Source organism: Megascapheus bottae, chromosome 8 (genome assembly GCF_031878675.1).
Source record: "Megascapheus bottae isolate mThoBot1 chromosome 8, mThoBot2.hap1, whole genome shotgun sequence".
NCBI classification, from domain to species: Eukaryota; Metazoa; Chordata; class Mammalia; order Rodentia; family Geomyidae; genus Megascapheus; species Megascapheus bottae.
Window position 1 is genome coordinate 27,274,052 of NC_143516.1, and position 288,358 is coordinate 27,562,409.

Genomic DNA, 288,358 nt, shown 5'->3' on the forward strand with positions numbered 1-288,358 from the left:
TAGTTTGAGTTTTGGACATCATCCTGATCTCTTCATCCCTGAATGATGCCCTCACTCACCTTCTAAAAACATTTCCAATTGGTCCCATCTAGAAGTGTTCTTTAACTGGATGGCTGCATCAGCTTTCTAACATCCCCCTCCTCTTCTTCATCCTGCTCCCTTTCCTCCTTTGCATCACACTCTCTAAAAAAAAAAAATTCTCCTGCCTCCAAATTCCACTGATGCTTCTGCTGACACTTAACTAATTCTATGTTGTTGGTGTGCATGGATTGCATCACCTACCATACAAGCTGCGAATTTATTTTGGATGATTTGAACCTATATGTGGAGTCTGCATGGGTATGGATCAGTCACTGGCAGACAGAGCTTAGAATGTGCATTAAAGAAGTAGCATATACACAACTAATACAGAGGAGTAAAGGTTGCCATTAAAAAATAGAAGAAAAATTTAAAAATTTGGTACCCAGAGAGCAACACAACTTAAAAAAAAAGATAAATCAACTGAAATATTGATTTGCTTGCTTCAATAGCAACAATGGAACTTACCAGGTAAAACTATCCTTTCCTACCTGGCATTTGTATAAAGCTCCTTTTTAAGTGCTGGTTTGGGGAAAGCTTTAACCTGATACTTGAGATAGTGTTGATTTTATCTGATTATTGATATTTTCTGTTTTGAAGCCCATCAATAAAAGTACTAGGGTGTCTAACGAAAGTCAGATAATCTATTCAGAGCTAACGTGTGTGTGTGTGTGTGTGTGTGTGTGTGTGTGTGTGCATCCTGGGATTTGAACTCAGGGCCTGAGTGCTGCCCTTGAGCTTTTTTGCTCAAGACTAGTACTCTACCACTGAGCCGCAGCTCTGCTTCTGGCCCTTTCTTTTTCTGTAGTGGTTAATTAGAGATAAGAGTCTAGTAGATTTTTCTGTCCAGGCTGGCATTGAACTGGGATCCTGAAATCTCAGCCTCCTGAGTTAGAAAGATTACAGGCTTCAGAACAAACTTTTGAGCAATGTGGTAAACCTGTCAGAGAAGGCTTGGTAAAGGACTGCCAGAGAATATAACAAGTGTAAAGCAAAATGTAAAAGCTCAAAAATTCCAGATGCCTGTAGATCATAGAGATCATGGAAAGTGTACCAAATACCTTGACTATCAGGCCCATAGTTGGGTAGCTTTTGCAATAAAAGCTATGTCACTGCCATACCAAATGATTCAGAAGCCCAAACACATGACATCAGTTCATTTCAAGGGCCAAGTACTATGGTTGCAGTCAAGTGATCTGACGGGAAAGACACCACTGTAACCCGAGAAAGTGTCAGTAGCGATGATGCAGAAACCAGTGTCTAGGAGAGGGTCTGAAGTTACCAGTGTGCACGAGTAAGAGGGAACAGCGCCCTATGCAGTATGTTCTTTACCGCAAGCAGCCGGGTCACTGCTAGGCAGGCATCACAAGGCTGGCCCCAAATAGCAACCCATGCACTGGAAACATATTCTTTACTCTGTGTCATGTGTTGAGTGTCTGGCACAGTGATGAAGCCAGGCAACCAGGATGGCTGTCTGGGAGCACTGGCTCAATCGGCACATTGACTCTAGTGGGTGTTGATGGTTAATATGAATGAGCCAGACAGTTGTATCAGCTGTCACATTTTCTCCCACTAGTTGATGCCATATGTGTGTTTAATCTACCAGTGTATAATTTCCCAGGTGGAAGACCAAATGATAAGTCATTAGCAACAAGCCACCAGTCAGAAGACCACAAAGAAATTCATCAAGAAGGGCTCTGTTGAGAGATTTGAGCAAGACTGGGAACTGCCTTGAGTTCCCCACACTGACCATTTCAGTGTGGTTTACCTGGTACTGAAAGGTTAAGTGGATGTAGCAGCCCCTTGAAATACATCTGGTTTTCAACTCAACCAAACCAGTGCTGCAAGAGATGACATTCATTTAGAGGAATTTTCTAAGTGCAACTGTAAGGCATTTTTAACTCCTCTAAACATAACTTTTATTAATTAAGAATGCTTTGACACATGTTTTCTCTCATCTGCGGAAGCTAAATCTAAAATTCAAGCATGCATGAGAACAGGGTAGTACACATATACACACAATCAATCTGACCGAATGATAGTATATTTAGCGGGGGGGGGGGGGGAGGGAATCCAAAGGGAACATGGTGGAAGGGAGTGTAAAAGTAGACGGCACATGGAGACAAAGTGAACCAATGCAGTCATTCTACTCAGCGTACATTCTGTAAAAATCAAGCTAAGGAACTTAAGGGTTGGGAAGGGGAGAAGGAAGTAGTGGGCAACAAAGGAAGAGGTGACATTGATCAAAAAGTATTGTACTTATAACCTGACCTATGGAACTGTAATCTCTTTGAACAACTACATCATCATCATCATCACCAGAACCTTTGTCTCATACAATAGAATATGTGACATTTCCCCAGCAGAGAGCTACCACTTTTTCATGCAAATCCAAAATCCCACTAGGGCTATGTCTGCTGCATTCTTGCATGGAGCAGTTCTGGGTAAGAAGGTAGGCATAATAGGCTCTTCCCAACTTGCTATTTCTAAGTCTTTTTGCTTTATCCCCAAACAGGCACTTGAGGCTAGAGGGCTCAGGTGATCAGTTATGATAAGAGCCTATTAGTATGCATGCTTGTTTTTCACAAGGGATACACTTGGTCAGGTCAAGTCTCAAAGTCCAAAAGTACAAGGGCACCTTTGGCTTCAGGCTGCCTCCCTTTAGCAGTGAAAATCATCACTCAAGGATATTTCAAAACCCTTAAAGATAATTAAACCATATGCTTTAAGATACTGGAACACACACACACACACACACACACACACACACACACACACACACACAGAGCTGTTTATGGTTGATAGTCCTCTCTGACATGAGAAAGAAAACTTAAGCATGTAACTTGTCATTTCCACCCTCCACATGTAAAAGGAATAGTAGTACATTGAATTGGTTCAAAGGACCATCTATTTTTCTTTTGTAGTTCCAGAACTTGAACTCAGGGGGTCTTAAACTCACTCTTTCTTTGCTCCCAGCTGTCTCTCTACCACATGAGCCACATCTCTGTTCCAGCTTGTAGTTGCTTATTTGGAGATGGAGTCTTAGCAAACTCTACTTCTCCAAATGACTTTGAACCAGGACATATCAGGTCTCAGCCTCCTAAGTAGCTAGGATTATAGGCCAGAGGCCTGAATTTCCTCACTCACAGCCAGTAACAGTGAGGTATTATAAGGCTGATCCAGAAATTTGGTTACTGTTTGTTATTCTCATGTACTCTAGATCTTACTACTGGGCCACCAAACCTGCCGCCCCTTACAAAAAGCCTTGCCTTTCAGCATCTATCCCCATTCCCAAAGCGCTCAAGAACCATGAGGCACTTGAGCTTTTGCTCTACTTTAAGGCAACAAGTTAACTAGCAGTTTCATGAGCACTAGTAGAAGATACTTGACTTCTGGATCAAATAAAAAGAATGGCTTAAATCATAGTTCAGCAAAGAGCACGGTTATGTTCTTCCTTATTTATATCCAAGCCCCAGCAGGTAAAAAGTCAGGCAGGAGAGTCCCAGAGGAGTGTGTCCACATGCTACAGGGTTGCATTACAATGGAGAAAGTGGAAGCTTAGAATATTCAAACATTTTATCAAGGGCAGTAAACATGTGTTAAACTCCAGTGGGAAGGAAGCACTATCTTCCAAGGTTGAATTCAAATTTCACCTCTGATCTGAGATGGGGGGGAGGAGGAGAAAGGACATTCTCTTCCAGGCAGCTAGCACACTGCACACACATCTTGGATAGGATGCATGGAGTCCTGCACTTCACTTAGAAAGGCAAACAGAAATGAAAGAGGTCTGTGAGTAGTTTTGTCTCAATAGGTAAACATAGTAGAAAAAATACAAATCCCCAAATCAAAAACAATACACACACTTGCTGTTTGTAATAAAGTACTTAGACTTAGACTTGTGAAGTACTTAGACCTATGAATTACTTTTTTTTTTTTTTGGTTTATGAAACTGGGCCTTCCAGTGAGTGCGCCTGGCTGGCCAAACTCTGAAACGTCCAGCATCTGCCTCCTAAGTGCTGAGATTACAGGGTGTGCACAACCACAAATATTCTAATTTTATGCAAATACTAAGGGTCTCCTTCAGATTTTCAGAAGTTCAGCAATTCCAACTCTGAGCCTCTTGATCCATATTAGCAACTTAAAGAAAATACTCTAAATAACCACTACAGCACAACTCTAGTATCTCAGCACCATTTATGCTTCCAATTGTTTTCCTGGTTTTCTTTTTGTTGTTGTTGTTTTCTTTTAACTTAACTAACTAGAGACTTACACCAAGTTAATCTTCATTCCTGAATGTGAGTCAAAGTAAAGTCCTTCATGTATACCACTCAGGAGAGTCAGGGAGACCTGATTAAAGCGGAGATTCAAGTTATTTCAAAATCATAGATTAAAGTATCAGTGTTTACTTGTTTATGTTTAAGCAATTTTATCTGGCATGCTTACAGTTCTTAGTAAGAACTTTCAAATTCTTGTATATAAATACACTAAGTATACTCTAATATTTCCCCCAAATAGGCTTAGTAGTTATATAAGTGAAGCTAGCTTATTATAATATTTATCTAATTATATAAGAAAAGCTGGCCTATTGTAACATTTATCTATTAAGCCCTATTTTGGTCTATGATCCAGACTTAACTGCCTGCCTTAGTAACAGTTAAACCTCCACCCTCCTAAGAGCCTGTCTACATTGGCTTATGAAGGTAGGGATAGAAGCCAAATTCCAGGTTGGCCTCAATTATTTCTAAATGTCAAGTGTGCTTTTCCCACACAATGAAACATATGGACATCCTGAGGCAGACCCCTTTTAAGGGAAATGGGGTCAGGTTCCCTAGTAAGTTTTTTCACCCCAAAGGATAGGCAGGAATGTGCTGTTTCTCTGATTCTATGGCTAGATAGAATCACAGATATGTTTATCATTCCATTATAATTCTTTATACTCTAGACCTTATGTTCTCAAACGACTCTTTGAGAAGATCCCAGTGTTTTAGTAAAAGTACAAACACCATCAGTCTGGTGTTATTGTGTCCATGTGTATGTTCTGGATTAAGGCATTTTTTTTATGTTTGGATTACAAACCACATTACTTGATAAATATCTGAGAAAAATGGGAGTGGGTGAGTTGGAAATGAAAGTAAACTTCACTTATTCTATGAATACAAGCCTTCTAAGAAAAAAAATGATTCCTGCAAGTGTTTAGTTTTCTAAATAACTTTGTAATGGAGCAAAACCATATTCTTGTGAAAAAGAGCCAAGACCCTTATTTTGGTATAATTTATTCTCTTTTGGTTCAACAGGCCAACAATAGGTCATCAACTTGCTTGGCAATGCCGACCTACATTCCCACCCCTATGTTACATTTATGAATTTGTTTCATTATGCCCTGCTTTATCAACAGTTCTTTTAATTGTTCTATTAGAACTATTAATGTTGTTGAACATTCTTGAAAGGTGATTATACAGAAAGATCACTTCCTTGAAAAACTCACCTCAGGTTTTAAGAAACATGTTTTATTCCCTATCTCTCTGGATAGTATTTGGTAATAGTTCCAGCATATTGTCAGCAATTCCTCTAACATCAAACAATTCAGGCCTTTTACTCAAGAGGCAGATTGGCATCTAGAAAATACAACCTGAACATCTAATTTTCTAGTGTTTAAAAAAAGTCAAACTCCTGTTTCTTTCTTTATTTTTTTTCCTGTTTCTTTAATGTGTAAGTATAAAACATATATTCTTTTAAGCTATTTCCATGTTTTAAATTTCCATAGCATATTTTCTAACCAAAGAAACAAACGTGCCCACTATATCTAGTGATGTTAGCTCATATCCTAGTTCCTCTATCAGACTTGAAGCAAGAAATTGTTTTCTTTTTTGTTGTTGTTTTTCAAGCTGTAACTACCACTTGTTCTCAAAATAGAGAAATTTGTATTTGAGGTTTTATTTTTGCCAGTTCTTGAGGCTTGGCTTTCTCAAGGCTAGAGCTCTACCACTTGAGCCACAGCACCACTTCTAGCTTTTTCTGTGTATGTGGTAGCAAGGAACCAAACACAGGTCTTCATGCATGCTAGGCAAACACTCTACCACTAGGCCAAACTCCCAGCCCTTGAGGGCTTTTTTTAAACAAAGAAATAATGATAATATCGACCTCCCAGAGCTTGAACTGTTTGACTGTTGTAACTGCTTCACTTGTATTTAAACAGTCATAAGGAAGGTGGCGGTGAGCTGGGTCACCTGGGCAGGAAGTGGCCGAGAACGTTTTTGTTAGCCACTTTGGCTAAACATATCCAAGATGACCTACTCCACTTTCCCCTCCTGCCTATCCCAGAGAAAAGAGTACTCAGCAGAACAGACAGGAAGGAGGTACAGCTGAGGTACCACCACCGAGGTCACTGTCTGGGTTTTACGGCTCTATAATATATGCCAGAAACAAAATTATAGATTCTGTCATATTATAAACATGAAGTAGGCCAATCCACAGACCACCTAGCGCTCCCACACAGATTAAGCCATGAATTTAAAGTACAGAACAATGTGAAATGCAGACATCTTGCAAGGTGGAGTGCCTACGAGTAAATTCGAAAATACAGAGAAGTCACATGTAAACTAAAGTGATCCTGAAAATGACCTCTTGTCATATCAAAAACAAAAGACCACCATGTCATAAAATAAATATCTCTTTTTAGAATAAGAGAGCCTTGAGACGTAGATTCGAAACTCAAAACTGGTTGAAAGTGATTAGATATCTCTCTCACTTTTGAGTACTGAACTTTAAAAAAGAAATACTCAAATTCACACCAAATCTAGTAATATTTCAGAAATACAAGCTTTAAAATACTGACAAATATGAAAATAAAGCCACCACAGGATGAAGATTAAAAGACAACTACTATTAATAAAAATAATCAGACAGTTTTAATATGTTGGGTAATATTTAAGAATAAAGTGACTAAAATTAATGTTGCAAATTTCTAGAGCATTATTTGGACTAATGTATCTGACAATCCAAAAAGTAGCTAAGGAAGAAAATTTCATATTCCGATTGAGTCAGCTACGGAGTTTCATGCTTATAACCTCAAAACATTTTAAGTAAGATGGTTTATAAGAGAAATACTGAAAATAAGTCATCTTTGAATACTTTTAGATTTTTCCCTAGTGTACCACAAATCATATCCAGAAACCCAAACAAAACAATGACTGAAATGCTTGAGATCTGCTGCTGAAATCTAGAGCTGCAAGAGAAGAAAAGGCGAAAGAAGCAGAGAATCTGACCTCTCGTTGCTCGGGTAGCAGTAGTGTTTTGGAGCGCTGAAGCCATGTAAGTTAATATTGTGAGTTCATAAAAGTCAGCAGTAACACTAAAATAATAATAATAATAACATAAATAAAAATAGGCTTTGGTTAGAGAGAGGGGATCCATTTACTGCCGCCCCGCTGAGGTACATTTGACCACCGAAGGCAGAAAGCTATTAGCATCCAGAATTAATGGGTATGGTGGTTTTCAAACAAGATATTTCCATGATGGACATAATGTAGACTCAGCAAAGTTTCTCCTTCAAGAAAAATACAGCTTGGATTTCAAAGAGCACTGATTAGGCTTAATACCATTAGGGAACCATCAAGGATTTGTGCTGTTGTTACTGCTTTTAACTATCAGTTACTTTCTAAACCAAAAATTGAGGGTAGTTAACTTGACCGACAAGTCAAGATTTAGGAATGTGAGAGCAAATCCAAGGTACAGACGAGCTTCAGATGTGCTCAGGCTCAGAGAGTTTAGACTCTTTTGAGATTAGCAGGTCCTAGCTTTTCTTAGCATCACCAGTGTCACTGTTAGTACTTGTCTGAAACAAAAGGAAAAATATTCATCCTTCATTACATCTCCTCAGAGAGAAAGCACTAAATACTACTACATGATTTTAGAAATTCTCTGTGATGTTTATTGGTAGCAATGCAAATCGATTGTAAGTAAAAACAAATTTAACAAATAAATAAATTCTTAACTACTGTTAATTGTCCATAACATATGCAGCAGATACAGTTTAAAGTCAATATATTCATTGTACATTAATTGTAAAAAATATACTTTTGAGTCAATTTCTAATAATTCTTGAAAGTACAAATATAAGTTACTAAATTTCTTACAACACATGCAAGAAAAGTGTAAAGAACAAAGGTAAGTGTAAAATTCTCAGTTTAACTTGTAGCATTTTATTTCTGATAAAAAAATTATCCAACAATCCATGTTTCTGTATCATACATGAGTGCAATCCTTTTTCAATGCCCAAAGTCTTAATTTTTAGTCCTGGTTGGATTTTTCTTCCTTGGCAATTCTTTTTGTTACTCCACTGAAATATTTCTCCCGGAAGGAATTATGGCCTTGGTAGAGTAGAAAATGATCACTTAGCAGATGCGCATACTGGTCCTGGGTCTAGTTGGTAGGAAAACAAAATATAAAGATGTTTATTTCTTTAGTGAGCCTACAAACAAAATAGTCATTTTCTCTAAGAAAGTCACATTCTGATATACATTTGATTTTTATTATTATTTGAATTGGAAATATATGCCCCTTTTATTGGATACTCAGAGTGTCATCATTTGCTTCATCTCACTGAACCCTTACAACAATACCTTCCATAGAGGACGTGTTTTCTTATCCAGATAGGACAAAGAGAATTGTTCCTGGAAACAAAGTCAGCATTGTAACAACTCAACTGCACACCTAAATTATCTGAGACTGAAGATGCGAATGATCAAACCAAGAAGCTTAATTTATTTCATTTGTGTGATATAATACAACATAAAACTCTTCAAGCCTATATCCATAGTCTGTTAATGTAATCAAAGATTTCTCAAACAGTAAGAGATACAGACTAAAGAAGAGACAGATACACTTTCACACTTTCAGACAAATGCTAGCTAGTGCTCAGACAGATTCTTAGTGGACCCTGAACTAGTCAGTCTCAGAATATCAAGCATGGTTTGGCTTAGAAAATTGAAGGAGGAAAACATGAGTTGTAAGAAACATCAGCTTCTTATCTAAATACACAAACCATTCTAAACTGAAAAAAAATCTAATTAGAAAAAATCTTATTTTTGATGTATTTATGTAAATTCAGACTCAACTACACATGGACTAATGTAATTTTGAGGGAAGGTATAAAGACTATCAGGATATATGATGCCTAGATTTTTTTTAAATCTTAATTTCAGCATCAAAATGGGAGACAGCAATATACCTGAATAAAACTATCCTAAAATATTCTTGTACTTTTCTTTATTCCTGCGTGAAATGGGTATCTTCATTCTTCCCTTAATATCTAACATTAATAAAATCTTCTGCTTAGATCAAATGGTGTTGACTCAATTGTTCATCAAGAAACTATTTTTGTAACACTTATTTTTAAATTATATATAAAAAATTTATTGAAAATTATTGCTGGGGATCTAGCTCAGTAGTGGAGTCAAGCTGCACTAAGCCCAGGGTTAAATTCTTTGTAAAAATCAAAACCAAAGTAAAACAAAATGAAACAAAATCTGAACCAGAGATGTGGCTGCATACTTGCCTAGCATGTGTGAGGCCCCAGTTTTGATCTCTAACATGGCAAAAAATAAAAAATAAACAAAAACAAAACAAATTCCTAGATTTCACAATACATCAAAAATAAAGAGGTGGCTACTTAAATTGCATAACACTAAGTATGTTACAATTCAAATTCCTTCAAGCACATGAAATCATGCCACTGATGACTGACATTAGGCTACATACTTCGTGTAGTTACCCTATAGAAATCCAATGAAGGGCTGGGTATGGTGGCTCATACCTGTAATCCTAGCTACTCAGGAGGCTGAGATCTGAGGATTAAGGTTCAAAGCCACCCCAGGCACAAAAGGATCTGAGACTCTTATCTTCTTATCTCCAGTTAACCTCTAGAAAATGGGTAGAGCGGTAGCCTTGAGCTGAAGAGCTCCGGGACAGCATCCAGGCCGTGTAGTTCAAGCCCCATGACCCACAAAAAAAAAGAAAGAAAGAAAGAAAAAAAAAAAGAAAGAAAGAAAGAAAGAAAGAAAGAAATCTAACGAAGGGATAGTAAATGAAAAGTAATTTGCATTTTTAGGTATTTATCATGGGTCCCAAATCACACTAAATGCTTTAAACATACTAATAAAACTATTACCTCTAAATAATATGCACACTCTCATCATTATTTTACCCATGAATTATTTACAACTACAAGTCCATATTACAAAACTAGAAGCAGCAGAGCTAGGGTCTGAACACAGATCTGGTTAACAATACATTAGTAGGAGAGTTTCCCAACATAGGGAAGTAGAAATAGCTCTGAAAATAAACAGGTGATAAATCACCAGCAAAAACAAAACCAACAAGGAATATAAATACCAGTTAGAGAAGGAACATATAGCAGTCATGGTACCCAAAGAAACATTTAAGACCTACACAAATGGTTAACAAGAAAACAATCATTATCTGTCACATTCGTCCTCTGACTAGCTTGGACCTCACACACGCTACTGGACAACTTGGAACAGACCATTACCCTTGAAATGTGACCTGAGAGAATCTCATTTTCTTCAAGTCTCAGAAAGAAGAGAATGCATGTGAAGTGTGTGAAGAAATGCTTCCTTCTACAAGATCAATTGTTCCCCGATTGTGAAACAGTACATTCATAACAGGAACTCCTAGAAAACCCCAAAGCTCCAAACCCCATATGCAGCCAAGGGACTGGTAGGAATCCTTCTGCCACGTGCAGTGTAAGAGATGCTTCAGGGTAAATATATACCAGATATACCAGACTTCAGCTACTCTATAGTCACTGAGGTGGAAAAGCTGCAGCTCATGAAATGTTCCTCAAGAAACATTTGGTGTGTCTTCAGTCACATTCATGCTCTCATACATGTAATTATATACCTACAAATAACACACACTAGTCTTTAGCAAAAGAGCTCAAGGACAGTGCTCAAGCTGAGTTCAAACCCTAGGCCTAGCACAAATTACACACACATACATGTACCTGTATATACAAATCTTGTGTATACAGACATGTATGTATAGATACCTATATGTCTATGGACACAGTTTTGACTTAAGAAATATATTTGCTTCCAACTATGTGATTCACCTGACTTATTTAATTTCAGCACATTTCATAGCAGATTATCTATATTTTGCAGATGGAGAAACAAAGGTTCAAAGAGTTTAAATTATCTGCCACAAGTCACATATCTAGTATGCAGCACTGTCAGAATTGTGGCCTAAATCAGACTTCAAAAGTTCATGCTTTTTTCATTATCTCATTTTTAAGTAGAAATGACATTAAAACAGTGGCTAAAGAGTTAATGTTCCACATGGTGGATTGGTGGGTCTTTCAAAATAGAGTGTGACATTTAGAGAACATTCCTCACTGAACAGAAACATTTTGGGAGCACATATTTCAGATCTAAACTTCTAGACAGACCCCCTTAACCACTATCCCACCCAACCAATTTCCTGTCCTATCAGAACTGCTAATTCTAAACATAAACCACTTTAGGAATCCAAAGGAAGCCTCACAAATTGGTTAGTTCACTTTTATGGGCATACCACCCTCTGCTGGCTGAAACAAAACAGACCACTGTGTGTGTATCACACCAGTCACAGCACTGTCTCCTTAGCTGTTTGCTGTAACCATATTGAATCACACAGCCCCCACAAAACCAGGACAGCTTTTTTCCCCCCCTCAGGCAACACCAGCATTTATTCACACCATCTTTAGTTCTAAAGAATGATGCACAAATAAACAAATGCATTCACCTCAGTGATTCTAAAGGGTATCACTTATATGTGTCCAACTTCTAGAAGACAAGTAAACTTCACTGTGTTCACCCACACACACTTTTCTTTTGAGACAAGATCTATCTATATAGTGCAAACTGGCCATGAACTCATGAGGCTTTTTTTTTGCCACTGGTGCCTAAGTGCTGATATTACAGGGATACTTCACCACACCTCAATAGTTCTTACTTTTCACAACTGTGTATTTTTAAATGCAGCACCAAAAATAATTAACAGAGAAGTACTTCCAGCCATTTGTAATTTCACAAGCTTTAAAGGGGAGTAAATTCTCAAGAAAAGAAATGAAAGTGTATACTTGTAGTAACATTTGAAACTATTTTAAAAAATTTTACTGTAATGTATAGAGGGGTTACAGTTATATTTGCCAGATAGAATGTGCATTATTTCTCACACATTGATACCTTCTCAAGTTTTTGTCCCCATTTCCCTGCCCCCCCCTCTCTCCCCTTTCCTATTTCAAATAAACATATATACAATATACCAGGTAACGAAGTCAGATACTGTAACAATATGAGATTAACCAAAAGGCAAAAAAAAGAGAAGAGAAATAACATAGTACATTAAGAACAACAATGACACAGTATAAAGCTTTTGTTTCCATATCCTGGAGGTCCTTTCATTTAGCATCATCCTATATGGCCTTATGTGTCTAGGTTTTGAGCTATTGTAATCCTCTGCTAGGAGAGGCCTAGGTTTGTACTAATTATTACAAATGAGGAAACCATTGAGCCTATGTTCCTTTGAGTCTGGCTTACTTAATATGATTTTTCCAAGTCTTTCCATTTCCCTACAAATGGGGCGATGTCATTTTTTCTGATGGCAGCATAGAATTCCATTGTGTATAAATACATCTTGCTGATCCATTCATCTACTGAGGGGTATCTGGGCTGGTTCCATATCTTTGCTATGGCAAATAGTGCTGCAATGAGCATCATTGTGCTAGTGGCTTTAGTATGTCCTTGTTTCTGGTTGATTGGGTAAATGCCAAGGAGTGGGACTGCAGAGTCACAGGGGAGTTCTATGTTTAGTCTTTTGAGGAACTGCTATACTGCTTTCCATAGTGGTTGAACGATTTTGCACTCCCACCAACAGTGTAGCATCTGTTGTTATTAGATTTTTTTGATCATGGCCATTCTAACTGGAGTGAGGTGGAATCTCAGAGTTTGAAACTGACATTTTAAGTGGAAATACTGACACTGGATTATACAATGAGAAGTATTTCTCACACTACATAAGTGTAAATTACTCAGACTATACAGGAAAAAAAATTCACTGAAAAATTCATACAAGTAAAACTATCTCCCCTATTACTGACTTTTCTCAGAAATGTGCCATGCTGTCTTATATCACCTCTCTGTTCAAGAGGGAATATGATTTCCATAATATATTAACTTGTTGCTTTTTAGTTGTTTGAATTTTTTTTTTTTGGCCAGTCCCAGGGCTTGAATTCAGGATCTGGGCACTGTCCTTGAGATTTCTCAAGGCAAGCACTCTACCACTGAGCCACAAACCATTTCTGGCTTATGCTGTGTATGTGGTACCGAGGAATAAAACGCAGGGAAGGCTTTGTGCGTGCTAGGCAAGCACTCCACCACCAGGCCATGCTCTTGGCCACTGTTTGATTCTTAAGGGAAATGAGGCCTAGGGACTCACAGGACTAAAATGTGTTTTTCTTTCTTTCTTTCTTTTTTCTTTTGTTGGTCTTGGGACTTGAATTCTGGACCTGGGCATTGTCCCTGGGCTCTTCAGCTCAAGGCTACCACCCCACCCCTTGAACTGCAGCAACCCTTCCGATATTCTGGCAATTCATTGGAGATAAGGGTCTCCACACCCGGCTATAATGTATTCATGAACTGGTTGCTGGTGGCTCATGCCTGCGATTCTAATTCCACAGAAGGCTGAAATCTAAAAATAAAGGGTCAAAAATAAATAAATAAATAAATAACCAAAAATGTGAACAAGTCGGGCGAGGTGGCTCACACCTGTAATCCTAGCTACTCAGGAGGCTGAGATCTGAGGATCCTGGATCAAAGCTAGCAAGGCATTTAAGTCCTTGAGACTCTCATCTCCACCAGAAAACCGGAAGTGGTACTGTGGCTCAAGGGCTAGGGCGGTAGCCTTGAGCTGAAGAACTCAGGAACAGTGCCCAGACCCAGAGTTCAAGCCCTACACAGACCAAAAACAAAACAAAACAAAACAAAACAAAACAAAAAACCCCCAAAAAACCACCTGAACAGTTAAATCCAAAAGACATTTATCTCCAATTAACTGGAAACAAAGAAAAAAGCCAGAAGTGGAGTTATGACTCAAATGGTAGCATACCAGCCTGGAGCAAAATTAAAAAAAAAAACAAAAACAAAAACACAAAACACAAAAATCACAAACAAACAAGCAAAAACATGAATGCACCAATACTAGCATCAAACATAATAACAGGCCACATGCTTATGGCTGCTCATGCATATAATCCTAGCTATTTAGGAGGCTGAGATCTCAAGATGACAGTCCAAAAGCCAGTCCAGTCAAGAAAGTTCATGAATCTTATCTCACAGTTAATCACCAAAATGTCAAAAGTGGAGCTGTGATTTAAGTAGAATGCTAACTTTGAACAAGAAAGCTCAAGGACAGCTCCCAGAGACAAGAGCTGAGTTTAAACCCTAGAATCATCAGTAATAGTAATAACAACAACAAATGATTTTGTGCACAGCTTCGTAAAGGGTAATATCAGGGGGGCCGGGAGTTTGGCCTAGTGGTTAAAGTGCTTGTCTAGCATGCACGAGGACCCGGGTTCGAGTCCTCAGAGAGAGGAAAGAAGGAAGAAGGGAGAACAGTAATGTATTAATTAAAAATATTTACTTTTGCTCAGGGGCAGGGCTCAGGCCCCGAGTTCAAGTCCCACAACCGAAAGAATAAATAAATAAATAAATAAATGAGAGAAAGAAGAAATTTTTTTAAAAAAATTTACTTTTTACTTGCTAGCATAATTTTGCAATCCTAGGGAATAAGTGATTAGACCAAGGGCTTTGTAAATAACAGGCAAACACACATTACACTCAACTACCTCCCCAGATCACAGTGTATATAACTTTTCATACTGGCATATTAACATGTATTGGTAAAGAGAAGAGGCACACTGAATTTCAAGTACAAATCAGTTTTGCTTTCAACTCTGATATTTACTATTTAAAAATCTGGAATAGGTGAAGGCCATTTGCTTAACTGAAAAATGGGAGAAATAAGAAGCTCAAACAGACAGAAAAGCTTTGTAAATAATTAGGACCTTTTGGAGTATTACTTTTCATTTATCTAGTTTCCAGAATATATCAATGGGAAGTTACCACAATAATAATAATAATAATAATAATCATCATCATCATCACCATCATCATCATCATCATCATCTGGCTTGTCTAGCTACATATGTCCACAATGTGAACATGGCTGTCAGAATTCACTTCTTCACTACTGCTGAAAAATTACAGCCAACAATGTGGAGCTGAAGAGACTATATATAAAGTATACTCTTTAGACACTTATTTTTCTAACTTATGCTCACACTTTAAAGAGAAGGGGATAAAAGAAACTCATTAACACTATTTCTTGTAGACTAGTTAAACCTAACAAGTAACAAATCAAAAGTGAAGACAGTGTACCAAAGTGTAAAAACCTAACAGTCTTCCACTTCCAAAGTAAGCAATACTGAACAAATCTGTGAGTAATTTTTCAGGAGCATGTGAGCACTGTTTGACAGTGTAATGTCATTAATGGGGGGGAGAAATAAAGTAATTGATTAACAAACAAACATGGTTATGATCTGCTACAGCAAATTTCACACCAGTTAAAACTACTTAACTTATCTTATAACATGAAGACCATTTCCAAAAATCATTTGAACAATAAGCTTTTTTTTTTTTTTTGGTGGGTCATGAGGCTTGAACTTGGCCTTGAGCTCTTCAGCGCAAGGCTACTGCCATACCCCTGGGCCTGGGCATTGTCTCTGAACTCTTCCCCCTACCCTCAGCTAAGCCCCACTTCCCATTTTCTAGAAGTTAATTGGAGATAAGAGTCTAAGGTCCTTTTGTGCCTCGGCTGGCTTTGAACCTTGGTCCTCAGATCTCAGCCTCCTGAGTAGGAGGATTTATAGGCGTGAGTCACTGCACCCAGCCTTTTTCTTATTTTTTAAAATCAGTTTTTAAAAGGACAAAAGTAAAATAACAAAAGAAAACCCAACAAAACAAACATTGCCTTTATAGACTTAAAAATATGAAGGGGAAAACATATGCTTATCATTTCAATGAAAACTCTCAAAAGCTTATTTTTCCTTAACTTGAAAATCAATTTCTTTACAAAAACATGTTTGAAAAACATACGCTATAATTCCCTAAAACTTAAAAGCAAATGTGGAATTATTTCCTAATATATCTTAATTTTTTTAAGTATTTCCATTAAAATAGAAATGGCTAACCAGGGGCCGGGAGTTTGGACTAGTGGTAGAGTGCTTGCCTAGTATGCACGAAGACCCAGGTTCAATTCCTCGGCACCACATACATAGAAAAAAGCCGGAAGTGGCGCTGAGGCTCAAGTGTTAGAGCTCTAGCCTTGAGAAAGTCCAAGGACAGTGCTCAGGCCTTGAGCTCAAGCCCAGGACTGGCAAAAAAAAAAAAAGAAATGGCTAACCAGATTGCTCCTACTTACAATCCTAGCTACTCAGGAGACTGGGATCTTGAGGATCACAGTTCAAAGACATCTTCAGCAAAAAAACCCAAAAGACTATGCCTCCAAAATAACCATCATATGACACAGGCTGAAGGTATAACTCAAATAGTAGAGTATCTGCTTGAGCAAGCAAATCCAGCAAAGAGAAGAAGGTAACCGAGGTCAAACTCTAGTATCAGCAAAAAAAAGAAGGCTGATTTATTATTTGACTTTATTAAACCATTAAGTAACTTTCATTGTCTTTGCCTAATTCTTTGGAATACTACTTGTACTGGGTATATAATAAAGAATGCTTGCGGCTGGTAGTCAGCATTGGTTTATATCTGTAATATCGGCATTCACATGACTCAGGCAAAAAGATCTCAAGTTCAAGGCTAGCCTGAGTTACACACTGAATTTCAGGTTAGTCTGAGCTATACATTGCCTCAAATAAATAAATAAACAAACAAATAAATAAATAAAAACAGATAAAAATGATTGTTTCCACACTCCACTAGAAAAAAAGCAGAAAAATTTAGCTTTGATTCTTTCAGAATTTATTCTAAAACTCCTTAAGCAATTTACCTCAAATTTTATCACCTTCTCCATTGTGATCAAGCGTCTTGATGTGTGACTGGAAAGCTTTTGCTCGCAGTTACTAATGAGTTTCAGACACGGGTGGCAGGGCACCATCTCTTCAGTATATCTGAAAAAAGGAGAACTGAAGGTCAGAACACAGAAGCAGAGATAGCAAGTGTCCACACAACCCATAAATAACTACCTGTATTTACAGGTGAAGTTTTTTGGTTTATTTTTTTTGTGGGGGAGAAGGGGGCTGGTCATGGGGCTTGAACTCTGGCCTGGATGCTATCCCTGAGCTCTTCAGCTCAAGGCTATAGCCCTACCCTTGAGCCACAGCCCCACTTTTTATTTTCTAGTACTTAATTGGAGATAAGAGTCTCTCGGCTTTTATTGCCCAGGCTGGCTTTGAACCTTGATCTTCAGATCTCAGCCTCCAGAGTAGCTAGGATTATAGGTATGAGCCATCGCGTGTCCAACTAGGCAAAGTATTTTCATATTCTCATATCTAAAAAATGAGAATCTAAACTTTGAAAACCACAAAAATATGAGATTCTACAATAAAGGATCCCACAGGAGCAATGGTACATTCTACAAGATTCATTCCCCTTTCAATTCTTGAAACTTGCATTAAATATAGAAATACAGGACTAAAGTTATTTACACAATATTCTGACACATTATAAAATAAACACTAGAGATTACATCACCTGTTCTTCCAGACTGACCAGGAAGTATATCTGAAGCTATGACATGGATTGGTGGAAACAACTGCAGTCCAACACTAGTACCACATGAACAGAGACAAAGACACCCAGAAACAGAAGAGTCAGGGGCAGAACCTGATGTCTTGGCAGAAGAAACAGGTGACAGACATTGCGGAAACGGCTCTGATGCAGGATGCAGAATCGAAGGGAAGGGGCTCACTAGATATACCTGTGGGACACCAACTTTCAGTTTTCCTTTGTGAATTTATGCCTTCCAGGATGGCAACATTTTTATGTGGGTCATCTTAAAGCTCTGATCCAAACTGGAGAGAATGCTGATGAAAAACCACAGGGTAGGCTAGCTGTTCTAGGATTTATTTTTGTTCTTGTTTTTTTCTGGATTTGGGGTTGATGATAGGCAAGAACTCTACCTTTGAGCTACACCCCTAGGCTGGCCATTCTAATGTGTCACCAATGTGTTCACCACTATTCCTACCCACTTTCCGAGGTCTCTCTGACCTTCAGGAGCTCTTCTTCATAACTTAACCACATGCTCAGAACTTTCACCACTCACTTACCATTCAACATGCGTGCTTCACTTCACTGGATTATCAGTGGAAGGAATTCTCTTGAAGTCTTTCTCTGCCTCTTTCCTTACAGCTTCCAGACAAGCAAAAGCCATTTAGGCTTCCCTTCATTTAATAATTTTGTAATGTGCATATAAACAAATACATTTCTTATAAAAGCAGATGACATTTAATTTGGCTTTTTTGTGTCATGCATTTGTAACATGAAGGAACATATACATATACTACACCATGAAAAATACTAATATATATAATATACATAAAATATAATGTATATATACCTTACATATAAGTACTTTCTATAAATATACATAATACATAAGTCAACTAACGAGTATATTTCTTTTTGAAAAATGTTACCCCTTTATAATAAGACTCATGTTTTTTTTGTTTTGTTTTTTGCCAGTCCTGGGTTTGAGCTCAGGCCTGAGCACTGTCCTTGGATTTTCTCAAGGCTAGAACCTCAGTACCACATACATAGAAAAAAAGCTGGAAATGGTGCTGAGGCTCAAGTGGTAGAATACTAGCCTTGAGAAAGCCCAAGGACAGTGTTCAGGCCCTGAGTTCAAGCCCCAGAACTGGCAAAAAACAAACAAAAAAACCCAAAACCTACAGATAGGAAAGGCCCACTCTATAGTAACAAGCCATAGCAGTATTCCTCTAAATCACTAAAACAAAATACTAAAAACAAAACACAAAACCTTAAAATAGCAGTTAAAAATTATTTACTGTATATTTACTTATATATCATACCAACGGACTATTTGCAAATGGTTAGAAGGCAAATCCATATTATTCTTGGACTATTATGATACTATCTTAATTCTCTATTTTTACTACTACTCCCCTACAGGCTAAGCTACCTACTTAAGATTGACATCATCCAAAACAGGCGAATCTAGCAGTGGATCAGAAGCTGCCTGAGGCAGAAGGCTTGATGACTGCTAATACCTATTGAGGTTTTTCTGGAGTGATGAAAATATTCTGGAATTAAACTATGGTGGTGGTTGCACAACTACGTGAATATAATAAAACTCATGGAGAATCAAGAGTTTATAGGGGAAATTTCAAGGGATATACATTTTGTCCCATCTTTTTGTTTATTTGGTATTTGTTTGAGACATCTCACTATCTAGCCCTGAATGGCCAGGAACTCCCCAAGTAGCCCAGGGTGGTTTCAAACTCGATTCTCCTGCCTCAGCCTCCTGAATGCTGGAATTAATGGTATGAACCACTATCACTTATCTCTTAACTTATTTTTTAAAGCAAAAATACCTGTAGAGGCCTCTAACTTTTTATTAAATCTATACACCTTTTCCAGTGAACTTTCATGCAATTACTTCCTAAATGGCATTTGTCATTTGAGAAACAAACTATAGGCTGATTGGAACACTTACTAAAAATGGGTTAAGTTTTCACTCCTTCCTATTTCCGACAAAATGTTTCCTTCACTGATCAGAGACACTATCTTCCTACTATGGTGCATGTTATTAGGTGCTCTGGTCAAATTAGATAATTATGGGGCGCAATGTGATGTTTCAATATATGTAAGCTATTGCTTTATTTTTTTTTAAACCACGAACACTAGCAGTTGGATTGCCATTAAAGGTCATCTTTCACAAATAGTTTCTAATCAACTTGAGAGTTATTTGTATGTCATGAAGTCAGGTAACATAGTTCTATGGCATACAGAACCTGAGTGCACAGCTACAGTCACTCAGGTATCACACGCATGAACCAACTTTATGCCTTGTCTCCAAGGACAGAACCCAAATATTCAGGGTCATATGCAAGTAGGCGTACAAAGTCTCTATGAACTACAGCATAGCTATACAAACTACAGCAGAACATGGAGAAGGGACTGAGTCTTCTGCTGAGAAGTGGCAGAAAAAGTGTCAAGAGTGACAAGAATTATACCAGTGATAACAAATTTACTAGATGAGTTAAAAAAGGATAGAGAATAGAATGAACAAAGTTGGGAACTATAAAGGGGACTTAGTATTTTGATGATGAAAAAAATCTGATATACTGTGAAGTCTAAACTACAAGAACAGAGTTTATAGGTACTTGTTTCTTTACAATATGCTTTAAACCACCAATAAAAAAAATCCTTTTACAACTATCAGCTCTCACAATTTTTCAACTTCAACTGAGCTTTTATCTAATTGTAGGTTTTTTTTTTAAATGTCCTGGGATTAAACCATCACTGCACTTGATTAGAATGTGTAATTATTATTATTATTATTATTATTTTTTGCCAGTCCTGGACTTGAGCTCAGGGCCTGAGCACTGTCCTTGGACTTTCTCAAGGCTAGAACTCTACCACTTGAGCCTCAGCACCACTTCCGGCTTTTTTCTATGTATGTGGTACCGAGGAATCGAACCCGGGTCTTCGTGCATGCTAGGCAAGCACTTTAACCACTAGGTCAAACTCCCAGCCCCGTGTAATTATTTTTTTAACTTCATCAATTAACAGGATTAGCTGAACAGGATTTAGTCTACACTGACGATACCCAAACACAAAAATGTTAAATTGAAGTTGTACTAAGGTACAATTTAAATCAAAATTTTTAATTCTTAAATTAACAAAAACTACATGTCCAGTATAACCTAAGTAAATTCTACAGTAACTCAAGAGCAAGAATACCATTTCTTATTGTTATTTGGTTTGTTTTTGCTTTGAGACAGGATATCAAGATGTAACCCAGGATGTACTGAAACTCAAAATCCTCCTCCCTCAGCTTCCTGAGTGCTGGGATCAAATGCAAGGACCACCTAACCTGGTCTGATATCTGATACTGTTCATTTAAAAAGAAAAATTTAGCATTGTATATACTGAAAGTGAATTAAAGAAAAAAGCAGTGGCCATCCATTGGTTTGTACCTCCATAGAAGAGAGAAACATGAGGAAGAAGAGACAGCATGCAAATACTAGTTGTCAAGCCACATTTGGAAAAAAAAAAGGAGGGTAGAGGAGGAAATGGTAGCTAGAGGGCTACAAAAGAATGAATAAAAAGAATTCTGTAGATATTAAAATATTTTAGAATAAATCTTGCCTAAGATAGCAACATTTTTCCCATAGAAATGAGTATGGTCCTCTCTTCTCCTTTCTGTTCCTTGTCTCTTGTCTCCTTTCTGTTTTGTATGCCTATATGCCTATGGGAAGGCACTGTATTATGTTGAGGGGGGGAAAAACACCAGGAAAATGTACACAGGAAGTTATAACATTATCAGGACAGAAAGGATTGTAAAGAAATGATTAGTGTAAGGTAATATAAAGTGTTTGCTGCTATTAGTTATGTATCTGCCCTAAATGAAACTTGAATTATTGCTTTGAAAGTACATACACAGCTGTAATCCTAGCCACTCCTACATTGTCAATTTGAGGACTGCAGTTTCCAATCCAGCAGGTGTGGGAAAGTCTGGGACGATCGTCTCCCAATAAGCCACTAGAAAGCCAGACTCAAGTTTGATAGAGAGCTATCATTGAGTAAAACAGTTGAGGGATAGGGCAGGCTCTGAGGACAAGAGACACACACACACACACACACACACACACACACACACACACACACACACACACACACACAGTTGAAGGATAGGGCAGGCTCTGAGGACAAGACACACACACACATCCACACACAAACTATAATTCAAATAATTGTAGGTAGAGAACAAATTCAGTCCTAGCAGCATAGGATAAAAGTGTAATGTGGACTACAGGATAGAACAAGCTCTGTGATGGTGGAAATGGCTTGATTTTGGTGCTGAGGACCCTTTGATATGTTACAAAGGAATCCAAAGATAAAGCCATCTCAGATGAAGATGTCCTAGAAATGTTACTGTAAGTTTTCCAGACTCCATTCTTAAATGAGTTCTGTAAACAGATATCTGGACTATGCTTCCAAAAGCTAGTAAGCCAAAATATCAAGACCTATTAGCAGTGTAGCATCCAAGGAAGAATCTGCTTGAGAAGAATCGTGTACAGCAAATACATTTAAGCCAGAAAAAAATCTTTATAAGACATTAGATTTCAGTGTTACCCAAGCAACTAGTTCATTGATTTCTGCAGAAAGAGGTGTTTTCGTTACTGAAGGATTGGTAACAAAAGGCGCTTTTATATCTTATGTATCCTTCTATCAGAAGTATGAGCCAATCTTTTTCCAGCATTGGAAAGCCATTTATTTTTAGACACTTGGATGGGGTACTCACTGATGGAAATGACAAAGGAATATCAAAAGTTGTGTATAGATCTTACAGCAGGAGAGAGTGATTTGGCTCTTTAAAAATGAGGGATAGCACATGGCTAAAATCAGAAATTCATAATCCTCTGGGTGAGGGTCAGTATGTCAACAACTGTTCTAACAACAGAGCAGCTAATGTCTGCTACCAGGAATTCAATGTACCTGCAGATTTCCCTATAGAACTGAAGCAATACATTCCAAACATGGCTTACAACCATAATGAACAAAGGCCATTATGATGTGTTGCTCTCGTTGTACTTAGAGACATCAATCAAGAAGATCTCTTTTCAAACTACTACACAAATATCAGCTGACTTCTTGAATTGGAAATTAAGATTTTTCTACTGTGCTTTTAATGCTAATGTTTTTTGTTAATTGCTTTCTTAAGTTTAATCTGCCGAACAAATATTTTGAGACCTTTTTGGAGTAGGAATTCTTATGTGTTGAATGTTAGTCATATTCTCATGTTAAGGTAAAAGGTACGTGCTTCATTACAACTTTGAATTTGTCACACAATCCCAATTTTAATTGGTTTCGACCTAAATATACAATGGCTTATTAAAACTCACCTCTTGATTTTTTTTATTTTTTTTTTAAATCTTGCCAAAGCTTATAAACAAATACAAATACATTACTACAGGTAAGCCAAAGTCATTTCTGAAACACAGTTTGTAAAACAAAAAAATAAAACCACACCGCTTCCGCATGTTAAAGGGTCACTCATCACTATAAAAACACAGACAATGCGTCACCATCTTAAAATGCTTCTGAACAAGTATATACAGAAAATACAGGAATTAACTTAAAAAAAATTCCAAGACAGATTGAAGAAATAAAGTTTGAACTTGATGTTATCTTTACATATCTTGTTCAAGCATTTTTATCCTTCGACGTTGATGTACACACCTGTTTATTCCTTAATAGTTGCTGAGTAATAAAACTCAAACCAGTAAGTTAAACTAAATTGGACTTTACATATATTCATAATTTTTAATTTGGTCTTGCTTTAAAAAAATATTGGGCTGGGAGTTTGGGCTACTGGTAGAGTGCTTGCCTAGCATGTATTAAGACCTAGGCACAATTCCGGGATACCACATACAAGGAAAAAGCTGAAGTAGTACTGTGGCTCAAGTGATAGAATTTTAGCTTTGAGAAAACCCAAGAACAGTGCTCAGGCCTTGAGCACAAGCCCAGGAAAACTGGTCTAAAAAAAAAAATTACTGCATTCAAGGTAACTACAATCCCACAATCCCTTACACACAAACAATGTATATGAAAGCTACCATTAGAAGTAGTAAGATATACAAAACCATCAACTAAGTTGTTGAAAATTACTTATGGTGGAACAGCTACTGAACTACTTATTAGACTATACCAAGCCTGGAGTTAAGTATTATGTACAACAAGGGTTGGCAAACTTTTTTTGTAAAGAACCAGAGAGTGAATAGTTTAAATTTTTGTGGACCATATATATTTCTGCCATAAATCCTCTGTATCATAGGTTTTTGATAACTTTTTAAAAATGTACAAAGTAGTCTTAGTTCAAAGTCCTCACCCAAACAAGTTGAGACCCATAGCTGGCTCACAAGCTAAGATCTGACAACTCCTAATATAAAGGTAAATGATATAAAGACCTATGACAAAAAGGTCAAAACAATCCAGACAATAAGAGGAAGGGGACTTTTTTTTCTTTTTTAACATACATGTAAGTAAACAATATATGTTAAGTACGAAGATAACTAATAAAACTAGAGATAAAAATTAGGTTAGGTTATACAAACATTGTAAGAAAAATGATTGAAGGAAAAATTAAGATCACATACTCTGGTGTATACACCGGTAACCAATAGACTAGTCTTCCCCCTAATACAAGGGTCTCAGCAGCAAAGTTCAATAGGTCAAAAAACATATCACTCAGGTGGTAACTCAAGGAAACAGGAACATGGCTTTCTGGACTAACAGAGAAGACAAAATTTCAAAATCAGTGAAAATTTTAAGACTGTTTAAGTTAATCAAAAATAAGCAAGTTGTTCCTCAAAGTAGTTACTTGTCATACTTTCATCTCACTTACCACTTTTCCATCCCCTTTGGTATCTCTTTCTGTGAGCCTGTTCTTCTTGTAGATTCTCGGATACCATATGGGGCTAATAAGAAAACACAATACAGACACACAAAAGTAATGCAATCTCCACAAGTGACACCCAGAAGACACAACATCATCTATCTCACTATTTCAAGTGAGAATATATAACATAAAATGTAAAAACAGGAAATGCGTTCTTCAAAAGTACCAAAGTCCTAAAAGATAAAGTAAGTTTGTGGAAGTATAATAATTAAGAAAGGCCCAAAAGATATTATGACTAAACCCAGCACCTGTCTCTGGAGTGGATCTTGTACTGAAGTAAAAAAAGATGGAATATTAAAAAGTAATCTAACAAACCTAGATGACAAACTATAGACTAAAATATTGTATCCAGTTACTGAATTAGTACCTAGACTTTAGCTCTCTCAAATGTTATTCCTGTTCTTAAGAAATACACACTAAATTACAGGGCTAAAGAACCACAGTATACCTCACTCACTCTCAATAGAGGGCTGAAATAAAAGGTTTGAACTCTGCCATTATTTAGAGATTCAGTGTCAAATTATATAGAAAAGGCAGATCTATTCTTACAGACCACTTTAAATGTCCAAGGCCTCATAAAGCATGTAAGCTGTCATGTACTTTCCTAAAGTTCAGTGGGTTCACAAGCTCAGTGGTTCACAGAACTCCAAATTTTTTTCAAGTCTTGAACAGAGATGCCAGTGAAAATAGGCACTACAAAACCATAAAGCTTGCATCTGGAGAAATGTGTGGTATCTAAAACTCTTTTGAGATTTGATAGCATAATTATAAATGACATTGTAGCTCTAGTTGGTATACTAGTAACTAACTGTAGTCACTATTAAAAAAATACATGTCTCAAAAGATAGTAAGTAAAAGAGGGTGACAGAAGGTAAGGACATAAACACAAATGGGACGATAATATATTTGTTTAAAAAACATATAATCTACTTAGTTAAATTAATAACCTGCCTTACATTCATAATTTTCTCCTCTTTACTATGTGAAGGAGTTGAGAATAACAGGAATACATATGTCTTGACACATTCTGTATTTGAAATGTAAATGCCTTTAAAAAACTAACCCCCACTCCTACTTTTTTTTTTTTTTTGGCCAGTTCTGGAGCTTGAACTCAGGGCCTAAGCACTGTCAAGGCCAGAGCTCTACCACTTGAGCCACAGAACCACTTCCAGCTTTTTCTATGTAAGTGGTACCAAAGAATTGAACCTGGGTCTTCGTGCATGCTAGGCAAGCACTCTACCACTAGGCCAAACTCCTGGCCCCTGCTCCTACTTTTGTATAAAAATACACTTACGATCGGTGATAATGGCATCAAAATATGCACACTTTCTCCAGGAAGGTTTAGATGCATCTGAAACGAGGACATCAAGGTAATACTTCTCTAAACCATACTGACGAAGGTTTGCCCTGATATTTTCATCTGGACCTCTCCATTTCTGGTTTTTCCTACTTGCTTTTCCTGAAATGCAAGAAAAAGCAAAGCAGACTATTAAATCAATCAGAACGTTTTTATGTCCTATTGTTTGTCTAAATGTAATGCTTTAATTCACTAAACCCATATTCACTCACATAAGATTAGCTTTTACTTAAAAATAAGCCATATAATGAATGACTGTTGTCCTTAAGGTACTATGTTATCTCTCATCTTTTTTGCTGTCCTTTGGTTATCTCATATTGTTACAGTATCTCACTTTGTTACCTGATATATCGGATATATTTGTATTTGGTTATTTGAAATTGAATATGGAAGGGGGGAAAACAAGATGAGGGACAGAGGTGGGGGGGAGGGAAATGGAGACCAAGACATGTGAAAGGGTATCAATGTATGTGAATTAATGCACCTTCTATCTGGCAAATATCATGTAACCCTTCTATTAATAACAATAAAAAATGTATGAAAAAAATCTTATTTTTGTGAATAAAATGAAATATTTTCCCCCAGGGTCTGGGCACTGTCCTGGAGCTTTCTCAAGGCTAGTGCTCTACCACTTGAGCCACAGCTCCATTTCTGACTTTTTCTGTGTATGTGGTATCAAGGACTGGAACCCAGGGCTTCATGCATGCTAGGGAATCATTACCACTAGGCCACACTCCAGGTCCCAAAATGAAACATTTTTTAAAATGTTAAGCTCTATAAACATTTTTTAAACAATAAATGTACTTGTGTCTGATCTTTTTCTGTCACTTTTCAAGTAAAATCGCCCTGAAATAGTCAATATTTCCTAAGTATAAAGTATTTACTACATGAGCAGAACATAACCCTTTCCTGCAGCAATAAACAGTCCCATGAAGAGATAGGACCAGATCAGATACATGAAACTGAAATGAATAATGCTTACTTGGCAAACATAGCAGCTGTGACCATGAAGAATGCAAGCAAAATGGAAACATTACTGATGAAAAGTGGGGGCTGAGAGATGGCTGAAAAAGTTCAAAGCTTGCAGCTTTGGAGACCTAAGTGGAACCCATGATTAGATCAGAGAAACTACAAGGAAAAACAAGCTCAGACAAACAGCTTGAGATAATCATGATATACCTTTGGGTACTTTTAGAACATTCAGAAAGACACAGAAAATCAGCAGGTTGCTAAAATCTGGACTATATATATGGAGTGATATCAGTTTATAAACAAGTTCAATGTATCAGAATGAGTGACTTTTTTTTTCTTGACCTAGAGCTCATTCTATAGTTATTCTTTTACACTGATATATGTATTTTATTACCTATTCAATGACAAAAAACCAAAACAAAAAAACATGAAAATCAAAAGAGGAATGATAGGACTGAACAACATGCAGTGTGACAGGAAGAGGGGCAAAGACAGATGCCTGGAGAGAAGCGGGTGTAAACAGAGATCAAAGGAAATCACAGTCTTCAGGAGACTGAGATAAAACAGAAAAGTAAAAGTACCACTTGATGAAACACTGTCTAGGGAACCAAGGTTTGTGAAGGTCAGTAAGTGTTTTCAGCAGAACAGTAGGCACAGAAAATAGAAATGAATGGCTGAAAGAAGGTGAAAAAAAAGAAGAGAAATCCTAAATTTTCAGGAAGCATTTTGGTAAGAGCAGAAAACAAAGTGATAATCAACAGATACCTGTAAGATAAATAGAAAAGGTCCTGCTCTTTCAGAGTGGAAGAAACATAAGAACATTTCAAATAGTCTAAGAGATTAGAACACAGAGAACTAGGGACTTACTAGGACTACACTGGATTGAAGAAATGATACTCAAACCGAATCCTAACCCCATAGATTTTCTTAAAGCAAACAAGCTGTGTCTACTAAACACAAACTGTAGGAAGTCACCCCTTGCCTACTCTAACATATGGCACACAAACATTGCCTGCTTATATACACTATTAAGAATATTAACTCAGAATTGGATAGGTCATATAATTCTATATTCTACTTACAAAAGTTTAACCATATAGATATATATTACATATATTTGTTTGCATGTAAATATATGTCTATATATAAAGATGCAAATGAATTGCAATTATTTGATTTATATAAAATATAACTTAGCAAAATCATCAATAAAACAACCCCCAATATATATATTTGTATTTGGTTATTTGAAATTGGATAGGGAAGGGGGGAAAACAAGATGAGGGATGGGGGTTGGGGGAAGGGAAACAGGGACCAAGACATGTGAAAGGGTATCAATGTATGTGAATTAATGCACCTTCTATCTGGCAAATATCATGTAACCCTTTTATTAATTACAATAAAAAATATTTTAAAAAAAAAACAACCCCCGGGCTGGGAGTTTGGCCTAGTGGTTAAAGTGCTTCCTAGCATGCATGAAGACCCAGGTTTGATTCCCTGGTACCACATATAGAAAAAAGCCGGAAGTGGTGCTGAGGCTCAAGTGGTAGAGCTCTAGCCTTGAGAAAGTCCAAGGACAGTGCTCAGGCCCTGAGCTCAAGCCCAGGACTGGCAAAAAAAAAAAAAAAGAAAAACAACCCCCAATATATGTGGACTCTAAAAGCAATTACTTCTTATCTTTTTCATTGCTCCTATAATCCAGAATATTTCAAGATTCAATTGAAAAGCTTGAGAAAGCTTTGAAAAATTCAGTTCTTAGTAAAACCCAGTTTTTGACCTTGAGGTTTTCATCTGTGTGATATATTTGAATTCTGTACTATAAGCAATGTATATTTTAATAAACAGTCTCATATAAATTATTATGCAGAGAACATTCAAATCAGTATCAATAAATAAGATGCTTACATTGTACTAGCAAACCTCATTAAATTAGCAGGTAAGATATGCATAAGGATAAATTGGTTGAAAGAAAATATTAAATTAAACATAAAGTTTAAAATGTTGTACATTAAAAAAAAGAATATTAACTCATTTTTCCTCCAAATTTCTTGCGTCAAGGTAAGAAAAAAGGTTACCAGTTTAAGTTCTGAGTGAAGAATTATTAAACAATGGATTCAAGCAGCCAAGCTTCAGTGGCTTAAGCCTGTAATTCTAGCTACTCAGAAAGCTGAGGCCTGAGGATCACAGTTCAAAGACAACCCAGGCATGAAAGTCCATGAGACTCTTATCTCTAATTAACCACCAGGAAACCAAAAGTGGCACTGTGGCTCAAGGACAGCACCTAGGCCAGGAGTTCAAGCTTCATGAACAAAAAAGGATTCAAGCTACAATAGTACAATATAAATATTAAAGATAAAATAATATTTTAAACTTTTCTGATAAAAGGAAATATATAATTCAATTCCATCATTAAGAAGTCTTTGTAATTTTTTTTCCTGTCCTAGGGCTTGAACTCAGGGCCTATGCACTATCCGGGGGTTTTCTAATGCTAGCACTCTACCACTTGGCCACAGCACCACTTCTGGCTTTTTTTGTGTATGTGGTACCAAGAAATTGAACCCAGGGCTTCATGCATGCTACGCAAGCACTCTACCCCTAGGCCACACTCCTGGCCCAGTCTTTGTAATTTTAAACATTTACTGCAGTTGCCTCAAAAGTAAAATAGCTTCTTATATCAAGAATCTCAATTAAAATTAAATTTACTCTTATCTAAAGTGTTTCAAAGATGTCTTGGTCAGTTACAGAAATTAAATCATATACTTTGTTGAGTAGGTAATAATCATGTGTATTCAGTGTACAACAATTGACAAAATGGATGGTGGTAATCTAACATATACACTTAAGTATAAATATACATATTTGTGTGTGTGTGTATATATATATGTTTTCTTACATACACTATGATTACAAAATGGCTATTCCCTTTCTTTTACTTCTGTCCCAAGCTTCAAGTTCACAATCTTATCCCTTTATAAAAACAAAACATCTCTTACTACTACTGAAAATAGCTCTGGGAGATGGAGGGACTTTTTTTGCTACTCATGCTTGTATTCTCTAAAATCATTTTGCACACAGTAGGTCACTTTATAACATGAAGATATTCAATAAAGTTTTATTATGAAAATTAGTGAAACTATAAAGTTTTACTATAAAACGTAGTAATTTTGTATTTTAAACATTAAAATAACATGGGGAATAATCTTATGATTTTAGAGATTTATTTGTCTACAAGTTCTACTCACCCAAGCCATGAACTGTGTTGTAGTCTATGTCTGTCCCGTACACATATGCACCAAAATGAGCAGAGGCTATTAGGAGGCCACCTGAAACAGCACATAATTATCATATGCCAGCCAGGAAAGTACCACACTGCTGCTTCTTTCCCAATTAAATGATCTGAGTCTTATAAACTAGCTTTAGGCAGAACACCCTGAAATAACTCCAGCTATGTTTTTGCAAGTCTTAAAATAAAAATGAAGGAATAAACCCCATAAGCTGAACTCACCACCAAACTGGCCTCAAATCAGTAATTGATGTCTGTTCTGGCACTGCTACTTCACACACACACCACACAGAGAACATTAGCTTTTTTTGGTAAAAATAATGTATAGTTAGGAATTTTCATTTATTTAGGAATTTTCATTTATTTTGAGGTTTATGTATACTTTTCTTTAAAATGAACACATAAAGCTGTTTATACAAAGAGCTAAAAATAAATAAATTCTTAAGATTGAGCTTAATTCCCACTAAATTAATGTTTCAAATAAATGAAGAGACCATAATTCATATGTATAATATTAATTCTACAAGTTAATAATGTCCTATTTTAAAATGTTGTTATCCTTGAAGTAACCAAGTATCTTTGGTATATACTAAAATATAAACTTCTAACTATCATCAAACAGAAGTAAAACAATTAATATAATTATTTTTCAGTTTTATTATTTCTATGGAAGAATGAAAGCAAATGTTCCAAGACAACTTGAGTACTCTTAAATAATTTGATAGGTGAAACCAATTCAATCACAAAGAAAAGTCATAATAACTTTTAAATGAAATCCTTTAAAATAAATAGTATTTTTACAATTCAAGGAAATATAATCACAAGGTTAAACTTTTAATGACTGCATTTTTCGTTCACATTTTTATTCGTTCAAATTAATATGCTTTTACTGCTTGAGCAAATCCTAATTAGCTCAATATAGAAAGTTCTGTCTCTAAGCTGACATCAGAAATGTATTTTTAGGGGCTAAAAACAAGCACAGATGTAGACAAAGGAAGGGGGTTCTTTTCTTATGTCTTCGTGAAATGGAACCTCAAAGTCCTGTGATGGGTAGTGCCTCCAAAGGGTCAAGATCTACAAATTAGTCATGTTCCTTTCATAGCCATTTAAAACATAGTCTGGTAATGTTACTTAGAATTACTTTGTTCATAAAAATAATTCTGACTAGTTTTTATGAGAGCCCTTAAGGAAGAGCAGAACCCAAAACTTAGGTTCCTCTCACACTACCTGCTGAATGTGATTATGTGATCTCAGGATTCACAATTCGGGAAGGAACTGCTCGTGATGACTCGAATACTCAAAGTCACTTCACCCAAATCAGGAATTACTACAATTCTGCCAGTTAAGGCAGATACTCACCTAGAAGAACTAGTTGTCAAGGGGAACACATAAGCTTTCCTGTGCTTCCTTAAACAGAACCTTATCCATTTGGTTACAGTGAGTTTTGAGAAGACCCAATTTACAGTACACTGCTGAAAGGAGATGAATAATCTGTTAGACTGCATCTGTTAGTTAACTTTGTGCCTTTTAAGCTTTTAAGATAAATTGTAATAAATTGGCTTCTCTACACTAGTCACTGGGAACTCACTGTTAATCATTTAGTGGTTCTTTAAACTGAAACATTTTTTACATTTCCTTATACCTCAGTTGGGGGTTTTTCTTAGAAGCTTGTTTTGCTTTTTATTTTTTGTTTTTTTTTCGTAGAAGCTTTTTTGGTGGAAGAAGGGACAATAAAACAAAGAGGGTGAGATGTTGAGGAGGCAAGAAATGGGACTCATCATTTCTGTTTAGGCTATTAAAAGTAAAAATATCTCGTAAGTGATGCAGACTAGCAACTCGTTTCAATAGCTCATTGCCTAAAGTGGAGCCATTTTAAGGTAAGGGGAATATCTTGCTGGCAAAAAAATAAAAATAGGTAAATGGACTTTATTCCATGACAAAGAAATTAATTCATGATTATTATCTTTAGAGAATTAAATGGAAAGCTTTGAAAATGAGACTGGGCTTTGGTTTTGCTAGGAAATAGGGAGAAAAGAAAGTTGGCAGTATTACTACATCTAGCCTAATCTTCCCAAGCAGGAACTTTACTTAAACTTGATACCTGAACAATAACAACCACCACCACCTATTAAAAACAGTCACTATGCGACAAATCATAAGACTCGGGAAAAGAGAGTATAAAAACTTGTGCACACAATAAGAGCAGAGAATGTTACAAACATCTACTGAGACACAATAACCAAAACTCCTCTTTCCTCTCTTGTAGACTGATTCAGAACTAAATCAGTTTCCTAACACCTGAATCCTGTGGCTATCATTTTGCAATGACAAAATTTAGAAAGAACTATAAATTCTTTTCCTTATACTTATGAATCATTTAGAGGTATAGAAAACCAAGAAATACATATTAGTCTCTTGAGTATAGTCTCATTACTAGAAGAACTGACTTACTTGAGAAAAGAGACAAGAAGGAATCAAACCTATAGCATCAGAGCCTTAAACTTAGAATAATACTTAGAACAATATCACATACTTGTACCAATTATTTTAATTGTGAAGAAAAAACTATACATTTATGATTTAAGCCTTGATTTCTACCAGCTGCAAGTTATGAGAATTTTCCAAGTTAATCATGAAGGAAATTGGAAAATATCAGTTCTTAATCTAATTTTTCATCATCATCACTTAGTATTAGCATATCTTAGTCTTTTTCCAAAAAGGAATCTAAGTCTCAAACAAAATAATCAATGATAATCACTTGTTTATTAAACGTCTATCATAATAAGAATGACAACACCCTAGGAATATTATCTAAATATTATCTAATTATCTATCTCACTTAATCTTCATAATCCTCACAACTGCCAGCTTATAGAAGATGGAACTGCAACCAGCCAAATGAAGAATCTTGCCCAAGTTAAGTAACAATTGTAAGTAAACCTTTCAAACTCCATACTATATAAATATTCTTTATACTGTGCTAACTCTTTTGAGGTCAGCAACAACTGAAATAAGAATTCATTAGTTTGCTTCTATACTTTGGATGTTAAATACCCCCATAAGCCCATGTGTGAAAGCCTTGTGTCCTCAGAGTGGTGCTAAAACTGGAAGATAGAAAAACCTTTAGGAGTTGAAGCTTAGTTCACTGGATTACTGGCAGGGGTGATCTTGAAGGGGACTGGGAAATCTCTAGCCCTTTCTTCTTTCTCTTCTTCTTGGCTGTGAGGTGCAGTTTGCTCTGCCACATGCTCCCAACACTGCCCTCTGGCATCCAGAGAGACAAACAGCAATGGATCCATCCACCTGATTATGAAACTGAGCCGAAATAAATTCTGTCTCTTCCTAAGTTATCTCAGGTACTCTGTCACAGTGATTCTCTTACTAACATGCCAATTAGATAAACAAAAGCAAATATGATACTAAGCAAATGGAAATATGTAAAACAATACAGATAATAACTGTGCATATCAAATCTTGTACCATATCACAGAAGGACTGGACCATTATAGGTAGTCCATACATTCATGGTGATTATGCCTTTAGCTATCCTCATATCAGAACAGAAGCATCTCCTAAGTGCTGAGAGCTGACTCCATAGTATATATCTTTCCTGTTTGGAAAATGGAGGCATACATTATTTTTTTAAAAAAATTAACACTGAAATGAGAATATGTTTGCTAAACAGAATGCTCATAATGCCATTCTAAAAACACAGTAACAAATTCTCTAAAAGAAAAAAAAAACAGAAGTATTTAGGAAGGGAAGATTTCAAACTTACTCTATAACCATAAAATCATAAGCCTTGAGTATTGTATGGTTCAAAGCCAGTCCAGGCAGGAAATTCCATGAGACTCTTATTTCCAATTAGCCACCAGAAAATAAGAAGTGGCACCATGGCTCAAATGGTATAGTTCTAGTCTTGAAGACCTCAGGGACAGTACCCAGGTCCCAAGTTCAAGCCCCACATATGACAAAAAAAAGAAAGAAAAAGAGAAAAGGGAATATATTTGAACTTACAAAAATACTTTTAAAATACGAAATCAAAAGTAAAAACTACGATAAACTATGGTAATGGAGGAGGGAACAGAGGTATCTACTTCTCTAATCCTTCAGAAGGCACTATCCGTGTGTGTGTGTGTGTGTGTGTGTGTGTTCTGTGTATCAGTTTTTCAGTAGAAAAGTAAGACTCCACCAGAACACAATGAAGTTGGGGGCGGGGGGAGAGGGGAGAGAGGATATGAAGAGTGACTCTTTTTTCAGTGAACCTTATTGTATAGTTCTACACTATGGAAACAGCTGACATTCTATATTCAAAAATAGCATAAAAGATGGCAAGAGATTTAGAATATAGGGCATTCTTTCTTCTACTTTCATTCTTATAACTGTTCTGTAAAGTTTGATGTTGAAGAGGACAGCACTTATAGAATAATATAGACAGAAAAGAAAAAAAAACTGAGGAGGGTGGGAAATATAGAGACACTAGTAGAGTCAGAGTCCCCTACTAGGGAGCTAATTCAACGACAAATAATGAAAAATTTTCACATTGGCTAGAAATTTCTTGATGAGAAATCATTTCTTCCTAGTTATATATGGTTATATTGTGGTATAAGAGTTGGCAGGAAAGACCTAGTGCAAAGAAGCAACACTACAGTAGAGGTTAAGAGCACACATGAGTTCTAATTTGACTAAGTTTCAACCTTTGAAACATATATATTGCACCCCTTAGCCACATCACTGAAGTTCCCTGGCTTCCTTCAGAGCATTTTATTAAGTAGCTATCCTAAGAGTTAACTTAGAGACTAAAAGTATACAGCATAGAATATGACACAAATACTAGCATTGTATTAGAATGCTCAGAGAAAGACAGATAGAGAGAAACACTAATCACACACTGAATCACCTGGAGTTAGTCAGACCAAACTAAAAATGACTACTTTCTAGGTATGTATAACATCAGGCAAAAACAACATCAAGCAGGGAAAACTCTTTAGTCATATGAAGAATCCTTGAAATTCAACATCTTGCAGTGAATTATGTAAACCTACCAATCAATGCAGGCAGAACCCAGGTCATATTCACAGAAGGAAAGATTAATCCACTGATACAGTCACAATTATTTCCACACTTAAAATTTCCCACAAACCAAATAAAAAATAAGCTATTTTAACTATTCTCCATCCAACTATGTATGTACTTAAAAAATACAAGTATCTTTCTTCTTTAATCTTTCATTCAACTCTTTCTTCCTTCCAAGGCTTTTCCCATGTCAATAACCTCTAAGGCTTTTACAACGTTACGACCAAGTATGCGCCTGAAAGTTTTTCTGCTGTAAAAATTATCCTGATGCTCCCTCTAGTGGCTTACATGGCATAAGACCTGTAAGAACCACAAAACTCTAATCAGCTTCATTTTTTTTTTTTTTTTTTTTGGTGCCAGTCCTGGGCTTGGGCTCAGGGCTTGAGCACTGTCCTTGGACTTTCTCAAGGCTAACATTCTACCACTTGAGCCTCAGCACCACTTCGGCTTTTTGCTATGTATGTGGAGTACCGAGGAATCGAACCCAGGTCTTCGTGCATGCTAGGCAAGCACTCTACCACTAGGCCAAACTCCCGGCCCCTCAGCTTCACTTTTGAAGTGGCAAAAAGTGTTTACATACTGGCTATTGTACATGTATGAGGTTACCTCTTAGTCACTAACCAGTGACAGAAGATGATTTTATCCATTTAACCTATCACCAAAAATGTTAACCATCATCTCCACTAGTATACATAAGTGAAACGTTATTTATTTATTTATTTAGCCAGTCCTGGGCTTGAGCTCAGGGCCTGAGCCCTGTCCTTGGGCTTTCTTAAGGCTACAGCTCTACCACTTGAGCCTCAGCACCACTTCTGGCTTTTTTCTATATATGTGGTTCCAAGGAATCAAAGCCGGGTCTTCATGCATACTAGGCAAGCACTCTACCACTAGGCCAAACTCCGGGCCCCAAGTGAAACATTATTATAGTCTAATAGTGAATACCAAATACCTGTTCCAACAAATGGATCAAAGACAATGTCATTTTCTTTTACTTTTCCGTGGTTAGCCATGATGAATGACAAACCAGCATCCATGCTTGTATTTCCAATAAAATGTCTCTTTTTGACACTATATGACTCAATCAGCTCTCTCTGTCCATCTGCAATCTAGATCAAAGATATTTTTCAAATTAGTGCAACCATATAGATTTAAAATAATCATTTACAACAAAACTACAGCATCCTGCTGATGAGAACTTCTTTTAACTTACTACTGCTCAAAATTTCCTTTAAAATAATGTAGTTAAGACAATTATGGATAGTTTTTTTTTTCTTTTCTTTCCTGCCAGGGGTTAACTATAAGCTTTCCCCACCTATTGTTTCCTAATAACAACAATCAACAAGATTAAGTCTCACATTCCACTCACTCATAGCTTCAGGAAAGTGAGAACTATTTTTGTAATCCCATTTATCTTCAGAATGGAAGGCCTACATGGGATCCAAAATCTTGATCATAGCACTCTGCCTCGCTCAGCTTTATTTTAAAGTCTAGAATTCCTGGCTAAATCGTCCTTTAAATCTTGTCTTCAAATCACCATTTATAACTTCTTTCTTGGTTATACATCTGTAAGACTTATACTTCAAAGGAACCTGTGGAAAATAATCACCTATTTTTCATTAATTGGAATCATACAAGAATTTCAACATTTTTAGCTCCTTTTAAATCATACATATAAAAAGCCAAATAGAAAGATTTAACATTTCATTTGATTTTATTTTTTAATTTGATGCTGCTCTATTCTGCAACAATAAAGACTAAGCCAAGAGCCTAAGCCAGTTAGGCAATTGCTGTCTGTACCAGTGAGCAATACCCTACCTAATCCACATTTGGATTTTTTTTCCAGGACTGGGACTTGAACTTAAGGTTTCATACATTGCTCAGCTTTTTCATACACAGCTCAAGCTCTGTCTCTTGAGCCACACTCCCAGTTTCAGCTTTTTGCTTACTAATTAGAGATGAAAAATTTCCAGTTCTCTTCCTCAGGCTAGAAGTAAGCCACCAGTGTCCGGCCCCACTTAGTTTTCAAAGGGACAAAATGAGACAAGTAGAAATAACACTTGCTTACCCATCTACCAAAATAAATATTATGTGGATTTTCTGGTATGCAATTTGGGTCCAGACCATAATCCTCTAAAACAGAGAAGATATGTTGTGGTTTCTTTAAGTTTACTTTTCCTTCAAATGGCAGAAACTCAAGTGCCTAAAATGAAGAAATAAATAAAAATAAAATCATTTAATGCCCTATGAAATTTTACAAGAAAAATAAGTGTTTATCTAACAACACTTACCATGTATGTTTGGTGTCAACATTAATTAAGATAAAACATGCAAGTGCCTAATACAAAATATACATACTTCACAGATATTACATATTCTAAGTATTTTAATAAAGTACACTAATAAATCAATAACAGCTAAACACATAAAATCTATAATTTTTTGGTTTTATGAAATTCACTCACATCTATTCTTTTGATTTTTTCTTCTTGTGTCAATGTTTTATTGAATGTATGAATCTTTATTTTATATGTAGAATCTGAATGTAGATACGGAACCTAAAACAGAAACAGGTAATTTTTTTAAGCTTAGGAATTCCACAGAATCTACACACTTATATCTATATAAAACCACATTTCACTACGCACCATCTTCTCCACAGGATAATTTTTAAGAGAAGTATACAGCTCCTCAGGAGATTTTCCATGACCCCATAGTTCAAAAATAGATCTAGGAAATAAATAATTGGTACTAACCTCAGTAAAGAACTTAGTTCAGACAGTAATACATAACAAGTTATTTCACTAGCTCTTTGTGCTTGTTTAACTAAACAATTACATCTATGTTTCTAAGCTATAAATGAGAAGTACATATCCTGGAAATAAATATAACAAGTTCCAACTACACAAAAAAGCTGACTCTTATAAAAGAGGGATATACAATATAAGGTTGCTAGGAGCACTGGGCACAGTGGCTCACACCTGTAATCCTAGCTACTCAGGAAGCTGAGATCTGAGGATCGTGGTTTATAGCCAGGCTGGACATTAAAGTCCATGAGACTTTTATCTGCAGTTAACCACTAGAACACCAGAAGTGGTACTGTGGCTCAAAAGGAAGGGTGGTAGCCTTGAGCTGAGGAGCTCAAGGACAATGCTCAGGCCCAGAGTTCAAGCCCAACAAGCGATTAAACAAAAAAAAAAAAAAAGAAAGAAAAAGAAAGGAAGATTGCAAGATTGCTAGGGACTGAGCTGAGGTAGATAGGCCCATCACCGTATTCTTGCACTAGATTAAATGTTACAAGGTAGTAGATGGATAAAAAGTTACCATCTAATTTTTCCTCATAAGACAAATTAAGAGCCTGTGATTGTATATAGATTCCCTTCTTGAATACTTGTTTGTTAAACACATCATTTGAATATGATGTAAAAATCAATGTTAATAAATTCTTTAACTAAAAAAGGCACAATTAATATTACTTGCTAATATTTATTAATAACTCAAAATATTGAGATTTCTAAAAATGGATATTCTATACTAAAGATAAAAATTAATCCTCAGTTTCTATTTTACCATGAAAAGTTCTGAATTTAATGTTGGAAATCTATGCAAATACTATCTTGAAAGTGAATTCTTCTTTTTCTTACTATTGAAGCTATGGGACAAAGACCTTCAAAGTCATACTACTTTTTTTGTTTGTTTCATATATTTTATTTATTTATTTTTTTGCCAGTCCTGGGCTTGAGCTCAGGGCCTGAGCACTGTTCTTGGACTTTCTCAAGGCTAGAGCTCTACCACTTGAGCCTCAGCACCACTTCCGGCTTTTTTTCTATGTATGTGGTACCAAGAAATCGAACCCGGGTCTTCATGCATGCTAGGCAAGCACTCTACCACTAGGCCAAACTCCTGGCCTGTCTCATATATTTTAGATAATCTTGCTATATAGCCCATGTAGGCTCATAACTCACATAACTCATAGCCGCTATAACCCAGTCTTCTTGCCTCCATACAAGTACTGAGATTACATGTGTATACTACCAAGTAATACTATCAATACTATTTTTCTTTCTTTTTTTTGGGGGGGGGGAGCTTGGTTAGTCATGGGGCTTGAACTCAGGGTCTGAGTACTGTCTCTGAGCTCTTTTGCTCAAGGATAGTACTCTACCACTTTGAGCTATAGCTCCACTTTCAGCTTTCTGAGTGGCTAATTGGAGATAAGAGTCTCCAGCCTAGGCTGGCTCTTAATGTCCATCATCAGATCTCAACCTCCTGAGTAGCTAGGATTACAGGTGTGAGCCACCAGTGCCCAACAATAATATTATTCTTACTTAACAATTTTTTCATGTATGCCTCAGCTACACATTACAATAAAGATATACAATGAAGAAGTCATTATATATGACTTAATATTACGCAATTAATTCTACTGATCATTAAATATATGAATAAGAAGCCATGAGCTTTAAAAGATGAACATAACATATGTGAAAATGGAACTGAGTATACTGAGGTAATGGCTGGGGGCTGGAACAATGGGAGGGGTGATAGTGGTCAAGATGCACTATACTCATAACTGTAAGGTTGAAATGAAACGTCTTTGTGCAACTACTTAAAGATAATTTAATTTTTTAAGTGTCCTAGTTCCTTTTACTCATATAACTATTTTAAACCTAACAAGCCTTATCTTTGGAATTCAAACATCTCATCGAACCATAAATTTTAATATAATACAAAATAGTAATAAATTATTCAAAGAGTGTTTTTTGGTTACATTCTAGGCACTGAATTCAGGCTCATGCTGAGCAGGCACTCTACCACTTGAGCCATACCCTTGAGCTCTTCCCATGGGCTTGGTTTCTGGAGGTTAATTGGAGATAAGAGTCTCAGATCCCTTTGTGCCATGCTGACCTTGATCCTCAGATCTCTGCCTCCTGAGTAGCAGGCATGAGCCACCGCGCCCAGCTAGTTATTCTTATTTAATAAATGACACCCATTGATAAACCTCAATTTAAGAAGCTAGATTTGAGGTAGTAGCCAATTCAATAGTATATAACAAGCTATAAAGTATTGTAAGCCATTTAAATAAAACTAGATATATACAAATTTTTATTTGCATTGTATTAATTCAGTACAATCTCTAAGGAAAAGTTTTCAACCATCTACCAACAGGTTCAGGAAAAAAAATAAAAGCAAGTGTTGATCAAAGAAACAATTTTGAAGGAACAAACATGTCAATGACAAAATCTAAAACAATGAAAAACTTGGCTAATTTATACTAAAAAATGTCATTAGAATTTATTTCTCTACCAAATAAAACAGCTGAATGCATTTCATGGCAGTCCTTTCATTTATCATCTTACAGTTTACCACTCTGCTCATCCAACTAAAAATCAAGAATGGTTGTTATTTTTATTTCTTTGGTTACAATCCTATGTAAAAATATACTATGTATGTCTCATACTATAATCCACTTAAAAATGCTGAAGAAGAGTTTCGACATTTCATTTCTACATTTCAGTAATTAGGCCTCCTCTTTTCCCCATCCACTGAAAAGCATGAAACTGCAAGCTCCACTCATTTCTCTCCATAATCATCCTTTTTACCTTGGGGGAAAAAACTGGGCACAGTAGTTACACAAAGTATGGTGTACAAACATGCAAGAGAACATAGTAAAGTATCTCTTACTTGGCACACACTGTCCGTTTCATTAAGTTTCTTGCAATATCTTCAGAGGGAATATTAAGAATCCAAAATGGAGACTGAAAGAAATAACATGTTCTTTACTTCTTAAGAGCTAAAAACTTGAACACTTAGATTCAAGAAGTCAATAGGAAAAAGTCCTATGTTCTACTTTAATGTAGTAGTACCTGATTTAATTCTAATCAAAACTGCAATCAATGACAGTAAAAAGGTAAATTATTTTAATAGGTAACCTGTTAGGATAATATACCACAATATGAGAACTCTTTTACAAATGACTATATAAATGAAAATAATGAAGATATTAGTTTTTCTGTCTCTTCACATAGCCTGACTATGGAATACAGTTGTAGAAACTTTTTTTTAAAATATCAGTGGTAACCTTTTTTTTTTTTTCCCACGCTGGGGCCTGAACTCAGGGCCTTGGTACTGTCCTTGAGCTTTCTCAAGGCATTTGAGCCACAGCATCACTTCTGGCTTTTTCTGTGTATGGTTACTGAGCAATCGAACCCAGGGCTTTGTACATACTAGGTAAGCACTCTACCTTTCTACCCAGCCTGCATTTCTTACAATGTAGTTATTTTACTTTCTTTGTTGGTCTGAGGGCTTGAACTCAGAGCCTGGGTACTATCCCTGAGAGTTTTTGTTGTTGTTTTGTTTTTTGATAGTTTGTTGGAAAATTTGTGACAAACTTTCCAGTCCAGGATAAATTTCACATTCCTCAGATCTCAGCCTCCTGAGTAGATAGAATTACAGGCATGAGCCACTGGAGCAAGTTTATTATTAACTTCTAAGAAATCTAGTTCTTAAATTACTAAATGTTGTCTCTTTTGCTTATTTATTGCTTGTTTATTTGCTTGTTGCTTTTAGGGGTTTTTTTTGGGGGGGTTGTTTTTTTGAGAAAGAGTTTCACTATGTAATCCAGGCTGATCTTGAAATCACAGTTCTCCTGAGCGCTAGGACTACAAGCATGTAGCAGCAAATTTGGTCTTTTTTCGAGTTCTGGCCACCTGAAAAGTACGTAAGAGGCCTATGAAATATGATAGAAGTCTTGAGGTTTATTACTATCATTGACTTTTATTATCATTTTGTCTAACAACAATGAATGAGCAAGTTCCAGGTGGGTCAGGAGGAGTTTCTCAACAATGCTGTCTCAATACCTAAATGAACGGGGACTGGAGAGAGGACCCTGAAAACCCTTGCCTGAACATGCCAAGCACAGGAATATCTCACCTCAACTCATCAGTCTCATCCACTTACATCCCACTGTCTTCAGTAAGGGAGACACAAAAACTGTAAATCTGTAACTTCAGGGGACTTAAAATTTAGAACTTAAATTAATCCCTGCCATACTTTGTCTCTCTTCTTTCAATATTTGCTCTAGTTATAGAAAAATTAAAAATAATCCAAACAGAAAAAAAGGTTACCATCTTAGTATTAATTTTTATTAGGAAAAAAGTGTTGATGTAACTTGTAAATGAGTAATTATAAATTGTATAGATCTAAATATGTAGTTCTGTTAGTGATAAAGGTACAACATGTGCCTATATTAATACTATCAAAAAAAACCCAGCATATTGCAGAAATGGTAGTAAGTGGTGTTACAACTCAGGAAGAATGAAGTACATGAAAAAGAACAAATGATAACAGTACCCCCAAACTACGATTCATGTCAAAAAGGAACACATATGAATGATTTCATTTTCTATTTTCCAAATTTTCCTAAAACACTGACAACCTACAATACAAAATAGTAGAAAGCTCATAAATTCACAACCTTATATAATACAAAATTTCCAGTTTCAAAATGAGTCCCAATATATGCCCCAAATTCTGCTAAATTCTAGTATTGAACATAACTCATTAGTGATTGCCCCTTTTATCAATGAAAGGATATACATTATTGTGCAAATGTTGAAAAATTTAAAACTACAGCTGGTTTAACTGTAGAGCATTTACCTAGGCTTGGCCCCTAGCAATGGGAAAATAGAAAATAAACAAATGAATAAATAAAATGGGAGTAAATCTAAGCTACTTCCCAAAGCCAAAATATTTCCCCAAATAACTTCTAACTGATACAAATAATCAGCTAAATACTAATTTAAGTTTTACAGTTCTCATCAAATCTATTTATAAGTAAACTACATGTGATCAAATAAAAAATTACCTCACCTTTCCATAAGTTTCCTGATTATTGATGAACTGGCCTCCAAAAAGTGAAATCAAAGACTTTATTTCCTGTATTAGAAATATGATAGAGAGAACATATTATAAATATGGATTTAATATCTTCTAAGAACCACAGGTTGAATATGATTAGCATAAATCTGATATATACAGACACTGATATCTACCAAAGGTATTTAGGTTTCAAAGCAGGTGCAAAAGAGATTTTGTAGCCACAACCATGGTTAAGTAATTTCTGGAAAACTTTTAAACAACAGGGTTGATTTAGGAAAAAAAATAAAAAAGGACAAGGGGCTAGGAGTTTGGCCTAATGGTAGAGAGGTTGCCTAGCATGCACAAGGACCTGGGTTTTATTCTTTGGTACCATACACACAGAAAACGCTGGAAGTGGTGCTGTGGCTCAAGTACTAGAACATTAGCTTTGAGAAGGCCCAAGGACAGTGCTCAGGCCCTGAGTTCACACCCCAGAACAGGCAAAAAAAAAAAAAAAAAGGAAAAGAAAAAGACTCAATCAGTAAATACCTTGACTTTGAAAGGACAAAAGAAGACTCAGACACTAAAGATTAGTAAATCTGATAACTAATAAAAACAAAATGAAATGTTAAACATGATTTGAGGTCATTTAAAAAGAAATAATTACTGTGGAATAATTACTACGCACAAATATATCAAGTTAACCTTTGTTCATCCTAGAACTAGGAGAGCTAAGTCAAAAGTACTTTAAGTGCATCAGGGATACAAAGCTGAAGTCCAATTAGTTGATTTCCTCTTCAAAATACTCATGAAGGCCGAGAGTTTGGCCTAGTGATAGAGTGTTTTCCTAGCATGCACAAAGACCCAGTTTCAATTCCTCAGTGCCACAGAAAAAGCTGGAAGTTCAATGGAATTCTATGCTGTCATCAGAAAGAACATAGCCCCATTTGTAAGGAAATGGAAAGACTTGGGAAAAATCATATTAAGTGAAGTAAGCCAGACCCAAAGGAACATAGGCTCAATGTGTTCCCTCATTTGTAATAATTAGTACAAACCTTGGACTCTCCTGGCAGAGGATTACAATAGCTCAAAACCTAGATACAGAAGACCATATAGGATGAGGCTAAATTAAAGGACTTCCAGGATATGCAAACAAGAGCCATATAATGTGTGATTGTTGTTCTTAATGTACTGTTATTTCTCATCTCTTTTGTTGTCTCTTGGTTACAGTATCTTACCTTGATATCTGGCATATTATATACATATATATATATATATGTTTATTTGTTTAGGAAGGGGGAAAACAAGATGAGAGGAGGAGTGAGGGGAGGAAAGTGGGGACAAAAACATGAGAAAGGGTATCAATATGTGTGAAGTAATGCACCTTCTATCTGGCGAATATAACTGTAACCCTTCTATTAATTACAATAAAAAAAGAAAGAAAAAAAAAAGCTGGAAGTGGTGCTGGCTCAATTGGTAGAAAGCTAGCCTTGAGGAAAGCCCAAGGACAATGCTCAGGCCCTGAGTTCAAGCCCAGGACGGACACACACACACACACACACACACACACACACACACACACACACACACACCTGGTTGGGTGCCCTTGGCTCACGCCAGTCATCCTAGCCACTGGGGAGTTCTGAGGGAGATATTTCAAGGTTCGAACCGCCCCCTCCACCGCGGGACAACGCATTCCATCATCGCAGGCATTCCGAAGATGTCACCTGAGTGAAAACACTTCCCGAGTCTTCCAGCACCCCACCGAGCTTGGGCCGTCAATTCTGACGCGGACATCACCAGGCCACTAGGCGGAGCACGCCCGTGGGACCCCCCTCCATCCTCCTCAGCGGGACAGCAGGCATGCTGGTTCGCCTTCCCCACGACAGAAGCGCGGACCCGCGCAGCGGAATCCAGGAACCGGATCCCCCCCAAAAAAGTTTGATCTGGGCCTGCCCCCGCACGCACCCCGCGCCCGGTCCAGACTCCTCATCTAGCGGCCCCAGGACTGGGACGTGTGTGTGCAGCAGGGCACCCCCCGCAATCGTCGGGTACTCTGGAAATGCGGGTGGAATCCAACCAGGATCCCGCCCAGCCCCCGCCCTGGGCGGACCTCCCCCTGTCGCGGAGAGTGCCACACTCACCGGCAGCCGGAACTCCAGGTGCTCCTGTGCCATGAGAAGGAGGTACCTGTTCAGGTGGCAGGACGGCGCCATGGCAGCCGTCTGGCGTACGCACGAGCGGTTTCCCCGAGCGGCCCCGCCCCTTTCCGCTCCCGAATCCAGCTTCCGGCTGAGGCGGAGCCTGGAGAGGCGGAACCGGAAGCGCAGCCACGCGGGTGGTCCTGGCTTCGAGGGGTGCTGATCTCGGTACCTGGTTTCTCCAGGGTGGACGGGTGGTACCAGGAGATGCGTTGTTTCCAGTCTTGGGGGCGTGAACGGGACCCAAGCACTGTCCTTGGACTTTCTCAAGGCTAGAGCTCTACCACCTGAGCCACAGCAGCACTTCTGACATTTTCTCTTCCAAATTTCTTTCGAAACTGGACCAAAACGTTGCCAGGGATGACACACCTGCACCATTTAACACTTAGTGGGCCTTTTTAATCTTTTTCAAAAGCCTTCCAATGCCTGCCTTATGTGGTTAACACTGGGTACAAGTGCAGGAAATAAAGACAACAAAGGCTAATGGATTATCCTGAGGGTAAGAGCTGAGATTTTTATTTATTTTTTTAATACGAGGCTGTGTATATTGGTACACTGTTACTTGCATTTTCCCATTTAGATCAGGTACACAACACCCATTTCCCACAATACAAGACACAGGCCCACAACACCCATTTCCTACCCAAGGTCTTCTAAAGATTAACATTGCCAGGCTAATAAAATCCCAAAGCATTCACCCAGAAAGCTGATCCACTTGTCAATAAACCCATTTAGCAGATAGGGCTTGTGGAAGCGGGAAAACACAGCGGGCACATTTCTTATTTTTATTTGACATTTAAATTGTACATCTCCATAGAAGATGTACCAAATAAAGCATACAGGCATTCCACAAAGTACACACTTACGACTATGTGCATGGTTATACAAGAAATTACCTAGAAAAAGTAAGTAAAATGTCTCATTATAATTTCCATAAAAAATTAACCACAAAGAACTGCAGGAGATACCTACATATTAGTGAGTAGTTTTTAACTTTCAAACTTTTACAGCACTCTACTAACATACCTGTCAGGAACACTTACATAAGAATTTCTTTCTCCTCAGTAGCCAAGCCAAAAACCTTGATTCCTTATTATTTTTAGCCTAAGTATATTTCTAAACATTAATTATGTAGGATAGTTTGATCATCACAGCCTCTTGACTGGCTAATGACGTACGAGTATTCGTCAAAAGAAAGTTTTAGGCATTTATGAAACAAAAGAAAATGGTATTTTCCCCCCAGTGGTTGTTCTTTTAGTAAAATGCTAAGAACAATGAAAATTGGTCAAAAATTGCTCATGTTAGAAGACAAAGAAATCTCATTAGCCCTGCTACTAAGTGTATCTATACCTAGACACACACACACACACACACACAACGTATATATACATAAATCTATATGCTGCTATTCATTTTGGCATTGTCAAATAAAACACTTTCACCTCAAATTCCAAGCCTTCTTCCTTTCCTGGGAGAAATCCTACAGAGAAGTTGAAAGTATGAACAGAAAATAAGTGTATTCTACCCTTTCTTTTCTTACTAGTCTCTTCTCCATTCTCATTCTTTTCTACACACATATACGCACACACAAACACACACAGATTAATAATTTTAATATACTATGTAATTAGTAACCTAACTGAATGAACTTAGTGGTCAATTCACTATTGTGCCAGAGTGAGCACTTCCTATATGAAGACTATTAACAGTATGCTAAAAAGCTAGTAAATGCATTATCTCTAAATATTCAGTGTTTTCAAAATGCACACAGCCTATGAATTCATCACCGCCTCTCTTTATCAACATGAAAATTGAACCTTCCTTCCTTACTATCCTCCTTTCAAGTGCCCAAAATAAGCAATTCTTTACAAAACTATTAAAGTGAGTGGGACACACATATGTTCCCAACTGAAGAGAGGGTTCTCTCCCAAGAATAACTTGTCTGAAGTACATATAGTATTTTCAACACTTTAATACTTATTATTTAACATTAAACTATAAGCAAGATGTATTTTACCAATTTGCAATTACTAAATGTTACTAATACTAACCCCACTAAAAAAAAGTCATATACGGACCATGAGTTTGGCCTAGTGGTAGAGTGCTTGCCTAGCATGCACGAAGACTGGAGTTCAATTCCTTGGTACCATATACATGGAAAAAAAGCCTGAAGTGGTGCTGTGGTTCAAGTGGTAGAGCTCTATCCTTGAGAAAGCCGAAGGACAGCCTTGAGCCTAAGCCCAGGACTGGCAAAAACAAAAACAAAAACAAAAGTCATATAAAGAATATAAATACAAATGGATAGCTACCAGAAGGTTTTTTTAAAAAATGGTAATCCATATGATCTGACCATTCTAAAATTTATCAAGACAATTTTAAGTTCAGATGTAGAAATCTAACCTGGTAAAAGAGTAGCACAACTTATATAACTTATATGGCTGTCTTTAATGCCAGTGTTTGAGATGTGCTACCTCAAATGATGTCTCAATATTTCTTACATTTCTTTAAACCTTTCTTTTTACTACTCTCCTAGACCATATGTCCTACTGATATGATCATGTGTGTACTCATTCACTTTCAGAAAAATTCCTTCTTCACAAACAATTTTAACTGCAGTATGAGTTTCCTTTATATTCTTTCCCTGAGGCACACACCATGCCCTATTTATTTATTGCTCCATAGCCCCTGATATCTGTGCCTCAGTTTGCACTACCATCACTGGTAAGATGAAAATCCCTCAGGAGTCAACTAAAACTTAGTATATCAACATTCTCAGTAACTAGAAATGCAGAAGATTCACTGCAAAATGAAATAATATATACTCTTTCTTCTAAAACAAAAAGACCTCATTACCTACTGACAATAAATTTCAGTGACAACTCTCATCTATATACAAATAATTCATAATGTTATTAAATAAAATGCTAAGCCAATGGGTTTACAATTTTTATTAAATCCTAAGTTACTTTAACAATATCTTCTTTTAGACTTTATCCTATAGTGAGTAGGTTAACTAAATGAAAGTTAATCACAGATTTAAGTTATTTCTGTAAAATAATCTTACTATAGATAAGATTACTATACACCACACTAAGTAATGACAATCAATTGGCTCAAAATTCCACAAGCCAGGTTACCAAATTGTCTGCTCATATTTAAGTAGAATTAGTGACTGTAATTCTCAAATGGTATTTTAGTTTTAATTGTGTTTGAGTTTCCAAATTAATATACCCAAGAGTAAAGTAAAAATTGAATATGAAGAGATTATTTTAAAAATGGAAGAAAAATAAAATGAAAAATTAGGAAGTCAAAAAACTATTTGCTTGGAAGAGATCAAGTATGTATTTTATAAACCAAAAGTTTAAACATTCAGTGTAATGCAAAATCTTTTTAAATGTAAAAGCTGAGTTCCAACTAGTAAGTCTATAAAACTTTTACTTTTGGCCTGAACAGTTCCTACCTAATCTTGATCAAAAAGGCCACAACAGCTAAGAGTGTGATTACTTGATTTTATTTTACACTAGGTAGGGGACACAAAGCAATCCTCCTTAATAAAGTTGACAATGAGCTTCACTCAGAACATTTTTAATAACAAACATTTTTAAAAAAAGTATTCATTTTACAAATTGTTCTGCAAATCCAAATATACAACAGCTTGGGAAACATTTTAGAAAACAAAAGCCAATGTAAAAAGACAGATTAAAACAAGTAGAACAGTACAGGTTGTATATGGCTCAGATTTTACAGTTTTCTTACTGCACCAATATCAGAAATCTGTTCCTTCAGCTGGCTCCATTGCTCCAGATTTAAAGAAATTCCTTTTCTTCCTGTTTTCATTTCACCTTCTGGGTCCATCCAGTGTTCTCTAATATCAATTAGAACTTTACCTTTAAAGTCTCAAACACTCATATACCTCGTTTTCCCAATCTGAAACATGTTATCATCTCTGCTGCTGCTGCTCTGCTTAGAAGATGCCAAAGCTCTTGAAGTCTCACCCGTTTTTTGCTTTTTTATAGGCTTTTCTGTAGCAACCTGCTTTTTCCTCTTTAACTTTTTGTCAACTTCACTGTCAGAATCACTGCCAGAAGAGCTCGAAGAAACAAGTTCCTTTGATTTAAGCATTGTTCCGCTCTCGCACACGGCCAAGCTCAAGTAAGCTCACACTGGACACGAGATTTTTATTTTTTAAAAATGTTTAAACAAAACTGCATAACCAATTTGGTCATTTTTTTTCTCACTGCTGAGGTTTGAATCCAGAGCCACATGCATACTAGGCTAGCATTCTACCACTGAACTATATCCCTGGCCTGTTTAGTAATTCAACCAGTAATTTAGGAAGAACTGTGCTAGTGGTTGTGTTAGCAATGGACATATATCCAAGGCAAGAAAAGAGGAGTGTGAGAAAAAAAGCCTAGGAGACACTTGGTTGTTTGAGGTATCAACTGATTATGGTACAGGTCCTGTCAAGGCAAGATTGGCACCAAAATTTTTATATCTGAGGTTAAAGTGTTTTAAGAGTTCATAGGCTTTAGAGAACACTCAGGCACATATATGTTATTAGGGCAAATAATGTTGAGCACAAACTTAAGGATAAAAACACCTCTTAACAGTGAACTGTTTATAAAAAGTGTTCAGCCAACTTATCAAGCATTTTTTTTAACTATGTAGTACTACAGCTGGAACTCAGTGACTCACTTTTACTCTCTTAACACCTGAGCCACACTTCCATTCTGGCTTTCAATGTGGGAGCCTTAAATAAAATTATTCTGGCTGTGCGCAGTGGCTCACACCTGTAATCCTAGCTACTCAGGAAGCTGAGATCTGAGGATTGAGGTTCAAAGCCAGCCCAGGCACAGAAGGACCTGAGACTCTTTTCTCCAATTAACCACCAGAAATCCGGAAGTGGTGCTATGGGGTAGGTTGGTAGCCTAGAGCTGAAGAGCTTAGGGACAACACCCAGGCCCAGAGTTCAAGGCCCATGAACAACAACCAAAAAAAAAAGACTTCTACTTGGACTGGTTTCAAACTGCCATTTTCTGGATCTCAGCCTCCTGAGTAGCTAGAATTACAGGTATGAGCTACCGGTGTCTGGCTGGCATATACGCACACACACACACGTGTGTGTGTGTGTGTGTGTGTGTGTGTGTGTGTGTGTGTGTGTGTGTGTGTGTGTGTGTGTGTGTGTGCGCGTGGGGTGTGGGGCAGTACCACAATTTGAACTCGGGACCTCATGTCTGCTCTGGGTTAGATGGCATTCTACAATGTAAGACACATAGCTCTTCAAATACCTTCTGTATAACCCTGATTTTAGTGACTTTTTTAACAAAGGAATCCAGAGACAAATTTAATACAGTAGTCTTCCATTGTTTATTTTGTTTTATTTTACTATAAGTAGGCCCAGTTGAAATAGTTCATGGTAATAATTTTACAATCAGAATTATACAAATTCAAATTGTCACAACATGCACAAATAATGCACTCAATAGTATTCTGAACACTCCAAAGACAAGTTATGAATTAGCTTTAAGTTAATGTTATAGATAAGGAATTGTATAAAGACTGCTAACAAAAAGGTTAAATGAATTTTAATTGCAGTAATTTGATTATAGATCTTTATAAGTAGAAAAGAACCTCTTGTAAACATATGTATAGAAGGATTTTTCCAATAAGAAAAAAATATGAGTATAACCCCATCTAAATTAAATCAAAGTCATCACATTTTCAAAGGTCCATAAGGCATTTGAGAACTCCTTAAACTCATTTTATTGTCATAGCTTTGTCAATTATGTCATTGCACAGTCACATAGTAAACAATTCTAAGGTTGCATATGATGAAGCTTCTTTTCACTGTATTTTTTTTGTCTTCTTTTTTGGTACTGGGGATCGAACCCAGGACATTGCACTTGCTAGGCAAGTGCTTTGCCACTGAGCTACACCCCAGCCCTATAATGAAGCTTCTTTTAACTCTGTTATAGAAAATTATAGTAGCTCAGTGCTGAGCCATTTGTGAAACTGAGAAGTTGTGAAAAACCTATCTGATTTTGAAAGCCATAACAACTCCTTCTAAACCTTTTCACTCCACCTCTAGGAATAACCGACAATTTGGACATCCACATTATTTGTTAAGTAACAGCAGAGGCAGAACCCATGGAAGGTACATGTGTAATACTCAGCTTAAACTGCCACTGTCTCCCTGTCTAACATTCAGTCTTGAATATTCAGCTGTACTGCCAGCTACTCTCGAAGCTCCTCCACTACCTCTTCAGAACATTACAGTACTCAACACACCAAGTTAGCAGTTGACAAAGTTTTACTCACTGATTTTATGTGGTATGACCTGTGTGGTGTTAGCAATTGAAAGTAAACTGTCCCCCCTCACGTCTTTATTTCCTGATTCTGACGGTGTCTGGTACATGTTAAATGTCCAACAAATGTTTGCTCAATGAATAATAACTAGACAAAGCAGTATTGATTCTGTATGCTTATAACTAAATATTTTAGAAGTATTCATTATTTGAAAGTATGTATAATATTATACCCAAACAAGGAACGTGTACTAGTAATCTCAGATTATTTCCCCAAAACACTCATCTTTATGATCATTCCTACTTGTGTACGTGGCAGTATTACACACTGGTATGGTACAGAATTAGATTTAAGTACCTACTTTTCATTCACATTCACTATTGTGACTATAGATTAGCACCAAAGACAATTCCTAGGGATATACACTTCAAAAAATGATACCTCAATAATATTCATTTCAAGTTATTAAAAGTTTTTTCTTATCTAAGTCTAGAACTACTTCGAGATTAGAGGTATTTCATAATCAAAGTTAGATCTAACCTCTTATTTTTGTTTGGTACACAAAATATGCTATAAGGTAAGAATTTCTGCCAGTTTCAGTATGTTAATTTCATGCTTTTTTTCTTCTTTATGTTTTTACAGGGAAAAATTCCTTTCAGAATTCAATTAGCCAAAATGTTGCATATTGCAAATTTCTGTCAGAAATTATAGTAGTGCTCCTTTATCTGACGTTTCACTTTGTGATTTCCCTTTACACAGTCTGTAGCCAACTGAAAATATTACACTTAAATTTCTGAAACAAACAATTCTTGCAGCTTAAATGCCATACAATTCTGAGTAGTATAAAATTGCACCATCTTAGGCCAGGAGTTTGGCCTAGTGGTAGCATGCACAAAGACCTAGGTTCAATTCCTTGGTATCACATACATACAAAAAGCCAGAAGTGAGGCTGTGGTTCAAGTGGTAGAGCACTAGTTTTGAGAAAGAATGGTGCTCAGGTCCTGAATTCAAGCCTTAGGACTGGCAAAAAAAAAAAAAATCACACCATCTTACTCCATCCCATTTTGGATGTAAATTGACATAGTATACATTATTTGCCCGTCAGTTATCAAACTATTATAGTATTCAACTAACCTTTATTTCATTAGTAACAGCCCTAAAATACAACAGTGATGAGGGTAATATTACAACATTATTGTTACAATTATATTATTATTAATATCCTATTGTATCTAATTGATTAATGATACTTTCATCATAGATGTATGTGTAAGAACAAAATATAGTATATAAAGATTTGGTACTCTCCTGGGTTTCACATATTCACTGAATATCATATCCTGATGGCTAAGGCAGAAGTGTGTGTGTGTTTCCTTTTACCTGTACTTTCAGACCAATTCATTTAAAAGGATGCTGGGATTTAAGAATTGAAAAACATCATCTGAAAATAAGTACAAAGTAATGCACATATAATTGCCTCCTCAGCAAGATCAGGCATTACTAATTATTATTCCTTAGTATTTATAAATTTGTTTAGTATTTACTTATTATTATCCCTAAGTACTTAACTTAAAATTTTATGTGAAAAAATAACTTTCTTTTTCACTTTTTTTAGTAATAAAAATTCCAATAAGGTACTTCCTTTACCATGAATAAATCACTTTCAATACTACTGAGAAGTGAGATTGAACTTTTAAAAAACATGGAACCTATCTCCACTGATGAAAATTCTTTTTAAATGGAGATTTACCTACACATTAGGCAAAAACCCTCACAAGAATAACCATCAAAACAAAATCAGTGACAAAGAATTCATATAACAATTTTACAGACTGTTCAACAATGAATTAAGACTACTCTGTAGTATCTTTGCGAAAGACCACCACAAGTCAATTTCAAAAGAACCAAAATATTGCCTCATACTGAGCCAGGTTAGGAAAATCTTCCACTGCTGCTGTTTTCATTTTCTTAGTTTTTCAATCAAATAATCCGCCTGTAATTTAAAAAAAAATTAAATACATTTTTATTCTAGATATCAATGCCTCTATCCAACAATTTGGTATGACAATAACGATTCCAGAAGATCATGGCACTACATAATCTGTACAAAAAGAAGACCTGGTAGAGCAAATCATAATAGCTCACACCTGTAACCCTAGCTAATTGGGAGGCTGAAACTGTAGGACTGCAGGCAGTTCAAGGCCACCCAGGTAATAAGTTCGCAAGGCCCCATATCTCCATCAATAAAAAGCTGGATATGGTACCATGTACAGCTAGCTAGGTTGGAAAATAGGATTGTAGTCCATAACAGCCTGAGCATAAACACAAGGCATTATTCAAAAAATTACTATAAGCAAAAAGGGCTAGGAATGTGGCTCGGGTAGTAGAGCACCTGCCTAGGAAGTACAAGGCCCTGAATTTAACAACCCTCAATATTACCTTTTTTAAAAAGTGGGGGAAAAAATCCTAAGTTTTATAAACAACAGTAAACATACTTTACATAAAATATTAATAGACTAAGCTAATTACATACTAACAAGTTTCAAAAAACAAAGAAAATAAACATGTTTTAGAAAGCAAAATAGATATAGAGGAAACAAACACATATTACTAAAAGAAGCCAATGTGAAAAGGCCATGTACTATGTGATTCCAACTACTAAGACATTCAGGAAAGGGTGTAAACTATGGACACATGAATACAATCACTGGCTACCAGGGCCTAAGAGAAGAGGATGAGATGAACAGGCAGAACACAGAGAACTTTTAGAGCACTTAAGCTACTTAGGACACCACAGTGGTAGATACACATCATCATACTTTTGTCAAACCCACAGAATACATAACACCAAAAGTGAACTCTAATATATACTATGAACTTTACCTGAGAATGACTGTAAGTGTCCCACTGAGGTGAGGATGTAACAATGGAAAAGACCATGCATGTGTGCAAGCAAGGGATACATGAAACTTCTGTACTTTGCTTTCAAGTTTGCAGAGAACTTAAACCTTCTCTAGAACATAAAATCTATTTTTAATTAATTAATGTCTGTGAATTACATCACTTCAGAAAGCCTTTTACAATTATCTTTTATAAGATGAAGAGATTTTAGAATGCATTTCAACACTGTACCTTTATGTTTTCAGTCACATATTATTGGCAATGTCCCAGATTTAAGAGTTCATATAGTCAGAATAACCTAATAACAGATCATATAATTTTTGTCTTGCCAGTCCTAGGACTTGAACTTAGGGCTTGGGCCCTGTCCCTGAGTCTCGCCATACTCAAGATTAGCGCTCTACCACTTGAGCCACAGTACCACTTCCAGCTTTTCTGAGTAGTTTATTAGAGATAAAGAGTCTCACAGACTTTCCTGCCCAGGGCGGGCTTTAAACTTCCATCCTCAGAGCTCAACCTCTTGAACAGTTAGGATTATATGTGTGAGCCATAGCACCCAGCTGATAATATATTTTTAAATCAATAAAAGTTTAAAAAATTCACATTGGGTTTTTTTTGGGGGGGATGATATAATAAGACTATGTCTCAAAACTAAAACACCCTAAAATATTGTCTGAGGATGTAGCTCAGCTGTAGCATACATTAAAAAACCTGGATTTTAGCACCAGAACAGAAAAAAAGCTCAGAGCATTTGTCTACATAAGTATATGTATACAGTAAGTATGTAAAGCAGTATAATAAAGCAAGTGGTCAAACTTGTGACCTAGTGTTGACAACAAATGAAAAAAAAGTGCAGTTGCTGATATAACAATAACACTTACTGTGATAAACCAATAGGAATTTGGTCTATAAATCAACTTTGACAGGAAGCCAAATTGCTTGACTGGTGCCAGAACATGAAGATGTAGGTGAGATATAGTGCAGAATGGTGGTACATGGAAACCCATCCTAAAACAAAGAAATGATGAATAAATTAGTTTTGTAATAGTTTAAAAGTACTTTTCAAGTTATATCATCTAAGTATTAAAGACATCCAGAACAGATTAGCTCAGGAAGACAGATTATTACTCATAGATCTTTTATTATTTTTTCTTTTACATTTTTCAGAGTACTACACTGTTCCTCTTCTTTTCATGTTGAAATTCCCAGTAATATGTAAATTCACTATCTAGGAAGATCTTAACAAGGAATTATGCTTCAATATAACTTTCAAAAACTCTTATTTGACATTATTTTCTAGTCACTTCAGCCTTTACCATTTTAAGCTTTAATTGTACTAAGATATTCTTCTGCAGTGAATCATTAAAAAAAAAAAAAAATCACTGGGCAATCACTAAGTAGTATTCTTTTATTTCAAGGCCTGCCAGTAGATGGCACACTTTCATTGTTAGTGACATGCTCAATCATTTCAGTGGAGCAAATTGATCATATCACCATTAAAAGAAAAAAAAACTTTTATCATCTGAATTTCTTCACTACTAAACTAGTTATTATCTATAATTGCATTGTAAGACATTTCTAGATACTTTATAAAACATTTAATAGAAAAACAAACATTTTAAACTTGATTTTTCCTTTTACACTTCAGTGCACAATCTTTTGCAACTCTGTTCATGAGTGAAGCAACATATCTGTAACAAAAAAAACCTAAAAATGTTAGCATTAAAACCTAGAAACATTTGCCTGTTCGAACCACAAGTGTCTGAAAATGTGGGAAGAGAAGACATAGAAGAACTAGAGAGTAGCCTAACAATGTAGATTCAGATATGAAGCACATGCTGAAAAGCTCCTGCGATTACCTAATAGAACAGACTATAAAACAAGAGTCATATGAAGTGAAAACAAGTGATCTGAAAGTCAGAACAAAATCAATGGTCCACTCAACATTTTCATTTTAAAGATAGGAAAATAAAGATAAAATGTTTAAGAATTAGGTGATTGAGGAAGCTCACACCTGCAACCCTAGCAATTCAGGAGGCTGAGATCTGAGGATCAAGGTTCAAAACCAGCTCGGGCACAAAAGGACCTGAGACTCTTATCTCCAATTAACCTCTAGAAAACAGGAAGTGGGGCTTGGCTCACGGATAGGGCAGTAGCCTTGAGCTGAAGAGCTCAGGGACAGGGCCCAGGCCAAGTTCAAGCCCCATGATCCACAAAAAAAAAAAAAAAAAAAAAAAAAAAAAAAGTGATTGAGAAGGACCACTGAGTCCAAGAGTTCTCAGACAATATCAATTTAAGACACTGATTCCAACTAAAAAGTGACAGAACTAGGAGGGAAACTCAGGGATTTCGAATTTCTTTTCCAGTGTGAGTTCTAATAATCTCATGACTAGAAAGGACTGCTGTGTTTCGAGTCAAAAGGTCTCAAATACCATGTTCCTTGTCATTATGAAACTTGAACCATGCTCAACAATTTTCAGAGGATTTTCACACACATGAGCTCACTTAAAATTACAGGTAGATAGAGCAGGTAATATCTTGGAGAGGCAAAATAACTTGTGCAAAAAAATTTAACTAATATATATGTATGTATTACTAGAGATTTTTGGAAGACATAACAGAAAAAAGTTTTATTAAATTCATACTACCAATGAACTATGTTCTTATGTTCGGGAAACTAAAACTATGCAACTATAGCTAGTGCCGAGTACAGTTTACAAGTGACTTGTATGTATATATGTATGCGCCGATTCTGCAGCATCATCTCAGGACCTGGGTACTATCCCTAAGCGATTTTCCTGAAGGCCAGAGAGTGTTCTACCACTTGATCCAGAGCTCCATTCCAAACATTTTAGTAGTTAATTGGATATAAGAATCTCAGAAGGCCGGGAGTTTGGCCTAGTGGTAGTGTTTGCCTAGCATGCACGAAGACCCAGGTTCGATCCCTCGGTACCGAATACATATAAAAAAGCTGGAAGTGGTGCTGAGGCTCAAGTGGTAGAGCTCTAGCCTTGAGAAAGTCCAAAGACAGTGCTCAGGCCCTGAGCTCAAGCCCAGGACTGACAAAAAAAAAAAAAAAATCTCAGACTTTTCTACTCAGAATGGCTTTCAGCTGTGATCCTCACAGCACCGCTTCTTACAAACCTAGGATTACAGTTGTGAGCCACCAGAGCCCAGCTGAAGTAAACTTCTTTATTTATTTATATATATTTTTTTGTGGGTTATGGGGCTTGAACGCTGGGCCTGGGCATTGTCCTGAGCTCTTCAGCTCAAGGCTGCTACCCTACCCCTTAAGTCACAACCCCACTTTCCATTTTCTAGTGATTAATTGGAGAAAAGTCTTTATTTTTATTTTTGTCAGTCATAGGGCATGAACTCAGAGCCTGGATGCAACCCTGAACTCTTTGAGCCACAGTGCCCCTTCCAGTTTTCTGGTGGTTAACTGGAAATAAGAGTTTCGTGGGGACTTTTTTGCCTGGGCTGGCTTTGAACCGTGATCCTCAGATCTCAGCCTTCTAAGTAGTAAGATTATAGGCATGAGCCACTGGTGCCTGGCTTACTAATCTTTTGTAGAGAGAAGTATTTATTTTAATTAATCAACCAACTGACAATCACATGATTCTTCTCAAACTTGGTTTAATGCTAAAGTCCAGGTCAGCAGGTAAGTTAATTTCATGCTAGAAGTCAGATTTTTTTTTTTTTTGGCGGGTCCTGGGCCTTGAACTCAGGACCTAGGTGTTGTCCCTGAGCTTTTTTTGCTCAAGGTAAGTGGTCTACCACTTGAGCCACAGTGCCAATTATGGCTTTTTTAAGTCATTTATTGGAAAATACACTTTAAATCAATAAAAGTTTAAAAATTAACATGACACAAAATTTATATAATTAAACATATAGAACAAAAAAGAGGATTAGTACCTATTTTACCTACTGATTATATACACCTACATAAATACACGCATACACAATTGCCCATCTAAATTGTAAGTGGGAATTTTGGGAAGTTGTATAAAGTTATATTACCAATGAACTACAATCTTATTTTTAGGAACAATTAGAAACTCAATGACTGCTTCCCTTGTCAATGTAAATTAATATTTCAAACATCAAAAATGTGTAACATTATTTTTTTTTCCAGAACATACACATACCTTACATCTGTAAAGTCAGTGAAATTATTCCTTTCAAGAATGGTTTTTCCAACAGCTACCATGCTTTCAACTATGAATAGAAAAGAAAATAGATTATATTTGGGGGGCACTATGTTAGGGTCACTAAATTGCTATTGTGATTGTTTTTATGGGTCATGGGGCTTGAACTTTGGCCTGGGCGCTGTCCCTGAGCCCTTCAGCTCAAAGTTACCACCCTACCCTTGAGCTGAAGAGCTCAAGGACAGTGCCCAGGAGGAGTTCAAGCCCTGTGATACACATACACATACATACACATACACACACACACACACATATTATTTTCTTATTATATGTATTTCATATATTTTCTTTTTTTTTTTTTTTGCCAGTCCTGGGCTTGAGCTCAGGGCCTGAGCACTGTCCTTGGACTTTCTCAAGGCTAGAGCTCTACCACTTGAGCCTCAGCACCACTTCCGGCTTTTTTCTATATATGTGGTACCGAGGAATCGAACCCTGGTCTTTATGCATGCTAGGCAAGCACTTTAACCACTAGGCCAAACTCCCGGCCCCAAGTATTTCATATATTTTCTAATGGAAAGTTTGTAAAAAAAAAAAACAAACGGATTTTTCCTTTTAATTATCATTACAATTACTGATACAATTCAAGATGGCTTAATAATAAAATATACTGTCATATCTTACCCAGTTCTATTTGATCTCTGTTTAGATCTTTACAATTGCCAATATGTTTCTTTGGTACCACCAGATAATGATGAGTTGCTGCTGGTTTGATATCTTTAAAGCAAGCTAGATCTTCATTCTAAAGGGAAAAAGATGTCAGCAATTTTTTTAAAGTTATGATTCTGTAACACTATTCTGCCTTAAATATCAGAGGCCTTTGAATGGGCAATGATTTCTAAGTCCCACCCCCTACTGAACATCTTATGATTATAACATTATTAACAACCTTTAAGTCAGGTATGCTGGCTCACACCTGTAATCCCAGCTACTCATGAGGCTGATACCTGAGGATCACAGTTCAGAGCCAGCCAGGCACTAAAGAACACGAGATTCTTACCTCCAATTAATCACTAGAATATGGGAAGTTGGGCTGTGGCTCCAGGGGTAGGGTGGTAGCCTTGAGCTCAAGGACAGCACCCAGGCCCAGAGTTCAAGCCCCATGACCACCATCACCAACAACAAAAACTTTACTTTCTGTCATTAGATGCTCATTTCTTCCAAAGAACAGAAATCATCTTTTATATAAGGACTATTTCAAAAATAATAAAGAACAAAACTTACTAAAACTTCATTACCAGAAGTGGCACTGTGTCTCAAAGGGGTCAAGTGCTAGCCTTGATCTGAAGAGCTTAAAGACAGCACCCAGGCCCAGAGTTCAAGCCCCAGGACCAAAAAAAAAAGAAAAAAGAAAAAAATTCATTACCAAAAATCTATTGAGTTTTACATCTCATTTTACATTTTCCAACCCCTCAAAGATTATTTCACTCTGTGTATGTACCTTTAAAGGTCTTGCAATAGTTTCACAACAAATTAATAAACTCCTTTTTCGCTTAACTCCACTTAACTCAAGCAAGACTACCATTGAGCATATACCTATACAATATTACCTCTAAACATTTTAAAGCAATTACACATAGTTTTACTTTATGGATACTTGACTCTTTATAGTATTAGGAATACTTAAGAGCTTAAACAGACTCCAACTTACTATAATAATTTATTAGCCCAATCCACATGTTTGTGGCATCTGTTTTCTGGTTTACAGTATTCCACACAGGAAAAAGGAAAGGAAAAGGGATTTTTCAGCCTATTAACACTGGAGTTTCAGCTTTTAAAATAAAAATATAGGCCGGGAGTTTGGCCTAGTGGTAAAGTGCTTGCCTAGCATGCATAAAAACCTAGGTTGGATTCCTCAGTACCACATACATAGAAAAGGCCAGAAGTGATGCTGTGGCTCAAGTGGTAAAGTTCTAGCCTTGAGAAAGCCCAAGTGCAATGCTCAGGCCCTGAGTTCAAGCCCCAGGACTGGCAAAAAAAAAAAAGGAAAAAATAGATCCTTAAACGTCTTTAACCAATATTTTACATAATTTTCAAAATTAAATTCAGTGTTAGAAAGTATACTTTCTCTCAGCCAAATATCTTGAGTGTACTGTTGCTGATGAGTTCTCTAATATTCAATTAGAAATGATATTGGAGGCTGTTATTTTCTAACACTGTCACAAAATGCCAGGTATAAGCAACTGAAAAGGAGGATTCAAGAAAGCTCCTGAAATCCTAGCTACTTGGGCAGTGGAAACAGGGGTTCAAGGACAGTCTATGCATAGAAGTGCTCAGGACACCATTTCACCAAAGGCTAGGTATGCAGAGTGACATACATGGTTCCCAGAGACCTGGGGAAGTTCCAGGTACAGGGACCCAGGACAGAAAAGGCATAACAAAACCCCAACTTTAAAATAACTAATAGAAAAAGAAGCGGGAGGCCTGGTTTAAGTGGTTGAGTGTCTGTGTGACCTAGCAACAAAAAATAAAATGTGATAAAACCTTAAAAGAGAGGGGTTTTTGTTTGTTTGTTTTGGTCCTGCAAAAATCAAACTCCTGTAAGCACCATGGTTTAGGAGACTTTGCAGTGGGAAAGCTCAAACGAATTTGATTTTGCTTATATACTGGTATTGAGGCTTGAACTCTAGGCCTGGGTGCTGTCTCTTAGCGTTTTCATTCAAGGCTGTCACTCTACCTCTTCAGCTATAGTGCCATGTTCAGCTTTTGCTGATTACCGGAAATAAGAATCTCATGGACTCTGCTGTCCAGACTAGCTACATTTGTTATCCTTAGATATCAGCCATCTGAGTACCTAGGATTATAGGTGTGAGCCACTGCTCCCAAGACTTTTTTTTAATGTATTAGAACTATACAATCTCTAGCTGATTTTCTAAGGCATTTTCTTTTAAAACAAGTACAACAATGTGTGTGCCAGATATGTATTTTTAAATAGCCAGACAGCAGTCTTCATCCCTGAAAATTTCCACATATCCCAGCTGCTAAAACGTCGGTGGAAATCAAGAGGCTGTGAAGTAATAGTTTGACTTCAGACCCATTCCTTTCTTCCACCTACTAAAGATGTATTCTAAACTAGCCTATCAGCTTTGACAATCGCTACTATTTTCAACTAATTTTTCTTCCCAATATCAATGTGTGCAGAATTTAAAATCACTGTCTATAAAGGTGAAAAAGGAGAGGGGAGGGGAGGAGAAAGAACAAATAATAAAATGTTATTTTATGCTTTGGTGCCTTCAAAAGTGTCATAAGTATTTGGCTTTCAGCTTTACCTTTTTCTCCTCCCTTAGAACAGCAAAGGCACAGGAGGAGACACTCCTGTCCCAAAGCGAAATCAATGTCCCATTAGCACTGTGGCACCCACCTCTCACCTGGACACACACACACACCAGCCGAGGCACCCCTGTCCCAAATCGGAGTCAGTGCCTCATTAGCACTGTGGCACCCACTCTCACCGGGACACACACACACACACACACACACACACACACACACAGGCCAAGGCCAGCTCCCACCGGGACACACACACACACAGACACACACACACACACACAGACACACACACAGACACACACACACACACACACACACACACACACACACACACACGCCAAGGCCACTCCCACCGGGCCCCCGCCCCGCCCCGCCCCGGCCGTCGCCGCCCACCTCGCAGTACAGGAGCTCCGTAGGCTCCTGCCGCCTGGCGATCCGACAGAACACGCAGTTGCTGTCGTAAGGTCCGGTGTCCGGGGACGCTGCGGCGGCCCCGGGGTTCTCGGTCGTCGCCGCGGCCGCCGCCGAAGGCCCTGCGGGAGCCACTTCCTTAGGGCCGGGGCTCACCCGCTCCTCCGCCATCGCACCCGCTCCAGCCGCCCGGGCCTGCGCGGGGGCCCGTCGTCAGCACCTCCTCCGGGCCACCTCCAGGAGTTGCCAGTCGCCGGGTGGACGAGGCGGCGCGCTGGCGACCCCGAGTGACCGGAGAGCGAGAGCGACGCCGCCGCCAGAGGGTGAGCGCGAGCGCTTGCCCGGAGGCCGGTCCCGCGTCGCTGCGTCTCGTTGGCAGTGACGCACAACGTGTGCCCGCGCTTGGTGATGACCTCACCGCGGCGGGCTAGCGCACCGGCCGCGCAGCCTCTTTCCTCTGTGGCGAAGCCGATTTGGTCGACGGGCGTGGCGCATCATTCACCCGTGTTGCTTTTCACTCAGCCAATTGTAGATCTGCTTGACCACGAGCTGTTGTGTCACTTGAAATCCCACCAGCGAAGCTTTACGACCAGCCGTCGGTCTGCCTGCGGAAAGACGTTCTCTTTTCCCCACCTGGAAAATGGCTGTAGTAGCGATGGCCCCTGTGGGAGGGCCGCGTGAACACTCGGACAGCAGAGTGTCGCCCCGTGGGAGCGTAGAATGTGGGAGTGGTACACACACACACACAAGAGCTGGTTTTGAACATGGTTTTCCCCCTCCCCTGGCCTCCTCCTTTGTCCTTCGCAAGGGAATTCCTCAGGAGTGTCTCTCTGTCCTCTTCACAGTCCCCCAAACCGACTCAAGCTTGGTCACCCAGCAGCACGCTTCGAAATCGATTGGTCACTTCTCAGCCTTTGCAGTTGGCAGTTCTTCACTTTTCCTTGTAAACTTTTCTTCGTTTCCAGAAGGTCACGCTTGTCTGGATTTCCACCTGCTTGGCTTGATTCATCCTTAATCTCCCATGCTTCTTCCTCTTCTTCTTTCAAACCTTTTGTTAATGTTGACAGCTTTGTCAACTAAGTTCTCTTTTTAGTTACATTCATTTCTATGGTCCTACCCCAAGAGTCTAACCCCAAGTGTTTTTTCAACAACTCCCAAACGAAAATGTGAAGTATAGGCTTCTAAATTCTAGGCTTGAATATTCAACTGCTTGCTCAACCAGCTCTTGCATATGTATGATAGATGTAATAAATGTGGCTGAAACTGAGGTCCCCTGTCCTCAATTAAAACCCGCTAAAAATCTCAGTTTAAGGACACTCTCTTCTGCTAACTGATGGGATAAAAGAATATTGAAATCCTGCCAGGTGCATTGGCTCACACTTATAATCCTAGTTAATCAGGAGGCTGAAGTCTGAAGATCGTGGTTAAAAGCCAGCCCAGCACTAAAGAACATGAGGCTTTTATCTCTAATTACTCACAGGAAAAAAAGGGAAGTGAGTCTGTGGCTCCAGGGGTAGGGCTGTAGCCTTGAGCTGACAAGCTCAGGGACAGCACCCAGGCCCAGAGTTCAAGCCCCATGACCAAACAAACAAACAAAAAAACAAAGATAAAAGAATATTGAAATTCTACCTGCTCATATCCAACACATTTAGAAATAAAATGTATCCAGAATCTGGTGTTATCATGACTATTTATGCCTGAACAGCCATTATCCCTCACATGAATTATACAGTCATTTTCTAATTACGCTATTCCTGTTAGTATCTAATCTCAATATTACACAATGGCCTCTAAGCCAGATCATGTCACTCTTTTATTTAACGTTCTCCAATGGCTTCCTCTCCCATTGAAGAATAAAAGTTAAAAGGTCCTATCTGAGCCTGGCACTGGTGGCTCATTCCTATAATCCTAGCTACTCAGGAGGATGAGTTCTGAGGATAAAAGTTCAAAGCCAGCCCAGGCACAAAAGTCTGTGAGACTTATCTCCAGTTAACCTCCAGGAAACTGAAAGTGGCCCTGTAGCTCAAAGTGGTAAAGCACTAGCCTTGAGCTGAAGAACTAAGGAACAGTGCCCTGGCCCAGAGTTCAAGCTCCACAACCACCAAAAAAAAAAGTTTCTACCTGAGAGAGCCTGTAAGTCCCTACAATCTATGTTACAGTCCCAGCCTTTACTCTTTGATAACAATTTCCACCAATACTCCAATTAATTTTCACCATGGTCTAAGAAGAGCCCATTGTCAGGGTTTGGCTAGAACAAATAGTATAATTTAATAGCACTAGACACTAAATTAGCATTTGTAGGTGGGGGGGCAGTTGCTAGAAGCACCTTGAAGATGTGTTTGGATGCTTCTGTATAAGCGTTTGATTTCTCTAACTTCAGGTTTTGACAGCATCATTATGTGCCAGGCATTTTACAGCTTTTGATGCTATACTGCTATATTTCCTTCTCAAGTAAGTCAACTCTGATGAACATGGAAATCCTACCCCCTCACTTTTATACCTAATACCTGTTAGGTCCGACTGGAAGAAATGACTTCTTCCCTTGGCTCTCTCCCACTGCACTCTGGAAATCCCTGCCCAGCACCTGTAACCCTAGCAACTGGCATGCCTGGGGGCAGTAGGAGGTCCCCACTGAGGTATTTCCCCATCCTCTGAGATCACATCCAATTCGCTGTGTCTATTCCCCTCCCCCTATATAATCTCTCACTTCCTACCCTAAGCCCTCTTGCTGGCCCGACTCCATCTTGGGTGGCAGGAGTCTGCTCTTTCCTCACGCAATATACCCTCTTCTCCTGAACTGTGTGGCGTTTCCTTTCAGCAGACCTTACAATACCTTCTTCCTCTTTACCTTGTTTTTTTTTCCCATTGTTATACTGCCATATCTCCCTAAAATCCTTGCAGCTTGTGGTGATATTGAGAGATGATTGGATCTCAAGGGCACTAACTTCACCAAAATTAGATCATCAAGGGAATAAGTATATATGTAAAAGAGAAAAGTTCCAAGGTCTGAACTGGGCTCAATCAAACACTTTCAAGTCAGGGAAACAAAAAATGATCAAATGTGAATGACAAGTGTCCGGGAATAATGAAGAAAGAATTTGAAGATGGTGATTCCCTGGAGGCAAAGTCAAAAGTTTCAGGTAGGAGAGAATGATCAAATAATAGGATGAGGAACAAGAAGACTGTGATGGGAAGGCCATTGGAGGCACTGGAAAAGATGAGTAGTGCTACAGTGGTCATGGTTGTGCTGGAATCATTCTTACAGCCTTTTTTGTATCAGTTGGATAAATGTCAAGGAGTGGAATTGCTGGGATGTAGGGTAGCTCTATGTTTAGTTTCTTGAGGAACCTTTCCAGAGTGGTTGTCTGATGGGTAACTGGTAAAAATCTTCTCCCATTTTATTTAGTGCATTAGCTATGTCCCTTACGTGTACAAACTTACAGGTTTGATATAATCCCATTTCTCAAGTTTTTCTTTGATTTTTTTTCCATTTCTGAATTTTGAGTTGAAACATTTCCACTTGTGCTCCAGAGCCCTAGTGTGGCCCCTCCTTGCAATTCATTTGTGGCTCCCAATCTTACATTGAAGTCTTTGGTCCATTTTGAATTGATCAAGATATAAATCAGGAAAGCAACATCCCATTTACAATGGGCAGAAGAAAACCAAACAAAACCCTAAGAATTAATTTAGTCAAAGATATGAGATGTGAAAACTTTAAAAAATTGAGGAAAGAAATTAGAAAAGACTGAAGGAAATGGAAAGGCCTTCATGATCCTGTATTGGAAGAATTAGCATCATGAAAATGGCAATACTGCCAAGGCAATTTACAAATTCAATACAAGACGTATCAAAATGCCAACAATATTCTTCAATGAGATAGAAAAAGCAGTCCAAAAATTTATATGGCAAAGCAGTAGACTTGGAATAGCAAAAGCAATCCTTGGCAGGTAGACCAATGTTGGAGGAATAAGAATACCAAACTTGTACTAAAAAGTCATAGTAATGAAAACAAAATAGGCACAGAAATAGGCCTGAGGACCAATGGAACACAACAGAAGACCCAGAAACAAACTCACAAACATGTAGCCATCTAATATTTGATAAGGGAGCCAAAAATATAGGCTAGAAGATAGCCTCTTCAATGAATGGTGCTGGATATCCACATGAAGAAAACAGAAGCTAGACCCCCATATATCACTTTGCACTAATTTGCCATCTTTTTTTCCCACCAGTTTTCTGACTCCATCTTTATCATATTTACAATGTGAAATACTTTCTTAGTTTCCAATAGTTATTTTTAATTAGAAGGCATTCCTGCATTGTTAGAATTATTCCATTATCATCTGCCTTTTACATTTCTATACCTGGACAGACTTCTAAGATGTTCCTGCTGAGATGAGTATTTCCTGAAGATAGGACATGGCTTTTTTCACTATAACATTCAATTTAGCATCTGGCACACAGGAGGAAACAGAAAAATACTAATTTCTTACGTGAACAAAGTTTCTCAATAGCATCACTGCTTGGATTGTCATCTTTAGTTAAGCTTTCTTTTTACAGATTCTCATTTCTCTCCTTGGAACCAAATGAATACTTTCATTAGTTAGTCTGCTTTAGTGATCAGCTAATATCAATCTTCTGGGTAGAGCTGTTCTTGGCAAACCACCAAAAACTAAGGAGTTTACCTTGGAATAGGGACCCAACCCTATAAGCACCAATAATTTCTCAAGAACCTTCTAGAGCATGTTATCTGACAAAAAAAGCCAAATGCTTTCTTTTTTATGCCAGTCTTGAGGCTTGAATTCAGGGCTTCAGCACAGTCCTTGGACTTTCTCAAGGCTAGCACTCTACCACTTGAGCCACAGCACCACTTTCAGATTTTTCTGTGTATATACTACTGATAAATTGAACCCAGGGCTTTGTGCATGCTAGGCAGGCACTCTACCACTAGGTTATGCTCCAGGCCCGATAAAAGTGTTTTCTAAGCACTCTAAATAGATTCCATAACATAAAATAAATGGCCAATTTATATAAAATATAAAAACTATAAATAAAAAACTATAAATGCCAAAATCACATTGAAAGACAAATGACAACGTTGGTAAAGTATTTTTAGCATGCATGAGAAACAGGATTAATAATCCTAATATAGGAGGAGTTTTTATAAAGTAAGTAAAACACATTGAAAACTCAGGGTAAAAAAAAATAGTTGAGCCAGTTTTAGCAGGGCTTGTCGGTTATCTCAGCCTGCGGGAGACTAAGGTGGGCAAATTGTAAATTTAGGCTACATGGCAAGATCACATCTCAAATATAAACAATAACAGCAACAAAATAAGAAAAATAAGCAACTAACATGAGAGTAATCCATCAAAAGAAAATTTATTCAACAAATATAGGAGAAATATTTTCAATTTTATGAGAAATCACAACATCACATAACAATGATACATTTTTTTCTGCTACCAAACTGATAGATTCCTTTACATAATAGCACTCAGTACTGACAGAGTACAGGTAATAACTCATTTACAGAATTAAAATGATACATTCTGATACCATCATGGAAGAGTTGAGTGAGGACTGGGGAAGATGAGTTATGGGAAGTTGAAAGCTCTATGAGAGTTGAAAAGGAAGGACAGCCTGAGACACTTGACACTTTCTGTGTAGCTGAAATGAATAAGGATAAAAGACATAATAAGGAAATTGATGCAATCAAAAGAGAACAAACTCTTTCCAAACTGATGACTCACATGCTTGGCTGTCCTAACTTTTTAAATACAATCTGTGTTCCCATCAAAGCTAATTCTTCCACTTACTTGCTAGCTCTTGGCCCTCTTCTGTCCACTCAAGAACACCACTGCAGAATCCTCTTGTTTTATGGCATCAGTCTTATTCCCTTTACTGAATCACTATCTAATTGCAAACATGCTATCATTTCCCTTAACTTAAAAAAATAAAAAGCAAAAACGCCTTTTCTGCTCCTACTTATTCCACCCACTATATTTCTTTGCACAAAATCTCCCTCTAAGAAGGATCCCTATTACCTCTCCCCAGTTTCTTTCCTCAATTCTCTGTTTAGCCCATTCTTTTTTTTTTCTTGTAGGCCATTGGGCTTGAACTCAGGTCCTGGGCACTGTCCCTGGGCTCTTTTGCTCAAGGCTAGTGCTCAACCACTTTGAGCCAAAGTGCCACTTTTTTCTGGTGGTTAATTAGAGATAAGAGTCTCATGGATTTTCCTGTCTGTGCTGGCTTTGAACCACACAATTCTAGACCTCATCTCCCTGAGTAGTGAGGAATACAGGTGTGAGCCACCAGTACCTGGTGCTCAATCCACTCTTCTTTCAAACTTTTACTCCATCCGAATGGCTCCTGGAGATAACAAAACAGCCTACTGCCAAATTCAATGATCAATTCTCAGTTCTTTCTTTATTGACCAATCAGCACTTCACACTGTATCTTTGAAGCGACTTGATCATTTGGTTTCAAATCATGGTATAGTTTTGATTTTCTTTTTCTTCCTAAGCTCTTTCTCTATTTTTTTATTAGTGTTTTCTTTTTTAAAATACTAAGTGTTAGCTGAGCATGGTGGCTCACACCTATAATCCTAGCTATTTGGGAGATCTGAGGATCAAGGTTCAAAGCCAGCCTGAGCAAAAAAGGACCTGAGATTCATCTCCAATTAAACTCTAGAAAATGGGAAATGGGGCTTGGCTTAAGGGTAGGGCAGTAGCCTTGAGCTGAAGAGCTCAGGGACAGAGCCCAGGCTGAGTTCAAGCCCCATGACTCACAAAAAAAATAAATAAATAAAATACTAAGTGTTGGACTGCTCCACAATTTAGTCCTTGGTCTTCTCTCTATGTTTTCTCTTAGCTTTTTTCACTCAAAGCTGTCATATTTTCCATTTGAACCAAACCACATATCTAAACAGGCCTCATATCTAAAACATATCAACAGCTAAAAAAAATTGAATCACACCAAAACTAATCTCCAAGGAAACAAACCATCCCATTAAAAGGTGGACTAAAGACTTAAAGAGAGTCTTCTCTGAAGATGAAATAAGAATGGCCTATAGACACATGAAGAAATGTTCGCCATCTCTGTGAATAAAAGAAATGCAAATCAAAACAACTTTAAGATTCTACCTCACTCCAGTTAGAATGGCCAGGATCAAGAAATCTAATAACAACAAATGCTTGAGGGGATGTGGCCAGGAGGGATCACTACTACATTGTTGGTGGGAGTGCAAACTCGTTCAACCACTATGGAAAGCAATATGGCAGTTCCTCAAAAGACTAAACATAGAGCTCTCCTATGACCCAGCAATTCCACTCCTTGGCATCTACCCAATCATCCAGAAACAAGGACATACTAAATCCACCAGCACAACAATGTTCATTGCAGCACTATTTACCATAGCAAAGATATGGAACCAACCCAGATGCCCCTCAGTTGATGACTGGATCAACAAGATGTAGTATTTATACACAATGGAATTCTTTGCTGCTGTCAGAAAGAATGACATCCCCCCATTTGTAAGGAAATGGAAAGACTTAGAAAACCTCATATTAGGTGAAATAAGCCAGACTCAAAGGAATATAGGCTCAATGGTTTCCCTCATTTGTCATAATCAATAGAAACGTTGGGCTCTCTTAGGAGAGATTTACAATAGAGCAAAACCTAGATACATAAGGCTATATAGTATGACGCTATATGAAAGGACCTCCAGCATATAGAAACAAAAGCCATATAATGAGTGATTGTTGTCCTTAATGTACTATATTATCTCTCATCTCTTTTGTTGTCCCTTGGTTATCTCATATGGTTACAGCATTTTACCTTATTATCTGATATATTGTGTGTATGTTTATTTGGTTATTTGAAATTGGATAGGGAAGGGGGAAAACAAGATGAGGGGCGGGAGTTGGAGGAGGGAAATGGGGACCAAGATATGAGAAAAGGTATTAATGTTTGTGAAGTAATGCACCCTCTATCTGGTGAATATAATGTTGCCCTTCTATTAATTACAATAAAACTGAAAAAGAACATCTGCACAAAGAGAGGGAATTGAATGTTTATGTGAAGAAGAAAGAGAAATTTCCAGTTTCTGATTACAATGACATGTCATTCAAAGTTCTCTTGGAGTAAATATGGCCTCAAGTCCCAACAGGAACGTTTTGATCTGATGTCTTTAAGTGGATGCTATGTAAAGCACTGGTAATGGAAAGAATCACAAAAGTTCCTTTCTTATAACAACTTCTCCATTCTATTTTTTGTTCTCTCCTTGATAGATTGTTTTACTTGTCTATAGAATACAATGCAAGTACTTCTGCTTTTTAAAAATTGCCTTTTATTTAAAGACATGTTCTCAAACAAACTTTGAAAGTAATTCCTTTTTTTATAAAAATCAGGAACAAGGAAGGGTATACTTGAACTTTGTAAAGAATTCAGTAAATTCAAAGCTTTTTGTCATTATGTAGTTTTATAAAGCATTTTATAAGCATATACTAATTTGATTTTCACAAAAAATTTGAAGAATATCTTTACTCCTGATTTAGAAACAGAAAAGTGTGACACAGACTAAATCAGCTTTATTTGGATAATTTAGGTGATAGAGGAGCCTCCTCATACAGATTAGCAGAGTGTTGCTTCCATATCTCCAAAAGTTACAGGAAACTGCTACTGTGTAGGTTAGCCCACCTCCAACGTCATGAAGTCAATGTCCTTCGTTTTGTCAAATTCACACTGGTGTATACTTTCTCATAATCTTAAGGTCAGTAACTCTCTACTCATCTTGGTTCTTACTGGTCATCTATAAAGTTATGCAGTGGGTTCAAAGTAATGCAACCAGTTCACATCTTGTGAGTGGGGAGAATAAAAAGACATGGTAAATAAGAATAGAAAGGGCCGGGAACTAGTAGAGCTCTAGCATTGAGAATGTCCAAGAAAGGGCCGGGAATATGGCCTAGTGATAAGAGTGCTTACCTAGCATGCATGAAGCCCTGGGTTCAATTCTTGGGTACCACCTACACAGAAGAAGCTGGAAGTACTGTGGCTCAAGTGGTAAAGTGCTAGCTTTGAGAAAGCCCAAGGACAGTGCTCATGCCCTGAGTTCAAGCTTTAGGCCTGGAAAAAAAAGAAAGAAAAAAAGAAAAAGAATAGAAAGAGGTCTGTTACCTGAAGCAGTTAAGGAGAGCACAGGAGGTATTTGTGCTTTCACAAAGGAAAGCACTTCAGAGATAGGCAGACTACAAAACCAGCCCAGATTGTGGACATAAATTCATAACGGAAAGATGGTGACTTACCATTACCACTACTACTTGGGGCTTGCTTAGAACAAAGTCATAGCACATGTTTGAAAAAGTGGCAGAGAGGCCCACCTGTGAGCATGTTCAACTCTCATCAGAAAGTTTCAAGTGAAAGGAAAGGACTCTGAAGGTGTGTTGATAAGGTGTTTTGCTCCAAAGGTGCCTAGCTTGTTTAGTGGTTAGTGAACATATCTAACTTGAATCTAAATTTCTCTTTGCTTCTTTTTTTCTCAAACTCTTTCCTACTCACCTCTTTTGGAACTTTTTCCACTGTAAAACCACATTTTCATTATAAATAGTCTCATCAACATCTTCTTCTTCCTCCTCCTCCTCCTCCTTTTCATAGTCATACATTTATCTTCCTGCTTTACCTGAAATTTGACTTTTTTTCATATATTTTTATTGTGATTAATAGGTTACATTATATTCGCCAGATAGAAGGTGCATTACATCACAAATATTAATACACTGAAATTTGACTTTTTTCCAAGTATGTCTCTATCCATTGAAGCTTCTCCCCACATCTCAACACGCTGAGAAAGATTTGGGAGTAAGGTTAGTATTTCCCCAGCTTCTATGTGCTAGCTCCAGGAGGTTTCATGATATACAAATCCTAATGCTATGCTTGATTTTGAAAAATTCTTCTATAGCATGAAGCACAGTCCCAACATCTGCTGACTTTTAGATCACTCTCTAGAATTCTCAGAGCTTCAGCCCCTGACTCTCACCACCACCTCACACAAATCCTGTGTCCAGGACTCCCACTGTCTCAAAAACCTAAGTTCCAATGCCCTATGTCTACATGACTTCTTGATACAACCCATTCATTTGGCAAAACCCTAATGTTACGTTAATTCACCAAGATTTTCTCTAAACTTGAATTTCAATGACCTTTCATGCTTGTACCTAGCACCTTTATGCTCTTTTGATTTCCCAGTAACTCCTTAATTCTGTTTTCTCTTTATTAGTTTACGTTAGTTCAGGAGTGGCAGGATTTCATTATTACATTTCTACAAAATTTCCTAGTAACTTCTGATCTTTATCTTTCAACATTTTTCAGTTAGCCCATTGTCATTTTCTTCCTTACCCAGCACACCCAAAGAGGAACCAATTCCCTTGAATTACTTCTGGGAACTCCCCAACCAACTTGCTCTTTCCTGTGGTTATTCTTGCGGGTTAACACTGTGGAAAAAGGAGTCAGCTCATGTCTATTTGAAGTTTTAAGAAATAATTTTGTAGTGACTCTACTTCATTAAAAATGATAGTGGTATCTGTCTAGAGATTATCACAATTTGGAGATTGGCAATATATGCAAATAGAATAGCACACAGCACTTAAGTGCTCGGAAATATTCCAACTGATCTACAAGATGCCTTTTTTTTTTTTGGACAGTACTGGGGCTTGCACTCAGGGTCCTGGGCACTGTCCCTGAGCTTCTTTTTTTCTCAAGGCTAGCACTCTACCACTTGAGCCACAGCACCACTTCCAGCTTTTTTGTTTTTTGTGGTTCTGAGGAATCAAACCCAGGGCTTAATGCAAGCTAGGCAAACACTCTATCACTAATCCATATTCCCAGCCCCATGATGCTCTTTTATTAAGCTTAATTTTATGCTGGTACTAGGGTTCAACTCATTTGCTTAGATTTTCCATTCATGGCTAGTGCTCTACTGCTTAAGCCACAGTTCTATGTTTGGCTTTTTGTTGACTAGTTGGAGACAAAAGTCTCATAGATTTGTCTGCCTGAAATGGACTCCAACCAAGATTACCTTACCTCATCCTTCTGAAGAGCTAAGATTATAGTCATGAGTCACCAGTGCTACTTCCCAAAACTAATATAACCAAATAAGTGAAAATACATGTACATTCAGTAAAGAAAAATCACAAACTGAAAAACTTTCATTTCATAGTTCTCTCCTTAGGTATTATCACTTTACAGGCAACAAGAAAATATCCCTATAGAGCCTGAAACTTACCTATTTATAAACTATAAATTCTATTTATAAATTGACTACTGTTTTTTATTGCCAAGGCCAGAAGAGCAAGCATATCATGTGACCTTGTTCAAGAAGACAGGCAGGACAGGGGCATGGCTCAATTGGTAGTGTTCTTGCCTAGAAAATATGAGACTCTGAGTTCAATCCCTGGCATAACCAAAAATAATAGCAATAATAATAGATCTAAAAATGTAGCATCTCACAAAGAAAAAGATATGAATGGTTAAGAAACATATTTAAAAATGCTCACCTTCACCAATAGTCAAAGGAAGGCAAAAACTAAGAAATCTTACAGTATATTTAGTGAGGCATTTTGGTGCAGTTACTCTTGCAAAACACTGTGGTGTCATCAGGTAAAACAGCCAGTCGCATATTTCAAAAAGCACATTTCCAAGTATCTCTATACTCTGCCTACTTGAGGCTTCCAGGAGTTGAAGGAGCAATGTGCACACATTCATCATGTCCAGATCCACTCTGTGGAGATGGTCTTGCAGAGTGTTCTTTATGTGCTGGCTTAGAACTGGATCCTCCCAATGCCAGCTTTCCATGTGGCCCTTGTTTATGGGAAAATAAAACACTGCTACAAAAAGAAAGTTACCCTATGGCTCTTGACTGCCTTTCATTCCAACAGGATGATCCTGAAAGCTTTCTCCTTGCGCAGGTGAGTTTCTGAGTGCCCATGTGACAAGTAGGCAGCCTTGCTGGTTAACTTGGTGAGGATGACTGATCACTGAACAGCACTGTGTGAGACACTATTGATGGTTTCTATTATTCCTGATGGTCCCATAACTGGATGACAGTTTTCTTTCTGGATTAAGTTTGCTTATTTTCCTGTGTTCCATAATACATTGAATGCCTAGTAAGAAATGGCTGTGACATCCTTACGGAGCCAGAATGTCCAAAATAGGAAAAAATATGTGTAATAGATATACAAGAAAAACTTTCTCTGAGGCAAAGGTGTGGATTAGATGAGTAATCCTATAGTAACAAATTAGTATCAATCACTATCAGACTCTCAGGGAACTTACCTCTCTGGTTTGCTATCTAACTATTGGGAAAAGGAGGAACACTAAAACCTCAAGTAATGCCAAACTGTTGGATGGTCCATAATGTCAGGCAAATCAAAGTGCCTGAAACTAAAGTTGTCTTCTGCTGAGTAACTCATAGTCTGAAGAAGTAATAATGACTATGGACAGAGCATACTGATAAGGGGATGAGAAGAGGCTACAGTGCTCTAGGGCTCTGAATGAGAAAGAAAATCTGTCCTTATTGGGCAACAGAAAGTGACCACAGATACTTCAGATATTTTCACAAAGGGCAAGTGCCCTTATCTAGAGTTTCTAGAACTTCCCTGGGCTCCTGACCTCTTTGCTTTTCTCTATCTTTTTAAACTTCTGTTTATGTTATTTTGAGAAGAACACTGATCTGAGAACATCTTCTGCTTTAAAGTATTCTCAATGCAGAAAAGCCAGAAGAGTTCTTTCACTTGTCTTGCTCTCTAAAATTTAGGAGTTAAGAGATCAAACTGAGAACACTTTTCACATTGGTTCAGGGTCGCCCCAATGGCCTGTAGCATGGAGTTGGATCCAAATCATTTTCAACCAAGTCTGAACAAACATTTACTTTTTTCCCCCACCCATGACCTTTGATATGTACTTAAAGGAGTGAGGGATTAAGAAAAAATGAAGAGGCCTGGGTAGAATGTCTGCCTAGCATGCATGAAGTCCTGGGTTCAATTCCTTGGTATCACATATATAGGAAAAGCTGGAAGTGGTACTGTGGCTCAAGTGGTAGAACTCTAGCCTTGAGAAAGCTGAAGGACAGTGCACAGGCCCTGAGTTCAAGCCCCAGTACTTGCCAAAAAAAAAAAAAAGATTTTCTGGGATTTTGATCTTAGGGTGTAAGTGTTAGAAAGTTATCCAGGGAAAAGCAGCCCTCAAGAAAATTGGGAAGTAGAAGGCAGTTATTATTTATAAAAGTTAAAAAGATGAGTAACAAAGATGAAACTAGCAGATAAATTGAAAAGCTGTTACAGAAGCAGTTTCAAGGAACTGATAAGAGAACAGGAAGGTGACTTCAGGGAATAAAGAGGGAGTTCCCAGGGTAGCAAGGAAAACCTAAGCATTGGACTTGGTTTAGCCTTGGGCAGTTCATCACCCTCTCATACAAGTAAAAAGCCCTTGTATGGGCATGCCTTGTCATATTGTGGCTTGTATTACATTTTGCATTTTTTTAATAGAAAGAAGGTTTTATAGTCTTGCCTGAAGCAAGACCCATGTTCAGATAATCATTAGCATTTTTAACAGTAAGTCATTTTAAATTAAAGTATATACATTGCTTGTTTTAAATATAGCATGCTTAACTGACGACATAATAGTATAAATATAACTCACAAGAAACTTCATCTGGCACAAAGTTTTAATGATTCTGAGGTATACCTGTGTCCAATAAATACGTGATAAATGAATCCTTGGAAAAGAGAATCACACTGAATACATAATTTCCTTTATTGAAAATATTGGGATAGCACTGCATTACATATAGTCAATATCCATAAACGAAGGGTCACACATTTCTGATTGGACAATACTATTTTAAATAGAGAACGAAGCATCTGGATATGCTCTCATGAGTATAGTATCATAGATGCAACTAGGTAAGAGTAAGTTATATGCAAAAACAAATTACCATTTTGTTCATTAGTAGCATATGGTTACAAATGGCATAAATGGTAAACATGATCATAATGAAAGATTTCTGGTATCTCGCGCCAACTCATTATTTTGAATGACCAGATTAAGATTAAATGGCCTGGCAACAGATTCGAAATTTTATAGCAATGGGAGTGCAGTAGAATAATTGTTGATCTGTCAATTGGCTTGTTCTCTTACAAATAGTTAAAAATACGAGAATAAGCTAAAAGAAATATTTTAAGAGCCTTTTTTTAAAAAAATAGATATGTAAATGTTCTTGGTTATTAACTTTCCTTTGAAAGATTACTGGGGAAATAATTTGTGATGACTACCAGCTTTGGTTATTGTTTTAATTTTTTCCATTAGCAGTCTTTGGCTATTATAAAAGTCTGACAAATTATTAATTGTAAAGTTTTTAACAAGGTTTTATCATTACTTTTAACAACAGATATTTTATGATGTGAAACTGGGTTGATTAAAAAAAATAAATTTCCTGGCCGGGAGTTTGGCCTAGTGGTAGAGTGCTTGTCTAGCATGCACGAAGACCCGGGTTTGATTCCTTGCTACCACACAAATAGAAAAAAGTTGGAAGTGGTGCTGTGGCCCAAATGGAAGAGCACAAGCCTTGGGAAAAGTCCAAGGACAGTGTTCAGGCCCTAAGTCCAAGCCCCACGACTGGCAAAAAGTAAAGTAAAATATAATAAATTTCCTTTTTGTTCCAATTTGGAGTAGAATGTATTTTTGCATTGATTTTTCTCAAAGAAGATTCTAGGAACCAAGAAAAGTGGCCTAATTTGACATTTATCTTTTGACTTGAACATGTAGCAATTAAAATACTCAGTTTCGTTTAAGACAGAGGCCTTATTAACATAAATGCTTGAGGGAAGTTGTGTCAAAAAATAACTATGAAAATTAAGGTTTTGTTATTGACATACTTGGTTTCATAAAAGGTGAAACATTTTCCTTTCAGAAGCAGGGTCTGTTCATAAAGGTTTCCATTTCTATAAATACCAATTTATGATGTAAGAGACAGATGGTTTATTCCTCTTTGCACAAGTACCTTCAGTGTACTTCTTAATGACTAAATAAGAGAAGCTGGTCTATAAGAGTCAAATCAATAACATTGGTAATGAGCTTTTAATATATATATATGTATATATATACACATATATATTTCTGAAGACCAATCACCCTAAACAATCAGGGCAAAAAAATTTCAATAAAAAACTATGTAAATCAAATATTTGTTCCCAAAACATAGCACAAAATGTACACATTTCTATTTCAAGATTAAGAGAAAAAAAATCTACCAACACATTTCCAACAATGTACTAAAAATAATAAATAAAACAGTTTAAAAATCATACATTCCCTTTAAGTGTTATGTCCTTTTAATTTTTCTCAGACCAACTTTTCCATGACAAACAACAGCTGTACATTTTGGTAATGAAAATGATGCTGATAAATACACAAGGCAGGTATATATTTCCACAGTATCTTTTTTTTCACAGTTACCAAAAATAAAAATTGCATTCACCTTATACATCTACAAACATTCTGATTCTTCGCAGTATGGGTTCAAAAGAAGTGGAAAGTACAGTCTTTCAACCATCTGGACTCCCAAATTTCTTTCTTCAGTGTCTGCCCTCCATACATAGCTTTCAGAATCTTTCTGCATTGTGATCATGCTCAGAGATGATGGCAGAAAGCAAGCGCTGTGATGGGATGGGGCAGCCTGCTCTGGGACTTCATCTTCAGCCAGCTTTAAGAGGGCTGAGCCAACCCAGTCTGTGTAATGATATATTTTTAAGGCAGTCTGAATTTCACTCAAATGTCCATACCTCTAGGTCTTGAACTATGAAGTCTTCTTTTTTGGAAAGAATGTCATTATTAAAAGTGCTGCACGAGTTGCTTCGACCATGGTATAAATCAGCATCTAGCCACAAACCAAATCGTCCCCTAAAAACAAGTTAAAAGAAAAAAAAAGTGTTGATACATTTACAGTCTCCGTGGGGCATCCTTTTGTCCTCCACTGTCATATCTTCCTTCCTTTACACCATGGACAAACTGCAAAGATGCTTGTCCAATAAAGAGCATTATTTCTTGCATTTCACTTAAATGACCTACCTTTACTAAAGACAGTTGTGTCTCACATAGGTACATAATAAATAATTGTATTTTAGAGTTTTAGAATCAAGTGTTAGTCTACTATCCTAATTAACCTATTCACAAAGACTAACTGAAATCAACTATCACCAAAGTTTTAATTACTTAAGTTAAAATAGACCTTTTCTCAGGTTAGATGGCAAAAACGCAACAAAAATCTTACCCTCCGCCACCAAGTTCTAAAGAACTTATGTCTCCATTGATGAAATATGAGTTTTCTCCACTCCACTTAAAAACCTAGAAATACAAAACAGTGCACAGACATTTCAATCTGGAGAATTAACAAATAGAATGTACTAGAAGCGTCATATGGAAGGGAACTACCCTCTTCCCCCAAGGAAGCTCCTGACTCTCAATCTCAACCCATACCAGAATGACATTGCCAGGTGCGATAATGTGGGAAAGACCTTTCAGTGCTGATTCTCACCAGAAACCTCTTTCTGGATCCCAGGCTGAGTGACTCCTAAGTAGATACCGTAAGCCATTTCTGTGCTCTGGTCATGAAGAAATGACCCAGGCTAGAGTGAATGTAGATGATGTGGTGGGACTATTAATTGTCCATTGTCTGGCCAACCTATCTCTCATCCCTTCCCCCGCCATATGACATGAAGAAGTCGTATCTCTGTCTGGCTACCTTGAAATGTGGGCTAAACGTGTAGAGGAATGTTTCTCCTGTGCCATAGTAGTGATCACTGAACTTGAAGGGATGAGTTGCATATGCTCCAAAAATCTGTTAAAAGAAAAAAAAAATGTTACCTTTTTTCAAAACTTTTCAAAGCTTCCCATAGAAAGACTTTATAAAATACTTTTGACACAATCTTGTTGAGAAATTTCATTGGAACTCTTTCAGCAAACACTATTGATAAATTGAAACTCTGTGTGTGGTGGTGATGTGGGGTGCGGTGTGTGGGAGTGTGTCAGTGTAGGTAGGGACTTGAACTAGGCCCTGTCTGAGCATTTATATTCAAGGGTAGTGCTCTACCACTTAAACTACAGCTCCAATTTTGGCTTTCTGGTAGTTAGAGATGAGACTCTCATGGATTTTCCTTTGAATTGTGATCCTCAGATCTCAGCTTCCTGGGTACGTAGGGTTACAGTATAACCACTGGCACCGGGCCTAAATTGTAACTCTTAAGTGGAAATAAACAAGCACCAAACCAATCAAATGTCTCCAGCTCTAATTGGAACTCAAGTGGTCAGGCTTCCTTCCTGTATATGGCACATCCATCAGAGAAGCTCCTAGAGAAGTTGTTTGCTAAAGGACAACAATTTGACCCAATTTAAAAAGCCTTCCATGGACACAGATTTCTTTTGCAAAACACATTGAAACTTAAAAAGACAAGAAGATAGCACTTATACATGGAAATGAGAGCTTGGGAGAATAGTTATATTTCTTACGTTTTTGTTAAGGGAAAACATAGGGAAACATTTCCTCAAAGAAAATAAGCTTTTCTCTGTTCTGATTTGTAACAAGGAATCATCAATGTTTACCAAAACTATAATCTAAATATGACTGATGAACATATCTTACTTTAAAAGGACTTTTAATAAAATAAGTAATTCTACAATATTGCAGGCTTTCAAATGTGATTTTGGTGTGGTTTAAACTAAGGGTTCTTCTATTTTTTCTGGACTGGAAGTGGAAGAGAACCAAGTTATACAAGGGATGGGTGTTTTTAGAACATCAAGGCCACTACCTGAGCTTCCTGTCCTTCTGCTCAGACCATAATCGGTACTTGCAGGGGTGAAAGTGTGGCAAGAATAATAAGCACACACATTTTTTTTTTTTTTGCCGGTCCTGGGCTTGAGCTCAGGGCCTGAGCACTGTCCTTGGACTTTCTCAAGGCTAGAGCTCTACCACTTGAGCCTCAGCACCACTTCCGGCTTTTTTCTGTGTAGGTGGTACTGAGGAATTGAACCCAGGTCTTCGTGCATGCTAGGCAAGCACTTTAACCACTAGGCCAAACTCCCAGCCCCTAAGCACACACATTTTAAATATGACCCTTCCTCATCTGGGCGCTGGTGGCTCCTGCCTGTAATCCTCAGGAGGCTGAGAGCTGAGGATCATGGTTCAAAGGCAGCTTGGGTACAAAAGTTCATAAGACTCTTATCTCCAATTAACCACCAGAAAAAGAAGTGCCACTGTGGCTTAAGTGATAGAGTGGGTAGCCTTGAATGAAGAGCTCAGGGAAAGCTCCCAGGCCCAGAGTTTAAGCCCCACGACTGACTGGAAAAAAAGTGCCTCCCTGAGTCTTGAGCCTTTTGCTCCAAATCTCTTAAGAAACACTGCTTTAAATGGAGGTTGATATACCTCACATTTTCTCTCAAAATTATTTCAAATGGCTCAAAACCATGGTGTGCTCTCTTCTTCATGAGTTGTGTTTGCAATACAAACAAAGTATTGGAGCTGAAACTCTAACTTAAATTATTTCCATAGTTCCTGACAGCTAACTTTTCTCTAGAACTACTAAGAATAAAGAAAAACTAACAAAACATCAACATTTCTTTTCCCTTCCCTATCTCTAGATAAAATTAAAATAAAACAGGTAGGTATCTATTTTTGAAAGCACAATACTAAAATATGGCAAGAAGGATAATGGCCATATGCAGAAAACAGATCCCCTTCTGATGAATCCATAGGGAAAACTACTTAGAAACTGTAGAATTCTAAATAATTGTATTTCCTCAGCTAATATTTTTTTAAACTATCATGGAAATCCACTTGAGAGCCAAAGAATGGTGGATACTAGAGAATTACTATTAGTGTGTTAGGTCCACAGCCCTAAGATTCTGTAAGAAAATGTCTATTATCATTTTTTTCTATGAATTAACTGAAGGAAGAGGCATTAAACCTATATATACAATGAAATTGTTCGGTCTATACTGGACCTTAGTCTCTTAAACATGGACAGACATGAGATGTTGGGGACCTGCACCTAGAGAGGATACACAAAACCAACTGACAACTTGTGGGAGATATGTAGAAGGGAAATGACATAACAACTGAATTTGCTTCAAAATACTGTAGCAAAGAGAAAGCAATGATGAAGAGATAAAGTAAATGTGGTCGAATCAGCTAGCTCTGCAATCTAGGCAATGTGAGTTCATTGTTCTAGTTTCTCTACTGTTGAGCAGAGTAAAAAATAATTTTTAGACATGTTCTCTATGACAGGAATAGGCTTCACCTGGTTATCCATATCTTTGATGACCAATAGGACAGGACTGTCCAAAGATGCTGATTTCCGGTAGAGAGTTTTCAAGCTGGTTCCATGCTCTATTGTGCTGTAGGCCAGTCTCCATGGATATCCTTGCACCCTTGCTGGAAGGCGGCGAGCCAGCTGCCAATCCAAGGAAGTAGATGTAAGTACACAGCTCAACTGCAAACCACTCAGGAACTGGTAGCATAAAAAAGGGCCTATGGCTCAGATTTAAAATCATATTATGCAATCTCCTTACCCCTGGCAAACATCACCATAAACTGAGCAAGAAAGGGGAAAATGTTCACATCAGTAATGGTACTGTTCAAAGCCTGCTTCCTCCATACACGGTTACCAATGGATATACAAATTTGAAAAATGTGTTGTCAGGTAATGTGGTTGTATGGATGTCCCACAATGTAATAATGCAAACTAAGATGGTCACAATATCAAAACTAGGCAATATAATCTTTAAAACTGTATCCTTTCTTTTTTTGGGGGGTAGAGTGGGGAATGGTAATGTAGCTTATACTCAGGGCCTCAAGCTTTGAGACAGATGGTCTACCACTTGAGTCATGACTTCTGTCTAAGCCATGCAATCATACCATGTATGCAATCCTTCACAAACCAAAATATCATTATGCAACGGGTAACTATACATTTGAAGATAAAGATCAAGCCCAAGTGGCATGAACTAGACACATGTAATTCTTTATAATTCAACCTGATTTCTATAAAACACCATATTATTTCAATTGTTCTTTCTCACTTTATAGGTTCAAAGGCACTCATGACAACTACAGTTTCCCACAGGAAAGCAAAAAAAAAAACAAAACAAAATGAAAAAAAACCCGCAAATTTTTTTTGGGAGGGGGTAAGAAATCAGAGGGACTATCTTGTATTTTTCATCTACAGCTATAATTGGCTTAAATTTAGCTGCACAGAGAAGGCTCTGTGCAGTTAAGTCTTCAGCATGCTTCAGGTCAAGCCACTGGCAGCAAGGATTCTAGTTCTCTAGCCATGTGGTCAAGCCATAATACTTTCCTGGGTCTTCACTGGTCCTTTGTAAATTGAGGCAGAACTTGATTTTTTTTTAAGTTTTCTGAAATTCAGGTTTCTAAGCTAATTATTATAAGAGGCACAAAAGATTCTTACTAAGGTTCAGATATAATCACAGAATGCTTCATATTTATTTGAGGGATTTTCAGAAGATATAAAGTATATAAAGAAAAAAGGAAGACTCTTCCTTTTCTTTTGAAACAAGGTTTCTCTATGTAACTAAGGCTACTCTTGAACTTGCCTTGCTATCCTGCTGCCAGAAAATTGAGTGCTAGGGTTCTGTACATGCACCATTTTGTTTTTTTCTTTTTTTTTTTTTTTTGCCAGTCTTGGGCTTGAGCTCAGGGCCTGAGCACTGTCCTTGGACTTTCTCAAGGCTAGAGCTCTACCACTTGAGCCTCAGCACCACTTCTGACTTTTTCTAAGTATGTGGTACCAAGGAATCGAATCTGGGTCTTCGTGCATGCTAGGCAAGCACTCTACCACTAGGCCAAACTCCCGGCCCTTATTTTTCTTTTTTTAACAAATGCTCCTTTCTTTATGTTTCTGGATAGATGCTACTGTTTGATTCCTCCTGCGCCCTCGAGAGCTGCTATGACACTTCAGAGTCAGAGGGGAGATGCCCTTGATTAGACAACCATGTTCCTCCTTTCTAATCTAGTTCCTCCTTCACCTTGAGGGACAAAAGCAAATGGAAGCAGGGATAGGGAACCCCTCAGAAATGTAAGGGCCAGAAGATATCTGTGCTACAATGCAGGAGAACCCACCTGCTCTATGTGCATGTTTTCCAGGAGTGCACTGTGGGGCTGCAGGATTGGCAGCCCCTCGTCATCCTCTTCCTCATAGTAACTGCATGTGCTCTTCCTGCGCTTTGCCTCCTCAACGGTGATGATCTACCGGGAGGGAAAGAACAATTCAGGACAAAAGATGACGATTGCTTTTCCAAATCAAGCAAGACTTTGGGGGATATGGTTAACATTTTTTAAAGCCAGAAAAAAAAATAGAGAATTTAACACATGACAGCTGAGGTACTGAAGGTGCATAAATTAAAGTCATGAGTTTTCCAATTTGGTTCTGCTGCGGATTGCTCGAGCCTTGGTGAAAACTGTTTATAACGCCCCAAACAATTTATACCCTTGAAAATGGTCTAAATTATTCTCTTTAGCCCACATCTAAATTTAAATTGCCAAGGAGGCAATTGGAGATTGTTTGGTAAGTCTTTATAAATAGGGAGTATAGCATGATTATGATAGTTTTTAATTAAGGTTCCTGGTGTTTTCTCCTAAGGTTGTGTACATAGCAACCAAATCTAATAAAAATAATGATTGATAACAGTGACTGGGAATAACAGAAGGAGGAGGAAGCTTTAAATTATGACTGGATAGCTATTCTTTATATATGATTCAGAAATGGCCAAAGTATTCTCTCTAGACTGACAGACATTAAATTGTATATAATATTTATCATTTAGCTGCACCTATGTTTATGAAGGAACAAAATCTTCAGCTCAAAATCTATTTTTTGCATTTCTAAGAGACTCTAGATACACCACTGAATTGTTTTGAAATTTTCCTAAGGCAGCTAATTATACCAAAATGAGTGGGTACCATTAGGAATGACTTCTGCATTACATAAAAAAATTAAGTTACCTTTAGTGAAAGCTGTTAGATAAATGCATTACTCAATTACCAAAACACACAGTGAGACACACAAAGAACTCGCTGCCATCTGAGCCAGATTTCTGACAGGGAAATCAGCTAGCTTGTAAACTTTGCCATCTTCTGATGGAGAATTTATTCAGAGAGAGAAAAACTTGAAGAATCACAAATCTAGCTTTTACATGTATTAAATAAAGCCACGGGTGTTTCGTAAACTCTTAGATATGCCTTAGACAAAATGAGGCTGTGGAAGTAAAAAAAAACAAAAACAAATATAAAAACCTAGTTCCAAAAAGAAGGGGCAACCACACCACATCCATCTCCACAATGAATGTACTAATCTGCTCTGGTTGAAATGCTACCAAAGTCCTGGTCCGATTAGAATGAATTTCAAAACATATGGAGTGGCAGCTCACTGAGACTTCACTGCACCTTATCAGCGCTGGGGGACACACTCCAACCTACCTTCACAAAAGGCTCTTGGTCAGGTCTGGCACAATAGAGAATCTGAATGTCCAATGGCAGTCTTTGGCCTCTCATTGCTACCGGAGAGAAGTATCGGCTTACTGGCTCTCTAGCTAATGAGGAACAGGTTTCTGCTCTAGCTGCCTCCCCACACACCACAGGCAATTGCAGCCACGCTGAGCTACAACTGCTTTTCAGTATCTTGCTTCCTGCATGATTGAGTTTCTGTTTCCCTCAGGAGGGAGGTTCAGTTCAACATTTCTACAGGAACACGCCCAAATTAGGATTTAGAGCCAACACACTTCCTGTCAGACAGTCTCTCCACGGGTTGTAAAATGACACTTTCACCTTTGAGAGGGTGGTTTCCTAAGAGTACATAAAACCCTATTGTTTGAGGGTTTTGCTCCCCCCTCCCCCCATCTACCACTTGTACTTTTTCTCATAATTGGCCTCTAGGCAACTTAGCTTGTCTCACCATGCCTTTTCAGTTTTCTTTCAGTACCTTTGCTTCCCTTCTCCCCCATTATAAGAATCTTTAAGTAGTTGTACAAAGGGGTTGTAATTTAACATGTCAATTTGGGAGTATAATCCATTTTGATCAATGTCACCTATTCCATCACATCCCCTCCCCCCAATCTATTTCAACCATCCATCTCCTCAAATTACCTGGCTCAATTTCACACACACACACACACACACACACACACACACACACACACACACACACACACAATATTATGGCTGTATTTGCCCACTGGCCCTCTCACACTCTAAAAAAGAAAAAAAAAAGTTTCAGCTTCCTGATATTCATTTCATGAAACTGTTTAATTGTTCAAAGGAGTTTCTCCACTGGGATCCTCTGTGCATACCATACTTTAAAGCTGAGCCTCCATTTTAAAATGCTGCTTCTGTTTCTGTCATTTGTTTGCAGCTTAGACAAAGAACGAACACAGGATTTAGGTAATGGAGGTTCATCACAGTGAATGCTTTCAAAACCAATCATGATTACTGAGTGAGGGACATAAAAAGGTAGGAGAACATCTGGTTTCTTAAGAATATAAAAGATGTCATCCTTGATATGATTTGCAAAAACAACTGGCCAAGTAATATTTGCCTCTTTTACATTTTAAAATTAGTCTTGGTGAATAATGAACATGATGAGTCCTCATCGCCTTCTCAGATCAGATGTCAGTGGTTGGGCAGAAATGTAGATATCTGCTGGATCAGTTCTCACCTATCTTCCTGGAACTCTTTTATATTGCAGCATCGTTTCATTCTAAGCACTATGCAAAGGACCACAGTAGCAACTGCTTAGCCAGCATGGTAAGTTACAATGTGGATTCTGGCAGACTCAGCCATCAGTCACAGAGTTACCAGAAGTGAGCCTCATGGCAGGAGCCTAAGGCAGAATCACTGGCATTCCATGTCAAGGAAACAAAGGGCTTCGCATGTGCTTTGCCAGGGGATATTGGGACACAAAGCAATCCATGGTCTTCCAGGGCTGATAGGGTGACAGTACAGATCAAGTAGAAACAATTCCTTGTGATTCCTTGTGATGCCAAAAGCACTGGAAGAACAAAAGCGGCTGGGGACAGCTGGTGTGCCAAGATGACTTACTCACAGAGAAGAAAGTAGCTGAATTTGTGGGAAGGGAATGGGAAGTCAGGGGGTTGCCAGATGGAGGGCATAGCAAGAGTTCAGAGGTAGGTTCTAGGATCAACATGTCTGGAGAACAGAGAGGAAAGAAAGAGAAATGAGAAGTGAATAAGATCTGTTAAAGGAAAAGTCGAGGTGTTGGTGGTTTATACCAGTAACCTTAGATAATCTACAGCTAAGTCTTGGAGGATCAAAGTTTGAAGATAGTTCAGGTAGAAAAGTTCACAAAATTCCATCTCCAATTGACAGCAAAATGCTGGACTGGAATTATGGATGAAGCGGTAGAGCACCAGCCATGAGCAATAAAGTAGAGTAGGCGTGACACTGTGGGTTCAAACCCCAGTATTAGGGAACAAAAAAATCTGTTGAGGAAGCAAGAGAATAGAAAAAAAAAACCCTTGATGTCAAGAAGAGGCCTAGAATTTGACTAATAGGTCACTGTAACTAAAATTCACCTATTCTTCAGAGTCATCTGAGATGGGTACTTTGGAAAATGACAAATTCCATCATTTCTCCTGTGCACTTGCTAAATTAGTCTCTTCTGATAAGGATCTACTATTCAGTATTAAAAATAAATCCTAAATTGGCTCTTGTAATGATGAACTAGGTAGGTAATTGCTATAGTCAAGGGATGGGGGCTATACTAGGCAAAGAGATAAAAACTATTTCAAAAACAAAATCCAAACAAGAGGGCTGGGATTGCAGATTATATTGAAGAGTTTTTGCAAATCAAGCATGAAGCTCTTGGTTCGATCCTTCATATTAAGAAAAAATGGAAAATAAAATCTATAAATAAAAGGAATATAGTAGTATCTGTTAAAAGTAGAAAAAACAGAACTGAGAATATGACTCAAGTGGTAGAGTACCTGCCTAACAAGTGTGAGGTCCTGAGTTTAATCCCTGGCAACATACACACACAGACACACTCAAACATACAAACAAGGAGATAAAGAGCTACTTGATTTAATTAGCAAGCATTCAAACAGTATGACAAAACTACTAAGACCCCTCTAGGAAAAGACAGTGGAAATGAACAGCCAGAAATAAACAAAAACTAAACCAAAACAAAAAACCCAAGTGGCTAATATATATTTATGGATCATTCTGTTCTCAAAGATATAAAACTTAGTTAAGGATAAAAAAAATTAAGGTATCACATTTTTTCACTTCAAATTGGCAAACATTAAGGAAGGATCAAGGGAACTGAAATAACACTTATTGTTGGGAGAAACATAGTAAGAAGGCTCTCTCTCACATTACTGCTAAATTAAGTTGATATTATATTACAAAGTAGGAGCCTTTAAACACTAGTATCCTTATATCATCTCATTTCCAGGAGACTAATGAAATAAAAAAGATTGTAGAGCATTTCATCCTTGAGAGAAGTGTGAATCCACCTAATGATTCAAGCAAGGCATTATTAAATAAACTAAGATAAAAATACAAGTCAACCATGAAAAAATATTTTTTTTTTTTTTGCCAGTCCTGGGCTTTGAGCTCAGGGCCTGAGCACTGTCCTTGGACTTTCTCAAGGCTAGAGCTCTACCACTTGAGCCTCAGCACCACTTTCAGCTTTTTTTTTTTTTTTGTATGTATGTGGTACCAAGGAATCGAACCTGGGTCTTCGTGCATGCTAGGCAAGCCCTTTAACCACTAGGCCAAACTCGCGGCCTGAAAAAATATTCTTAAAATAATACAATCCTTGAAACAAATCAGTTGTAAAATCCAGATACAAAATACACAAAGCATGATCTCATTTTATAGAAATAAAAAATGCAAGATATAATCTCTCAACTTCTAGAAAGCATCCTAAAACAAAATAGAGGCTGGGTGTCCGTGCCTCCCACTTACGACACTAGCTACTCAGGAAGATGAGATTTAAGAGTTGAAATTTCAAGCCAGCCCCTGTAAAAAAGTCCCTGAGATGCTAAGATGGAAATAAATTGATAAGGAGAAGCAAATTATTCTGGAAGCACTGAGGACATACTAGGCAAAGCTTCACTTACAAAAGGGGAAAACTTGGGGGGAAGAGAGGGAAAATGGGATAAAATGAGGGAGTATCATTATTTAACAAGAAATCTACTCATTATCTTACTTATATAACTGTAACCCCTCTGTACATCATCTTTATAATAAAATTATTTTTAAAAAGGTACAAAAATGCTGCAGCTCAAGATTTCTCAGGATGCTGGAGGGTGGAGCTTACTTCTGCAAGAGTGTGGACAGATTTCCGACTCATAGCACTTTTGGACTCTGTCTTCCATGTAGGAGGAAAGCAGAGATAAGGCAACCTAACCACTCTAGTTATCTCTTCCCAGATACCCTTTCTTGTACTATTAGTATTGGTATTTTGTCTTCCACATTATAAGCCTTGGCAAAACCAGGAACTAGGAAATAGCTAACTCACTGATTCTTTTTTTTTTTTTTAAGAAACTGTCAGGGTGATGTCTATATAGGGGTTACAGTTACATTCATAAGGTAGTGAGTATATTACTTCTTGGACATTGTTACTCCTTCCCATTTTTCTCCCACTTTCCTTCTTCCTCCCCCTCCCAAGTTGTAAAGTTCATTTCCAGTATATTGTCTTGTGACTATTGCTGTTACTTTGGTTCACCCTTTGTCCTGTGTCTCATCATCTAGTTTTTCCCCTTCCATTCCCTCATTCAAATAAATAAATAAATAAATGTATATACAATATATCATTGATTCTTCCTTCTGTACTCTTCTCATCTATAAGTCCAAACACTATCTTCCAAAAGGTTTTGCCTTCTTTTTCATCTCCCTTAGTGGCTGGGACTGAGAAGGTCTTTGTAGACTCCTGGATTCTTTCTAGATCTGAAGCAGACCTCACTCTGTACTAGTATTGGTGTGTAGCCTCTTTTCCCCCAGGAGTTGTCAAGATAAAATATGACACAAACAGGCTGCTTTGACTCAAGATATTGAGGCCTTGTCAGGGAACAATTAAATCCTGCCTGGGTCTAAATTGGTTTTCCTAGAATTCTGTATTGAAGTAAAAGTCACAGCCTCATTTAATAAAGAAGGTACTTTCCCTAGTTTTGCTTTCTCAGTGTTCATATTTCATGAGAGACTCTTGGGCAGGAGTGATTAGGTGAGGACAAGAGCTGACATCCAGTGTCCCCAAGCAAACATCATATCATCTTTGCCTGAGGGGCCAATGGGGCCTACCAAGAACCTTTGGAAGAGCATATCTTTGGGAGACAGGGGTACATGGACATACAGATAGAATGGTGGTGCTAATCAGGGGGTCTAAGGAGGCTGTAGAGGTAACTACAATCGTCTGACTTCAACGTTATAAGAAATAAAGAGTAGCTGAGAAAATGAAGGTAATGAATATGATTTCATTTTTTTAATTAAGGAGTTTGATGGTGATAGAAACGAAGATAGGAAACAAATGGAAAACCTGGGTCATTTTAGGGGATGGCAGGATTGCAGCAGGAGAGGGGTGACAATGGTTGAGTTGGCTTGTACTTGTAAACTGAGATGCTGAATTGAAATCCCTTTGTACAATTATTTAAAGATAAATACATAAACAAGCAATGACATAAGACTATTTAACATGCAAGTAGGAAGAGAGCCACTTGGGAATAGGAAGGCTCCATCAGGTGAGGTGAGAGTGGCAACTGTGGAGACATGGCAGGGAATGAGTATGATCCAAGTTAGTTACAAATGACAGAAAAAAAGTCAGCCTTTATGAGGAGAAAGATACCCTCTCCCTGAGCAAAAAAAAAAAAAAGAATGGTACAAGAACAGATTAATTAAGAAGTGAGGATGAGAAAACTTCCTCTTTTAACGTGAAAAGGAAGGCCAATTTCTGAAATGCACGGATGCTGATGTATGCCAGAGAGCTTTAAGAGTGTGTAAGAGATTAGAAAAGGGAGGTGACTGGAGGTATGGAAAGGAATTTCTAAGCATGGGTGAGGATTCATTTAGCAAGCAGGCTAGATGGGGGCTGCTAGATAGAAGGAAGATTGGAACATCTTATGTGTCCTAGTAAAGGAGATCTTGATTCATCTGCTTGGAAATAAGGCTTTGAAGAGTCTAGGAGAGGAACAGAACTTGAATGAGGCACAGACCCCAACACTAAAAACAGTTATGGGAATGAAGAACAGACTCATTAGCAGCAAGAAGGAGAAGATACTAAGCCTATCTCCTTGTCTCCTTTTCCAGCTTCCTGTTTTTTGAACCTTATTAAACAGAGTGTTTGGCTCATCATGTTCATATTTGCAAGGTCCTATCTCAAAAGAGTAGTTAATGGATGCTTCTCTGATTGGATGAAGGAAACCTGAGGTTAGCAAATTATAGGTTGCCAGCTAGCTAGATCTAACTCACCATGCCAACATCCACTTTTGTACAGCACACGAGGTAAGAAAAATTTTAAAAATATTTGTAGTGGTTAGGAAAAAATTTCGAAGAAATAATGTTTTTAAAAAAATTCATTGTCATGCTGGAATTTGAACTCAGGGCTTTGTCCTTGCTAGGCAAGTACTTCTATCAGTTGAGCTACAAACTCCAGACTCCAGTCCTCTCCCTCCAATCTCTCCTTCCTTTTTTTTTTTAACTGACTGAGTCAGCCTCTCAAGTAGCTGTGATTATATTATGACTGACTTTCTTTGAGACCAGACCCCAATAGCTTGTTCTTAACTGGTCTGGCTGCAAACCACAAGTCTACTACACATCTATCTTCTGGGTCACTAGGATTATGGTTGTGAACTACCACACCCAGCTCCAAGAATGTTTTATAACACAAAGTAACTTATGAATGGAACACAGCCATGCTCATTCACTTACGTACTGTCTATAGTTGTTTTTGTTCTACAATAACAGAGGTGAGTAGTTGTTATGGAGAAAATATGACCCGATAAGCCAGGAACATTATGATCTTTCTCTTAACGAAAAGTCTGCTGATCTGCTAACATAGGATGGGTGAGAAAACCAGTGGATCCATCAAGTAAGATCAGAATGAATAGCATTCATGTAGGCATGGTAAGGATACTCAAAACTAGTAAGAAACAGAATGAAGTTACTTTCTCTGGTAATTTTGAAGATTCATAGGAACATTATCAGCCAGTCATTCGAACCTGAATACAAGGACATTTCTATTGTGTCCTGTATTTTAGGGACACAATTGCCTCATCCCTCCTCCAGTACTCACCTCCCAGCTCTTGGTTGTTGGCTCACTGAAGAAATTGTCAATCATATTAAGCTCTTCCTTTTCCACCACCACAAAGCCTTGCTCTTTAGCATCTTTCCCATAGACATCAGGAGACCACTGAACAAAGAAGGTATACAAATGATCCACCCTGCAAAAACATGTTCGAGAGACCAGTTAACACCAAGTCCACTGTCCTTCCATGTACGAGCAAAGGACTTAGTCCATACAACTACCTGTATCTACCTACCCTGGCAAATTTTGTAATCAGGACACTTCTCCTGTCAAGATCTAGTTTCCAAACCTTAGGAAACAAGAACTAATAAATGAAAGCACAAGTCCCCAGGCACTGAGAAACTGTTAGTCTGATCTGAGAGAAGGATGAAGAAATGAGAAATAAAACCAAAAAACAATGAAACATTTAGATCAAGTATTTCCTCTTCATTGTTTGCCTTTACTGGAGGAACAATACTGACTATATGCTTCAGCTGGCAACAAAGATGGACTATAGTCCAAAAGGGCTTTACATAAATCAAAGGTCTATTATATAATAACTAAATAAAACATTTCTGGAAATGAACTAGGAAGTATCAGGAACAGCACTAGCTATTTCAATATTAGAAAGAGATGTAATTTTATTGACATATAAATGTGCTTGAATTCCAGATTCTCTGGTCTCATGTATATTTAGGATATGGAGATTCTACGGCATCTCTTCTGGTTTAATCAATAGAAAAGCATGGGGTTTGGCAGAGCAGAGAGCTCTGTGTGCTCTGGTTCCTGTGTGCTTTTGCCTGCCCCCAAGTATGACAGTCACAAGCATGCTGACTTTATCTAAAACATCATGGCCAGGCTTAGGGGAATAGGTAGAATCACATGAATCTTGAAGTCTCTTGCATTTACAAAATGACAATTCCAATTTGTGGCTACTATTTGGGACAATATTAAACATACTAATTTTAAGCTGGTATATAAAAATATTATAACAATATTAATGAGAACAACCAACAATTCTGATAAGCCTATGGAATAAGGTATTTGTAGCTTTCGAAATTCCTATCTGTTCTTTAGTACATTTACATTACTTATATAACATTATCAGAGAGTAAAAACATAATTATGCTACACACAGCATTATATAATGCACATTCATCTCATTTCTAGTCTTTGTACTTCTCCTTAATATCTTCATTCTAATGAAGTAATAAACCCATTTAGGCTGTTCCTTTATGATGTCATGTATTTTGCTTGTAGATTTTTTAGACTACATGAATAATGTTACAAGAACATCTGTCAGTCTATGCCTTGTAGCATCCCCTTTTAAAAAATTTATTGTTGGGGTGATGCTTATGGTATCTTTTGAATTGTCTTCAAGATTAGTTCCCAGAAAATGGATTTCAGGTCCTAAGGGCATGCTTTATAACTTAAGGTTAACTATAACAAACTAATTTTGAAAGGATGAGTAGTGTGGTCTGACATCAGCATCACAGATTATATATAGGTTTCATAACAACTTTGCCTACCTGTTTTAAATAAGGTTCATGTATTTTTTTTTCTTAACCCAGGTCAGTTTGTGTTTCCTTGGGTTTGAAATTTTCAGTGGTTGCTTCCTGGTTGGAGCCATTCTTTTGTAGATTTTTCTATCTGTGATTTATTGTATTGATATTTTATATCAGTTTGTATAAGGTTTCATGAAATGTAAATATTAACTATAATCACATTTTTTGAAGCTGTTGCTTCCATTTTCCTACTCTTCATACTACAGAATCACTGGTCTTTATATTTTTTTTAAAGGGTATTTCCTTTCAGTTGCTTCCTTCAACACATCATATAAAGCTGTTATCTAAGAAAAGATGTGTGCCAGAGTTACTAAATATTACCATTTCTATTAAAATAGGTATTCATACATTATGATTGACCAGAGATTTGTTGATTATGATGATTATATTTAAACTTGGTTGAGCATATCATACCATTTTGACCAAAACTAGCCTCAATGTTTCTGTGAGGGAAATGTATTTATTCTTTTACTCTTCTGAAGTACTCAGGGCCCTATATTTGCAAGGCCTGTACTTTACTGCTGAGCCACTAAAAGACTAGGTAAAGCACTAATCAAAATGTTTACCTCTGGGAAATGGAATGAGATAAAGACAGTCTCTATCACATATACTTTTTTTTTTTTTTTGCCAGTCCTGGGCTTGAGCTCAGGGCCTGAGCACTGTCCTTGGACTTTCTCAAGGCTAGAGCTCTACCACTTGAGCCTTAGCACCACTTCTGGCTTTGTTCTATGTATGTGGTACCAAGGAATTGAACCGTGGTCTTCGTGCATGCTAGGCAAGCACTCTACCACTAGGCCAAACTCCCGGCCTCTCTCACATATACTTTAAAATTAAGTTTACAATAGGTAGTATATTTAAGGATTCAGACATAAAGAAAATACATGTATATATTTGCTGCTGGTGGTCCTGGGGCTTGAAATCAGGACATGACCACTGTCTTGAGCTTCTCTTTGCTCAAGGCTAGTGCTCTACATACCACTCCAGCCACAGTTCCACATCCATCATTTTTATATGTTTTACTGGAAAAAGAGTCTCTCTTTACATTGGGTGCTGATGGCTCATGCCTGTAATGCTAGCTAGTCAGGAAGCTGAGATCTGAGGATCTCCTTTCAAAGCCAAGTGGGGCACAAAAGGAAGTCCATGAGACTCTTACCTCCAATTAACCACCAGAAAAACCTGACGTGGTGCTGTGGCTCAAAGTGGTAGAGCACTAGCCTTGAGCTGAAGAGCTCAGGGACAGTACCCACGCCCAGAGTTCAAGACTCAAGACCGAAGTCTCTCTCTTCAGTTAATTATGGGGCTTGAACTCAGGATGGATATAGGGGCCTCATAGACTTTTCTGCCTAGGCTGGTTTGAACTGTGATCTTCCAGTCTCACCCTCATGAGTAGCTAGGGTTACAGTTACAAGTCATCAGCTCCCAGCTCAAAATATATTTTAATTGGTATATAGTAAGAAATGTTCTTACACATTTTACAAATAAAGATGGCTATTGTGTGTATTTTGTGGTGTTATTTATGTAAATGTAAATGTATAACTTTTTCTCATTTTACTATCCTCTATCATTCTATCACTTAACAAAGTATTTTCTGTATCTTTCCATATCAATATTTAGAGAACTTCCTCATTTTATTTTATAGCTTTATCAGGTGAATTTACTGTATATATATCATCATTATCTGTAGAACACATAGGTTGTTTCCAGGATTATAATAAATAATTCTGTGATGAACTGACTTTGAATGTGTGTCACTTTTCACATATTTGGGTAAAACAATAGGATATAGTCACCAAACAGATTATATGACTTGAAAAAATGATCTTGTACAATTATAATTATGCACTTATGTAAACACTCATTTTTATTGTATTTTATTGTCGAGATAATGTATAGAAGGGTTACAGTTACATCTGTCAGTAATGGGTACATTGCTTCTCAAAACTTGATAACCCCTTCTCATGGAAACAGGCGTATTTTTTAAAGTCATTTCTCAGTATAATCTCTGCCCCCTCTTAGTAATTAACTGAGAAAACAAAGTAAATCACAAGCCCCAGAGAGACTTAATAAGTAAACAGCTCTCCTATTTTTCTCAATAGTTAAAATTTAGTCCATTTGCTAATGAGTATTTTGGAGCAGAATTAATAATTAAATCTATGTCACTCGAAAGTTTGGAACAGGAGACTTTTTTATTTGTTCATTTTTACAACATTTAAAAAATTGAATGATACATAAAACATGAAGATTTTTATATACTCATAGAATATTATGTTACTTTTTGATATAGGTATACATTATATAAATATATGATATGTTATATATCATATATATGTACAATGTTGAATTAGAGTAAGCATATTTATGTTCCCAAACATGTCTCATATATTTAAGGCAAAAATACTCAAAGCCTTTCTTTTAGCTTTTTGAGATATACAGACAATAACTGTTATCTTGTACATGCATATTAACATTAGAAAAATTCAAATGTGAAAAACAAAAATGGCTTCCTAATTGCTAGCTTACTTGAAGAAAGAGAAAAGACACTATTTGCATTCTAACCTGCTACAATCAGCCAGCCTCTGTATTGCCAGAAGCTGACCTGCTAGTCACAGCTAGGCTCTGATGTTTTCTTATTGGACATAAACAAGTTCATAGAACATCAATGTCAGAATTGGCCACCTTAAACAAGAATGAATCAAGTTGAAAACAAGACCAGTCTTTAATCATATGTGAACACAATAAAACCACAAACACTATCCAACTACAACAGTGAGTAAACATCCCCATCATCTGAGTATTAAGAATGAATACACATCTTTACCAATTACATCATTCATCTTATTAGTCATCTTCTCCTCTAGATAACTAACTACAGAAGTATCCCTCTTGCCAAACAGTGTGCCATCTAGGGCAAAGTGCCTCCCTGCACCATCAAACCTAACTCTTGTAAATTCTTTCTTTCCTATCTCCCCTCCTTTTCTTGTAGAGACAGAGTTCTAAAATGTCACCCAGACTGGCCTGAAACTTACACACTATGTAACCAAGATCACCATCAGCCAGTGATGATCCTGTCTCAGCTCCCTATGTGCTAGGATTACAGGCACGCAACACCATAACCGGTTCATATTATTCCTTTCTAACTCTCCTTCTGATTCTTCTCACTCTTACCCTAGTGTTGAATATTAACCAAGACCCTGTGGGCATTCTAGACAAGGGTTCCACTACTTAGATGTACCATTTTCTTTCAGAGTGGACCCTGGTTTCCTAGGAAGGCATTCTCCTTACTCACTGAGACAATCCAATAATTAAACTTCAATGTGCTTCTGGTAGTCATTGGCTGACAAGCCAAGCTCTTGAATAATCATTCTTGGGAATAAGAGCCTCTGCCTTGGTGAAGTTTATTTTCTAGAATATGAGTGCTGGTGAGGATGCTGGGTATTTTTCAATATAGCTGGCTTTCCTTAGTTATTAAGGAATGAGAGCTCTGGGGGTAACCATCCATATTGTAGGCAGGACTAGACCTCCTAGGATGGCAATCAGGATTCTCTTTACCATAGTATGAAATTCTTGCCTCACTCCACAATGATTTCTGGACCATTTCCAGGTTATTTGCTTATTGATGACACAAGGTACCTTTCATTACTTTTGGACCCATTTTCCATGACACATTACTCACTTGAACTCTTAACATATTACTCTCAAAGGGAAGTAATCACTCAGGATGAACATTAAAGGACAAAGATTTTGAGAAATATGGAGAGTTTGTGCTGTCTTAAATTCTTGTACTTTCTGCAAGGGAATAAGAATGACTCACAGATTTGGAGTTAAGATGCCAATCCTTCTTACACATCACAGGAAAATGCCAATTGTGAAAAATACACTAGTCAATACATATTTAAAGGAAGAACCTATCTTAGTAACTGTCCCTTTCTGGTGACAAAGATCTTAAGTGCTCAGGGAGAAAATTTGAACTGTTTTATTTCACTTACAGATGTAAGGTCAGAATGTAATTGGATGTTACCTGATTTATGAAGATAACTAATTCCTACAATCCAAAGGAAGGTGGATGGGGTAGAAGGTTAGAGAAAGATTTGTGTAAGGTTTTGATGAGTTCCTAAGGAAATGTAATGTTAGTATCATCTTTGTGCAAGTTCAATATTACTAGAATTTCACTGGTAAATTCTAGTGATTCTAAGATAGGTAAGCCCATGATAGTAAAGGATAATTTCCTTTCTCTGCTCATCATTTCTAAGTGTAAATTTTCCAAGGGAGTGGAAGTATTCCAGTCTTGCCATAATTAATATTAGAGCCAAATTTGGGCATGGTGTGCTGCTGATGCTGAAATTTAAACCAAACTCCCTGCCATGGAAGGAAATGGCTACATATGAATACATATTTCTTGGGAGATATAACCACTGGAGGAGGGGTTGAATGGTTAACTTTGACATAAAACACAGTTGTTGAGCCGGGAGTTTGGCCTAGTAGTAGAGTGCTTGCCTAGCACGCACTCAATTCCTTGGTAACATATACCTAGAAAAAGCCAGAAGTGGTGCTGTGGCTCAAATGATAGAACTCTAGCCTTGAGAAAGTACAAGGACAGTGCACAGGCCCTGAGTTCAAGACCCAGGACTGGCAATAAAACAACAACAGAAACCAGAATCAAACAAAAAAACCACAGTCGCTTGCAAAGTGCCAGTCTCTCTAGTGGGGATAGCTTATCTGGTGCAACAATCTGAGATGACCAGGTAAGAGAATTTATTCCAAGTTCCTTTTAGTGAATGGTAAATTAAATCTTCATTTGCACCTACAGTGCCCACTCTGCAGGAGCCAATGGTCAAGATCAGCCAGGGCCCATTAAACAGTGACTGAACACTGCTTCTTGCACTTACCCAGTCTCCAGAAAAGGAAAAGGCATTCTCAAAGCAAACAACAGAGCTTCACTGTCATAAAAACTTTACTACTAAATACAAAAACAGCACCTGCTGTAACTAATGCTCATATAAGGCGACCTTTAAAGAAAAGCTGTGTAGGCCAGACATTGATGGTTTGTATTTGTAACCCTAGCTACTCAGGAGACTGAGATCTGAGGATCAAGGTTTAAAGTTAGTCTGGACAGGAAAGTCCATGAGAATTTCATCTCAAATTAACTACCAAAAAGCCAGAAGTGGAGCTGTGATTCTGCCTTAAGCAGAAGAGCTTTGAGACTGCATTCAGGCCCTGAGTTCAAGACCCAGTACTGTATCCAAAAAAATCCCCAAAAACAAAAATTTAAAAAAAGACTATAAAAGTAAAGCTGTATAAAGGTTTAAACCTTAACAGCTGGATGGGACAAGAATTATTAGACCCAATATAAAGATAAGAAACTGGGAAACTGAGGTCCTGAGAGATCAAACATGTGCCTTATCCCTTGAAATATTCTAGCCAGGTCAAACTGTCTTTTAAAAACCTGCTGGCAACTGAGGGGGTATAGATACATTTTTGTATTTGTCCATGTCTAGAGGTCTCCACCTGAGTCAGTTACTTCCCTGAGTCTGACTCATGAAGCCTATATATACATTAACATGTCCTGACTGGTCCTTGATTCCCATTCCTGCATTTGGTGGGCTTACAGCAATGTTCTTCAGCCCCTGGAACTATTTATTCAGTCAGCACTCTATGCTTAGAGAATTGGGGAATAGCAGCCATGAATGGAATCCCTTCTTTGTAGGGCAGAAAGCTCTGCTTCATACACTATCAAAGCTGCTCTTTTTCTGGGAAGCCTCAGATTCCCATATCAGAGAAACCACAAAGCCGTTTTTTTGTTTTGTTTTGTTTTACACTGGGGCCCTTGGATAAGAAATACTTGTCATTTTTTTCCCCTCAAACACTCATGGCACTAACACACCAAGGTTTCCTTCAACATTACCATCTTACACAAAATTTCTTCATTTCTCTGAGAAGAAAGGCAGAAAAAAAATAGAGAGTTCAAAACCACGCTGGGACCAAACAGAAGGAATAAGTGTCCCTCTTTTCATCTCTGCTATGGCTCATTTCTTGTCTGTGCTATTCATACTCTCTAACTGGGGAGAAAGGGGTTATAACTGCCCTTAAGTTTACTTTGCTAAAAATCTTGAAGGGATTGTTTGGATTCTTTGACTAAAGGGATTTTCCTAATTGGTATGTTCCAGTAGACTTCTAGAAACAGATCTTAGTAAAAAAAATCCTCAGCTTCTGAATCTCTCTCTTCCATCCTTTTGGTATATATTGCCTATTCCTTCCTCTTAACTAAACCTGTTGGCTCCTGTCTTGGCCTCTGTTGTTCTGCTATTCCCAATCATTTCCCCCTGCTCCTTGACTTAACTTTCAGGCCAATCTGCTCTCACCCTCACTGGTACTCTACTGGAGGATTATGACTTGGATTTTTCTATGCCTGCCTTCTCAACACACCCAATGAAAATAGACAGGATTATATTTTACCTCCTCTTTTTTTTTGGATGGGGGGATGATTTTGGTAAATGTTTATTCATGTTCTATGAATCCGTTAAAAATCCAAGGCATTTAATCCTGGCTGGAAAAATCTCTGTGTATCCCCACACTCATCAGTAGCTCCTCTAATTCTACAGAACAGCCTCCTCTCTAGCTTCACCCTTCTCTCTGCACTTTAGATAGTCCTATTTCTTGGAAAATTTCCATTATTCCTACTGAGCTCTTCCATCCCTCCCCTCTTCTGGTCATCATCATCTCGATGCATAAATCTATTTATATTTCCCTATCCTTAAGTTTCTAGAGTTTTGCTTCTTTCTAAAGTCCTTTCTATCCTTAACTTCTCCTTTCAGAATATAACATTTGGGCTAGCATATTTTCTAACTACTTTTCATTCTTGAATTCTTCTGTTCTGATTTTATTAACCTTTCAGTATATGTCCTTTGTTAAATAAAACCTGACTCAGATACTTTCTGGAGGAGGCAGAGTTTTTAAAAATCTTGTTTTTTTCCTTCAACATCTTAGTAAAACTGATTTTCTCAAGTCACCAATTATGTAAATCAAGAATATCTCTATCATCAGTCTTGACCATGGAAAGCCATGGTTCTTTTAAATATTCCCTTGGTGATTCACCTTGTGGTCTCTGATGAATCAGCTGCCTCAGCACTATCCAATGCCTCTGACAGAGCCAGTACTGAAAATTTCCAGTAATTACCACCACCCAGGCTGCTAAATGGCCCTGAGCAATAGGTGCTATAACATGTTAACATGAAGGTCAAGCACTTGATTCTAGGAAAGGGTAATTTTTAAGGAGGAAGTATAAGTAGCCAAAGAGGCGAAGAAAAATAAGAATGGTGGAAATGATCTTATAAAATACAAATCTGATCACTTCACCAAACTGCATAAATCATTAAAGAGTCTCCCCTTAGGTTATAAAATAAATTCAAACTCTGTGGAACCTGCCTGAGAACTTTGTTTTGTTTTGCACTCCTTATTCCAGTCACATGCTCCACCATGTTGGTTCAATCTCTGTCCTCACCTACTGCCTCAGTAAGTATGATGAAAAAGCCTTGCAGAGACAAGTCTAAGGCTGGATATGGGAGAGATTCTGGAAGTTGTGGTTAAACTAGATGTGGATAAGAAGGGGAAATGGCATATTTTTGGAAGGAACATTTAGTAAATTCACTTATTTTCATTGTAATCCCATGAAATAACCACGATTATTATCATTCTTATGTAATGGATGAAGATATTGATACTTTTGCACAGATTAGCTTACTCTAGATTACAAATGAACCTCAAAGAGAGATGCCAGAACAGCATCAGGTCAGCTCAAAATCTTAAACAAAGTACTTTGTCATTCCCTTTGAGGCTGACCTCAACTGTCCTACTTTTACCAGTTCATAATACCCTGTTTCTGACAAGACAGGATATTAGAGGATAGAAAATCTGATGGGCATCTAAGAGAAGATACTTGAAAAAAATATTCTATTATCCATACCTTACGAGTGTATTAACTTCAGGTGTGATGACAATCTATTTTCTTGAACAAGTCTGACAATTAGTTATGGTGAGATTTTCTGTGGTGGATGGTTTCCTCCACATCTACTTTTTTTCCCCTCCCTCCCTCTCTACCTCTTTATGGTTTATACTAGCCTCAAATTCTTGGGCCCAGTGGTTATTCCACCTCTGCTGATCAAGTGGCTTTGACTATAGCCAATGACCACTTCATAGTTCTCCCACTGCGAAGATAAAATAAAACCTAATACATAGATGTAAATGATTGTTTTTAAAGAACATGTTTCTAAGTCAAAGATGTAGGTTCTGAAACTAGCTCTATTACTGCATGCATGGTTTGAGAATTTCTCAAACTCTATATGTCTAACATGAAGTAAGAAAACATAGTTCCTTTGATTGGGATCAAGAATTTTAAATGTGAAGTTGATTACACTTTTATATATTTCCTTTTTTCTTTTTTTTTTCCAGTCATGGGCTTGAGCTCAGGGCCTGAGCACTGTCCTTGGACTTTCTCAAGGCTAGAACTCTACCACTTGAGCCCCAGCACCACTTCTGGCTTTTTTTCGTATGTATATGGTACTGAGGAATCAAACCTGGGTCTTTGCGCTTGCTAGGCAAGCACTCTACCACTAGACCAAACTCCTGGCCCCTAGATATTTCTTTTTTATTCTATTTTATTGTCAGAGTGGTATATGGAGGGTTACAGTTACATTTGTCAGATACTAGGTATATTACTTCTTGAATATTTGAAGCATGGTCTAGTGATCATGAAAGGAACAAAGATCAAGTAATATTACTTTAAAGCTTTTGACATATTTTAAAAAAACAGAATGGAAAATGTTATATAAATAATATCCATATGCTATTTAGTAGTTTCCCTAAATTAGTATTAAAGAAGGAAAAAGAGGAGAAGGAGGAAGAGGAGGGAAGGGAAGAAGAGGAAAGAGGAAGAGAAGTGAAGGAAGAAAAGGAGGTGGAGGAGGGAGGAAGGAGGAAGAAGAGGAAGAGGAGTAAATGATGAATTCCTCTGGATTTTTCCCCCTTTACTAGCAGTGTTCCTACCTTAGGAGCATCAGAGTAAGATTACAGTATGGCTGGGGTATAATTCAGTGGCACAGGGGTATTAGTACTGACTTTAGACCCCAGTGCCAGAAACAAACTAAACTAAACCTCAAAAAGATTACATTGTTATTATGGCTAGAAACCACATCCAGTATGGCACAGAGGCTCAAGTCCAGCACTGAACCCACTGCCTGTTACTATCTAACCTGAGTAAGATGTGGCTGTATCTAACAGAGAACACTTAGTAAAGTCTACAGACATTAGCTACTGATAGCTACTAAATAGAAGCCATGGGTACTGAACATTCCCACCCCAACAACAAAGAACTATGTAATCAGAAATGTCCACAGTGCCAAGGTTGAGAAATCCTACACTAGCTCAACATTTCTAATCTGAGGTAATTGAAATGAGAAACTTTTTGAGTGTCATGCCAGCGCTTTATGGTTTGGACTTCAAGTATTGCATTTCAGATTTCAGATGTTGGCATTAAGAATATTCATCCCATAAACTCGAGGCAAAATATTTCAAACTCCAAAAGGCCCTGAAATCTGAAACACATCCATTCCCAAACATTTCTGACGATGGGTTCCCCATCTGTGCTACAGTGTTAAAATAGAATGGAATCATACATTTTCATCATGGTTACATTAGCCCTAAGAATGAGAGGAGGAAAGGACAGAACTTTAGAACCTGAGCTTTGGAAACACTCTAACTCTCCCAAGCATACTTCTATCATGCTTCTTCTAGCACATGCCATAACAAACACAGGAGGATTTAGAGTGATAAGCCCTGAATCTTGAGTGAACCTGAGTAGGCCTCATGTAGTGACATGGAGTTACTCGAGAAGTAATTGCCAGTGTATCTGGATTTTATAATGTATTTAGACAGTTTTGAATTACTTCGTATTTGCAAGTTGTAGTATCTGAAACTTAATAAGAATTGCTGCAGGAAACAGCATAACAAAAGAGATAAATGAAGACTATATGCCATATGGTATGTTTACCACACCACTTCCCCTGATCTCTTCCTTCTCCATTTTTCTTACTTGGTAAATATCCATTCAGTCATGGAGTCCAGAGAACCATGACACGCATTGTAAAGGAAGAAGATGATGTGGTTGAGTTAAATTTCCTTACAATAATACCAAAGAAGGCGAACACAAGGATGTCTTTAAAGAAGTAGAGAGGAGTAAAACATGTATTTGTTAAGTTTTGTCCACATTAAAGTACAATTTTTCTGTTGACAAGGAGTTTTGATGTATTGCATGTGGCTCAATACAGCATCTGTCACATTGGTGTGGCTTCTAAGAAAACATTTTGAGCCAGGAAGGGGGCCCTTCACCCTTCAGCTGAAACACCAACAGATGCATGGATTCAGTCACTAAAACAAACAAGTACAAGTGTTTCATGAAGAAACACTGCGAAGAAATCCAGAAATCATCATTAGTACAAAAAGAATTACAGGCCGCATCTTTGTTTCCCCTTAAAAACTTCTCTTGAGGGGCCAGGAGTTTGGCCTAGTGGTAAAGTGCTTGCCTAGCACGCATGAAGACCTGGGTTCAATTCCTCAGTACCACATACATAGAAAAAAAAGCTGGAAGTGGTGCTGAGGCTCAAGTGGTAGAGCTCTAGCCTTGAGAAAGTCCAAGGACAGTGCTCAGGCCCCGAGATCAAGCCCAAGAATGGCAAAAAGAAAAAGAAAGTAAAAATAAATTTCTGTTGTTCTGAATAATTTTGCAAACTGGAATAAAAATTGAACCTAAATTTATTCCTGTGAACTTAGAAGCCTTGGTGGTAGGTAATTAACTACAGGATTCCTCCATTTATCTCCTCTCAAACTAGCATGTGGTTGTTTCTGTTAGGAAGAGTGCCATGGGAATACAAAGGGGAACAAATTATACCTACAGTTTCCTAACATCTACACACACACACACACATCATCATCATCATCATCATCATTAGCACAGCACAACATATTACCTCCAACCATTTGTTTAATTAATAATTAATTCAATAATGGAAACTACTTATAGCTCAAAAAGAAAAACGTTATGAATGGTAGAAAATGTCATATAATAGAATTCAATGAGTGACCTACTTTAAAAAGTTCACAAAAACCTCTTGTGTAAGAGGTCAAACAGAATTACTGTTTCAGTAATATTTCATCTGGTTTAGAGAATGACAGTAAAACAATTACACGTGGAGGATTGCTACAATTATTCTAAAGCCTTTGTACACATAGTCCAGTTAAAAACAATACAACTGGATTAAAAAAAAAACATTTGTAAGTGTTATAAATACTCCATTTTCTAACGAAAGGGAGTACATAAAACAGGCAATTTTTTTTTCTCATAAAGGATGGAGATCACACATCCACAATTTGGCTAGAAGTTTTCAGTGTTGTTTTTCTCATCTATAAAATAAAGACTTAACCTAAGTCTAAGGTACTGTATTCCAATCTTAACAAGGGAGTCATGAGCATGTTTTTATTCCTGGAAATATGTTATCTAAGAGATTTGCTGGAATAATGAAAACTGATGACTTGTGAAGAAAAGGAAACTGAATTTCATCATCAAAATTAACTCTACCATATATTCAAAAGGAAAACAAATTATTTTCTCAAAAGGGTATTTCCTAATTATTATCATTTGTGTGTGTGTGTGTGTGTGTGTGTGTGTGTGTGTGTGTGTGTGTGTGTGTTCTAAGGCTTGAACTTAGGTTCTGGGCTTTGTTCCTAAGCATTTCTTTTCTTTTTTTAAAAATGGGTCATGTGGCATGAAGTCAGTCTGGGAGTTGTCCCTGAGCTTTTCAGCTCAAGACTACTACCCTACCCTTGAGCCAAACTCCACTTCCCATTTTCTAAAGGTTAATTGGAAATAAAAGTCTCAGGTCCTTTTATGCCCAGGCTGGCTTTGAACCTTGATCCTCAGATCTCAGCCTCCTGTGTAGTTAGGTTTATAGGTGTGAACCACCTCACCCGCTGTCCCTGACCATTTCTTATTTAGTGCTCAAAGCTAGCATTATACTACTGGGCCACAGCTCTGCTTTTGGCTTTTTGGTAATTTACTGAGGATATGAGTCTCAGGAAATTTCCTGTCTGGGATGGCTTCAAACTATGATCCTTGGATCTTAGCCTCCTGAGCAGTCAGGATTAAAGACATGAGCCATGAGCTCTTGGCCCTAATGTTTTTTGTTGTAAAGATATTTTCTAGAAACCTGACTGTCCAAAGATGTTGGTATAGTCAAAATATATTTTCTTCAGTGAATCAAAAATTACAAATCTCTTTGTCTATACTTCTTGTTTATTATGGCATTACTCATAATAGCCAAGGTATTGGATGAGTTCCAGTTGTCAACAAAAAATGAATTAGTAAAGATAATGTAGTATATACACACAATGGACTATTACCCATAAAAGGAACCTTACCATTTACAATTACAAATAAGCCTAGAGGATGTCATAATAATAGAAGGATCGAGAAAGACAATTAATGTATGTATTATATATTCTCTGTATATTCCATATATACATATATATAGTGTGTATATACATATATATGAATATATATTGTATATTCACATTCATGTGGGGAAAACTAAAATGGTTGATCTCATAGGAGAAAAGAGTGAAACTGTGTTTAACAAAGGCTAGGAAGATGGTTCAGCTAGTGAGAGATTTGTTAACAAATCTATCCCAACAGCCAGACAGAAGAAGTACATGCTGTGTTCAATAGCACAGTAGGCTAACAAGAACAATAATGGTATATTTCAAAATACCTAGAGGAGAGGAATTTGAATACTCTCAAAATAGAGAAATGAGAAATAGTTGAACTGATAATCACCCTGAATTAATCATCATACATTGTTTTCATTTGAAGAAATATCACACTGTTCCTCTATGTGCAAAGATTACAATAAAATAAACTAAAAATCAACATAATTCTCTCTAAAAGTATACAAGCTCTCCACCTCCCAGGGTATAATATGCCACGTCTTTTTCACCCTGATGAGTCACAAATGTTTTTTCAAAAGGTCACAGAAACTTTATCTCCCTATCATTGTAAGCACTTTAAAAATTACAATCAATCATGCATCTGCACTCTGTACTGCACTTACCCAGCTCTGGAACGGCTCCATGGTGTTCCTTTATGCTCAATGGAAGAGTACCTCCTGTTACTGGCATTGGAAAATATCTAAATCTTTCATTTAAAAAGCAATGGGACAAGAACTTGGAGAATGGTTCAGAAGATGATACTGGGATGAATTAGTATATGCTACATCACAGAGTAATTCTACAACATACACTGAAAAGGAAGCTCATGTTCAAGGATAAAATTAAGTACTTTAAGGTAACTAATATCCAAATTCAATTGGAATCCAACTAGCAAGAAGATACTTTCTTTCAGCTGACACTCACCTCTCCCGAGGAACAGCAAACCAGTATTCTGGCTGCTTTCTCCGTTTACTGTACTGTTGGGCCCTGGTGGTGGCGTGGGTGGCAAATGACTTCCTCATAGGCTTTCCCACTTTGATACACAGAAACATGGGTGGGGTCTTGCTCTTTTCTTCTTTTGAAGGAAGTATATCTGAAGCATATAGAAATTCCTTCTTCAATACTGACAGCAGGAATAGTGAAATTGAAAATTTCAACTAACAAAGAATATTAGCCAGCCATTCCCAGGGACAGAAAGTCCAAGACAATATAGCAAGATCCTTTGGCTAAATTATTTTAGGACTCATAACCTTTTCTTTTTTCTTTTTTTTTTTTGCTAGTCCTGAGTCTTGAACCCAGGGTCTGGGCTGTGTACTTGAATTTTCTCAAGGCTAGCACTCTACCACTTCAGCCTAACACCCACTTCAGGCTTTTGCTATGTATGTACCTAGGAGGTGAACCCGGGGCTTTGTGTATGCTAGGCAAGCACTCTACTACTAGGTCACACTCCTGGTCCAGAGCTAATAACTTTTTAGATCTTCTTTAGCACAGAAGAAAAAAGATTTGGTTGTTTCCAATTGGTCTAGATCACATGTAACACATGAGATACTACATAATAGAAATAAGCAGAAAAACCAACACAACAGCAAACAAGGTGGAAGTCAGACAATTCACAAGTTCATATTAAAGAATAGCACCAAGGACCCCCAAACATCAGAATCTAATGTAGTTTAGGACTGAAAAAAATTCAAGAGCTATTTATATTCCTTTGGACTTGGCAATGCACAAAAAGGACCTGTTGGGATAGTTCATGCCCAGAAGCCTAGTTGCTTGGGAAGAAGAGATAGGAAAAAAAATCACAGTTCAAGGTCAACTCAAACAAAAAGCTAATAGAATCATATCTCAACCAACAAAGTGTACAAAGTGGTATACATCTGATCACAGCCTCTTAGAGGCACAGAAGAAATCATAAAAATTGGAGTTCCTATCTAAAAAATAACTAAAGCAAAAAAAAAAGAATAGACTAGATGTGGAGACTTTCCTAATAAACATGTGCTCATATTGTAGTATGTAAAAAAAAAGTAGAGAAAGAAAATTACTAGGTTTAAGAAAAGTCAAGCTAAAGGTGTGGCTGAAACAGAGCACGGATCTAACAAGCATGCGGTCCTGAGTCCAAATCCCAGGTCCATCAAAAGAATCAGAGAGAAAAGAGGAGGAGGAAGAAGAGAAGAGGAGAAGGAGGAGGAGGAGAAAGAGAAAGAGGAAGAAGAGGAGGAGGAGTAATTTCTAAAATAACTATTTTTAATTTAAGTTCTATATTTTATAAATAAATTCTGTATTTTATAATTCAATTTCCAGAATAGATACATTCCATAAATGTGTATCCTACTGAGTGCAAAAACATTGTTCCCAAATAATTATACTATTTTTGTATTATACGTGCAAGTTCTAGAAGGATGAATCTTAAAACATTAAAGAACAGCTTACCTTCAATGGGAACCTGAATTCTCTTTAACAGCCACAGTTGAATCTCAGATTTATTATCCACTTGGGCACCTTGACAATTTTTATCCAGAGTAGATTCCAAAAATGGATCTACAGACTCTTTATCTTTGATCACATCTTCCTCTGTGTCCTTGTCCAGTTTGAGTGGCAGTTGTTCTCTGCCTTTCAGGCAACCTTTCTCTGTTTTGTCACTGCCCTCAGTTGGGGAATCTGTCTGGAGAAGGGAACTACTGAGGGTGATGTCTATTCCCACTGGTTCAATACTTTTGCCATCACTTAATTCTACCTTCTCAACATTTTCAGGTACCTGGGACCCTTCTCTATTCTTATGTAGGTAATATTCAATGAGCTTAACTTTATCTAGATCTTCATGTATGTTCAGGGGTTTTTCCACCTCGCTTTTTGGGGAGCCAGACTGCTTGTCCACTTCTGGCATTATGTCTTGTTTCTCACAGGTTTCTCTGTCTAAGGCCCCCTTCAATTCAGCATCACTCTCTGTTCCTGAAAAGTCTACGGATGACTGCATCTGTGCTTCTACTTCCGGACTGACTACTTGTGGTGGTTCAGATTTCGTTTGCTTCTCTGGGTCGGCTGGAAGGAGTTTCTTTGACATGTCTCTTTTGTCCGTTTGGGAAGAAAGCTCTTCCAAGTCTATAAAATCATCTTCCCCCCAAAGGGAGTTTTCTTTGGGTGCAGGATCAAATGCATTATATGTATCTGAAGGTGACTTGCTGAGCTGAGTCACTATGGGGGAGCCACTCCTTATCTCCCTAGAAGGTTCTAGTTCTTTTAATTTCCCTGATATAGAGCTGCTTGAGGGCTTTGTTGGGGAGTGATCTGTGGATTCCTCCAAAGATCCTGTACACTTGGAATCTGAAGCAATGGTTCTCTCTCCATTCTGCTGTCGTTTTTCCCTATTGATGGATTTGAACTTACTGAATGGGTTGATATCTTTTTCTGAAGCTAGGTCTTCCCATTCTCCAGGCCTGTACAGAGGACAAAGATCCTGAGGTAGGTCACTGTTGGGGCAAAAATGGTGGGTGCACACGGAATGTTAAAATAAAACCAAAAACAAGGTGGAGGAAAGGCAAAAGCAAAGCAAAACAAAATAAAAACACACAACAACTTAAATTTATGTTACAATGACTTAAGAATAAAGAACAATGATATCCAAAGGATGAATTCAAAATGAAATGTAGGACAACTGAAAGAAATGGCAAATGAAAAATCATGTGAGGTACAGAATCTACTAGAAGCATATGAATAGATATCTGGATGTGATATATGAACATGCAGATATTATCCAGAAGATTTTTTCAATATGAGACAATAGTGTTTCTGATTTTTATGAAGGAAAGGATAAAGGAGAAGAAATAACAGTAATGATTTAAGTTCCTTAGATATTTAAATTCTGCCTTTTATAAATTATTGTATAAAACAACCATATTAATTCTTAAAAGACTTCATAACTGCTTATGGTCTACAAAGTGACTGACTTTCAGCCATAATTTTTGGTTTCCTGGCTTAAAATTGGATGTTTAGAATTAAGAAAAAAGAGTTCACCGTTCCCAACAGAGATAAGAGAGTTAGCTTCAGCTATTATCATATGTGGCTAGCTCTATAATAAGATCACTATACTTATAACAATTGATTTATCACTTTCATCCCAGGAAACAATTTTTGTTCCTTAGTAACACAAGCTCAAAATAAAATAGTCGAAATAAATGGTCAAGAAATATACATGTTTTATTTTGTTAGTCCTGGGTCTTGAAACGACACCACTTCTTGCTTTTCCTATGTATGTGGTACTGAAGAATCAAACTTGTCTCTTCATGCATGGTAGACAAGCACTCTACCACTAGATCAAACTTCCTGCCTCAAGAAACATACATGTTTTGAGTGGTGCTGTGGTTCAAGGGGTAGGGTGGGAGCCTTGAACTAAGGAGCTCAGAGACAATGCCCAGCCCCAGAGTTTAAGTCCCATGATTGACACAAAAGAAAAAGAAATATATATGTTTTAATCTATGATTAGAAATCTAATGACCAACCCTATATTTCCATTTACCATGACCTACTAGTAGTATCGCTGTTTGGTTGAGAAAGATATGATCACTTCTGAAATATAATTCAATTTCATAAATCATTCTATTTTCTATTAAATCCAGTTTATTTTCAATAACTAATTTGTTATTCTGATTATGAAATAAATGATGTCAAATAAACAAAGAAACATCAGGCAGTTTCATATGTTAGTTCCCTGAAGTTATTTATTTATTTATTTATTTTTGCCAGTCCTGGGACTTGAACTCAAGGGCCTGAACACTGTCCTTGGACTTTTTCAAGGCTAGAGCTCTACCACTTGAGCCATGGCACCATTTCTGGCTTTGTCTATGTATGTGGTATTGAGGAATTGAACCCAGGTCTTCGTGCATGCTAGGCAAGCACTCTACCACTAGGCCAAACTCCCAGCCTCCTGAAGTTATTTTTATGTGCATAGAATGTCTAGGATTTTTCTAATACTAAGTAAAAATCTATGCAATTGCTAGACTCACACAAAGACCTTGAAATGATTCTTTAACTTATCACTCACTGCTGTTCAAAAAATAGCCACTCGGGCCTAGAATTTGGCCTAGTGGAAGAGTGCTTGTCTAGCATGCATGAAGCCCGGGGTTCAGTTACTCAGTGCCACATACATAGAAAAGCCGGAAGTGGTGCTGTGCTTAAGTGGTAGAGCTCTAGCCTTGAGGAAAGCTCAAGGACAATTCTCAGGCCCTGAGTTTAAGCCCCTATATACATATTTTTTTTCTCCTCCTGGGCTATATTCTATAATACGATTGTAACCAAGTATTTCTCCTACAAGTATCTGCATATCAAAATGTTCCTCTGTCTGACCCTAGTATATCCCAGAAATTAAAAAAGATGTTTTAGTTCTAGAGTCAAATAACTTAGTGCCACAGAGCATAATCTCCATGTTGGAATTAAAATGTAATTTGGTATATTCAAGGATGTAAGAAGTCCTGCATTGAAGAAACCCTTTTTCATATCCTTCATTAATAAGAAAAATTGTCTTCCATAAGCATCTAAGCTCCTTTCTCACTACTTCCTTCCCTATAATGAATGCATTCTTCATAATTACTTTGAATTAGCCTTCTCAGTTAACTTGTCTAATCTCTCTTCATGTTCAGTTACCTGACCCAAGCTGCCAGTTCCCCACTTCTGCACTACAGCTGCCAAACACTGCTGGGGCAAAGTACAGAATAGTGCTAACTGGTGCAGTTGTTACCTAATGTTTTCCTACACTTAACCAAAGGCCTAATGATGATCAATAATCTCCAGTTCTGTTCCTACTTTTTGTAGCAGCTAGAGTCACAAAATATTCCACAAATAAAAAAAATACAAAATGAAGAAGAGAACAGAGATTTTACACCTATTATCTCTCAAAATGTATGCATTGCAATTATTTTCTCCCATAATTTTCTTTCACATTTAGATTTTTGCCTTTGATGCTACTATGTCTACTTCTCATTTTTCAACTTTTTAACCTTACCGCACAACATTTCCACCTTGCAATCCACATCCCCCAACAGTCAACCTTGGCTACTACAAATACCTTCACTTTCAAATGGAACTTAATTCTCAACAGATCCTTGTTTCTGGCTAAAAACAAAAGAAAAAGAATAGCACTTACGATGGCAAGGCATCTTTGATCTTCATGTGGGAGATGTCATTGTAGAGAGAAATGGAAACTACCTCTTCCATGGGACAGATGAGGCCATACTCTTCACACCCGTTTTCAATAACCAGGGGATCAGACTTGTGCGGGTCAAACATAATATTATTAGGAGTGACAATCATGACGCCTCCAACCACACCCTGTAGAAGGAATAGATACAGGGCAGAATTACTCCAGGCAGAAAAGAACTTTCTGCTACCACCACAAAGGCAGGCTACTTCCATGGCTTTGTGAATCATGGTATCCTATGTGATAATCACATTTATAAAAGCTAGAAACAAGTTGAAGGAATGCAGTGTTGGGTGCTGGGTTTTTAGATGGTGAGCATATGTCTTACCCTGGCAATCTTTCTTTCTGGGTGGCTTAGAACATCAATTCTCTCTCCATCTCAGCCTCCCATGTGTACAAATATTTTAACACAGTTTCTACCTACTAATGTGGAACCTTGTGTAGTTTACCATGGATTTCACCAGTAGGAACCAAATAGTATTGCCATATACCTTTCCATCAGTGAAGTATCGACAATTCATTTTTAGAAATTTAACCACGCCTGGCTCATCTTCTTCCGAAGTGGACGATAATACTCTTTCAATGGGTTTTAAGGCCTTTCTTGCTAAGTCAGCATCCTTTTGAAAGCAAAAAAAATAAAATAAAATAAAATCCAGAATTAAATAAAAAATACGTCTAAAAAACAAATTTAGATGTATAAAATAAGCCACACAAGTTTCCCTGTAAGTATACTATTTCTATTTAACTTAGACATTAAAAGGGCATATTTTCTAATTTCTTTGAAACTAGCACAAATGTTTAAATAAAATACTTTTTTTAAGAAAAGCATTTATGTGTGAACCCCAAACCCTACTTCACTAAATGTCTTAGAAAATAACCTGAATGGAAGAATCGTGTTAGGTTCCTGATTCAGATTCTCTATAAAAAAGCATACAATCTTTCCCCATGAGTGGAAGTTAGGTGCACATTTCTGCATAAGGCATGCATTTTTACCTTTGAGAACTTATGTGTAAACAGATATGTTTTAGAGAGGATGCATTTTTTTTAACTCATGATAACTTACCTAACTAGCCCCTTGGCAGCAGAATTTCAGGTGTGTGATTTTGTAAAAGAACATATTGCATTCTCCAATTATCTCACAATGAAAATGAACTTTACTGAGTGAAGTGCATAGTATACGTACAGGCAGCTTATCGTATTCTGCATCTGATGATGAAGGAGAGACAGTAGCACCAGGACTAGATGATGATAGCCTTAAGGTACTGGAAGGAAAGTTGGCATCTGGCACAAAAAGAATCTGGGATATGAAAAAAGGGGCTGAATGAGCACACAAGTAGACACGTCCTTAACTTGTTTTCAGAGAAGTCACCCTGGCACACCAACATGCTTGCTGCATTATGAAGATCTAGTTGGCGTTCTTGGAATTCATAAACAGTATGGGGTCCTCTAGACTGCTTTATAAGCAATATTCAACAACAGTGAAAAGGGTAGGAAACATAAATACTGAGGAGCTCACAAAAGAGAAGAATAAGGAGAGTGAGTATTCTTGGTGAACGATGTGAAGCAAGTGGGTCCAAGTGAAGCTTTGAACCAACAGTAAGAACTGGATAAGCAGGAGAGAAAAGCCTTCCAGGGATGAAGACCAATACAAGGTTGAAGATCCTTAGCCTGCAATCATTGAGGCCACAAATATGTTTGACTATGGAATTTTGGACTATGGAATATTTACACAAACTTTACCCATTGAACACCCCTGAACACCCCTAGTATGAAAACACATATCAAATTATTTTCAGATTTTACAGAATTTCAGATTTCATATTTTTTTGGACTTGTGGATGAGCCTGCAACAAATAGGAATAAAGGAGAGAGCTAAAGCCATGGTTCTAAATGTAATACCTGTGTCAAGTAAAAACAGAACAAATCTAGGTCCATTAAGTCTCGCAAGCCTTGAGCCTCAAATCAGTAAGGTCTTTGTATGATGAACTAGACAAAGCAATAAATGTAATAGCCACTTCTCTTCCATTTGCTTCTGGGTTATGTAAAAATATTTCTTTAAGCTGTACAAAATAAATGTCCTTTTGAAAATTATACTAGTTCCCAAAATACTATTAGGATATTGTCTTGCAATGTTCTTTTAATGAGACTAATACATTTCCAGTAAATACAATCTTAAAATGATATTTAATGCTACAAAAGTGAATTCAGAGTTAATCATGAAACAACTGGTCTCACACTAATACTGTTTTGTTTTTTTTTAGTATCTTCCCAACTTCCGATTACATTTAGTTATTTAAGCTCCACTCAAGGAGATCATCAACCCAATATCCAGAATAAATCTCAAATATTCTGAGACCAGAGCAAACTAAGCCAATTTTGATTTATCAAATCCATTTAGTACAGACGCTATCTGGGATAATGTTGGCTAACTTCTAATATTAGAAAACTGAGGTCTGAAAAGAGAAGTGAGTTTCCATTTCTAATAGGGATTTATTTTTTTCAGTAACATAGTAAACATATTAACATAGTCCTTTCATGTGTTAGCTACTGGCCTTATTAGTTGGCTTAATTCCAATCAACTAGTTTATTGTCATAGTACAAGAATCACCCCCAAAGTATTTTACTAGTACAATCTTTAGCTCAATTAAATAAATACTTGTTCAGCCTAACAATAAAAACATTAACATCTATTTCATAAAGATAAAGATATATAAATTAATATACTTTAGTACTTTTAAGGACTGAAGTATATTAATTTCTCTTTTCATGAGACCATAATATGATAAACATTAGGCCAATTTGTGTCACTGTTGTCTTTGCATGCTATGTTTAAAAGGAATGTGGGAGGCAATATCATTAATAGAATCTAAATATGACTAAGGCAGCCATACACATCTATGGATGAGACTGGATACTTGCCCTCAGCTAAGTGATTTCAATGACAGCCATGTAATTTATGCACTGAATAAAATTTCTTAAACCTCTTATTATGTAAAATCTACTAAAAGTTAACTGGATTAACTGGATTAAAGTAAAGTACTAATTGTGTTACTGGTCAATGTCATTCAGTTTAACAAAGCTGGTACTGAAAACTTACAATAAAACCGGGGTCGGGGCCGGGAGTTTGGCCTAGTGGTTAAAGTGCTTGCCTAGCATGCATGAAGACTCGGGTTCGATTCCTCGGTACCACATACATAGAAAAAAGTTGGAAGTGGTGCTGAGGCTCAAGTGGTAGAGCTCTAGCCTTGAGAAAGTCCAAGGACAGTGCTCAGGCACTGAGCTCAAGCCCAGGACTGGCAAAAAAAAAAAACAAAACTGGGGTCATTAGTTATGATTGAGACAAAAATGACATTTTCTTTTCCCAATTTAAAATACAGTGATGGCCAGAAATCACCTCAGAGGAGTGGGCTAAACTGTAACTTGCAATTCTGAACTACGCTTTGTAGGAATATCTGTGTTATAGACAGAAAAAAAAAATGACCCTAATTCAGAACTTTTCTTACTGCTACAGGAAATACCTACAATAAATTAATGGTAGTGATAATGAACTTTATTAATCATTTACAAAGTATTAATCTCTCAAAAGTTCCTAAGTGGCAAGAGGCTTTCACAATTCTTGGCTCTAAGAGAGATAACAGATGGAATCAACACATTATCTCACTGATAATAAAGCTGTGATGTTAATAGTAAGGCATTCTCTATGGCAACAAAAGATGAATGCAAACTTTCTAGGGTGATATTAGCCAGAAAAGTAATTACCTGGCCTGGAACAATAGTATGTGTGAAAAGTTTATTCAGTTCCACTAATTTGTTTGGAGTGATGTTAAACTTCAGGGCTATGGAGTTTAGCGTGTCCTGGCTTCCAGCCTAGAATAATCAAACAAACAAAATTTAGTATATAAAGCAAAAAAATACTTTTTGTAGGAAATAGTAATCAATTTAAAATATAGATAAATAATTAGTTCCATCCATATCATAGGTACTATACAAAAGAGGGAATAAGTTCTCAGTTCTTAATAAAACCATGTAAAAGAAGTCTGAAACATAATTCATCTCATCTTCAAATTTTACTGTCTACTAGTAGATCTCTATTTTTTCCATTAGAACAACTCTAAAGAGAAAAGCAAACCTATACATATAATAATATCCTGCCTAATCATAGGGTAATAGAGCTACAATTTTTCTCTACATCTATTTCTTTATTTTTTTTTGCCAGTCCTGGGGCTTGAACTCAGAGCCTGAGCACTGTCCTTGAACTTTTTCAAGACTAGTGCTCTCCCACTTGCCACAGCACTACTTTTGGCTTTTTTTTTTTAACGTATCTGGTGCCAGGGAATCGAACCCAGGGCTTCATGCATGCTAGATAAGCACTCTACCACTAGGCCACACTTCTGGCCCTCTCTCCAATTTTTCTTTCTGTTTTCCTTCACTTGGTTATACAATCATCTCTGTACAATGGCTTCTTTTCCAGTGGTCCCTGTGCTCAGAAGTGATTCTATCAGCTCCTTTGGGACACGGCAAAGGCAGTACTCAGAGGAAAATTTATAGCTCTGAGTGCCTACAATAACAAATTGGAAAAATTGCAAACCAACAATTTAATGTGTCACCTTAAGCTCCTGGAAAAAGAGCAACAAACCAACCCTAATCCTCGTAGAAGGATGCAAATTATTAAAATCAAAGCAGAATTAAATGAATTGGAGTCCAAAAAAAAAACTATAGAAAGAATCAACAAAACAAGGAGTTGGTTCTTTGAAAAAATTAACAAAATTGACATACCCTTAGCAAATCCTACCAAAAAAAGAAGGGAGCATACCGAAATAAACAAAATCACAGACGAAAATGGTAATATCATGACAGAAATTACCAAGATCCAGAATATCATGAGGGAATACTTCTCAAACCTTTATGCCAACAAAGTTGAGAATCTAGAAGAAATGGATGAATTCCTAGCCAATATTAACATACCCACACTGAACCAAGAAGAACTAACCCAACTAAACAGGCCTATTTCAAGCACTGAAATAGAAATGGCAATAAGAGAACTTCCACCTAAGAAAAGCCCATGGCCAGATGGATTCACAGCTGAATTCTATAAGGTTTTCAAAGCAGAGCTCACATCAATAATCCTCAAGCTCTTCAACGAAATTGAAAATGAAGGCTCTTTACCAAACTCATTTTATGAAGCCAGTATAACCCTCATCCCAAAACCAGACAGAGATTCATCAAAGAAAGAGAACTATAGACCTATTTCTTTGATGAACATCGATGCAAAACTTCTCAACAAAATACTGGCCAACTGTCTACAACAACTCATCAAAAAAGTTATACACTATGGGGCCGGGAGTTTGGCCTAGTGGTTAAAGTGCTTGCCTAGCATACATGAAGACCCAGGTTCGATTCCTCGGTACCACATACATAGAAAAAAAGCCAGAAGCGGTGCTGAGGCTCAAGTGGTAGAGCTCTAGCCTTGAGAAAATCCAAGGACAGTGCTCAGGCCCTGAGCTCAAGCCCAGGACTGGCAAAAAAAAAAAAAAAGTTATACACTATGATCAAACAGGATTCATCACAGGGAGGCAAAGCTGGTTCAACATACGCAAATCAATATAATTCAAGACATCAACAGGAGCAAGGACAAAAATCACATGATTGTCTCAATAGATGCAGAAAAGACATTTGACAAGATCCAACACCCCTTTATGTTAAAAAAGCTCTGGAAAACCTAGGAATCCATGGAACATTCCTCAATATATTAAAGGCTGAGTATGGCAAACCCACAGCTAGTATAGACTTAATGGCAAAAAGCTAAAGCCATTCCCTCTAAACTCAGGAACGAGACAAGGATGCCCACTCTCTCCACTCCTCTTTAACATAGTATTAGAATTTCTAGCCAGTGCAATAAGTCAAGAAGCAAGCATAAAGTGGATCCAAATAGGGAAAGAGGAAGTAAAACTTTCCCTCTTTGCAGATGACATGATCCTGTATTTGAAGAATCCTATAGACTCTACTCCCAAGCTCCTGGAGCTGATTCAAAACTTTGGAAGGGTAGCAGGGTATAAAATTAACCCTCAAAAATCAACTGCCTTCCTCTACGCCAACAGTGAGAGGAATGAGGCAACAATCAGGAAAGCAACTCCTTTTGCAATAGCCTCAAAGAAAATAAAGTACCTAGGAATTATCTTAACTAAGAATGTAAAGAACCTTTTTGATGAAAACTTTAAAACCCTGATAACGGTCCTGTTCTTTAACCCACCTTCAGGTGGGATGCACAGAATAGTGAGCGAAGTGGATGCATATCTATCCAGCCAGGTCATCCACACATTACACACTATGAGTGATCACTGGGGTATGTTTGTGTGCCAGGTCAGCCTCCAATTCACCTCTGAAGCTTTTCAAAGAGCAGGAAAAGAAATGATCTAGAACTGCTCTTAAGAATCTTCATTATTTGATGAGTACCCAAGAAAAGAGTGACTGGGCAAGGTAAGTTAGGAGAAGCATTCTGCTTGCACGATGTAATATTAACAAGGTTTGTGCCGTCTTGTTTATACTCACAGTGTATTCCATGGTACCATGGGGCTTCTGAACCACCATCTTCTTCTCTTTTTTATCATGTGTTTTGCTTTGATTGTCATCTGAAGAATAAATTTTAAGTGAATGTACAATTTCATTTTCAGCAAGTGAAGACAAAGTCTGCTATCAAATTGACTAACAAAATATATTAATAGAAAAATGAACAAATGACAAAAAAAACAGACTAATGACTAGAATATACTATTCAACAATGACCCTTAGAATGTGACCTACAATTCAATAGTATCAACAATGAGGTGATTCCTTAGTCTTTATTCAAATAATAGTTTAAATGTTAACATGTAATACTGGAGTTGCAGAGAAAAACAGTAATATCACTATATAAATGATGCATACTTTAAACTGGTTTAGCTCTTGTAAAAAGTGATCTGTCAGTATGTAGAAATAACCCAAAGATGCTTACTCTCTGATCAATTGTCTAAAAACGTACAGGAACAATCTCAAAAAGAAGGTCAAGAATAAGTTATGTTTGGTGAAATATTATTACAATATAAAAACTTGGATAAATCTATGTGCTGTCCTTACAGTTCAAAACCACAGCTCTATGTAATTCAACCCATTATAATTAATACAGCACAACATATTAACCAAGATATAAAAAACCATAGAGATGGGGCTGGAAGTGGGGCCCTCGGTGATGGAAGACCTAATCCGAGTTCAAACTCCAGAATGGGAGAGATTTGGAGAGATGGATGAAAACCATGGGTACATACTGCAATAGATTAAAAAATTAAAGAACAAGAAGAATATAAAATTGCATTAAAAGTTAAAAAAAGGTGTTCCAACTTGAATATGAACAGAAAACTGCAAATTAAAACTACCTAGTAATTTGGTAAATCAGAAAATGGCTAGAACTGCTACTAGGAATGCAAAATTATTCAATCATTCAAGAAAATGAAATCTACACAGCTTTGCACACGCTAACACTAGGCTATATTCCTGGCCCTCCAGTAATTTTTATTGGCATTAGTTAGAGGCTGTTCACTCCTTTTGTGTATATTTGGAGATCTTAAGTTCTATGTTCAGGAAAGAATGATTCCTACTGTTGACTCATACCTTTCCATAAACTATGTAGTTATCGCTGATGCCAATGGCAAGTGCTACTACAAGCTATTGATTTGTGAACATTTAACTATATCCAGGCGCAAAGAAAAAAGAAAGAGCAAATACAAAGCATGTTGGTCACTTTTTCAGGATATTAATAGCACAGCTTTTCTTAACTGAGCTAAGAACAAAATTAAAATTAATTTCCAATGGCATAGTTGAATAGGGTAGAAAAAAAGAAAACATGTATCTAAATATTACTTAAAAAAGCCTTCTTTCTGTAGTCTGAGATTTTGACATCGTTGAAGTAAAGACCAGAAGGTACCCATATTTGATGGTCTTGTTGAAATGATCCCTAGGATATAAGGTTGAATAAACTTCTCCAAACAGATCAATGAGTCTGACACATTTGATTGTGGGCAATAATTTTCACTGAGATAACACCCCACTGGGCAAATCATCTGACCTGTCAAACCCACAAACCAAGCACTGTGTTTTGCAGTTGACTAAACAGAGAAAACACAAAGAAATAGCTATTTAAGGATCAAACTTAATTGCCTCCATATCACTGTACTTCAAAGTAAACTGTCATACTGCTTCCTAAATTTTTATTGCAGTGAGCAGTAAAGATGGATAGCTATGTAACTCCACACTTGAAATCCTTTATGGCTTACCAAGATAGGTTCTCTAGCACATTTAAAAAAAATCTGGGAGAGATTTATGGCCCTGAAAGAACTAGAAGCCTAAGCAGTCACAGGAGGACTGCATGGCTGCATCCCCAGTGTTTCAGGCTGAGGACCCACTACTGACCCTATGCAACTGTCCAATGACATAGATGTCATCATTTGCAGCCTCTGGCCTCCTCGCAGTCCTTTATACTTACTGATCTTCCCATTGCTAACCAGAACTTAAAGCAAATGATGTAGAAGGATCTATGCCAGAGAGGAAATCTGGTTAAAGTGTTGCTCAGAAATGACTGTGAACATAGCAACTGAGCCTCTCACCTGCCCTACCTATGACATCAAGTCCTCAGCATTAGTATTTCCCCCAGTTCAGTGAGGAACTATTTGAAAAAATAAATTGCTCTTAGAGCAATGGCATACTGGCCCTTCAGATTAGCTCATCTTGTTTTGCATAAGTCCTGAAGTGGCAAATGGAGTTGGGAATAGGAACAAAGGGTCTGTCATTGACCTTACGTCAGATGGACACTGGTATCCTGTCCACAAGTCCTATGCCTGCTCTTCCCACCCAGAAGCCAGCCAAGAGCCCCCAATACTCAAAGTTCTTGGCTCCTGAAACTAAGAAGATGGCACATCCAACCTATCATCATTCAAATTACAGCTCAGGTGAAAAGGAAGCTTCCTTTATAGTTACTTTTTACCTTCTGCATTAAGAGCCAACAATGTTCACGGAGAAATGTGAGAAAATGCTAAAGTTTTACTTAAAGTTTGCTTTATTTTCCTTTCAGAGCTGATTCGATGGAAGAAGAACGATGCCTACGGCTTCATTTAAGCACTGGTGACAAAGAGGGCTGGGCTGGGCATGAATCCCTGCTCAACACTAACCAGCAGTGCACCTGTCCAATTACTCAGCTTCTGTTTTTGGCTTTGTAAATCAGGCTGGTACTTCCTGTGACAGATCACAGTGAGTCATGAGGAAGTAAAGCATCATGCCCACAGGGGACGCTCAGCCAATGGATGCTCCTTCTCTTCCTTGTGCCTGGTGCTGCTTCTCCTCCCATTCCAACCTTCCAGAAGCACTTTTTACAAACCTCCTGTTCTCTTAATTAATGGATCAAGGACCTTATGAGACAAATTTAAACTTTAGAAGAAAATATAAGGAATACAAAAAGATGGGTTCAGGAGATGGAAACTTGGGGAGGTGATAAGTTCATCAAGATAGACCCCTTACAAATAAGGGGGTAGAGCAAGCGCAAAACCCTGAGTTCAAACCCCAACACCAGACCACACACACAAAGAGAGCCTGAAGAGAGACTTCTGCTCACCTCTTCCTACTTGAGGTTACAGTGACCAGACTGGTCTCTGAGGAAGTAGGTCACACCAAGATCTGAATTACCCAGGGCTTTGTTCTGGGACTTTCCAGCAACCAGAACTGTGAGAAATTTGGGTTGCTTATTAAGCTACTCTACAGTAGTTTGCTATGGCAGCTAAAACTGATTGAGATATAATTAGAGTATTTTACCCTTGTACCACTATCCAGTTCATTTCTAATTTGTTTTTTTCTCCCAAGTTCCAATTATTGCTGACCATAAGATTCTGTCCAAATTACATAGACATTTCTTTTGCAGTGAGATTTTTTCCACAATACATACCAGTGTGATAAAACATGATGCATGAACCATAGAATGTCACATCATGCATACCATTGTGCTTAGAATGGGGCTAATCTCTGAGCTTATGGTCAGAAGTAAAACTGGGCTTTTAAGACATAGCCACTTAGCTCAGTGAGTATATTATATATTTCAATAATAACATCAGGTTATAATGACATATTGGGTTAATAGCAATACTAGGATTGTGAGGGAAGTTTTCCTGGAGCCAAAGCTGGTATAGTCAGACTAGTCTACTCAGAAGTGCTAGCTTTCACAGCCTATTTCCTTGTAGGCATTCATACTCCATAACCATTAGACTTTCTAAGGAAACGCAACTCCAGATTCTAAATTCCTTTTCCCCCGATAATTTTTCTATACCACAAGCATTTCCTGCATTGCTGATATTTTAGATTTTTTTAAGTAGGGCAGTTTTTGCACACAGGGTAGATGTAAATGTCAATGGTAGTAATGGTAGAAATAGAATATGGGTGAGAAAAACACGCAAATGAATCCCCAGGAATAGCCCCCAATCCTTCCTTGTGATAGCTTAAGAGGTTTCCTATTCATGAGAATTTCTCCTTATTCTGTGGGGCTATCGACTTGCCAACTTTTTGGAATAAAACAAGAAAACTGCGTTTTTCAGATTATAAAGTATTTACAAGGAAAGTCCAACCTGAGAGGATAGGAGGTGAAAAACCTGAGCTACTCCTATTCATGATTCTCATTGCTGGCTTTCTTTCTCTCCCTGTTTCTCAATATTTATTATTTAATCTGAGAACTATAAAACTACTAAAATTTAAAAAAAACTACTAAAATTATCATGTTAGTGGGGGTATTAGATCATGGATTTTATGGATCAGTATGCATTTTAACATGCTTTTAGTCAAATTCTAGGGGGCTACATATTTCTCTACCAACTTTTCTTTCCTAATATGACATTTTCACTCTTAAAGCTTGGATTTTGATGTGCCTCAGAAATGAACACCTTTCCCTCTCAGTAACCCTGTTTGAGGAACTCTATGAAACAAATATATCTGAGAATTTCATATATATGAGAACTTGAAAACCAACATTTACCTTGCAATTCTCAAGATATTAAGTGCTCTGGGACTCACTGCTATGCCTCTCTTCTTTGCCCTTTTCTAGGTAATTTTTAACAAGAATTTTTTTTTACTATTTACCTATGACCTATAAACATTTGCTATATGTTATGAAAGTACAGTTTTCCTCTTATTTCTGCTCTAGTGACAGCAAGATTTTTTGATTTTTACACTAAGTATGAGTTTCAACTACTCAAAAGCATTCTTGGTGTGTCACACTAGCTTTGTTGAGCACTTCTAGTTCCACTGTTTAGGTCTTTGCACCAAGAATACATTTTGTTCTGAGACCTTCCATTCTCACCTTCCCTATCAGTTAACTCCTTTCCTCCCCTTAGCCACATTGCTGTACATTCTAGGGGAAATGTCTCCTGATCACCATCGAGTTATTTGTGATATGATGTCACCAATACTATCTCAAGAAACACAGACCTATATTCTTTTTTTTTTTTTGGCCAGTCCTGGGGCTTGAACTCAGAGACTGAGCACTGTCCCTGCGCTTTCCTGAAGGCTAGTGCTCTACCACTTGAGCCACAGCACTACTTCTAGCTTTTTTTCTATGTATGTGGTACCAAGGAATCAAACCCCGGTCTTCATGCATACTAGGCAAGCTCCCACTAGGCCAAACTCCCGGCCCGAGCTTATATTCTTGACATGCTTTTTTCACATGAAACTTCACTTCAAGCCTACCTTCCTGACTCTTTGAGAGCTCAAATTTCAAGAACATTTTTTTTTTTTACCAGTCCTGTGGCTTGAACTCAGGGACTGTGCACTGTCCCTGTGTTCAAAGCTAGCGCTCTACCACCTGAGCCAAAGCCCCACTTCCAGCTTTTTCTGAGTGGTTTATTGGACATAAGATTCCCATGGGACTTTCCTGCCCTACCTAGCTTTGAACCATGATCCTCAGCTCTCGCCCTCCTGAGTAGCTAGGAGCCACTGGTACACAGCTATCATTATTTTGAATGCTATTGTTTATATATGGCTTGATCTACTTGTGTTTGGAAATAAATGCATCAAAAATAACACAACCATGGCTTTCTAAGTCACTGTGGAACAAAAAGGCAAATGACAGATACAAAGTGTCACATAGATGGCCCAAAAAAACCCATTAGGAAAAGTGTGTAAAGTGTGTACAGAAAGTGGAAATAATTTAGTCACTGGCTACTTTCATGTTTTCATTAAAACAAAAACCTATAGTCAGGTCAAAGCAGAGAATTTAATTTTTATTCTTTCTTCTTAAGTTTCTTTTCAATTCAGGGAGAAAAACTAGAATTTTAAATGTGATAATGATAAACTTACTACAAAAAAGTTAAGTTCATCTACATGTGCTGGCACACACATATAAATCTCAGCACTAAAGCTAAACCAGAAAGATCATGAATTTGTGGCTAGGCTGAGATACACAGTAGATAAAGGAAAGTAAGGAAAAGAAAGGAAAGGACATGGGAGGAGAAGGAAAAAAGAATATATATTATATTACAATTTGGATTGCCTCCCTTATTTCTAAATTTTCCCCACCTCTTTCGAATTTTATACCATCATAGTTTCAAATGAAGAATTTCTCAGCCGGGAGTTTGGCCTAGTGGTAGAGTGCTTGCCTAGCATGCACGAAGACCCGGGTTCAATTCCTTGGTACCACATACCTAGAAAAAACCAGAAGTGGTGCTAAGGCTCAAGTGGTAGAGCTCTAGCTTTGAAAAAAATCCAAGGACAGTCCTCAGGCCCTGAGCTTAAGCCCAAGACTGGCAAAAAAAAAGAATTTCTCTACATTGTTATCTTCAGTATCTTAGGTGCAAGGTATGTACTATTGTAAGATTAAAGATTACAAAATGATTTGTTCCTTTAAAGTAAAAGCATCTTGTGGTATAATTTCTGACAATGTACTATATTCTGGTGCTATAATATAACAGTCATCTTTTGATATATTTACAGACATTGCAATGTACTAGCCTCAGGTATAACTTAATCATTTTGAAAAATACATTGACACATCACCAAACAATTCTTCAAGGATTCACACAAATAATGACTGAAAAAGAAGATCTATATAACATAGCAAATACAAATGCAAACCATGAGCACTGAGTTTACTTGTTCTAGAAGTTCTTTATGATGTTTGCTGCATGCCAGGTGCTATATAGGCAAAGGTGCCTGATCTAGATTTGTCCGATGCCATCTGCCTTGATGTAACTTACTCCACTTCCCTTTTCCTACTCTTCTAAAACACGAAACAAAACATTTGCAGAGTCAGTTCCATGTTATTATCATGAGCAACTCTACTGACTCAGTCTTTCTATAACACTATCAACATCATAACTGCTAAGTTCTTCAAGTGTTAAAGAATTACCATGAATTATTGCTCAAAGCTTAAATGAGGCACAGACAAATATAATTCAACAGGAAAAACATTTTTGGTCAAAACATGTTTCTTTTAACTAAGAAGGCAATGTTACAGAGGTGGAATGGTTATTGGAAAATAATTACCTTCATGCATATTTTTTAAGAATTTGGAATTTGTCCAGTGTTCTTTTCAATGAGCTTCTATTCACTTATCCAGATATATATATATATATATAATTTTTTTAAAGCCAGTCCTGGGCTTAAGCTCAGGGTCCGAGCACTGTCTTTGGACTTTCTCAAGGCTAGAGCTCTACCACTTGGGCCTCAGCACCACTTCCGGCTTTTTTTTTTTTCTGTGCATGTGGTACCAAGGAATCGAACCCAGGTCTTTGTGCATGCTAGGCAAGTACTCTACCACTAAGCCAAACTCCTAGCCCCCAGTTATATTTTTATTACTAACATTTGTAATGAATTACACAATAACTAACATGCAAAAGAGATTGAGAAAAATTTCCTTGTTATTTTTATACCCAGGGAAAACAACTACCAAGGTGCACACACTGCCATTTATTGGCCATTAATTTTTTTTAACTCTCTGGGTCACTGGATCACTTTTTTTTTTTTTTACTGTTTTCACCTCATATGTGTAAGGAAAAATTCATAGGCCTTAGCTTCGAAATCAAGGTGCTTGTAGACAAATCTATTACCACCTCAAAAACACTTGTGAACACAAATTCCACTGAGCTTTCTAATTTGCCAGTTCTTGACTCTGTTCTTTTTCTTCTTCACACACTGCCCTGATCAGCACAAACTCTGCTGTTTCTATGAGCAAAATCTCTCCACAGTGTGCCCTGTCGCCAGCCTTCTACCAGCACAGACGGATCCTTGATTTGAGGTCAAGTGCTCCACCTAGTGGCATACAGCCACAGCCTGGGATGAATCTCAGGAAAACTGGCAAGTCACACCCCTTGAAGCCAGTTATAGACAAATAAAGAAATGGCTAAGAAGGCTTGGGACTTAGTGGTCCCCTCAGAGGCTTGACTCCAGCACTGAATTCTCCTGAGGAAATAGCCCAAAACTCTAAGCCATTATCATCCTTGAGAAAGGTTGACAACCTATCATGACATGTGTTTATTTATTGATATCACAAGATGAATTTGACCCAATAACTAGACTGTTAACTATATCCATCTAGAATTTTCATAAAATGTAAACAAATAAAAAGAGAGTGTTCACTGATGCATTTCTTCCATCCTGTGCTCACTTAATGAACTGAGCACCTGTCATACTAAAGATATTATAGGGTCTAAATGACACTGGCCAGGAAACTGGAAATGAGATTACTCCATGAAAACAATAAAGATGAAAATCTAACCTGGTCAGGGAAAGATAGGGCTTTCCTGAAGACAAACTGAGGTCTTAAAATTGTGTGTTGTTTGTTTTCTTATTTTTTTTTTTTTTGGCTAGAGTCTCACTAGTAATTGGTGTGGTTACATATATCTGTAATCCCATTCAAGGTTTGGTGGGATAATGTATTTGGAGTCTAGTAGTAATAGTAGTAATGGTAGTGGTACATGCAACAAGCTTTGAAATGGGGCGGGGGTCAGTCGTGGGGCTTGAACTCTGGGCCTGGGTGCTGCTCCTGAGCTCTACTGCCCTATCCCTTGAGCCACAGCACCACTTTCAGTTTCCTAATGGTTAATTGGAGATAAGACTCTCATACCCAGGCTGGCTTTGAACCACAATCCTCAAATCTCAGCCTCCTGAGTAGCTAGGATTACAGACGTGAGCCACTGGTGCCTGGCTTTTGATAGATTTGTTGTTGTTGGGGAAATGAATAGAGAGGTTACACTTACATTTGCCAGGTAGTAGGTGCATTACTTCTCACATATTGATACCCCTTCTCATGGTTTTATCCTCACTTTCCTCCCCCGACTCCCTCCCAATCATCTTGTTTTCCCCCATTCCCTTTCTTATTTCAAATAAACAAATAAACGTATTACAATATACTAGGTAACAAAATCAGATACAGTAACAATATGAGATCAATAAAAAGGCAAAAAGCAGAGAAGAGAAACAACGCAGTACATTAAGAACAACAGACACACAAGATAAAGCTCTTGCTTCCATATCCTAGAGACCCTTTCATTTAGTCTCATCTTACATGACCTTATGTACGTAGGTTTTGAGCTATTGTAATCCTCTGCTAAGAGAGTCCTAGATGTGTACTAATTATTACAAATGAGGGAAACCATTGAGCCTATGTTCCTTTGGGTCTGGCTTACTTCACTTAATATGATCCATTTCCTTACAAATGGGGAGATATCATTCTTTCTAATGGCAGCATAGAATTCCACTTGTATAAGTACCACATCTTCTTGATCCAGTCATCTACTGAGGGGCATGATAGATTTTTTTTAATAAAAATACTCCAGTAGTACTATCAATACTCACCAATGCTGTAATATCTCTTTAGTTCTGTGCGTCTGATTTCCTTTAACTGATTATTTTTCCTCTTCTTTTTCTCATCAGCAATATATTCCTCTTCCACAGCAATATTACACTTATCTTGTTCCAAAACAACTGGATTTGTGTCTTCTTTCCCAAGATGAGTCCTTGTGGTTACTGCTGAGGTTGTTTCTGCATTTTGTTTAGATTGTTTTTTCTTTTTCAATCTAGAAGTGTGAAAAAAAAAGAGAAAATGCCAGAGACATGTTTAGAAGAAATTCTATTAATTTCATGCTGTTGGGCTTTCAATATTAATTGTGTGGTATAGAAAATACTTCTCTTACAAAATTCTTAACTATAGTCTCCTGGCATTTTTTTTTCTTTTCTAAGCACTTATTTTACATGGAAACCTTTGGCCTCTCCTTAATCATAATGCTTAATTCATAATATTGCATCTAGAATATTGAGAAATATTCTTCAAGTAAGAGAAAAATGAGATTCTCCTATTGGCTTTTAAATATGGATTTTTTAAAAATCAAGACATAGAGTAACTCCTCTATATAGTCATGTTAGCAGTGTTACATATATTTTTAAACAGTACTTGTGGTACTTTTCAATTATATACAAACACATATATAAAAACAAGTCTCATAGTTGCAGGTAAAGATATGTTCAGTATCAAGGTTTGCACAATGTGAACTGGTTCAGGTGTGAGTAACTTTCTTACTGTGCTAAGTATGATAAGAGGCCTGAAGGGCTACACTTCCCGATATAGGAAATGCCAATATGTACTTGACTTTGTGATTACTGATACAGCCTTCTGAAATCTTCATAAACATATTTGGTGACTCCAATTCTATACACCTGAGGCCGAAATGCATGAGATCAAATTTATCAGAATTTAGTGATAGCCAATCATTCTTTCAAATCTGAGGCATTACCCTGTCATTAATTGATGTGTCATATTGTGTTTATTAGTGCTTCTTGAGGAAGTTCATGTTTTGTAAGAGTGAGAGCCTTGGCCTCTTACTCAGGCAACATTCCATTCAGACGTTTTCTTAATCAGAACTTTTATGTCTACACAGATAAGTATCTAGGTACAGTTACTTGCACATTCAACTGTCTTTGCCTTCTTTTTATTATATATTATTATTGTTATTATAAAAGATGTGCAGAAAAGTTACTGTTTCATAAGTCAGGTAATGAGTTCATTTCTTTCTATTTATTTATTTTATTGTCAAGATAATATATAGAGAGGTTACAGTTACATATGTAAGGTAGTGAGTACATTTCTTCTCCATCATTGGTACCCCGCCCACGTTTTCTTCTTCCTTCCCTCCTCTCTCCATATTAGTACATTTCTTTTTGGACAATGTCACCCATTCCTTTACTCTTCCAGTTTCATCATCTGTCCCCACCACAAGTTGTACAGTTCATTTTCAACATATTGTTTACTGCTTCATGTCTTTGCCTTCTTGAGCCTTTGGACAACTTGATATTGAGTAATAGATAAAGAAATGTGTGGGCAGGAGAAAACAACTGTAGACTAGCACAGAGATAGAGTGTGATTTTATGCTGCTTTGCTTTGTGATGCAGGGCATGTCAATTAAACAGATGCAGAAGGTCTTCCCCTATGGTTTTGTTCTGACTTCAGGGACCAAACTCCCTGAGCCTATGTTCTTGCGTACACTAAATGTGACAACTGTCCCTCAGCTTCTCAGTCTCTTACTGAGTTAATATACAGCAACATATAACACAAAGCAAACAAAATACTAAAATATCCCCTAACTATAAGCATATAATGACATGAGAACAAAGACATGGTAACATTAAAGACACATTGGGGTGCCAAATTCCATCAGATATAATGAGTAGGCTATTACTGACCAATGAGAAGCCAGGCTCCAAGATTCTCATTAGCTACTAAGTAATAGGCTGAGACAAGACAGCTGGGAAAAAAGTCACAGATGAGTAGACATCTCTGCTCTCAGCTATCTTATTATATTAGTTATTTAAAGAAAAAAAAAGCCATGCACGTGGCTCACACCTGTAATCCTAGCTACTCAGGAGGCTGAGATCTGAGGATCAAGGTTCAAAGCAAGCCTAGGCACTAAAGAATGTGAGACTCTTATCTCCAATTAATTACTAGAAAATGGGAAGTGGTGCTGTGGTTCAGGAGTAGGGTGGTAGCCTTGATCTGTAGAGCTCAGGACAATGTCCAGGCCCAGGGGTAGGGTGGTAGTCTTGAGATGAAGAGCTCACAGATGGTGCCCAGGACCAGAGTTCAAGCCCCATGACCCACAAAAAAAAAAAAAAAGCCTGCAAATCACAAACCAAACAGACCTAGAGACTCATAAAAAGGAATCATGTTCACAAAGCACGTTTCAGTTTTCTACCATCAGATTTTAAACTGTTTTTCTCATAAAAGAGTAGGTGGTTCTTTGCAAAGTGGGATCTGATAGTGCTTCAAATAAGCTAATTTTTCTGCCTTTCAACTGACTATATGAGGCTTGAATTAATGTGCAGTAACCTAGATACTATGGAGGTTATAGGGAGACGTGTCTCTGCACAGAGCAAATCTCTTTATTCAGAAGGCTAGCTATGCACAAGCTGATCCTATTGTTATTTTAGCTGATCAAAAATATGCTGAAAATAATCTTTCTGAATCACTCACAACACGATTTTTCTAGGAGAGATAACATGTAAAAAAATCCTTCTGGATCTAGCATCCTGAGATATGCTTGCTGGTTTCAATTTCCTTAATTTTTTTCCACTTAAAGTTTATTTGAATGCCCTCATTTCACTGTACGCAGGACAATTAAATTCAGATCTAGGGCAAGTGTTTTGATGAACAGCAGCACTGTTTGAGAACATCTCATTAGAGACTGAGATTCATATGTGGAAGCAACAAAATGAATACCTTCATCTACTCCTACTTTGCCTTGCCAACATAGAACCAAAGAGAGCGTTACCTCAGAAAAGAAATGGGAGCCTTGAGCCAAAAAGCTAAGGGAAAGCATGAGGACCTGAGTTCAAGAACACAAGTAATACAATAACGGCATGCACACGCACACACAAATAGTAGTTAATTAAAATAAACACAGATACATGCTCAGGAGAAAAAAAGGAAGCACTACATGTTAAAGAAAAGCATGCCAGGAGCCAAGAGTTTGGCCTAGTGGTAGAGTACTTGCCTAGCATGCACGAAGACCAGGGTTCAATTCCTCAGTACCACATACATAGAAAAAAGCTGGAAGTGGTGCTGTGACTCAAGTTGTAGAGCACTAGCCTTGAGAAAAAGTCCAAGGACAGTGCTCAGGCCCTGAATTCAAGCCCCATGACTGGCAAAAAAAGAAAAGAAAAGCATGCCAGAAAATGGCAATACTTATTTAATGAAAGAAGCAGACACAGTTTAATATGGTTGAAATTCTACAATCAGCTTCATCTTTTGTTTTGACAAGGGTCTTTCTGAGAATGTGTTTTTCTAGAAGTTTCCATCAGAACTGAAGCTTTCTGATCTTGCAACTGGAAATCACTAGTTTCTGGCAAGCCTTTAGTAAAACCCCTCTCTTCTATTCACAGAAATACATTTTTGAATGCTGGAAAAATTGCCAGGCTCTGAGTACAATGGTACAGTTAGTGATTTGTAAACACTTTTTTAGATCCTTTGTCTTTTTGGCCTTCTCTTTTGTTTTTCAAGTTGGTATGACAAGTTATCATCACAAAGGAGACTGTTGGCTAAATCAAGATAAACTGGAGGAAAAAAAAGTCTTGCAGAAAAATGAGCTCCCCCCAGACCTCCCTCTAAGCTTTATTTAACGATCCCATATATACTTATTTATATTGTATACTAAATAAAATATTGGGGGCCAGGAGTTTGGCCTAGTGGTAGAGTGCTTGCCTACCATGCACGAAGACCTGGGTTCGATTCCTCGGTACCACATACAAAGAAAAAAGCCAGAAGCCATACTGAGACTCAAGTGGTAGAGTTCTAGCCTTGAGAAAGTCCAAGGACAGTGCTCAGGCCCTGAGCTCAAGCCCCAGGACTGGCAAAAAAAATTTTTTTAAAATTTGGATGTGGGAAGGGTTATCAAGAAGTAATGCACCCTCTACCTGATGAATGTAAATGTAACCTCTCTATATATCGCCCTGACAATAAAATGCAATTAATTTTTTTTTGAAAAATCAAGTTAAACAGAGAGTGACTTAAGAATATTGAAATATATTTGGCATTTGCTAGCTTTAGGTCTAAGTTTGGGGGGTTTTGTTGTTGTTTTGCCCTTGGCCTCATTGTGCTCAAGACTAGCGCTCTACCAGATGAGCCACATACCCCTTCTGGGGTAGTTTATTGGAGATAAGAGTCTTCATAGTTCTTTTCTGCCTAGGCTGAATTCAAACCATGATTCTTAGATCTCAGCCTCCTGAGTGGCTAGGATTACAGATGTGACTCATCAGTACCTGACAAAAACTTGAAGGTTTTATTATTATTCCTCCTCTTCCTCCTCCTCCTTTTCCTCCTCTTCCTCCCCCTTGCCAGTCCTGGGGCTTGAACTCAGGGCCTATGTGCTGTCCCTGGGCCTCCATATGCAAAGGCTAGTGCTTTATCACTTGAATCACAGTGCCACTTCTGTAGACCTAAGTTTATCTTATTTTGTTAGGCTACATTTACTTTGTTTTGAACTAAATCACAGTGACATTAACCAAGTGTTTTTCACTCTACCCTGGTAATCCTACCCACCTACATCTCAAAATTCTCAAATTCATGTTGGTTTCTGCTACAATTGGACATGTCGGACTATCATCATCTCTTTGCATAGACTATTTTTACAATATTATTACTTTATTTTCATATGTTTCAATATGAACATGGTACATGTTAACACTGGAACATTTTAAAACTGCAGAAAAGTCAAAAGAATGAGGCGTAAGTTCAATCACTGTACTGGGAGGTAATGGGAAAGAGCCAGAAACAAAGAGAAACTACATGCTAGTCCTTCCTCAAGGGCAGAAGAATGAAGTATGATTCTGAAAGAATTCATATCTTCTCAGAACTCATCAGATAAATAACTTCTTTATTTGGAATCACTTGGCTTTTTTACATTAAAATAGTGCTGGCACTACACAATACAGGTAAACCTCATTTTTCACCCTGGCACACTGCAGGTAGGTGAGAAATGAGTAAGTAAAGTAATACTGCTAAAGAAATCATTTTCATAGCTGAATGAAGAGTGTTTTTCCTTGGAAGCGTCTTTCCTTTACTAAAGAAAATGAGTTTTTTTATGTTTGTTTTTTGGGACATAGACATTAATCAAAGGCAGAGTGCTGAGCAAGTTTGTGGGTCTCTGCCAGTCCCTTCCCCAGCATGCTGATAGCACTGAAAAACAAAACAAACAAACAAACAAAAGTCACCCAGCCTTGAGGCTTTTTTCCCCCTACTCTGATTAAGCCTGAGGCTGGGATTCATTTTGTTAAAACCTGTATTTCCAAAGTCTAAGAAAGGCCTATATTAGATACTAGGTTGACAACTTCCTGAATGAATAAACAAAGGATCTGACGTTCAGATTGCATTAAGTTCTGCTCACCTATCAGCATGCCTTTCACAGCTTGCTCTGTCTGACTAGCAGCAGTTTCTCAAATATAACCCCTCATGCAGATATGCCATTTAAAAAGAAAAGGCACTAGCCATGTGTAGCATAACATGTGAAGTAGCTAGGTTAGAGAGGTAGCTCAATGTTTCAGCACTTGCCTAGGCTGTACAATATCCTGCCTAGGACATCATCCTCACCACACATATACAAGTATTTATTCAACTGTGGATGCCCGTAAAGACTCAGTTAATGGACCTATATGAGTCTGAGTATTACAATTTTGGATTGTGAAAATGTATCTAGCCCTAAATTATCTACTATGATAACTTCTATGCAGTCATTCAGCTATGGTTTAAGTTTAATTAGAATAAAATTAAAATTTTAAATTCAGTTGTAAGAACTTTAACAGATTTATGTTGCTAGGTGGTCTATGGTTTGTCTACAAAACTACACACACACACACACACACACACAAACACAATCAATCAATTAATATAGTCAATCTTCAGAAAGTTACTAATTGAGATTAGGGAAAAGAGACAACAGATTGCTTTTCACCACGTTCTTTGTTCTTAAATTGTATGACAGGTATTAAAAACGTTAGTATTTAATTTTAGGAGTTCTTTTTACTATAAAGATACTTTAACATACAAATTTTGTCTTAAAAATATGAGTTTTACTTTTTCAAAGAGCTTATTCTGAAAAGCTGGGAAGAGTTTTCTTTTAATAGCAGTGAGGAGTCGTCTGTGTAAGCAGGAGCCACACTATCCTCACAGAAGTCTTGGGAGGTAGGAAATTTATCTCCATTTTATAGATAAGAGGAAGTCTGAGAAAACTAGAGCTATTTCCCAAGGCCACAAAGAAGAGTTCAGTAGTGGAGCAGGAAATTCACCAACCATGACTACAGCCAATTCCTAGTGGACTACCTAGATTACATCTCCTGAAGTGATTATGGTATATTTGTTTATTTTGACTTAAAATAAAATCCACTGGACTTAGGAAATTCTATGAACTACTTGGGAGAGAATAGCCCAATAATCTACTGGGATTTGACAGTGTACATTCAGACTTGAAAGCAGCTTTAGGTTCTGGCCTTAGCTCTCTCAGAAATCAGCTATGTGACCTTCTTTGGAAACATGGTAAATTCAGGCTTTAAAGTAAACTCAGGTTTTAAAGTAAACAAAAGCAAGAGGCCCAAATTAATTTCAAGGCCCTATCTGTTTCTAACAGTTCATACTTGGCTGAGAAGATTAGGAAATGTGCTAACACTGTTTTGACCTTCAAAAAATATTTTTAAACTCGTAACTAAAGCTTTCCCCAGAGTCTTTTATTTCCTTGGGATTTCCTAGAAGTCTCAATTTAGATTATGTTTTCCTTCCATGTGGTTCCTAGACTTGCAAAAGTAGAGATTAAAACACAACACTATCCATATATAAAGACTACCAGAAAACAAATAATGCAAACTAGAAATAAAAATAAACTAGAAAACTAAACTGACAAAATCTCTACACTGCTGTAATTTGGGAGGAAATAGCGCCAAAAAGAAGAGTAGAAAATGTCAAAACTATGGGGCTGGGAGTTTGGCCTAGCGGTAGAGTGTTTGCCTAGCATGCACAAAGACCTAGGTTTGATTCCTCGGTACCACATACAAAGAAAAAAGCTGGAAGTGGTGCTGAGGCTCAAGTGGTAGAGCTCTAGCCTTGAAAAAGTCCAAGGACAGTGCTCAGGCCCTGAGCTTAAGCCCAAGACTGGCAAAAAAAAAAAAAAAAAGAAAGAAAGAAAAAAAAAGAAAATGTCAAAACTCTTCACCCATGAAAGCAGTAGTCTTTTCACGCATTTTCCCTTAAAACTACCTCTTTAGAAAAAGAATACTAACATAAAAGATATATATTTCATGAAATAATTTATTGAATGTTATTCAAGTATAATTCCATTTGTATGGATATGAACAAAATAAAGCACAGAAAGATTTCCATAAAAACTATGTAGGAAAATAGTTGTTCAGTGAAAGAACTTATATATTTATTAAATTTGGTGGGTTTTTTGGCATTACAAACATCTAATCACTTTTATAATTATAAGTCCAATAAACAAAAAATTGGATATCAGCAGTTGTGGCAACTCTTTCTTCTGAGTCCAGCTACTGCAGTAACTTTCAGGACAGGATCGTCACCCATTCACCTCCTTTTTAAAATCAGACAGAGTGGATTTACCTCCCTAGGGACATCTTCATTTGGTTCCTGTTTCCTTGCAGGATTGTCTGTATTCCTGTCTTTCCACAGTTCTGACCTTCAGAGTCTAGGTTGTTTTTTCCTGGTTTCTAATCTTGACTTGGCCACTTATAGACTTAGAGAAACTCTGCTACACAATGCAAGAAGTTTAGCACTGGGTAGAAACTCAGAAGACTTTTTGTTCCTAGGGTGTCCATCCCTGGCAAATTACTAAATCTCAACCTCAGAGTTCTTCGCTTCGAAATTAAAATAAAATACCCTTGGATGGGCTTTTGTGATAATTAAAATAGTACAGCAAAGGCATATTTCATTCTTAAACAGGACCTGGGCTTGCTTCTCAAGAAGAGCTCACAATTGAAACAAAATAAGTAAATCCTAATAATAATAAAGAGTTGTGCGGCTGCTTTTAATCTTATTCAGATATTCCTAAGGGCTTAAAGAAGTGAGAAAACACATAGAGTGCAACATAATATACAACAAAAATGGCATTAAACAAACGTCAATATAGGTTTACATTCTTCTTCTCACTAGAACTATTGACCTAATTTTACTATAAATAGAGTCACCCATACAGAACTATTTGTTATTTCTGGAAGAATATCCTTTTATATATTCAAGTTCATGTTGTGACTTCATACAGGGTCAGTTTTCAGTTTCACTACAAATCACAAATTGTAGCATACGTTAACTAAAATCAAAAAGGCAGAAGGAGAAATGTTTTCAAAAAAACAAATCTCACTGGTGAAAATCTTCTCTTGGAATCAAGGTAATACAAAAAATTTAACACTAATCACTGGAAAAATATGGAAACGTACTAATTTTAGAGTCATTGTTTGAAATATGTGCTTCCTTCTAACTAAGTTCTAACCATGCCTGCCCCCAAATCTGAAATTCATAACTCAAAATGAAAACATTTTTCCTTCATAGAACCATAACAACCTGAAAAAAAGATCTTTTCAGCAGAGTGTGGTGGTGCATTCTTATAATCCTAGCACTCAAGAGGCTGAGCCAGGAGATCTGTGAGGGTAATATACTGAAGAGCTGTCTCAACAACAACAAAACAACAAAAAGCAGGAGTGGAAAACAAAAGAGAATCCTTTGGCTTTATGTTTACAAACCAGTGAAATCTCCCTTATAAAGGCACACACAAATAGATTTCCCTTCCCCTTACAGAACAACCGCATTCTAATAAAGAGCAATCAGGGCAAGCCACCAAAACTCCAATTTCCCTTTCCCAGGACTTCATTGTGGTATTAAAACAGTGGTGGGTCCCCAGATCTAAAAAGACTCATAACCACAGTGCAGGTGCCAGAAACAGTGAAGGATTTTCACTGAGAGAAACCACCCTGTGGAGATTTCACATGTGATACAGAGAGATCCTTCCAAGTTGTCCCAAATATTAGGATTTCAAGGACAATGCTGCTAAGTGGATGCAGATTGATGGAATGTTTGCTTTGTATTTGTGACACAGAATGGCTTTTATTGCATATACAAGTTGTCTCTTTGAATGTGGTTCCCTTTTTGTAAAAGTCTAGATGCTGGGTTATAACCTGAGATAGTCCTATAGAAACAGATGGAACAGACAATGGTATTTAACTTAGCACAGGGTTACATCCTGAAAAAAAAATCCTAAGTCAAAAATACTCTTTAAATCCAACTATAATAAGCCAAATAAACCCAACATAACTTTGAAAAAATATTAAGCTGAACTAATCAAAGACCTATACAGTTCAGCTATAAAATGCAGATGGAAATCAGACAAAGAAACTTAATTTTGAATGATAATTGTGTTGAAAGTAATTGTGTTGAGGTAAGACTAATCTGTAGCAGGTGCCAGTGGCTCATGCTTGTAAATCCTAGCTTCTTGGGAGGCTGACATCTGCAGCCTGGTTCAAAGCCAGTTTGGGCAAGAAAGTCTGTGATACTCTTATCATTGGTCAGCACCAAAAATGCTTAAACAAGCAACAAAGGAGTGGAAGGTAAAAGGCAATGACAGGCTCTGAATTCAAAAACCTTACTACTAGTACATAACCTGTATGTGAGCATGCACACTCACATCAACACAAACAATCTACAATGTTCTATGAATATAATATTTAAATACTAGGTATTTCACTGCCCTTCATTTAAGAAAAAGCTGTTAAACACAGGCAACACAGAAGTTAATCAAAGTAAGTAGGTATCTATGAAGCATTTTGAAGTTACTTATTCTCTTTTGTTTCAAAACTGCTTCCTGCATGTGACTTATTTAGCTTAATATTCTTAAAGTAACTAGCTATATAAATTCCCTATGGGTCCTATAAAAATTATTACAAACTTGATGGCCTAACACAAACCATGTTCATTCTCTTTACTGTTCTGGAAGTCAGAAGTCTGAAATTAGTTACATCAGGAGGTATTCCCACCAGATCCACTTTCCTTGCCTTTTCCAGCTTGTATAATTGCCTCCCAGGAACCTCTTCATCTTCATACCCAGCAGCACAGCATCTGGCTTCCTATGTGCAGTCACATTTCCCTGTGCTTCCCTCTTAGAGAGACACTTAAGTGTGGAATGAAAGGCCCACCCACATAATCTTCCCATTTCAATACCCTTCTCTTAGTCTTAAATTCAAGGTCCCTACCATGAAGGGGAATATTCTTCTTCTCAGGAATTGACATTCAGGTGTCTTTAGGAATTATTATTCAGCCTATCCTACTGGCTGAGTACTAATTGTAATAGCTTTATTGTGTTAGTCAATGTCCAAATGATTCCTATATTTACACAATGTATTCTCTAGGTTCCTTGAAAAAGTTCACCTGCTGGCAATGACTGGAGATACATACATAGAGAATATTCATGACTGTTCTGAAGTCTCAAGCTTACTTATGTGAGCTTTCATTTTATGTCATTTGCAGGGAAATGAATGGACCTACAAGGAATCCTATTAAATGAGGTAGGCCAGCCTCAGAGAGACAAAGGGCACATGTTTTCTCTCATATGTAGAAGCTAGATCTAAAATAACCAGGACATAACAAATTATACAGGACACTAGGCATTCATACACAGTGAGACCAAAGGAGGACATTCTTAGGAGAGGAACACAAAGGCACAATGCCAATGTGCCTCTGTGATCACACAAAATAATATTTAACAAACTCCAGGAAATAGAAACAAGAGGATTTTTTTTTGGTGGGTCATGGGGCTTGAACTTGGCCTGGGCATTGTCCCTAAGCTCTTCAGCTCAAGGCTACCACCTTACCTCTGGAGCCATGGTGTTAAAAACTGAATTACATATTCTGAATTCTAGGGAAAAATATATCATAGAACTTAAAGTTGAAAAACAGTTAATTTTTTTGTCAGTCTGGGAGCTTGAACTCAGAGCACAGGCATTTCTTCTGAGCTTTTCAATCAAAGCTAACACTTTACCACTTTAAGCCACAGCTCTGCTTTCAGTTGAGTGGTAGTTAGCTGGAGATAAGAGTCCTATGGATTTTCCTGGCTTTGAACCACAATCCTCAGATCTCAGGTGTGAGCCACCAGCACGAAGCAAGTTAAAAATTTTAAACAATAAAACCATTAACTGAATTGATGTTCAAATGATCTTTTCCATCTTGTTTTTTGAGATGTACTCTGTAAATTATACAGTCTCAAGTAGGAAAGTTCATTAAAGGTTTGCTCAGCAAATCATGCATCAGTGGTCAATGTTTTGTATTTACATCTTTTAAAACATTCTAGTAGGACTAGTGATCACAAAATGTGAATCAAATGAGGTGGGTTTGTATGCAAACTGAAAGCTGATGCTCTTCATCACATGACAATGAAATAGAAGCCTAGTGTATCTTGACACTCCATTATGCCTCAAAAGCTGCAATGGGAAACTTAATAGCATTTTTAGGACTCTTTAATTAGTCTTCAGTGAGGGCTTACAAAGAAGAAAAAGTTTGATCTGTGATTGGCCTGTTGAAAGAAGAACAAGATGAAAATATAACCCTACTAAGAAAATTATTTACATTAGTTAAATAACTCCAGGATTCAGTAACTCAGCTCTACCAAGAAGTTAGTTTGAGTAATTTTTATTACTCAAAAGTCCTTGGACTTTTCTCAAGGCTAGAGCTCTACCACTTGAGCCTTAGCACCACTTCTGGCTATTTTCTATGTATATGGTACTGAGGAATTGAACCCGGGTCTTTGTGCATGCTAGGCAAGCACTCTACCACTAGGCCAAACTCCCAGCCCAAGTTTGAGTAATTTTTAAAGCACTTCCTAATCCTAAAAATCTATGGACACACACAAAAAAATAGCAATTGTGTTTAATGAGAAATAAACCTAAGTCATGTAGAAATGGATTATTGAGATAAAAAAATCTTTAGACATTCTTTATTAAAAGTCCTAAGGATTTTTTGTTTGTTTATTTTCTTTGTTTTTGAGTTTTTTTGTTTTGTTTTTGGTGGGTCTTGGGGCTTGAACTCTGGGTCTGGGCGCTGTCCCTGAGCTCTACAGCTCAAGGCTAGTGCTCTACCACTTGAGCCACAGTGCCACTTCTGGTTTTCTGGTGGTTAATTGGAGATAAGAGTCTCATAGATTTCAATTTCGATTTTGTGCCTGGGCTGGCTTTGAACTGCAGTCCTCAAATTTCAGCCTCCTGAGTAGCTAGGATTACAGGCATGAACCACTACGCCTGGCCCTAGAGTTTGTGTGCGTGTGAGTGTCTGGTTTTGTTTTGGTGCTGGAGATTACACCCAGGTCCTCATATCAGTACTCTTAACTCCTCACTCTTCACTTTTCTAAGAATAATTACTGAGAATAAACTAAATTATAATATTATCTATTTAATACATATTACTCATACTTTCTAATCACTTTTTCTCTAGTAATGAGACAAACAGATAAGTGATTATGTATATGTGCCTTGCCTGTACACTAGTACTGGCTTGAACTCAGGCCTTTTCTTTGTTTCTCAAAGCAGGAGCTCTGCCATTTAAGCCACACCCTAGTTCCAATAAGTGATTGTTTAAAGAGCTTCATAAAATAAAAAGCAAATTTAATAATAAAAAATTCCACCTATGTTTATTTAAATATTCTCCCACTGTGTAGCTAAGTATATTTTAATTTTAAAGCTTTAACTTTCTTGATAATCCTAAAAAATACTTTTGCATGTATTGTCAGTTTTAAACAGCAAAAAGCTTTACTTCAGCACAGCATGGAGGGGACAACACTGTTGATTGGGCTTTACATAAACTAGGAACTACTGAGTAATCTGTGCACAGGAAGTGGTCTACGGGGAAGAGCTAGATGTGGGAGTGTGAAGAACTTGGAGTCTGGATACAGGTATTAAAGCTGCATCTGGATAGGAGCCAGTGGCTCAAGCCGATAACTACAGCTACTTAGGAAGCTGAGCTTTGAGGATGGACAGCAGTTCAAAACCAGCCCGGAAGGAAAACCTGTGAGACTCTTATCTCCACTGAGTCATACAAAGAAAGAGACAGAAATAAAGCTGTGGCTCAAGTGGTAGAGCACTTTCCTTGAACAAAAATAAAATAGAACTCAGGGACAGTACTTGGCCCTAAGTTTAAACCGTAGGCCCAGCACACACACACACACACACACACACACACACACACACACACACACACACACACACATGCACACACTTTTTTTTTTTTAAAGCTGCATCTGTCCAGGAAGTATCCTTTTATTGGAGAGCACGTTTATTTGGGATAGCATAAACATAGAAAGTGCTGCTAGCAATTGCTGAAGCCCATAATGCTCCCTTCCAATCCAACCATCCCCAGTCATTGTTACTGTAAGAGTTTTGAATGGCTGCTTTTTTTTTTCCCCCAAACTTAGGGCTTGAACTCAGGGCCTGACCACTGTCCGTGGGCTTTCTCAATGCTAGTGCTCTACCACTTGCGCCACAGTACCACTTACAGCTTTTTCTGTGTATGTGGTATCAAAGAATTGAATCTAAGACTTCGTACATGCTAGGCACTCTACCACCAGGCCACATTCCTGGCCCCTGATGTCTGCCTATTTAACTAACTGTGCATGGGATCTTTATTCTTAAGACATTACTAACAATAAACTATTTAAAATAATATATTTTAGTTTCTAGCCAGGTGTGGTGGCTCACACCTGTAATCCTAGCTACTCAGGAGGCTGAGATCTTAGGATCATGGTTTAAAGCCAGTCTGGGCACTAAAGTCCATGAGACTTATCTCCAATTAACTACTAGAAAATGGGAAGTGGCACTGTGGCTCCAGGGGTAGGGTGGTAGCCTTGAGCTGAAGAGCTCAGGGACAACATCCAGGCCCAGAGTTGAAGCCCCACCACTGACAAAAAAAAAATATATATATATATATATATATTAGTTTCTATTTTTCTATTTATTTCTATTTTTCTAATTTCTCAATTCCTCTATCATGAGGTTAAATTATGCCAATCAATCAACATATAAGACTTCAAACAAATCATGAATTTCTAGGACCAAGTTTCAACACAGTAATTTCATTTTCAAAAAGAAGTATCTCCTTCATGAAGCACAAATTAGAATATATACTTAACGAAAACAAAAAAGTAAACAAATAAAAACTACACTAAATTTCAGAGAAAAACTGAAGCCAGCAACAGACTCTGATGGATGAAATGTGTTGGCTGAACAAGCTCAGCAGCCATACTGAAAATTGGGAGTAGCCCAGGATATTTGAAACAAGCCATTGAGATCCAGTTATCCCTTAGTGTTTTTGACAGTTCTGGGTGTGAATCTTGTGGATTTGAGTCTTCAATAATGTTTTCCTTTTATCTTCCAGTAGGCTACTTTCACCAGGAATCAACAGAAAGATATGGGAAGTGTTCAGTGATATGAAATATTCAATCAATTGGTAGGATTCTGACAGAGTTATAAAGGAATCTCTGTGCCCCAGTCACATGCAAACCCCATGTATTTCCTTCCACATGCCCCTACATCTGCAGATCTCCCTCCTCCTGGCATTCTCCCTTCTTCCTGCAAACTTTCACTCCTATCTGAAGACAGTTCAGTATCATTTCTTTTCATACTACTTTGTGTCTTTCACACAGTCACTTCTTTAGACTATACCCTTACAATCTGCACTGTGCCTATTTTGTAGACTTCTTTTATTTTTTACCACAAATTCCATAGTAGGAATGCTGAGTTAAGAGTCTGATAAGCACAATTTCATCATAAGAAGAACGGCAAGTTCTTCCAAGGCCAATTTAGCCAACTCTATCACAAGTGAGTCTATTCAAAAGACAAAGAGAAAGGCAAGAAACAAATGTGGTCCAATAAAGTCAAATCTAATGGGCACTGAGGCATTCAATTGGATACAACAGAAAGCAAAAAGAAGATTAACAGGACCTGTAAGAGCAATCATGGAAAACTCAAGCTCAGAATGAGTAGATGTCTATAAATAATGCAAAAGAAAATTAAACAGAAATTTTGTAGATGTCAAAGAAGCAAGAACCATTCATTAGGTCTACTGCCCCAGAAGTTGGATAAACACAGTTTAAGAAAATTGATGTAATTTTTCAACTCCAATACTGTTTTACAGTATTATCAAAGAAAATGAGTTAAAAAATAAAAAGGCCCAGGTACGGCTGGCTTACACCTGTAATCTTAGCTACTCAGGAGGCTGAGATCTAAGGATCAAGAATCATAGATCAAAGACCCTTGTCTCCAACTAACCACCAGGAAACGGGAAATATCGCTGTGGCTCAAAGTAGTAGAGCACTAGCCTTGAGTAGAAAAAGCTTAAGAGACACTGCCCAGGCCCTGAGTTTCAAGCCCCATGATCAACTAAAAAAACAAACAAAAATTCAAAACTGGCTGATACAACCCTCTTTGGCTTCTAGGTAAATTTGGCTAGTTGAAAACATGAGTAGATGATCCTAGAGGAGGAAATGTGAAGTATTCTTTCTCTTGCATCCTCTCTGCCTGGCTGCAGAAAGGAAGCCACAGTGGCTGATTTCATCCATCTAGGACCAAAGACCTTGTCAGAAAGCCCTCTCAGGCATGGGACAGTTCTAGTAACAACTTCCTCCCTCTTCCCTTTCAAGACTAGAGGTACACATGGCCTCTCAGTGTCATCAGCATTGAGTACTTTACTCTCACATGTTTCTTTAACCTTGACTACTCCTTTATAAACAAATCTTTGCATTTTAAAAATACTCTTCAATAAGTCCTTGGGGATATGCCACCTAAATTTAAAAAATTCAAAACTGAGAACATTCAGCCTAGAGACAGTTCATAGAGAACGTGACATTGTCTTCAAACACATAGGATAACAATATATAAAGAGGGAACTGATTTAGTGTGTGTGTATTCTAACTTAAACAGGAATAACTAGCAAGGCTTAAAACACAACTTCCTAAAGAGGATGTTTCAAATAAGAAACCAGATGACACAGGAATCTACCAGACATCCTTCAAATCAGAGAAATTCAGGTCCTGGCTGGAAATGGCCTAATGTTAGACCCTGTAGAAATTTTAGCCCTACCATGACTTCTAAATTTAGAACTGTAGATTTAAATTCTAAATTTTCTAAATTAATGTTTTCATTTAAGATATTCCAATCGAAATGCCTTATAATGGAACAGAATGGTCCTAATTATTTTTATATTATACTTGGGTGGTACTGTAGATACAGTAGTCCAGAATAAAGACACTGGAAGTGAACATAAAGTAGGAAGAAATCTTGGCCACTGTTTGCTAGCTAGCACTGTAGCTTCAGGAGCTACTAAACCACTGCAAATCTGTTTTCTAGCCTATCAAAATAAGGAGGAATTACCAACTACTTTGTGGAGTTGTTCTGAACATACAAGGTCATCATATTTGTAAAAGCTTCTGGCACAGAGTGAGGAAGCAGCAAAAGATAATTCACAGGGCCATCAGTACTTCCCTAGTTTCATTGCTTCCCTAATATTCTGTTTGTTTGTTTGTTTTTTGTTTTTGCCAGTCCTGGGCTTGAGTTCAGGGCCTGAGCACTGTCCTTGGACTTTCTCAAGGCTAGAGCTCTACCACTTGAGTCTCAGCACCACTTCTGGCTTTTTTGTATGTATGTGGTACTGAGGAACTGAACCCGGGTCTTCATGCGTGCTAGGCAAACACTCTACCACTAGGCCAAACTCCCAGCCTTCGCTAATATTCTTGCTGTGGCATTATAAAGGGGTCAATCTACAGGCTAACCTCCCTGAGGGATCCTGCTTGGATGACTACTCTTCCTTAACCCCTTACCATGACACAACCTAAGGTCTGCTTCCCTTTCTAGCCAAATTCCCGAAAGGACTGCCTGGAAATGTGGACTGACACTCCCTCCCTCCCTCCCCTCCTCACTGTGTGTGTGTGTGTGTGTGTGTGTGTGTGTGTGTGTGTGATGTGTGTCTCTGTCTCTCTTGCTGTGATCAACTCAGGGCCCCAGTGTACTATGAAAGGATCTTTACCACACCCCCAGTCTTCAACCTTACTCCTAATGTCAATTTACTTCTCAGTAGCTTTTAAAACTGCTACTCTTTCCCTCTTGGAAATGTTCTTTCTTGGCTCCTGTGATTCCTCATCTATCCATCTGAACATTGGAATTTCCCTATCCTGTCCTTCACTCCTTACTGTTTTCTTTTCACTTTACATCTTCCCTAAGTGATCACATCCTTTCCCACAAGCTGGGCCAACAACTCTTATATTTCTCTCAGCCCAAACCCATCATGCTTTCACTCCCAACTCACATACCCAACTGTGCATTCAGCAATTCTTCCAGAATGCTTCCTAAGTATCACAAACTTGCACATGCAAGCTCCAATTTTTGTGATTGCCTTTCAACATGATCAGTTTTCTAGTTTCCTCTTCATTAAAGGCACCTCCAGTCATCTTGCTGCCTGATCCACATTCTAAAACATGGCCAACAAGTCTCTGCACAACTTCCCCAGACTACCTCTTCCCTTTCTTTGTGGGTCTCCTTTAAAATTACACAGGCTACCTTGAAGATCCAAGAAACCTGCCAAGCATTAAGGACTTTTCAGGTAAGTGTGTCCTCTACCCATTATTGTCCTCTCCCCCACTTCCTCTCTCCACAGTCCTTCTTTAAACATGTTATCTACTGAGCTCCAGTTCATACCAGGATCAATAAACGGTTATGACATTAATGACATGTCATGACCCTGGGTGGTGTCACGTGGCATTGAAATGCAATTTTTCTTCATCAGCCTCCTTTGCGCATCAGTCTTATCTAAAATTCAGCCACTGTCCTTGTGAGTCTCTTCTACAACATCCTCCCTCCCTCCCTCCTAGCACTGCAAGCAAATTGGCTTACACATTTTTTTAAATGTTTGTTTAATATCTCTATGAAAAGTACTCTCCAGCAATGAGCTTGCTTGTTTTGTTTACCAGTCTACCCTCTGGGCATAGCAGGTGCAGGCAATAAGGTTTGTCTAAGATACAAGCAATATCTAGGGCTGGGAGTTTGGCCTAGTGGTAGAGTGCTTGACCAGCATGCATGAAGACCCGGGTTCGATTCCTTGTTACCCCACATACATAGCAAAAAGCTGGAAGTGGTGCTGAGGCTCAAGTGGTAGAGTGCTAGCCCTGAGAAAGTCCAAGGACAGTGCTCAAGCCCTGAGCTCAAGCCCAGGACTGGCAAAAAAAACCCAAAAAACAAAAAACAAAGAACAAAAAAAAAAAAACAAGCAATATCTATTTTATTTCCTCCTACATAAGAATACCACATTTCAAAGCTTTGAAGACTAGGGCTGAAGGTGTGGATCAAGTGCCAGACAACCTGCCCAGAAAGCTTCAGGCCCCAGTTTTAACCTCCATGCTCTCAAGGTGGGCAAAAAAAATCCAAAGATAAACACTATTATGGCTCATGCCTGTAATCCCTATTATTCAGAAGGATAAGATTTGAGGATCCCATTTTGAAGCAAGCCCAAGCAAATAAATCAGAGACTCTTACCTACAATTAACCAGCAAAGAGCCTTAATAAATATGTGGCTCAAGAGACAGAAGGCCAGCTTTGGGGGGGGAGAGAAGCTAAGCAAGATCTTGAGGCCTGAGTTCATGTCTTAATTTAAGCCCTGGTAAGGACACACACACACATGGGCATGTGCTAGCATGTACGAATATGTGTATATGTGCAAACACACACATACACACACACACACACACACACACACACACACACAGAAGAAAAGAGGAGAGAAGAAAAGAGAGAAAAAGAGAAAAACACTATTACTGTAATAAAGTCTCCAATTTGTTTGAATCAAAGAGCTGGGGTTTTAGATAACTCATTAACTCAGATCATATAAAAACCAAAATGGCTATGCATTCAAGATTAGAGAAAAGAGTTCCCATGTAATACAAATAAAAGCAGGAAGAAGATATAAATTACAATGATCAGGCTCATAATTTGATACTTTAAATGATCTAGAAGACTGAGTTTTTTTCCTAAATTGCAGTTAAATATATGTTCATATTTATAAGTAACTTTTATACTTTAAAAATTCATAATTCTTGTCAGGTGTTGGTGGCTCATACCTGTTATCCTACCTCCTCAGAAAGCTAAAAATCTGAGGATCATGCTTAGAAACCAGTCCAGGGAGGAACGTCTTCCAGTATGAGAGCCTGTGAGAGACTTTTGTATCCAATAAACTACCCTCAAAAATTCTGGAAGTGAAGCTCTGGCTCAAGTGGTATAGTACTGCCTGGAACATAAGAACTCAGGAACCTAGTCCAGGGCCTAGGTTCAAACCCTAGGACAAGGACCAAACAAAACAAAATAAACATACAGTTTTAAAAAATAATATATCTATGTATGTCTATATTTTTAATTCATGTTTACCTAAAATGTCTACTTTCATTAAAACAATTATCTGTATCTTATATACTGAAAGTCATGGTTTTAAAAAATGAATCTCATTTTCTAGTTAAAACCCTGATTTAGTACAGTCACGAAGACATGTCTTTCCCTTTTAGTGGGGGTTGGGGTCGACCAAAGCCATTCATATGGAGATTCCATGGTCCCCAAGGACCTGACCAACATCTGTTCCAATTACATTCTGGAAATGAAATAACCAAATTACCAGTGAGCTTTCTGTTGTGCTAACAAAATCAGTCAGAAATATTAAAATTCATCTGCACTGTATTATATACTGCAACTTCTAATACAAAACCTCTCCTAGCTCTAAATTGTAAAATATATGCACTACGGTTATCATCATCCACATAAATAGTTTTGCATATACAGTGGAATGGTTAATGATTTAGCTCAAGTCATCCATGACTGTGATCAGCTTTAAATTACTCCATCTATCCCAAAGAGGATCAATTTTAATTCTAATTTGTCTTATATAACAGATGTGTTCTTAAAAATATATGTGTATATTCTAGCTTTTCAAAAACCATAGAGTGATTTAGAAATACAATTCAGAGTCTGTTTCTTATGCTTTCAACTTGGGAAAGAATATCTGAAAGAATATTGTGGCTTCATTTTATCTGCTTCCTAAGTTCAAATGATCACATTTTGCCCATCTTAATCTACCTACTATTCATAATTCCTTATTCACTTATAAATATCATTAAAAACAAAAAGTGTGTGTGTGTGTGTATGTGTGGGGAGGGTATGAACACTAGGACTAGGTCTCTTGCACAACTTTTTTTCTTTTTTTATTGTAATTAATAGAAGGGTTACATTATATTCACCAGATAGAAGGTCTTGCACAACTTTTTAACTCAACATTGGTATTTTACCACTTGAGCCACAGCTCCACTTGCAGCTTTTTGCTGGTTAACTGGAAGTAAGAGCATTACAGACTTTTCAACCTGGGCTGGCTTCAAACCTCAATTCTCAGATGTCAGTCCTAATCTCCTTAATAGTTTTAAGGATTACAGACAGAAGCCACCAGCAATTTAAAATCTTTTACTGCTGTAATCTCTAATCCTTGTTCTAACTCTCTTACTCTTCTATATTCAAATTTACCTGATGCTTCCCATTCTCTACACTTAAACCTACTTCAATGCTTCAATGATTATCATTCATAGACACCATATATTTCAATACTTTCCATCCCCCATCATATTTCCCTCTTCCTCTCATCCCTCCAAACAGTAGTACAGTTACATTCATATCCTAACCATTGTATTTATATAAACTGCACCAAGGAAAAGGGAAGTCAAACATGTATAACCAAGTGCCCAACTACCCAAGCACCATATTAGCATCTTAACAAAAACTGTACAAAACTCAGGAGAATTTCAGCTGTTAAGATCTTTCAGTTCTGAATCTAGACACAGAAAGGGACAACAGGAGAATTCTTGTCATTTCACAAAATTATACAGTCAGAAAAGTGCTGACTCATTTTTTGATTGGTAGTGGTATGTAGGTACTTTCAAAGTTTCCTTGGTAGATCAGAAGTTTCCCTGCTTGGTTTCAGAATTTCTAAGAGAATGCATTTATAAAAAGGAGAAGATACTGGTTGGAGTCTTAAATATATTTAATAATTGTTTTATTATTTAGCTAATTGATTCTTCTTATCCTTATACTGAGACTACAGTTCCATAAATTCAATATGATATGGTTTAGTGAAGAGGGCAGTACAATGACTCCAGGCATGCCTGGGCCAGGACGTGGATGTGCCACTATGTACTTATGTGACCTTGGGCAAGTTGCACAACACCTGTAAGTCTTGGCATCTCTTTCAGTAATTAGGATGATAACAGGAACTTACTTCAGGGTAGTAATTAAGAGATTACATGACACAAAGCAGTCTCTACTACAGAGTAACTATAACTCCATTCACAGTAGGTGGCTGGTAGGTGCAGAACATGGAGGTCTATCAAGAATACAATGAAAAAAAACCACAATACATAATAACGGACAAAAAAAAAATAAAGCAGGGCTGAGAATTTGGCCTAGTGGTAGAGTACTTGCCTAGCATACACAAAGAGCCGGGTTCGATTTCTCGGTATCATATACACAGAAAAAAGCTGGAAGCAGTGCTGTGGTTCAAGTGGTAGAGCTCTAGCCTTGAGAAAGTCCAAGGACAGTGCTCAGGCCCTGAGCTCAAGCCCAGGACTGGCAAAATAATAATAATAATAATAATAATAATAATAATAAAGTAGGGCAGATGAAAGTGTTACTAAGTATGTCCCAAGGCCAGCTAAATGAAGTCCTGAGAGAAGGCACAGGAAACTTATGTACACTCTGTGGCCAGTGGCACATCTAATTCTGTGGCAGTGGTGGCAGCGGAGGCAGCAGCTGTGGTGGTGGTGGTAGTAATGATGATGGTGACAGTGGAAAAATTCTGGGGAGAGTGGGTTAGACAGTTAAGTGAGTGCACATTATTATACACAAGGGTAGCTTGGGAAGGGCAGTTCTTTCCATTCAGAAAGCAAAGTCCTGAGGAGGCAAAGTATAAGGCAAGTACATAAGAATCAAAGGAAGAGATAAGGACTGAAAGGTAGGAATGAGGGAAACCGTGCCAAAGTTCAAAAAACAAAAGAAAGAAGTTGGGATGGCTGAACTCTGTAAGATTGTGGATGACATGCAATGAGCACTTGCCTTGTAAGGACAGAGGAATGAAGGTTGTATGAAGGTGGTTGATCAGAGTTTAGATCCATTTTTTGGGGGGGAGATAAGAAAGAAAAAAATCTCCTCCCCTCCCCCCCGCACCTGTCATAGGGCTTGAACTCTAGGCCTGGGCTCTGTCCCTGAGCTCTTTGGCTCAAGGCTACACTTTACCCCTGGGCCTGGGCATTGTCTCTGAGCTCTTTAGCTTAAGGCTACTGCCTTACCCCTTGTGCCACAGTGCCACTTTGCCACTTCCTGTTTTCTAGTGGTTAAGTGGAGATAAGAGTCTCACATTCTTTAGTGCCCGGGTTGGCTTTGAACCGAGATCCTCAGATCTCAGCCTCCTCAGTAGCTAGGATTATCAGGGAGAGAGAAAACTTTCTAAATGTGGGCATGGTAGTACACACCCATAATCCCAGCACTGGGAAGTTAAGGCAGGAGGATCACATGTTTGAAGTCAGTGATGTACTGTCTTAAAAAGAAAAATGTCAGGTATTAGTTACCAGTGAATCATGATTGTAATCTTAGCTAGGAAGCTGAGATCTAAGGATAGTGGTTTAAAGTAAACTGGGCAGGAAAGTCCAGGAAACGCTAATATTTAATTATCCACCAAAAGGCATAAGTGGAGCTACAGCTCAAATGGTAGAATATTAGTCTTGCATAAAAAAGTTCAGGGACAGTACCCATGACCAGCACACAAAAACCCGTAGCACCATAGCACATTTAAGTCTGAATGCAGGAACAATTCATCCGAAGTCTTTCTCAACTGTCAGAAACAACATTAAAAAACCAGATGTGTGGGGCAAGGAGTGTGGCCTAGTGGTAGAATGGTTCAAATCCTTGGTACCACGTACACAGAAAAAGACAAAAGTGGTACTGTGGGCCGAGAGTTTGGCCTAACAATAGAATGCTTTCCTAGCATGCATGAAGACAAGAGTTCGATTCCTCAGTACCACATACATAGAAAAAAGCAGGAAGTGGTGCTGAGGCTCAAGTGGTAGAGTTCTAGCCTTGAGAAAGTCTAAGGACAGTGCTCAGACCCTGAGCTCAAGCCCAGGACTGGCAAAAAAAAAAAAAGAGAATTTTGGTGGGCTGAGAGTATGGCCTAGTGGTGGAGTGCTTGCCTAGCATGAATGAAGCCCTGGGTTTGGTTCCTCAGTATCATATATACCAAAAAAAGCCAGAAATGGTGCTGTGGCTCAAGTGGCAGAGCTCTTGCCTTGAGCAAAAAATGTTCAAGGGCAATGCCCAGGACTGACAAAAAACAAAAACAAAAAAAGAACTTCGACTTTTGACTCAATAGGCATATATTTATAAATATTTTTAAGTTCCATGAATCATTACTTACTCTGACTGATAAGTTTAGCTTATCCTCTGCAAGCCATTCTGTTCCATTCCATTCAGTCAATTAAAAACTAGGAAATGATCTGAATAGACATATCTTAATAGGAGATATATATAACATGAATCGTCAGGGAACTATACATATATATATTCCACAATAAACTCACTTATATAGCTATTATTAGAAAGACAAAGAATGCAAAATACTGGTGAGGATATGGAGAAAGGATTATACACTGTAGAAGAAAGTGAAAACTATTACAGCCATTACGACAAACTATATGGAAGTTTCTCAAACATCTAGGTATGGAATCACCATTTATTTCAGCTCTCCCACTTCTGGCTACAGATCCAGAATAGAGCAAAGAGATAACTGTGTTTACATGTTACCTGTAGCACTATTCACAATACTCAACATATAGAGTCAAGTAAGGTGTTCAATAATGCATGAATGGATAAGCTGTGGTCTACATACATAATGGAATATTATCCAACTATTGAAAGAAATGGAAATGCCACCGTTTGCAGCATCCTGGATGAATTTGGAAAGTATTTTGTTCTGCAAAATAAGGCAAAAAGCGAATATGCTCGCTTGTCTGTGGAAGAAAAAGAAGTTGATCACACAAAAGGAGTACAGCATGGTTACTAGAGGCTGGGAAGAGTAGAAAGGTAGGAAAAAGATGGTTAATACAAGCATGCAGCTAATAAGAGGACTAACTTCTAATTCCTTGCAGCACAAGAAACTCCAGTTGATAACAACAAGTTATTCTAAAATGGGTAGTAGAATTTCAAATGCTTCCATACAAAGAAATGATAAATGTTTGAGGTGACAGATAGGCTAGTTACTAATATGTTAATTACATAGTATGTGAGTGTGTATGGAGTATCATACTGGATTCTCCATAAATATGTACAAGTTTATGTCAATTAAAAATGTGAAATGTGGATTCCAACAACTACACAGATTTCATGGCCCCTGAGAGGGTTGTAATCTACAGCTTAATAGCTGTGTTGCACTTGGAACTAAATCAAGTAATTCAGCCTGCTCCTTAAAATTGAAGTAAAAAGCAGGAGTCTAAACTGTTAATGGCTAAGTGTTGATAAGCCCTTTTTGTAATCACTACAAAAAGTTAATAATTTCCTGGAAACATTAGCAGATCACACTTGACCATAGATGTTTTTCCCTAGTAAAGAACACCAAGTAAAAGGTAAATGTTCTCTTAAGATTCTCCTGGTCTGAGATCAATAGGAAACATAAGACTTCAACACTATAGCTCATGCAAAAAATCTAATTGAAAATTAGTAATGCTGTTAAGTAAGGCGCTGGCAGCTTCCCATAAGAAATTTTTTTTGGGGGGGTACATCTAAGTTCCAATAAAAACAGTTATTTGATTGAATCAGTAACTAGGCATATGTAGACTTCTCTCATACATATATGCTTAAAAATCCAGTGTTTTAATCTCTCTCTCTCTGCAATATATTTTGAGTACATATTTTATTATATTCCATTAGAAATATTTTTAAATATCCTGAGTACTTCAGAATACTGAGTATTAGAGAGTACTGCAAAATACGGTAGTGATTAAAAACTAGGAGTTGCAAATCATTTATATCCTTCTTTGAAGAGGATGTTTTGACTACTCTGTCCCTCATCTGCTTACCAAATATTTAATAATTGCTATGTGACGATCACTATTTAATAGGTACATGGAAAACCACTGAACAATTAGAGTCTCCACAGCAAGGTGGCCTTCAGAGAGAAGTCTTACTTGCAAATCATAAATCATTGATGCAAATCTTGCTACATAATCCATAGGCAGGGCACTGGGCACAAAAGTCCTCTGGGCTGCTCCTTAGAAATTTGAATTAAATACAGTGTCAAGTAAAGACAACTAACACATTCTACTTTCCGATTCATACAAAATGTTTCCTATTAAGCATGCTATGACAATTAACAGCATGTTCTAACCCGCCTTTAGTCTAGATAAAAAATACTATGTGAAAGAGAAACAGAGACAGCATGGAATGAAAAATAAAAATCAGACACACAGAGGGAGCTGGTGGCTCACACTTCTAATCCTAACTACTTAGGAGATTGAAATCTGAGGATCACAGTTCAAATCCAGTGCAGGCAAGAAAGTCTCTGAGATTCACAGCTCCAAAAACTAGAAGTGGAGCTGTGAATCAGTGGTAGAGCCCTAGCATTGAGCAAAAAGGACTGAGGCTGCCAGGCACTGGTGGCTTACACCTGTAATCCTAGCTACTCAGAAAGCTGAGATCTGAGGACTGCAGTTCAAAACCAGCCTAGGCACTAAAGTCCATGAAATTCTCATCTCCAATAAACCACCAGAAAACCAGAAATGGTACTGTGGTAAAGCTCATGGACAGCACCCAGGCCCAGAGTTCAAGCCCCATGACTGCCAAAAAAAAAAAAAAAAAGACTGAGGGACATCAAGCCCCACAGCTAGTATGCACGCAAACAGGCGTGCGCGTACACACGCACACACACACGACCTATAAACACAGCAGAGGGCTATTCAGAACACATTTCCATTTAAAAGCTAAGTGACTGAATCTCCTTAACAACATTCATCATCCGCACTTACAGCTAGCTGGCTATTCACAAGACCATGAAGAAAATAAAGTGAAGGAATTCGTAGAAACACTTTGTAAATGCTGTTGTGATTATTATTATTGTTATTGTTATTATTTTGCAGTCCTGGGGTTTGAACTCCAGGCTGCTTGCTAGGTATGTCCTCTACTCCTTAAGCCATGGCCCCAGTCAAAATGATGATCTTTTTTAGAATCAATAAACACAGGGCAACTGGCAGGATAATGAACAAATATTAAGGAGATATAGTGTTCACACTGGCCAAGTAATTAAAACAATTCTGTTTGTTTTTCATGTAGTCACATATGAAAATCTGAGAAAAGACTGTATGTAATCCAACAACTGGTAGTGTCTCCTTAAATTTCAGACACACTTGAGGCAGTCGAATCTTGCTTGGTCAGCAAGAAGTAAACACACACACACACACACACACACACACACACACACACACACACAGACATCTACAGATTATTAATTAAAGAAAGGACAAGAGTTCACATGGCACTACACTGCCCAGGCAAAGCACAAAGAAATGGTTTCCTGGGGTTCAAAGATTGACTTCTTGGGGCTGGAGAGAGAGCACACACCCTCATGGTGCATGGCACAGATGGCCATCCAGATGATCTAACACTGGCTCTGAGGTAGCATAGTCAATAGAGAAAATGGAGGATTTCTATCCATTATATTTCTGCATTGATTTCTGTGATAGGAAACTTCTCGCCCTAGATAGAGTGAAATACAGAATCCTGACCCATAGAGGTCGACTGTCTAGACTGCAAGCTTTTCATTGCCATGGTGGGTTCATCTGCTGACAGGCACAAGACTGAGGATGCTGAAGATGAGAAGACATGTGGTATGGGATGTCTTTGGGTTGCTTTTGAAAAGGTCATTCATAAATTTTTATGTTTAGAACCCAGGATGCATTTCTCCAAATTACCTTACAACGGGGAGACCCATAGACATCTAATCTACCCACATGGTAAGGAGTAGTAGGTTGGGAAATCTGTGTTACCCCTACAGGACTCGTTCTAACACAAAGGTGCCAAGTGGCCTCAGACAATGTTGCAGAACGTAAGCTCTGGATGGATAAGAACAGAGTTGGGCTCAAATCCTGCATTGCTGCCTGCTGTATAATGTCAGGGGAGTGATCAACCACCTTTGACTCTAAATGTCCACCAACAGTCAAATCATTTCCCAACACAAAAATTGTTGCTATCTGGGGTTTGGTGTGATGATACAGTAATCCAGATCAGTTTCCCTAATCTTTTTACACATCAAGGAACACATTATGTGAAAAGTAAACCCTGGAGTAAGATGCTGAACACAGTTCAAGGTGACTAGTCAAAGGTCTCTGTCCACTGGGGGAAGGGGGAGTTTGTTTCTCTAGCAGACACGATAGACCATCAAAACAACACTATGGTGAGGCTCTGCTTACCAATTCATAAACTGAAAGTACCCTAGTATGGAGCTAGCACATCGTTGACACTTTTGCCTTGTGATCTTAGGGCCCAACTGCTAAATAAATGAGCACCTTAGATTTCCAAAGGCCCTCTGCACTATATAATTCCACTTCATGACATTCCATTTCCTACATAAGCTCATAACAACCTGTCATTGAGAAATCGCATGGTTTCAATCTTACTTACTATAATTGCTCTTACTACTAGATCTGAACAACAGAACCAGACCTAGGCTGGAAGTGGGTGGTCAAGATGAGGACTGGTTATGTATAAAAGTGCAGGTGGGTGTGGAAGGGAGGTCAGGAATGAGCTGTTTGAGTACTCCCTGTGCCTGCTACTTCTCCTATCTCCATGGCTGCTTTGGGTTCATTTGGTTTAAATGAGAAAGAGACGTTTTATAATGCATGTTTTATTAAACAGTGCATTCAAACAGCAATCTATACATTCTCTTCCCTTAGAGAGCTTAGGACCTCCTTGCTGTTCCCTTTGGCCTTCCTCTGACTTCTAAGCTGGCGTACTTGTTTCTTTAAGACCCTCTTAAGTGTGGGTTATTACTAGGTACATTTCACAATTACAGAAATACAGGACTAAAGGAGTTTAGAAGACATGTTCAAGGTTGTACACCAGAGCTAATTTTAAACATGAATGTTCTACCAGTGGGTGAGAGGTTCAGCTTGAACTGGCTAGGGCACAGGATGCTTTCTTAATCACCCAGACTGCTTGCTGGTAGAGGTGGAGGGGATCTGACTTCTCTGTACCTGATGGGAAGAAGAGAGTGTGTGGGACAGACCGTTCTGCTTTTCATAACCCAGGTAGGGGGCAGCAGGCCTAGGGAAGTAGCCTTCAATAAGTACACTCTGCTAAGAATCTTCAGCACTCACTACTGAAAGGCCCTCCCAGATCACATTAGAGGGGAAAAGCAGTTTGATGAACTCCAAATGAACCTCTGAGATCCTCAATTAACCACTGATCCTGGAAAAAATGTTTCCAGAGAACTTTCCAAACATACATACATACATACATACAAGCAGGGTTGTAACTCTGTGCTACTATGTGATACATGTGGTACGTGAATGTGCTTATCATGTAAGAGGCCCTGAGCTCAATCACCAGTACACTGGTGCCCCCCTACACAGACACACAGACACACAGACACACACACACACACACACACACAGACACACACACACACACAGACAGACACAGACACACACACACACACCTCCATAAAAATCATACAGGCCAAATAACGAGGGGAAGGAAAGAACCCTGTTTAGCAGTAATAAAATAATGAACACATTCTAACTACAAAGGGAAGGATAGAAGGGAAGGAGCAGGAGTAGAATGACCAATGTCCACCCCAGAAGCCAATGTGACTTTCACAGAACACAACCACGACAATCACCACAGAGAGTATAATTTGCTTTACTAATATAGCTTTTCATTGGGTTTCCAAGACTGGTCACAGAACAAGGAGTAATGCACACACATTTAACAGACTACTTTTGTCATCATCATTTCTTTGCAAAGCAGGGAGAAATACTACATGGTCCATGGTCTGTGAACTTAAACAGTGCTCCCAAACTATACTAATCACACCAGGTCATAAGAGCCAGGCTGGAGTGAGCCAAACAAATCTGTCTGGTAGTAAGACCAGTCCACTTTTTTTTTGTCAGCTGTAGAGCTTGAACTCTGGGCACTGTCCCTGAGCTCTTCAGCTCAAGGCTACCACCCTACCCCTTGAGCCACAGCAGCACTTCCAGTTTTCTGGTGGTTCACTGGAGATAAGAGTCTCACGGACTTTAGTGCCCAAGCTGGCTTTGAACTGTGATCCTCAGATCTCAGACTCCTGAGTAGCTAGGATTACATGCGTGAGACACTAAACACTGCTCCAGTCCACTCTTCTATTTAGAATTACACATGTATCATAAATTAAGATACATCACAAGTAAGGAAAGATTAGAAGACCCCCAAATTCTGAATTCCAATTTAAAACTGTTAAATTAAGATATTTTTGCTTGTTTGTTTTTCTATGTTCTGCAGACATCATAAACTATATAACCCAGGTTAGCCTAGAACTTGAGATTCTCCTCCCCAGCCCTTCAAGGGCTGTGATTTTAGATTTCCATCACTTCAAGGCTTAAGTAAGATATTTTGGTTTTGGTGGTCATTCTGAAGTTTGAACAGGAGACAGCGGACTTATTCTTTTCTTTAGTTGATTGTGAGGGCTTAAACTCTGAACCTGGGTGTTGTCTCTGAACTTTTCAGCTCAAAAGCTAGTGCTCTACTACTTTGAGCCCTGGCTCTACTTCTGGTTTTCTGGGAAAGACCTGGAGGTAAGTATCTTAACAACTTTACTGCCCCAGCTGGCTTCAAACCCAGATCCTCTGATCTCAGCCTCCTGAATAGCTAGGATTACAGGCATGAATTACCAGTGCCTGGCTGAGACCCTGCACTTCTGAGGGAAGTATTTTACCAGTCCTGTACTCATTTTTGCTTTGGTACTTTTTTCAGATATGCTCTGGACAAGCCACAAACACAGTTCTATTATCCAAAACTTCTAAGGCAATTAGATAGGATGTAAATGATAATACTCCATTTGCTTCTGGGGATGTAGTCTCACAAGCTTTTTGCCTAGACTGGACCAGAACAATAATCTCTGCCTCCCAAACTAAATGGCAGGTGTGAATCATTGCCACCTTGTCTACAGCAGGGTCTTTAAACTTCACTCTGTTTTCTTAGGCAGTGGAGAGAGATCTCAGAACATGTTGATAAAAAGATTATTTACTGAACTCCTTCATTCAATAGTTCATTCAGTGTTTGTGACACCACATGATAAGATAGCATACAATGAAAACATTAACTATGTGAAGAAAAAGAAAAGGAGGGAAGGAGAACCAGTTTAAAAAGCAATTTTAGGATTTCAGATACACAACTTTGGTAGCTGCAGAACACCAGGGAGAAGTTTTCCTTCCAATTTCCTCTGAATACCAGTAGACATTTATGTAAGGTGGTATAATTTAGTTTAGGAAAAACTATGACTATGTCAGTTTGGCCCTACCCTAGGACTGATTTTACATTCCTTTTCTCTAAAAGGACTCTCGCACTTCCCTGAAGTATCCTGTTCCAGAAAAATCTGCCCTGTGCTATTGGAAAGGATTTCTCAAGTATGTTCCATTGGTAATTCCTCTGTACAGTAACTCTAGGTCATCAGTAGGCACGTGAAAAGATTCACACTTTGGCTGTCTCTCTTTTTCTTTTGAACTTTTGTGTTATTTGGGGTTTTGGTGTTTTTATTTTGTTTTGTTTTGTCTTGAAAAGAGTGATCACTTTTGATCACTGCACAGCTAACGTCAGTCAGCCTGCCTGCCTTTCTCCTGTGTACTCTCTTATTTACTAGTGACAAAACCTACTGACTTTTAATGGCATTTATAATTTTATTGTCCTTGTTCTACTGTCCCTGAGTTTCCAAGGTCACATTTAATGGCTTTTCTGTTTTCTTTTTCATTATTAGAATATTTTTCAGATATGACCTGGGTAAGTATGACAAATGTGATTATTTCCGAGTTGAAAAAAAAGTATGCTGCTTTTTAAAAACAATATTAGTTTGCATTCTAGTTTAAAGGGTTTTCTTTATACATCAGGGACAAGACATTCACACTGAGCAAGCTGCTCATAAACCTATGTTTATTGTTACTATTATAATCACAAATTCACTTTTAGATTTAGACCAGAAGGCACTATAGCTTTTAAACGCCAGTGTGTAATACAGGCAAAAAAAAAAAGCAGAAAGAAAATACTTTAAATATAGAATAACTCAAAATGGTTCAGAAACATAAATATAAAAATGCAATACTAAAAAACTTTTAGAAACTAAAACAGAGAAGAGAAAACTTGGGGTTAGGCATAAAAAGTTATAACTTGATGTCAAAAGCACAATCCATAGAAGGAGAAAGTGACAAATTAAGCCATATCAACATTTAAAACTTTTTGCCCTGTAAAAGACACTGTTAAAAAGGAAGGGGGAAACAAGCTATATTCTAGCACAAAATATCTGCAAACCAGCTATTAATCATTTGTGAGAACTGTTAGTCATTATGAAGATTAACAGCTGGTATGCACAAATGACTCTCAAAATTCAACTGTAAGAAAGCTTATTTAGTCTAAATGTCACATGTCCCATCCATTATTATAAACCTGACTTCTTCTTTCCCCAACCTTGTTACTTCCTATTGTCCTAGTAGCAAAAGACATTTCACTGCAATAAGTGGTTTATACTTTTGCTTTTCAAAAACCTTCATTTATAATTGTGATTTCTAACTGGAGCACCTCCTTTGGAGATACCTCTACATGTGGATACTGACTCATTTGTTGCATAAATGGACAAAGTACTTTGAAATCTTTAGTTATCTTATTGATAAGTTAGGGCTAAAGCCACCTACCTTGCAGGTTTATTTTGAAGATACTTACAGTAAGTCCATAATTTTTTTCTGCTCCCATTTCTCATTAAAAACCTAAAATGCAGCTTGACTTTGAGATAAATACCTTAACCAAAAGGAAAAGATCTTTGGTTTTAGTTTCAACACTTTGATATGGAAAAAAGGAAGTGCATCTTTAAGAAGTACAGACTGTGTGTTAAAATGAGGCTTGAAAACTGTGGATGAAGTGATACTAAATTCAGTTCTTAAGAATTTCAATTCAGGAGAACACAATGATTATTTTAAGCCCATGTTCTCTGAGTCTGGGAAGCACAGCATAACATTTCTTATGATAAGCAATGACAGTTATCCTGATATTTAAATGTACATTGTACCCAAGGAAATCAGATACTAGGAAATAAATATAAATACTTTAGACAAGCTCTAGACTTTCAGTAAAAACACTTTTGATTCAAATGATATCATTTCACTCACTTTAACTCCTTTCAGAAATACTTTTTAAGGAATGAACTCCCCAAAAAAGTTTTAAAAGCACAGATATAAGTTTGCAGAATGAATGCTTACCGAGCAAAATAGCTTTGTTTCCGTTCCTTCTTCTCCTCCTTGGTATCCATAATATGAACTGAAAGTGCAAAAAGTATTTGGAAAAGTTCTTCTTTTTAATCAATGTCTCATAGCCCTGTAATTAAAAAAATAACGAAGCAACTATAAATGAAGATGTTTATAATGGCCAATATGAAGAAGAAAGCAGAGTAGAGTTACAGGACCCAAAACAAATGAAAGATAAACTTTAACCAGGAAACCCAGTCACATGAGTCAAATTCAGAATGCAAATGCTCACTGGAATGGGTGGTGCACAGAGACAAATCACAGAATTGGAATTAAGCCACAAATCAGAATGTGGATAGAAAACCAACCAGAAGTACTTTCCTCAGAATTAACAATTATTTCAAAATGTACCAAAGGAAAATTTACACTGTCTTTGGAAAGTTATAGGTTAGCTTTGTAGATGCTACTTTTTTTTTTTTTTTTGCCAGTCTTGGGCTTAAGCTCAGGGCCTGAGCACTGTCCTTGGATTTTTCTCAAGGCTAGAGCTCTACCACTTGAGCCTCAGCACCACTTCTGGCTTTTTCTAAGTATGTGGTACCAATGAATCGAACCCGGGTCTTCATGCATGCTAGGCAAGCACTCTACCACTAGACCAAACTCCCGGCCCTACTTTTTTGTTTTTAATAATAAACTCATCATCAATCTTTCCAAGTAGTTAATAATGAACATATCTCATAGACAATAATGTGACAGGGCTCTCATAGGTGCTGGGCAAGAATCATGAAAACAAAAGCCAGTTTGGTGATTTGTTTTACTTTTGGTTAAAATGCCAGGCAGAACATTCCAGTTGAGCAAATGTGGAAATGAAAGGACAAGGACTCAGGAAACAAATCTTTAGGGAATGTTCTGAACTCACTGCCTCCCATAGCTACTGATACTCTCACCTATGCTCACTGACCAAGGTTTCAACCTTCAATAAACAGCTGTCTCTAGCTCCAAATTCCCACATGCTATTCTCATCATGTGTACTTATTGCCTACTTCCGTCAAAATATCCTACAGTGTATTTACACTCCTGTATCCATCCTTTCGTTTTCAAACATATTTTCACAAATGGAATTTCTTAATATTTTTAAAGTGGCAAAGAACACTCATGAATCAAAATTATTTCCTGAATTCAATTTAATCCATAATACACAGCCCATGAGAAGTACTGTGACAAGTATCACAGCTGAAAGAAAATGGGACTTGATATTTGCTCTAATGGAATTTACTGTCCTGTGAGAGAGACATTGGATTTCAAGACAATGAGATAAGGGGTGTGCTGGAGGAGACAGAAAATGCCACTGGAGCCTACAGGAGGAACAATTAGCTCAATGGCATCATTCTACTGCGTACACATTTCAAAATACTATGGTGTACATGACAAATATGTAATTTTATTTGTCAACTAAAAAGGTAAACTTTCAAGAAAGAATACTTAAGTCTTAACATTCAGTGTTACTATCTCTCATACTCTAAGGTTATGAGTATGGGCATCCCAGGTAAAGATCTAATGAAGCAACTTGATCAAAACAAGAAGATACAAGTTCCCTGTTGTTCCCAATAAAGTGTGAAGCAAAGGTATGGTGTGAGCTGAAGCCAAAGGCTCAGGAAGGAACAGAGCCATAGATCCATGTACACCTGCTAAGGAGCTGAAACTTAAGCTTACCCATAATCCTGCACTGCCTACTCCTCCCCTGCACCTCGTTCACCATCACTAAGTGACGATGCTGGACCCAACAGCAGTGTTTGCAACAGTCATTACTGCATTCAGCAAAGCCAGTTCTGAGTAAAACCAATTTCCTCATCCCTGATACAAATATACAGATTTATATATAAATATATATATGTCATCAAAGAGTTTCATAGGAAGGATTATGACATAATCATAATTTAAGGATCCAGTTGGTAGGATCAAGAAAGTCTTATAAGAAGTTATAATAAATTACTTAAGAGAAGGCTCAAACTTCAGAAGCAAGACATAACATAGAAAGAGAGGTACAAATGCAAGAAATACTTAGAAGTCAAATGGATTATTTGATGACAGTTCATAAAGACCACATAGGAGGAATGAAAACCACCCTCCAAGTTTCTTCAGGAACAAGGTGTATTACGACAGCAAAGATAGCATGTAATTACAGCTAGACATGATTGAGATGTGTAATGAAACAAACTTTTCTGGGTGGTTAGTATTTCAATATGAAAAGAGACAGAAAAGCAATTCCATAAAGATGGAATACCTAAAAGAACAGGGCATAATCATACCAGCAAGACAATGGCTATCAGGAAGGGAAAGGGAATTGTCCTTGATGTTTGCCTACCATGTCATTTATTTCAACATATTAGTCACAGATTACTTCAATTAATAGTTACAACCACAAAGATACAGGACTAGAGATACAGAACTAGACGTAAATGTTAGCCACACATCTGTAAGAAGAACAACCACACAATGATTTAAAAACCTTTATTTCTATTAAGCTGGCACAGAAATACCAATTCATTTTCCTAATTCAACAGTACCAGAACATAACTTGGAACCCATTTTGGGGCACATTCACATCTTTCCACAGAAAGCAACTGAAGATGGGTTAAAAATGGCCAGTGCCTCACTCAGCACAGACCCCGGAGATGGGAGCAAATGAAAGTAAAGTCATTAAGGAATCATTGAAGATCTCCAAGAGGACTATATCAATGGAGGATCAGGAGTAGAAGCCAAGCAAAAATGAAAGGAGACGGGTAATATTCATTCAAGGGTCTGAGTGATGAAAAAAGGGAAAGATCGTGGCTGAGTATCCGCCTCTCATAAGCTCTGTCCCTGGTTTAGATGCATGGGTCTCCTCAACTCTGTATCCAATTAGAAATACCTTTCCCCCATCTTAACATTACTTGCAGATCCCTCTCTTCCTGACCAAATCTTGCACAAGAACTAATTCTACTTGACATTGTCCTGACCAATTGTGCACTCTCTTTCTCTCTCTCCTCTTCATCTGTTAACTATATGTACTGAGAAGCCTGGTAAAACAAGGCCTCCTCACTTAGCTTCCCCAACTCCAAAACATAAGTTGCTCCCAAGCCAAACACCACCAGGTTCCACATGCCCCTTGTACTTTCCTAAATACCTGGCACATACAACTAGCACCACAATGCATAGAAAATCCACTCAAAACTAAGCAAGGCCTGGAAGCCTAGCCTAGTGGTAGAGTGCTCACCTAGCATACACAAAATCCTGGGTTTGACTCCTCAGTACCACATAAACAGAAAAAGCTGGAAGTGGTGCTGTGGTTCAAGTGGCAGAACACTAGCCTTGAGCAAAATGTGTCCAAGGACAGGGCCCAGGCCCTGAGTTCAAGCCCCAGGCCTGGGGGGAAAAAAACTAAGCAAGGGGTTAAATGAATACAGAATTGGGGATAAAGTAAATTATACGGCAGATCAATACAAATCCAAGGGTTCCTCTGAAATTAAGAACTATCTGAACATGACATAAACTTTGTCAGCCCCTCCCAGGTTTCTGAAAGGATTAGTCTCTCCACCTTGCTATGGGCCGAGGGCTTATTTTGAAGCTTCTCTCCAGCCTGATACAAATGATCTCTGTTTATTAGGTTTCTCCTCATGAATAAAAATGAAGTCATAACAACCTAATTGGAAATTTTTTATATTGCAAGCTGAGCCAGAAACTAATATTTGATTCCAGGAAAAAAATATTGACAAAAGTGAACACAAGAGAAAAAGAGTAAATGATCCAAGAACTGACATCTGGTGCTGTTGTATCTATTTAGAACTCATCAGGACACACACACACACACACACACACACACACACACACACACACACACACGTATGTATGTATGTATATTCCTTTAGATAAATAGAAAATATGATAATCTTTCATTTCCTTTCTACGTAGCTTTTAAAAAAAATCCTTAAACAAGACAGATGTAGTTATTGCAGCCAGAAACTCACCAGTAGATTAAACAGAAAGAGGTAGGTAGAGGATGCTATAAAAATGATTTGCACAGAACACCATACAGCAGCCTTCATGCTTCAGTGCAGAACCAAAGCTTTTTAAATCCATCTTTAATGGGAACTACATTTTCCACTGTAAGTGGTTATAATGGACTTCTTAAAAGCCTTTAGTTCATTTAATGTTGACTTTTCCACACATCAGTTTACTCTAGACTCATCCAAACAGTAACTTAGAAGAGCTTCCTGCATTGATGGTGTACCTGGACCAAAAGGAATTTTATAAGGGAACACAGGACTGATCTGTGTAAACATTTCTTTTTGCAACCATACATCAGGATAGCCAATTAAAACTAAGTTCAGATAGCTATTATGGCAGCCAGGAAACAGTGACTTGCACATAATTCTAGTTACTTAGGAGGCTGAGATATGAGAACTGAGGGTTGAAGCTAGTCAAGGTAGACAAATGTAAGAGACCTTATTTCTAATTAACCAGCATAAAGCTGAAAATGGAGGTAAGGCTAGCCATGAGCCAAAAAACTGAGCAAGGTCCAGAGTTCAAGCTCTTCTACCAGCACAAAAAAATTTAATAAAAAAGGAAAAGGCATGTGTGAAAATGCCTCCCACATAAGACAATATATTTTGTATTAAAAGGGAAGTGTTTCCTTTTTGAGAACATATCACTGTTTAAAGAGAATTTAAGCAGAGAACTATTAGACTCCCTTACTGCATCAAACCAGTGTGGTTTATGCAGAACAGGTAGAGCCTAACCACCACTGCTCTTTGAACCTACTTCTAACCAGTTAGGGCTAATCTATGATATCTATCAACTGTTTTCCCAATAACATATTTCCTAATAAACATATCAGTGACCAGAACACACACTGAAGCTTTATTGTCCTAAGTTTGGCTAGTTGCCGAAGACACCAAAATGTACCTTTCTACTCAGACAGACATTTCCTCCTAGAAAACACACTTTTACCAAACACACTTTTACCAAAATAAACAGGTGTTCATTCTCTCAAAGTCACAGTGTCATCTAAACCAAATGAAGGTATTCAAATTCTGGTGTTAACCAAGGTCAGAAATTTGAATAACAAGAAACCTGTCAACAAAGACACAGAACTAGACATAAATGTTAGCCACAAACCTTCCTGTAAAGGGAACAGCTAGTAGGCAATGTTCCCCAAATACATAATGTGTCATAAGAATTTAAAGCAGCAACAACAAAATCCAAATGTAATGGCATGGATAGAGCCAAAAGAGGAGGTGGCAAAACTGATAACCAAGGAGAGCAACCAGTCCACTATTGAGAAAATGGGATGAAATCTATGTATGGTAAACTTCATAAAGAACTTGAAAATTACAGTCCTCTTTTCTCTACCTAGGGAACTTAACTGGATCTGTAAATAATTAAAGTGATCATGTGAATTCAAGTGGTTTCGTTGTTGTTTCTGTTGTTTTGTTTTTACAGAAGAGGTATGAAAAGTTCCATCAAAGGTCCTGGACAGTCTATCTCTGGCCCACTTAGATCAGGACACATAAGAGGACAGTCATATGCAGTGCTACAAACTAGAAATCAAAGGATTGCAAACTGCCATATAGCCTGAAAATGAGAAAATGAACTTAAAAGTTTCAACAGAAGTTAGATATTGTGGAGCAAACCACTAAATCTCAGCAAAATCTGAGAAATGACAATTGAGTGCAGGTTAGTAAGGACCTGGCATAGAATTCTAACAGTGAATCCTGAGACACAGAATGTTCTAAAATACCAACACTCAGAACAACAAAGTGGATTCCTTTCTGAAACATGTACCATAGACCAAGAATCCTGCTGTACCTACTAAGGAAGGATGGCTCAAGAAGAATTGGCAGCTGCAACCTCCCCTCCCCCACCAAACTGGTAAAAGAGAAGTGGTGAAGGCTCTGACATTGGCAGATATAGAGAATCACAGAATGTAGAGAGACAGCACCTGACTCTACCTTGAAGAAAAAGGGAAGGAGTGTCAGGGACAAATCACAGGTGACGCCAGTACTGAGCTATGAAGGTGGAGCAGGCATCTCCAGATGGTGAGTGAAGAAGTGTCAAGCAGTGGGAAGGGAATGTATGGTACCCAGGGAATGCTGGCCTGCTACAGCTGGAGAGGCAGGGCTGGTGGTGGAGAGGATGCTGGCATAATCAACCTACAATGATCTCTGTGACATAGCTTCTATTCCAGGGGATTGGTTAAAAGAAGGAAGTATAACACTGAAGAGACACTGTGTCAGTTTCTTTTCTGATTTCTTATGGACAAGGTGGAGATCTCTGGGCTGGATGTGTGGTAGATGTTTTCATAATTAGATGGATTCAGAAAATCATTGACCCACTATACCAAAGAGTATTTGCTGACTAACCTCAACATGGAGCCGGACGCTGATCTCAATCTTTGACCTGCCTGGAAAATGTTAATAAATGCAGAGTTCTTTCACCGGCCAGTAAATGTGCCCATCTTGAATGAAAATGCTGACACCTCCTTAGAATCATTTTGGAAGGATAAAGAGCACCCTGGGTAAGAGCACTGGGGTTCAGAAGACCTCAAATGTACACAGAAGGGATTAAATTATTAGAAGGTAAAATTTATTTCATAGGAATTTTGGATTTTATTGATGAAGTGTTAAGGAAAGAGACGGGTAGAGCTAAGTATTCACAAGTGAAGATGATTTATGATCTTAGATACTAAAATCCATATACCCAGTGTTGTGATTCAACTCTGAATCATCCCCCACCCTCTCACCCTTCTTTTTTTTTTTTTTTTTTTTTGGCAAGAGTGTTGTTTTTTTTTCTTTTTTTTCTTCTTTTTTTTATTGTAATTAGTAAAAGGGTTACATGATATTTGCCAGATAGAAGGTGCATTAATTCACATACATTGATACCCTTTCACATGTCTTGGTACCCATTTCCCTCCACCCCCCCACACACACACCCCCCACCCTCTCACCCTTCTTTAAGAAAACACACATAAATACAATTAACCAGGGATTTAAACAATTTTAAATTCCTAGCATTTTCCAGTATTAGTCTATATCAGAATTCCATTTAGATTCAAGCCTCTCATTACAGGAAAAATACTGAATGATAAGAAAAACCAGAAGTGTTAAATTTTTAGGGTGACTCAAGCTGTAACCCTAACTACTCAAGAGGCTGACATCTGGAGAATGATGCTTTGAGGCTAGCTCTAGCACAGAAGTTTGCTAAAATGCATTTCTGAAATAACCAGAGAACGCAAACCTACAGGCATGGCTCGAGTAGTAGAGTACCAGTTTAACAACTTCAAGGCTAAGCACAAACAATCCTCAGAACAGAAAAACAAATCCCTATTGGTTAGTCAAAAGAATTGATAGATCTTCAAGGGACAAGGGAGTCACTCTTAGATGTGCGAAAGTTTTCAACTTCATCAAACTCCAACACCTTCATCCAAATAGTTTATTATATGGCTTTTATAGTATTGAAGTGAAATTCCCAGATATTATCATCTTCTCAGATAAAATATAAAAATCAATAGGATGCCCCTAAAGGAAACATCTGATTAGAAGGGTTTTTAGAATGCATAAATTCTTGGGCTTTAAAAATGAAGTGCTGGAAAGACTTTTAAAACATATTTCAATAAGTAAATCCTCAGGTATAAGCTCATGTGACGACATGAAAGATCAGGCACTTCCACTTACTTCTACAGGACAAGCTTAGCTATCAGAGAAACGAGATCAGAAACCAACACTGTATACAAGTACAGGACACTGAAGGAGCAGAGTTATAGCAATGAGCTGAGTAGACAGAAGCAAATCAGTGACTGGTGTGGAATACTACAATTAAAACTAGTAAGGTAGATATTCACATAAATGCTAATTTGAAACAAACCTCTTTATTTTTGGTAGACTGTCCGAATAAATGTCATATCCATCATAAAGAAGAAATAAAATTCCTGATTATAAGGGTCAGTTCTATGTTATCTTAGTTTTTGCCACACACTGTAGGACATTAGACACCTCTGCTTCCCCCAATAAAATACCAACCATGCCCTCCCATAACTGTACCAATGATAATGCTCTAGAGGCTGGGCAGAGTACTCTATCCACTGAGAACCACTATAAGAGATAAAGTCAAGCCATATGGGTGAACTAATATTTTCCATTAATTGCTACATTATTTTTTATTTCAAAAATTAAAATTCACTAGAGCTAAGATTTTTATCAGCTCTAATCACCTGTTTTTAGTATGCCATTTGTTTTCTGAATGACACAGAACCACCCTTATTACTAAGAGAAAGCAACAGTTTAAAACAAGACAGGCCTGGTTAGAATTCAAACTGTACCACCTACACGATGCACTGTATAGCCCATGGCAAGCTGACCAATTGAGAACTGTTACAGAGATTATATATATCTAACAGGTGTCTCTCCAGAACTGTCTCTGGAATCGGATACCCTGTGGAACTGAAAATCGTATTATCTTATTCATTCATTTCAGTGTATTCCAATATTTTATGAAATGTCACTTTCAATAATGTCTGAAGAACTGGATTCAAATTTGTCCCAAATTCAAAAAAACATATAGATTTGAATAGTAAAAATATGATCCAATTTTTTTGTCCCACATCAAGAAGTTAATGTTCTCAGGCCTTGCAGATAGTATGAATTTCAGAAGGATTCAACAACTTATTCAAGGTCAAACTACCTTAACAGTCAGACTCTGAGTGATCAGTTCTTGTCTGATCCTAAAGGAAGAACCTCTAATGTGATAACCTCTACAGTAACAAGACTGTTACTATAGAGAATGTTCACATCAGTTTCCTTGCTCTTCCTGGATATAACCACAGCTAAACACAATAAGGGGCTGACCAGCAATCTTCTGGCTAATTGTCTTTGAGGATATGAATGCTGATTTGTGTCCCTGTCACTCACAGTAACATAATTCTAAATGTATTACAGTGAATTTGTCATCAAATATGTCTTGTGATTAGATGAAGGGCTGAGTGTAAAGTCACTCTCCTGATTCATTACATTAATTGCCTCTTCGATGTTAAGAATAGAAGTAATGAAATGGTTTTGATTATGCTAGCCATACTTCCCTTTAGCAGTTGAAAAAGACTTTTGTATTGTTTCCGGATGTCATTGTCTGCCAGTATATTTCCTCCCAGAAAACAGATCAGTAAATACAGAAACTCAGAATCTGTAATGTTGATCTTCTTTTTCAAGTTGTTTTTAAAATATAAAAGTCATTTTTTTTTTGCCAGTCCTGGGCTTGAGCTCAGGGTTTGAGCACTATCCTTGGACTTTCTCAAGGCTAGAGCTCTACCATTTGAGCCTTAGCACCACTTCTGGCTTTTTTCTATATATGTGGTACCAAGGAATTGAACCCAGGTCTTCATGTATGCTAGGCAAGCACTCTACCACTAGGCCAAACTCCCGGCCCCTATGAAAGTCATTTTTAAGTACTAGGAGTACAATGCTTTTTTTTAGAATGAAAAATTATGGTCAATGGTTTCTATCAATTGTTTTAATACGTTGACTGTATCTGCTCACTAACACTCAGAAGATATAAGAAGTCAGGTTTGCTATTTGCTATATACACACAACACTAGGATAGAGGAATAAATCTGCAATAAATCATGAAGTTATTAAAGGCACTGAAAGCAGAGGAATGTATGTTGCTGACTTCAACTCCTACCTGTAAGAGAAAACTTGTTTTAATTCATCCTCAGTCACTGTTTAATACTTCATGAATGTATATAATTGGCCCTCATTAGAGAAGTGGAAAAAAGAATCACCCAAAATGGTGTTTTCCTCTACTGTTCCTCTAAGATTTGATCATATTAGATTACCCTCAAAGTTAAATCTACAGGTGAACTAGCACAACAATGTTCATTGCAGCACTACTTACCATAGCAAAGATATGGAACCAACCCAGATGCCCCTCAGTTGATGAGTGGATCAACAAGATGTGGTATTTGTACACAATGGAATTCTATGCTGCTGTCAGAAAGAATGACATCACCCCATTTGTTAGAAATGGAAAGACTTAGAAAAAATCATATTAAGTGAAGTAAGCCAGACTCAAAGGAACATAGGCTCAATGGTTTCCCTCATTTGTCATAATCAGTAGAAACCTTGGGCTCTCATAGCAGAGATTTGCAATAGAGCAAAACCTAGATACATAAGGCCATATAGTATGATGCTAAATGAAAGGACCTCTAGGATATAGAAACAAAAGCCATATAATGAGTGATTGTTGTCCTTAATGTACTATGTTATCTCTCATCTCTTTTGCTATCCCTTGGTTATCTCATATTGTTACAGTATCTCACTTTGTTATCTGATATATTGGATATATTTGTATCTGGTTATTTGAAATTGGATAGGGAAGGGGGGAAAACAAGATGAGGGGTGGGGATGGGGAGGAGGGAAATGGGGACCAAGACATGAGAAAGGGTATCAATGTATATGAAGTAATACACCTTCTATCTGGTAAATATAATGTAACCCTTCTATTAATTACAATAAAAATATATGAAAAAAATCTACAGGTGATAAGCTCTGGATACTAGTTAAATAAGCAGGTGACATGTGGGATTTCATTATGATTTCTGGAATTTTTATTTAGTGTAACAACTTTTGTTACTTTAACATGACTTATTCCTAAAATCCTGGATGTTAGTATAAGCATCACCGGTGTATCATTGCACTGTCAGAGAACTCTACAAAGGCTTGCAGAGAATGGGTGCCAATGTGCACTGCTGAACAGTGCCAAATGCACACAGCCAGTGCCACTCCCAAAGCATAGGTCCTGGTCTTAAAACATGCTGCAACTCTTTCTATTCCAGAAGTAAGTATGAGTAGTGCTACTACTGTCCCTTTTAGTAATAGTGCTACTACTATTATTATTGCTTATTGAGATTGTAGCTATGGTGGGTCTAAATCAAAGGTTAACTGATAAAAGAGATAAACTTTGATGGTTAAAGGGTTAAAATAAATTAAAGGCTTTTCAAAAAACAAGTAGCATATGATCTGCAAATACTAGTTTTCAAGAATTAAATGTAACGTCTAACACTATAAATAAGCAGTTCACTCTACCACGGAAGCTGCCAATTCATGAAGGAAAAGGCCATGCGCCTCTTTGTTCTCTGTGGATAGGATCTGCAGTTGAATGAATTTTCAAGATATAGTGGGAGACTCTTCCAAAAATGTAAAAGAAAACAAAACAACAAAAAAAGATTGAGCTTTCTTCTTTTTTTCTTTTCTTTTCTTTTTTTTTTGGTGGATCGTGGGGCTTGAATTCTGGACATGGACACTGTCCTTAAGCTCTTCAGCTCAAGGCTACCACCCTACCCTTGGGCCTGGGCATTGACCCTGAGCTCTTCAGCTCAAGGCTACTGCCTTACCCCTTGAGCCACAGCCACAACCCCATTTCCTATTGTTAGTGATTCATTGGAGACAAGAGTCCCACATTCTTTAGTGTCCAGGCTGGCTTTGAACCTTGATCCTCAGATCCCAGCCTGCTGAGAAGCTAGGATTATAGGCATGAGCCACTGCACCTAGCTTAGCTTTCTTCTTAATGTGCTTCTTGCATATTTTTTTCAGGAAGCATGTAAGCAGTAAAATCCAATTTAATGCCTGTAACACATTTACCAATGTCTTCCACTGAGTGAGCATTTACTAAATAATCCATTTTATGGCACGCGGGATACTATTTACTGAAACTCTCTACATATGTAAAGGACTCAATATTCCTAAATAAACTTCCATTTTTGAAAAAGCAGACAATTACATAAAACAATCAGGGAGGAGTTTGGCCGAGTGGTAAAGTGCTTGTCTAGCATGCACGAAGAGCTGGGTTCAATTTCTCGGTACCACATACATAGGAAAAAGCTGAAAGTGGTGCTGAGGCTCAAGTGGTAGAGCTCTGGCCTTGAGAAAGTCCCAGAACAGTCCTCAGGCCCTGAGGCAAGCCCAGGACTGGCAAAAAAAATCAGGGAAGAGGATATGAAAATTCATACCAAATGAAACTAATAATGTACAGAGCAAACTCAATGGAAAGTTAAGGGATTTGGGTTGTTCATAAAGGTCTCAGAAAGATGGCTTCCAAGCAACCATTTGTGGTTATATGTCCTAATGCTATTTCAGTCAACAATTACATTTGTAAACTGCCAGTAGTTTTCTCCTGGTTTCCCTGTATAGAAACATATTCAAGAGGACATAAATTCTCCTGGATTCTGTCTCAACTGCTCTGGTTGACAACAGAGAGGCACAGTTTGTTTTGCTCAGCAAAGTATAAATGGTGATAACTACTCTAATGTAGGCTCACAAACAAGTATCTACAAGGCATGGAATATGCCAAGTGAGGATGTAAACCAGAACTGTGGGGTAGTATGAACTCCTCTTGAAGAAAATTGGGTATTTAACTATAAACTTCCAGGAGACTAGAACAACAACAAAAAAAAGTCAAAATTTTTACACTTTTTCTTAAACATAGAGTTGCTTGATTGTGAATTACACATCTTTGCCTTTGCTATGCAACTTTAGTGCTCTGCACCCAAACAGAGACTAGGCCTGCATCCCATCCAGTGTGCTACAGGACTTGTTTTCACCAATAGATTGTGAACGTTCATAGCATTACACATTTTGACACAAGGCACTAAAAGATGGCAGGCACTTCCTTCTCTCTGTCAGAAGAGTCTGCTCCGGATAGCTGCCTTCCCTTCATATAGCTTGGATCCTGGCCTAGCCTGGGTGCTGCAGTCCAGCTCAGCCCCACCCAGTGCAGCACTGCCAAATCCAGCCAGGAGCAGCCAAACCACAGACAACCTGCACTTCCATAAGTGTGAGATGAATAATTGTGGATTTAAGCCACTAAGGTTTGGAAGCTATTTTACAGCAAAAGAAAAACAGTAAGACTCAGTACACGCTTAGGAACATCTGGATCCACAAATAACTTCATGGGATTTTTTTTAACTAGAAAGATTAAAACTGCATTATAGCATAAAATAATATCTATAGCCTCTGAAAGGCGTAGAGACAGAAGCAGCCAGCAGACACAAATTGTCCAAGAAGCTTCCTTTCTTTCCACTTGTCATTTGCTCCATATCTAATCTGCATGGTTACAGATTAGAACACCATCATCCCCTATCTCATGCTGTGTTAGCATATTCATTTATAGACTTTAATGTTACTTCTTGCGATGAGTTTAACAGTGTGACTCCAAAAAGATAGGTTAAAGTCATGTGGCGTAACTGAGCAACCCAGAATGTGGCTTCATTCAGAGACTGGGTCATTGCAGATATACTCAATTCAAATGGCATCATTTCACACAGAGGTACACACAGGGAGAATGTCAAGTGAAGACGAATGACACACCAGCAACTCATAAATACCAAGCATTGCCAACAAAGCAGAGGAAACTGGGCGGGGAAGAGTTCCGCTAGAGGTTTCAGAGGAATCACAGACTGCTAATAACTTGATTTTGGACACAGAGCCTCTATAACTGTGGTAATGAATTCCTGTTGTTTTCAGCTGCATGCACTTCCTCCACTCCCAACCTTGGAAAGCACTAGTCAAGACTATGTGAAAACATTTCCTGAGATTTAGTCCTTTCTAGGAAATGTAAGATCTATGACATTCTAACATACTTACAAACTTTAAAAAATAGTCTGACAGGTTGGTAACATTGTTTAGCTCAAACAAGCAATATTTTATAGTTGATGACAGAGCTGTCCTTCCACTGCGATTAATTTATGTATTACAGACCCACCATCAGTGTGCTTGTCAACTGTGATGTTTTCAGATTTTAGGAAGGAAAACTCTATTTATCAGATCTTCAGGCTAATCTAAGACTGTGAGCTTCAAAATAAGTAAAAGAGAAGTATGTAAAAAGAAGATAAAAACCTATACTGCTAAGAATACCAACATAATGTTATATTTTTGTGTTCTATATGCATGCATATAATGTTCTAGAAAAAACAAAAGACGTATATTAACATGAAACACAACCTCTATAAGCTTACCATAGGAACTAAGAATAAAGCAAGTCAATGTTGGTCCATTTATTAGAATAGATAGCTCAGGGTTCATAAAATTACATTATCAAGTGGCTTAGAAGACTTGACCTTAAGGGAAGAAATGTGGAAGACAATTCCAGATAGGAAGGGCAGCAAAAAGAGGCCACGCCTGGTGGTCTACCCAGGATGCTGATTTCCCTAATGTGCCAACTTCATGTGGGGCGAGATACTGATAAATGTGGAGGAGATAGGTGCCATCACTGCCTAAGCAGCACTGAGAAAGCTGCCAACACTGAAATCTGAAATTGTCTCTCCTCAGTCTATTTTATTCTTCAAGTAGGAGGGACTAAGTAAGTATACAACAGGAGAGGCTTAACTAGAATTCCTGAGGTCCTGGGTTCTTTCCCTCCCCTCCCCCCACCACCAGACAGACAGATACAGACACACATACACACACAGCTTAAGACAAATCTATACAAAAAAACAAGTTCAGTGCAAGAAATGCCCAGCAGATGCTGTGTGGGTGAAGAAAATGAGGAAGTGAGACTTTAGTAGCTCTGAAATGAGGAAGAGAAAGTAAAACACTACAAACTCAGCACACACTGAAGGAAAATCAAGAAGAGGATAATTCAATGATACATAATTTGCAAAAATTTTAAAAAAAAATTGCCAGTCATGGGGACTGAACTCAGGGCCTGAGCACTATCTTTGGGCTTTCTCAAGGCTAGAGCTCTACCACTTGAGCCACAGCACCACTTCCAGCTTTTTTCTATGTATGTGGTACCAAGGAATCGAATCCCAGTCTTTGTTCATGCTAGGCAAGCATTCTTACCACTAGGTCAAATTTCCAACCCCAATTTGCAAAATTTTTTAACAAGTATCATTGTAATATATGAATAAAAAGATGTGAAAATATATCTAAATCACCTGTGGTGCCATCGACTGTGAAATAGTTCATCACTTTCTTGTTTTTTTGACTATGTAGACACACACCTTAAAGTCACCTTAGGATCCCTGTTCATTACCATGCCATGTGCCCTGCAAAGATCATGAGCATATTACTGAATGTACAGTTTGATATTCAATTCTATTATAAACATCTCCTATGTGATTAATATTTTTTTCAATCCATTAACTTTTTTGGCAGAAAGAAGGTTTGATCTCAGAAATCTGCACTTGCTATGCAGGTGTTTTACCACCTGAATTATGTCCCTAGCCTTTTTGCTTTAGTTTTTCAGATAGTCTTACACTTTTGGTCTGTTGCCCTGACCTTTGACTCTAATCTTCCTATCTATACTTCCCAACTCCTACAGCTGGGACTACATACATGCCCCACCATAGCCAGCTTGATTGTTGAAAATGAGAGGATCTCAGCAACTTTTTGCCAGTCTCCACTTCATAAATAGCTGGAACTATAGAGATATGCATTACCATGTCTGACTCAAGCAAGTATCTTCATGGATATTTTTTACCATACATATGTACAATCATTTTTTAAATTGCTCAATTGCTTTTTTCTAGAATGTTTACAATAACACCAATGATAACTTACATAGAATTGCTTGCTGTATGCCAGGTAGAGTTCTAAGTATTTTATATAGTGCAATTTACCTAACCCTGGTGTAGCAGATAGGTCTTACTGTCTTCACTTGACAAAGGATAAAAATCAAAGTATGGAGAAATCAATTTGCCTTAATTCATTATTTATCTAAGTATGTAAGTATGTATTGGGATTCCATGCTAGGTAACTAACTCAACCCTCATTGCTCTTAACCCTTGCACCTCACACAGAAAAAAACATCAGCTTCATGTCTAGCTCCTTAGGATGGAGTCAGAACAGAATCACTGGTGCCAAGGGACTCAGGAGTCAAACTGCCTTCCATCTAAAACATAACAACATACCCGCTGACCATCTGTGGAATATGAAACCACCTCACCCTTGCCAAAATTGTTATTGACTTCTTCAATCTAATTGTAATCATCTGCATTTCCTTGATGCAATACAGTCAATATTTTGTTGTGTCTTGGCTATCTATTTAAAATTTCTGTTTTGTAAATTTTCTATTTCTCTTCCAACTATAAATTTTAAGTTAACGCAGGCCAGGTGCTGGTGGTTCACAACTGTAACTCTAGCTACTCAGGAGGTTGAGATCTGAGGGATGTGATTAAAGCTAGTCTGTGCAGAAAAAGTCCAGGATACTCATCTCCAATAAGCACCAAAAGAGCTGGAAGTGGAGCTGAGGCTCAAGTGGTAGAGTTCTAGCCTTGAGCAAAAAAAAAGAAAAGAAAAAAAAAGCCCAGGATAGTGAATAGGCCACGAGTTCAACCCCAGGACCAGCATTAAAAAATAAAAAGAAGATTACTTTGGAATTATTTTGGAAAGGTCTGTGATTTAAAATACTGAAGTGTACTACTATCTGCTCTTTAGGACCTGGATATGGGCAACATCTCAGGGCAATCATCAGAAACTAGTGATAAGGGCTCCGCTGAGGACCCCTGACACCACAGGAGTGAGCAGGACTCAGTTCTAATCCCCTGAAATTGTGATTACACCACACTGTTACAGGCTATACTGAACCAATGTCTAAAATTTGTATCTCGGCTGTTGAGGGAGCCCCCAATTCCAGGTATCAAGTTGGCAAATCTCATATTTGCATGGCATGAGCAGAATCAGATGAAAGAGGGATGAACCTACAGAGAGAGCTAGCTCATGGCTTATTCCTGCGCTGATCTCATGTGTTATTAGCATCAACTAAGGGGTCTCTTTCATTTTGACATCTACCATGTATGCATATAATGTATCTTCATCAGATTCATCCCATCCATCACTCTCTCTCCCAAACTAATCTCAATGAGTGTCATTATTCCATTTTTCACATACATACATATACTCTCTCCCTGCTCACCTTCCCCCTTCCTATAGACACACTGGACAGAACCTGTTTCATTCATTCATTTTTTAAATGTTTCACACATATATATGTATATATGCATGTGTGTATATGTATATATATGTATATACATAAAGGATATTTTTGAAGGGGGATACTGGTACAGGGGCTTGAACTCAGCACCTCCAGCTTGTTCAGCTTTCTTGCTCACAGGTACTACTCTACCACTGGACTTATGCCTCCAGTCCAGCATTATGCCAGTTATTTTCAAGATAAAGCTTGCTTCAAACTGTGACATTCTCTGATCTCAGCCAAGAGAGACAGAGCTAAATGGAAAGACAGCTGAATAACTAGCATTACAGGTAAGAGCCACTTGTGCCCCACTCATACACAGTATTTTAATCAGACTGACATCCTTAAATTACTCTCACTTTCCCATCCCTACTATCCTTGCATTAAATATCTTTTAGTGAGTTTTACTTTGCTGTCTTCACAGATGCAAAGTATTTTGTGTACCTATTAACACTCTCCCCACATGGATTGAAACTCCATCCAAGAGTTATATACTTGTGCTATCTCCATAGTAGGAGGCATACCAGCTTAGTGATAGGAATAAAAATTGGCTTGTCAGGAACTTCACATGAACAAAGCTAAACTACCAAATCCTTACTTAGGACACCTTCCACTATGAGTTAACAGAATATCAACTAAGAGATTTCATTGGAGATGTCACTAGCATTCAGTGTGGGTTGCAAACAAAAACTGAAGGAAAAGGTGTTCAAGTAGAAGGAAGAAATGGGTGCTGGTGGCTCATACCTGTAATTCTAACTACTCAGGAGGCTGAGATCTGAAGAGGGAGGTTTCAACCCAGCCTAAGTGGAAAAGCCCATGAGATTCTTTTCTCTAATAAGCCAGCAAACATGCAAGCATGGCTCAAGTGATAGAGCAATTGCCTACAGAAGAAAAAGCCAAGAGAATGCAAGTCCTTGAGTTCAAGCCTCAGGATCAGCATTCACACACACACAGAAACATATATGAGCAAGAATAAATACACACGTGCAACAAGAGTCAATCAGTTTCTTTAGTAGTGGTCCAAAGACAGGCAAATGATTGTGGTAAGGGATGAATCTTTGAACTTTTGAAATTTGAACCTTTACTAGATCTCTAAAAGGTTCATGAAATGGAGGAGGGGAGTTGGCCAGCAGTGTCTGTGGTCAAATCACAGCAGGGAAGGGCCAGGGTCCAGAGCTAAGCCTATCAAAGCCCAAGAGAGCAGAGGAAGATGCCATAGGACAGCCAAACAACAGCCTAGAATACGGAAAGGGGGAAGTTCAGAAGGAGGCTGGCTGAAATGTAGATGAAAGCAGGATGCAGACCATCTTCCTAAACCCATGAGGTGCCAGAAAAAAAGCAGTGGAAGTGGATGACTGAAGTAGTGAAGAGAAAAATGAGGTAAATACATAAAATGTCACAGAACATCTTCAGTTACCTGAGAGCACCAGCTAGCTGGAGGGTAGGGAAGCAAGAGACTGGTAGGGAAGGATGAAAGGAAGTTTTTCACAGTATCCTCATTCATACCTGTTAAGCAATGGGGCAATATTGCCTATTCTGACTTGTATAGAATAGAGAGCAATGGAGGTGATCAGGAGACTCTTCCATGTGACCATCTGCCCGTTTCTCTTCACACTCTATGTCTAGAGTTGTACCTTTAATTCAGATTATTATTATTTTTTTTTTTTTGCCAGTCCTGGACTTGAGCTCAAGGCCTGAGCACCGTCTTTGGACTTTCTCAAGGCTAGAGCTCAGAACCACTTCCGGCTTATTTTCTATGTATGTGGTACCGAGGAATCAAACCCAGGTCTTCAAACATGCTAGGCAAGCACTCTAGGCCAAACTCCCAGCCCCTAATTCAGGTTACTTTTAAGCCAAAGATTCCCAGACTATACCAGTGACCAGATGTCAAGAATGATCAGTCTCTCTGCTGACATAGTTAAACATATCAAACTTAACTTGGTGTCACATAGTGGTAAAGAGCTATTTACCTGGCCTACCTGAACCAACTTAATATAGTTGTTAAAACAGTAGAACAAAGGGTATTGGCCCACTAACTCTGAAGTTAAATATTTTAAACACCATAGCAAATAAAAGAGAATCGGAACTGCTATTTGATTTATTAAAACAAGAACAAGGGCTTGACAACAGGGACTCACACCTAGAATCCCACTACTCAGGAAACAGAGATTGGGAACATTACAGTGTGAGGCTAGTTTGAGCAAAAAGTTGGCAAGACCCCATCTCAACCAGTATGAGTTGATAGTCCTATAATACTAGCGAGGTGGGAGACAAAGTAGGAGGACTGCACCCCACCAGGCAAGCCCAGGCAAAAAGCATGAGACCTTGTCAGAAAAAAAAAAATCACCAAAGTCAAAAAGGGCTGGAGGAGTTCAAGTGGTAGAGTGCTTGCCTAGCAATCCTGAAGCCCTGCATGGAAACCTCAATACCACCAAAAACCAAAATGAAACAAGAAATAAAAACAAAGATGAATCATGGGACTTATCCATGTGACAGACAAGACAACAGGGCAACTGTGTGTGGTGAGTACCAAGTAGTTTAGCCCTTTGACTAAAAACGACTCTTTAAAAATTACACAGACTAAAGGCGCATGGTATCCTTAATATGTGGCTATTAAATCCAAAGAGTACAAGAGCGAGGACTCAATATATGCATACACAATGCTATGGACAAGGTAATGGAAATATAAATATAACTATATAGACGTAAAAACCTATGACTCTATAGACATAATGTTTTATTTCATAAATTATGTTTCCATGACATACAAACCCTTAGCCTAATTTTGATTAAGTTCTAAATACTAAGTCCCAGTGATTGTAAATAGAGATTCCCCTCTTGAACACTTGTTTGTTAAACTTGTAATTTAAAATATGATGTAAAAATCAACGTTAACAAATTCTTTAATAAAAAAAAAACTTTGGAAAGGTAGCAGGGTATAAAATTAACCCTCAAAAATCAACTGCCTGGGCCGGGAGTTTGGCCTAGTGGTTAAAGTGCTTGCCTAGCATGCACAAAGACCCGGGTTCGATTCCTCAGTACCACATACATAGAAAAAAGCCGGAAGTGGTGCTGAGGCTCAAGTGGTAGAGCTCTAGCCTTGAGAAAGTCCAAGGACAGTGCTCAGGCCCTGAGCTCAAGCCCAGGACTGGCAAAAAAAAAAAAAATCAACTGCCTTCCTCTATGCCAACAGTGAGAGGAATGAGGCAACAATCAGGAAAGCAACTCTTTTTGCAATAGCTTCAAAGAAAATAAAGTACCGAGGAATTATCTTAACTAAGAATGTAAAGGACTTTTTTGATGAAAACTTTAAAATCCTGAAAGAAGAAATTAAAGCAGAACTGAGGAAATGGCGAAACCTCCCATGCTCCTGGATTGGAAGAATCAACATCATGAAAATGGCAATCTTGCCAAAGGCTATCTACAAATTCAACGCAATACCCATCAATATCCCAATGTCATTTTTTAAAGAAATGGAAGGGGCAATCCAAAATTTCATATGGAATAATAAAAGACCCCGTATAGCAAAAACACTTCTTAGCAGAAAGAACAGCACAGGAGGAATTCCAATACCTTTAGACTCTATTACAGAGCTATAACAAAACAGTTTGGTACTGGCACAAGAACAGGCCTGAAGACCAATGGAATAGAACTGAGGACCCAGATATTAAACCACAGACCTATGGCTACCTAATCTTTGACAAGGAAGCCAAAAAAATAGAATGGAAGAAAGACAGCCTCTTCAACAAGTAGTGCTGGCAGAACTGGTTAAGCACCTGCAGAAAACTAAAGTTGGATCCTTCTTTGTCACCCTGCACTAGAATTAACTCCAAATGGAACACCTAGAGGTAAAAGGCGACACACTGAAAACTTTACAAGAAGGTCTCCTTGGCACAGGTCAAAACTTTCTCAATAAAGACCAAGAAACACAACAAATCAGAGAAAGGCTGGATAAGTGGAAATGCATTAAACTGCAGAGCTTCTGTAGGGTAAAGGACATAGCTAGTAAATTAAATAGGAAGCCTACAGAATGGGGGAAAATCTTCACTGACCATACAACGGACAAAGGCCTCATATCTAAAATATATCAACAGCTCAAAAAATTGAATCAATCCAAAACTAATCTCCAAAGTAACAACCATCCCATTAAAAGATGGGCCATAGACTTAAAGAGAGTCTTCTCTGAAGAAGAAACAAAAATGGCCTATAGACACATGAAGAAATGCTCAACATCTCTGGTCATAAAAGAAATGCAAATCAAAACAACTCTAAGATTCCACCTCACTCCAGTAAGAATGGCCAGGATCAGGAAATCTAATAACACAGATGCTGGAGGGGATGTGGCCAGAAGGGATCACTACTACACTACTGGGGGGGAGTGCAAACTCGTTCAACCACTATGGAAAGCAGTATGGCAGTTCCTCAAAAGATTAAACATAGAGCTCCCCTATGACCCAGCAATTCCACTACTTGGCATTTACCCAATTGTCCAGAAACAAGGACATACTAAGTCCACTAGCACAATGATGTTCATTGCAGCACTATTTACCATAGCAAAGATATGGAACCAACCTAGATGCCCCTCAGTTGATGAGTGGATCAACAAGATGTGGTATTTGTACACAATGGAATTCTATGCTGCTGTCAGAAAGAATGACATCGCCCCATTTGTTAGGAAATGGAAAGACTTAGAAAAGATCATATTTAGTGAAGTAAGCCAGACTCAAAGGAACATAGGCTCAATGGTTTCCCTCATTTGTCATCAGTAGAAACCTTGGGCTCTCATAGCAGAGATTTGCAACAGAGCAAAACCTAGATAAGGCCATATAGTATGATGCTAAATGAAAGGACCTCTAGGATATAGAAACAAAAGCCATATAATGAATGATTGTTGTCTTTAATGTACTATGTTATCTCTCATCTCTTTTGCTATCCCTTGGTTATCTCATATTGTTACAGTATCTCACTTTGTTATCTGATATATTGGATATATTTGTATTTGGTTATTTGAAATTGGATAGGGAAGGGGGGAAAACAAGATGAGGGGTGGAGGTGGGCGGGGAGGGAAATGGGGACCAAGACATGAGAAAGGGTATCAATGTATGTGAAGTAATGCACCTTCTATCTGGTGAATATAATGTAACCCTTCTATTAATTACAATAAAAATATATGAAAAAATTACACAGACTGGTTAGCCCGATAAAGCATCTAGGGCAGGTACTACAGAAACAATTGACCTAAGTTGATTATCTCTATCAACTTCCAGCTAGCAAGTAAGTAGAACATTAGCTGTTAAAAAATAAAATAAAATAAAATCAACTGCTTATACAGCTAATCAATGAAAATTTTAAAAAAATGTGAAACCAAAACAATGGAATTTAGTTTCTAAAACTCTGGAATGTTATCTATGGAGCTATACACATACCAGGTTCAAATATTCTTGTTCAAAACTTACTTAATATAACCAATGAGACATGTTCAGTAAAGACATAGTATGTCCAGAGAGCAATGTTTCCATTTATTTGTATTGTTTTCTATTTTCCTGATCCACAGAGGATGAGTCATCTTCAAATAGTATAATTCAATCAAGTGGGGAAGATCAGATAAATATTAGAATTGAGAAAAATGAGGTAAAACAGAAAGTAGAGGCCAAAGAGAAACTAAGAACATTGATATTAGGTTATAAGGCTTTTTTTGTTTGTCTTTTTAAAAAAAAAAACAGTTATTACAATTGCGTTGCAAGTCTGATTCTTCATTTCCTACTTTCCAAAACAGAATGGGAAATGGTTGGGAGGGATCGAAGAGCACGCAAAAAGGGGTAACATTGGTCAATATGCATTACATTCATAAATTTCTTGGTTGAATGGAAAAAAATCAGTGTAACAAAGAAATATAATCAATTATCTAGCTGCCAGTTTGCATGTTGGGGGAAAATAGATATACATGAACTGTTCCTATGAAGTATGTTTCACTTCTTGTGCAGGAAAGAATCTTGTTTGATTGTGATTTCAAAGCCCAAAGTTACAACATGTTAAGTACTCAAGTTTTACTTATTAAAAAAAAAAAACAAAGTTTGTATAAGTAACAAAATAAAAACGTATTATAACCAGAGGAGACTGCTCTTTCCGAATTATAAAGTGAGCAAGGAAGAAGAAAAATCAGCTATCTGATCAATACCCTACCTTACAAATGAAGATTTGCAAAATGTCATTTTTTGGTCATATGGCAAAACCGGCTTTGTTTTAACAAATCATTTCCCCCCTAAGTCTCTTCCTGAAGATTTTCTAGTCTTCCTAGAAAAGTATTATTTCCTCTCCTATTCGGAAGAAGCTAACACAGTTAGACAAACAGTATTAGTAAACTCTGTTTTACCATATTGTGAGAAAATAAGTTTTGGGGGTATTGCAGTGAAGATGGTAAGATGTACTAAAATGACAAAAAGAAAATAAAATGAGACTGCTCTCAGATAATTGTGTTAGGCGGAGACTGAAAAGAATTTAATGGAAACTCATAAAATTTATGTGCTAGGAAAACACAAACAAAATCAACACAGGCAATAGCATAGGGCAAGAACAGAACAAATAAAATGTGATAGTCAACCTTGCTATTTCTTGCTGGTTTTCAAAATAACACTGTAAAACAGAGAGGCAATGGCTCCTCCGAACAGTCTGATTGTCAAACCTGACAATGCTTACAGTACTGAGGAAAATGGCTAAAAGTTTACCTCTAGGACTAGAGATGCAGCTCACTGGCAAGAAATTTGTCATGCACCCTAGGTCCAATCCTCAGCACTGCAGGAAATAAAAATTGTATCAGTATGTATATGATGTACGTCTAATCATTTAGGAATCACAGAAGCTTCTAAAGCGTCCCTTTACCTTTAATAAAATGTATTACAATTAATCACAACTCATTCTGAAACAGGTTAATATATTACTACATACTAAATTATGGTTTCCTCTGGAATACCTTGAATTTTTTATTTTTGTTTTGTCAGTCATGGGGCTTGAACTCGGCCTAGGCACTGTTCCTGAGCTCTTCAGCTCAAGGCTACCACCCTAACCCTGGGCCTGGGCAGTGTCCCTGAGCTCTTCAGTTCAAGGCTACCATCCTACCTTTGAGCCAAACCCCACTTCCCGATTTCTAGAGGTTAACTGGAGATAAGAGTCACAGGTTCTTTTATGCCAGAGCTGGCTTTGAATCTTGATCCTCAGATCTCAGCTTCCTGAGTAGGTAGGATTACAGGCACGAGCCACTGCGCTCGCCTATCTTAAGAGTTTTAAGATGCAAATTCTACTTTTTGTTTTCTCTTAGGCTCATTTATTAATTTGTTCGTTCTACAAATACCTCTCCATATCTGAGATATGCTAAGAACCCAAGGTAAAAACAACACAGACAACTATTAGGAAAAGTTAGAAGTAATAATCTTGTATGACCAACCCCAGACATACATTCTTTACATGACTAACATCTTCACATGTAGAGTGAATTGTACTTTTTCCATTGTGTGTGTGAGAGTTTAACTAAAACTGGCTTGATTACTAAGGAGTCAGAAAGTGTTGGGAACATGAACCTAAGAGCAAGGGAAGGGCCAGCTAAAGATGTTCGATTTCAAACATAAACGTTAAATAATCAAGTAAGCCTGTGTACATAAAGAAGCGATTCCATCAATCCAGACACAGTTTGCTAGTCCCAGAACAAAACTACAGCTGGGAACATGGCCTAGTGGTAGAGTGGTTCTTTAATTCAACAGAAAATATCAGAAGCATCTATTAGACACTAGACAGGATGGAGAATAAGAACAACTTAGATTCCTTCCTCTTGGTGATAATTTGATTCAGTTCCTCAGATTTCTATAACCCAATATTTGGATATAAAATTACAATCACCCGTTTTCCAAGAGTCTAAAAACCAGACTGCTTCATATAAATTAAAAATATAATAATAAAACGAAGACATCATCCGGCTGCAAGCTCTAATGCCTGAACTTTACATCTAAGAGCAGGGGCATGCCTGTCATCCTAGCTACTCAGAAGGCTGAGCTCTGAGCATCAAGGTTTGAAACCAGCCTGAACAGGAATATCTGTGAGACTCTAATCTATCAAAAAGCCAGAAATGAATGTTCGGCTCAAGTGGTAGGAGGCTAGCCTTAAGCAGAAAAGCTATACAGCTCTCAGGCCTGGAATCCAAGCCCTACTACCAGTACCATTAAAATACATACATACATACATACATACATACATACATACATACATACATACATAGAAAAGAGGGGAGGGGTAATGGGAAGAATGGGGGGGGGAACAACATGAATTCTGCACCAAGAGAAGGAAAACTGTCCTCATCCATTTCTGTGTAGTTGTGAGCATAACACTCCATTCTTCAATTAGCCAAGAGTCTTGGAGATCCCAAACCATTTCTCTCAGATGCAAACCCTTCCTTGGGAGTCTCAAGTTAGGCTGGGCAGGCACCAGGCTGCCTCTGCGGTCAACACCCAGGGCTTCCTCCCAGCACAACTGCAACTCCAACACCTGTATTGAACTTGTCACTCTTGACACCCATCCCTTCCCGTGAGCAGGCAGTGTATCCTAAACCCTCGGCGCAGGAGAAATACCCTGACCTCATCCACCTCCTGAGGGGGGGAAAAAATAGCTCACTTCTGCTAAGGACCTTCCCTAAATCGCAAAAAAAAACCCAAAGCAGCCCACCAGCACTTCCACAACGCCCGCTAGCACCACGCCGGGCGCGCCTACGCGTTCCGGCTACAGAGACAGGAAGAAGACGTCTGCTGATCCACTTTTTTTTTAATGCAATGACATATTTCTACCTGTGCTATAGAGAAATCCAACGGCCTTCTCGCCCTCTCCCCCTTCTGCTCTCCCCCCTCCGCCCCCGCCCTACGGATCCCCAGGGTCCAGCTCCCACGCCCCCCCCCCCGCCCCGTCCCCACCTCAAGAGCTCCAGAAGAGGGGTTGATGGTTAATCAAGGGGCTGCACCCAGCGCCATTTGCACACCTCCGGGCGCTCCGCCCAGCCCTGGCAGGAGGCAACTTTGACGGGTCCTGGCCCCTGCCTACCCTCCCTCCCACCCCCCACCAGCCTCTACCCAGCCGCAGCATCCACAGCCGGTGGCCGCCAGGGCCCGGCCCCGCCTCACCCACCTACCTACAGGGCGGGGGCGCTGACTCCGCGGGTCCCGGAGGAAGGAGTGGCGCGCGCGCCTCCCCGGGAGCGGGGCCCTGTGCCGCGGGGCGCCCGCGAGCGCATCCTCCGGGGTGGGCGGAAGGAGGGGTCGGGAGGATGGTGCGCGCGCGCACGACGAGGGGGGGGTGGAGAAGAGACGCTGGGCGCGCGCCCGCGGCGCCGCAGCTCGGCGCCGGTAGGAGCCGCGGCCGCTGGGGTTGGCCAGGCCTTTCCCGCGCGCGCGCGCGCGAGAGAGAGACTCCTCACCTTCCCTGCGGCCGCGCCCGCGCTCACAGCTCCGGCCGCCACCGGCTCCGGAGCCCGCGCCGCCGACGCCCACTCCTAGCTCCGCCCGGCCCGCCGTGCGAGGTGCGCCCCTCCGCGGTGGAGAGGGCCGGGCGGCGGCATCCTCCCCTCTCCGGCGACCTCCGCACCCTGGGGGGAAGGGCGACCCAGGCCAACCCCTCCGGGTGGCGGCTGCGTCCGCCGCTCCCGCCCGCACCGGGCGGCTCCGCCCCCCTTGCCCCCGTCCCCGAGAGCTGCGCGCGCGGCCTCCGCAGGCCTCGGCCCTCGGTGACGCCGGCCGGGCCCCAGCCTGATGGCGGTGCCGGGCCTGGGGACCGACGGCGGAACCTGGACCGGCTCTACTCACCTCGCCCGCGGACGCATCCCCTGCCGCGGGCTGGCTGGCTAGCCTCGGGCCCCACGCTTGGCGCGGGGGATATGGGGGGAGGTCAGGCTTCAGAGCGCTGTGGGGGCCAAGTGTCTGCTGCAGCCTTACAAGTCCTGTGACTTTTCCTTCCAGCTCCGAGTCCCGTGGGCCCCAATCAACGAACCCTCCTGTCTTCTCCGGGCTTGCATTTAGCCAAGGGGCCCACCGTCTCCTCCCCCCCTGCCGCCCCGGGTGCAGTCTCGAGGACGCTGCCAGATTGCAATCATTACAGCAATAGGAATGTGGCAAGTTGGGCCTTCCAGCTTAGCTCTTGGCAGAGATCCGAGAGAACCTGGGTGGAAGGGTTTGCATCAGCATCGCGGCCTTGCCTCTCAACATCCCATCCGCACTGGATGCTGATTCCTCTACGGTCCTGTGACCAGCCCTGCAAGATGACTAACAGGATCTGACCCTGTTCACCCCGACACGACGCACGGTGGAAAAGCTCCAGGAAGAGCCTGAGGCTGGTCTGATAACACTGGCGTGTCTGAGGCCATCCACCCAGACCCAGTTGATAGCTGCCTGCCCTGAGTAGCTGAAAGCTCTCTCTCCCCCCCCCCTCTCTTTTTCTCCCTCTCTCTCTCTCCCTCCCTCCCTGGAGGGTGGAGCAAAGCATTTAAAAGTAATGACTTTGGGATTTTTCAGTTGCAAATGGTGATGTTTACATGGTCTTGGAACTGTGGAATCACCTCCCAGTTCTGCACTTAAACATATGTGATTTTCAATATCAGATTTGCAACTTTCTGGCTTGACTGTAAACAGAGGTTTTTTTTTTTCTTTTTTTCTTTTCTTTTTTCTTTCCCCCCCCTGGAGACATTGGGGGGAGGGTGTGTGTGTGTGTGTGTGTGTGTGTGTGTGTGTGTGTGTGTGTGTGTGTGATTTAGCATTTGTCAAATTAGGGTAAAAATGCTGATCTCATGTTGTTTTTGTTTTGGAGCTGAGTCAGTTTTAAGCAAATTGGAGGTTGGATGTGCAACAGTTATGGGAGTTACATTGCCCAGGTCAGAAAACACAACACATGACAAACTGCTCCCTGAAAACATCTCTGAAGCCCCAACTCATAGGTGCGATATTTTGTCTCAATTTTGACTCATAATGGTGACTATAAGAATGTATACATCAGGCCTGGGAGTTTGGCCTAGTGGTTAAAGTGCTTGCCTAGCATGCATGAAGACCCGGGTTTGATTCCTCGGTACCACATACATAGAAAAAAGCTGGAAGTGGTGCTGAGGCTCAAGTGGTAGAGCTCTAGCCTTGAGAAAGTCCAAGGACAGTGCTCAGGCCCTGAGCTCAAGCCCAGAACTGGCAAAAAAAAAAAAAAAAAAAAAAAAGAATGTATACATCAATGTATAATAACAGCATAGAGTCACCAGGGAGAAAAATTTGGACATTGTTTTACGTGATCTATTTTGAGTGCTGTTTCTGAAGGAACACTCACCGTCTTGCAGTTCTTCACTGATTCCCAGCCTTTGAACATCAAAAGCACTCCTTTGTTTCTCTCCATGGACCTCATATTTTGCTAAGAAGCAAATAAGCAATAATCTTTTTTTTCTTTGTAAACAAACCTAACTAATGTGTATGTTAATTGTGACTATCACTTATAAAATGTCAGCCTTTCAAAAACATTTGACAATCAAATGTGACTGTCTTCACTCTCCATGGCTCTTCTAGGGTGAACTGATAAGTCACATACTGAGAAATCAGAAGAAATAAAACCATTCCCGTGTCCTCTATATCTGTATTATCAATATCAGACCCACTAACCACATACAACCATTTAAAGACAATTTAAATTGCAGTTCTTCAGTCTCCTGGTCATGTTTTATTCCTAAAGACACACACACACACACACACACACACACACACAGCTTGTGACTATCCTTTTGTGCAACACAGGCTATAAAATTTGCAGTATTGCAGAAAGTTATTTTAGAATAGAAGGTCATATTTAATTGGTAAATAATACATGCATACAATAAGTTGGGAAATCTTGGTATACTGAGATCAAACTTGCACCAGTCAACTCATAGTCTACCTTTAGATTACAGCTCCAGGACATTCTGACTTTGAACACAATATTTAATCAGATGCTTTATCCCTAAGTGGGGTAGTGATAACAGTGCCAACTTCACAGGCTGGAAATAGAGCGTAATGAATGCACCATGAATGGTTCTTAAAGTTCATAATACATCCAATAGAAAGTAGCTATTACTATTAAAATATATGGTATATAATACTCATTTTTTTAAAAGTTGTCTCCCCAATACTCTTCCTTGCACCAACCTAATGAATGGATGAGTCTTAATAAATGCTGAGTTAACAATGACAATATAATGCTACTTTGGTTTAATGAATATGAGAGAATTAGTTAAATATGAATATACTGACATTTCTTTCATGGCCACTACATGATGAGACTTTGAGACTGATACAGAGAAACAGAGATCTTTCCATTTCTTTTTTCACCTGGCCATCACTTATTACAGGAGACGAACTGGACAAGTGGAAAGTTACTGGTTCTCTGTGTTCTCTTAAGAAGCTTTCAGGGGGGATCTGAGTGGGCCTAGAGAGCATCATTAAATAATAACAGCTGTAAAATAAGATCTCGGTTATCTAAGGGTAATTCTATTTTAAAGAGGTACAACCAGTATTTCCCTTTTAAAACACAATATCCATAATGTATCCTGGAACTGAAATTCCAAAGGTATTGCCAAATACTACTTTTAACACATTTTTCAAACAAAAGGCTGTTTGGGTAAGTCATGAGCATCTACTTCTATTAAATTGTTTCTACAATTATATTAAGAGAAGAAAATCAGACCTAGAGAAACAAAAGTGGCATGGTATTCCTGGTTTGTGGTAGCTAGAATTCGCTGTATAAATCTGTAAATAAACACATTGGGTAGTGTGCAAGTGGTTACAAATGTATTAACTGGAATATGGTAGGCTCTAAGGAGAACTCAAATAATGTAATTCCTTAGAAAGACAAAGTCAAGGCCCAACATGATAATCATCAGGAAACCGTGTACTTGCAAGAGGAGGTGAGGTTAAAGGAAGAAGGATAGACTAATGAAATGCAGGAGAGAATTCATAGTATATACACAATTTTAAAAAGGAAGTAAGAAAAGGGTCAAATGGGTGAGAATGTGGAAAAAAGGTAATGCAGATCAAGATACATTGTATTAGCTAGCAGCTTAGCCTGTTATCCTAGCTACTCAGGAGGCTGAATCTGAGGATCATGGTTCAAAGCCAGCCTGGGAATACAAAGTCCTGAGACTCTTATTTCCATTTAATCACTACAAAATGGAAAGTGGAGCTGTGGCTCAAGGGAAGGGCGGTAGCCTTGAGCTGAAGAGCTCAGAGCCAGGCCCAGGCCAGAGTTTAAGCCCCATGACCCCCCCACCAAAGATACATTGTATTCATAAACTACTTTGTTAAATGGCAACTCTTTTGCACAACTATTTAAAGACAATTTAATAAAATGAAATTGCTTTTGTGAATTTCTGTGCATTGGATGAAGAATTTGAAATGATATCAGCAAAAATAAAAATAAAAAAGAGTTAACTCTTGGAGTGATAGTGGCTGGTTTATCCTTTTTGTACTAGCCCATCTGTGGAAAGATATGATACCATCCTACATCTAAAAAGGTGAAAAGAGTCCATTGCTTAATAGAGTGGAAGGCAGTGGCTCATATCCAGTAACTGGCTGTCCTTGGCTTGTCTGGGATCCTTTTGTGGATGAATCTAAGCTTATTGCTTCTCTTAACTTGTTTGAAGTCTAAAGGAGGTAGAAATCACATTATCATTCAAAAGGAGGAGTTTGCCAAAGTGTATTGAGAAAGAAATACACATAGAAATGGATTGCCCAGCCCACACATTGAACTTATGGCTGATTACTTAGAGTAAGCAAAAAAACAAAATTGCGATTTTCTTTTCTTTTATTCTTTTTTAAAATGGCTGCTTTATTCTATTTTCTTAATTCTTATTTCTTAGTATTAGTTATCTCATTTCTCCTAAAAGCCATGTGCTTCATAACTTAATAATTCTTATGTGCTTTTGTACATCCTCTGAAAAATATTCAGATATGCTAGGTAGGGCTAAACTTCATAATTTGTAATTCCGAAATGAATCTCTAAACAAAGGGACATTATTGCTAGTTGTTTGGATCTATAGGATGAAAGAAATTCATGGTAAATATTCGAAAAGGGAACTTTTCAAAGAGAATGATTATGGATTCATAAGTGTGGACATTTCAAGAGAGGGTCGGTCCTGTTTTCCTCAGTAGTAACATCTTTCATAACTACAGGACAATATCAAAACCTGAAAGTGAACACTATTGCAATCACAAGAGTATATCCAGATTTCATCAGTTGTATACACTGGTGTGTGTGTGTGTGTGTGTGTGTGTGTGTGTGTGTGTGTGTGCCAGCATTACAATAGAATGACAGACCTCTTCATCACTATCAGGCTCCCAAGAGTCATCCCTTCCTAGTCACCATTACATAAGGACTTCACCATATCCCTAATTCCTGACAACACTGTATCTCTTATTGTATATGTGATTTCAACAGTGCTCTATAAAGAGAAATACATGTGACTTTTTTTCACTCAGCGTAATTCCCTTTATACCCACCTAAACATGTCTGTAGATTCATTTTTATTCATGGATAAATATTCCACACTAAGGAGAGTGTATCACTGTTGGTCAAATTGAAGACATTTCCGTTGTTTTCAGCTTGGGGAAATTATAACTATAGCAACCTAACATTCAGGTTAGCTTTTGTGTGCACCTACATTGTCATTTCTTCAGGATAAGAGCCATCGAGCTCATTTGCTGGGTTCATGGCTTAGTTTTCTAGGAAATTATCAGATCTGGTGTGGTGGCATATTTGTGTAATCCTAGCTCTATGGGAAACAGAGATAGCAAAATCAAGATGAGGCCAGCACTGGGCAAAAGCATGAAATCCCATCCAAAAAAATTACTAAATCAAAACAGGGCTGAATGTGTGACTGGAGTGGTAGAGCACTTACACTCTAAGTTCAAATCCCAATAACACCAAAGGAAGCACGTCGGCGGGGAGAGAGGTGGAAACATGATTTTCCTGGGTACAGTGCCATCTAAAAAATATTCTTATCTGTGTATATAGATGAGAAAATATAGATTTTAATCAAGTAAATGAATTTTAAGCTATAAGTGATATATTTATTTTACTATGTTATACTTGCATAGTACTTGAACACCACTAGATTAAGCTTTGCAATCAGTGATTCTGGTATTTTTTAATTCTTTGTGAATAGATTAGATTAAAAATATTTGTCAAATGAATGTGTACATTCATAAATAAAACCATATATGAGTCACATTGAAATCCAAGGAAGGGATAAAATCTCAATCAATAGTAGCAACAGCTGAGTCTTAATGGACTGTCAGAATTTTCCTCCAGTTGATAACAAACAACATTTTCAAATCAGTAATTGATACTTTTTAAGGTAGTATCACTTGTGGAAAAAATGTAAACTATGTGCTATAGATCCAGGGTTCTTTGTTGCACTATGTACTTTTGTAACTGCAAAAGATTACAAACAATCTGTAATTAGATTTTAGAACTCATTTAATATTTATACAATAGATTCCCATGCAGCTATGAGAAAAAAATGAGAGAATGTTACATAAATAACATCTTTCAAAAGATATGGATTTTAAAAGTTAGAGAAAATTAGCTATAGCATGGCACTGTTTGTATAAAAATTACAAAGGGAATTTTCAAAAGAATAGATATATGCAGGGAGATTTGAGTTCTCTCTATGTTATTTTATGAAGTACAGAATGTCCCCAAACTCTGTTGTGTCAGAAAATGGAGAATTGCTCAACTCTTATGGGGACATGCCAACAGTATGAAAGAGCCAACTTGCAGTGTCTATCTAGCTCTGTCTGAAGTTGGGACAATGTAAGTATTAAATAAAGGCAGCAGTAGAAGCAATAGAGAATCTGAATAAGAATTCATGCAAAAGAACACAGTGAGTCTAAACCTACATAAAACCAAAGAAGGAATAAAAATTTTGGGGAAAGTTCTTTATGGAAGGACAATAAAATTAAAACACCAATACGGTTTCAAACACTGTAATTCAGAAAAAGTTCACCAGCAGAAGCTAAAACTGCTGTTACTTCTACCAGTGGTAGTTACCTTTCCACTTCCCATTTAATCTCAATGATGGTGATGAAGAAACATGGCATACATCTTATTCACATGGCCAGACTTAAGATATTAGTTTCCTAGTACTGTTGTAGGAAAATCACCACGTAGTTAGTGTCTTAAAGCAACAACACACATTTAAGCTGGGCACCAGTGGCTCACTCCTGTAATCCTGGCTACTCAGGAGGCTGAGATTTGAGGATCTTGACTCTAAGCCAACCTGAGAAGAAAAATCTGTGAGACTCTTATCTTCAATTAATCACAGAAACTGTGGAAGTGAAGCTGTAGCTCCAGTGCAGTGTGCTACCCCTGCCAGAGCAAAAGGAGCTCCGGGGTAGTGCCCTGGCCCAGACTTCAAGCCCCAGGACTGGGAAAAATATTTTTAAAAAACATTGCAGTGGTATAGTTCAGCAGGAAGCATGGCTCAAGTGGTAGAGCAAGTTCAAGGATGTAAGCTCAAACCCAGTATTGTCAGAAAATGATCCTCACAGTAATAATTCTGGAATTCAGTCTGGACTAGAATCAAGATGTTGGCAGAACAGCACTCTTTCTGGAAAGTCTATAGAAGATTCCATCCTTGTCTTTTTCTGCATCTGAAGGTCTCTTGCATTCCTTAGCTTATGGGTCCCTCCACTTGCCTGCTTTTTTTTTTCTTTGCAATTATACTAAGTGTATAATTAATCAAATTTGCTCCCCTATTACTTTGTTTTTATCTTTCCCCTTTAAGAAAATTGTTTAATGTGTTCCATAATTCTACTTCTGTATATTTATATAAAGAACTATGACCAACACAAGTAGGATGTAATCCTAGCTGCTCGTGAAGCTGAGATGAGCAGGATTGCAGCTCAAGATCAGCCTTCAGAAAGAAAAAAATCACAAGATCCCACCTCAACAGAAAAAAACTAGGCAAAGTGGAACATCTGTCACATCAGCGATGGCTAGAAGTGCAAATTAAGAGGATCCCTGGGCATTCATATATCTAAACAAGACCCTATCTCAAAAAGAAAGAAAGAGCTATAACCACTCTGTGCATCACCTTTACAACATTTAAATTCTAAGAAAGAAAGGTAGATAGGAAGGAAGGAAGGAAGGAAGGAAGGAAGGAAGGAAGGAAGGAAGGAAGGAAGGAAGGAAGGAAGGAAGGAAGGAAGGGAAGGAAAAAAAAGAACAGTCAAAAAAGATCAAGGGGTGGGGCCGGGAGTTTGGCCTAGTGGTTAAAGTGCTTGCCTAGCATGCACGAAGACCCAGGTTCGATTCCTTGGTACCACATACATAGAAAAAAGCCGGAAGTGGTGCTGAGGCTCAAGTGGTAGAGCTCTAGCCTTGAGAAAGTCCAAGGACAGTGCTCAGGCCCTGAGCTCAAGCCCAGGACTGGCAAAAAAAAAAAAAAAAAAAAAAAAGATCAAGGGGTGTAGCTGAGCACTGGAGTGCCTATCTATTAAGTGTTACCCTAAGTTTAAGCTCCAGTATTGGCATCCAAAATAAAGTACTCCGATCCAGTACAGTCTCTTGTCATCCTCTTGTTTCTCTTCCCCTCCTGTTGATTTCAACAATCCAAACAGTCTGCTTGCACACTAATGTTTTATTTTTTCTCAGCATTTTCCACATAGGAGAGAAAACATGTAGTATGTCTTTCTGTCTCCTTTTCACTTAAAAGCCAGAAACGTGTAATTGATGACTTTTCTATATTTGAATCATTCTGTCCATCTCTTCTGCCTCTTCTACTTCTAAGGAAACTTGGGGAGTGACTTTGGATCCACTCAAACAATCCAGGATAGTGTTTTTCTATCACAGAATCATTAACTGGATCGCATGGTAAAATGGCTTTCGCTAAGTAAGGTAATGTGCTTTGGAGATTTCTCAGGGGTGGATGCCATTCACCATTGCAGATTAGAGATAAAATGTGATCACGCGTGGTCTCCTTCATTTGTAGCAATTAGCATGAGTCTAGGAAGAGGCTAGGCGAAATGAACTCCAGGATAGGAAAGTGAGAGAGTTATCCTTGTGGTTGTTGTTTTTAATGGTATGGAGAAATCCAACCCGGGTCTTTGTGAGTGCTGGGCAAGCCCATGATTAGGCCATGCTTCTGGCCCTATTACTGCAATTTTCTATAGAGCTTACGTTTCAAAATAAAATCTTGATACCAGAGGTACAACAGGGCTCAAGTGGTAGAGCACCAAGCAGCCTTAAATGAAAAACTAAAGGACACGGTGCAGTAATGAGACAGAGTGAATAAGAGTGGAGGAATGGTGGGGTGAAATCTACTAAATGTAAACAGAAGTCCAAACATAATAATATCTGCACTACGGTTTTGTTCAAAACCAGATACCGTGGCTTGTCTCCTTACCTTGCAACTTCGAGGTCAGAGCTCCACCTACTGAACGCCCTGTGGAAAAGGAGAGCACGTCCCACCTAAAATACATGTGTTAGCCTCGGCAACTTCTGTTAATTTTCGTGTTGGTATATGAGCAAGTAATCTCAGACAGAGTTGCTGAACACAAGAAGACCATTAACATTGAAGGGCTTCACCTAATTTTGTTCGTGATGGATCAGGCTGTGGACCACACCGGCGCCGGATGCTGTTCTGAACAAGTTCATTGCAAATGTCCACGTCCTGCTCGGTGGCAGCACTGAAGTTCTGGCATTTTCAACCCCAAGCGAGTTTGCAGCCAGTGACTACTCTTTTCCTGAGAGTTTTCTGACTTGTGGCTGTAGTAAGGTTTCCTGAGCCTGGGAAATTGCATTTCCTGGTGTGTGTGTATGTGTGCAGGATTTTATGGGGACAAGTGAAACCAGTTGCGCAGATGGCAGTAGTGGAGAAGGCGAAGATGAGAGAGCCTGGGATTGCAGCGGTCTCCGGCGTTCCGGCGCAGGGGCTGGGCGGGGGGGGGGGGGGGGGGAGGGGGGGAGGGGGGAAGAGACACCCACCTGGGCTTGTGCGCATGCGCGTCCGTTGCCTTTGCGTTGACGGACCAGTGCACACACACACTTGCAGGTGGACGATTGGGACCCAAAGGCCATTATTCGCACTTAGGAACGACGAGTGCTGTGCGTGTCTGGTCCCTTCACCGTGACATCTGCTCGGCCAACGGCCATCTGTCTGTCTGTCGATTTCCTGTAATGTTGGTGTCGCTTAACACCGCATCGCCGAAAAGAAAAGAAAGGCGAAGAAGGTTAGATTTGGAGAAAGTGGCCGGGATGGCTAAGGAAGAATAAAGTTGGGTAGGGGGGCAGCTGGACTCAGAATTTTAGGATGCCCGTTTTCAGCTCAGCCATCGGAAGAGGGTGTGGGGGTGCGGGGGGGGGCGTCCACCTTAGCAGTCACCTTGAGGTTTCCTGGACGGGGTGGGAAGGTGCCTTGCATGGGAGTTGAAACTCCTGGATAGGAGAGCGAAAGTGTACTGGACACAGCACGCCCTCTGCTGGTCGGAGCTGTGTATATAAGTCATACACAATGAAGGATATCAAGCGAGGGTTTTTCTCAGAGCTCCCTGGTGGTCTAGTGGTTAGGATTCGGCGCTCTCACCGCCGCGGCCCGGGTTCGATTCCCGGTCAGGGAAAGCCTCGCTTTTTTTCCCCCTCATCCACTACAAGTACGTCTTTTTCTACTAAATATTATGAGGACTTAAAAAATAAATATTTTATTTTCTTCATCAATGGTTACTTTTCTTTTGATCGGTAGTAAAAGCACCATTTAAAAAACATGTTACTCAAACTGAAACTTAAAATACAAAATTATAGATATTAGTATAGTATTATTACTATAAATATTGACAATTACGATATAACGATACAAACACTAAAGAAGTCCCCGATTCTAAAAATACACGAAGCACAAGCTCATAATTTTTTTCCCCAAGAACTACTAAACTTGAAAACTTTTTTACAGAGCTCAACCCTTGAGCCTCAACACCATTTTCGGCTTTTTTTTTTTTTTTACATGTATGTGGTACTGAGGAATGGAACCTCTTCGTGCATACTAGGCAACTACGTTACCACTAGGCCAAACTCCCAGCCCCCTAAAGTTGAAAACTTTTTGAGAAGAATATGGATGTATTTACCAGCAAGGTTTTTGTTTTGTTTTGTTTTCCCCCTAAAAATCCAATCTTTATCTGATCTTGAGTGTGACCAATAAAGAAAGAAGATAATTTTAAGAGGTATTATGCTTCTTTTATTTCATACTTACATCAAATTTATAGTTATAAAACATTTACATTAAAAATACCTTAAATGTATATACTAAATTTGAACTATTGGGTATCAGTGGCTCACAACTATAGTCCTAGCCACTCAGGGTGCTGGGCTCTGAGGACCACAGTTTGAAGCCAGACTGAGCAGGAAAGTCCTTGAGACTCTTAACTCCAATTAATTATAGAAAAAGTTGGAACTGGTGCTGTGGTTCAGGTGGTAGAGTGCTAGTCTTAAGTGAAAAGGAGCTCAGGGACAGTGCTCAGGCCTAGAGTTAAAAAAAAATAAAAATGAACTATTTTTCTCTATTATTTGTCAATCCAAAATCTTTTTTCATTTCATTGTTTAATTGGGTAGCTAGCTTGATACATATTCTTTTAAAACTCCAGTTAATTATTTTGTCTTAAGTTTTTTGAAAAATTCATAAAACTATAGTAAATTTCTTTTAATACCAAGTGGCAGCTTTTAATATGTAAATCATACAGTCTTCTCTGCAGAATACCTTTAAATATATAATTGGGAATTTTTATATTTCAGGAAAAGTGTACCTTGGGAGATTCCCCAAAAGAAAATATGGAAATGTAAGAATCAAGGACAATAAAAAGTATTACAATGTAGAAATTACTTTTTTTAAAAAAAATCCTAAATGTTTTAAAAACACTTCTACCTTCTGACGCTTTTTGAGTTGACAGGGATATGTTTTGTTTCCATTTCATTTAAAAATCCTGACTCTCACCACAGAAGAAAAATAGACGGAAAGCTTGATTTCAACTAGAATGGTTTATTTTGTTTTCCCCTGGGCTATGCTGAATGTTCATAAGTGCTTCATGATGTGTCCTGTCACAGCGTCCTGGGGTTCAGAAAAGATGGGCTTGAGCTCTTCCTCGGCACTGCCTTCTCCTCCTCACCAGCATGGCTGCCCTCAGGCCTCTGGTGAAGCCCAAGCTCCTCAAAAAGAGGACCAAGAAGTTCATCCGCCACCAAGCAGACCCAGATGTCAAGATGAAGCCAAACAGGTGGAACCCAGGGGTATTGACAACAGGGTCCGGAGGAGATTCAAGGGCCAGATCTTGATGCCCCACATCGGCTATGAGAGCAACGAGAAAACAAACACATGCTGCCCAGAGGCCTCCGGAAGTTCCTGGTCCACAACCTCAAGGAGCTGGAAGTGCTACTCCAATAAACCACCAAAACGGCAAAAACGAAAAGATGGGTTGATCTTGGTGCTTTCAGAAATTTCACTTCCCTCAAGAATTATGTGTGTGTGTGTGTGTGTATCATATATATATATATATATACATATATATATATATATCAGACTACCCATTGATTGTGTGATATGAGCAATACTTTCAATCATCACAATATATGTTGAAGGAAGGGAGAAGGAAACAGTCATCAATTGAAAACTGGTTCATAAGCTGAACATTTCATTTACAGAATGACTGTATTTACCTAGGTTCTCCAGAGAGATTAAACCAATAGAAGACAAATATAGATAGACAGACAGACATATAGAGACAGACAGTCAAACAGATAGACAGACAAATATATAATGGATGAAGAGATAGATAGGTAAATGCAATAGGATGTATTGTGAAATGGATTTATTTTACTCATTTGATTATAGAGAGTGAGAAGCTTGAAATGGTCCATCTACAAGCTGGTCAGCAGTGTGTCTCAATATCAAGTTTGAAAGCCTCAAAAGCTCATGGTGCGATTCCAAAGCAAGCCGCATGTGTAAGTCCTGGAATGTCAAGGTAGTAGTGTCTGGATTTCTTGCCTGCTTTTTTTTTTTTTTTTTTTTTGCCAGTCCTGGGGCACTGGCTTTGAGCTTTCTCAAGGTTAGCACACTACCACTTGAGCCATTTTTCTTTGGTACATGGAATTGAACCCAGGGCTTTGTGTATGCTAAGGCAAACACTCTACCACTAGGCCAAACTCCTGGCCTGGAGTATCTGGATTTCTAATGTTCAAATGCAGAGTGTCCCAGTTCTGGGATAATATGAAAGATCTTGGTGGTTAGTTTTAGGTGTCATCTTCATTGAATTAAGGCATACCTGGTTTTATCTATGGGGATGTTTCCACAGGAGCCGGCCTCATAAGGCTGGGAGGAAGGTATTGGACTCACTATGGGAAAGGACCATTCAATTAGCTGTGGGCCTGGATGGACTACAGCATGGACACTTGCAATGGGAACAGTTATGACTCCTGGGTTTTGACGAGGGGTCTATGTTAAGAAATGATGGGTGATGAGGTTAGGCAGATTTGAGCTAGTTTATGGAGGCCCTTCAGACAAGTTAAAAAGACACAAAGGGAATCCAAGAGGACTTGGCGTCTGCTAGAACCCGATGGGTCCAGTAAAGGAAGAATCATTACTGGCTCCATGATTTCCTTTTGCGCTCAACGTGGTGGCATAAAAACTTCTGATAGGGAGGTGGAAACAGAGAAGCCGAGTGGGAAGAGAAGGTATGTTCACTTTGTTCTTCCCAGACTCAGCAGAGCCAAAGAGTGATTCGAAATATGAGGGAGCTTGGCTGATATATTAGGGTTGAAAGTATAGCTTTTGTAGCTATTAGCATAGCGGTTTGAAAAGGTTCGTGATCTTGCTAAAGGAAAGTATATGCAGCATTGTGGGGGAGGGAAGAACTTTACTTAGCATCTAGCCAAGAGCTTGACGTTTTCATGTAGTCACCCATACCTTAAATATTTATATATAGTTATTTGGCATCAATTTAATATTTAAGATAAAAATAAAAATGACGGTGAGCTAAATTTTTAGGATAATGACATGCCAGAATTATTAGGCTGGGCAAAATTCCATTCCCCCCCTTTATATATATATATATATATATATATATATATATATATTATTGTAATTAATAAAAGGGTTACATGATATTTGCCAGAAGGTGCATTAATTCCCATACATTGATATCCTTTCACATGTCTTGGTACCCATTACCCCCCTCACACCCCCCACCCTTCCATTCCCCTTTATAACAGTTTACAATGGTATTTTTCTGAAGAAAGTTCCTGGCAGGTTGGAAATGGCAAATGTGAAAAGAAACCACAAGATGGCATCCTGGTCTCATGTGTCTCATTCTGATTCTTCAAGTCTAGGTAATCTATTTACTTTGGAAATGTTGAATGTAGGTAAAAATTTATGTGTGCATAGAGAAGAATAGATATTTTTAATTTGTTCTACTGTTCTGTGTGTGTGTGTGTATGTGTGCGCGCACGCGTGTGCATGAATTCGCTTGTATAGACCCTGTGCTACCAGATTAAATTTTGGGGAAACTCACTCAAAAGTACATCAGTCCAGCATGACATTCACCCATTCATTCCTCCTTTGTGTATTCATGCCTTTAGCCAATGTCCACAGAACTTCTGTACCAGGTGAGGAGCAAAGAGGTTTCAGAGACTCAATTACAGCTCCAATTCCCTTTGTTTTGTTTTGTTTTGGTAATTAGACATGAGTCTCACAGAGCTCCCTTCTTGGGCTGGCTTTGAGCCATGATTGTGATATCTCAGCTTCCTGTGTAGTTAGGATTACAGGTATGAGTCATCTGGATCAAAGCACAGTATTTCAGCAAAGAAATACATCAAGATAGCTCATCCAAAAAAAAATAAAAGATAGCTCATCCACAGCATAATATAATGATAACAGCTGGCACCTGGAATATAAAAGATATGAAAGAATACATTCACTTATAACCATATTGTATCACAAATGACCAGATCTTGGAAATTAGGGGACCTTATTAATATCATTATGGGAAAGATGACCTTAAGGGGTCCCCAGTTTTATTCATCGACAAGAGCAAGCTCTGGTCTAGTTTATATTCTTTTAACTCTGAAATTCTGTGAATCAATGAATGTGTTCATTAAAAGCAAGAAGCAAATGTTGCTAATTTTGTGTAAAGAGAGTAGTTGATAAAGGGGGAGAGATACGAGAGTAGAAAAATAGAAAGTTGTTTATAAAACCAAATGTGTTTTATTTTGGACTTACATATTTTGAATATTTGAATTTGAATCAACCTGCTCTTCCATTAATTGACATACACTATGTCCAATTTTATAAGTATTTTCTAATTTAATCCTAAGAAAATAGATTCTTTTAAAAATCTACTTAAGAAAAAGAATCTACTAAAACAAAACAAAACAAAACAAATTTTATACACATTTAGTGATTTGTCCGGTTATGCAGTAGAAATATGTCATACTCAGATTTGTCTGATTTCCTGATCTGTTCTTTTACACTATTTAGTTTAATGGCCTTTATAATAGTAAATTTAATAATAAATACATACTTTTATGGTATTTAGTAACTAAAGAATTAAAGTTTCTAAGAAATAACAACCACTGGTGAAAGTAGCTAAGTTCACTAGAATTATAAAGATGATCTCAACTTTTTCTTCAATAGTCTGTTAACTGCCAAGTGTCTCAGTAAGTAAGCACAATTTAAACAAAACTGATTAATAGACTTGATGAGAATAATTTAATATACATTCTCCTAGATATGATTGTAAAGTTACACTATCTTTAGGTACACAAGTGCTTAATGTACCAGTATAGAAAATTTACTTACAGACTTTCAAATTCAATGTTATGTATTTTGAAAAAACAATTGCACAAATAACTTTCACCACTTTTCTCACTAGGTCATATCCTGAAAACCATTTGTGAACTCACTGCTCCTTTTGTTTCAAAATCCTGATACCCGGAGCAAACAGACTGTCTGCTGGATATTGGCGCTTGAGGAAGTGGCTAATGCATTTCTATTGAGTTATTGCTCCTATGTTGTTTTGTCTGTGGTTCCCTCTCTTGGGACTCCTTGGGGTTTGAAAATCACATCAAAGGGGTAGCTCTGGGGTGAGAACTAATCCATATGGGCCTGATAATTCATGCTTTTCATTCTGGGACCCGTTCCCATGATAGTCTTGGTCAGGAGACACTTGGCCTTTCAAGACTGTTCTCTTGGTACAGCACATATACAGTAAGTGTATTCAATAACTCAGCAATGGTAAACTCATGGATCTCTTTTGCTGGGCACAATAGCTCCCCCCCACAAGCCTTCTAGTAGCAGCAAAGATATGTGTTAACACAGACAACACTTCTCCATTTTTCTATGAGGTTGGCCATACATACCCTCATCTACACCCAATCATCTGTATTAGTCTATGGCTACTATTCTGCAAGCAGAAATATGTTGAAATAATACAGTAAATTTAATAGTGGAGACTTGTGAGACAAAAAACGTGGAGAGCTTAGTTCTCACGGAGGAGTGGCTTATGGCTGTGAACAAGGAATGTGCTATGAGAATGTCATATGGTCTGGGTGCCTCTATGTTTTGTCTTCAAGCTGTGAAACTATCTCTATCATCTGTCCACATCCCCAAAGAATCCTGATTTAAGCAGCAGGACAGACTATGCAGCATGAAGACAGAGGCTAGAATCCTAGCTCAGGATATAGTCCAAAAATAACAAAACAATTATCAAAGCCTCCCATCCATCATGTTGTTTTACTGACAAAAATATTTTAAGAGCTCTCTGTAATGAGGAAAAAATTTAAAAAGAAGAATTGAGAGATCTAGGAAGCAGGGTTGTACAGTATAGTAAATAATGTTCAGCTAGAAAACTTATAAACAGGAAATGAAGATTGAAGACACTCAGTTATTTTAGGAACATATGAACATTTTTTTCATATATTTTTATTGTAATTAATAGAAGGGTTACATTATATTCACCAGATAGAAGGTGCATTACTTCACATACATTGACACCCTTTCTCATGTCTTGGTCCCCATTACCCTCCCCCCCACCCCCATCCCTCATCTTGTTTTACCCCCTTCCCTAACCAATTTCAAATAACCAAATACAAATATATGCAATATATCAGATAACAAAGTGAGATACTGTAACAATATGAGATAACCAAGGGACAGCAAAAGAGATGAGAGATAACATAGTACATTAAGGACAACAATCACTCATTACATGGCTTTTGTTTTTATAACCTAGAGGTCCTTTCATTTAGTGTCACAGTGTATGGCCTTATGTATGTGGGTTTTGCTCTACTGTAAATCTCTGCTAGGAGAGCCCAAGGTTTCTACTGATGACAAATGAGGGAAACCATTGAGCCTATGTTCCTTTGAGTCTGGCTTACTTCACTTAATAGGATTTTTTCTAAGTCTTTCCATTTCCTAACAAATGGGGCAATGTCATTCTTTCTGACAGCATCATAGAATTCCATTGTGTACAAATACCACATCTTGTTGATCCACTCATTAACTGAGGGACATCTGGGTTGGTTCCATATCTTTGCTATGGTGAATAGTGCTGCAATGAACATCATTGTGCTAGTGGATTTAGTATGCCCTTGTTTCTGGATGATTGGGTAAACGCCAAGTAGTGGAATTGCTGGGTCATAGGGGAGCTCTATGTTTAATCTTTTGAGGAACTGCCATACTGCTTTCCATAGTGGTTGAATGAGTTTGCACTTCCCCCAGCAGTGTAGTAGTGATCCCTCCTGGCCACATCCCATCCAGCATCTGTTGTTATTAGATTTTTTGATCCTGGCCATTCTAACTGGAGTGAGGTGGAATCTTAGAGTTGTTTTGATTTGCATTTCTTTTATGACCAGAGATGTCAAGCATTTCTTCATGTGTCTATAGGCCATTTTTGTTTCTTCTTCAGAGAAGCCTCTCTTTAAGTCTTTGGCCCATCGTTTAATGGGATGGTTGTTTCTTTGGATATTAGTTTTGGGGTGATTCAATTTTTGAACTGTTGATATATTTCAGATATGAGGCCTTTGTCCGTTGTATGGTCAGTGAAGATGTTCTTCCATTTTGTAGGCTTCCTATTTAATTTACTATCTATGTCCTTTACCTTACAGAAGCTCTGCAGTTTAATGCAGTCCCACTTATCCAGCCTTTCTCTGATTTGTTGTGTTTCTTGGTCTTTATTGAGAAAGTTTCGACCTGTGCCAAGGAGACCTAGTGTGTCTCCTATTCCTTCTTGTAAAGTTTTCAGTGTGTTGCCTTTTACCTCTAGGTCTTCCATTTGGAGTTAATTCTAGTGCAGGGTGACAAAGAAGGATCCAACTTTAGTTTTCTGCAGGTACTTAACCAGAGGCTGTCTTTCTTCCATTCTATTTTTTTGGCTCCCTTGTCAAAGATTAGGTGGCCATAGGTCTGTGGTTTAATATCTGGGTCCTCAGTTCTATTCCATTGGTCTTCAGGCCTGTTCTTGTGCCAGTACCAAACTGTTTTATTATAGCTCTGTAATAGAGTCTAAAGGTATTGGAATTCCTCCTGTGCTGTTCTTTCTGCTAAGAAGTGTTTTTGCTATACGGGGTCTTTTATTATTCCATATAAAATTTTGGATTGCCCCTTCCATTTCTCTGAAGAATGACATTGGGATATTGATTGATATTGCATTGAATTTGTAGATAGCCCTTGGCAAGATTGTCATTTTCATGATGGTGATTCTTCCAATCCAGGAGCATGGGAGGTTTTTCCATTTCCTTAGTTCTGCTTTAATTTCCTTTTTCAGGGTTTTAAAGTTTTCATCAAAAAAGCCCTTTACGTTCTTGGTTAAGATAATTCCTAGGTACTTTATTTTCTTTGAAGCTATTGCAAAAGGAGTTGCTTTCCTGATTGTTGCCTCGTTTCTCTCACTGTTGGCGTAGAGGAAGGCAGTTGATTTTTGAGGGTTAATTTTATATCCTGCTACCTTTCCAAAGTTTTGAATCAGCTCAAGCAGCTTGGGAGTGCTGTCTATAGGGTTCTTTAAATACAGAATCAGGAACATATGAACATTTAAAATTTAAAATTTAGCACCACATTTATAGAAAGTGAGACTTAATTTTTTTTTTGTCCTGGGGCTTGAACTCTGGGCCTGGGAGCTGTCCCTGAGCTCTTCAGCTCTTCAGCTCCTCAGCACCTCATCACTTTTAGCCACAGTGTCACTTCCAGTTTTCTGGTGGTTATTTGGTGATAAAAATCTCATGGACTTATTGCCTGGGCTGGCTTTGAACTACGATCCTCAGACCTCAGCCTTCTGAGTAGCTAGGATTACCAATACAATGAAAGTTCAAAAGAAGACACTGTAAAGCCATCCTGCCCAAGTTATTCATCTTTCTATGCTTTAGGAAAGGTGTATATACACCTAGAGTATATATGCACATGCCATTTCATGTAAAATGATGTTTTTCACTCCCATACACTGTAGAATGACAATAGGAAACCGAATACTTAGTCTGTAAAAGGCTAAAAACATAGGAGTTTATAAGCATGTGTCTAGGCATACGATTTTGGAAGAACCATGTCCTATTTTTAAGTGATACTTAAAATATTCTAAACTCTAGGTTTAAAAGTTTAGGTTAGTTTAAGCCCCCCGATAATCAGAATTACTAAGGTGAATAGGCTACTGGAAAGGTCATCACAGGTGAAGAATGTTCCAGTATGATATGATGGACTGAGAATGTATACACAGGCAGAACAATCCAACAGTTTCCTTCAAAAAAAATCTCTTACGTAGATTTAATGGAAGAGATTTAATGGAATGGGGTTCAAACTCAATGTGCTTAGCACCTTGCCTTAATTATTTTTTCCTGACTTTTGTCAACGATTGTGTGATTTTTAGAATATCCAATGATAGCCCCTGAAGATGGTAAAATGACCTATTAAGGTAGGATAGATGTGATCTTCTTGAAAATTTAAACTGAACACCTGCCAAAATAATTTCTCTATCTCCCTCTCTCCCTCCTCCCTCTCTCTTTTGTTGGTAGTGAGGCTTCAACTCTAAGAATTACTCTTCTGGATTGTATTTTAGAATAAAATGGGGTTGCTTTTTCCTTTATCCTTTCATCTACTAAAAAAAAAGATTAAGACAGTCATGGAGGTTTTCTTCTATCACTGCAGAAAATTGGCTTAAAATAAGATATAAGAGGAACAGGAAAGATAATCCCAAAGGCTTCATTAAGATTGAAAATTCCTTTACGCTCCTATCACTAGTCTAAAGTGATCCCCAGCTGGTGGAAATCTGGTTGAAATCTCAATGAGTCTGATTCCAAAACATAGTGTATAAAGCCACTGTCTAGGGAGCCAAAAATTGTAATTAAACAGATCTAAGTTGAGTCCTAGATAAACCTGCTAGATACAGTGTTAAAAAAATTATCCTCTTGTTTCCCGGTTCCTAATATGTAAGTCAGTACAATAACAGGGCAGTTACAAAGTTTAAATGAGGGATCATCTCAAACACTTAGTCTGGGACTTAGGACTACATTTGATTTTTTCACTAGCCTTGTGTCTTGCAATGAGTGTTGATTCTGATGGTTATAAGACCAGATTCCTTGACTGATCTCATTCTTTCTTTTTCCTTTGAAGTTAGACAGTCGGGGGTGTCCTGGGGAAAAGTAGCACCCGGTGTCTAGAGAACCATCATCCATATGCTCTGGCACCTCACACCAGATTGTCTAAACTCAGGGGCTTTTTTTTCTTTTTAACATCTCCCATTCAAGTTCAAAGACTTATGCTTCCCAAGAATCTGAGCCATAGTCACAGTTTATGATGTCATGCTTGCTGTAATGCTTTGTGGGTGGTGGTGAAATATTCCAACCTTGGTCATTGCTCAGATGTTCAGGAATTAGAAGAGGAAGTCAAGCTCCATTCTTCAGTAAAACACAGCAGAGCAAGGAAACGCAGTCCCACTGGGAAATTAAAACATGTAAAGCTAAAAGAATACCTCTATCTTAGATCATTAAATAGACAAGGTCAATCTAGACTCTGATTTGAGTATGACTCTATCCTAAAACGCAATACTTTCAAAGTGAGAAAAAAAATGTAGCTACATTTTAATCCATGAACAACTCTAGCCATGGAATTTTAAGTTTTGTTCATCATTTTCATGTTGTGGTAAATGGGCTGTATTATGATCAAGGTGTAAAGTGTAAAGTTGTGTTTTAGTGGTACTTTTTCCTCAAAAAATTCATCTCCAAACAAGAGTATATCCTGCAAGTGATGGCATTTTAGATTTATGGGACTATGAAATTCTAAAGTCCTATTATTTGGTGATTATGAAATCTAAGATAATGTAAGAACAATTATACACACATATATACCTTATAAATATATATAAAGTAATCCAAAACATCTCATTAAAATTATAATACATTACATACATGGAAAAGAATCACTGATCATTAATATTGGGACATTTTTGCTCCAGGGTTACTTTTAAAATATCTCTAATGTCTTCAAACATGATTGGAATGAATGATATTTATAATAACAAAATATGCCAAGAAAAAATCCCTTTATTTTGGTCTCAGGTTTGAATTCAGGGCTTTCTATTTGCCTACTCTACCATTTAAACCACATCTCTAAAACTTTTTGCTGTTTTATTTTATTTTTTTTCATTTTTTCTGTCATGGGGCTTTAACTCAGAGCCTGGCACTGAGCTCTTTTGCTCCAAGGCTTCTGCTCCTCCACTTTGAGCCACAGCAACACTTTGGAACTCCTAGTGTTTAATTGTAGATAAGTGTCCCACGGAGTTTCCTACCAGGGCTGCCTGAGCTCCTCAGATCTCAGATTCCTGAGCAGCTAGGACTACAGGTGTGAGCCACCAGTGCTGAGCCCTGGTTGTGGTTTTCTTTTCTTTTCCTTTTTTGCCAGTCCTGGGGCTTGAACTCAGGGCCTGGGCAATGTCCTTGGGCTTTCTCAAGAGTAGCCCTCTACTACTTGAGCCACAGCATTATTCCCAGCTTTTTCTGTGTATGTGGGATTGAGGAGTTGAACCCAGGTCTTTGTGCATGCTTGGCAAGCACTCTACTGCTAGGCCAAACTCCCAGCCCCTTGGTTATTTTTTTGATAAGGCCTTACTTGTTGCTTGAGACATTTTGGACCTGGTGTAGTTGGGATGACAGCCGTGTGTCCCTGTATCTGTTGGCTGAGATGGAACCCCATGAGCTTTTTCTCCCCCTTGAATTGGCCTCAAGCCATGATCCTATTGACCTCTTAAGTAGCTACACTTACATGCCAGAACTACTGCACACAGCTTCAGCTTGTCTCCTGCTTTTGAGGGTCCCTGTGGATAGCTAAGGCAGCAGTAATACCTGTCACAGCTAGAGTGGAGAATTGTACTTCTATATCCCATATGTTCCTACACACCTCTCATACCACCTGACATACACAGAATAGTGCTGGGTATGCGTCCATTATTCAGTAAACACTCCCTGACTTAGAGACATGAAATATGAAACAGTTCTAACTGCCCTCTTCTCCCGCACCCCCCACTTTTAATGATTGAAAAAAACCTGAATTCTAAAATTCTTTACTCTTTTTTTCATCCTTGTAGAAACCTTTTAAGTTAATTTTGAGTAAAATAAAACTACCAATAAGTCAAATCCTAAAGGTTCTTTTTCCCAGAGGCATTCTGAAAGCGCACATGTATACCTTTTCTATTTTTTAATAAACTTGAAAATTACCATACTTAATGGTGATAGATTGCTTCACAAAAACACACACATGAGTTACAGGTAGTAAGTGCAATGCCAAGTTAATACGAACAATGAAATGTGACTTAAAAGCTGATAATATGAGAACATTGATCTTGGGCTAATTTATATGAAAATACTGAAAGTTACTGACGGGGATGATCTTTAGGAACACTGCCTTATTAACTTCTTGGCAAGCTGATGAACAGATATTTTATGACTTTCAAACTGAAAAATACTATCTGGAGATAGGAATATAAAAAGAAAAGATATGAGGTGATTTGTAGGATTAACCTTAATTTTAAAAAAAGTCCTTTTGTCCTCTGCAGTTTCCATTTGCAAAAAACCTCAAAATTCTTTGAACACTGACATCACAATAGGCACAGAATCACCTATTAGATCTTAAAGTGAAATGATTTATGTTTATTCTTCACAAGCTATGATTAAAAGACAAACTCTACTTATTACTCATCTTATGTGCTACCTAGTTCCATCAGAACTATCAAAAGACATGAGAACCAGAGGGCATATCATAGATAGGAAGAATAAAATAATTTGGTCTTTCTTCTTTAAAAACATATTTATAGACTGTAAAATATAAACTATGAGTTTTATTTTTCAAAATTGAAGTACCACAAAAGCTCTTTGCTTTTTTCTTTGAGTATATTAATATGCTCAAAAGTTTTCACATTAAAAAAAGGAAATGTTTATTAAGGTACATGGGATTTGCGATCAGGATTCTTATAGCTGCCAATCATATACCGATATGATATTTTACAAATATTTCACATGTTTTGAAGTTACAAAAGGGACAACAGATTTTAGCTTATCATCCATATTTGGTAATCACTGATTTGGAAGTTTTCTATTTGCACCAATAATTATGTTTAAGATGAGAAGGCAATGCTTGGCATGATGATAAATGCCTATAATCTCAGCACTTTGGAGACTGAAGAAAGAGAATTAATTGAAGCCAGTATGAGCTAAATAGAGAATCCCACACCATTTTGGGTTACATGGCCAGGTCTTTTCTCAATAAATAGAGAAATGGTAAAGGAAACTGATCATTGCTTGCCTCGTTAACTTTCTATGTTTCACTGATTTATAAACTCACATAAAGTAAGCTTATTCGAGTCAAGTCGTGAATTCTATCAAATAATGTGAAGATAGACATTAAAACCCACGCTTAAATTGTTAGTAAGGAAGGGTTTACTTGAAATGCACATCAACTTTCCATTTCTGAAAAGCAACTCGGCAACAGGAAGAGTCAAAAAAGACTTCTTTTAATTAGTGGTATGTAGAAATTTGCATAGAAAATGGTTACAAGATAATGAGAAAAAAAACAACTAGATACAGCATTTTTAAAACAAATATTTAGAAGTATAATTTTGCGTAATGTTAAACATTCTCATGTTTATTGCTTTCTCCACACAGCAGAGAAATGAAGTGCATAAAATACATGCCGTGTCTTTCTTTCAAATATAAAAACCCATGTGCTCAATTTCAATGTATTATGAGATTATTCTGTCATTAAAATTAAAAAATTGTGTAGTACTAGACTAGGCATGGACTGAAATAATTTATGTACACTAAGTTGCATACATTCATTTTGATTTGGGATCAAATCTAACTGGACCAGGAACATTGAAAAACTGTGGCTGTTTATTTCTTCCTGATACTCTCTCCTAGCCTCAATACTCCCAGAAACGCAAGATCTGCCAAAGACGGCAAGAATAGATGTTACGTATTCAAAGAAGAAAATGAAGAGGATAAATATATTTTTTTAAAAAAACAGACCAAATGAAACAATAAATTAATCCAAACTCTTACAAACTCATGAACCGGCCTTTGGTGGGTAAACAGTAGGCAACTGCCTCAGGGCACACTGTATAAATGGTAAGAAGCACCATAATTTGAACCATCCAACAACAACGAAGTGCCTGAGGGCTTACAGGCAAAGTGGAAATGCTTGTTAATCTGGGTACTGAGAGAAATTATTGCTTCATTGCTTACAAGGCAGTGTTAAAGGTCTCTGGTGGACAACACAGTACACAAAACATGAACTCAGATTAATAACTAAGTCTTTCAACTTGGGATTTTTCCCCCCCAGCACTCTTCTCCTCGACCAATACAAAACTGCGGGTTTCAGCAGCATCTTCCATCCTGTATTACCCACAGCCTAATCTAAGCCCCCCTGTCCCCTTCCTTCCTTCCTTCCTTCCTTCCTTCCTTCCTTCCTTCCTTCCTTCCCTCCTTCCTCTAAAAGTCTATGCTCATTTTGTTTGTTTGTTTGTTTGTTTTTGGACTTGCGCAGTGGCACATTACCTAGAGGAAAACCTTCCTTAGCTCAGCCCTTAGCAAACACAGTGCTCTCCTCGTAGGAGGCTTCAGTCACAGCACTGCCCCGGGGCTGCCGCCTGGTATGGCCTACAGGTGTCCAGGAAACTGAGAAGAGGGAAACAAGTGTTCGTTAAAAAAAAAAAAAAAGTGAATGAGACAGAGAGAGGGGGAGGGAGGGAGGGAGGGAGGGAGGGAGAGAGAGAGAAAGAGGAGAGGGGGAAGAGAGAGGGGGAGAGAGTGGGGGGGGATGACACCGAGGAGAGAGAGGAGGAGAGAAAGAGAGAGAGAGAGAGGAGAGGGGGAAGAGAGAGAGGGAGAGAGTGGGGGGGGCGAGAGAGACAGAGTCAGGGAGGGAGGGAGGGAGACGCGGCTCCCCCGTCCCCGGGCGGGTCTGCGGCTCTGCGGGTGTGGGTAGGCCGTCGAGGGGGGGGGTCGGGGGCAGGGGTGCCGGGCCTCGCGGCCGGCCGTGACCCGCGGGAGGCCCCGCGCCGGTCCTCCAGTTCCAGGGTCCTCAGAAGGCCCCGACCTCGGTGCCCCAGGGCCGGTAGGGCTTGCCGGGGGCCCCGGCGCCGGCCTGCGGGGGGCTGGCGGCGGCCGCGGTCAGCGGGGGGCTGAGCGCCGTGGCCGCGGCCACCGCGGCGGCCGCCGCCGCGCCGGGGGGCAGCACGGGGAAGGCCCCGGCGAAGGACAGCGGGAAGGAGTGCGCGGCGGCCGTGGCCGCGGCGGCGGCGGCGTGCACGGTGGCCGACAGCGACAGGAGCGAGGTGGACAGGGGTGGCGCGCCGGGCGCCGCGCCGCCACCCGCGGAGGGCACCCTCAGGGCCGAATCGGCGTGCGCGAAGGTGGCGGTGAGCAGGGCGGAGCCGTGGGCGGGAGGCCCCTCGGAAGCGCTGGAGAGGCGACAGGGCGTGGAGTCGGAGGCGTGGAGGGCGTGGGGTTGGAGCAGGGCGGCGGGGAGGTGGTGGAAGGCGGCGGCGGCCGCCCAGTGGTGAGGATGCAGCGGGTGGTGGTGGTGGTGGTGGTGGTGGTGAGCCACGGAGGATGTCATGGCGGCCGCCTCCCGCTGGGAGGCGCACGAGCTGAGGTGAGACACCAGGCGCACGCGCAGTGGGTCGGAGGAGTCCAGGCCCTCCACGGAGCTCAGGTACCGGGCCACCTCGGTTAGGCACTCCCGGAATCCAACGCTCATAAAGTCCATGGCCAGCGCATGGGCGTCGAAGTAGCCTGGACGGGGATGGGGAAGAGCGGAGGAAGGGGAGGGAGGAAGAAAGGAAGAAGAATGACACAAGGGAAGGTGTACGCTGCCCTTCCCAGAGTATATATAAGTAGCAGAAGAATCCTCTAGTTCTCAATTCTTGCCGGTGAAGGTGAGCTTTGTAACTTAATGCATGTGCTTTGCAATGTGAACATGGCAACACACTTACCGCTGTCCCTGTGACTAAGTATCACAGTAGAGAAAATGGCAATCCTATTGCAAATACTGACAGGGAAAAGGAACAGTATCTTTATCTGAGTATTATGGGATAATGACTCTTCCCAGTAAACTTTTTTTTTTAAAAACAAAAGTAGAAAAACTCTCACAGAGCTGCATATTACACAGCTTACTTGAATTATAGCAGAGATATAAATTATAATTGGGTAGCTGGAGGATTTTTCCCAAACATGTGCTAGAATGTGAATAAGTGTTTCTTGACTTACAATGTGTTTTTTTTCTTTAGCAACAAAGTGAAAATATCTTGCTGTCACTATATGAAACAAAAGTATAGGTATACATCTATATTATACAATATTATAACATACATAAGGTATGTTACATATGTATATCCTCTTCACTGGCTAGGTTACATTTTTCTGGCATTCAATCAAGGGATAAAATCTACATTAAACAAGAGAATACTGAAAAAAAAGTATATCAATTGTATCTGTGTGTAGGAATGAAACTCATCCATCTATGGTTACCATAAAAATGGGTCACCTTTATCAGAGTTCCATTTTTTATTCATAGATAACACATTCAAATAAACAATAGCAATACGAAAAATTGTAGTGCTAATAAAGGATGTACTAACACATAATTGGAGAAATGGCACCCTCATTGAATGAGTGACCTCTAGTATGTACAAATATACCCTTTCCAGATTCTTTCTCATTTTCAAGCTTTTTAAAAATTCCATTTGAACATTTTATTATCTTTAAATAGTGGTAGAAAGGAGTAGCCACATAGCAAAGCAATTTAGACATATAATTCATCTTGGTCAAATGTGACACCATTCTACAGCAAATTCCTTCTTTTTTGTTTCTTTCTTTCTGTTTGTTGTGGAGCTTGAACTCAGGTCCTGGATGCTGTCTCTTAGCTTTTAAACTCAAGGCTAGCATTCTACCACTGTAAGCCACAGTTCCACTTCTACTTTTTTGGATTACAAGTGTGAGCCACCAGCACTTGGTAATTGCAAAGAAGCAATCTTACATTTTTTTTAAAGTTATGGGATTTGAACTCAGGGCCTCATATTTGCTAGGCAGGCACCCAGTCACTAAGTGACATCCCCTGATTATTATTCTTAAGGTATTGAACGAGGGGCTATTGTTTCTTTTTTTTTTTTTTTTTTTGCCAGTCCTGGGCTTGAGCTCAGGGACTGAGCACTGTCCTTGGACTTTCTCAAGGCTAGAGCTCTACCACTTGAGCCTCAGCACCACTTCTGGCTTTTTTCTATATGTGGTACCGAGGAATCGAACCCGGGTCTTCATGCATGCTAGGCAAGCACTTTAACCACTAGGCCAAACTCCCGGCCCCAAAGGGGCTATTGTTTCTTAAGTCAAGTCATGAGTACATTTCTTTCTGGACCATGTCACTCCTTTCACTTTCCCCCAGTTTCTACCTCAACTAGCTGTTTCTGAGACTGGATCTTGTTTCCTGCCTGGGAATGTGCATGGATCACAGCCTGCTTTGCATTGTGACTGAATGGCAGGTGTGTACCACCCTAGCTTCTTTCTATTTAGATGGAGTGTCACAGTTTTGTGGCCTGGCTGGTCTGGAACCACAATTCTTCCTCCCATATAGGATGACAGGTATGCACCACGACACCTAGCTAATGGTTGAGAACTTATGCCTGAGCTTGCCTTGAACATGTCATTATCCTATTCTTAGCCTCCTGTAGTTAGAGTTACAAGTATGAGCCACTGACTGGTGCTGGGATTAAGTAATCATTAATTAAAAATTTACTCATTTCCAAGATTTATATATACATGAATGAAAAATAGCAGGTACAATGAGGTTATTTTCATCTAAGGCATTTCCTATGTAATCCTTTTATTTTTATTTTTTGCATATCAAACTATTACCCTTATCTAAAATTAGATTAATCTATAGTCAAAGCTCATTGAAAAAACACATACATCATAAATTTAAAATCCTAAAACTAAAACTCTGCCAGAATTTCTAGATGTTGAGAAATAGATGTTTAGGGCAAATATATCCACCACTAAAACAGAAACAACAGCACAATGTGGATTCAAGGAAACATGCTGAAAGGTAGAAGATTAAAGTAAAATTAAGGTTTCAAACTATGACCTGGGTATAGTGAGTGAGGGATGGGGAAAAATGCTATTCCTGAAGATGATACCATCATAAAAAGATTTTCCTCATGGAATGATTTTTATTCTTTGGGTTCTGAGTAGGGGCTTTGCAACCTTCTAACTCTATAAGACGAGGAAGAGCTGGGTAGTGGTGACTTATGTCTGTAATCCTTACTAAGGAGGATGAGATCTGAGGATCACAGTTGAAAGCCAGCCTGGGAAGAAATGTCTGTGAAACTCTTATCTTCAATTAACCACCAGAACACCAGAAATGGCATCATGGCCGAAAGGGGTAGAGTGCTAGCCTTGAACAACAAGAGCTCAAGGACAGTGCCCATGCACCAAGTTTAAGCTTACAAACAACAACAACAACAACAACAAAAGAGCAAGAACGAGGCTTGAGATCAGAGAAGACAGAGAACAGAAATGCAGAGAGATCTAAAAATGTACAATACTCTATCAAATCTCCTTCAGAAATGACTGTAGTATTAAAATAAGACTGTAAGAATTGGCACGTCAGGGGGCTGGGAGTTTGGCCTAGCGGTAGAGTGCTTGCCTAGCATGCATGAAGACCCAGGTTCGATTCCTCGGTACCACATACATAGAAAAAAGTCGGAAGTGGTGCTGAGGCTCAAGTGGTAGAGCTCTAGCCTTGAGAAAGTCCAAGGACAGTGCTCAGTCCCTGAGCTCAAGCCCAGGACTGGCAAAAAAAAAAAAAAAAAAAAAAAAAAAAAAAAAAAAAAAAAAAAGAATTGGCACATCAGGAAGTGCTGTGAATTTTCATTAATGGGTCATGAGGTAAGTAACATTTGAAGTTTGCCAGCTAAGTTACTAAACATGGCCAACAATTCTGATACATCTGAATGAATATGTAATTCCTAGCCTATTGCTGAACACAGAGGGAAATGAGCAGGATGAGCAGCTGAGTCCTGTGAATGGATTTGGGGCCAACAATAACACATTTCCATACCCACTTCCTTTATTCCAACATGGTGTGATGGGATTTACATTAAGTAACCCACAACAACCTGTGAGGTGGACAATATAACCTTACTCATTGTACGGATGATGAAACAGGCCCAGAGAGGACTGGTAGTTTAGTCCAGGTTACAGAGCTCATAAATAATACAGCCAAAGGTCACAATCAAGCAACCATTCAGAGTTCTTAGCTAGATTGGGCAGCAGTTGGGATTCTTGACTATATGAGCCCAAACTGCTCAACCCCTTCTTCAAGGCATCCACACATTCTTCTGTGGAATGACCTGATGCATCCTAGGAAATACCCGCTCAGAACAATTCTGGGATGAATTTGGGGACTGTTCAAGAAGCCAAGAATGGCAACCAAGATGAGATCAACTTTTTAAGATAATGCTAAAGAACCCTGTTTCCCCTTCTGAAATACAACTCACATCAAATATCTGAAACCCTGATAACCATTCTCAGTCTCACGGTTCACAGTGCTAAAGGCAATAGATCTAGCACCCAACTTTTGCCGTACCACAGTTATTCAAGCTTTCTCACACATTTAGGCAGCAGCTGCTGAGATAGAGTCACTGTACTGAAAGAGCTTTGGGGGTTCATTCTGCTAGTTTAATCTTCGGAGAGCCAGGCTGTTTCTGTTGGTGGTCAAAGGTAGTGGCCAGGCTGGGCTGGATCATACAGTTCTCTTTTCTGCTCTGTAAGAAGGTTTATATTCTATGCTAGCCTTGTTTTCAGGAAGATATGACTTGAGGTATGTCAAACCAAATGAGCTTCCTACTCAGTGATAACCCCATCACCTGACACAGAGAGAAAATATTTAACATCAGGGCTGAGGTCCCAAGACTCGTCACTTTTCTAAAATGACTTCTTGACAATGCCTTTGCTCCACCCTGATCTAGGGATCCACAGGTGGGTAGTAAAAGATAGCAGAGAAGCCTCTACTGTTTAGCTGTACACCTTACTTCTTGGCATACTCTCTCTGTATTCAGTTATTAAATATACTGACTAGCAATCTTGACTGAATTGAGTAACAATAGTTGCCTTTGCAGGGTGAAAAAGCTATAAAAGGGAAAATATCAAGAGAGGTGGGAGGCAACGTCGTACAATGAAATATACATGAATAAATGACTATTATACCTTTTAGTATCTCATGTATATTTTTCTTATGAGATGAGAGTCTCTCCCTGACCGTTGGATACTTCTTCCCTGGAGTACTGTGCAGCAGAAATGATACCTCTCTAAGGCACTGGAACCATGGCATCTGCCCTGTCTCTCTTCTCAAGAACAGTCTGTCCACCTAAAGGTGTCCAGTTCAGAGATTCACTATTTGAACTTCAAATGCTCTATTTGGTCTAAAGCCAAAATCAACTAACCTCTGAAAACAACTACAAGAATCATTCTGGAATTACTTCCTTTATAGCTGTTAAATTATTTGTGTCCCAGCCTTATTTGATAAGAGAGAAAGAGAGAGAGAGAGAGAGAGAGAGAGAGAGAGAGAGAGAGAGAGAGAGAGAGAGAGAGAGAGTGTGTCAACACATGAACACAGACAGAGAGACAGAAAAGAGAGGCTATAGAGTCTAACAACCTCCTGTTTATATTTGGATGTTTGTGTATTTGTTTTGTCTTTCTGTACAGATTCCAGCATGTGTGCCTCAAATCCCAAACAAATCTCTGACCATGCTGCAGTGAATGAAGACTCACTCCCACAGTATTATGAAAGCAAACACAAGCCCAGGGTCAAGTGCTTCTTTTGTTCCAGAAGTTCTTTCCCACGAGTTCAATCCTGCCATTAGCATTGATTTCCAAGGCTTTAATCTGGGGCTGCCTATTTTAGCTTGTTAGAGAACTGTTCAACTATGACTTCCATACAACATTAGAGGGAAAAGATGAAAAGAGAAAGGTAGAAAGGGGTAAAAAAAACTCACACAAAATGAAGCTACTACTTACCTTTACCTCCTGTTGCTTGAAGCATTTTCAAATGATCCACTGTCATCTGCAGTATTTCAGCTTTTTCTAATTTTGCAGAGCCCTTCAGAAACAAATAATAAACTCTCATAAATTCTACAGAAAATACCTTGGGACATTATATTTAATATTTAGAATTTAGTATTATGGTTTCTGCTTTTCCTCTCATTAGAAGACTCTGAGGTTAAATCCTTCATAGAAAAAAATCTAAATTCTGTCCAGATTTATATGAGAGTAACAATAATAACTATATTACAATGAATGACAAGCACTTAAACACCAAAAAGAAAGATATAAAGTCAGTTATTTGCAAAACAATAGTTATATTTCTAGTATCACTTGACAAAACCTATTCTATTGGTAAATTCTCAAACTGTTCAATCTCTATCTTAGTTATAAAAGGATATTCGATAATCACAATGTAGAAGTCTAGATCAGTTGAATAGTTTAATAATTCTTGAAGATAAGTAATTTTAGCACATTACTGTTAATGTAGATTATTCAAAACAGTAAATTCAAATAAACCTTTAGAATAATTCATGAAGTATCACAAACTAGAACCCAATAGGAAAAAAAGACTTTCAAGGTTACCAGCAGGTGTCACTGTGAATGCCAAGATAACATTCAAAGAGAAAAAAAAAAAGAAATGATGTACAGCTTATTTAATAAGCAGCCTCAATGTTAAGTATTTCTGAAGCTTTACAAATAGTTTCTTAATAAAATGGTCTTGCAAATACACTTTTATTGCTACTTTCTTTTTAAATAAGGCAACCCTTTTAAAACCATTTGAAACACAAACCCAATGCTTGCAACTGTCTCTGAGGCCTGTGGGTGGCTTCTCATTTCCTGAAAGAGCTAAATAATTACCACCTCCTCCCCCCAAAAAAAAGTTTTAGAAAAAGATTCTGAAGTTTATTCCAGGTTTGTTTTTTTTTGTCTTTTGAAAATTATTAGCACCCAGGACATGGCAAGAGTGTCAGCTATTTAACTACTATAAAAAAACACTCTACTAAATCATATTGTAAATGAGCCAGCTTGGTAGGGTGGGTAGCCAAACTCTGCAAAAGGGAAAGCTTGTGTTTACGGCAAGTGACTGCCAAAAAACTCAAGTTTGCTATTACTGTTTGTTTTAAGTCAATATTTAAGAGAAAAAAAAAAACCTCTACCAAAAACAAGAAAAAAAATGCCAAATGGACTGCTTCTCCTAAATGTAGACATTTCATGACTCAAACTTATGAAAAAACAAAAAAGAAAAAAGAAAAAACTAAAACAACAACAACACACACATACCAAAAAAACATAGATTACTGACATTTTCATTTGGAACTGATTGTCATTAAAGATTCTACAAATTTAAAGGATAATTTCCATTTTATTTAGGTTATCAGAGACAGTCGCAGCATATCAACTGGGCATCCTTTTATATCTTAAAGTACATAATTAAAAGCATATTACATCCCATTCTTTTGTCACTGTTCAGCATTTCCGTGAAAATGTGTGAGTTAGTTCCAGTGAAAGTGACTAGTAACTAAAATTGCAGTTTCTGGAGCATCTCCAGGGGCTTTGTAGGGCCTGTTTTATACTGTTGGCAGATTCATGAAGTAAACAAAAAGTGGAATATACAAATAATTGTGGTCTTGTACCCTATTTGGAATTTAATTGGGAATATTTTTAACAAGGACACGCTACCATATCCTTTGAAAGATACTTTTAGAAATCTGTATCATTAGCCACTGTGGCAGGACTAGAGGGCAGATTTTCTAAAACTCCAAAGCAGATTTTTAAAAAGTGCTTTTTATTTTTCTGAAATGAGTGGAATAAACTCCTGCATCCTGTAAAGAAATACCTGAACTCTGAAAATTGCCATTTGATTTTTGAATGTGATTTGATTTTTACCAAACTTCTCAAATATGACACAAACATAAGATTGTTCTATTATAATTCAGAGCTCAAAACTGAAACTACGTAGCTTGGCAGATATGTTGTATTAATATTGTCTTTTAGGAAAGAGAACACAAGATGTTATTTCCTTAGATTTCACTTATTTTTTAAGTTAAAGAGTACTTTTTTTAAAAACAGTGAGGAAAAAAGCATTTTTCATGCATAATATTTTTTTTGAAGACTGCTACATACAGTACAGTTTCAAATAAAACCACTACTGGTATTCATACAAAGAACAGAGAAAGCATGAACATTGTTACCCTTAAGGGAAAAATAAGCTAAAGAATGGAAATGTTTTTCAGCTCCATGATGGATTATGTTTTTAATAGTTTTGCCACAACAAAGCATTTTATTGAAATAGCTGCTCTGTGCCAGATCAGGGCACATACACCATTATTTTAATGAGCTCTAACAAGAAACCACATTCCCAGATGAGAGAATCAGATTCTTTGAGCTTTTTAGGGGGTGGGTTGAGGGGGGTGAAGCTTACTTGTTTTTCAAAAGCCGTTGGCACCAGTCTTCTCAACTCAGATAAACTGTTATTTATCCGATCCCGACGCCTTTTCTCTATAATCTATCCCAAAGAAAGCATAACAACAGAAGATTATGAATACGTAAATGAAGGAATGACATACAATAGCAAAACACAACAATTACACATTAGGCTGGATTGCATGAAATAGAAAGTGGAAAAAAAATCACATACCCCTCTCCTCTTTTTTCTTGCCATAATTTGAGATGTTGTTGTGGGAGAATTCGATCTAATCACAGAGCTAGTACTTTGCCTATGAAAGAGGAAGAGCTGGTCAGGTGTTGCACTGATATAATTGTTTCTTTTGGATGTTTCATCACACCCATTAAATAGCCAGGGCGCTGCACCCTTCATGTCCATGTCTGTTATTCTTAATTTCCTTTCTTTGGTCTTAACATAGTTCACTGACCATCAGCCTTTTCCAGGTAGGATTTATGCTGGTGAAAATAAACGCTTAGTGGGCACCTAGATATCCCTTCTGTTGCCAAAAGTTTTGTTAAAGGTTTTTTTTCCCCAATATGTTTATGAGTACTCCAGACAAGTGAGTAGTTGGGGTGCGAGGTCAGCTATTAATATTTCCTGTTTCCATTCATACATATTTCTTAAAAGTTAACTAATCTCTAATAGCATCTCCCCTCCTCCTGCTGTCACAATGCTGAACAAAACAATATCACTTAAAAAATAAGAACTACATAAAACATCAGCAACAGTCACCCTATGTGGAACTGTTGTTCTGAGATACAGCCTTTAAAACAAACAGAAATGATCATACCATTTCAGACCTTCAGTTACATATTACACAAAGGGGGGGAGGATAAACTGGACTTTTTTGTACATTAAAAGACTATCCTAAGATTCTCTCAGTGGTACAGAAATTAAAATTACATTCTTAGTACCATGTACATGCTTTACTTTGAAAATAAAACTGGTGTCTCTCAGTCTTCATTTCTAGAAGCAGAAAGCTACCTTAAATCTCTTTCTTTAATGGGAAAAGTTCAATCGAATTATTATTTGGTCACTTAAGTTTGCGCTTCTTTCTAGTTTGGATCTATTTCTATTGGTAATTCAAACATAATACGCCTTCGCATGGTTTCAAATTCTCCAGGTCCTGTCATTTGTTCCCTTTCATTGTAGAAAAGTTGCACACACCAGGTAGGTTCCTATTACCTCACCTTCTCACTTCTGGATCTTGTTTCTGAACCAACTATCTCCCCCATTCTCACCCCTTCCCTACTGGTTTCATCTTTCAACAGGCATCTTCTTCCCTTCTTTCAGGCCTTTTTTTTTTTTTTTTTTTTAAGATGACACAACAGTTCAGTGATTCCTTTATAACTGGCCTTTCATGACTGCTGTTGGCGTTTCTGAATGGCTTGTATGTGTTAGACTTAAGAACGTGCAAGGAAACCAGTTTTCCAAACGCAGGAAGAATTCCGCTCTTTGAATGACAGCTGCGGATAAATAATTAAGGTGCTTCTGGGATGCCAATTAGAAGCAATTATCATTTGACCCGCCTTGCCTCTAAAATGCCTCGGTAATCTCCCTCTGTCACCAAAGGTCTGGCCTCCGCTGATCAGGACGCCGATCTCTTCCAGACTTAGGGACAAACCAGTCAGAGAGCGCGGAGGCTCACGTCTGTCACCCGCGGTCACGCTCGGATTTCTCCCCAAACTCAAGTCTCGTTCTTAGCCTCTCCACAAACAAACGCTCAACTCGTTTCCTCCTCTTCTGACCCATTTTGGAAGTATCCCCCAAAGGCAGTGGCCTCGCCATCTCCAGTCCCCGGGACGCACCTAGCACTCGCGCGCGCGCCGCGCGCCCCTGGCTGACAGCGGGGGACCCTGGCTCGCCGACTCCCGCACTCGTCCCTTTCTGCCGCTCGCTCGGGTCCCCATTCCTCTCGGCCACCCCCCGTCCCGGCCGCGAACACTCATCTCCATTGCTGCACCCCCAACTCTTCCTCTCCCCTCTCCCCTCTCCAAGCACCTTCAACTCAAAGCTTCTCCAGTCCAACTTTCTACTCCTCTCCACCAGGAAGTTGCAATAAAATAAAATAAAATAATAAATAGGGACCCTGGGGATGTCCGAGGAGCCGCGGGACCCCAGGGCAACCCGACACCCTCCAGCGCCAGGCATTCCCGACCCAACCCGTGCTCACCCCGAGTAATTGTTCTCGCTCCCCACGTCGATCGTCTCGTCCATGTCGCTGTCGGAGGTCGTCTCCTCGCACGGGCGCTTCATCGCGGCGGAGACGGCTGGAGGTGCAGCCCGAGGCAGCCGCCGTCGCCGAGGCTGAGCGGGGCGCCGTGCCCTCCCCGCCCGGCCCCTCCCTGGCAAGGCGCGGCTCCCGCGGCGGCGCGGTCGGCTCCTCCGAGCTCTCTTTCCCACGCCGGCGACCCAGCTCGGCCGCCAGAGCAGGCGCCGGCCACGCCCCCCTGCGCGGGTGGGGCCCCGTCTCAGCCACCCGCCTGGGACCGCCTCCTCGGGGGCGGGCTCGGCCTGTGATTGGCTGGAGCAAAGGGGCGGAGCAGAGCTCACCAATGTCGGCAGCGAGGCTCCGGGTGAGGCGTGGGAAACGCGGCCCGGCTCTTGGGACCTGGGAGCAGCTCCCGGGCGTGGAGAGGCCGCGGTGAGCTGGAGGCGCGGGTTTCCCGGCACCAGTCAGAGGAGCGCGCGGACGCGAACGGGGCGGGGTTCGGACCTGGGGCTCCGACTCTCCGGAACACCTGGCAGTGTCTCTCCGGGAGTTTCTGTCCGGTGTTGTAAGAACCGCCCCGGGCGTGTGGCTGAGCGCGAGCCGGCCGGGTCTGACGTCGGGCGGCGCCTGGGTGCCACCGAACCGCCCCGCTCGGCTGTCCCGCGTCCGGACCAAACCCCGCCGCCGGCTGGGGCCCGAGCAGTCAATCATTTATCCTGAGTGTTTTGTTTTGTTTTGTTTTGTTTTTTACATAAATTTTAAATCAAAGTTGCTTTTTCACACTGACAACTCTCGAGGCCACTTCCCAAGGAGCTTCCGAGTTGTGCACGGAATAAATGACTTATTTTTTTAAAATAATTTCTCCCACGTGGTCTTGAACTGGATGGCGATCGCAGGGCCTGGCAAGATCGGCCAGCCGAGACGTGTCACTTGTTAGGACTCGGTCACTTCCTTCTGGATAAGAGGGTGCCTCGGTTCTAAGGCTAGACAGGGCGCCGAGCTAGGCAGCCGGCCAGTAGGTTTTTCTCTCTATTTCGCGGGTATGGGGCTTGGATTGTCCCAGTAAATGTCTCCCGTCTCCCCCTCCCAGTCTCCCGGCAGCCGCCACCGCCTGGAACCCGAAGATGTCGTGCGCGTCGAGTACTGCTTCGTGCCCGCTACCGGTCGGTGCGTTGGGGACGCGGTGGGTTTGCGCACGCGTCCAGCAGGGGTGTGCAGACCGACGTCGGGGCGGCGCTTCCATCTTCCTCCGGGATTTCTGGAGAAGCCGGGCGGATGGGTCTCCACCAGGGCGGGGAGTGAGAGAGGCCGAGCCGCAGAAGTCTGGGGGATCCGGGGAAGCCCAGGGGAGCCGAGTCGGCTTTCCCGCCCGGGCGCTGTGCGCATCGAGTAGTCGCGTTGGTTGGGGTCCAGCCCCAGCCTGCACCTGTGGCTCGGGGCCAGCTCCGTGCCTGGGGTGAGGTGGGGTGGAGGGGGAGCCTTTGACCAAGGGGCATCTGTGGATGCCCCGCCGCGGACGGATGCGCATCTTCCCGGAGGATGCGCCTGAAGCATCCCTGGGAAACTCCGTTACGGCGGGGTGGAAAAGAGGCGACTGAAAACCGCCGGAGCCGGGCGGGGCCTGGGCGCAGGGAGAGCGGGAAGGCGTCGGGGCCACACCCGGCTTCGGCTTTCCTAAAAACACGCAAAGCATCCCCTTCCCGACGCCCTGGCCCCTCTTCTTCCGTGGGCATCGCGATGTCTCCAGTTACCCTGTGAACAGAAATCCGAAACTTTCTATCCACACTTCTGAGGGAAATCCCACGGTCGGCCGAGGCCAGGCCGGCCCTGGGGGACTCTGGGGGGTCAGGACTGGGTTGCAGAGCTGCAGGTGGCCGTGGCTCTCCATCTTGGGGGACCCGGGGCCTCGCCCGTGCTGGACTCCCAGCCTCCGACCTGCCGCAGCGCAAAGCCGGCGGCCGCCATGAGCTCATCCGGCCTAGGGTGAGCTCAGGGTCCTCGGGTTCCACGCCTGACTTCCCCGAGCCCTGCCATCCTAACTCCAGGCGGGCTAGCAGGTTGTTGGTTTTTTCCCCCTTCTTCAAACCAAGGTCCACACGTGCAATTAACGTTTGCCACGCGAGCAAATTAGCGGGCGCTTCCATATGCCCTAGGCAAAACCTGAAATCATCATTAAACACACACACACACACACACACACACACACACACACACACACACGACACCTAAGACTCGCTCTCCCTCCATCACTGTATTCAATTATAATGCTGGCAAAAATGTGCAGCGGGGAATCCTGTGCTTGTCATAAAGTAGCAACTGGTTAAAGTCTTTCCGTATTTGTCTTTGAAGACTAAACCACTGTACAGTGTCATAAAGAAAAATGTAGCCAGGGCGTTGGAGAGCACACACGGGTTTAATGTCAGTTTAAAAAAAAACTTTTTTTTTTTACAGTAACGAGAGACGTGTGTGTGTGTGTGTGTGTGTGTGTGTGTGTGTGTGTGTGGTACGTTTTGGGTCTGTTAAAGAATGCATTTGGCAAAACAAACCATTATGAACAGTTCCAAAAGAACACGTTCATTTATCTTTAAAATAATCCCAATTCGAGATTTTTTAAAAAAAATCATTTGTTTATTTCCCTTAAGTATACCGGGTGGCTAGACAGCCTGCCCATCTTGAGTTTGTGACGGGGTTAGGAAGTAAAAACAGACATTTTTAAAGCCCCTCCACTTCTCCTACCGCACACTTAAAGATGGTCACTGATTAGAGCTGGGTAGTGGAGGGGAAGTCGCAGAGGGCTTACAGCAGGGAGAGAAAAAAAAAGAGATGGGGGTGGGAATGATGGCGTTAGAGGACCACAGGATTTGAAGACGCATTCCCCTGGGATCCCTGGGCGACAATCTTTTCAGGGAAAGTTGATGGACGGTTTAACCCAGGATCAGAGCAAGAGAAAAGACGTCCACACGCAAAACAAACTGCTGTTCTTTGTTTGGGAAGACTTGAACAATAAAATAATTAGGCTGATAGACTAGGAGTGGAGTGGGGTGGTTGGTGGAGGGCGGGGGGGGCGACTTGAAAAGGAAATGTCATGGACAAAAGGCCAGGAGGACCGATCTAAAAGGAAAGAGGGAAACCCAGTTTCCCACCTGCCTTGGTGTTTTGTGTTTGCGTGCTTCAGCTCCATCAGCGGCTTGGGGTCTGGGAGAGGTCTGGAAGTGACGAGTTTAATGGTTTGGATATTTCCCCTCACTCTTCCCCTATCTGGTTATTACAGTTTATTTCCCCACCTATATTGACTACCTTGACCAAGTCATGTTCCACAAAATTTTGAGTTTTGTTACACAAGCTAATGCAGTGATGGCTTGGCTGAGATTCTAAAATTTCCTTTGCAGCATTTTGGAAATGAATGGATATATTAAAAAAAAGTATCTCGACCTGTTTCTTCCTGCACCTTCTAGAACTCTAGTTTTCTTACCATCTATTGGCACACTTTGGCTTATTGCTTCTAGAAAACAATCAAGCCAGGATTATACCACTTTTAAGTGTTTAAATTTAATTCCTCAGTGAAATAAGTGAAATCCTCTGATTTAGATACCTTCAGGTTAGTTTTGGGCAGTCAAGTTGAGAAGGAAGTCTAATAATTTGCCCCCTTTGAGATATAAAACTATTTACTCTAGTTTTTTTTTTCTGGCAAGGGGAAAACAATCTGATTGCTCTGACAAGTGCTAATCTATTTGCAATTGTAGGTGATAAGCATGTGGATAAGTGGGCAGGCTTATCAGACTGTCTTCACTGACTCCAAGGCTATTGTGAACCCTTAAGGCATTAAGATGTGAGAGAATGCTAGTCACTGGGAGTGGATGGCAAAGACAAGATCCTTGGAAATTTCCATACCTTTCTCCAAATCAGGCTGGCTGCAGGCAGGCTAATCTAGGGTCAGGGTATGACTTAAGTGTTTAGGCCAATAGAGTAACACAAGATGACAGGGAAGGTTTAGATCTACCAATTTTAATCTGAAAGAGTTGCTGTTCATATTTACAAATTATTCCTGCGTGGTCAGCCATATAATGTGTATATTTCCTGGCCTGTCTTCCTAGGAGCTATTTATATGTTACATCATCAACTCCAAAAGAGGAAATCTTAACATTTAAAACTTCTTTTTCTGGAAGTAATTGTCTGAGTTGATCTCTGGGGCAGTTTATTTAGATGCTTTTATTTTGGCATTATTAATGTTCTTAGTACTTAACACATGTCCAAGGATGAAGTCTGGCTTTATTGCAGGACCAGAGAGAAGAAGATTGTACCACAAGGAACTAGTTTTCCATACCCAAGTAAGCAACAGCCAGAGATATCAACACTCACTGAATTAAGGGAAGTCTTCACAGGGGGTTAAATTGATGTTGACAGGCTTTCTTTTAAGGAAAGTTCTTAAATTTCCATATTTTTGAAGTTGGTTTTAATGGCAGTGATTTTTTTTCCCCTTCTTTTAAGGATACAGTGAAACACTGCTTTCATGAAAATTACCTTTTAACTTACTATATCTTGCAATGCCTGGCAAATGGTGGTTTAGAATGAATTTCATGATAAAATGAACACTCTGCTCATTTCCATAAATGTATTCCATATACATTGTCAAAATAAAATAGAACAACTCAAACGAAAAGGTCATGAAACTATGCAAATAATTTGTTTAAATATGATCAGGAAAGCATTTATTTTGAATGGGCCCTTAGTTCAGTTTTAGTCTTCCTGGAGGCCAATTCAAAAGAGAAACATTGCAAATTTTCTGTTTTTTTATAGTATAGAAAGTGAAAGCACACAGTTCTCATAAATAAATACATAAAAGAAAAAGAAAAAAGGAAAACTTTTACCCTGTCATTAAATTTGACAAAATCTGTCTTGATTGACTTGGATATGGATTTTTAATTATCTGAAATATTTGCTTTCTTTGTTTAAAATGATCTTCTAACCATCACGATTGATTATCACTGCAAGATGCATAAATGAAGACAAACGTTTATCTCTTTATAGCTAAATAAGCCATCCACTAAACTGTCAAGATTAATTGACATTAATGGGACCAGAGTTTCACCGTATTCCAAAAATGTAGATTCTCTATTAAAACGTTTCTGCTTTCAGTTTGAGAGAGAAAAAAAAATAAATCAAAGAATTCAGAATCTGCTTGGTTGTCATTACTTGATGAAAGTGAAAGAAACAGAGAGGGTCTTGATACAGCAAATGCTGTGGAAAGCTTTAAGACTAAAATATTTGCCTAGAGGATGCAAGTGAATCTATACATTTGTTTAACACTTTCATTAGAACATTTTAGAAATATGGACCTGTATATGCCTATTTTTTTGCATTTAAAATTCTTAGATGTTTTTCAAAACAATCAAACTTTAAAAGTTGCAAATAAGAACTTGCTATTTTAGAGTTACTCTGGAAAAAAAACACAAGCTATTTTGGACCTTTATGTATTGTAAACCTATTCTCATATATATAGTACAAAAAGCTAGAAAAACAGGAAGTTTATTTTGTCTCGTAGTGCTAAATTTATTCTGCCACATAAAATTTTGATAAGTTGTTGGTATCTATTGGTTGAAAGGCAAAATACAGAAATTATTCTTCTTTCTGGGTTTAGCCTTCAGAAGAATTTAAGAACAATGAGTTGGGAATATTGGAATAAATATTTTTGAGACTTAGACTTTTGTCTTAGAAATGAGCTCACCTCATTTCTAAAGAATATACAAAGAGCATCATGGTTTGTTAAAGGATTGCAATACTCATCAGATCAATGCATTCTTTGGAAACAGAATGTCATGCAATTTAACAGAAAGTAATAACCTTAGGTGCAGCGTAGAGGGGCAGTGTACTAAGTCTTATGTAAGAAAGGTATATTGTGTGTCTCCATGACACTTTCAATCTAGGTTATTTTTGAATTATGGATCAAAAAGAGCAGTGCAGGATTAACTTGTCAAGGCTGGCTATCAAGCTTTTTCTCAATTAACATTTGCTAAGCAAAGAAATAGAACAGAAAATGTGAATAGAAAAAAAGCACAAAAATGAAGGCATATGTGTATAAACCCATCTAAAACTAGAAGTATCACTATATGGATGGATATATATAAAACGTACAGAATGAATATAGGTTGTGAAATGGATATGACTTGATTGTTAGTATAGAACTGTTGAAAGGCAGAGCCCAAGGATTTTCATCTTGAAGATCCATTTATGTAACTAGCACACTATTTTACTTAGTATATTTACCTTCTTTCTTAAGCACAACAGGAAGTCAATATCTAATTCATTTTCTACCTTTTGTTGCTATTATGTGGTTACAGGGAAAAGTGGCATTTAAGAAGGACCTTGGTAGATGTATAGAATAGCTACAACTTTGCATAGACCTTCTTAGCAAGGGACTGGAAAATACTGGACAAAGGCTGATGGGTACATAGTAATTCTGAGGGAAAGATGGGGATCCTTGATTACAGTTAAGGAAAAGAAAAAAAGTTGATGAAGGGCAGATACTTGTCTTGAGAAAATGAGTTGGGTGGTAGGTTAACCTTGAGGAACTGGAGATTTAAGAGTGAAGCATCCTGTTCAGAGCTGAATTTTTTTTTTTTTTGCCAGTCTTGGGGCTTGAACTCAGGGCTAGTGCTCTACCACCTGAACCACAGCACCACTTTGGCTTTTTCTGTGTATGTGATACTTAGGAATTGAACCCAGGGCTTTGTGTATGCTAGGCAAGCACTTTACCACTAGGGCACTCTTCTGACCCCCAGAGCTAAAATTCTTTAAGTATACTTGTTCAGTAACAGTTGAATTTCTTTTTTGTTCTAGCTTAGTCTTAGGTCAAATTGAAATCATTGCAGCGGGAGAAAAATATCTGAATAATTTGTCTTGGACAACAAAATTTTTGACATTGTTTGTTGCTCAGTGCAAGTCTTTCAGCCAGTAGAAGTAGATCTTGAATAACAGTAGTAATCTTGAATAACAAAGGTCCATGTGTTGAAAGCATGGTTCCCAGATTGTGGTGCTCTTGGGAGGCTATGGTTCCTTTAAGAGGTGGAGCCTTTTCAAAAGAAAGTTAGGTCCCAGGAAGGGGTAGTTGAACACCAAGACTTGCAGAGTGCAGCGGAGGGGTAGGGGGCCGGGAATTTTGGAACTTCAGCTTCCCTGGCTATCTTAAGGTGAACAAATCTTCATGGTACACTGCCACCATGATAAACTGTGCCACCGCAGAACCAAAGTTCAGGATTAAGCCACCACAGACATCTAAAACTGAGCTAGAATAAACTTTTCAACCTTTTAAATTGTTAATGCCAATGATTTGTACCTGTATGCCAATGATCTGTTAGATGGCTAACACTTTATCTGGTAGGACCGTGGGTTCAACTGTTCTTTGGAAGCTCATTTTTTTTTATTAGTTTCTATGGGGTTATGTAATATGAAAAAAAAGTTCATTGCCTATTAGTACTGGAGTACTAACAGAGCTATGCCAGAACTTGCACATCAGTTTTTACAGATTTGTTTTGTCATGTCATAATTAAAACCAGGAGGCAGTTATACTCCCAATGATGACGAGAACTTTCTAGAGTGGGATTTGCAGCTTCACTGACTTCAAGGTCATACTTAGTAAAGGAACACTGCTATCTATCTCTGGATTTGTTCAGATTAAATACTTTTTCAATGGAAGATTGGGCTGTGATTGTTTCTTGCTACTTTCTTGTTGAAAGAGAAGGCACTGTTATCTTTTTATGGGGTCTCATAAATAACCATTCAACGAGATTCACATTTTAAATTCTTTCGACATTTCCTGACAAATTACTTGTTTTAATTCAATCAGTTTATATCCCTGTTAGCATTATCATCCCTAGCTAGTCAAATGGTTGACAACCAGTTAGGTCAGTTGATCTTAGTTTTCAGAATTGATGGTGTTAGACATTTTTTTTCATAGTCTTATTACCTATTTGTAACATGTGCATTTCTGATACACTTAACCTTTCTCTTGTAGTCATTCTTTTTTTATTGAGATGTAAGTGCTTAATATAAATCAGTTAATCTTTGTTAGGTATCTTGAAGATAGATAACTGTTTATTTTAGTTGATAATTTTATTTTTATCCTGAACATAAAAATGATTTAAAAATTAAGATATATTCATTTTCAAGGGATTTCATTGTCATTTTGATGTAGCCATACATTAGAATCATCAAACTTGCCTATTCCATCGCTTTCATGCTCCTCCTCCCTTTCTTAAAAGTTTTCAACAAATGTTGTTGTTCTCTTCCATACACTCATTAAAAAGTACCTCCAGCAAATTCACCTCCATGGAAGGTCATCGTAGGTCTTCCCACCTTCCTCTTAAGCTCATCCCTTAACAGAGCCTGTTTCCATTTCCTGGGCTGATTTGTTTCTATTTATAAGAATGTAAAGGGGGCTCATCACGGTAATTCACACACACACACACACACACACACACACACACACACGTACATATTGTAATTTTGTCAGATTAATCTTGTCAGTCATTTGTTCTTTCTTTCCTGGTCCTACTTACCTGTCATTGTTCAATAGCTCTTAGCCATTTTCCTTATTCTCTCATCAAACACAAACGCCATGTATTTCAATATTACCTATCCTGCATGCTTCTCTTTCCCCCTATGCTCCCCAAACAGTCTCACTGTTACATTCATGTTGTATTTGTGTGTGTATGCATACGTGTCTCTGTATGTCTTTAAAGTCCTGATTATGCAAATGAGCAGAAACAGGTCATATTTGGGAATATATTTAGTTTGGTTTATCTCTCTCAACATAATGATGTCCAGGTTCACTAGTTGGTCATTTTCTTTTAAATCTTGCCACTTTTTGTATATGCGTATGCAAATATTTTACTTCTTATCTTCCTTGTTTTTTTAAAAAATTGTTTTCTTTTTATTAGTATTTCACTTGAACGCACAGCTTTGAATTTGTTCAGTTGCTTACTTAGATAGCCTTTTCCACCTGAATCATGCCTCCAGTTCAGCTTTCTCCTTCCTTCCTTCCTTCCTTCCTTCCTTCCTTCCTTCCTTCCTTCCTTCCTTTTTTTCTTTCTTCCTTTCAATTTTTGTGGGTCTTGGGGTTTGAACCCTGTCTGGGTCCAGTCCCTGAGCTCTTCAGCTGAAGGCTATCACCCTACCTTTGAGCCAAGCCCCACTTCCCATTTTTTTCTCTAGGTTAATTGGAGATATAGTTTCAGGTCCTTTTGTACCTGGGCTGACTTTGAACTTCAATCCTTAGATCTCAGCCTCCTGAGTTGCTAGGATTACAGGTATGAGCCACTGCATCTGGTTCAGTTCAGCTTTCTGTTGCTTACTTGCAGATGAAGTTTTCACAGGCTTCTCTGTTCAGGATAACGTAAACCTTGATCTACCCCATCCTACAATTCTAGGATTATAAGTATGAGCCATGTGTACTGGCATACCTTATCACTTTAAAATATTTTCCATTTAGAAAATTTCACCCTAGAATTTATTGTGGTATATTTTGTACATCAGAGTAATTTTCAGTCCATTCTTTTAGCAAAATATTAACTGGATATCTACAATGTACCATGCAGCATGCATTTGCCTGGTGAATGATTGGTATGCAACATAGGCAGAATTCCTGCCCTTAAGAAGCAGCTGCTGGCTCAAAGCGTTCATTAAGTGGTTCCTTAATTAATTATCAAAGCTAATACATTTTCAAGACCTAAATTAATTGCTTGCTTTGTTACATACCAAATACATGTGAATCTGCTATGGACTTTCTATTTGAATATGCTTATTTGTTCTTTTGTATCTTTCAGCATCATACCACTCTGTGAAAACCAGGTTCTTGTTAAAACCAAATTCTTATGCTGACTGCAGTATAAGTCATCTTAAAACATTCTTGTTTTTTTCCCCCCCAAATATTTTCTTTATTTCCACTGAGGAATCCATTGGTTTTCTTTCCTTTGGGAATTCCTAACATTTTAATGACATCAGTGGTTCCAGTGATAGGAGAAGAAGGAAAATGGTGACTACTTTGTAGAGGGTAGGTGTGAACAATGCACTAATGAAAAAAGATATTTCCTGTGAATAGCCACAGTTCTGAGATGGAAAAGAAAAATGTAGTCTGGCACGAATATAATAAATTCATGGGTATTCCAACAATAATTTATTTAGGAAAGTCAGTTATGTCTCCTTGGGTGTTTGTTGATAAAATTATATAAGTAAGAAGGTTGTCCTTCCAGTCTGTATGTATAACTGATAGAAGATTAGCTCAGGTTAAATTCTTGGTGTTCTTCCTTTGTAAGCCTTTGCTATCTAAGTTATTATAGTTTTTCTCTGTTAGTTTCTGTTTTTAAGTTCAAGCAAGTTAAATGTGAAACTTCTATCAGTATATAGTTTTATTGTATATCTCCCAAAAGATTATAGTAGATCCACTGATTTCCTTCTTTCCTTTCTAAATAACAACAAAAGTCATTTGTTGGTAACAAAGAGTTAGTACTAACAAATTCCAATTCTGCCCAAATTAATGACTTAATAAATACTGTCTTAATTTTTCATAGTGCTTCATCTTTCCTATATATAATTTTCAATTCTTATTTTACTAAACTATGGTGACTCCAGAGTGTTTTGGCTTTTTCTACTACAGAAAACACTGTAAGCAGGATGCAATTAACATTATCCATGTCTATAAAGTACTGTAGGTGCATTCTTAGTGGGTGATAGGACACATTTTTATGTAGTTCACATTGCCCAGTGCCAAATAAAAGTGGTCTTATCTGTCATTTCTTTAGCTTTCCCTAAGTAAAAGGAAGCCAGGACTAAGTATCGACAATCTTTTCCTCTTTAAAGGCATCTTTCAGAAGAGGTTATAATAGCCCCTTATAAACATTCATTATATAAACTTTACACACTGTTGCTTTGTGAGGGTCAAAATGATCATATGAGCTGAGGTTGGCCTTGGTAGAATGGAAATGTGACAAGTGGGAAGTGAATCGCAACATGCTTTTATTGTTAACACAAAGTCAGCTATGTGCTGGCTGGTCCTGTGAGTGTTTTTGCTAGGGTTTCTCAAACACATGCTATTCTTTGTTATACAAAAACTGTGATAGGAACTTCTTAAGATATTAATTTTTATCATTGTCAAACATTGCTTATTTTAAAGGAATTAATTTACTTTATTGTTATTACAAAGGTGATATGTCTAGGGTACAATTATATGAATCAGGTAATGAGATATTGTTTTATAATTTTAAAAGTTTTTATAATTAACCATGCATACTGCATACTCAATTCCAATCTGAAATTTGAGCTTGAGAAATTTTATTATTATGTAATGAAGAAATAATCCTTACTGATACCTATATCAAACACTGGATAAAGAGACTTGGGATCTATTCATCAGTATACCTAGTCACCAGAAAGTGATTTAGTAAAGAATTGATCCTCAATGTAAATAGCAATAGCAAACAATAACCTAGGATTTATTGACACTATGGCTAATGTATGTATATAACTTTCAAAACTTTTATTTCATTTTATTTTGATCATGTTTCCTAATCTGAAGTTCTATGTCACCAGTGATTCAGAAAAGTACTAATATTTTGGGATAAAAATCACTTACTTCTAAATATCTAAGAGAAATCATATGCATATCATTCATCCAAATCTTTACTGATGCTTTTTGGGTAATTGTAAATAACATATGTATTTATTTCATAATGATTCTAAACACATTGATAAAAAATGTCAACTATCTCTAATGGTTTAGTTCTGGTTATTTTTTTTACCTCATAGGATTAAAAAATTCTATGTATTTGACAATCTTTAAAATGTGGAAACAAAGTGAAAGAATTTGTGCTTAGATCAATAGGCATATATTTACAAGCAGAATCAGTGTAGAGAAACAAAAAGGTCTTTGGTAAGTTCAGGATTTACCATCATACACAGCACATATAAGCACTCAATTAATATTTGCTAAATGATCCAGAACCATTATCAACTATTTTCCTTGGCTAAAATCTTTGCTCATATGCTCCATTGACTGTTTCTGATAAACTCACGGCTTATTTATATATTTATTTTTCCCCTGTAATTTAAAATGGATGGATTCTTTCTTTCAAGTCTTATTTCATAGTCACACTGGTCTGTCCTAAGAACTACAGTGAATAATGATTGGATTTCCCTGCAGGAGACACTACCTTCCTACTATCCTTTATTCAATGTCCTTCTTTCCTTGCAGTATTCACAGTTTTTTTTTTTTTGAAGTGCAAGGGATGGACCCATGTCATTCGCATACTAAGCAAATTCTCTACCACAGAGCTACATTCCCAGCCCCACAGTTTCTTTTGAAGTGACACCCCTTCCCATTATGTAGTAGCCATTAGTTGTAGGTGGGATTGGACAAACTCCATCCTCGAATTAGATGCTGATGTGGTTCTAACCAACCAATGCAAACATTTCCCTATTGCTTGCTTGTTCTTGGCTCATGATCACATAAGTGGCAGTTACAGGCTACTAGAATTGACTCATCCACGAGTAAACGAAGAGCTGGGATAATGCACATATGAAGCCTGCCTTCCTAGGAGACTCCTTTTGAAGGCAGGAGGAGAGACTGAAGGTAACATATACCAATGAGTAAAACTCAGAAAGCCAGAAAAACTACCTCAGGAATTTAATGGTATGTGAGCCCTAATGTCATCCATTCTTGTTTAAGCAAGTTTGTATTTGACTAACTGTCCTTCATGAGGAAAAACAATTTTTTTTTTACTGATTTTAAAGATCACTAGAGTTCCTAGAGAATATTTTTATATTTTCATTTTTTACAGACAGGCACAATTAATACTGAGTATATCAAATTCTCAGTCTAAAGACAATGTATCGGAAGTAACAATGCCACTAGAAATCCAGGTAGATGTGTATGAGGAACTTACTTGTAAATGATGCTCATTTTCTTTTTTTTTCGAGAGCATACATAAAATTATGGGCTTTTGCATAGCATAACTACTTCCGTTATATTTACATACACCTAAGAGTCAGAATCATACCTTATAAATTGTTTATCTGAAAAGATTCTCTACCACCATGGAGGTTAGAAAAAAATGTCATTGCATTGACAAAGTCCATTTAGGAAATTTATGGAACCAACAAGTCTATTACTTTGTATTCTGCTCTGATTTCTGTCATTGTTCATTTTCTGTGGAGAATCATCTAAAACTGGGAGTACATTGGATATTCTGCTTCTCATGGCTAGTTCTATCACAAGCGGAATCAAAGCGGGTTTTGTTCTGTTTCTGTGATCAGCTATTTATTTGAGAGGGCAGATTCATAAGGGTTGGAATTATGATTAGAAGTGCATACAAGGCAAGCAGCCACATGGCATTTTAATTACCTCTATTCTGCAGTGGAAAACAACTCGAGGCACAAATAAATATCTAAAGTTGAATTCAGTTGGATTCTCTTTACATAGCAAATCATTTGACTATCACCTTTCTTCACAGGCTTATTTGTCTCCCCTGGTTTTAATCTGCTTCCTTAATTAACTTCATTTATTTCCAGAAGATATACTTTCTGCTCATGTTCAGACAACTTCTACTTCACAAATTCATCTTCCTGCTGGATTCTGTATGATATACAGGAAGTAGATGCCTACGTTTGGAATCAACCAGCTGTACCATCTTGTTTGATTTAAATTGATTTACTAAACTCTTCAATTTACTGATATTAATAATTCCAAATATTTGACCCCCATAGTGACTTCATGATATAATGAATTTGCAAATGAGCTATTAGAATTCTTCTCTCCTTTATTGTGAGGTGACAATTGCTAAAGGAAGGGAAATGGACATATCTAGAGATTTATTGAAATTCTTAGAAAGCTCAACCTTTAATATCTAGGGTTAGAAAGACTTAGAAAAAATCATATCAAGTGAAGTAAGCCAGACTCAAAGGAACATAGGCTCAATGGTTTCCCTCATTTGTCATAATCAGTAGAAACCTTGGGCTCTCCTAGCAGAGATTTGCAATAGAACAGAACCTAGACACATAAGGCCATATAGTATGACGCTAAATGAAAGGACCTCTAGGATATAGAAACAAAAGCCATATAATGAGTGACTGTTGTCCTTAATGTACTATGTTATCTCTCATCTCTTTTGCTATCCCTTGATTATCTCATATTGTTACAGTATCTCACTTTGTTATCTGATATATTGGATATATTTGTATTTGGTTATTTGAAATTGGATAGGGAAGGGGGGAAAAAAGATGAGGGGTGGGGGTGTAGGGGGGAAATGGGGACCAAGACATGAGAAAGGGTATCAGTGTACATGAATTAATGTGCCTTCTATCTGGCAAATATAATGTAACCCTTCTATTAATTACAATAAAAATATATGAAAAAAATATCTAGGGTTAATGTTAGTTCCTATATTTTTCAGTGTATACAACTCTAATTTTGAAAGTTGAGCAAAAAGTCTTGAGTTTAAGCCTTAGCATCAGCACACACACACACACACACACACACACACACACAGACACACACGCACACACACACACACACACACACACACACACACACACACATTCCAACACAACAAATCACATGCTGGAATTCATGGTCAATATTTTAGCTCTATTTTTCTGATGAAATTAACATATGACAAATCTCAATTTTGAGAAAGTGGAGACAGTGTGGAAAGAAAGAGGTAAGGGGCAAGGGATCTGTTTTCATAGTCTGCTTTCTCCCAACCTAGTGCTCACCTTTCTCCAGCCTCTGCTTGAATCCATTCCAAGGCTCAGGGCTGGTCAGGAACAGAACAGGCAAGATTTAGGAGTGGGATCTGGCAGAGGCAGTTGGCTTAGGTGTTCTTTATGGCTGTTTTTTTGATTCATGCTTTTGTGATTTATTGTGAACGATTGGAAGGTAAGTTGTGCTCTCCTTTGTTTTTCTCTGATAGGGTCTATAACTCAGAGCACTTACCACATTGTTCTTCCTTGATGATACTGTTGCAAGGGAAGAACATTTCCTTGTTTAGCTTTGAAACTTACTCATAAAACTAGAAAAATGCATTTTCCATAAACTCTTTGAACAAATGACTCACACAAATGTCTACAAAACTCACATACAGTGAATATGAGCTCATCTTCAAGTATACAGATATCTTTTTTCAGTTTTTTATTGTAATTAATGCAGGAGTTATAGTTATATTCACCAGATAGAATGTACAGGTATTTAAAAAATGCGTAAGCACTGGGCTGGGAACTTGGCCTAGTGGTCAAGTGCTTGCCTAGCATGTATGAAGCCCTGGGTTTGATTCCTTGGTACCACATACACAGAAAAAGCCAGAAGTGGTGATGTGGCTCAAGTGATAGAGTGCTAGCCTTGAGAAAGCTCAAGGACAGTGCTCTGAGTTCAATCCCCAGGATTGGCAAAAAAAAAAAGCACTATGTTTTTTTTCTCTCAGCCTTTGTTTTTTGTATGGGTAATATGGATATCTAAGTGTTCCTTCTGTGGAATGGCCAGCTCTCCTTATTTATGTTTATACTAAAGAGAATGTAAATTGATCCAAATGTCCCATAACATATTCCTAGAGCTAGGTTTGGTAGATGTTATAATGAAAGCTACCTGCTACTGTGTGTAAAGGTAGAGTTGGTAAATCTTGATTGAAAATGAAAATATGTCTAGCTTTTATGTCTGAGAGTTAGGAGAATCAAATTTCCAACATTTCAACTAGAACTTACCAGGGTAAATAAATGCAAGACAATACAAAAATAGAACACAAAATGAAATATATGGAAATAACATGATATCTGCCCCCCCCAAAAAAAACAATGGGGAGATCAATTACATGAGGGCATTATGGTTTTTTTCCTTGTTAAGCATTTACTTTGGCATAATCAAACTTAAAGTTGAAAGCATTTAGAGGATGCGCATATACTTTTATTCCAAATTCTCCTGGAAAAAGCAACCCCATGCTGAAAGCTGAGCACATGATAATACTTACCCATTAAATATTCAAGAATCTTAAAAAATGCTGTTGTAAAAAGTTTACAAATACTGATGCACCAATGTCACACATAACTATTATGGAACATAATAGTTACCTAATATACAGATATATTTTAAATTATTTCAATGATCTTATTTCTAGAAACTAGAGAAAAGCAATCAAAGCTCCCTTTTTTCAGTTTGAGGGTTCCTGAGCTCTAACACTTAGAATTTGGAAGTGTTGAATTGAGTTGTTCCTTAGTTGCGGCTTCCTTGATGGAGGCTGTGCATTCTGGGTAGGGGTCTCACAGGAGTCCTTATGGGTCTCATGTGAGAAGCGGCCTGATGTCAGTGGTGTACCATCACTGATGATGGCTGACCAGTTGGCTGAGGTGGTGTGTGCCAGTATTTTTCCACTGAACATTTATAATGAATTTTCCCTCGTAACTAGTAAATGTTTTGTGGGAAGAAAATGTTGAGGCCATATATAAATCCTATCAGTCATCCAACTAGATTAGGCTAGATTAGTATCCCTTAATGATGTTTTTCTTGAGCATATTAACATGGTTCCATAAACCAAGATTATACAGGAAGGGATACTGTTTCCTTCTAATCCAATTTCATTTGATTATTTTATTTTTTTCTTTAGTATCCATAAATGAGTGGATACTAGTTTTCTTTTTTTTTTCTAGAATGAAAATAGCTTGCTGTATATATGCTTTGCTTTTTTCCATTTAACAGTATATCCTAGTGGTGGACATTGGTGGATAAAGTCATTGCTCATCCTTTCAGCTGAATAGTCCTCCATTGTACAAACATACTACACTTTACTCAATTACTCTCCTATAAATGAGTATTTTAAAACTTTAAAATGAGTATTTTTAAACTATTGCAATTCTCTAATGAGTAAATATAATAATTATGTGCAGGTATGTTTTATGTATTGTTAGAAGTGTATTTTCATGATAAAATTAAAATTAAATTTTTGTCAGAAATTAAAATTAAGCGTCTCTATCCATGAAGATTTTGTATATACCTCCCAGGAATTTATGAAAGTAAGTGCCTATTCTATACTTTTGCTAAATGATAGGTGAAAAATATCATCTTATTATAGTTTTAACTAACATTTACAAATCTTATTATAAATGACATTGATAATATTTTCATGCTCACAGAGTATCTTTATGTTTTCTGCCCTTGACTATGTATGTGCACATATGTGTATATGTCTAGATATCTGAAGAGCATAAGTTGCAAATATTGTTTCCTAATTCTTTATCATGATCTAGATTTTAAATGACTTATTATTTTGCTGCGCTATTTTATTTTTAAAATTACATTATGATTTTACCCAATACTTGTGTCTGAATTTTGAGACATAGTTAGAATGCCTTTGCCTACATTCATGTTAAAAAAGATTCAGAATTTCTTTTAGTATTTCCATAATTTCATTGTTTACATCTAGATGATGAATTAATTTTGAATTTTTAGCACCACATACATATTGGACTTAATTATTTTTCTTTTTTTTTTTTTTGCCAGTCCTGGGCTTGAGCTCAGGGCCTGAGCACTGTCCTTGGACTTTCTCAAGGCTAAAGCTCTACCACTTGAGCCTCAGCACCAATTCTGGCTTTTTTCTATGTATGTGGTACCGAGGAATCGAACCCGGGTCTTCATGCATGCTAGGCAAGCACTTTAACCACTAGGCCAAACTCCCAGCCCTTGGACTTAATTATTTTTCTAAATAGACAATTGTCCCGTTTATTTAAGTTTAAATTTTCTCTGGATTTTTGAGATATATTTTCCTATATACTATGTTTTCAGCTCATCTCTGGTGATTTTGTTTTAATAGAACAATATGCCATTGTTCATGAAAAATATGGAATAAATGGAAGAGTGACCAATTCTATGCTGAGATGCTTGCAGATATTAAAATCATTGATCTTTTCTTGCAAGTCAGGAAAAATAGAAAAGAGAGGAGGGGAGAATCTCTACCTTGGTTAAAAAGATATCTACAGCAGGAAGTCTCATCAAAGCTACTGTTCTTATGTTTTGAGTTGAGTTTGGGAAGGCAGGGAAGGGAAGGAAAATAGGAGCTGTTTTTTCCACTTAGAGGGGTGGTTGAATTAGCTGACCTTTAAGGTCTCTTCCATGGAGTTTTATGGTTCTATGAATCATTCTCTGACTCAGGCCAAGTTAGTGATGAAATAGTGAGGAGGTGTGGAGGTCAGAGGTGAGCTAGAGATGTGGTGAGTGGGTGAGACCAGGGTTACAGGGGCGATATTTCAAATGACAGAACATAGAATCAGGAAATAAATTTTTCTTCTTTCAAAACCTAGCTTCACAGATGGGAAAGCAAAGATGAGTGTGAATGGAAAGAAACATGAGGCGCCTAGGAAATGGCATGAGAATGTAAGTTTGTTCTGATGGAGGATGAACTTAAGGAGCTATACAGAACGTGGGGAAGGAAGAAGACGACAGAAAGTGTCATGTGCCACTGTTCCAGTAAGCCATTATGAACATTGCCACTAGGTGAGTGAATTTGTCTTTTTTCAAGTTTATCTGCTCTGTACCCATACCTTAAAAATGAAAACTACCTTGAACTGGGATACTATAATAAAAAATTAAGTTCAGTTGTGGGGCTTGAACTCAGAGCCTGGGCCCTGTCTCAAGGCCTAGGGCTCTATTGCTTGAGCCACAGCACTACTTCCAGTTTGTGAATGGCTAATTGGAGATAAGAGTCTCACATGGACTTTTTTGCCTAGACTGGTTTCCTGGTAGTTAGGATTACAGACCTGAGCCACTTGCACCTGACAACACTATGTTTTGAGATGATTTTTGAGGACAGTTTTAAGAGAAAAATGTTAAAGGAAAAAGAAATGTCTCTATGAGAAGATAATTATACAAACACATTTAGAAGTATTTTTGAAGTAAATCACTATTATTTATATAGGGAGAGGTCGAGTTTGCTAATCCTTGCATTTGACAGAGGATGTGGTGTGTTGATTGTGTCACACATACTCTAAACAATGATGTAGAAGAACAAGATCTGACAGTGAACATGGTTACTTAAAGGGGAGATGTCCTGTTTGCCATTATAAAAATGATTAATAGAAAGACTCCCTGCAGAGTCTGAACTTCATTGTTACCATGATAGACTCTTCCTGTCATGCTACAGGTGAGAGAAAATCTGATTGGGAAAATTCGTGTTCAAGCAGAGTCATGAAAAAGGAAATAATGTTCACCTTCAAATGACCTCTGTGGTTTCCTGGCCTTCCAGTGTTTAGTGAACTTGGTTTCATTTTACTGAGTTTTTGAATGACTGAACTATGAAAAGCAAGACAACTAGCTACTGTTCCAACCTTTTGTAGCCTATGGAACTCTTCCATTCTGAATTGAGCCTAGATAAATGTCCTTTATTTGCCTTTGACTCTTTTTTCATATCTTTTAGGTAAATGCACTAATTTGTTTAAAACCTACTCTAAACTCAGCACTTGGAGAATTCTTTTGGGCTTAGATAGAGCTTGGTGGTTAAGTGTATGCCTAGCCTGCTTGAGGTCCCAAGTTCCATCTGCAATTCCACCAGAAATAATTTTAAAGGATACTTTTCGGTAGACAATATAGTCTATTTGTGTATTTTATTATTGTCCATACAGATGGTCAACATGTAAGCTCCAACACAGCAGAAACGTTTACCTGTTTTGTTTCTTGCTAAAACAGAACCTGCCACACATTACATACTTTTTGTTTTGTCAGTAGTGGGGCTTAAACTTTGGGCCTGGGCGCTGTCCTTGTGCTCTTTAGCTCAAGGCCACTGCCCTACCCCTTGAACCATAGCACCACTTCCAATTTTCTGGTGATTAGTTGGAGATAAGAGTCTCATGGACTTTAGTGCCCAGACTGGCTTTGAGCCATGATCCTCAGATCTCAGCCTCCTCAGTAGCTAAGATTACAGGCATGAACTACCACACCAAGCTTAATATTTGTTTAGATGAAACAAATGTGTCATGAGCAGATGGAAATTGACATAAAGATAAATAAGCCAGAGCGTCTTTCCCTTAGGGTTCGCACAGTGGTGGATGAGGATGGTGATAGAGTCAAAGACAAGTAATTATATTATTATTATAGTTTTACTATCATTAAGTAGTTGTATAAAGGGGTTACATTTCACTTTGTCAGCTTACGAGGTAAATGTATCCTGATCAGTGTCATCATTTTCATCATTCTGCTCCATCCTGCAACCACACCATTTGCCTCAAATAATTGTAAATTAATATAGGAGCTCAAGTGACCCATTTTCCATCTTTTTTTTATTTTTTATTTTTCCCATTTTCTATCTTGTGTTTGATGAACATGATGGAAAAATATGACACAGATCTAACTGTCTTATTAGTAGCTCTTGTAGAATTCTATTCTATTAACTTTTTCTTGTCTTCTCCCATTTTTCCAACCTGATACTTAGCATTGAGACATGACTAGGCCTGCTCAATAGTAAAAGTACAAACTTATTAATGGAAAAGCTATGACGAGCTCCACTTCATGGCATTCATTAATCTAAATGTTTTCTCACTTGAATACATGTAAATACTAAGAAAGCCTTCGGAAGTAATTATAATTGTTGTTCCTTTTTTATAGGTTCGGAAGGTGAGTCACAGCAAAGGCACAATTAATTTGCTGGTGCCACACTGCTAGGAATGGATGGGACTAAAGCTAATTGAATCCACGAATTTGTTCTTGGTGATGTCTGATCAGTGCTGCAACATTTCCTTTCCATTCCCCAGCAGAATATGGCTCAGGTCTTTCTTAACACAGAGTATATATGTCTATTAAATTTAACATGCAATTTACCTATGGATATTTACAAGATAATAAAAACATTAAGAACAAAGAATAAATCTCTAAGGCGGTTGCTTCTGTCTTGTGACTGTAATCCTATTTGATAGGCTGAAATCAGAAGGGTCACAGTTCCAGGCCAACTCAGCGAGAAAAGTCTATGAGACTTCATTATACCAGAAGAAGCTGAGTGTGGTGGTATACATATGTCATTTTAGCTCTCAGAGGAGGACTAAAACAGGAGAATTTCAGTCCAGGCATGAACATCAGAAGGAAGTCAGACTTAATCTCATTATTAACCAATGCAAATAAAGATAGTTACCCTAGAATGCTAGAAGGTAGTCTTGAGCAGGAAGCTCAGGGATACATAACAAAAACTAGGCTTTCTCTGTAAGACAAAATATCAGGAACCTGGTTCTCAACCTCAGATTCTCACTGATTTGAGAACATCTAGGGTTTTTCAAATTCTAGATTTGAAAAATATCTATTACATGTGACCCTGTACTGTAAGTCTCAGCCCAGATGTGGGGCTAGACTGTGTAGGTTTACTTAGCCCTTGCAAGTGCCTCAAGGCAAATTACATTCAATCCTCATTGAAGAAAGGGAAATGAGTTTAGTTTTCTCCTCATCAGGAAGTTTTCTCTGGGTTTGGATGAATACAGTTTAATAATGTGAGTCATTTCTGTTGCCTTCTCCCTAAAACAGCTCACAGAACCAGTGAGTTCAGATGTTGTGGGGCTTTTTCTTTATTCAAACTCAGGGTCACAGTGCTCTTTACTGACAGTTTAATGTATAATCAGAAAAATTCAGTTTTTCTTGGTCCAGTTCCAGACCACAGATCTTTTTTCCCCCTCTTTAATTTCTTCTCACTCTACTATATCCTTTCTGAGATTCACATGGAGGACAAGACAATTAGTAGACAAAAAGTTTCTATTTATTAATCATAATGACTAATTGGCCAAGTTGGGAAGCTTAGCATGGAGTCAAAAGCTTCATCCTAGAGACCTTCCAAGTGAGAAATCATCAAAGATGTCAGATGTTTCTGAGTGGTGTCATTTAGTTTCATAAAACTTCCTGTGAGTAACACAAATTCAAGTCTTGTGTCTTTTGTATATAACAGATTTTAGAAAAATTTCATTTCCTTTCATTTTTAGTCTAAAGATCAGAAGGCCTCCTGTTTTCACTGTTGTATGAAACCCAAGCACCATTAGCTGACTAATAACATTATGGTACATATTATCCAGAGATTATTAAGATTTTAATTTTCAAAGCCATAGAATTTTTTTCATATATTTTTTAATTGTAATTAATAGAAGGGTTACATTATATTCACCAGATAGAAGATACATTACTTCACAAATACTGATACTCTTTCTCATGTATGGTCCCCATTTCCCTCCCCCCTCCCCCATCTTGATTTTCCCCCTTCCCTATCCTATTTCAAATAACCAATTAAGCATATATAAAATATATCAGATAACAAGGTGAACTATTGTAACAATATGAGATAACCAAGGGACAGCAAAAGAGATGAGAGATAACATGGTATATTAAGGACAACAATCACTCATTATATAAAGCCATAGAATTTTAAGAAACCACTCTCTATAGTCCTTAGCAAAGAAGAAGCCTTGGTATAGTTTATCCCTTTCATAAACATCTGCTCACCATGTCAGCACGGAACCTAAAGTCAGGTAAAGACATATCAGTAGTATAGAAGAAGTTTATTTGATAGAAGTACAATTATTAGTAGTGGCCAAGGATATAAAGGCAGAGGAGAAAATTTTAATTTGTGTTGAAGCCAGTGGTGTTCTGAAAGCAACCCCTAATGGGGGGGCTGGGGTTGGAGGGAAAAAGCAGTAATTATTATAAAGATTTCTCTTTTTTTTTTAGCTTGTAGTTTTTCCTTCTCAAAAGGAAACAATGACTTTAGGGCTTTGGTTCAGCCAGTTATTTAATCTGGTTTGCTCCTGGAATGGCCTAAAGACTCACAGTAGGCAGGGAGAGAATGTTGGCACGGTTTATTTTTGCTTACACAGATTTTAAACACTGACTTCTTTTTAATATCTTTCCGAAAGTATTTTGTTTAAAAACATTAATAAATAAGAACAATGGAAATGTTAAGTAAAGAAGCACTCACTATCTGAATATCAAGAAACCTGTATCAGTTAGAGCTGCCAGGGTCTGGAATATCATATGGAAGGGGCTATAGGAAACTATTTCTTGCTATCATTTCAAACTGGAGTGACTGATCTGACAGTGAAATGAAAGAAGGCAGAGCTTCAACTAATAGATTCTCATTAAATCATAGTGCAATAGTAATATGCAAGAAATTTCAAAATTATTACATAGCGATAAAAGTATAGTGAGACATAAACTGCACATATGGAACAGATTCCTCAGCATAAAGAACAACATTGGGTACATTTTCACAATATTTTAATTTGAGGAGCTGTTGCCTGGACTAGGATGCTGCTTTACTCTCCTAGTAGAAACACTCAGAGCTAACCCCATGACTTTAACTGCAACATTGAAAGTGAATTCTTTATTCCCCTAACGTCATCATTGCCAGCATTTGCTATCATTTTGGAAATTCAGGTGGGGATGCAAAGCACAGATACACTATATTTCATACTTTCTGGAGGTTTTTTTTGCATTTACAGCTAAATGAGTAGATTGTTCAGAGTGTTGCTCTCACTTATATGTTAGAAATATGTAGGTTTTTCTTGCAGGGAAAACCTTGATGAGCTTCATAGTTGGTTTCACCTTTTAAGAAGTTTAGAATCATCAATATCAATACAACACATGTAAGAACACATTTGAATCTATATAGTGAATGTTGAACAAAAACAATTTGTTGTTCTCAGAATTCTTTGGGAAAAGTAAAAACATGGCGGACAACTGAATAACATAACTGTGGAGCATGGTCCCATTAATAAGAGTAAGTTATAACATTTAAGCAAGTTGGAAATGATCTAAGTTTCCTAATTGATCAGCAGTTGTTTCTGAGGTATAAAGATTAGAGAGTAGAATAAAGCAAGCCAGAGCAGGGAAGGAGGAAGGGAGAGAGGAAGAAAGAGAGAGAGAAGGAGTGAAAGAATAAGAGAGAATTATCTCTCTTGACTCTCAGGTAGGAGGTTTGAGGCAAGGAACAGTTGGCACCTAAATGGTAATACCTAGCAGGTCTTTCTGGCGGAGGTCAGCAGGCCCAGCTTCTGGGAGGCCAGTGGATCGGAAGACACCCAAGGTGAGTTATGGAAAGAAGATAGAAATGATTTGTTCTTCAAATCCTTTTGAACTCTTGCTCTGTGGGTGGGCCAGTGCTTTCAGGTGTCTGTAGCTAGGAGAGACAGGGCCTCACTGAGATCAGCTTTCAGTTAGCTGCTATCCTCATCCCTTGTCTCAAACTGTTCAACCAATATTGCATCTTTAATGGTTAAGCTCTGGGGCAGGTGGCTATTGTAAGTCTACTAATTAGATAAAGGGGCTGATTTGTGCCAGGATGCAGATAATGCATGGAGTGGTGCCAAGACCCAGAACTCAGGAGTTTATGACCTCCAGCTACCATGACAACCATGCTTACTCAGTAAGAGAAGGGTTTTTTTGTTGTGGGGTAGGAAGCAGCACCTAGGCAGGGCATCGATTTCTGTGTGGCTTGAAACTAAAAACCCAAAATGGAAGTGAAGGGGTGAGAAGGCAGACATAGACTAAGTTTTCTATTTATAGAAAGAAGTAGATTGTACTGTGACTTCCTTCTACTTAAATGCTAGTCAAAATTTGGCCTGATACAAGAAGATTCACAAACACATGTTTCCTTCCACAGGTGTTGGTAGAGAAATCTAATAATTCTTTGAGTATAGGCAGGCTGTAAAGATGTTGTGTTCCCACTATTGCAGAAAGACTACCTACCTCAGAGACAATAGACAGAGTCCTTAGAAGTGGCCAAATAGGAAGTGGTGCTGTGGCTCAAGGGATAGGGTGGTAGCCTTGAGCTGAAGAGCTCAGGGACAAGGCCCAGGCCCAGAATTCAAGTCCCATGACCGACAAAAAAGAAAAAAAGAAAAAGAAGAGGCCAAACTAGCCATGCAGTAAATGTTGTTCTAGACTATCCCTAACACAGTGAAAAAGAAAACACTGATAGAATAAATACTGTCCCTGAAAAAGCTCAACAATATTAAAAGAGTATAACAAAGTCCAGGAGCCAAAAATGCAGTATTTGTTGTACTGTTAAATGAAAGATTATTAAACATTCAAAGAAGCAGGAAAATAAAACCAATAAATATGAGGAAAAAGAATTGGTTAAAAGCCAAAAATACTCCCAAATTCAGAAATGGCCCAGACATTAGACTTAGTAAATAAAAGATAAAGGAAAATAGGAATGCAATAAGGAAACAGAAAATACTAATGTTTACATTCTAGAGTTGAAAGATCAAATAAATTGAATGGTAAAGTAAAATGGAAATGAATATCTTAAGTAGAAGGACTATGAAATAAATCATACTGCTACATTTCAGAAGCATTAAAATCAGCAACAGAGAGAAACTAAAATCAAAGGAGATAGAGGTAGATCAATAAACATTTGTTAAATAGAGAAACCAAGACAAAGATGGCAGCTGACTTGTTAAAGTACACAATGCAAGCTAGAAAACAATGGAATATGTCAGGCATGGTGGCTCACGCCTGTAATCCTAGCTACTCAGGAGGCTGAGATCTGAGGATCAAGGTTCAAAGCCAGCCGATGCACTAAAGTCTGTGAGACTCTTATCTCCAATTAACCACTAGAAAGCCAGAGTGGGGCTTGGACTTTAGGGCAGTAGCCTTGAGTTGAAGAGCTCAGGGACAGTGCCTAGGGCAAGTTCAAGCCCCAGGACCCCCCCTCGTCCCACCCCCAAAAAGAAAACGATGGAACACCATCTTTAAATCTTTTTTTTTTTTTTTTTTTTTTTTTTTTTTGCCAGTCCTGGGCTTGAGCTCAGGGACTGAGCACTATCCTTGGACTTTCTCAAGGCTAGAGCTCTACCACTTGAGCCTCAGCACCACTTCCGGCTTTTTTTTTTCTATGTATGTGGTACCGAGGAATCGAACCCGGGTCTTCATGCATGCTAGGCAAGCACTTTAACAACTAGGCCAAACTCCCGGCCCCACCATCTTTAAATCTTAAGTTAGAAAAAAATGAGTCAATGCAGATTGTTTGAAAAAAGATGTGCTGTAGGTACACAATGGAATTTTATGCTGCCATCAGAAATAATGACATTTCCCCATTTGTAAGGAAATGGAAAGACTTGGGAAAAATCATATTAAGTAAAATAATCCAAACCCAAACAAGCATAGGGTCCATGGTCTCCTCATTTGTAATAACTAGTATGAGTCTAGGACTTTCCTAGCCAAGGAGCACAATAGCTCAAAAGGGACATTCATACGGCCATATGGGAAGAGGCTAAGCGAAATGAACTACAGGATAGAGAACAAGAAAGTTATTCTTGTGGTTGTTGTTTTTAATGTTCTAAGTGAAGATATTTCTTTACTCTTTCTATCTCTTTTACTTTTTTCTTTCCCATATGGTTTATCCTCTGTTGTTGCTGTATCTGACTTTGGTACCTGGAACATTGTATATACATTTATTTGCTTATTTGAATCAGGGAAGGGAAGGGGAAAAATAAGATGAGATAAAGGACAAAGGATGAACAAAGTAACAGTGATATTCACAAGACAATATGTTGGAAATGAATTCTACATCTTGGGAGGAAGGGAGGGAAAGTGGGAGAAAATATGCAAAGGGGAATAATGTTCAAAAATAATGTACCTACTATTGTACAAATGTAACTGTAACCCCTTTATGCATCACTATGGTAATAAAAATAATTATTAAGGTTGGTTTGTTGCTCTTTTTCCAGGAGCTTAAGGTGAGACATTAACTTGTTGGTTTGCGATTTTTCCAACTTGTTGTTGTAGGCACTCGGCGCTATAAATTTTCCTCTGAGTACTGCCTTTGATGTGTCCCAAAGGAGCTGGTATTTTGTGTGCTCCTTACTGTTAAATTTCATAAATTGTTGGATTTCTGTTCTGATCTCTTTGATGACCCATTGGTGATTCAACAATGTGTTGTTCAATCTCCATGAGTTACAGGGTTTTCGTTGGTGGAGATGTGTGTTCAGTTCCAATTTGATGCCTTTGTGGTCTGAGAGTGTGCCTGGAATAATTTCAGTGTTTCTGAATCTGTCCAGGTTTGTTTCATGGCCTAAGATGTGGTCTATTTTGGAAAATGTTCCATGTGCTGCTGAGAAAAACGTATATTGTGTTGTTGCTGGGTGGAATATTCTGCAGATGTCTGTTAGATCTAGTTGGTCTATATAATTGTTCAGTTCTAAGGTTTCTCTGTTGAGTTTTTGCCTTGTTGATCTGTCCATAGGTGAGAGTGGTGTGTTAAAGTCACCAACAATCACTGTGTTTCGATCTATGTATGGTTTCAGTGAAAGTAAAGTTTGCTTGATGAAGTTCGGAGCTCCGGGATTGGGTGTGTAAATATTTAGGATCGTTATGTCTTCCTGGAGGAAAGATTCCTTTAGTAGTATGTAGTAACCTTCTTTGTCTTTTCTTACTAATTTTAGTTTGAAGTCTATTTTATCTGATATGAGGATGGCCTGTTTATGGGGGCCGTTAGCTTGATAGAGTTTATTCCAACCTAAAAAAAATAATTATTAAAAAAGAAAATAATGGTAATAATACCTTTAGTTTCAGACAATGAGCGCTAAATAAATTTACTAAAAACAGATCTACATTGCAAGAAATAGTAAAAAAAAAATCCTTTAGGTAGAGGAAAAATGATACCAGATAAAAACTTGGTATTCATAGGGGGTAAACTAATGGCACATTTTGTTTAATTTTAAACTCTTAAAATGGGTTGGTTCATGCTTGTAATCCTAGCTACTCAGGAGGCTGAAAACTGGAGGATTGTGGCTTGAAGTCAGGCCAGGCAGCAAAGTTGGCAGGATTCCATTTGTAAAATAATCACCAAAAGGCCAAGTGGCTTAAGTGGTAGATGTGGTTAATGATGAACAAGCAAGACAGGCAAGCATGAGACCCCTGAGTTCAAGCCTCTCTACTGGGAAAACAAAACAAAAACAAACTCTTGGCAAGAAAATGAGCTGTTGTTTGACTGGAGTGATAAATAGGCAAATCTAAAGGTGTCTGAGATGTACCACCGAGGAGGCACCTAATATTTCACTGTGAAGTTAAATAATAATTTGACAGACCTCCTGCTACTTATTATTTATATTGTTGCCATATTCTTACTTTACTAAATGCCATTAAAGTGAATTTTAGTTTACCAGTAAATTTTTGCTGATTGAAGCATTATTATCTTGATTAAATGTACAATGTATTGAGATATATTGACTAAAATGTGAACTTTTTTAGCATAACTGATATAGTTATTTTTTATTAAAGAATTTATTAACATTGATTTTTACATCATATTTTAAATGACAAGTTTAACAATTAAAATGTGAACTTTTTATGTTGTTTTATATTGTGAACGTCGCTTTTATATTGTTTCAAATAGATTAAAATATGAGCTTTTAAAATGTAATGAATTATTTAAAGCATAACCAATTTACTATGGATGGAGCTTATGAAAGAACAAGATGAAAACAAAGTACAGTGGACGTAGTTGGTTTGTAGTTTTCACAGCCATCTTTGTTGGTAAAGTGGACAGAAACATCACTGAGAGAAGGAAGACAGAATAGCACCATATCCCCAGTCATCTGGAGTTTCTCAGAACAGCTCACTAAACAATGGCAGAATGGTCTTTTCAAATACATGGCGATACACCTATAATCCTTTTAAAATTTTGAGCTCCTTTTTCAGCTGGGGTCTCCCTCTCTCCCCCCCCTCTCTCTCTCTTTCCACCAACCTTGTACCTTAATCCTGCTACCTATGTCTTCAGTGAGATTCCAGATATGAACTACCACATTTAGTTTTCTTGTTGAGTTAGGGTCTTGTTAACTTTTTGCCAGGGAAGTTCTTGAATTTCTTTCCTCTTAATTTCTGCCTTGGAATAAAGACATAAGCCATTATGCCTGGAATATGCCTTCATATTACTTATTGAATTCATTATTCTAACTCATTTAAGCCTTTCTTCTAGTGCTAGATTTTCAGATTTCATTCAGGCTTTGCTAGAATAAAAATATTATAATTTATTCTCACAGGCATATATTTATACATCTGCTTGTTCATGTATATGATAAATTCCTCACCATATGTGCTTATGGGGTCACTGTTTACATGTAAATTAAAATTTTGATGGATACATATATACATATATATGTGTATATTCAAAAAGCTTTTCCAAAAACTTATACATTTACTTTGATAACTCATATTTCCTTATCTCTACTGATTCTAGGAATTATAAACCTTCCAATCCTCATCTATGTGAAAGGTAAAACAATACAATTTTCCTGTTTCTGCAAAACTGTGATATTTTCCCCTGCAATGAAACAGAACCTTGGATAGGAGAACTGAACTGTCTGATAATTGGTAGACTTTAGGATAGATGCCTGTCTATCCCTAACAACTGTTGAAGATACGTTAGGCTGCAAAGAGAAATGAATGTTTTTTCAATCATTCTCTTTCAGAATCATACGGCAGTATTTTTCCTATATAGCTCTCCACATTAGATCTTACAGAAGTACAATATATCCAAGTGCCTCTTGGAGTTGATGCATTGAGTCTCATTTAAATGCTTTTGTTCTTCCAGTTTTCCCTTTCTCCCAAACCCCCCACCCCTGAGTATTTAATCATGTATACTACAAACCAGCATTACATGTGATTCTCCTAGTAAGGCCATATGGTTTCCCTGAATGGGGATAGATGGAGGAATTTATTGACTTTGATCATTGCACTATAACAAATACAATTATGGCATGGGAAATTTCCTACTAGAGTTCAAGAGAAAATGGAGTAACCCCCTCTTTGGTTGATTTGTGTGTCTAAATGATTCAGGAGCTTTCCCCAGACCCCATCCTCTTTCATATGTAATCATGGAGATGATGTGCCATATGCATCCCTGGTGAAAGATACCCCTTTCCCCACTGCCAATCAAATAACCACTCCTTTATCACAGAGGGAACGATCTGGCAGTTGAAGTGTTGGCTTTGAAACACTTTGACTTAGTGGCATCTTTCAAAGTTTCATCAGAATCGACTTAGTTCTCCATTCTGGAAATATTACAACCACATGGGACCCTAAGCTTTTACAGAGGGCTGGTTTTGTAAGAAACCCCAAATGTGAAGGGCCCATCTTCTTTAAGATGGAAGATCATGACCATATAGCCTAAGAATCTAAAATGCAGACATTGGCTATGCCTGGCAGGTTTTGGAGTTTTAAATAGGGAATGGAAGCAGAACATGAAGTTCAATTTTTGGAAAGTATACTTCTTTATGAACTTTCATATATTTCAGTGTTTTTATTCTTTATTATTTTCTTTTTCTTTCTTCTTTTTTTTGCCAGTCCTGGGCTTGAGCTCAGGGCCTGAGCACTGTCCTTGGACTTTATCAAGGCTAGAGCTCTACCACTTGAGCCTCAGCACCACTTCCAGCTTTTTTCTATATGTGGAACCAAGGAATCGAACCCGGGTCTTCATGCATGCTAGGCAAGCACTTGAACCACTAGGCCAAACTCCCGGCCCCTCTTTATTATTTTCTGAAGCCCTACAATAAGAAACCCTTTTCAGAACTTTGTATTCTTAAAAAAAAGAGAACACTCATCCTTTTCAGAACTTTGTATTCTTAAAAAAGAGAAAAGAGAACACTCACACTCAGAAATCCTTCCTGATGCAATGTTTCCAGTGGAGGGAATTGTCAGTTCGATAGTTCTCCCTTTCTTTGCATGGGCTCTTTGAGGACAGTCACTTTCCTACAGTGACCCTTAGCTTTAGTTAAATAGTCATAAAATAATGTCAGAAATCTGAGCCAGCAAAGCAATCTTCTGCATAGCACAATGTCTGAGGCAGATGCGTAGGTATAAGAGCAGAGAACCTCAAAAGGGTCCCTGGTGTATTGGAAAAGCCTTTGGATGTGGACACAGCCTACTGCATTTGGTGGCAAATAGATCAAGCTTGTTTTAACACTTGATGATATGGAAGATGTCCTATGGGCATGCTGTCCATCCATTGGCCAGTTCCCTGAAATGAAAGACCTTTAAAAACAATGAAAAGATAACAGCAGGGTCTTTTCTTTAAGATTGATGAGAATGGCAACAGTCTTGTGTCTCATGGTATCTCTGAAGCTTCAGTCCCTGTTGTCGCAGGACCCTTGCCCCTTACAAAGCAGAAGAGCTAGCTGTTACATCAGTCTTGTGCACTCCCTCTTGGAGAGATGGCTATCATCCTGGCCTTCTGGGTTCTGGGGAGTTTCTCGTATGTATTCCACCTTGTGCTCGTGTCTGGTGAATTTATGGAAGAACCTACCAGTCTTGGGAACAGAGAGGGTTCTGATATGTGTCTCTTTAGCAGCTGATCTTTATTAAACAGTACATGAGTTTTCCTTTTATTTTTTCTAACATCTTGCTGGTTGCCAGTGGTGCTGCTTCCTCTCATTCAAACTGCATTAAGGAATGGGATCCTTGTGAATCTTCCTTATAACAGCCAGTAGGTCTCAAGAAGGGCCCCTTCTCCCCATCAATCACTATCTGTTGAGAGTCCTGGGCAGACCATTTTAATTGACCAGAACCAAATCTACTTGTTTGGTCATGGAAAATGAAGGCTATTAGATTAGTTTTCTTTTGCTTGCTTCGCAGAGGAAAGAGGAAACATGCAAGCACAGTTACTAAAATGTAATAAGCCAAGTAATTTCAAGAGCTTTCTGGATGGAAGTTCAGACATGACGAAAATGTTTCAGTGCTAATGAAGGGTTCTATGGAACTTTTATTTTTCCATCCCGTTACGGACATTGATAAAGCACAATGGCCAAGGGCTCTACTTAACTGAGTTAATACTGATAGACAAATTTTCAAGGTAGTTTGACCAAGCAAAATTCTAATCTGTGAAATGGGGCTAATAAGATCCATCTAGACAGCTTGTGAAGCTTTGACAAAATAATTTACACACTGGGAGAATTATGTGTGAAGAAAGTAAATGTTAGATAAAACAGTCTCCTTAGTATAAAATACGCAGGATATATCATTAAATGAATAATATTAAAATAATTAAATAGAAACTTGGTGTGCATATCATTAGCAGTAGTTGGCCTTGAGTTCAATCTTCAGTACCATAAGAAAGAACAACAAAAGAACTCCAAAACATCATAAAATTAAAACTTTGGGAGGCATGGGTGAGAATGTTGATCAAGATGCACTGTATTCATAAACTGCTTTGTTAAATGGCAATCCTTTGTACAACTACTTAAAGATATTAAAACTATTAAAAAGAAAATCCCTAAGTAAAAAAACCCTGAAAAATTACATAAGGGAAATCAAAGTTTTGTGGCTTCTGTCTGGGGGATTGTGCCATGCTGTAGCTAGAATAAATATTCTCCTCCTTCCTCTCCCCCATTCCTCCACCAGGTTTTATGCAATGTGTACAGTGTTACATTTGTTAAGGAGAATCCGAGAAACACATGTGATTGGTTTAGCTTTTCATTCCTTCCTCTGTGTCCTGCCTTTTGCACATATAACTCTCAGAGTCTTAATAAATTTTGATGAGATTTTTCCTTTTATCTCTCTGGAGTATTGGCTAAAACAAGAGTTGTTAAGGGACTGTGTCATTTATATTATTATTATTATTATTACTATTATATTTGTACTGTCCCTGAGCTTTTGTGCTCAAGGCTAGCACTTTTCCATGTGAGTCATAGCTCTTCTTCTAGCTTTTTGGTCGTTAATGGGAGTTAAGAGTACCACAGACTTTCCTGCATGAGCTGCCTTCAAACCATAATCCTTGTATCTCAGTCTCTTGAGTAGCTAGGGTTATAGATATGAACTACTAATGCTTGATTTTATGCATTATTTTTAAGTGTTGAGACTGTGATCTTCATATCATGAATATTTCCCCTAGCAGTGCAAAGAGATGTCCTAAATAAATGTACACAAATGGATGAATGTGTTTTTAAGGATATTATGCCAGCTTATAGTTGTACCTAGGTATTATTCAGTATCAATGAACTGACAATAAATACTAAAATACTGGGCTGGGAGCATGGCCTAGTGATAGAGTGCTTGCCTAGCATGCATGAAGCCCTGGGTTCAATTCCTTGATACCACACACACAGAAAAAAAGCCAGAAGTGGTGCTGTGGCTCCAGTGATAGAGCACTATCTTTGAGAAAGCCCAAGGACAGTGCCCAGGTCCTGAGTTCAAGCCTCAAGACTGGTAAAAAAAATTTTTTTTAAAGAGTACTAAAAATAGACAACAAAATTAAAAGAACTAAAACCCCACTTTTGACATCAAAGACCTGTACAAAGAAAACTATAAAACACTGAAGGAAAGAAGTTGAAAAAGACAGTTGAAGATGGTAAGGTCTCCCATGTTTATGGATCTGCAGAGTTAATATTATAAGAATGGCTATTCCTCCAAAACCATCTTACATATTGCATACAGTCAAAATTTCAATGTCATTTTTCAGAGGAAGAAAAATGGATCCTAGATTTCATATGGTAGAACAAAAGACCCTGAGTAGTCAAAGCAAACTTGAGCAAAAAGAGCAATGCCAAAGATATCACAATAACTGACTTTAAGTTATACTGTAGAGCCATGGCAGGGGCAGGGTGTAGGGACGGGAAGGCCCAGAGCCAGGGGTTCACACCTGTAATCCTTGCTACTCAGGAGGCTGAGATCTGAGAATCATGGCTCAAAGCTAGCTGGGGCAGGAAAGTCTGTGCCAAAAATCTAAAGTGCTAGCTTTGAGAGAAAAAGCTCAGGGACAGTGCCCCAGGCCCTGAGTTCAAGCTGTAAGACCAACACAAAAAGAATACCCCGCTTCCTCCCTTCCTGCACAATCCTCAATGTAAATCTGTATCTTGAGTCTTGTTCTAGTCTTACCTGTTGCTTTCTGGTTTGGATACATCTATCATGCTGAGATTCACTATTTGTCTTGGGAGTTCTTTCCATTTTATCCTACTCCTTCATTCCATAGATTTTGAAGTTTGGCTTTCAGTGTACAGTTACTTTTTTTTTTTTTAACCAGTCCTGGGCTTAAGCTCAGGGCCAGAGGACTGTCCTTGGATTTTTCTCAAGGCTAGAACTCTAGCACTTGAGCCTCAACACCACTTCTGGCTTTTCCTAAGTATGTGGTACCAAGGAATTGAACCCGGGTCTTCGTGCATGCTAGGCAAGCACTCTACCACTAGGCCAAACTCCTGGCCCAACTTTTTTTTATTGTCAATCATTATTTAGATGAGCCCATATATTTCTCACTTTTGATGATCTTTATTCCTTTTTGTGTCTTCATCTTTCCTTCTGGGATTAACATCTTTTGTGTGAAAAGCAGTCCTCAGAACTCCTTAAGCTCATATCTGCTAGTGGTCAATTCTGGATTTCTTCTTCTTATTAAAAAATGCCATTCTTTTATCTTTATTCAAATCATGAATGAAACATAGCAACAGTTTTTCATGTGAAAACGTATTAATCTTCACCCCAGTTTCTTTCAGTGTCATTTGTTTGAATGTTTGGTCTTGTATGATTCTCTTGTGCCTCTTAGTTAATTCCTATTCAGTTATTTGGCTACATTGAACCTAAGAACTTCAGCATCTTCTCACCTCCTTATTCTCAATTCCCTTTCTCCATTGGTTTTCCCAGTTATATGTAGTGACTAAGCCTCTTTTCCCCTAAATGGTCTTGGTTTTCTTTTGTCTATTAAACTCATCACGCATCCTCATCTTTATTGGCCATTCATTACTTCTTCAGATTGTAGTTGGAATGTTTTTGTCTTTGTTTTGGCTCCCTCCTTGACTGTTATCCAATTTTCTTCTAGCATTGTTGCATTGTCATTCTGGATAAACCTTTCTCCACATTTGAGCTGAAAGCCAACCCCAAATGCAAGACCCAACATATACATATCCAACCTTGTTTAACTAGATAAAGATTTTTATCTGAAACATTTAAGCAATTTCCTGTATCTTGGAATGCAATAAAATACTTCATGATGTGGAAGTCTCACTACAGGAGATAAAAATGATCAGATAATCAGATGTAATGAAACCTTGCAAATAAATATATTGAGCCACCTTAATGGGAGTGAGTTAGGAGAAAGAAGTATTTTTCATTAGTACAAATGAACTAAGCTTAAATAGATATTGTTCAGAGTAGTTTTATAAGAGTAAATTTTATAGATATGTTTGACTAAATACTTTTAAACATAAGCAAATTCTTTTCTGACAAAAGTATCCTATCAAGAAAACAGTTTCTTAAAAATTATTTTTTAATTGAAAGGACCTCCAGGATACTGAAACAAAAGCCATATAATGAATGATTGTTGTCCTTAATGTACTATGTTATCTTTCATCTCCTTTGCTGTCTCTTGGGTATCTCATATTGTTGCAGTATCTCACTTTGTTATCTGATATATTGAATTTATTGGTATTTGGTTATTTGAAATTTGATAGGGAAGGGGGGAAAACCAAGACGGGGGTGGGTGGTGGGTGGGGGGGGTGATGGGTACCAAGACGTGTGAAAGGGTATCAATGTATATGAATTAATACACCTTCTATCTGGCAAATATCATGTAACCCTTTTATTAACTACAATAAAAAAATTATGAAAAAATTATTTTTTAATTTTATTTTTATATTTTATGGGTAACAGGACTTAAACTCTGGGCCTGGGGGCTGTCCTTGAGCTTTTCAGCTCAAAGCTACCACCCTACCCCTTGAGCCACAGCCCTACTTCCCATTTTCTAGTGATTAATTGGAGATAAAAGTCTCACATTCTTTAGTGCCAGGCTGGCTTTGAACCGTGATCCTCAGATCTCAGGCTCCTGAGTAGCTAGGATCACAGGAGTGAGCCACCATGTGTTTATTTATTGGTATTAAAAAGGTGATGTATAGAGAGGTGATAGTTACATATGTTAGGTACAAATTGCATAGTTCATTTTCAACATAATGTACAATGAATAGAAAATGACTTTTTCAACAAGTTGGTAATAAATGCTTCAAACTCAATGTATGGCTCAGATTTTCTGTGTTTGAAGAAATTATTGTATTGGTCAGGATCTCATTTTGACCAGGTATGAAATGGGGAGACTAATGGTTACATAGACAGGAGCTAGTAAAGTACAAAGATTAATCAAACATTGGACTTATTTGTATAAATCTGATCTGGGAGTTTGTACTCCTTTTTTTCCCATATATTTTTTATTGTAATTAATAGAAGGGTTACATTATATTCACCAGATAGAAGGTGCATTAATTCACATACATTGATACCCTTTCTCATGTCTTGGTCCTTATTTCCTTCCCTCGCATCCCACCCCTGTACTCCTTTTTCTGTATAGCAAAAATAATATCTGCATATTTCATCCTGTTGTGATGAGCTATGAGAAGGGATATAGAAGTTGGCCCTGAATTTTCTCCTCTTTTGGTGTGTCTAAACCACCTGTTGTCATTGTGGTTTCCTTTCCTCTATGTCAACAACAACAACAACAACAACAACAACAACAGAACTATGCCCCAGCATATCATCACTGTCAGAATCTCCACAGAGATTCAGGTCACTGTTGTAAAGCATAAGGATGAAATTGTGAGATGGAGTGGGGGGGACAGAACAGAAAAGAAGTTCTTTCTGTGAGTATGAAAGAGTAATCCTTTTGGTTCAACAGCTTATGATAAGACAGAAAAATGGCGACAGAAGTTGTTAAGCATAGAGCTGTTGAGGAAAGTGGGTGTGTGCTTGGGTTACTTCTCTAGTCAGGAAAGCTGTTCCACTTGCAGAAACTGGAGATGGTCTGTGCATTTGTGAGGTTAGTACTGCAGCTGGGAGCTGGATCTGTGGGCTCCGTGGAATGTGCAGAATGCGTTTGATCAGTTTCCCCACTTAGGGTCGAAGAAAGGGGCATAAAAAAATGTGGTCAGAATAGGCTGAAAGGACTAGTGACGTTCTGGGGGATAAATCTTAGCTTGAAGTTAGCATTCTAGAGAATCGCTCTGTTTGAATCCTGTAGAGAAAATTGTGACTTTTAATATTTTCTTTTGATGAAAAAGTTCTCAGTACATATTAGTTACTTCTGCAAGTATTTAGTAATTGATTATTTACCTCCCTTATAATACCTCCAGGAATTGCATACTAGCTTCCAAGGCTATTTTATAATATTATATGGACATAAATGTGATGATGCTATTAACGATCTTATTTTATTCTTGACAATCCAAGAGATGTTAGTAAAAATACAAAAGACTGGGAGTTGGAAACTTTATTTATTTATAGAGTGTATTGCTTTTATCCCTTGTTCCTCATGAGTTCAATAGCTCCACAGACATTTCCCCTCACAATATTCCCAGGCAATCACATAGCTCATGCTAAGAGCATCTTAGGTTCATTTATGTCACTTCATGTGTTGGCGAAAAAGACAGAGACAAAAATCAGCTGATCTCAAACACTGTGAAAGTAACTATCACAGCCTTCCTAAAATACAGAGACAATGATGTAACATAGTCTTACAAATAATATAAGGGCAGAGATATAGATGGGTAGTTTTTCTGAAGGGTGCTCAAGGAGAAAGCTTCTTTTGTTGAACAACATAAACCCAAATTCTTCAACTGTTTGTATTCTAGCTGTGCAGATACTGGGAGAGTCATTGATTTTTCCCGTGGCTTGGTTTACTTGTTCAAAGATGATCTTGGTTCCAATTCATCCATCTATCTGGAAAAAATTATTCTTAGAATTAAAGGAGATGGTCTTGAAAATGAAGTGATACATAAACACTATTTGGCATTGTCACCACACCAAATAGAAACAATATGAATGATCTCTTCAGAATAAGTATGTATGATAATATTCTCTCAGTGAGTTTTTTCAAGTACATAAGAAATCAGAATTCTGGAGCAGTTTTTACACATTGGGAAACTGAGGCTTGGAGCAGATGAATGGCTTGGCTGGCTTGTTCATGAGATGGTACCCAGATGGTATTCTTTTTGATCTACTTTCCTGCACTAAGTTCTTAGGCTGATGCAGAATGAAACAGGATTGCTACAGGTGCACTGTAGCTATGAATAATACTTTTGAAAGGTTTTGAAATTATTTTCAAATCTGTTTTTGAAGATTTGTTCTTGTAAAAATACATCACACACAAATATGAACAAATCTTTATTATAAATAATTATTTCCATGTAATGAATTAATGCAAAGTTTATAGAGTGCCCCAAGCTCTATTCAATTTTGTTTTCTGTTGCAATATTCTAAAATATTTTCCTAAAATTGTCAATGCAATTATAGAATAATTGCAAAGGTAGGTTATTTCAAACATCCCCCTTTTAGTTTCTTCCTAACTAGAGGATGTTTGCAGAATGAGTAACAAGAATCAAGCAAGTAAATATCCTCTACTATTCAAAAAATCAAAATTAATTTAACAACACAGTGTTCATTGTTTTAAAATATTGATGCAGCACTATGCGATAGTATTATGAAGTGAAAATGTACACCTTTAAATAGAATCAATTCACAGTCATTAGGATCAAGATTGCACAGTATTCCTTTAATTTTCCAGTGATTTATAAAATACATTGAATTTTGAGAGAAACCATGAACAGTTTTCTGTCTAGTTTGTTTAGTGGACAAACTAGAATTAAATGTGGTTGAAACTTTCAGGAATGTTCACTGTCAGGTCCATAATTAAAAGAACTATTTACAGGCCAGGAGTTTGGCCTGTAGAGTGCTTGCCTCACATGCACAGAGACCTGGGTTCGATTCCTCTGTACCACATACATAGAAAAAAAAGCCAGAAGTGATGCTGAGGCTCAAGTGGTAGAGCTCTAGTCTTGAGAAAGTCCAAGAACAGTGCTCAGGCCTGAGCTCAAGCCTGGAATCGCCATGAGGCAATTTAAACACACCATAAGAATGACTCTATCCTCTATAGAAACAAAAGCCATATAACGAGTGATTGTTGTTGTTAATGTACTATGTTATTTCTCATCTCTTTTGCTGTCCCTTAGTTATCTCATATTGTTACAGTATTTTACCTTGTTATCAGATATATCATATATATATGTTTATTTGGTTATTTGAAATAGGATAGGGAAGGGGGGAAAACAAGATGAGGGGTGGGAGTTGGGGGAGGGAAATGGGGACCAAGACATGAGAAAGGGTATCAATGTTTGTGAAGTAATGCACCTTCTATTTGGTGAACATAATGTACCTTCAATTAATTACAATAAAAATATATGAAAAAAAGAATGACTCCATTCTATTAAGGGACAGTTTTTCCCCCTCAAGACTTAACATCATGTAACACTGTAACATTGGAAAATGTAGATAATAATAAAGAGGCCCAAAATACTTAACTAAGTTGAGATAGTATCATAATGTATAGACACAAGAAAATGAATGTCCTATTCAGTTCAATACAATTAGGGTATATATTTTTTGCTATTGAATAGAAATAATCAAAAAAATCTTGGCCTTGTAAGAAATTCGAGGGCTAGGGAGGAGAGGGACACAGAGAGAGAGGTGGGGAAGGGGAGAGAAAGGGAGGGAGGGAGAGGGAGAGGGAGAAGGAGAGAGAGATGGGGGATGGACCCAGAGAGAGAAACCAGAAGAATAGACTACAATTAAGCTAGAAACAGAGGAATTTATTCATTTAAAGTGTGGGGGAAGACGTGCAATATGACATGAATAGCCATCTAGACATGGTCCAAGGTGTTACATTTAAGATGGATCTCATTCAATCATGTGGTAACTTTAACAGGGCAATGTCCTTTGTTGTGGTAAGAACAAGAAAAAGATGAGTTCACTAACATTTTTGTCTGTTCTGTCATTAAACTCATTATTTAAGAGTTTTTTGTTTTTTGTGACCCTGGCATCTACAGTCCTTATGTTTTAGGCTGACTAATCAGTGGGCACATCTTTTTTTTTTATTCCTTTTTTTTTGTCGGTCATGGGGCTTGAACTCAGCCTGGGTGCTGTCCCTGAGTTCTTCAGCTCAAGGTTACCATCCTACTCTGAGCCAAGCCCCATTTGCTGTTTTCTAGAGGTTAGAGAAAAAGTCTCAGATCCTTTTGTGCCCGGGCTGGCTTTGAACCTGGATCCTCAGATCTCAGCCTCCTCAGTAGCTAGGATTACAGGCATGAGCCACTGTGCCAGGCATGGCACATCTTTTTTTCTTTATAATTGGCACAATGAGGGCTGGGCCACAATCCAGTCACCTTGTCAGTACCTGTGGCAGTAGCTGTAGGTTGTCTACATAGGCACTATCACTATTCTCTGATTGATGAAGTCATTTGCAATTTTTTTTAGAAATGTAGAAACAATGGTGAAGTGGACAGTAGCAACAGCTTAGCTTTAATACATATGCATGGCTTCCTTAGTCAACATGATCAGATTCAGAAATAACAGACGTAAGCTAACAATAAAGTGGGAAGATATACTATCCTGAGCTGAATACAGCTCCCAATACTCCATTTTCCAGCTAGAAATCATTACATTTCATTAAAGGGTCCTTTGACATTTGTTTAAGAAAAATGAACTCATACTCAATGTTTGAGGTGCTTTTTCCCTGAGTCAGTTTAAATCAGACTTGAAGTTTCTTCTTTTTTCTGCTCTAGACAATTCTCCAGCAAATCTTTGGTCAGAGTAGAGGTGATTTTGGAATAGGATGGACTATGGCATACTGAACTTGCATAAGAAATAAAGCCAAAGCCAGGCATGCAAACCATGCCATGGAGATACCAAGATCTCATTACATCAGATGGTTTGCATATTTGTAAGATAAGAAATGCACATTACTTAGAAAAAAAGAGTCAAATGTTAAGAAAAATTGAACAGTTGAAATTACTTCTACAAGTAATGACCACCAGTTTATATCACATATTGCCATATCATTTTAAATTATTGTTTCTCATGAAGATTCCATAACAGAGGATAATGAATCACCCAGAAACTAGGCCACTATGGTTTCTTGTTGTGTATGTTGGTTTGATGGTCTCTAGAATGCATGATTAGCACTATGGCATACATGCTTTTCCTATCTGTTATAGAAAACAGGTATCAGCAATTTGTGTCTTGTAGGTATGGTGAGTAGTGCTCTTGGCAAATATCTTTGAGGAATAAATAGAGCAAGGCTGTGCAAAGAAACAGAATCATGTTTATGCAAAACAAGTCTTGGTTATTTCCACTGTGATTTCTGGAGCTAGGCTGATGTTTGAGCTCTACATTTGGGGCTAGCCACAAATAAATGTTTTAAAATCCCTGTTCTATAGGTAGAGAAACAGGCTAAAGGCAGTGATGTAACTGCCCAAATTCACACAGTGATAAGGGGATCAGCTGGGGCTATCCCTGTCGTGGGCTGACTCTCAACCATGACCTGCACTAGATGCAGCACTCTCGGCAGAAGGCCTTGCACCGAATACTTACCTAATGAGAAAAATAAGTATTTCTCTCAGGTTGTGGAAAATTAAGATGTGCTAGCTTGGCATTGGGTTTTAACAGAACAGAAAATAGCATATACTTTGTTCAATTTTTTTTTTGCCAGTCCTGGGCTTGAGCTCAGGGCCTGAGCACTGTCCTTGGACTTTCTCAAGGCTAGAGCTCTACCACTTGAGCCTCAGCACCACTTCTGGCTTTTTTCTATGTATGTGGTACCGAGGAATCGAACCCGGGTCTTCGTGCATGCTAGGCAAGCACTTTAACCACTAGGCCAAACTCCTGGCCCCACTTTGTTCAATTTTTTTTAACTGATCAAAATTTTAATTTTGTCATTAGTTTTTTTTCATTTATAACACAGTGGTAATCTTGGAACCTCTCAGTATATTTGTTATTTGGCTTTTTCTTAACTGTAGATCAGAAAAGCATCTCAAAGTACTGAATACCCTCTCTCAAATTAATCTATGCCCACAAAACAAATGTTATATAATTTTTGTAGTACTGAGAGTTCTCCACCCAAGCCATGAAAGAGCTTTGTGGGTTATGTAGCCAGAGTGTGAATATAAAGCCTGGGCCTGTACAACACGTTATGAAATTTGAAGAAGGTAGCAGTAAGGCATGCATTCACCTTTCCTGGACCTGCCTGTCTCTGTGTGCATTTCATACACTGCTGCATTTCAATGCACACTCCATCTTGGCTCTGTATTTGGGAAATAACATAGTGTACTATGTAAGTCAAAGGCAAACCAGGTAATGTGTGTTTTCATTGTGAAAACAGGTTAAATCACTGAAAAGAAGGATAGAAACTCTGATCTCCCTAGAGCTCCTATGAAAAATAATTTCTCAGGAAAGGGATTAAGGGTTCCATAGAATGCACTATCTGTTTTCTTTGGATGCATTCTGGTATCAGTCAATGTGATATGAGCACATTAGAACAACTAACAGAAAATATTGACCCTACCCCTTGTGAGAAGCATTAAAGGGGTATGAGTTTATTCCAATGCTTCTATAAATGGGAACTTTTATTCTAGTTATTGGAAGCTTTCTTGATTATTATTATTTGAAGGAGATCCAGCTAAAACAGAATGTGCTTGGATTCTTGGGTTAAATCTTTCACTTCTGGTGGCAGAAAATAAACTACATAAAAGAGCTATGTGTATTTTTTTAACTTTTTTTTAAATCCTTTCTGGTCACTCAGCCAGAGGTCCTGGAAAATATTCTCCATATGCTTGTGTGGAGCAAAGGGTGTGGGGAAGGAGGAAAAAGAGAGAGGGAAGAAAGGAGAAAAGAGGAGAGGAGAGGAAGGTGGGGAGGGAAGGAGGGAGGAAGAGAGAGAAAGAGGGAGGAAGGTCAAGGGGGGAGGGCTACAACTGGTTGAATGTGTTAAATAACTTTAGATGATTGTTGTTTACAAATACATCAAATCTGCTGGTAGGAAGAGCTTTAAGACTGGTATCTGGCTCAAACTATGGATATAACATATTGACAATTGAATTGGGAGATATATTTGAAAACAATGTTCACATTGCTATTGCCTATGGCAGCACTCAGCTACAAGGCTGAGTTACATAAATCTGTTTTTAAGTTAGGGTCCAGGCAGTGTTACATTTGTTGTGGAACTGTCTAAAGATGTGTTCTTGGAATAAAAGGACAGGAGAGAAAAAATGGCTGATATCTTTCTGCACGGTAAGTTGAGGAAACAATGTAATCAGCTTTTAAGAGAGTTTAAAACTTTCATAGGAATAAAAAAGATTTTACTAGTTATTGTTAAGACTTGAGTATTGATTTTTTAGCCTGTTGATATAAAATATCTGCATTAGAAACTTCATCATTTTTATTAGATTATTGACTTCAGGGCCACAGGAAATATTTGATTGTGTTGTAGGCAGTAATGCCCCAAACCTTAAAACAATCCCTGAAGTTGACTGAGCAGTTGTTTCCAGGAATCAGGAATATACTAAAGTAAATAAAAATACTTGAAAGTAATTATTGTAATAAATGTCCTAGAAATTTGTTCATATAGTTAAAAGTGGAGTAGGGGTGAATAAACACACACACACACACACACATCCTGGGGCTTAAACCAGGACCTGGGGGCTGTCCTTGAGCACTTTTACTCAAGGTTAGCACTCTGCCACTTGAGCCATAGCACCATTTCTTGCTTTTTCTGTGTATGTGAGGTACTGAGGAATTGAACCCAGGGCTTCATGCATGCTAGGCTAGCACTCTTCCACTAGGCCATACTCCCAGCCCTGAATATTTATATTTTAAAGACTTGTTTTATTCTTTATAATAGAAAAGGATGATATTTTGAACTTATATATATGCCTATATTAATGTGTAAAGATATCTGCACACTATTAAGTTTAAACAGAAAATTATGAAGTGTATATATTTCAATTGTATTAAAGAACTATGCTTAAGGTCTGGAAGGATGTTTTTAGAAGCTATGTCAAAATGGTAATTACAGGTAATTTTTATTGTTCTCTAACTTATTTTTTTAACATTTTATATTGATTTCATACAAATTGCATAGTTTAAAAGAAAATTAAATGGATGGGATACAGTTGACATTTTTGCTATATATTCCAGGCTGGCCTTGAGCTCAAGATTTCCTTCCTCAGCCTCTCTAGTATCAGGATTATAGAAATTATAGAAGTGCACTAGCTAGGTGTATTTTTTTTTTGCTTTTATTTCCTGACTGATATGCTGGCGCTTATATGAAGTGCATTGCTGAGCTGGAGCTACTTTTATCATAATACTGAGTCTTGCTTTTCATATTTACCTCTGAAGGACCAGGTAAATAAAAAATGGAATTATTATTGTTTGCTCCAGAATTCTAAAGTACATGTTTTGTATGTACATCATATTAGTCACATAATTTAAAATAAGGCAATCACAGTTTAAAGACCTGCTTGCTTATTCCAGAGTTATGCAAAATTGTCATGTTTTTGTCCAGTATTTATGCACTTTACATCCCCTCTTGATCTGTTGTGCTTGTGATCTTCTGATGTCCCTTTAGATATATCATCAAAAAAGACAACTTTATTCAGCAGACTCAAAAGATCTATTGAGCCCCACCAAGCAGAACCCAGGCTTATCTTCTCTGCTGACAGGGAAGTATATGCCAGATGGCCTGTTCACTGAAGACCAGAGGTGCCAAGCCAGGGGCAAGGCTCTGGAAATCATGTTGGCTACATGACAGAGTTGAAGAAGGCCAAATCACAGCCTGCTGCTGCCTCTGTTATGGAAACGTAGCCTGTTGTTCCTGGAAGCAAAGGCTGCCACAGGCGTTTCATGGAAGCTGACCAGGCAGAAGGCAAGGATGTTGAGCTCTCTCCTTAGGGAAGGCTTCATTTCATCACTGGGAACGCAGACAAGCTGGTGCAAAAGGAAACCCACACCTAGTAACTGATACACAGAAATGCATCCTGCTGGGAGATCTGAACAACAGGACAGAAGAAACTTTGCATTCCATTAACTTAAGCAGGATGTGAGGGATTAAAGGGAGCTGGAGTGAAGAGCTCTGAGACTAAAAATTATATAGGAGTCTTCAAAACCAAGACATCACCCTTTGTGATATCCAAGAATGAATTCTCCAGGGTAATGTTTCTTAAGAGTATAATAAGGTTGACTCTAGGGGGAAACAAACTTGTGAATAGATAAGATTTTATGATACTCTACTTCTCTATTGATTTACTGTCCCTCCATCATCAACCTTGCCAACTCAATTTTTTTTTGTTTTGGTCTGTCATGGGGCTTGAATTCGACCTGGGCACTGTCCCTGAGCTCTTCAGCTCAAGGCTACCACCCTAGCCCTTGAGCCACAGCCCCACTTCCGGTTTTCTAGTGGTTAATTGGAGATAAGAGTTTTTAGTACTCGGGCTGGCTTTGAACCGTGATCCTCAGATCTCAGCCTCATGAGTAGCCAGAATTATAGGTGTAAGTCACTGAGCCCAGCTCATATTTTCTTAATGCCATATTCCTTTTATGAAAACTGTATTTTTTTATTTTAAGCATCTTAATCAAGGAATAATTTTACTCGGATTACTCTTGACAGAGTTGCAAGATCTAGACTCCATTTTAAATTTCTACACAGATTAGTTTTAGGAACTTAAATGGAGCCCTAACTTCTCTGAGACTCAGTTTTATTGTTTGCCAATGGAAATTATAGTCTGACACAAAGCTAACTATTTAGTCAGGAAGAGTGGAAATGAGTGCTAACACTTGTTCAGCCTCTAAGTGCTAGACCCTGTGACCTAGAAAGCAGTTTAGCTTGAGCCTAAGCTAAACTTCTATTTGGAGTCTGGAATGCCTAGGTATGCCTAGTGACCTGAGAAGATGGACATACTGGAAGTATAAGAAACAGAGGAACATTCTCGATTGGAACTTATGTCAAGGGAAGAGCAAGTTCAACAGACAAGGTTGATTCCATAATGTGTTATAAGTATAATATTTTTGCTTATGACATTTATGAATTATCTTCCTGTGGACTGGTGTCTGAAATTTATGAGTAAGTGGGATTATAAGTGAAATAGTCTTTTTGAAATAAAATTCTTTAAAGACATAAAGTACAGACTACACTGCTTCCAGATGTTTTCATGTAAAATCTAACTCCAGTGGAATACAGGAGATATTTTTCACTTTGAAGACTTATATGCAAGATGCTCACCATCAATTCCTTCTGTTTCTCTGTTGGGAAGTATGATATATTTCATCCATTCTCTTGAAACTGAACTGATTTCAATGACTTTTTTTTTTTTTGCCAGTTCTGGGCTTGAGCTCAGGGCCTGAGCACTGTCCTTGGACTTTCTCAAGGCTAGAGCTCTACCACTTGAGCCTCAGCACCACTTCCGGCTTTTTTCTATGTATGTGGTACTGAGGAATCGAACCCGGGTCTTCGTGCATGCTAGGCAAGCACTCTACCACTAGGCCAAACTGCCAGCCCTTCAATGACTTTTTAACAGGATGTGGTACAGGTAATATTCAGGATGTAGATGCCCAGTTGTAAGAAAGCTCCACTTGAGTCTCTTGAAATAATTTTCTCCCCATAATGTTAGTGTACTTTATAATCAACTCAACTATCTCAAGATTTCTACTCATGAAAAGTCTGGGCTGGGCTACGTAAACAATCTCTAGAAGATGAGATAGTATGTGGAATAACACAGAGACCAAACAGCACCAAGACACTAGACACTTAAGTGAAGAATCATCTACAAAAGCATTCTTAATTCCTAGCTACTCATGGCAATGTTATGGAGATCTAAGAGGATCCACGCAATCAACCTCTTCCCACTACAAACAATGCAATAATGATTATGATTAGAAATTTTGTTTGAGGGATATTCTATAAAATAAAGCAAGTATTTTTAGTAGTTCTTTTTTTTTCTGTTGTGTTGTCCCTGAGATTCTTTTTCTCAAAGCTCAACCACTTGAGCTGCAGTGCCCTTTCCTGCTTCTTATAAGAGTCTTTCCCTTTCTTTCTTTCTTTCTTTCTTTCTTTCTTTTTTTCTTTCTTTCTTTCTTTTGTTCGTCCTTCCTTCCTTCCTTCCTTCCTTCCTTCCTTCCTTCCTTCCTTCCTTCCTTCCTTCCTTCCTTCCTATCTATGAGAATTGCATTGACTATCCTGGCTGGGCTGGCTTCAAATTGTAACCCTCAGATCTCAGCCTCCCGAGTAGCTTGGATTACAAGTGTTTGCCACTGGTACCTACTGTGAAGCAAAGTTTAAAAGCCATTTCTGTGAACTTGTGCAAGAAGTCATGGACATGAGTGGGGGGATTGGGCACTAGTGGGAAAATCGAGTCAACTGTTGAATCAGTTATGAACTCTTGGCTTCCATGGGAAGAAATTTAAAAATAACTCATGGGGTAGGAGGTGTCTTCGTTGGTTTATAAATCAATTTTTCTAGATCTCTTTAGTCCAAGTTAGGAAGGCTCAGAGAGAGTCTTGCGTCTTCAAATCCAGAACTGGCTCTGCTGTCTTAGTTATTTTGGAATGGGGCTACAATGGAGTGAATTTAGTGTTTGGACAGAATGACACTTTGGTTCAATAGACAAGCTCATATAAGCCAATTACTTATTTTATTCAATCAGAGTAAACACTTTACCATGTAATGTTTTACCATGTAAAGAATTTACTGGGTAGGCAACTCAGCTGAATGGCAGTTCTCCTTATGAGGTAGTTAAAAATAAAAACCATGTGGCTTCAAACTCATTACTTAGCCTAGGCTGGTTTTGAATTTGTCTCTCTATTCTAATCTCCCAAGTACTAGTATTACAGGCTTGTACCATATTGTCTAGTTTTGAATTAGTCATTTTACACTGTGGCAAAGATATGGTTCTGCCTTGTGCACTGTTTTCCTGTTCAAGAATTAAAGGAATAAAGAAGAAATCATTTGCTTCCAATGTTGTACTCACAAAGAACTCCATGTGCTGATATTGACTTGAAGTATATATGTTATAGATGGAGAGATATATTGATGGTAGAGACCATGGAGTGGCTGTCACATCTTCTTCTATGGTATAGGCTTATGCCAGTTAGTTTATTCAAGGAAACTCTCCTGGTAGCTAATATAAGTGTATAGACTTGGGATTCCTGAGGGAGGAAACTGTGAGTGGACCCAAGAGGTAATTACTCATTGGTGTCCATCTTTCATATTTGACCATGCCTTACCCTTGAATGTTTATGTGTTAAATTATGTTCTTTTTTTTTTTTTTTTGCCAGTCCTGGGCTTGAGCTCAGGGCCTGAGCACTGTCCTAGGACTTTCTCAAGGCTAGAGCTCTACCACTTGAGCCTCAGCACCACTTTCGGCTTTTTTTTTTCTATGTATGTGGTACCCAGGAATCGAACCCGGGTCTTCAAGCATGCTAGGCAAGCACTTTAACCACTAGGCCAAACTCCCAGCCCTAAATTATGTTCTTATTATCCATGAAAGTAGCCACTGTTTATGGAAAAGTCAATGTATAGGATTTTTCTGTGATTTCATGTTTTGAAAATGGCTCTGTCACTATTTACCATAGTGAAGATTATGGAACCAACCCAGGTGTCTCTCAGTAGATGAATGGATCAAGAAGATGTATTTATTTACAATGGAATTCCATGCTGCCATCAGAAAGAATGACATTGCCCCATTAGTAAGGAAATGGAAAGACTTGGAAAAAATCATATTAAGTGAAATAAGCCAGATACTTACTAAGTCTTTCCATTTCCTCACAAATGGGGCAATGTTGTTCTTTCTGACAGCAGCACAGAATTCCATTGTGTATAAATACCACATCTTGTTGATCCACTCATCAACTGAGGGACATCTAGGTTGGTTCCATATCTTTGCTATGGTGAATAATGCTGCAATGAACATCGTTGTGCTAGTGGATTTAGTATGTCCTTGTTTCTGGACGATTGGATAAATGCCAAGTAGTGGAATTGCTGGGTCATAGGGGAGCTCTATGTTTAGTCTTTTGAGGAACTGCCATACTGCTTTCCATAGTGGTTGAATGAGTTTGCACTCCCACCAACAGTGTAGTAGTGATCCCTCCTGGCCACATCCCCTCCAGCATCTGTTGTTATTAGATTTCTTGGTTCTAGCCACTTTAACTGGAGTGAGGTGGAATCTTAGAGTTGTTTTGATTTGCATTTCTTTTATGGCCAGAGATGTCAAGCATTTCTTCATGTGTCTATAGGCCATTTTTATAGTAAGACTCTTTTTTTTTTTTTTTTGCCAGTTCTGGGCTTGAGCTCAGGGCCTGAGCACTGTCCTTGGACTTTCTCAAGGCTAGAGCTCTACCACTTGAGCCTCAGCACCACTTCCGACTTTTTTCTATGTATGTGGTACCGAGGAATCGAACCCGGGTCTTCATGCATGCTAGGCAAGCACTTTAACCACTAGGCCAAACTCCCGGCCCCTATAGGCCATTTTTATTTCTTCTTCAGAGAACTATCTTTAAGTCTTTGGCCCATCTTTTAATGGGATGGTTGTTTCTTTGGAGATTAGTTTTGGATTGATTCAATTTTTTTAGTTGTTGATATATTTTAGATATGAGGCCTTTGTCTGTTGTATGGTTAGTGAAGACCTTCTCCTAATCTGTAGGCTTTCTAGTTAGTTTGCTAGCTATGTCCTTTGCCATACAGAAGCTCTGCAATTTAATGCAGTCCCACTTATCCAGACTTCCTCTGATTTGTTGTGTTTCTTGGTCCTTATTAAGAAAGTTTCGACCTGTGCTAAGGAGACCTATAACTAATTACTTCTCGGCAAACTAGTCTAGTTCTCTTCCTCACTGAGATGTCTTTTTTTGGTGTGTGTGTGTGTGTGTGTGTGTGTGTGTGTGTGTGTGTGTGTGTGTGTGTGTGTGTGTTCGTGCGCATGTGCTTGTGAGGCTGGAACTCAGGGCCAGAGCTCAGTTGCTGAGTTCTGTTGCTCAGGACTAGTACTCTACTTCTCTGAGCCACAGCTCTACTTGCAGGTTTTGAGTGGTTAATTGGCAATAAGGCTGTCTTGAAAGTGTGACCCTCAGATCTTAGCCTTCTGAGTGGTGAGGATTGCAAGCATGAGCTACCAGCACCTGGTGAGATGTTCTTTTGATAATTAAATCTAGAAAACAAGTTTTAACCTCCATGGGCAAGCATCAACTAAGCAGACATCTGAACTTTGTGTGGCCAGTGGTTTGATACAAGTATTTTGAAACTCATGAGAAACCCTTTATAGGAAATTAATAAGATAATGTAAACCTTGCCAGAATATGCAGAGAAGTTTGTTAACAATCACTGTAGAAAAAAACCCAACTAGATCTTCCCCATTTTTCTGAGGTTAGTACTTAGACCCAGAGGAAATTTGACTGCACACTTTGCCTTATTGAGAGCTCTTTGTCTTTGAGATTCACCCTTATAAATGGGAAGCATAGCTGGTTAGTTCTGCATGCTCAGTGTAAAATGAAAACATAGCATGCATTCTGCTCACACACCCTGGAGACTTGGGGCTTAAAAAAACAAATAAAAATATCTGCACTAAGACATGGTGAGACCAAGGCTTCATTTTATAGGGAAATGGAAAAGTACATGGCCATATTGAATGCTTTGGGGTCTTGGGCAGAGGAGAGATACAGAAAGCAATGCACCCACATTTAAGCACACTTTGCAAGCCACCCCAAAGTTTTGGATCTCACTTGGATGTTACTGTTTGGTCTTGTGTAGAACTCTGGCAACATTTTGAGGTTATTATTCAGAAATTTAAGTAAGGAAAATAGGAAACCAGCAGCTTAGGAGAGAGTGTTATGAGGAATGTGGATGTTCAACAAAGCTCAGCTGGCTCAGAGACTGGCGAGTGAAGATATATATACACTGTTAACTTCCTATAACCAAAATCTCTTCTAGCATGCTCAGAACAAACTTAAAAGAAAACAAACATTATTTTTTGGAAGGAAAGAATGAGGGGAGTTAGGAGATAAGGAAGGACAGAGGAAGGGAAAAGAAAGCTTCATTCAAATACTCCATTTAAAACATACAATCTGAGGGTACCTAGGTATTTTATTCAGATCTATCTGTCCATGTTGCAAAGAGAATGAGTGGGACTAAGGCTTGCTTAGTGCACCATCCTTTGAAAATGGTTAGCCTCGTTTTAATAGATGCATAGATAGAAAGGATTTTACTTGTTAGGGGTGTCAGGGATAGCAGGGACTCTAGTCTGAGCATTAGTCTTTACAAAGGAGACCCCTTTGTTGCTATGAGACTATGAAGAGAGACAGAAAGTGAAGGAGTGAAAGGATCCAGTATTCCTTCTACTGTCATTCCTGTACCAGGGCTATCTGGTAAAGCCCAGTGGGGAAATACATCCCTGTCTGTGTTGCACCCATTGTAAGGATGAAAAGAGGGTTTTGTCTCATAGGATGTCAGTCCAGCACCTTCTATCAGAATTAAGTTCACTCAAAAACTTAAAGCAAAGCAACATCTACAACTTTTCCTACATCCATGCGGGATTAGGTTACTGTAATCAAAGTAATTTCAGGTCCAACAGGTCTTGCAGGTTATCTGGTCCATCCTCTATTAGGGCTGGGTTTCTTCGTTCAGCAGGCCTGCTACTGTTTAGCTCTGTCTGGTTTCCAGTGTCCTAAGGGATGGAGCTTCCCATCAGTCCCCAGGGAGCCCATTCTCCAATCCAGCATTCTTCTCTGCCAGGAAGTCTTCTCTGATTCTCATCTTGAGTTTTCCTTTCTTAGGCTATATTCCATTACAGCCAGGCACAAATTTGTACCAACCCCTTTCTCCCCTTTCAGTGGGTGTGTGTGATTTCCTGCTGTCATGGGCTCCTTCTATTAAAACCTATTTTTTTTTTGCCAGTCCTAGGGCTTGAACTCAGGGCCTGAGCACTGTCCTTGGGCTTTTCCCTCAAAGCTAGCACTCTACCACTTGAGCCACAGCACCACTGCTGGTTTTTACTATGTATGTGGTACCCAGGACTTGAATCCCAGTCTTTGTGCACACTAGGCAAGCACTCTACCACTAGGCCAAACTCCTGGCCCTAAAACTCATTTTTTTGTGATTCACTCTGCAACCTGCCCTTTGTGCTGAACATGGCAAAGGTTACTTCTCTTTACCATATTCTGTTTACATCTCTCTGCACATGGGAGCACAGGACAGATGCTGCAACTTCAAAGTAAAGTTGGATACTAAAGCAATTTCTTTTGTGTATCTATGTAATTCCCTCCTTCTGCCCAGTTGTAATTATAAGTCATATATTTCTTCAATACATTTATTCTTTGTACAAGGCCAGCCGTGTGATACTTTTGATGAGAAATTAGTGCTGGAGTATACAGGAGTGAGGGATCCAACATCACATCTCATTCCACATGCTCTGCTCTTTCTTGTTACACATGTTCTCTAGTTGATCACATTCCTTCTCTAGGAAGTGGGGCTATGGATAAAGGCATTAAATGAGGCCACCTGTTTAAAAATTTAAGGAATGTGGGACATCTTGCAATGGTGGTGATCTGGATGAAGAAATAGGAAGGGGCTGACCTTAAATGGAAAATGAAATTTTAAGGTCCCAATTTTCATGTTGGGATAACAAGCAGTCTACCCATCAGCATATATACTCCTTTTTAAAAAATTATTGTCAGGGTGATGTATAGAGGGTTTATAGCTATATTCATCAGGTAGTAGGTACATTGTTAGCCTTTCCAATGTTTTTCTCCCACTTTCCCCACTCATCTTGTGTTTCCCTTCCCTATTTCAAATCAACAAATAAATGCATATACAATATACCAGGTACCAAAATCAGATAGAGTAAAAATATGAGATAAACCATAAGGGGAAAAAGGGGAAAGAGATAACTTCACATAGTACATGAAGAACAACAATCACAAAGATAAACCTCTTGCTTCCATATCTTGGAGTTTGTTTTGCTTAGCCTCATCCTATGGCCATATGTACATAGCTTTTGTAGTATTTCAAGCTGAAGTCAAAAGGGAGTTTGTAGCTGGGAGCAAGTGGATCATTCCAATAATCCTAGTTACTTAGGAGGCTGAGATCTGAGGGTTACTGTTAGAAGCCATCCTGGAAAAACAAATCCTTGAGATTTATACCCAATTAATCAGTCAGAGGCTATAACTGGAGGCCTGACTCAAGTGGTAGAGTTCCAGCCTTGAGTAGGAAAAGCTAAGTGAGAGCTTTAAGCCTTGTGTTCAAGCTCAGGTACCAGCAACCCCCCAATCAAAGGGAATTCTTAATTTCAAATAATGATTTCACTCCACGTAATTTATCTTATTTTGTGTTTACAGGTTTCATCATCCAAGATATATTTAAGTGAAATAGTTGACTGATACTGATGATTTAAAAAGTGATATCATATGCTAAATTGCCGCTTAAAAATTAAGATGTGAATTCTTTCTTGATAGTTTGTTGTCTTGCTTGAATCCTGAGAGCACATGAGCAGAATTGGTCAGGAACTTGAACTTCTTCACATTTGTAAAGCTCCATGAGGTGCTTATGTAGCCTCAATGTAGGTAACTAATTACCACTTCTGGGGATACCCCACTTCAACCTACTGTCACTGTGGGAGAAATATGATATATCATAACAGAATAGGAGGTGGTGGAAAAGTTATGTATTGCAAAATAGGCAATACATAGCTGAGATGCCATTATTGATATGGCTTATAATGGAATCTTTATGTTATGGCCAATATAACTGCCTTCATTTTTGAAAATTAAAATCATTTTTCCCTGCCAAACCCAAGATGGCAGGAGGAATGTTTCAGGCTCCCTCAGTGACTCAGTGTTGCACTCCACCTCATGTCTGTTCCCCTGAACTCAGCAACACAGAATGGGCTTCTTAAGATTTTACTGTTTGCTTCAAGCTTCATGCTGGGTCCCGGCTGTGGACCACATTTTGAATGTTTTCCTAATGAGTTTTCAACTACTTCCTTGCAAAAAAAATTCATTTCTGAAATCATTTGTTGGCAATTCATGTGACCAGCCCCATATCTTTTCTTATAAGGCCTAGATCAGGATTTCATTGGCAACATGGTCAAAGATACCTTTGTATGGTAAAGAATTTTAGAATCACTTTGATTCTATAATCTGAAAGTTCTTGGAAAATATGTGGGCAAATTGTCAATGATGATGATAATTAAAATTTTTGATGTGACTTATAGATGCATGAGAACATCATGGATATTTGTAATTTATTCAACAGAGTTTCATAAGGATCCATTATGCACTAAGTACTTAGGATTTAAGCATTGCTAGGACATGGCTATATCCTTACTAACTTCACAAGGAATTAGCTGAGCCAGTCTATTTTGTTCTCATACTAACTTGACGAGGGAGCATTTATTTTCTCATCTATGATTAGATAAGCTGTGAGAGGTTATGCAAGTGTTTTCACACAGCAGTTCACAAACGCAGGCCTCCTTCTTTGGAAACAGTGTTCTTTCCCACGAATGTGGACTCTGCATTCAGTCATCTGCATTCTCATTCTGAGTGTTAATACTGACTAACTGGCAAATTTCACAAATCTTGCTTTAGCTCTTTCAGTGCCCGTGTCCCTAATCATAAAGTGAAAGAAATAATGTAGTCTTGCTTCGAGCATGCCTTGAACTGAAGGACTTAGGACAGTGCCTAGAACATGGTGTCAACAAATGCTACCCATAACAAGAAGAAGAATGGCTGTATTATTGATCATCTCAGCATGGCCCTTGCTAACTGGACGCTCATACACAATCCTTGAGAAAAATATCATTATAGGAGTGCAGTAGGACCTAGAAATAAGTCAGTTTCCATTTTTTTGCTAGTGATTATAGAAACACATAAAATATATTTTGCTTGAATAATTTTTTTATTCAACGATGAATATGTTATGTACCAGACATGGATCTAGGTCCTGGAAGCCTTCAGTAAGAAACAAATTATTCATCATAATAGTATTATTAGCATTATAAATATCAACAACTTATATGTGAATTAAACAAGATTTGCCCAGTTATGTAATTTACAGGCCATCACCTGGCTAGTGCATGGCAAAGGAAAGATGCTAATTGAGTTTCCTGCTTCTATCACTCCTTGCAGAAAAAGCATCTCCATTCCAGAGTATTTCCTTTCTTTGGAAGTGATTGTATAAGAAGATTATATTGACCAAATCTGAAGTCCTAGTTTTCCACAATTATAATTTGTTTCCAGATGCTAGTGGCATCTACCTCCTCAGGAGGCTGAGATCTGAAGATCAGAGCTAGCCTGGGCAGCAAATCACATGAGACCTTTATCTCCCATTAACTATCAAAAAGCCAGAAGTAGAGGTGTGTATCAAGTGATAGAATGCCAGCCTTGAGTGAAAAAGCTAAAGGACAATGCTGCACACACCTACACACACACACACACACACACACACACACACACACACAATTTATTCATAAAGATTCAAACAGGAAAAAACAAGTAAAAAGGAACTTATTAGCTGATAAGTAATATGGTTATATGGAAGATTTCCCTGTTTCATCACCAACAACATTATAGAAATGTTACAGAAATTTATAATCATTTATTCTCCCACAATCAGTCGCACTACTTAGTAACTGGTTTTTACTACTTAGTAAGTTAAATTTCTAGAAACTTTACTTTTGGTGTAAAGCAGTGTGTAGCAATGGTATTTGGCCATACATGAAAGGTCAGTCTGTCCAACATACTGAATTATTTCAAATACTTGTTTCAAAATTCATTCATTTATATTTATATTTATATTTATCAGGAATTCTTTACCAGAATTCTGAGTTCTAATTTTCAAAATCAGTTGAAATCAAGTATCATTTTTTCTTCCTGTTCAATATATTTCAGTGGTCAATATCTCTTAAGGACTGAGGTGACACAGCCCTTACAGATCATCCATCAGTGTGACTTGGTCTTTTTACCCACCACCCCTGGGTAGAGACAGTTTGTAATAACATCAAAGCTAGGACTTTGTTCCTACTCCTGTGGGCCTGAGGGATGGGCAAGCTGTGTGGACTGAAACCTCCACTAACTCTTTCCAGGCTCCATGTCTGCTCAGCTGGGCATCCTCAAGTATGTGCTGAATTCCTGAGGTGGGCAGTTATTAGGCTCTAGGGGCGATGGAGGAGAGAGTGCTGTTATCAAGGAGTCAAAAAGGTGAACTTTTCTCTTAACTCAAAGTTTTAAGGCATTTTTAAAGACAGAACTCTCGATTTCATCATTGGGAAGTATAAATACTGGGCTGGTTGGGAATCAGCATTAAATAAAATGCCAGAACCATTCCCTTTCTTCCATTCAGCAAAGTTATCTGCACTGTGAGGTTGCAAGAGCTCTCTGGAGGAACTCTGCCTTAGGTAAAGGGCTTTGAAGAGTCCAGACACGTCTATGCACACTTGCATCTCATAGACACTCACTCCAATCTTGACTGTGTGTTTTCATATGGACAATAAGCAATCACTACTTTTTAGGGAAAGCCATTGATCCGTAATTTCAGTGATCTAAAAGTTTCCACATGTGAATGAAAGGTGTCCTCTGTGGTGGCAAAGCAAAGGGAGGAACTAAACCATTTCTGGATTTCAGGATAAATAAATAGCATCAGTTCTGTGTTAGGAAAAAAAAGACTTCCACTTAATGCGAACTTAAGCAACACACACACATTGTCATTGCAGATGAATAATTACATGAGAAGTGGAGAAGTCTAAACCTTGTTCTAGTATTTATTTTATACTTAAAAATTGAAAATGTTGGGGCTGGGAGCATGGCTTAGTGGTAGAGTGTTTGCCTAGCATACACAAAGACCTGGATTCGATTTCTTTCTACCACACATAGGAAATGCTGGAAGCTTAAATAATAGAGCTCTAGCCTTGAGAAAGCCTAAGGACAGTACTCAGGCCCTGAGTGCAAACCCCAGGACTGGCAAAAAATAATAGAAAGTGTCAAAAGACATTTAAGAAAAAAAATCAATCCTATTATAAAGTAATGGAAGATATTTTTCAGAAAGTCATCATCATTATCACCATCCTTTCTTTGTCTTTTCCTCAAATTCTCTTTCTTCAAGTGACTTCCCATTTTAACTATGGTTTAGGACTAGCTCAGACTTGCTAGCCTTGCTAGATGGGTGTAGATTGAGCAGATTGAGATGAGTGTTGGTTTGTGGCAGGGTGGATGGAAAGAACAGCTGCACTTGATGAGCAGAACTGAAATCATCACTCAGACAGTCACCAGTGAAAGCCTTGGGTGAATACCCTTAAAACCCAAGCACCCATTTAGAAATTAATTGCACTTGACATTGGAAGCACACGCCGCAGATCTCACGCGGAAGTCTTCCCTTTGAGGTCTGCAGTGCTCGCTGCTGTGCTGCAGATGTGCTCAGCTAGAAAATGGAATTGTGATGATGGAAATGGTTATAGCTGGGCAAGGAGAACTGATCACGGGGAATCAGGAAATGGGATGAGTTTAACATTTCCACAGGGTGTGGAGACCTCAGTTTCCCCAGAAGTGTATAGCAACATCCAAGGAATGGTCTCATCACGGTGGGACCTACCACAATCATCTGTAGAAAGATGAAGAATGATTCTGGGGTAAACTGTTGACTTTCCCAGAGAACTTCCTTTTGTTCATATTTGGTTGACACATCCCTTGTGTAGTATCTTTGCCATTTCATTTGCCTTGACAGGTCAATAGCACCGAGGCTTTTAAAGTGGCAAGCTGAATCCCAGCAGTGGACATTGAAATTCTGGGTTCTTGAATTTCCACACTGCCACCTCTCCCTTTTGGACATTGTGATAGCATAGTGGTGGGAATGGAGTCCTTTGGTGTCCGCAGATTTCTTTCCTCACTTATCTGTTGAAAGCTTTGTTTCTAGTATTCTACAATTACCACACCTATTATCTGGCTGCTTTTCTGTGCATGTCACAATATTATTGGATATTGTATGTTTCTATTTGTGGGTTGGGTTGCTGAACTTTTGCAACTTGTGTATATGTGTGTGTGTGTGTGCGCGTGCGTGCGTGCATGTGTGTGTGCACGTATGAGCTCTGAATAGATTTTTTTGTTATTGTTGTTTCATATGGAGGATTTTAAAGGCTACCATACCTAAACATCTCTCAATAGCAAGTGGGATAGGATAAAAAACAGAAAGGATTTTACTTAGGGGCAAGAATACATGACTTATTAAAATGTGACTGGGAAGTGATTACTGATGTCTGGAAAGTTTAGCAAAAGTAAATTGGAATCTCCTTTTTCCCCCTGATATGATGGGAATGCCATTCCTCTTGAGGTGATATACTAGAGCAGCTAGAGATTTAGTTGTTTTGGAAAAATAAATCTCCTCATCTATTCATTGCTCTTATTTTATTTTATTGTCAGGATAATGTATAGAGGAGTTGAAGTTACATTCGTTAGGTAATGGGTGTATTACTGATGTGCCTGAGGTTTACACAATAATTTCAATTAAATGGCCCAGTCAATTAATAATAAAACTTTGAAAAAAATTATAAAAGGAGGAAAGTTGGAGAAAAGAAAGGAAGGGAGGAAAGAATGAAAGAAAAGAGGGAGAGTGAAAGGGAAAAAGAAAGTTAAAAGACAAAAAGAATGAAAGAGAGAAAGGGAGAAATAAAATAAAGCAAGAAATCCCTCTACTTGCCAATTCTCCAATCCTTACCACCACCAAAAGCTTCAGAGTCTTAAATTTGCTTTCCATTAAGACAGTGGTTAGACAGCAGCTGTTGAACCTCTTAAGAGAATACACGATATGGTAATAAACATGATTTCAGAAATAGGCTTTCTGTTCATTTTACTAGGAAACACAGTAACGAGCTCTGCATGTTCACTACACTTTTTACCCCAGACCTGATTTTAACAAGGGGGACTCACAGGAATTGCCTCACTCCCTACCTAGCAAATGGAAAGGTTTGTTTTGTCTTTTCAGCTCCAGCCACCCTTGACTACACAGTGTGCTGTAAAATACTCTTTGAAGTTCATGTGTCATCCATTTACTTCGAACACCACAGGTTGGTGTGTGCTGTCCCTCTCTGTCTCTGTCCCTGTCTGTCTTGTCTATCCTCCCTCCCTCCCCCCCTCCCTCCCTCCCTCCCTCCCTCCCTCCCTCCCTCCCTCCCTCCCTCTCTCTCTCTCTCTCTCTCTCTCTCTCTCTCTCTCTCTCTCTCTCTCTCTCTCTCTCTCTCTCTCTCTCTCTCTCTCCCTCTCTCTCTCCCCTTGTGTTTGCCTTTCCTTATGTTACAGAAATCCATGCGTGATTCAAGTTTGCCAGATGGAGTTAAAAATTTTATGGTCACTAGGCTTGTTGTTTGTATAGGAAAGTGGATTTATAGGGAAAGAGAAGGGTGATGATTTTAATGCAAACAAATGTCTTGAGATGGACTTCCTGGATGTTTCATTCTATATGCTCATCTGGCTGTGTGCACCAATTGATGTGGCTTCTCTTTCTCCACAGCCACAGGCAGTGCTGGAGAAAGCAGGGAGAAGACAGATGTGGTGCAGGACAGTTGTTTATAGATGCGGATGTGTGTAGGAATGAGAAGAAATGGGAATTTAAGGGTATCTCAAAGAAGTTTTCAAGACTCTGAGAGCTCACAAAAACAACCAGATATTTCCTGTGTCAAGTTTTAATCTTCAGAATTATAAGCAAAATAATCATTGAGAGCATGCCCACAGTTCTGTGCAGCCACTAACACTTTCTATTTATAATGATCTCCTTTTAAAAAAGTTTGTTTCATTTATTTAACCATCACAGCCTAGTTCTGAAGTTGAGACTATTATTCTTTTTAAAAAATTATTTTATTATCAGGGTGATGTATAGAGGGGTTACAATCACATTCTAATTTTTAAGCAAGAATATTGTATAGATTTGGGGAGAGTGATGCTGGTTTCAGATTCCTCTTCTGACATCTTGCCTAATATCTTAGGAAACCAATTAAGGCAATCTGTAAAAAAAATTTAAAAAATACAAGAGCATAAGAAGGGGTATCTATGTGTGTGAAGTAATGCACCTTCTATCTGGTGAATATAATTGTAACCCTTCTGTTAATTACAATAAAAAAATGTTAAAAATAAAAAAAATGCTTAGCACAGTACCCAATAGAGGCTCCATAAATTCTTTTCTTTCTTTTTCCCCCCTCATCCCTTCTTTCTCAGCTAGATAGGCTAATGCCCAGCAAAGAGACTGATTATAAGGCAATGCCTGTGTACACAGAGCTCTTACAGTAACCAGAGTGATACAGAATTGATCCTGTAAATTTTAAGAATGAAATTAATATTTGAAGAGAAGGAAACTACAGAGTTTTGGGTAATTTGAATAATGTTGCTTGGAAATCTTAAAAGTATTACTTATATATGTATATTATGACTATGATTCAAAAATTAATCTTTCTAGTGTACATTTGAGTCCCTTATTCACGCAATGGTCTGATCTTAAGTACCTCATTTATAAAGTAGAATGGAAGGAAACTGAAAATCATTTAACACAATGATCTCTAGACTCATCTACTTAGTTGTGAAGGGAAAAACTTAATTTTAATGGCTGAATAATATTCCATAGTGTGTATTTCTTTTTTCCATTTATTAGTTGCTGGATACGTATAGTGGCAATATCTTCTGGCTATTATAAATTGTACTCCAATCAGGCACTGATGGTTTATGCTCAAAATCCTAGCTACTCAGGAAGCTGAGAACTGCGGATCATGGTTCAAAAACAGCCAAGTCAGGAAAGGCTATGAGATGCTTACCTCCAATTAACCCACCAGAAAACTGAAAGATATGCTGTGGCTTCATAAGAGTAGAGTGCTAGCCTTGAGCAAAATTGCTGAGGGATGGCACCCTGTCCCTGAGTTCAAGCCAAACAATTGTTTCTCTAAACCAGATATATACAGATGTTTCTATTGCATGGTGACTTAGGTTCCTTCAGAAATATTCAATATAGCAATACCATGTGGTAGTTTTACTTTTAGTCTATTGAGGAATGTCCATACTGATTTCCGTAGTGATTGTAAACATTTACACCGACTTGTTTTTCTTGATGATGGCCTTTCAGACTAGGATAAAATGGGGTCATTTCTACAAACACATACACACATACACACACACACACACACACACACACACACACACACACACACACACACACACTCTTGAACTTCTGGCCTAGGCACTGTCCTTGAGCTTTTGTGCTTGACTAGTGCTCTACCATCCGACCTACTTCTGGCTTTTTGTGGTTAATTGGAAATAAGAATCTCATGGACTTCCCTGTCCAGGCTGTTTTAAACTACCACCCTTCAGATCTTGGCCTTCTGAGTAGTTAATATTTTCTTTGTTGTGTTGTTGCGGATTTGTGAATAAGATTGTTTTGGTGATAACTTTTCTTCAGGTTGTTTTCTGTGGAAGCATAGGTTGTGAAGTTGTGTTTTTATTTTCGTTTGCCCTCAGGAATGTTTTAATTTCCCCTCTTATTTAGACTTGAGATCATTAATATTCAGATTTATTATTGAAAACATGGTAGTTCATAGAGTAATTTATTCTTTTTCATGTTATCATGACTGCATTTATCTTATTTCTCCATATGTCAGATTTCTTTAAATATTTCTGCAATACTAGTTTAGTAGTCCTGAGTTGCTTTAGTTTTTGTTTATCATGAAAGGTTTTCATTTCTCCTTCAGTTCTGAGAGAAACCTTTGCTGGTAACCTAGTTTGGCAGTTACTGTTTCCAAGTATTAAAATAGCTCATTCCATACTTTTAAAGTTCCCGTTGAGAAATCTACTGTTACTTGATTGGTTTGCCTTTATATGTGACTTGGCATTTCTCTCTTGCTTCTTTTAATAGTCTTTCCTTGTTCTGTATGCCTGGTGGTTAAATAATAATATGATATAGAAAATTCCTTTTCCTGTCTTTACTGTTTGGAGTTCAAAGAGCCATCTATGCTTGAATGATAATCTCTCAAATATTGATAAGCATTTTGCCATACATTTATTGAATATGTTTTTATGCCTTTTGTTTGAGTTTCTTTTTCTTTTTTCTATGGCCACACTTATGGGATTTTTCTTTTTGATGATATCCCAGATCTTGCATGTCCTACTTATACATTATTTTGTCTTTATTTTTAGCTCAGTATTCTAATACCATACCTTCTCTTCAGGTCCTGGTACACTGTCTTCAACCTGATGCAGTCTATTTCGACTTCATTTTTTACATATATTTTTATTGTAATTAAGAGGAGTGTTACATTATATTCACCAGATAGAAGGAGCATTACTTCACATACATTGATACCCTTTCCCATGTCTTGGTCCCCATTTCCCTCCCCCTGCTCCCACCCTTCACCTTGTTTTCCTCCCTCCCCTATACTACTTCAAATAACCAAATAAGAATATATACAATATATCAGATAACAAAGTAAAATACTGTAACAATATGAGATAACCAAGGCACAGCAAAAGAGGTGAGAAATGACATAGTACATTAAGGTCAACAATCACTCACTACATGGCTTTTGTTCTATATCCTAGAGGTCCTTTCATTTAGCATCATACTATATGGCCTTATGTGTCTAGGTTTTGCTCTATTGTAAACCTCTGCTAGGAGACCCCAAGGTTTCTACTGATTATGACAAATGAGGGAAACCATTGAGCCTATGTTCCTTTGAGTCTGGCTTACTTCATCTAATATGATTTTTTCTAAGTCTTTCCATTTCCTTACATTTGGGGTGATGTCGTTCTTTCTGACAGTAGCATAGAATTCCATTGTGTATAAATACCACATCTTGTTGATCCACTCATCAACTGAGGGACATCTGGGTTGATTCCATATCTTTGCTATGGTAAATAGTGCTGCAATGAACATCGTTGTGCTGGTGGATTTAGTATGTCCTTGTTTCTGGACAATTGGGTAAATGCCAAGTAGTGGAATTGCTAGGTCATAGGGGAGCTCTATGTTTAGTCTTTTGAGGAACTGCCATACTGCTTTCCATAGTGGTTGAACAAATGTAGTAGTGATCCCTCCTGTCCACACCCCCACCAGCATCTGTTGTTACTAGATTTCTTGATCCTGGCCATTCTAACTGGAGTGAGGTGGAATCTTAGAGTTGTTTTGATTTGCATTTCTTTTATGGCCAGAGATGTTGAGCATTTCTTCATGTGTCTGTATGCTATTCTTATTTCTTCTTCAGAGAAGACTGTCTTTAAGTCTTTGGCCCATCTTTTAATGGGATGGTTGTTACTTTGGAGATTAGTTTTGGAGTGATTCAACTTTTTAGCTGTTGGTATATTTTAGATATGAAGCCTTTGTCTGTTGTATGGTTAGTGAAGATCTTCTCCCACTCTGTAGGCTTTCTGGTTAAATTGCTAACTAGGTCCTTTGTCATACAAAAGCTCTGCAGTTTAATGCAGTCCCACTTATCCAGACTTTCTCTGATTTGTTGTGATTCTTGGTCCTTTTTAAGAAAGTTTCCACCTGTGCCAAGGAGGCCTCGTGTATCTCCTATTCCTTCTTGTAAAGTTTTCAGTGTTTCCTCTTTTACCTCGAGGTCTTTGATCCATTTGGAGTTAATCCTGGTGCAGGGTGACAAAGAAGGTTGCAAGTTTTCTGCAGGTGTTTAACCAGTTCTGCCAGCACCACTTGTTGAAGAGGCTGTCTTTCTTCCATTCTTTTTTTTTTTGGCTCCCTTATTAAAGATTAAGTGGCTATAGGTCTGTGTGTTAATATCTGGGTTCTTCAGTTCTAATCTATTGGTTCAGGCCTGTTCTTGTGCCAGTACCAAGGTGTTTTGGTCACTACAGCTCTGTAATAGAGTCTAAAGTTTGGTATTGAAATTTTTCCTGCACTGTTCTTTCTGCCAAGAATTGTTTTTGCTATGCTGGGTATTTTATTATTCCATATGAAATTTTGGATTGGCTCTTCTATTTCTTTAGAGAATGACATTGGAATATTGATGGGTATTGCATTGAATTTGTAGATAGGCTTTGGCAAGATTGCCATTTTGACAATGTTAATTCTTCCAATCCAGGAGCATGGGATGTTTTGCCATTTTCTGAGTTCTGCTTGAATTTCCCTTTTCAGGGTTTTAAAGTTTTCATCAAAAAGGTCCTTTACATTCTTAGTTAAGTTAATTCCTAGGTACTTTATTTTCTTTGAGGCTATTGTGAAAGAAGTTGCTTTCCTGATTGTTGCCTCATTCCTCTCACTGTTGATGCAGAGGAAGGCAGTTAATTTTTGAAGGTTAATTTTATACCCTGCTACCCTTCCAAAGTTTTGAATCAGCTCAAGCAACTTGGGAGTGGAGTCTATAGGATTCTTTAAATACAGAATCATGTCATCTTCAAAGAGGGAAAGTTTCACTTCCTCTTACCCTATTTGATCCTCTTTATGCTTGCTTCTTGCCTTATTGCTCTGGCTAGGAATTCTAATACTATGTTGAAGAGGAGTGGAGAGAGTGGGCATCCTTGTCTGGTTCCTGATTTTAGAGGGAATTTCTTTAGCTTTTCACCATTAAGTATAATGCTAGCTGTGGATTTGTCATACACAGCCTTTATTAGTCTGAGGAATGTTCCATGGATTCCTAGTTTCTCCAGAGCTTTTAGCATAAAGGGGTGTTGGATCTTGTCAAATGCCTTTTCTGCATCTATTGAGACAATCATGATTCTTGTCCTTGTTCTTGTTGATGTGTTGAATTATATTAATTGATTTGCGTATGTTGAGCCAGCTTTGCATCCCTGTGATGAATCCTGTTTGGTCATAGTGTATAATTTTTTGATGAGTTGCTGAAGACTGTTGGCCAGTATTTTGTTTAGAAGTTTTGCATCAATATTCATCAAATAAATGGGTCTATAGTTCTCTTTCTCTGATGAATCTCTGTCTGGTTTGGGAATGAGGGTTATACTGGCCTTGTAGAATGAGTTTGGCAAAGAGCCTTCATTTTCAATTTCGTTGAAGAGCTTGAGGAGTATTGGTGTGAGCTCTGCTTTGAAGACCTTATGGAATTCAGCTGTGAATCCATCTGGCCCTGGGCTTTTCTTGGATGGAAGGTCTCTTATTGCCATTTCTATTTCAGTGCTTGAAATAGGTCTGTTTAGTTCAATTAGGTCTTCTTGGTTAAGTGTGGGTATGTTAATATTGGCTAGAAATTCATCCATTTCTTCCAGATTCTCAAACTTGTTGGCATAAAGGTTTGAAAAGTGTTCCCTCATGATGCTCTGGATCTTGGTAATTTCTGTCGTGATATTACCATTCTCATCAGTGATTTTGTT

General features: G+C 38.3%; 4 protein-coding genes, 2 long non-coding RNA genes, 1 other non-coding gene and 2 pseudogenes across 14 annotated transcripts; 4 read left to right on the top strand and 5 right to left on the bottom strand.

Annotated features, from left to right (window-relative positions):
* Positions 1-8,014: 8,014 nt before the first annotated feature.
* Positions 8,015-45,646, bottom strand: Trmt11 (tRNA methyltransferase 11). 2 transcript variants are annotated; one of them, XM_090338174.1, is made up of 13 exons: positions 45,545-45,646; positions 43,413-43,478; positions 41,226-41,299; positions 38,192-38,273; positions 38,009-38,101; positions 37,612-37,746; positions 36,496-36,652; positions 30,430-30,510; positions 26,153-26,317; positions 24,805-24,877; positions 24,557-24,688; positions 17,203-17,323; positions 8,015-8,499 (listed from the first exon to the last, which is right to left on the bottom strand). In XM_090338174.1, the coding sequence occupies exons 1-13, from the start codon at positions 45,614-45,616 to the stop codon at positions 8,368-8,370; spliced, it is 1,383 nt and encodes a 460-aa protein (XP_090194300.1). In that variant the 5' UTR covers positions 45,617-45,646; the 3' UTR covers positions 8,015-8,367. The 2 variants fall into 2 exon arrangements, with proteins under 2 accessions (XP_090194300.1, XP_090194301.1); XM_090338175.1 differs by lacking the exon at positions 45,545-45,646 and adding an exon at positions 44,993-45,009 and having other exon boundaries at positions 8,016-8,499.
* LOC150059702 (SET domain-containing protein 9 pseudogene) lies at positions 17,991-23,047 on the top strand (annotated as a pseudogene).
* Positions 45,647-48,920: 3,274 nt separating the features above from the next.
* LOC150059703 (activated RNA polymerase II transcriptional coactivator p15 pseudogene) lies at positions 48,921-49,916 on the bottom strand (annotated as a pseudogene).
* Positions 49,917-50,835: 919 nt separating this feature from the next.
* Positions 50,836-62,995, bottom strand: Hint3 (histidine triad nucleotide binding protein 3). Its single transcript, XM_090338176.1, has 5 exons — positions 62,674-62,995; positions 59,635-59,752; positions 58,954-59,023; positions 55,687-55,813; positions 50,836-53,900 (listed from the first exon to the last, which is right to left on the bottom strand). The coding sequence occupies exons 1-5, from the start codon at positions 62,860-62,862 to the stop codon at positions 53,868-53,870; spliced, it is 537 nt and encodes a 178-aa protein (XP_090194302.1). The 5' UTR covers positions 62,863-62,995; the 3' UTR covers positions 50,836-53,867.
* A 13,478-nt stretch (positions 62,996-76,473) lies between these two features.
* On the bottom strand, positions 76,474-188,382 carry Ncoa7 (nuclear receptor coactivator 7). Of its 7 annotated transcripts, none has more exons than XM_090338183.1 (16): positions 187,780-188,382; positions 160,964-161,078; positions 128,187-128,407; positions 118,881-118,960; positions 116,091-116,198; positions 113,515-113,628; positions 112,823-112,948; positions 112,278-112,462; positions 108,572-109,575; positions 107,069-107,237; positions 92,058-92,205; positions 83,873-83,998; positions 82,035-82,187; positions 79,484-79,579; positions 79,013-79,086; positions 76,474-78,642 (listed from the first exon to the last, which is right to left on the bottom strand). In XM_090338183.1, exons 2-16 carry the CDS (start codon positions 161,011-161,013, stop codon positions 78,507-78,509), a joined length of 2,790 nt encoding a protein of 929 aa, XP_090194309.1. In that variant the 5' UTR covers positions 161,014-161,078; positions 187,780-188,382; the 3' UTR covers positions 76,474-78,506. The 7 variants fall into 7 exon arrangements, with proteins under 7 accessions (XP_090194309.1, XP_090194303.1, XP_090194307.1 ...); XM_090338177.1 differs by having other exon boundaries at positions 108,572-109,608; XM_090338181.1 differs by lacking the exon at positions 187,780-188,382 and adding an exon at positions 187,395-187,529 and having other exon boundaries at positions 108,572-109,608.
* LOC150059706 (uncharacterized) lies at positions 167,474-176,976 on the top strand. Its single transcript, XR_016536476.1, has 2 exons — positions 167,474-167,562; positions 176,772-176,976. It is a non-coding gene; the product is annotated as an uncharacterized LOC150059706 (long non-coding RNA).
* An 8,715-nt stretch (positions 188,383-197,097) lies between the features above and the next one.
* LOC150059707 (uncharacterized) lies at positions 197,098-203,030 on the top strand. The gene is made up of 4 exons (XR_016536397.1): positions 197,098-197,205; positions 199,851-199,960; positions 201,254-201,343; positions 202,885-203,030. It is a non-coding gene; the product is annotated as an uncharacterized LOC150059707 (long non-coding RNA).
* On the top strand, positions 197,521-197,592 carry Trnae-cuc (transfer RNA glutamic acid (anticodon CUC)). The gene has a single exon. It is a non-coding gene; the product is annotated as a tRNA-Glu (tRNA).
* A 9,503-nt stretch (positions 203,031-212,533) lies between the features above and the next one.
* Positions 212,534-223,364, bottom strand: Hey2 (hes related family bHLH transcription factor with YRPW motif 2). The gene is made up of 5 exons (XM_090337667.1): positions 223,207-223,364; positions 221,226-221,304; positions 221,010-221,093; positions 218,561-218,642; positions 212,534-213,283 (listed from the first exon to the last, which is right to left on the bottom strand). The coding sequence occupies exons 1-5, from the start codon at positions 223,287-223,289 to the stop codon at positions 212,571-212,573; spliced, it is 1,041 nt and encodes a 346-aa protein (XP_090193793.1). The 5' UTR covers positions 223,290-223,364; the 3' UTR covers positions 212,534-212,570.
* Between the last annotated feature and the right edge of the window lie 64,994 nt (positions 223,365-288,358).

Bases quoted from the DNA above. Each gene is read 5' to 3' on its own strand.
- Trmt11 (XM_090338174.1), bottom strand. From the start codon at position 45,616: ATGGCGCCGTCCTGCCACCTGAACAGGTACCTCCTTCTCATGGCACAG. The intron at 41,300-43,412 runs GTGAGGTAATTT...TATTTCTTTCAG, and splicing joins ATCAGGAAACTTATGGAAAG to TCTCCATTTTGGATTCTTAA. The intron at 24,878-26,152 runs GTAAGTGTATTT...TTTTCTTATTAG, and splicing joins TGATGCCATTATCACCGATC to CCCCATATGGTATCCGAGAA.
- Hint3 (XM_090338176.1), bottom strand. From the start codon at position 62,862: ATGGCGGAGGAGCGGGTGAGCCCCGGCCCTAAGGAAGTGGCTCCCGCA. The intron at 59,024-59,634 runs GTAAGATATGAC...TTCTATTCATAG, and splicing joins CAGAGATCAAATAGAACTGG to TTGAAAGCATGGTAGCTGTT. The intron at 55,814-58,953 runs GTATGTGTATGT...TCTTTGTTTTAG, and splicing joins ACTGACTTTACAGATGTAAG to GATGGGTTTCCATGTACCAC.
- Ncoa7 (XM_090338177.1), bottom strand. From the start codon at position 161,013: ATGGATACCAAGGAGGAGAAGAAGGAACGGAAACAAAGCTATTTTGCT. The intron at 113,629-116,090 runs GTAATTACTTTT...TTCATATCCCAG, and splicing joins ATACTATTGTTCCAGGCCAG to ATTCTTTTTGTGCCAGATGC. The intron at 78,643-79,012 runs GTAAGATTTTTG...ACTTGTTTTTAG, and splicing joins TTAGAACTTGGTGGCGGAGG to GGGACGATTTGGTTTGTGGC.
- Hey2 (XM_090337667.1), bottom strand. From the start codon at position 223,289: ATGAAGCGCCCGTGCGAGGAGACGACCTCCGACAGCGACATGGACGAG. The intron at 221,305-223,206 runs GTGAGCACGGGT...CCTCTTTCATAG, and splicing joins AGCGAGAACAATTACTCGGG to GCAAAGTACTAGCTCTGTGA. The intron at 221,094-221,225 runs GTATGTGATTTT...TCTTTGGGATAG, and splicing joins CAAGAAAAAAGAGGAGAGGG to ATTATAGAGAAAAGGCGTCG.